We start from the raw sequence: 288,358 nt of genomic DNA, 5'->3' as shown, positions 1-288,358 counted from the left end.
AAGCCTCTACAAAAAATTCAACAACAAATAAAATAATTTCGAAAAAAATTGAAGGGATGTGTTGGCGCCCGCAGACAAATGCAGTTTATAAAACAAAAAAAAATTTAGAAAATATTAAATAGTAGGAACACACATAACAAAGTTCAAACTAAAATGTCCAGAATCTTAAACAGAAAAAACTATTCAAAATAATTAGTTCATTAATGATGGATTATTAAGGAAGCAACAGGTTATCAAGGTTCAAAAAGTACGAACAAAAGATTCAACTTGAGTAGCATCACTAAAAAAAAAAAATTGAAAAGGGGTGTTGGCGCCCGCAGGCAAATGCATTTTAGAAAACCAAAAAAAAATTTAGAAAAAATTAAATAGTAGGAACACACATTAAAGAGTTCAAAATTAAATACCCAAAATATTAAACAAAAATAACTATTTAAAAAATTTAGTTCATTAAGGATGGATTATTCAGAGAGCACCAGGTTATCAATGTTCAAAAAGTATGAACAAAAGATTCAACTTGAGTAGCATAACTAAAAAAAAAAAAATTGAAAGAGGGTGTAGGCGCCTGCACGCCAATACATTTTAGAAAACCAAAAAAATATTTAGAAAAAATTAAATAGTATAGGAACACACATTACAAGGATCAAACTAAAATGTCCAAAATCTTAAACAGAAAAAACTATTCAAAATATTTAGTTCAATAATGATGGATTATTCAGAGCGCACCAGGTTATCAATGTTCAAAAAGTACGAACAAAAAATTTAACTTGAGTTGCAATACTAAAAAAAAAAATTGAAAAGGGGTGTTGGCGCCCGCAGGCAAATGCATTTTAGAAAACCAAAAAAATATTTAGAAAAAATTAAATAGTAGGAACACACATTAAAGAGTTCAAAATTAAATACCCAGAATCTTAAACACAAAAACTATTCAAAAAATTTAGTTAATTAAGGATGGATTATTCAGAGAGCACCAGGTTATCAAGGTTCAAAAAGTACGAACAAAAGATTCAACTTGAGTAGCAATACTAAATAAAAAAATTGAAAGGGGGTGTTGGCGCCTGCAGGCAAATGCATTTTAGAAAACCAAAAAAATATTTAGAAAAAATTAAATAGTATAGGAACACACATTACAACGATCAAACTAAAATGTCCAGAATCTTAAACAGAATTTCTATTCTATATGATAAGCTCATTAAAGAATGATAATTCAGAAGGTATCAGGTTATCAATGTTTAAAAAGCCTCTACAAAAAATTCAACAACAAATAAAATAATTTCGAAAAAAATTGAAGGGATGTGTTGGCGCCCGCAGACAAATGCAGTTTATAAAACAAAAAAAAAATTAGAAAATATTAAATAGTAGGAACACACATTACAAAGTTCAAACTAAAATGTCCAGAATCTTAAACAGAAAAAACTATTCAAAATATTTACTTCATTAATGATTGATTATTAAGGAAGCAACAGGTTATCAAGGTTAAAAAAGTACGAACAAAATATTTAACTTGAGTTGCAATACTAAAAAAAAAAATTGAAAAGGGGTGTTGGCGCCCGCAGGCAAATGCATTTTAGAAAACCAAAAAAATATTTAGAAAAAATTAAATAGTAGGAACACACATTAAAGAGTTCAAAATTAAATACCCAGAATCTTAAACACAAAAACTATTCAAAAAATTTGGTTCATTAAGGATGGATTATTCAGAGAGCACCAGGTTATCAATGTTCAAAAAGTACGAACAAAAAATTTAACTTGAGTTGCATCACTAAAAAAAAAAATTGAAAGGGGGTGTTGGCGCCCGCAGGCAAATGCATTTTAGAAAACCAAAAAAATATTTAGAAAAAATTAAATAGTATAGGAACACACATTACAAGGATCAAACTAAAATGTCCAAAATCTTAAACAGAAAAAACTATTCAAAATATTTAGTTCAATAATGATGGATTATTCAGAGCGCACCAGGTTATCAATGTTCAAAAAGTACGAACAAAAAATTTAACTTGAGTTGCAATACTAAAAAAAAAAATTGAAAAGGGGTGTTGGCGCCCGCAGGCAAATGCATTTTAGAAAACCAAAAAAATATTTAGAAAAAATTAAATAGTAGGAACACACATTAAAGAGTTCAAAATTAAATACCCAGAATCTTAAACACAAAAACTATTCAAAAAATTTAGTTAATTAAGGATGGATTATTCAGAGAGCACCAGGTTATCAAGGTTCAAAAAGTACGAACAAAAGATTCAACTTGAGTAGCAATACTAAATAAAAAAATTGAAAGGGGGTGTTGGCGCCTGCAGGCAAATGCATTTTAGAAAACCAAAAAAATATTTAGAAAAAATTAAATAGTATAGGAACACACATTACAACGATCAAACTAAAATGTCCAGAATCTTAAACAGAATTTCTATTCTATATGATAAGCTCATTAAAGAATGATAATTCAGAAGGTATCAGGTTATCAATGTTTAAAAAGCCTCTACAAAAAATTCAACAACAAATAAAATAATTTCGAAAAAAATTGAAGGGATGTGTTGGCGCCCGCAGACAAATGCAGTTTATAAAACAAAAAAAAAATTAGAAAATATTAAATAGTAGGAACACACATTACAAAGTTCAAACTAAAATGTCCAGAATCTTAAACAGAAAAAACTATTCAAAATATTTACTTCATTAATGATTGATTATTAAGGAAGCAACAGGTTATCAAGGTTAAAAAAGTACGAACAAAATATTTAACTTGAGTTGCAATACTAAAAAAAAAAATTGAAAAGGGGTGTTGGCGCCCGCAGGCAAATGCATTTTAGAAAACCAAAAAAATATTTAGAAAAAATTAAATAGTAGGAACACACATTAAAGAGTTCAAAATTAAATACCCAGAATCTTAAACAGAATTTCTATTCTAAATGATAAGCTCATTAAAGAATGATAATTCAGAAGGTATCAGGTTATCAATGTTTAAAAAGCCTCTACAAAAAATTCAACAACAAATAAAATAATTTCGAAAAAAATTGAAGGGATGTGTTGGCGCCCGCAGACAAATGCAGTTTATAAAACAAAAAAAAATTAGAAAATATTAAATAGTAGGAACACACATTACAAAGTTCAAACTAAAATGTCCAGAATCTTAAACAGAAAAAACTATTCAAAATATTTAGTTCATTAATGATTGATTATTAAGGAAGCAACAGGTTATCAAGGTTAAAAAAGTACGAACAAAAGATTCAACTTGAGTAGCATCACTAAAAAAAAAAATTGAAAGGGGGTGTTGGCGCCCGCAGGCAAATACATTTTAGAAAACCAAAAAAATATTTAGAAAAAATTAAATAGTATAGGAACACACATTACAAGGATCAAACTAAAATGTCCAAAATCTTAAACAGAAAAAACTATTCAAGATATTTAGTTCAATAATGATGGATTATTCAGAGCGCACCAGGTTATCAATGTTCAAAAAGTACGAACAAAAAATTTAACTTGAGTTGCAATACTAAAAACAAAAATTGAAAAGGGGTGTTGGCGCCCGCAGGCAAATGCATTTTAGAAAACCAAAAAAATATTTAGAAAAAATTAAATAGTAGGAACACACATTAAAGAGTTCAAAATTAAATACCCAGAATCTTAAACACAAAAACTATTCAAAATATTTAGTTCATTAATGATGGATTATTAAGGAAGCAACAGGTTATCAAGGTTCAAAAAGTACGAACAAAAGATTCAACTTGAGTAGCAATACTAAAAAAAAAAATTGAAAGGGGGTGTTGGCGCCTGCAGGCAAATGCATTTTAGAAAACCAAAAAAATATTTAGAAAAAATTAAATAGTAGGAACACACATTAAAGAGTTCAAAATTAAATACCCAGAATCTTAAACACAAAAACTATTCAAAAAATTTGGTTCATTAAGGATGGATTATTCAGAGAGCACCAGGTTATCAATGTTCAAAAAGTACGAACAAAAAATTTAACTTGAGTTGCATCACTAAAAAAAAAAATTGAAAGGGGGTGTTGGCGCCCGCAGGCAAATGCATTTTAGAAAACCAAAAAAAAAATTAGAAAAAATTAAATAGTAGGAACACACATTAAAGAGTTCAAAATTAAATACTCAAAATATTAAACAAAAAAAACTATTTAAAAATTTAGTTCATTAAGGATGGATTATTCAGAGAGCACCAGGTTATCAATGTTCAAAAAGTACGAACAAAAAATTTAACTTGAGTTGCATCACTAAAAAAAAAAAATTGAAAGGGGGTGTTGGCGCCCGCAGGCAAATACATTTTAGAAAACAAAAAAATATTTAGAAAAAATTAAATAGTATAGGAACACACATTACAACGATCAAACTAAAATGTCCAGAATCTTAAACAGAATTTCTATTCTAAACGATAAGCTCATTAAAGAATGATAATTCAGAAGGTATCAGGTTATCAATGTTCAAAAAGTACGAACAAAAAATTTAACTTGAGTTGCAATACTAAAAAAAAAAATTGAAAAGGGGTGTTGGCGCCCGCAGGCAAATGCATTTTAGAAAACCAAAAAAATATTTAGAAAAAATTAAATAGTATAGGAACACACATTACAAGGATCAAACTAAAATGTCCAAAATCTTAAACAGAAAAAACTATTCAAAATATTTAGTTCAATAATGATGGATTATTCAGAGCGCACCAGGTTATCAATGTTCAAAAAGTACAAACAAAAAATTTAACTTGAGTTGCAATACTAAAAAAAAAAAATTGAAAAGGGGTGTTGGCGCCCGCAGGCAAATGCATTTTAGAAAATCAAAAAAATATTTAGAAAAAATTAAATAGTAGGAACACACATTAAAGAGTTCAAAATTAAATACCCAGAATCTTAAACACAAAAACTATTCAAAAAATTTAGTTCATTAAGGATGGATTATTCAGAGAGCACCAGGTTATCAATGTTCAAAAAGTACGAACAAAAAATTTAACTTGAGTTGCATCACTAAAAAAAAAAATTGAAAGGGGGTGTTGGCGCCCGCAGGCAAATGCATTTTAGAAAACCAAAAAAAAAATTAGAAAAAATTAAATAGTAGGAACACACATTACAAAGTACAAACTAAAATGCCCAGAATCTTAAAAAAAAAACTATTTAAAATATTTAGTTCATTAAAGAATGATTATTCATAGGGCACCAAGTTATCAATTTTCAAGTCAATATAAATTATTCAACTAGAGTTACATTACTAAAAAAAAAATAGAAGGAGGGTATTGGCGCCCGCAGGCAAATGCATCTTAGGAAACCAAAAAAAAATTTTGAATAAATTTAACTGTATGATTACACATTACAAAGTACAAACTAAAATGCCCAGATTCTTAAACAAAAAAAACTATTTAAAATATTAAGTTCATTAAAGATAAAGATTATTCAAGGGTACCCGATTGTCAAAGTTTAAAAAACTTGGCTAGAGGTAAAATCTTAAAAAAAAAATAGAAGGAGGGTATTGGCGCCCGCAGGCAAATGCATTTTAGGAAACCAAAAAAAAATTTTGAAAAAATTTAACTGTAGGAATACACATTACAAAGTACAAACTAAAATGCCCAAAATATTAAACAAAAAAAACTATTTAAAATATTTAGTTAATTAATGATGGATTATTCAGAGAGCATCAGGTTATCAATGTTTAAAAAGTATGAAAAACTACTTGAGTTGAATAAACAAATAAAAAAGTTAAAAAAAATCATATGGCACCAGGTTGTAAATGTTTTAAAAATATATATATATATAAAAAAAAAAAAGTTAAATATATAACAAAAATTAATTGAATGGGGAACGTGAGAGAACCTAGCCAGCTAGTCTCTTTTCAAATTATATATTATGTACACAGGTCCTCTCAGGTATAGCCGGTTAACCTTGAAAAATTTTTATACAAAAAAATCTACTGGAGTTCAATGAAGTGAAAAAAAAATTGTTTGAGAAATCTGGGTGAAATAACACTAAACAAAAGAATACGCTGGAAGCTAAATACTGCAATACATATTAACTACAATCCAAAAACTAGGTGTTGTTTACATTTTAAGAATGCGAACAGTTATTAAGATCAGAGGTGTATCACGGTAATATATGTATTAGAAAATGTAAAAAAATGAATGTAAATTATAAAGGATGCAAAGAAATTAAATGAGAAAAGGTCCTGCACGGACTCTACTATATGATTGTAATTTATGAAGGACATAAAATGTTTAATTTAAAATAATATTGTGTTTGGTGGGTGTACAGTCAATATTAAATTACAAACTATAAAGTCTAAATGCAAATAAAAACATGGTCAGATATCTGTTTTAGTCTTTGTAAATATGTGCGGAAAAAAATTAGATTTAGTACAATGTAAAAAAATGTGGAAAGGAAACCCTGAGAATTCTTTGACAATAGGATATTAAAACAGAAAACCATATATTAAATTAAAACTATTGATTTTATACATTTTCTATTTACAAAAACTCATAAGTATTGAAAACCTTATAAAACCCTGATAAAATAATATTTTGTTATATTTTAAAATACATTTTATAGTTTGTTGTGGTAAAAAATCATTAATTAATTTCGGCTGTATTTAAGTTTTTAATAACTATACTGGTATAACTCTTGCTGTCAGTCTTTAAGACCGTGTTAAAAACTATGATAATTATTTAACATCTAATTTCTTGCCCTATCCTAACCTAACCTAACCAAATTAATAATATTTAAATATTTTCTTTCATTGTTTTGTTTACAATATCGAATACCTTGATAGTTAGTAGGAAAAGATCATCGCAAAGCTCACGACCGGTCATGGTAGTCGTCTATCATAACCATAGCTTCAACTAACCATAGGTTTACCTAACTAACCTTCTTATGACTTATTAGGACACTTTGAATAAAAAGATCCTGATTTGCAGGTTGCCGAACTTATGTGTTTGATTGTCAAGTTGATCCTTAGATTGTTGACACCTTAATCCATGCTATGGATGAAGCCCATAGATAATAAAGATATGGATAGTCCACGCCTATGTTAAATACATTTGAGCCGCGTTCCCGCGGAAGGCAATTGAGACTCCTTTATATTAATAGTCGATACTCAATTTGGTCTCAATTGTTCCCCTCGAAGATCAGACCGCTGATAAGACTATTATTTCCTATCCATTATGTTATATATTTATTATGTATGATGGAGCCATACCCAGCTCTCTCGTGTAAACAATTTGAAGCACATAAAAGCGATCAACGCGTCTCTATTAATGATTTATCAGCATCATTGGCGCACATACGGGGGTGCCTGGGGGTGCTTAGCACCCCCAAGTCTTAAATTAGCACCCCCATCTTCTATTGTGCAAAAAATATTATTTAAACTGTAATTTTGCGTTTATAAGAATGAGTTTCCAGTTTGTATTGGTATACACTAACGGGACGTAAATATTTTATACATAAATACAGTAATTGGGTAATTGGGTTTGTGAATTGTGATATTGGTATGAGTGTATGACGGTATATTCCCTATTTTTAATGCATGTTATCTTATCGGCTGTTTTAACACAAGTTTATTTTTAGTATTATTTTATTACTGGAAATTGGAGTACTGAACAGGATTTTGTTTTTGGTTTTGGTTTTGGTTTTGGTTCCGGTGTTATGGTTTATTGATATGAATATAATATTATTGATTGGGGGACGAGGTGGCCGAGAGTTCTAACGCGACGGATTCGGCACAGCCGGTCCTCGATCACCGGGCGGCATTTTTCTCCGTGCAAGTCACGGTGTCCGGAGAACAAGTGCCGCCATCCCCCACCCGGACATGGCAGATACCTACGGGTGCCCAATCAAAAATTCTGCCAAACCCAACACACACGTGTTCCTTCCCCTACCAACACTAACAACCCACAAACAAACCACTACAGCTAATGGCCATAGTTGCCGAAGCTTAAGATCAATAAAAAAAAAAAAAAATATTATTAATTAATATTATTTAGTTTGATAAATGATAATATTATAGACATTTTCAACCGTCTATTCTTAGTAGTAGTGTAGTAGGTACTATGAATCAAAGATAGTCGATTTTACCTATTAAGTTGTTCAATCGTGTTCTCGAGTCAGTGACAAATGACTACAGTTCTGATATTGACTAATTTTATTTTATTGTTGTTTCTATTTTTCTACATAAATACCAACAATTTATTTGTGCGGTGTAAAGTAGTTTATGTGATTTATATTTAGTTTGCGTACGTATATAAAATTATTTACTTAAATATGTTTAGTATATTTGAATGTAATAAAACAAACAATAAAAACGAAAATAATGAAAGTAGTGAAAATGTGGACGATCCTGACCTATTAATTAGTAAAAATTGTAGTAAATTGATTTAATATTTTGCTGGTATGTATTACTGTTTAGGGGGGTGTGGGGGGCAAAGCCCCCAACGTGTCACTTTGTGCTAAACAATTTTAGCACTCCCAAGTTTAAGACTGAATGTGCGCCTATGCAATCAGCATCTAAGCCCAGCCCACCTTCATATTATTCTCTATGCAAAAAGTAAATTTAAGACAAATTTGTAAATCAATGCACAGTCTCTCTATTGTACCTACTAATATTTGTGATTTCATTAATTTTCAGTATTTTGTATTATTAGATTGGGAAAACATAAGACAATATAATTTACACAAGAAAACATAACTCTTAATTCAAGAGTTTGTAACTAATACAATCATAATATAATATGAGTATAGTACATTTCGTAATATTTTTTTATAATATTTACTGTTAGTGAAATATTAAGTTTGTATTTCTAATATAATATATTTTATGATATTTATGGACGACACTTCCACCATGGCCCCTCGATATAGTAATGTGGCGACCCGGCACATCTCTTTTAGATAAATGATTAAATACTTAATCAAGTATTCCAATTTACTAAACATTTATATTTTGTAGATGATTTGAAGAAAAATTTAAAATTGAAGAGAGACTGTGTGAATTAACAAAATTTTTGGTATGAAATGTTTATTTGAACACCTGTTATAATGTGTTATATTTAACTTAAGTTAATTTTTTATAATGTACTATAGTAAACATTTGAACATTTATTACAATATACGTATATTACACATAGATTTCAAGTATGATTTTTTTTTGTTTTTTTTTTTGAAAGTTACCTACCTACTACAATACAAGACACTTTATTTTTATATTTTGAAGCAATATATGTTTTGGATTATTTAGATCTATATAAACTAAATTTCAGACCCATAGTTTAGTATTTAAAGTTTGTATGATCAAAGTCGTGGAACCAAATTTTATCAGACTCTACTAGAATGTTGTAGTTAAATTAAACTATAATAAGTATGTGAAATAACAGTACCTAACCTTCTATGATAATTTGTTATGAATATAATATTTTAAGTAATAGCTCAAATTTAGCACTTTTACGGTACTTAATACATTTTCCTAATATTTTAACAGAAATTATGGAGCTAAAAATATAGAAATACCTATATTATGTCACGGTCCATGGTTCATAGTTTTGTTTCATTTATAATAATAATGCTTTTTAATATACTTTTTCATAAATCAATATTTATTACAGTTGGTCTTTATGATTTGTTTGAACTATTAGTACGTATTTTTTTTTTGGGAGATCGCTATTATTACAACACCGTTACCAATATGCGTTTTTTTTGGGTTAGTTAATATAATTGCATGTTTTCATGATTTTTTCGTATTTATGCTTATTTTCTTAAAATGTTTTTATATTTTCGGTTCATCCTTTACCTACTTACATACCTACCTACCAAGTGTGTAAATAAAGAATTTTTTTTGTAAACCAATTTGAATTATAATTTATTAATTTAAAAAAATGTTAATAAAAACGTTTTCATTCAGTATTATTTTGAATTTTAAGTGCATACTTTTAAATATTTCAGTGCATACATGCAGGCAAATATTTAACACTTTTTCATTGCATTAAATTCACAGCCCTGCTAATTACTTTTACTTCCAATCATAATACCTACCACAGTTAATGTCAAATTGTCAACAATCAACTGCTTCTTCAACTTGATAACACTAAGAGGATGCCAGATTTTTAACGAGCGTCTCGGGAGCAAAATTGCGCCATCAATCAGAATCGTTCACATTTGTTATAACTATTTGTGGAAATCACGTTTCTTATCATCCTTTATAAAAATTATAACGTGATAATATAATAATCATCAATCATACAGGTTAATGATGGGTACTTTCAATTCATTTTAGTGAACTGATTCATGTGATTCAACTCATTAAAATGTCATTGAGTCACTGAATCAATTCATTATATTTACATTTTATAATTGTGACTAATATTTTAAACCTAGGGGCTAATAATTATTTATATATAATTATAAAATCATATAAAATCAAATTGACAAACGTAAAGTATAATATTAAATGAAAAATGAATCACTGTCACTCTGTATTATTTATGTGTTAATATGTTATATTTATTTACATTAAAAATACAAAACATAAAATGTTTAATATGTTGTGGTTTTTTGCCTTTAGTTATATTTAATAATTATTATACCAAAAACGATTATTTATTTATTTTTTATTATTTATAAAATCATAAAACCAAACAACAGTATAATTTGTTGAGTACTAAAATGAGATTGAAGACAGAATATCTTTTTGTAAATTTATTTGGAAATATACAATACCAGTTTTGCTACATTTTTCATTTACTAAATTAGTATAGTTAGTACTACAGTACTAGAGTACTATAATATATAAAGTTACATATTATTTTGAACCCTAATTATGTCATATATACTCTAGTCTTATCTTAATAGCATCAATGACAATAGATGCACCCAATCGCCAATGAACTGTAAACTGGTTTTAATATAGTATGAACTATGAAAGCGCTAAAAGTAATCTTAATTGATGAGTTGTGGCCAAAAAAAGAAAAATTGAATTACTCAGTGGTAGAATAGAATGTAACGAAAGGAAATCTCTGAAGGAAGGGTTGGTATTGGGAGAAGTACAAAACATACATACTTCCTACGATCATACTTACCAGTAATATATTTTAATATCCACTTGCTTTTTTTTTTACTATGATTTATTTTTATATTTTAGGACTTAAGGTTTGACAAATATTTTAATGTACCTATTTATTTAATGATGACATATTTTAATTTTACTGTAACTATTATATTCTATTTATATATATATATATATATATTATTATTTATCATCTATGATAAGAAACGTGATTTTCACAAATAGTGATAACAAATGTGACGCTCGTGATTTTTAGCGCAACATTTATTTCTCTCTCTGACCCAATCATTTTAGTGTTTTCTTAATCCCAAGCAACATCCCAACCGGCAACAAGTTTACACGAGTGAGCTGGGTATGGCTCCATCATAGATATGGATAGGACATAATGGTCTTATCAGCGGTCTTCGAGGGGAACAATAAATTGAGGCCAAATAAAGTATACTTATATCGAGTATCGACTATCGACTACCAATATAAAGGAGCCTTAATTGCGTTCCCGTCCGGGAAAGCGGCCTCAAATGTATTTAACATAGGCGTGGACTCTCCATATCTTTATTATCTATGGGCTTCATCCATAGCATGGGTTAAGGTGTCAACAATCAAAGGATCAACTTGATAATCAAACACTTAAGTTCGGCAACCTGCAACTCAGGATCTTTTTATTCAAAGTGTCCTAATGAGTCATAAGAAGGTTAGTTAGGTAAACATATGGTTAGTTGAAGCCAAAGAGTCAATAGGGCCTTTGCAATTCAAGATCTTTTCCTACGTATTCGGCATTGTTAACATAACTATTCTACCTTTACACTTTTTCTTCCCCCGTCTCTCACAGCTATATACAGGTTCAGCCACTCTCATTCCACACCTCCATATGATCGGTATTCTGTCTATCCATCTTTTCTTCAGTCTTCTCGTCCATCATTTCTCCCCTAAATTAGCTTCTATAGCCACTCTCACTATCTCTTATCATACAGTGACCGAACCACCTAAACCTATTCTCTCTTGTTTTCACTACAATATGTACACTACCCTACACTACCCTTAATTAATTAATTTCTTATTCTATCCTCTTTTGTACCTTAACACCTTACTTATTATTTTCATATCTGCTTCTCTCACTCCACTTACCTACCCTAACCTTACATTTCTTTTTCATCTTTCCCTTTCATACACCAAACATTCTGAATTCCTGTCGACCCATTTCCTTATCTTCGCCATATCACACACTTCCTAATTCCTATTCACTCAGTCTCTAGTTACCTACAAGTCATCGTACTTGATTATCGGTGAAAATATTTAAATATCTTTGAGCGAATTCCCTACTCGAAAAAATTGCTTAAAAAAATATCATACCTCACCAATTTTCTAATTTTGAACACGACTTTATTGATAGCCCGAATAATGTTATACCAGTATAGTTACAATACAAATATTGAAAATTTCCGGGCAATACATCCCCTGATCAATCAACTATGATAAAAAAAAACCTACTGAGAAATAAGAAAATACATACCCCGTGACGGAATCAAAATCTGCTACGAAACTTAGTCTTCGAAACACTGAAACGTTCACACATTTCAATCTGCTTATGATATATTATTCCCAGTTTGAAAATGTTCACTGACGAATACCATTTCTGAAATAACACGCGTCTTATGCAGTAAAATGTTCTACAATATTCTAATGACCTATGCGTTACAGTCTACAGATATTATATAAACCTACCAATAAATACCTAATATTAATTTTTATTACACAGAGTTTGTATTTTTAAATGTTGTATTCAAGGATTTATTAGTTTTATTTTTATACCTAACAATAATTACATTTATTCACAAGTCAGTTATCAACTAGAACTCGACTACGAGTAAGACAGCGTTTGCATGGCGTATAATTTATTATTATTATACATTGCGCCTTTGGTAGGTAGAAGTAAACGTATAATATGATTCTACGTTACCGGGTTAACAGATTTTCCGTGACAATAAATATTTAATTCAAGTCTAAAAAGTAAATTTAAGCCTATAATAATATGAAAACAAACTTAGGCATAAACATCGACTTTCAGTGATACCTAACTGTACTACAGCACACGCTATCGCCGAAGACACAGCCATCTTCATCCGTCTACATCTCGCTCCATCTCCATCTCTCTCTCCATCTCGCTAATTGAAACTTATCTAGTATACAATACTAGTATCTTTATGATCTGTAATATATTCTGGTGTTCGATGAAAAGATTGAAATAAGATAAAAATACATATTTTTTTGGTTTTGAATATGAAAGCTGTGAGATGATCGATATGAATTTTGTGAGAAATCTAGAGGTACTAGAAAACTGAGACGGGTGTGTTGAATGAAATAAATTAAAAAATTGATTAACACAACAATCGCTTAAAAATTAATTTAATTCAAATAATGAGATGAACCTTATTAGATCATTTAAATTTTCCAGAACAAGCCCCCAGTTGTTGGTCGCATGCCAATTTTAACCATATACTAGACCACAAGTTTATAGACATTCTATAATGCATTCTGCTGCCGGTGGCCCTAGACACTGTTTGGGAAATTATATTTCTTTAGTAATTAAATTACGATACGAATTTATAAGTTACGTAGGTACTTGTCCAATACTCGACTACCAGAATTTAAATTAAAGAATGTGATATCCTAGGTAAAATATCGTTCGATTCTAAAACAGAAACTTAACCTAGGTACAAATAATATCACAATATCAAATAGTGAAATGTGAAAATTTGAAGAAAATTTCCTATAGGTATATCCCGTAAAACCCCCAAAATAAAACGTACTTTTGAGGTGTTCTCTTAAAACCCAAATATTTAATGCCCGTATCCCGTATGCATAGAAAATGTATGTTTCATATTTAACGAAAACTAAAACTATCGTGACGGAATTGAATTACGAAGAACGTATAAAACAAAAATAATCGTCACCTAGTGATAGGTATAATCAGCTATGTACTTACAAATCATATTAAATAACATTAATCATTATGTATATTCTTATTTTGTTAGGTAGGTATAAAAACCTACCTTCCTACTTATAAAAGCATTACCTAATCATTGATTTAAAATTTTAAAAATTATTCTACTATAACAATAAATTAACAGTTGTAGGCAAAGTATTATAATTTAAGGTATTTTTCATAATATCCTAATTTTTGTACACCTATAACAACTAGATTTTAAAAACTACTCTACGTCTAGCGGGTATATAAGTTTGTCTGACAATAAATATTTACATTAGGTCTACCGCGTCAACAGAGTAGTAGGAAAAAACTTACGTAATTGTTTATTCTTCCGGCGAAACGCGGTCCCTTTGAGTGTATAATATTGTCTAGTGTCAGAGCTGTGCGTCTCCGTCAAGGAAAATGCAGCGCACGTCTTCATATATCCGATCCAAAAGTTCAGTCTGGAAGTATTGAGATTAATGACATTTATAAAAATAGGCACTTAGCTTAATAACCAGAATGGAACGAAATATGTGAGTACGTATTGGAATCGCTGTTCGTCTCAGACGATTGTCATTTGCCATAGATTATTTATAATTATAACCTCACCGTCCTAATCATAGAAAATATATATAATATGGTCCTAACCGATGGATGATGGATATTTTTACATTATCTTCAAAAAAACATTTATTTGTTTCTACTAGACGGGAATGCGGTAAATTGAATTCAAATTTATAATATAGATAACGGTTTTTTTACTTGGTAACCATTTATTTATTACTTGGTTTATAAACAAATTCTAATTGATATAAAATTGTAATTATATAAAAATAGTTTTATCGATCCCAATATTTAAAAATAATGTTTCAAATAAAATAATAAAAAAAATTTAAGAAATACCTATTAATTAATATGTATTACCTAAATAACTAAATAAATTCGTGTTTTTTTTTAAACATTTTCACGTCCCCCCCCCCCCCCCCCCCTTACGAAATTGTGTCACTCCTCCTTAGAGTGGTGCGCCCCTTAGGTTAAGAGCCATTGAAATAGTGCATGTTAAAAAATCAGCCATATCCTCCCCCCCCACCCCTTGACAAAATCATTTGACTCATTTAGCTACTTTATGAATAAAGAACGATACATTGAACGTACAAAACTGTACCTACCTACATAATAGTTATCAACCTATTAACCCATCAATAATATTATATTTTTTATTGTGTACACTAATCGATTGGTATATACAAAATAACGTTAAGTTATAAATAGGACGTGGATTTAAATGCATTAAAAATAAGAAAAATGCCTTAAAAATACGATTTAATGCACTTATATTACAAAGCTTAATAAAATGGCCAGAAGAATTAGAAGTCCAATTTAAACGAATATAAAATAGAATTTAGATAAGTGTACCTATAGGTAGTGTATTCGTTATATTTTGAGTTTCATTATAGCACATCAGTCCATCAGATGCTATTTAATATTTTAAAATTAAAAAATTCGACAGTAATTCAATATTGCCAAGTGTTGTTTTCTATAACTGAAGACTGAAGTTATACTTAAGTTATAGTATCGAACATAATGGGTTCGTAAAAAAATAGAAATATAAGAAAAAAAATTACCTTTATTAATTGTATTTAATTTTTTCTAATAAGTTTTTATAAAATTGACTTTATCCCATATAAATGTTCTAATTTCATTTTTCAATTCGTTGATAATATATGAAACGAATTCTTTGCTTGGAAAGCAATGTTTTAGAAAATTCAGAAAATGCAGTTTATATTTAAATATTATAAATAATAATTTCTGATGCATTGATGTGGAAGAGTGAGGGGGTGGACAATCAGCCGAACCGAAATCTAACATCTTAAACACTTAATATAAACAGTTTTTCACACACGCGTCATGGTATGAAAAAAAAAAAAATTATAATTCATATTTATACCGATTTTCTACCGAAGAAATAAATTACTTTAATCTCAATATTATTTATTAGTCAACAATATATTTGCTCAGAATCGTTTTTCGTTTGTTCGTTTTGTATTTTAATAATTTATACGTGGATATATTATTATTACTAATAATTATAATAGTTGTTTGTTTTATTTCATTAATTTATTTAGTACTATACCAATAAATTATATATTAATTAATAATTTTTAAAACATTGTGTTCAAAAAAAAAAAAAAAATGTGATTTTAATTAGAGTCTTGTAATGTACCTACCTATATTTAAAAAATAAATAAATATAATAATAACTGATGAACTTTTAGGGACATAATAGGTAACACATTCGTGTATGTAGTATTACACTATTTATATAGGTATATTATTCATAAGTGCGCACACGTCAGGATAGGCAGTTGACCATTCCGTGAATATACTTTTATGTGTACATGGTTATACATCCCTAATCCCTATGATATAGAATATAGATATTAGGTGAACAATAGAAGTTAAGTATGTGACACTAAATTAATAGTTACCTATAACTTATAACGTTGTATTTGGAAAAAAAATTACCAGTTATTAATTAAAATTGTATCTTATGACTATTATCAGTTATAAGTCATAACATATATTTCTATAAATTAAACCAAAATATTTATATATTTATATTAAGTACCCTGTATAGGTATGCACCTATTAATTATAATTATTCTACAAAAAGGGACTGGAAAAACAACGACGTCGTTTATATCTCGCGTATTTTATACATTTCTAGTCCGGAACTAAAATATGCGCCTACAACACTTGGATAGCACATTTCTCGTAAATATTTGTTTTAAGTCTTAAAAGTAAATTTAAGCCCCAAAAGAATATAAAAACAAACTTACTTTAATTATCGACTCCTTCGAAGGAATCCGTGACGTGTGTGAACTGCGACGCCCATGAGGAAACGCTCCAGAATACAACCAGAACTTAGAATATTGTGATTTATGAAAAATAAAATTATACGAAACGCAGTAAGTTTTTTGCTCATATTTTCTTTGCTTATTGAAATTTTAGAATTTTTAATCGACTGTGTCTTCTGCAACGACTTTGAGATTTGCCATAGATTAAATAAATAAATGATAGATATTATACTAGGTACGTCAATATGATGAATCCACGGATATAATACAATGCAACTTTTTATATCAAAGAGTTCTGTGTTAAGGAACAATTTGTTCATTGAAATTTGATATGACAATAAACCAAAATAGTTTATAATTTTGAATTTAAATTATAATAATATGATATAGGTATTATTTAAATTATTATTTTCGTTTATCAATTTAATTATTGATTAAGGTGGTGAATAGATATCAGAAGCACAAGAATATTTTTATAAGAGCATATTGTATTTTATGAATTATTAAATAAAAATGTGATTACTGGATTTTAGAGTTAACATAAAGCCATAAAAGTATACAGTAAATTCATCAAATACTATAATACCAACTATATTTTTACAATGATGTGTGTTTTTTTTTTAAATATTTTTAATTATTTTTTCTTGTGATCTGTGTAAACGATAAGTATTCGTAATAAAGATTCAATTTTCATATATAGTATTTTATTATAGGCACTCAGTATGTAATCATATGTTTATTTTTAGTTTAATTTAATTGTAGGTATTTAGTAAATAATAATTGGTATACGAAATTGTGTTTTCGAATAGTAATTTATTGTTTATATTAATACCTACACCATAATAGGGAACTAAAATTTTGTAAATGATGTACAAATGTATTTTTGGTGTTTTAAGGCTGCTGTAAGATCAATTTATGAGAATCCTTGCATTAAATTGTTAGGATTATTTGATATGAATAATTATTTTATTACATATAGGTTTATTACATATTGGTAAGTCGATCAGAAACTATATTTACACTGAATGTTAATAGTAAAAATCTATTAAAAAATCTATTATTTGTATTTATTTGTTAATAATTAAGACTTAAATATTAGCAGTAATCTTGTTCCTTTCACAAAATGTTTTTAATTATTTTTAATTTAATTTACATTTATCCCAAAGTGATCTCTGAATAATCATTCAATGATGAATTTAATAGTTACATTCTCGGTTACATTAATTGGATTATAAATTAAAATAAACTACAGTATCCAGCTTCTACTACAACATTATTTTATATTTTATTTTATGTTTTTAATTTTTTAAACGCAGTCTGCACCTTGTGTTGGTGATTTTACACGTAATATAATAAAATTGATACTAGTGATGAGTAGGTAAGTACCTTTTTGTTTAATCAAATTATTTACACGATTATTAACTAAAAAAAATATCTATGAAGTATAAACATCCGCATTTCCATTAACTATAAATTCATAATTGTATGAGCTATACATGTTACATATATTTTTCGAAAAAACTATTTAATAAAACAAGAATAATTCCTATTTGATGTCACACGGGTTGAACTAGCAACTGACTGCTACGACAACTGTGCAATTTTTTTTTAAGCATAATACGTTTTGAAAACGTCCAGAAAAGAGTTTGTTTTAAGACTGTCTGTCTTGATAACAACTAATTTAATTTAGAGTGTATTGTTATGTTATATTATAATGAAATTAATAATTATAGTAAAATATATAATTGCAAGACATTTAATACCTATATCTATAGCCATCTAGGGTATAAACTACACTAAAAAAGGTGTAAGTATGCTAATAAAATATATGAGGTTTATAATGTATTTATGTATATAAAAATATAAAATATAAAGATTAATAACATTATATTGTTTTGAATACTACGCGCAAACCTAAGGTGATACCCGGCGTATAGTATAACATGCAAAAAGGTGCGTATTAAACTTGGCGTGGTGAAACGAAGACGGTCTCGCGTATTTTATACATTGGGCTTTTAGGATTAAACTTATAAATGCTTCTACGTAACCTAGTTAACAGATTATCCGTGGCAATAAATATTTAATTTAAGTCTAAAAAGTAAATGTAAAATAGTAGGTAATAATATGAAAACAAACTTACTCGTAAACATCTACTCTTCCGGTGAAACGTAGCTATAGAGTGCCACCATCGCCGAAGAAACAGCCATCTTCATCCATCTTCATTTAATCATCTCACCCCGATGAGCTGAAACTTGAAAGTATCAAAATATTTTATGAAAATAACCTGATCATAACGAAATTGGCGAGTTTGTGTAAAAACTAACATTATTATATATACAGTTTAACGAACTTTCTGTTTATATTGGTGGCTTATTTTTTTTTTGTTCACTGAAATCAAACATACAATAATTGTATTTATAATACAATAGTATTTGCTAAAATTATTAGGATTGTTAACCGTCGCCGACGAATTTCGACAATTGACGATTGCCATAGATATTATAAAATATATTATTTACTATGATAAATCCATAGAACTTATATATTATAGTATTATACTCAGTACCTATACGGTATATTGATAAATCCTTTTTTTTTTTTTTTAGTTCGGCTGCAACGTTCAACATGAACATACGCGCGTCGTAATCGTCCGCGCTCCGTTATCATATCGCTATTATATAATTTGTCACAATAACATTACGTCATTATCATGCCGCATACACCTAAAACAACGAAGCGAAACCTATCTAACAGTTCACCCAGTCAAGTCGACAAAAACACCAAAGTTTTTATCACCCCGAACCGTTACGCCATACTCAACACCGATGAAGACAATGTACTCACCACACCTTCAACTAACACCACGGAAGATCCGGACAGTCTACCTCACAAAGCTCACAACGCTAAACCCGTGGCCCCTCCTATCCACATCAAAAACATAACCAACTTCTCAACATTCAACACCGTCCTAAAAAATATCACCGGACCCAATTGTTTCACCTGTAAGTCAACTCCGTCATATCTCATTGTACAACCCACTGATAAACGAACTTACAATGCAATAATAGATCATTTACACGAAACAAGCGCAAGTTTCCATTCGTTTATCCCCCCAAGCCTTCGCACATACAGAGTCGTCATCAAAAATTTACATAGTTCCACCTTACACACCGATATTACTTCTGCTCTTACTGAACTGGGAGACATTCAGTCAAGAGTATTTACAATGCCAAAAACAGGAACAACTGCCCACTTCAAGTATTCTTCGTGGATATCCATCAGCAAGATAATAACAATGATAATTAATATGATATCCATGATATTACATCTCTTCTCAACACAATAGTGAAAATCGAAAAACCAATAAAAAAAAGACGTGGCCCACCGCAATGCCATAATTGCCAAGACTATGGACATACAAAGAATTACTGCAACCATGAAGCTCGATGTGTCAAATGTGGTGAAAACCACCTGACGATCGAGTGCACCAAGGACCGAAATAGTCCAGCCAAATGCGCCCTATGCGCTAAAGACCACACCGCAAACTTCAAAGGATGCCCAGCATTCGAGTCAATAGTTAAAAAATCTGCTCAAAAGTTTCAACCAGTCAAAGATCCTGACCCTCACTTTCAACAGTCACAACACAGAACCAAAACCAAATCATACGCAGCAAAAGCCACCAACAACCAAAATAAAATCACAGAACAAATATCAAATACCTTTTCAAAACTCATTTCCAATTTAAGCTCTTTAATTAATCCATTAATTTCCCTCCATACCACAGTCTTAAACACACTAATAGCTAAAGGCATTATCTCCCCATAATACTATCGCACACTGTCTCATAATACCTACATAATCTTATCTTTTCCCAGACCTATCCTCATTAATTTTATCTTAAATTTTAAATAGAAACTATTCAACGACCAACCGACTATATATTGTTAAACTAAAATTTATATATTATTATTACTATTACTTTCTTTTAACCGTATCATTATTATAATTAATACCTTGTAAGAACATGAAATATGTTGACACATTGTAAAGTTTAAATAAATAAAAAAAAAAAAAAAAAAATCCTTTTTTCTTTTACAGAAATCTTTGTCATCTGCAATGAACATGAACCTATTCTGGTTTTCTATTTCAATTATAGTTCGCATGCCAAATTTAAGTAGGTACTTGTCCAAAACTCGACTACCGGGAAATCATTGGTTTTTATGGTATAGCCTTACAAAGTTCACGATTTTCGGTGTTTTACGCACCCGTACAACGCTTAAAATTTACCGAGCGTAAGTATACCAAATTAATTTTTTTTTTAATCTAGGTAAATCAACGTTTTAAAATTTATGATGCAAAAAGAATTCTGACACCCACCCATGGTGGTTTTACATAACAAGTCGAGGGATGTTTTTGATTTCAATTGTTCGAGCAAGCGCAGTGTGCGAGTGACTACACCGGGTACATATAAAATACCAAAATTAGCTATAATATAACTTAAAAATAAGACTGGCCTCCAAATTCAGACTTGCCTGTCGTTTTCTGTTAAAAACTAATTATCTCCGGCAATTAATTTTTGCAATATCGTTCTTAATTTGTTGTAACTTGTAATATATATACCTATTTAAAAAATATTATTCGTAAATATGATAATGAACAAATAATAATAATAATACAACTTAACTGGCTACAGTATTAATAATATTTAATAATATCAATATTAAGTATAGTATACAATATTCTAGGCTGACAAATCGTCTCCACTTAAAATCGTTTTTCGTATACACTGATATTATATCATTGAATTCAAATTTAACACTATCAATAACAGTCACACACTTGTAACCTACTGTTCAGCTGAATCACTTCCAATTTTTTTTTTCAATTGACCTCCCTTTTTATTTAATTCCTGATAAACGAGTTTTGGATAAGTACCTACCTACATAATAGGTACCTAACTTATAATTCATATTGTAATTTAATTACCAAAGAAATATAACTTCCCAGGCACGCCCGGTAAACCGTCGTCTGTCGAACTTTAGTATATAGTGTACAGTGATGAAAGAACGTTAATTAGATGGTATTTAATTTAATGGTAAATACCACGCGTCTCTTAATATATTTATTTTGGTCACTTATGATATTATTATTAATTTTGTTAATCCATAGACATAAAAAACAAAATTGTTTAATTGTTTTATAATATGCCTATACGGTTACATCTTATATTATACTTTATTTTATTTCTTCTTACTTAATAAGAGTTTCTTATTTAGCATGAACAAATAACTGCTGCAAGTAGGTATAACAATAAATTATAACACATTAGTCATATACTTATAAACTTTATATTACAATCTAACTATAAATACGACAAATATGAAAACTATGATAGTACCTATAATTAATAAAGATTTTTAATACTTTTCACTTCAATTATAAAATTTAAAAATAAAGTTTTCTTATAATTATGAATAAGTTTTTGACAAATAATTTTATTCACAAACATGATTCAGAGTACAACTGAAGGTAATTGGTGTTCACTTAGTCTTCTTTCAAAGAAGTTTGTCTTTCCTTGTTGAAAAGTAAATTCCATGAATGGCAACGGGTTTGACGACGGAGTAAACCTATAATTTAAATATTTAATTAAATTTAATAATTAATATTATAACAGCTAATAGGCAACATCCTTAATATACATACTTAAACATACATAAAAACATACAGTATACAAATATGTAAAAAATTGATGTTACTATTTAAAAAAAAGTAAGATATATCGTGCAGGCGCATATTGAAAGTGTCCACGCACATAATTAGATATTATACAATGTATCGTGTGAACAGGTAGGGATGTTAGTTAATAGCTTTAAAAAAAAAACCTATCAACAATATTTTGACCTTTATAAGTTTCATAATTCACGCCAACATTGTATGGCTTCATCTGAGCCGGAAGACTTGTTTATACATTGGCTCGAATTCCTAGTTCCTTGTATGTGATCCATTAAATATTTCAGTTTTGAAAACAAGAATAAGTATAAACCACTGTATGAACTAAAAACAATATACCACTAAGTAACTTTTGGTTTTGACAAACGTTTAAAATCGGAGACTTGAGTAATATACAAACATAAGTGTGTATGGAGTTTACATCGTTAAGTTTATCAGGCTTTTCTAGGTGAATTAAAATCATCAACTGTAACAGCAACCAACAAACTGTATAGCACCAGGTTATCAATGTTTAAAAAATTCAGTTAGGGTTAAAATCACAAAAAAAATTTGAAGGGAGGTGTGGGCGCCCGCAGGCAAATAAATTTTAGAAAACCAAAAAAAAATTTGGAAAAAACTTAAGTTCAAACTAAAATGTCTAGAATCTTAAACAGAAAAAACTATTCAAAATGTTTACTTCATTAATGATGGATTATTCAGAAAGCACCAGGTTATCAATGTTTAAAAAGTCTCTACAAAAAATTCAACAACAAATAAAATAATTTCGAAAAAAATTGAAGGGATGTGTTGGCGCCCGCAGACAAATGCAGTTTATAAAACAAAAAAAATGTAGAAAAAATTAAATAGTAGGAACACACATTACAAAGTTCAAACTAAAATGTCCAGAATCTTAAACAGAAAAAACTATTCAAAATATTTAGTTCATTAATGATGGATTATTCAGGAAGCACCAGGTAATCAATGTTCAAAAAGCATGTATAAAAAATTCAACTTGGGCTACATATATATAAAAAAAAAATTGAAAGAGGGTGTTGGCGCCCGCAGGCAAATGCATTTTAGAAAACAAAAAAAATATTTAGAAAAAATTAAATAGTAGGAAAACACATAACAAAGTATATTCGTATTAAAACTCAATTGAATTAAATTTATGAAAAAAAATTGAAAAGGGAACGTGGGCACCCGCAGGCAAACGCATTTTATCAAAATCATATGGCACCAGGTTGTAAATGTTTTAAAAAAAGATATATATAAAAAAATCAAAAAAAGTTAAATACCTATATAAAAAAATTAATTGAATGGGGAACATGAGATAACCTAACCAGCCTCTTTTCAAATTATATAGTATGTACTCAGTGTACTCCCGGTATAACCGGTTAATGTTGAAAAATATTTAAACAACAAAAATCTACTAGAGTTCAATGAATTGAAAAAAAAATTGTTTGAGAAACCTAGGTGAAGTAACACTAAACAAAAGAATACGCTGGAAGCTAAATACTGCAATACATATTAACTACAATCCAAAAACTAGGTATTGTTTACATTGTAATAATACGAACAGTTATTATATTCAGAGGTGTATCACCGTAATGTATGTATTAGAAAATGTATAAAAATGAATGTAATTTATAAAGGATGTAAAAAATGCGGGAAGGAAACCTTGAGAATTCTTTGACAAAAGGATATTAAAACACAAAACCATATTTTAAATTAAAACTATTGATTTTATACATTTTCTATTTACAAAAACTCATGAGTATTGAAAACCTTATAAAATCCTAATAAAATAATATTTTGTTAAATTTTAAAATATATTTCCTAATTTGTTGTGGTAAAAAAATCATTAATAAATGTTGGCTGTATTTAAGTTTTTAATAACTATACTGGTACAACTCTAGCTGACAGTCTTTAAGACCGTGTTAAAAACTATGATCATTATTAAACGTCTAATTTCCTGTCCTATCCTAACCTAACCTAATATAACCAAATTAATAATATTTAAATATTTTCTTTCATTGTATGTCCACAATATCGAATACCTTGATAGTTAGTCGGAAAAGATCATCGCAAAGCTCACGACCAGTGATGATAGTCGTCTATCATTACCATAGCTTCAACTAACCATAGGCTTACCTAACTAACCTTCTTATGACTTATTAGGACACTTTGAATAAAAAGAACCTGAGTTGCAGGTTGCCGAACTTAAGTGTTTGATTATCAAGTGATCCTTTGATTGTTGACACCTTTATCCATGCTATGGATGGAGCCCATAGATATATCTATTATTATTTATTATAATAATGATATGGATAGGCCACGCCTATGTTAAATACATTTGCGGTCGCGTTCCCGGAGGGGAAAGCAATTGAGGCTCCTTTATATTGATAGTCGATATAGGTATACTTTATTTGGCTTCAATTGTTCCCCTCGAAGACCGCTGACATGACCATTATATCCATATATTTAATAGATATGATGGCGTCATACCCAGCTCACTCGTGTAAAACACATAAAAGTGATCAATGAGTCTCTATTAATGATTTATCAGCATCTATCCTCTCACAATAGACACTTGGTGACAACACATGCACATGAAAAGTTTTTTTTAAAACAACATTTTTAATGATTTTTTTTAGCTTCATGTTTTTTTTAAATACCAGGATAATGTCGAGCGTGGGAGCAACTTTATAACGTATTCAATTAATTTCATTTTGGACTTATTGAAACATGTTATGGAGGATGGTCCTTTTGGTCGTCCATGCTCCACAAATATTTCCCACAAATATTTCAATTCATAATATGAAATCCCAGCCTTGTCCCCCATACTCTCATATTAAAAGCCCAGCCACCTTCATATTCTCTATACAAAAAATAAATCTAAGACACATTTGTAAATCAATGCACAGTCTCTCTCTTGTATTAATATTTGTGATTTCATTAATTGTCAGTATTTTGTATAATTAGATTGGGAAAACATAAAATAATATCATTTACACTATCCTTTTAGGAAATTAATTAAATCCTCAAACATCACTCTTAATTCAAGAGTTTGTAACTAATACAATCGTAATATAATATGAGTATAGTACATTTCGTAATATTTTTTTATAATATTTACTGTTAGTGAAATATTAATTATTTGTATTTCTTATATAATATATTATATGATATTTATGGACGTCACTTGCACCATGGCCCCTCGATATAGTAATGTGGCGACCCGGCACATCTCTTTTAGATAAATGATTAAATACTTAATCAAGTCTTCCAATTTACTAAACATTTATATTTTGTAGATAGTTTGGTATAATTTGAAATTGAAGAGATATTGTGTGAATTAACAAAATATGTGGTGTGAAATGTACATTTGAACACCTGTTAAAATATATTATATTGAACTTTAGCTAATTTTTTTAAAATGTACTATAATAGACATTTGAACATTTATTACAATATACGTATATTATAGATAGATTTCAAGTATGATTTTTTTTAATTTTTTTTTTTGATAGTTAACTACTTACTACAATACAAGACACTTTATTTTTATATTTTGAAGCAATATATGTTTTGGGTTATTTAGATCTATATAAACTAAATTTCAGTCCCGTAGTTTAGTATTGAAAAGTTTGTATGATCAGAGTCTTGGAACCAAATTTTTTCAGATTTTACTAGAATGTTGTTACCTCCACCGTTACCTCACTGTACCCCGGTTTCTACTACAGATAAATCATTACTTATTACCACGGCTGTGAATTAAACGCATTTACATGCTTTTTTGCTAAACTGTAACCATATAAAAATGGATTCGGTCAAAATTTTTTTCCACATTATTTTTGGTTTCCTTTAATGCATTTGCCTGCGGGCGCCAAAACCCTCTTTCAATTTTTTTTTTTAGATTCTGAGCGAAGCGATGAATGTATTGATTTTCAATTATGTGTGTTTTTTTTTTTATTTTTGTGTCTGTCATCACCTTTTAGGACAGTATAAGTGCTTGGATTTTCTTCAACAGTAACTTTTCTGATAGGAAAGTGAATCTAGTTGGTACCTTTGGGGGGTCAAAAGTAAAAATTTCCCAGTAGTTTTCAAAAGCGACGTGAAAAACAAAAGAAATATTAAGGAAAAACGGGAATTTTTACGCAAAATCTATTTTCAAGGAAATCGATTTTGGTTTTAGGTGTAACTCTAAAACAAAAAACTGTAGGGACATGAAATTTTGACTGAATGTTTATATTAGCATTTTCTATACACTATAAAATTTACAAAATATTTTGACTCTTTTTGAGCTGTTTACAACCATTGTCAGTTTTTAATTTTTTTAGTTTTTTTTTTTATAAATATCAATAAAATTTTATCTGTTGAGTAAGAAAGCTTGAAAATTTAATAGAAGGCTCCTAGGTTATGTTTTCAAAGGCAGATGAAAAAAATTAAAAATCCTTAGTCACAGTTTTTATTTATAAGCATTTAAAGTTCAAATTTTGACAAAATACGGAAAAATCACGAAAAATAGCAAATTATTTTGAGTTGAGAATTCATAAAAATTTTTCTTTTTAAATCTAAGATTTGAAAATGTAATATAAGATTACTCATAAGTTTGTCTACCTTTATCAAAAAAAAAATGTCTAGAAGAAACTTAAATTAAATTTTTATGAGCATCTGAAATTTATATTTTTACAACATTTGATATTTACTCGATTTCTCATGTAACAATTTTCTTATTTTATTGTAATTAAAAAACGAATGACTGTAGATACTTGAAAATTTCAATGAATGTTTATATTAGCATTTTCTATACACCATGAAATGTTGAAAATATTTTAACTCTTTTTGAGTTGTTTACGGACATTGTCAGTTTTCAATTTTTTTAGTTTTTTTTTCTATAAATATCAATAAATTTTTATTAGTTGGGTAAAAAAGCGTGAAAATTTAATATAAGGCTCCTGATATATCGTTCTAATAGCAGTTGAAAAATATAAAAAATACATAGGCACCATTTTTTTTTATAAGCATTTAAAGTTCAAATTTTGACAACATTTATCAAATTTATAATTTATTAATTATTTTGTGGTTAAAAATTTATAAATTTTTAAATTTTATGGCTAAGGATTGAAAATTTAAAACAAGGCTCCACGTAAATAGGTTATATATAAATTACTTTATTCACAATAATATCATCAAATTTACTTCGTAAAATCATAGGCTGACTGACCGTTTTCGCTCAGAATCGTTTTTCTTATACAATGATATTATATCATTGAATTCAAATTTAACACCATCCATTACAGTGACCCACTTGTAAGCTACTGTACAGCAGAGCGACATCCACTTATCCACCTTTTTGAATCGTTCAGTGCATATATTTGGCTGTTTTTAGTGCATACATGCAGGCGAATCTTTAACGCTTCTTCATTGCATTAAATTCACAGCCCTGCTAATTACTTTTACTTCCAATCATAATACCTACCACAGTTAATGTTAAATGTCAAATTGTCAACAATCAACTGCTTCATCAACTTGATAACACTTAAGCAGATGTCAGATTTTTAGCGCACCATTTGTTTCTCTCTCTGACCCACGCACAATCATTTTAGTGTTTTCTTAATCGTACATTTGGTATGCTACGCGTGGGTCAAAGATGGAAAACAAATAGTGCGCTGACATCCCAACCAGCAACAGATCTTATTATTCTATCCTATAAGTCAAGGTTGTAAACCTACTTACTCACATACTTCCTAATTCCTATTCACTCAGTCTCTAGTTACCTACAAGTCATCGTACTTGATTATCGGTGAAAATATTTAAATATCATTGAGCGAATTCCCTACTCGCAAGAATTACTTGAAATAATATCATACCTCACCAATTTTCTAATTTTTAACACGATTTATGGATAGCCGGAATAGTGTTATACCAGTATAATTACAATACAAATATTGAAAATTTTCGGACAATACATCCCCTGGTCAATTAACAATAATAAAAAGAAACCTACTGAGAAATAAGAAAATACATACCCCGTGACTGAATCAAAATCTGCTACGAAACTTAGTCTTCGAAACACTGAAACATTCACACATTTCAGTCTGCTGATGATATATTATTCCCAGTTTGAAAATGTTCACTGACGAATACCATTTCTGAAATAACACGCGTCTTATGCAGTAAAATGTTCTACAATATTCTAATGACCTATGCGTTACAGTCTACAGATATTATATAAACCTACCAATAAATACCTAATATTAATATTTATTACACAGAGTTTGTATTTTTAAATGTTGTATTCAAGGATTTATTAGTTTTATTTTTATACCTAACAAAAAGTACATTTATTCACAAGTCAGTTATCAACTAGAACTCGAATACGAGTAAGACAGCGTTTGCATGGCGTATAATTTATTATTATTATTATACATTGCGCCTTTGGTAGGTAGAAGTAAACGTATAATATGATTCTACGTTACCGGGTTAACAGATTTTCCGTGACAATAAATATTTAATTCAAGTCTAAAAAGTAAATGTAAGACCAAAATAATATAAAAACAAACTTACGCATAAACATGGGCTCTACCAGTGAAACCTAGCTGTACTGCAACACACGCTGTGGTCGAAGAAACAGCTATCTTCACCGTCTACATCTCGCTCCATCTCCATCTCTCTCTACATCTCGCTAATTGAAACTTATCTAGTATAGAATAATAGTATCTTTATGATCTGTAATATATTCTGGTTTTCTATTTCAGGGGGGTTAATCGATGAAAACGATTGAAATGAGATAAAAATACATATTGTTTTGGTTTTGAATATGAAAGCTGTGAGATAATCGATATGAATTTCGTGGGAAATAAAAGGTACTAGAAAACTGAGACGAGTGTGTTGAATGAAATAAACTAAAACATTGATTGACGCAACAATCGCTTAAAAATTAATTTAATTCAAATATTGAGTTGAACCTTATTAGATCATTTAAATTTTCCAGAACAAACCCCCAGTTGTTGGTCGCGTGCCAATAATAACCATATACTATTGTGGTCAAGTGTATAGACATTCTATAATGCATTCTCCTGTCGGTGGCCCTAGACACTGTTGGGAAAATTATATTTCTTTAGTAATTCAATTACGATACGAATTATAAGTTAAGTAGGTACTCGTCCAATACTCGACTACCAGAATTTAAATTAATGAACGTGATATACCTAGGTAACCTATCGATCGATTCTAAAACAGAAACTTAACATAGGTACAAATTATATCACAATGTCAAATAGTGAAATGTGAAAATTTGAAGAAAATTTCATACAGGTATATCCCGTAAAACCCCCAAAATAAAACGTACGTTTGAGGTGTTCTCTTATTACCCAAATGTTTTATGCCCGTATCCCGTATGCATAGAAAATGTTTGTTTCACATTTAACGAAAACTAAAACTATCGTGACGGAACGGAATTACGAAGAACGTATACGACAAAAATAATCGTCACCAAGTGGTAGGTATAATCTGCTATGTACTTACAAATCATATTATAAACGCGTTCCCTTCGAGTGTATAATATTGTCTAGTGTCAGAGCTGTGCACCTCTGCCAAGGAAAATGCAGCGCGGGTCTTCATATCTCCGATCCAAAAGTTCGGTCTGGAAGCATTGAAATTAATGACATTTATAAAAATAGGCACCTAGCTTAATAACCAGAATGGAACGAAATATGTGAGTACGTATTGAAATCGCTGTTCCTCTCAGACGATTGTCATTTTCCATAGGTTATTTATAATATTATAACCTAACCGTCCTAATCATAGAAAATATATATATGGTCCTAACCGATGAATGATGGATATTTTTACTTCATCTTCAAAACAACATGTATTTGTTTTTATGCGGTAAATTGAATTCAAATTTATAATATAGATAACGGTTTTTTTACTTGGTAACCATTTATTACTTGGTTTATTATCAAATTCTTATTGATATAAAATAGTAATTAAATAAAAATAGTTTAATTGATATCCCAATATTTAAAAATAATGTTTCGAAGAATATAATAAAAAAAATTTAAGAAATACTTATTAATTAATAAATAACAAAATAACTAAATAAATTCGTGTTTTTTTTTAAACAATTTCATGCCCACTCCCTCTAACGAAATTGGGTCACTCCTCCTTAGAGTGGCGTGCCCCTCAAGTGAAGAACTCTTGAAATAGTGCATGTTAAAAAATCAGTCATATCCTCCCCCCCTCCCTTAACAAAATCATTTGACTAATTTAGCTACTTTTTGAATTAAGAACGTTACATTGAACGTACAAAACTGTACCTACCTACATAATAGTTATCGACCTATTAACCTATCAATAATATTATATTTTTTATTGTGTACACTAATCGATTGGTATATACAATACAACGTTAAGTTATAAATAGGACGTGGATTTAAATGCATTAAAAACAAGAAAAATACTATTTAATGCACTTATATTACAAAGCTCTAATTTCATTTTTCAATTCGTTGATAATTTATTTATGAAACGAATTCTTTACTTAGAAAGCAATGTCTTAGAAAATTCATAAAATGCAGTTTATATTTAAATTCGCAGTCTAATTGTAAATAATAATTTCTAATTCATTGATGCTGATGAGTGAGGGGGGTGGACAATCAGCTGAACTGAAATCTAACATCTTAAACATTCAATATAAAAAAATTTTCACACACTCGTCGTGGTATGAAAATAACAAATATTTATAATTCATATTTATACCGATTTATATCGTTCTTCTATATTAATAATAATTATAACTATAGCAATAACAAATCATTTCTGAGTAGCGGCCCACCGGGAATGTTCCCAGTATCCCGCCGGCCCAGTCCACCCCTGGTTCATATTGTAACCAAAAAATCTAAAAAATCTATTATAAACACAGTTACTTTTTACATATATTATAAGTTAAAATTTGGACGAAATTACATATTAAAACCAAGAATAACGATTTAGTTTTTTTGTTGTAATTTAAAAATAGTATAGGTATTCGCGGATTCATGAATTTTTAGAGTATATTATTATTGTTTATATACACGAAAACACTTTCAAATGTAATTTTTTGGGCAAAAATTACTTTAACCTACTATTGTGGGTACTAATTCCTAAAAGTAAAATAAATTATTTTAATCTCAATATTATTTATACGTTAACAATGTCTTTCCTCAGAATCATTTTTCGTTTGTTTGTTTTGTATTTTAATAATTTATACATGGATATATTATTATTACTAATAATTATAGTAGGTGTCTTTGTTTTATTTCATACATTTTTTAATACTATACCAATATATTATATATTAGTTAATAATTTTTGAAACATTGTGTTCGAAAAAATAAAAATAAATTTGATTTTAATTAGAGTCTTGTAATGTACCTACCTATATGTAAAAAATAAATAAATATAATAATAACCGTTGAACTTTTAGGGACATAATAGGTAACTATCATTCGTGTATGTAGTATTACATTATTTATATAGGTGTATTTATATACCTATACGAGAATATGAGTAGGTTTATTATTCATAAGTGCGCACTCGTCAAGATAGGCAGTTGAGCATTCCGTGAATATTACTTTTTTGTGTACATGGTTATATGTCCCAAATCCCTTAGTTATAGAATATCGATATTAGGTGAACAATAGAAGTTAAGTATGTGATACTAAATTAATAGTTACCTATAACTTATAACGTTGTTAAAAAAAATTACCAGTTATTAATTAAAATTGTATCTTATGACTATTATCAGTTATAAGTTATAACATATATTTCTATAAATTAAACCAAAACATATATTTATATTAAGTACCCTATATAGGTATGCACCTATTAATTATAATTATTCTACGAACAGGGACTGGGAAAACGACAACGATATTTATATCTCGCGTATTTTATACATTTCTAGTTCCTAGCACCTAACTAAAATATGCGCCACAAAACTTGGATAGCACATTTTTCGTGACAATAAATATTTGTTATTATTCTTAAAAGTAAATTTAAGCACCAAAAGAATATAAAAACAAACTTACTTTAATTATCGACCCTTTCGGCGGAATCCGTGACGTGTGTGCACTGCGACGCCCACGAGGAAACGATCCAGAATACAGAACTTGGAATATTGTGATTTATGAAAAACAAAATTATACGAAACGCATTAGGTTTTTTGCTCAAATCTTCTTCGCTTATTGAAATTTTAGAATTATTAATCGACTGTGTCTTCTGCAACGACTTTGAGATTTGCCATAGATAAATAAATGATCGATATTATACTAGGTACGTCAATATGATGAATCCACGGATATAACATAATGCAACTTTTTATATCAAAGAGTTCCATGTTAAGGAACAATTTATCCATTGAAATTTGATATGACAATAAACCAAAATAGTTTATAATTTTGAATTTGAATTATAATAATATGATACAGGTATTATTTAAATTATTATTTTTTCGTTTATCAATTTAATTATTGATTAAGGTGGTGAATAGATATCAGAAGCACAAGAATATTTTTATAAGAGTTTTCAAAAGCGCCGAGGAAAACAACATAAAAATAAAGAAAAAACGGGAATTTTTACTCAAAATCGGTTTTCCAGAAAATCGATTTTGGTTTTTGGTGTAAATCTACAAATGAACGTATAAAAATAAAATTTTCACTGGTCGTTTAAATTTGCACACGATAAAATTTTAAAAATATTTCGATTTGTTTTGAATTGTCTAGGAACATTTTCTGTTTACAATTGTATTAGACTTTTTTTCTATGAATGTTAATAAAACTTTATTTGTTGGGTAAAAAAGCTTGAAAATTTAATACAACTATACAAGGCTCCTACTATATTGTCACAATTACATTTGAAAAACATTAAAAATCCTTAGTCACATTTTTTTTTTATAAGTACCTATTTAAAGTTCAAATCTAGACAAAATTCGGAAAAATTGCAAAAATTAGCAAATTATTTTGAATTGAGAATTCACAAAAATGTTTCTTTTTAAATCTAAGATTTGAAAATGTTATACAAGATTATTCATAAGTTTTTCTACCTTTATTAAAAAACAAAAATGTCTAGAAGCAAATCAAATTACATTTTTATAAGCGTTTGAATTTCATATTTTTACAACATTTGATATTCACTAGATTTCTCATGTAACGATTTTCTTCTTTTGTTGTAATTAAAAAACGGATGTCTGTAGATACTTGAAAATTTCACTTTATATTAGCATTTTCTATAAAACATACAATTTTGAAAATCATTTAGACTCTTTTTGAGCAGTTTACAGGCATCGTCAGTTTTTAATTTTTTTGTTTTTTTTTCTTCAATTGTCAATAAAATATTATTTGTTCGGTAAAAAAGAGTGAACATTTAATACAAGGCTCCTGATATATTGTTACAATAGCAATTAAAAATTATTAAAAATACATAGGCATACATTTTTTTATAAGCATTTAAAGTTCGAATTTTGACAAAATTTATCAAATTTCAAATTTAATAATTATTTTGTAGTTAAAAATTTATAAAATGTTCAACTTTTATAGCTAAGGATTGAAAATTGAAAACAAGGCTCCACGTAAATAGGTTATATATAAATTACTTTCTTCACAATAATATCATCAAATATACTTAGTAAGATCATAGGCTGACTGACTGTTTTCACTCAGAATCGTTTATCTTACTAAATTATATTATATAATTGAATTCAAATTTAACACCATTCATTACAGTGACCCACTTGTAACCTACTGTACAGCAGAGCGACATCCACTTACGTGTTTTTTAGTATGAAAACAATTTTGGAACGTTAATTTACAGTTATTTTGTTTTCTATAATGTTATTTTCATAGCTGGTTGGAAAATTCAAGGTTTCACTGAATAAACCTAGGTTTTTATAGTATTTCATACTTTATGTTACACGACACCTCAATGTATACCTATTATATAAACTAAATACATTATATGATTAACTGCTTAACGGAATACTATATTAACACAATTGACTACAAGACCTATTTTTCTAATACACATTTTGTAAGAACAGTAATTCAGTGTAAACATTATAGACATCACCTTTCATATTACAGAACTTTGTATGACTACAATTATTGTTAAACTTCATATACCTATTTTGTGAATATTTTGTAGGTAATAAATCCTTATAACAACTGAAATTAAGTTCTCGTAAATTAAATTAAATTAAGATCCTTATATCTATCTGTTCCTGGCCATGTTAATTTATAATTATATTTAAGGCATCCCATGACTCCCGCTATAAATGTATAGTTACCCCCAGGCCACATTACAGTAGGTACTTTAAGTTTTAACCATACCATATAATATATAGTATTATATGTACTTTTTCGTGTCCTGAAATATTTTATTCACTCCATACATTTTATACAACAAATTTTCCCAAAAATTGAATGCAGTTACATAATAAAAAAAAAGTGTTTATTCATTACAGATAATATTTAATCGAATTTGCTGAGATAACCAATTGTTTCAACTCATGCTAATAAATTCCTGGATGAATTAACAATACAACTAACACAAATTATAATTATACTTAACTACAAAATGAATTAGTTATTTACTCATTATGGAATCAATACATCTAGTTTTCATTAAAATAATAAAGATATAGTAAATTTAATTATTAAAATAAAATTATAATTAAAGTTTAAAAATATAATGTAAGTTTTTCAAATACATTAATGTAATTACATTTAATTATTATTCAAAAATAAAATACAATTTATTATAAAATCATGATAAAATTGTGTTTATATTTATATAGAATTTGTATTAGGTTAGAAATAAAACTTAATAACAAACTATTATATATTTATTTTATAAATATGTCAATACTTATTAATAATATGTCGAAATATAATTACTTTTAACTTATTAAAACTAAATTATGCATAAGGGTGTTCTGTCATCGATAACACCTACAAAACTTATAGAGCATATTATGCATCATTATTTATTGTTACAGTAGAGCTTAAGGGGATTTGTTACCGTGATTTTCTGACATAGGATTTTAGACGGGTTCTTTGCCAAACATACCAATTGATATAATGAAGTGATAAGAATTCTGAAAACAGATTTGAATTTGCCGTCTAGTCTACCTACTTGAAAATGACTTTTTCCAAAATTTTGATTTTTTAATTTTAACATCTCCAAAAATTTAAATAAGAACATTTTTAAATACTTTTTTTTAATATGACGTTTTTAGGAATTTGTGGGATAATATCAAACATTTGGGAAAGTCGATTTCAAATAGACTTGACGACGAATTCAAATCTGTTTTCAAAATTTTTATCGCTTGATTCGATAAATTGGTATGTTTTGCAAAAAACACGTCTACAATACTATGTTGCGCGTGTGTTAGACAAGGACAGAAAATCACCGGATGGAATCCCCTTAAGTTTCTGGTACAGATGTTTTTAGTTTTTTCCTCTTGATTTCTAATGCTATTTGTCTCCTGAATTTACCCATATGTTGTTGTGAAAAATTTAATGGAGCACCCCTTGATAAATTTTCAGCATACATACAAACAAATACTCCACAATCCCAATTATTCGTTTGTCGAGGGCAGTTTTTCACATTCGTTAATAACCAGCCACTTGGATGATAATCTTCTCCTTTTTTGTCATCATGTTCCAACATCAAATATTTCAATATTAATTGTATGCAATTCATATTACTTCTACCCATGCTATCATAATAATTAATGGATTTTTGTGGAAAGCAAACATACACTAAACACCAGTGATCTTTAATATGAATAGGTATGAACAATTTTTGCATTGAGAATATATCAATGTTTTTTGTCCAACGACAAACATGAGAGTATCCATAATCAGATAGAGCTTTGTAAAAAAATGTATTAAACGCATAAACTGTGTCAGGCGAACGTTCTGTGATTAGATTCATATAATCGTTTATAACTTCATCATTATAAAAAAGTTCATTAGGTACAGATTTTTTCTTCTTGATTTCTAATGCTATTTGTCTCTTGTATTTACTCATGTGTTGTTGTGAAAAATTTAATGGAGCACCTGTTAAAAAATAATCAGCATACATGCAAACAAATACTCTAAAATTCCTAGTATTCAATTGTTGAGGGCACTTTTCCACAGTCTTTAACCAGCCATTGAAATTAAAATTTTCTCCTTTTTTGGCTTGATGTTCCAAATTCAAATATTCCTTTATTAATACTAAGCAATTTGAATTACATCTACCCATGCTATCATAATATTTAATAAATTTTTCTGAAAAGCAAACATACATTAAACACGAGTGACCTTCAATATGAATAGGTATGAGCAATTTTTCCTTTGAGAATATATCAATTTTTAATGTCCAACGAACAGCATCAGGGTATCCATTGTCAGATAGACCTTGGTAAAAAAATGTATTAAACGCATAAACTGTGTCGGGCGAACGTTCTGTGATTAGATCCATATATTCGTTTATAACTTCTTCATTATAAAAAAGATGACTAGGTACAGATTTTTTTAGTTTTTTCTTCATAATTTCTAATGCTATTTGTCTCCTGAATATTTCCATGTTTTCTTGTGAAAAATTTAATGGAGCACCCCTTGATAAATATTCAGCATACATACAAACGAATATTGCACAATCCCTAGTAGTTGATTGTTGAGGGCACTTTTCCACATTCATTAATAACCAGCTACATTTATTAAAATCTTCTCCTTTTTTGTCACAATGTTCCAACATCAAATATTTCAATATTAATTTTAAGCAATTTGAATTACCTCCACCCAGGCTATCATAATATTTAATGGATTTTTGTGGAAAGCAAACATACACTAAACACCAGTGACCTTGAATATGAATAGGTATGAACAATTTTTTCTTTGAGAATATATCAATTTTTTTTGTCCAACGACAAACACGAGAGTATCCATAGGCAGATAGAGCTTGATAAAAAAATGTAGTAAATGCATAAACTGTGTCGGGCGAACGTTCTAAGATTAGATTCATATATTTGTTTATAACGTCATCATCATTATAAGAAAGATAACTGTTGTCATCCTCCTCCAATTCATATTCACCCTTTTCAATGGGTTCCAAATCACATGCAGTGTGCTCAGCCTAAAATCATAAAAATGGTTAATATAAAATAAAACTTGTTTCATATATCTTTAAACTAAAGTAATTAATAATAGGTACCTTACAAATTGATTAATACATGATAATTTTCATACGCATTGTGTATCATCTATGATACAAACAACTACAGTGTATTTAACATGAATCTATATAGATACTATTTTTGAACGTGCCACGGACTAAGATATATATTAATTTTTTAATTGGCAGTAGTCACACTGTAATTTACTACTTTGTTTCTTTTCTTGCTCACTCTATATCGTACACCTGACTTCTCTCTTTAATGCTGTCCATTACTTTATAGGTCTATGCATAATCCCATACCACTAAAGATCATATTTAGCACTAAAAACTACCACACTATTTATTATGTTTTTATGATTGTATCACCCATGACACATTGTGCATTGAACCGTACTTTAATGTATCACCTATAATACATTACGCAATTTTTCGGAAAATAACCTACCTATGTAAAATTTAAACATAACGACGTACATAAGTGCGCAATGTATCGTAGGTGATACAATTACTTAAGCTAGGATATATATTTTTATCAATAACAAATATTTTTCCAACTCTATCTACACATCAATTCACTTGAATTTTTTTTTTCGAGAAATTATGAGATGAAGTTTAATAAATGCAGGTAAGGTAATACAACTTGAAAAATTGTTCACAATTACACATTTTACTCTGTACTTTCTAAAGAACGAGTGAATTTACCACTAATTATTAGTCAAATTTGTGCCTAATTTTTGGCCAATGCTCTTATACAATTTATAGGGCATCTTAGAGAATTTTATTGATATTATTTTTAAGTAAGTTAAGTAAATCATTTTAAAATGTACAAAAATTGTACTGTTTAAAAACGGCCATAACTGAGTCTTTCTTCTTAATAAAATTATCAATAAAAGCCTCCAAGATGCCCTAGGTAGTAATCTTGCCTTTAAATTTACTCTAATTTTAGAAATTAGAGGGTAAAATGTATAGTTGTGAACAAATTTGTTATATTGTACGTTTATAAGATGGAGACAACAAATGTCCATGTGGCACCCTCTTAATATACAAAAAATTGTACGTATAGTTAGCTAAACCGCAGCATTGTGAAACTACACTATTGATAAAACCATAATTTTTAAACAAAAATCAAGCCTATTGTCTACTGCTTAATTCAAAACCATAATACCTACTTTGAAACAAAGACATAATGTAGATATTAGATACACTTGCCATCAGTGGCGGACTGAATTTAAATTTTAAATGACATTATAGATTTTTAGAATGAAGTTCTTACCACCACCCATCATAACTTATAACAAAGTTATGATGCAAATAAAATGTGGTCGTAGGAGCCAAGAGGTTGGGCCTTAACATGTAATTCTGTACCAGTAACGAGATGGCACTCCTCCTTAAAAAGTTGACGCAGCAGCATCAAATTTGAACCCTTCAGCCCGCCACTGCTTGCCATTATCCATCAACATTTTTAATATTTAGGTATAAAATAATATAATATTTATCTAAATTAACATACCCATGACTAAATATTACTTTATTAGAATATTATAAAAAAAATACTCATCATGCTTCTACGTCAATAAATTCATTATCAACAATATGAATTTAATTGTTTTAAATTTAAGTACAGTAGAAACTCAATTCATTTTCACTCCTGTCATCTGTCATCGTTAAAAAAAACGACATATGCAACGGAGGTCTTACTTCTCTGTAAAATACGGAACATTGCCGCTCAAAAAGATCAAACATTGAAGAAACAAAAGAGGAATGACTGATTATTTTGTATAGTATGAATGTTTGTATTATTTTTGTATGAAAATATGTACAGACATTGTACATTGATATATACGTTTATTTTTCATTAACTGTTTATTAGGTTAACCGTCATAGTCCCGGTCCTGACAGTGACAGTTAATCGAGTTTCTACTGTAATACCTTACCTGAATAATATTACATATTTTTGAATAGGTATTTATGTTCAGTGAGTAAACGATTCGTGAACAAAGAATACCCTATAACTCAATACCTTGTATATAAGTTTGAATTCGGTTTGTGTGTATGTTTTGCAAACCAAATTCAAATATATGTAGAAAGAACTGAGCATGATTAAATCTTTATTCGAGGTACTGAGTGACAGTGTTCCATGTTTTCGTATCTACACGGTAGGTATATAATAATATAACATATAAAAATAAGTAATAACCAATGTTATTCTTGTATAAACTATATACCTAGTAAAGTTAATTTACTTTTAACTTAATTTTAGTTCTTTATCTAGTCTATAAATGAACATGAGAATTATATATTTTTTTTTGCAACAAAGTAAGTAAATACTTGAATAAAATGTGCAAATAACAGTATTCCCAAAAATCAGACATAGATACATATGTTATAATATAATATATTGTTAAGTTACTTTAGTTATATAAAATATTTGAAAATAATTATAGATAATACAGAGCATTTGAAACTCATTAAAACGCCCCTAAAAACTAAAATTTGAGTAATAATTTTTAAAGTTTAAGTCTAACCTTCAAGTTTTTATAAGCTAAAGTTTGGGAACAAATGATTTTTTTATGGTTTTCAGTAGGTACGCCACTATTGTAGCTCAACACATTTAAGTATATTCGCTGTCATTTTATATTCTCTTCTTTTTTTATCAAATCTAATTATTGTACAAAAAAATTGTATAGATTGTAGATGTATTAAATAATAATAATAAAAAAAAAAAAGTTTATAAACAACAGATAATTTATCTGCATAACTAATTATAATTACCATTATATATCAAGTTTCTATTCAGTGTTCGCAGGAGAAAAATAATAATATAAGCAGCCACAAATGGTATACACTAAAATCAAAAAATACAATACTATAATAGTTATAGATACATGTAAGCATTTGAGAAGCCTCAAAATTAAATTTGAAATAATTAAAATAAAATGTAACATAATATCATATTTTACCCTTTAGACTATTAAACCGTAATGCAGGTATTCCTTGGACCTCCCAATATGAAATTATCAATCTGCAACATTTATTTAAATATATATTACACAGTACAAATTAAGTTTCAAACAATTTAATTAATTTAATAAAACAATCATTACAATTAACATAAGCACAATTTAGATTATCAAAAAATATTTCTTTTCTTTTGCATCAAAATCATGAACATCAGCACATCAGACGCACACTGTGCAAAGGCAAACGGCAAGTTGCACTCTGCTCAGACTCAGCAGTATAGAAAAGAGATTAACCTGACTCCGGCGGTCGTGCACTCCAGTCTCCAGCACTCATCAAAGATCATAATATTATTATACTCGTGGGGTCGGCATTTCAGAATGGCATGACGATTGAAGATGATAATATTATAATATTCTAGTCTTCGTGCTACATGGGCAATATACATCATCTATATATATTAGTATATTACTATCTTGGATTGATATTATTTAATATTTTATCATGATACACACATTATGCCATTAGCCTTTATAGCCTATGGTTGTCTACGACAATACTTTTATAGTTTTGTTTATCTGTCACGATGGCAACGACAGATCCATTGAACATTAGAGGAATCCATCTGTTTATCGTTTATGGACAGATCAAAGCTTTATAGATAATAATACATTGTTCTATGATAATACTATTATCTAATATAAATTATAAATATATAATAGTATAATACTATAGTTAGTTCATGATGTTAAGTCTGAGATCTGTATACTTTTTAGGACGCTACACCCACATGTCTTGTCTCCGTCTTACAAATGTACAACAAAGCAAAAATTGTTTTGTGCGGGACAACTTATATCTTTCTGTGTTTGTAGTAGCTACTACTAGTGGCTCCAAAACTACTGAATAGTGAACATATAGAGTAGAAAATTAATAATTATCTAAGCACCAGCGTGCCTGTACTTTAGAGTTTAGATAAGATAAATAAAATAAAAGTTATTTGCTTCTAAACATTTGGTTTTTTTCATTTGCTTATAAAAAATTATTGGATAGTGCTATTAAAAAAAAGCACGCTGTTGCACAGATCTTTTCTTCTTTACGTGTAGTGAAAATTTGGTAGTTCTACAACAAATATGGTGCGAGAAAAGTTGTCCCGCGCAAAACAGTTTTTGTATGTTGTACATTTGTAAGACGGAGACAACACATGCGGGGTGACGTCCTCTTAAGACTCAAAATTGATTTAAAAAATAATCAAGAACATTATCTGTGAAATATAGTTTTTATTTTTTCGATTTCACTTATACAAAAAAAATCTTATTGTTTCAAAATCCATTATTTTTGTGTTTTTCAAACTTGTATAATTTTTTTTGTAGTTCCGATTCTGAAAAAAATAAAAACGATATTTCACAAAGTTCTGCATTTTTTGTGATGAAAATTTTGTTTCATAGTCGTGACGGAAAATTTGCAAATTATTTTGTAATTAACAATTTATAAAATGTTCAACTTTTATATATAAGGATTGAAAATTGAAAACAAGGTTCCTCATAAATAGGTTATTATATAAATTACTTTCTTCACAATAATATCATCGAATATACTTACCTAACCGTCTTCGCTCAGAATAGTTGTACTTATACAATGAAATTATATCATTGAATTCAAATTTAACACCATCCATTACAACGACCCACTTGTAACCTACTGTACAGCAGAGTGCCACCCACTTGCAAACCTTTTAGATTCTGAGCGGAGCGATGAATTTATTGATTTTACAATGTGCGTTATTTATTTTTTTTATTTTTGTGTCTGTCATCACGGTTTGGGGCAGTAAACTGCTTCGATTTTCTTCAACGGTATCTTGTTCGATGGGAAAGTGAATCTAGTTGGTGCATTCGGGAGGTCAAATTTTCAAATTTTCAATAGATTTCAAAAGCGCCGGGAAAAACAACATAAAAATTAAGGAAAACGGGAATTTCTACGCAAAATCGATTTTGGTTTTTAATGTAACTTTAAAACGAATGAACGTAAATACATGAAATTTTCACTGGTTGTTTATATTAGCATTTTCTATATACGACATAATTTTCAAAATATTTTGATTTGTTTTGAACTGTTTAGAAACATTTTCTGGTTTCCAATTTTATTAGTCTTTTTATCTATAAATAAAACTTTATTTGTTGGCTAAAAAGCTTGAAAATTTAATACAAAGCTCCTACTATATTGTTACAATGACATTTGAAAAACATTAAAAATCCTTAGTCACAGTTTTTATTTATAACCATTAAAATTCAAATATTGACAAAATACGGGAAAATCACAAAAATTAGCTAATTATTTTGAGTTGAGAATTCATAAAAATTTTTCTTTTTAAATCTAAGATTTGAAAATGTAATAAGTTTGTCTACCTTTATCCAAAAAAAAATGTTTACAAGCTGCAAATTAAATTAAATTTTTATGAACGTTTGAAGTTCATATTTTTAGTTTTTTACAAGATTGGATATTCACTTGATTTTTCATGTAGCTGTTTTGTTATTTTATTGTTATTCAAAAACGAATACGAACTATAAAATTTTGAAAATATTTAAACTCTTTTTAAACTGTTTACGGACATTGTCAGTTTTCAATTTTTTTAGTTTTTTTTTCTAAAAATATCAATAAAATTTTGTTGTTTGGCTAAAAAGCTTGAAAATTTAATACAAAGCTCCTACTATATTGTTACAATGACATTTGAAAAACATTAAAAATCCTTAGTCACAGTTTTTATTTATAACCATTAAAATTCAAATATTGACAAAATACGGGAAAATCACAAAAATTAGCTAATTATTTTGAGTTGAGAATTCATAAAAATTTTTCTTTTTAAATCTAAGATTTGAAAATGTAATAAGTTTGTCTACCTTTATCCAAAAAAAAATGTTTACAAGCTGCAAATTAAATTAAATTTTTATGAACGTTTGAAGTTCATATTTTTAGTTTTTTACAAGATTGGATATTCACTTGATTTTTCATGTAGCTGTTTTGTTATTTTATTGTTATTCAAAAACGAATACGAACTATAAAATTTTGAAAATATTTAAACTCTTTTTAAACTGTTTACGGACATTGTCAGTTTTCAATTTTTTTAGTTTTTTTTTCTAAAAATATCAATAAAATTTTGTTGTTTGGGTAAAAAGCGGGAAAATTTAATGCAAAGATCCTGATATATTGTTACAATAGCAGTTGAAAAATATTAAAAATACATAGGCACAATTTTTTTTTATAAACATTTATGTTCAAATTTCGACAAAATTTAATAATTATTTTGTTGTTAAAGATGTATAAAATATTTAACTTTTAAAGCTAAGGATTGAAAATTTAAAATAAGGTTCCACGTAAATAGGGAAATATAAAAATTACTTTATTCACAATATTTTCATCAAATATACTTATAGTAGGCTGACTGACCATTTTCGCTCAGAATCGTTTTTCTTATACAATTATATTATATCATTAAATTCAAATGTAACACAATCCATTACAGTAACTCACCTGTAACCTACTGTACAGCAGAGCGACACCCACTCCCCCAACTTTTTTTTATTATTTTTTTTAATATAATGTTTTAAATTCAATTAATTTTTTCCATTACTTTAATATAATATACATCTTTAACCCCCCCTCCCCCTAACCTTTATACTTTAACCATTTAAATACATAATTATTAAAGTTATTTATATGATTTGTAGGTAACACTTTAATAATTTTAAGCTCAATTAAGTAATAACGCATGATTTTTTTACACAGTTTTTTGGGTTTTATCTCGGGTTTAATGTAGGGAATTTTTTTTAAATTTTAAAATTTTCACATTTCATAATTTTATATACCTAGTGATATTGTTGGTAGGTTAAACTTCTGTTTTGGAATAGAACAATAGGTTACCTATATCACATTTTTGTCGCGGCATTCGAGTTTTAGACTAGTATAACTAGTATTACCAAGGCTGGGCAGGTGGCACTAACGAGTTAAAAATTTAAAGTTAAGTTAAAAAGTTACTTTTATTTTAACTTTTTAACTTAACTAGTTACTTTTTGCTTTTCATTAACTTAACTGTGAACTTACTAAATTTCTTTCTTAATTAACGTGAAATTAAAAAGTTAATTTTTCATTTTAAGAAGTGAGTTAAGTTAATTTATTTTGTTTTTAATTTTATAATATTTCACTATTTCAGTCTATTTCGTTTTCATGTCAAAAAATATGTATCGTAAATTGTTTAAAGTTAAAAATGTATATCATTCGAATCGAACTTATATGGAAGTACTGTATGAAGTATTAACACTATATCCTACAATTTAGTTTTGGGTTGGAAAAAAATTAGGTACGCTAGCATTGTATAAAAAAATTAACTTTTTTTTTACTTAATAAAAAGTTAACAAAAAGTGTGTATTAACTTTTAACTTAACTGAGTTAACCTATAGTTAAATTAACTTTTAACTTTTCGTTATTGGTGCTTACTAACTTAACTTAACTGTGTTAAAAAAATTATCAACTTTCCCAGCCTTGAGTATTACATACTAGTATAACTAGTATTACACGTCATGTCATTCTAATAGTATAAAGTTTGGCCATGTATTTATTATAGGCGTAATGTACATATTAATATATAATGAACATATTCGTACTATCATTGATATCGGTGTCATAAGTCTCTACACAATCGTCTAGTATATGTACCTATTCATTCTCTGTAATGTTATTGTAAATCAGCTTAATGAGATTGCCAAGTTCAAATTGGTCATCAACATCAGTAACGTTAATACCACTTTGCCTAAAAGCAGACCACAAAAAAACATTTCTTCACTGTCTCGGGTCGAACGTTTTTCGAAGCTGTAGACACCCAATTGCATCCAAAACGTTTATTGTCAGGGGTCATTGCGATCAGCATCCAAATTGGAAGTAACTTTACGTAGTAATTGGGTACGATACAGCTTTTTAAACTGCTGGATTATTCCTTGGTCAAGTGGTTGACACTGAGATGTAATGTTCGGTGGGAAAAACACAAGTTCAACATTTTTAATTTTTAAATGAGGATAATGCGATAGCGATATGTGTTTTACTAACTCTAAACTTGTCTGCGAACGCACGAATACCCATATTTGTATTACATGCTCGAAATTCAAGAATCTCAATTTTTTAATTTAAACTTAATCTCTTTCGTTTACTACCCATTGCTACAGTGTTGGGTAAGTTACTTTTAAAAAGTAATGAAATTACGTTACTCGTTACTTCAAATATTTTAATTTAAATTATATTTGCGTTACTTAAAATTAATTTTAAAATCACGTTTCATTACTTTTTCATTAATAAAGTAATGCGTTACAAATAACGTTACTTTTTTTTATAATTTTTTTTTAACCATATTCAATTCATATGATTTAATTATTATGTATATATTGTACAATCATAGACCTAGTGATAATAGACCTATATTAGTATTATGTACAAATGTACAATCATCTCACCTGTATGGCTATATAATCATAAGTCATAAATCATAATTAATTTTTATTAATATGACCTTTATGAAAATAGTGAAAATGTCCCCGTATCCATAAAAACATCTGCTATTTAGAGGTGTCCGTTAATGGAGGTTTCACTATATTGTAATGATATGCTCACACACCATTATAATAAATAAACTAAAATCTTAGAAAATAATATATAACGGCCAGACTGTCCTTCGTGGAAATCGGCCATCTCCAATAAAACCGTTATCACCGTCAAAAAGGTAAGATCTCTATTATGCTGGTTTCTTTTATGCTACCAGAGAAAAGAAATGGTAAAAAAGGTCTTTGCCGCCGAAGAGAAATCTAGTTTGGGGAAGTACAAAAACCTTTGATAAAACCGCCTACCACTCTCTGGTCGGCATATTCGTGTCGTCCCTTAAACTAGTGCATGAGCACCAGCTACCTGAATAACAACCTCTCAAATCTCAATACCGATTTCAACGAGCGATAATTAGTGCGTTCTTTATTTTAATTTGTGTATTTGAAGTATTACTTTGTGACACCTAAAACTCCTACAACATAATCTACAAACAACTGAGAATCAGGTAAGGCAATTAATGTAATATCTTATATTGATTGCAGGGGTGCATGTAAACTTCGCCAGGAAAATATAACAGGTAAAATTGGGTTCATGTAAACTCCACCAGTGATAAAAACCAGGTAAAATTGAGTTCATGTAAACTCCGCCAGAGAAAAATATCAAGTAACAGTAAACACTATATAATTTATATAATATAAAGATTATTATAAATTTGTTTGTTTTTATACATTAATTTTTATTATTTGTTCGAACGACTATTATTTTTATTTTTAAGTTTTTTATATTTTTTTGGCATATAATTATTATTATAGAATTATGATTTATACTGTTATTTGATTTATTTCACTGCGGAGTTTACATGAACTCAATTTTACCTGATTTTTGTCACTGGCGGATCTTACATGAACCCAATTTTACCTGTTTTATTTTCCTAGCGGAGTTTACACTAAAAAAAGGTTCTCTTGGCGGAGCTTACATGCCAATTATCACACACCCAATTATATTGTGCGGTATGTTTGATCTAATTCTCGAATACACGATCTCGAGAACCTCCGAACACCTGGAGGAAGGTAATAGCGTAATTTTACTATTTTAACATCTGATTTTAATATAACTATCGACAGTAGTCGTTTTTATATTTATCGTATTTTTACGTCATTACAGTAAATATCTAAGTGGAAGTCCTAGCAAGTACTAAACAACCTATATGACCTGACGGAGTGACGTCCTCGCATATAGTGCATAAGATGTGCATAATCAAAAAACTATTAATACTGGACGTGTAAGACAAGAATAAATATCATAATTCGTAATAAATAATAATCATTATAACTAGCAATTAGCATAAATAATCGTCAAACAACTAGGTATTATCAGCGCTCATCACTAGGATAGTTTTTATATTATTTAAATCGGTTGGTTTGTTGTCGTCTCAATTCTCAAGTACTATACATATAAATAGTGTGCTTTGGCTTACGTGTTTCCTAAATTAAAACAACATCTGTCAAATGCTCTTAAATTAATTAATATTAAATTGATTTCTGTATTTTTCAATTTAAAAAAAATAAAAAAAACATATATCATTGTAAAATACTAAAATGAATACATAAGTTATTTCAACGAGTTAAGAACGATGGTGCAAATTTATGGAAACCATTATTTTGGAAGTTATAGCGATCCAAAGTTTGCGATTTCAGGTTTAATACGCATGCGCGCAACACTTCTTAATGCCGCGCGGAGGACCTTGAATTTGGCAACCGGAGCCGGTAGTCGAATGGAGCCACTATAATATACTTTTGTGACTAACAGACTGGCCATAACAAATTTGTCTAATTCCGAGTCCTACCCAAGGTGGTTTTACACAGCAAATCGGGGGATATTTTTTGTATTTTGTATTATTTATGAAAAACGTAAACGTAAATTTGTTATACCGCAGCGCGTGGCACTCATGTAGCGTTGCGCGCATGCGCATAAACGTAAAATCGCAAACTTCGGATGGCTATAACTTCCAAAATAATGGTACCTACGAATTTTTTTTTGCACCATCGTTCCTAACTCGTTGAAAAATAAATTCTAAAAATGTGCTGGGTAGCTAAAGTGAATTAGTTCCAAATTCTTAAACAGAAAAAAATATTAACGAAAAATAATTCTAACCTCACAAGTGTTTGAAGTGCCGTTGGGTTGTCAATTCAGGTAATCCGCCTTGTAGATCAACACTGCGTCGGTATACATAACGTGACTGTGGCACCATGCGCATGTAACAAACGAAAAAAATGACGACCGATCTTCAATAAAAAGTTGGGTTGAACTCTGACTTTTGGGTCTGGAGAAAAAAACGGGAAAAAATGACTTTGTCCATATCACAGGCACAATACTATCACTACATCAAAGCTACACAGTGTTGCCATAACAATATTTTTATATTCCACAATAATAATTTTATACTACATAACACGGACGTTGTAAATAATATACTGGTTGCACAACTCTCTGAAATAAATGGACCCTCTCATAATATTGCTTTATCATATTATACTGAACAATTAATGAGCGCTCCTTGTGTGATATTTTTGAAACATTAACCATATTAACCATAGTCTGTATAACAGTTGGTCGCTAGAGTTCACTACAATCTAGTTCTACGGGGAGCCTTATTACATTGTTCTGTGTCTTATCACTAAACATATTGAACGGTCCATGTGTTATAAGCAATTTAATATAGGAGTTGTGTAACCAGTATATTATCTTAAACCGTGTTACGTAATAATCGCAAAAGTATTCCAAGTTCCAAATAATCAATTTATTCACTCGTTCATTTTCCAAAATATCGCTGATTAAGTCCAAAATAATATTTCAAAAGTGTAACCTATTACGACGAGCACGAAGCACTCATTTTACTCAATTCAATTGATTTTTCGATTTTCCGACCGCTTGGCTTTTGGGTCTGGGAAAAAATGTCGAAATATCGAAAAACATCTAAGAGGTTTTTTATTTGTATACCGTTATAGAAAAATATCCGGTAGTCGTATGTTTGATTTTTCGAATTTTAATTTATTATTATTACTATTAAAGCGTTGAAATAAAATTCTGGCTGTGATGTGGACTTGACATGATAAGATATATTTATCATACATATCACACACGATAACAAGTTTTATAATAAAAGTGTTCCTTGATTATCAATCCTAATAATCCGATGTATCATCAGATGGAAAACTAGATGAATTATCATAATTAACAAGGAACACACGGATAGATAATATAAGTGTACCTACTCAATTTGGCCCACGAACTAAAGTTATATATACTATATACACTAGAATATATACTAACCCATCACAAATTAAATAGGTATGTCAGCAATATTACCGGTTTAGTAACAAATCGCGCACCCACCCTCCGCCCAGCCTTGTACTGAGACGTAGGCATTTCTCCGGTTCTCATTGGTCCACCGCCGCCGCCGCCGAAGACTCCACCACTACTCCACCGCACAGCCTGTTGGAGAAATGTTTACGTTACAGACATGCGTATCACGAGATGCTGTCATACCTATTTAATTTGTCATGTTCAAACCACAGACTAAGATAGTGGTTGTTAGTAATATGTAGTCTGGGGATTTTTTTCCTAGGGTCGGGGATTTTTTTTCCGGGATTCGTATGTGACTAAAACCAAGTCAAATGTGATAAATTATAAACATGTAAATAAATAGTAATTACAATAATATACATTGGAGAGAAAATTCAAAAAGTATAAATTTATGGTTCTCATATATAAACATAGATAGAGCGTGAATCGTACTTGCCCAACTTCACCCCGCACAAGCCTACTCCTAACCTTAAGCGGGCCCGTGATTAGGCGTTCGTTTCCAGTCCATACTATCTTAGTCCGTGGTTCTAACCTATATCTTAGTTCGTGATTCAGCCGCGACGCATGATGTAATTTTCAACACCGCCGTGCGACGTTGCCAATGTCAGGCCACAGAATTAAGAACAGCTGATCGGGCTCATAGAGATTAAAAAATATATTATCTACGGTGCCGTATTCATTCTTATAATGAATTCCGGATATAATAAACAGAATATATATAAACGAATTCCGTGTGATCCTAAATTCATCAACTAATCTAGCAGATTGTTTAGTGGATTAAAAATTTAAGGAGCGCTTTTTTTGTTATTACGCTGGAACATGACTGTTAATACTTGTAACCACAATAAACCACAATTATTATCATTTTCTTATCAATTGTGTGGTTTTTTGATTGGCGTAAACAGTTTTTATCAAATCCATCCGGTCCAGCCGAAAAATAGCAGATTGCTGATAAGTCAATCGGCTTTATTACCTCCCCTCAAACTAATTGGGCATCCGCTGAAATTAGGAACAGTCAAATCCAGCGATTGGCCTATCTGATGAATTTAGGAACATATGAGTATGCACGGAAAACAACTTTGTTAGATAATAGTAGATTATAGACTATAATCTACCGTGATTAAAACAGAACAATCATAAAGTAGAACCACAGATTAAATGAAAACAGATTTTAGCATCACAGATATAGATAATAAATCTGTTTATTATCTATATCCTGTGTTTGGCATTGTTCACTTCCTATGCATAATCAGTATAAGGGCCGATCTTACAAATATGTCCGGTAAACTGTATGGATAATAAATATATGGATAGGACATAATGGTCTTATCAGCGGTCTTCGAGGGGGAACAATTGTGGCCAAATAAAGTATACCTAAATCGAGTATCGACTATCAATCGCGGCTATGGATAAAGGAGCCTCAATCGCCTTCCCCCCGGGAACGCGGCCATAAATATATTTAACATAGCCGGGGCCTATCCATATCTTTATTATCTATGGGTATACTCTCAGTTAACGCTAACCGAATGATAACAGATTTTATTGCCGGCTAAATTCGGCCTAAAGAACCATATATTAAATGATCTAATAGCTATCCTACACTCAAGGTGTATCCGTCGATACACCTTATAGTTAGGTGGGTGGTCATGGACCACGGTGATTATAGTATGACTAATGACCCTAAATGAAATATAGTTAAATACGAATAGAAATACTAGGTAATAAATACTAAATAGTAAATATATTTTAATATTGGATGTAGAAATTGTTTCAATGTTTCAAATGAACAGTACAATAAAATAGCTCAGAACATTATATTATATTATTATATTATGAATTATAATTATTATATATGAATAAGTAATCATTAATTGATGTTTATGTCTATACCTATAATTGGAGATAAGATAATTTTTATATTTTATTCGTTTCATTTATTCTGTGGTTATACAGTAGGTACGTTTCAATATAGCTGAGTATTGAATGAAAAAAAAAATAATCACTAAAATATTATTAGTTATTGTTTGTCGTGTTGTCGTTAATCGTTATTGATTACTACTTATTAGTTATTATATTGAGTACGAAGTATGAACTACGAATACCTAAATTTGAATTTAAAAATATAAAGTTATGTCTGATTGACCATTTTTACATGCAAATATAGTATAAAATAGGTAGTAAATTGAATAAAAAAATTTTAATTTATTTTAGATTCTGAGTGGAATAATGTGTTTTTTTTTTTGTGTGTCTATAGTCACTAAAAGGTATAATAAAGATTAAAGGCACAATAAAAATGCTTCAATTTTCTTATATATTATATTTTATACAAACAACAATATTTTCGAATGCAATTTTATTGTAAAATTAATTTAACCTAACCTAACCGTACGGTTATACTAATGCCTAATATTAAAACAAATTACTTTATTCAAAAAAATATTAGGTATCATCAAATATATACCTACTTAGTAATGGTAAAAGGACGTTTCACCCCCGTCGTTTAGTCCCCGTTAAAAAAGCGAGTCCACGGACCTTTCGTCCCCGTCTATTATTAAGATAGGACATTTGGCCTCCGGGAGTTAAGTGATGTTATTTACCTACCCATAAAACGTTTGGCCACTGGTATTTTAATTTTTAAATCACTAAATTAATATTGCTTTTTTTAATTTAAATTTTTCAATTATTTTTAAAAAAACATACACTTTCAATATAATTTATATTAATATGTGGGGATGGCCACAAAATGTTAATTTGATTTAATAAAACAAAAATCATTCTAAAAACAATTCTGCACAAATAGTCCGGTGTTGCCTACCAACGACTTGTAATAAAATTCCAAATTTTGATTTTTTTTTTCGGTTCCTGCTCTAAGCTAAAAAAATTGTATTTATAATTTGAATATTGATGTTTAATTTGTTCTCAGTTATTTCAACTATTGTCTTCATGAGTTAAATTAACGATAGTTTTAGTCTTTCAAAACTGTACTCTTACCCTTTGGGATTTTACATAATATATTTATTTATTTAATAAATATATATTATTATTATTATAATTATTAAAACCAATAACTTTTTTTAAAATATTATTTTTGGGAATTTCCTAACTTGAGTTGTTCAGCGACAAATACGACGACAACAACAAAGATAATATTAAATTCCGAAGGCCAAATGTCCTATCTTAATAATAGACGGGGACGAAACGTCTGTGGGCCTATTCTTTACGGGGACGAAACGGCGGGGGCGGAGGCGAAACGTCCGCGATTCCTTATAAATTTGCAGTTTTTTTAATTAAATAATAATTATATAAAAAAAATTAAGTAAAATATCGAAAAGAAATTATGTTAAATTATGTTTTTGAGATTAATTCTCATAGAGTTATATATATGTATACATCCTGTATATAATTTATAAATATATTATTTAAATAAATAATGAAAGAAAGTATATAAATATGTAGGTATGTAAAAACAATTTAGCCTGGAGTATTATTAATATTGTATGTAATCATAAATGATTTTGATGTTATACATAACTATTGGGTATTAAACAAAATAAAACATGACTCATTATAAAATCAATCCTACATTTCCTACATTGTTTATGATGGAGGCCAGAATTCGGAAATATCTTTGAGGATAGTTTCAAATGCGTCTTGTTCTCCGAGACGTGTTCTCCACATAAACTCTGCCAAATATGATTCTAGAAAATTTCTGTTAGTTCCACGACGCTTTTTATTGCCCCATTTAGCAGAACCCCACAACCTCTCAATATGTTGGGTGTGAGCCCCTGTGTCCGGATCGACAAAATTGTAGGTAACTCACAAATAAACTTTCATCTATTTCAACAAAAAGACCGGGACCACCAATTTCTTTATTTTGATTATTTTCAAGCTTCCATACACATACCTCACGTAGATAATTACTCCAATCAACCACAGCATTTTGTCCCATATTTAGTTCACGTTTACAAAATGTTACTGAAGACATTTCTCGGGCCCAGTAGTATATGAAATGGACAATTGTGTGTATTGGTAGTCTAGAACCAGTTAGCCAATTATTAATCCTCAAACCATTTTCCTTTCGGCAACTTCTTTTCTGACATCGCCATCGCGATCCCTTGATGGACATTATATGGCCATTTTCACACACTTCACTAACTTTGATTATATTATGTTGTTGTAAAAAGCTAATTCCAGTATCACTGTTTGAAACAATTGTAAGTAATTTAGTAAAATTCATTTTAACGTATAAATCGAATTTTTTATTATAGTAGGTAATAAGTAAATTAAATAGTAAACGAAAGCCAGCAACGAACTAATATCCTATATCATAAAAATGATAAAATGTAGTTTACTCATTTTCTAAAATAGATCACAAACGATTAGCAATAGCGATAAATTTTATGCGATGTACTGGAGGGGCGATAACAAACAAGTACCATTTATTAAATAATAATATAATATATATGACTTTTTTTTAGATATTTAGCTTCTGGAGAAACGTACCGTTCGCTGTCTTTTGCTTTTCGCATATCACACAGCTATATTAGTATTATTATTAAAAATACATTAAAATCTATGAAAATGCATCTGTTACCAATTTGTATACCTAATCCAAGTAAATTAAATATGAAAGATAAAGCTAATGCATTTTGGACAAGATGGAATTTTCCAAATTGCATAGGCGCTATCGACGGTAAACATATTCAAATGAAGTGCCCAAAAAATACCGGTTCATTGTATTTTAACTACAAAGAATATTTTTCTCTAGTTTTATTGGCCCTAGTTGATGCAAATTGTAAATTTTTAGTCATTGATGTTGGGTTATGAACATGGTTATGAAGGAGACAGTGGCATATTTGGAAAATAAAAAATGGACAACAAATTTATTCTGGAGATTTTAATTTCCCAGAAGATGAAAAACTACTAGGCACTGATAATTCGACACCATTTGTAATTGTTGGTGATGAAGCATTCAGACTACATAAAAATATTATGAAACCCTTTTCTAGATCTTCAGCTAGACAAGATAGAGCTAAAACTATTTTTAACTATAGGCTGAGTCGTTGTCGAAGAGTGACAGAAAATGCATTTGGATTACTAGCACAAGTTTTTCGAGTATTTAATACTGCAATAGCAATTGATGTCGAAGTATGTGACGATTTAATAATTGTTGCATGCTGTTTGCACAATTTATTGAGAGATGCGTTTTTAGAAAAAGACAATAAAATTTACTATGAATATGATGAAGGACAAACTTTTGAGATGGGTAGTTTAAGAAGTAGAGGTGGCTTTGCAAGTGCAGATGGTTTTGATGTGAGGGAAAAGTTTAAACAATTTTTTATTCAAGAAGGAACTGTCCCGTGGCAAAATCAACAAATTTCTAGAACATCGTCAACCAATACTGCTTTTATCAACAATCAAATTTAATTATTTGATACTTTCTAAAAATATACTTTGCCATTTTTAAAATAAATATATATATATATTAGTGTTTTTAAGTATAATGTAAATTACAAGGGAAATCTTCATACAATAAAAAACCTACAAAATGTTATACAATTATTTGGCTATTTAAAAATAATTCATTGTACTCGTATACTAATATACCTAATATCCTAATATATCACAGATATTAAATGATAAATATTAATAATACTAGTTTTAATATTATAATTTATTTTTAGCTTATTGTAAACATACATTTACATAAATGTACTTTTAAAATACTTATTCTTAAAAATAGACCATGTTATTTTAAAATAATAATTTATTTTAAGCTTAAAGAAAACCTCTGTTGTACTAATCGTAATATTATAATATGAAAAACCCTAATATATATACTTTATATTCCTACAATGAGTATTTATTACTAGTATTTATAGTTTATACACACTATTTATTATTTATTATATTTTACTTACTACTACGTCCAACGGTTTCACTGATATTCTTCCAAATGGCATCTCTAATATTTAAATCTTTGTAATCATTGTTTTGAGGATTATAAATAGGCAGATTTTTAGCAACACATTCAACCAGAGCTTCATCTTCTACTTTGCTAAATTTGGTCATTGGATCACTCATTGTTGAAAGACACGACCAACGTCAACCAGCAGTCAATCATAAATGAATGTCATAACCTCATATCATAATTTTCTTTCAAAATAACAAATTAATCGCGACGCGAACGCGAAGTGACTGCTTCAAGAATCGAATTTAGATCGCCGACCGCGATCGCGCAAAGAAAACCAACTGTATTTAATTTACATTGTATCAGTAGTCGCGCGATAATGATGCGCGATCTTAGATCGGATCGCGTTCGCGATCGCGCAAGGGAAATCGTACCTTTAGTAATATATTATAGGCTGACTGACCGTCTTTGCTCAGAACCGTTTTTTGTAGATATACAATAATTTTATATCATTTAATTCAAATTTAACACCATCTGTAATAGACCCATGTAATAGTGACCCACTTGTAACCAGCTACTGCCTATTGTACAGCAGAGTGACACCCACGTACCCGCATTTATTTGCAGGTGTGTAGTGTAAATAAATAAATTATTGATTACTAAATTGTGTATCATGGTTCGGGCGGGTAGTTAAATTAAAAATTTGATACACCTTTATTTTGTTTGATAGCCGCCACTGATTAGATCATATACCTACTATGGATGAAGCCACAGCGTATTAAATCAATACAAAAAAACGCTGCCGATATAGCGACGAGTCACTGAATTAGGTGGTCGATATGCGCATGCGCAATGCGATTTCTCGCATATTTATACACAGATACCTATTATACCTATGGGAAGTTGCATTGCGCTTGCGCACATTGATCACCTAATTCGGTGACTCGTCGCTATATTGACAACAAAATCATACGCTGTAACTCCATCCATAGTATATGATATAAGATAACCACATACGCCAACACTTAGATATTAGATATTATTTAGTTAAATTGGTATTCCTAACGCTAATTTTTCGTCAGTTTTCCGCTATAAGTTTTATGGCGGTGTGGTCGCCCGACTAATGAGAACCGCTAAATTATATAATTAACATTTAATAGTTTCAACCTGTTGACATGGTCGGACTGATATTGGCATTAGCCAGTTTTTGTTTACATCTAATACAGGCCCTATTACAATAGTTAAACGATGGCAAATTTGAAATTATACAGGTATGTCAGCAATATTACCGGTTTAGAAACAAATCGCACACCCACCCTCCGCCCAGCCTTATTCTGTGACGTAAGCATTTCTCCGTTTCTCACCGTCGCCGCCGCCGCCGAAGTTTCCACCACCACTCCACGTCACAGACATGAGTATCACGAGTTGCTGACATACTTGTATAATTTGTCATGAGTTAAGGCCCGAGCTCACCAAAGTTGGCACGAAAAAGCCCAGCCCAAAAAAAACCCGGGCTGCTTTTCTGGATAAAATAGAAATTCACTCTTGTTTTTTTTTAATTTGTGTTAATTTTTCTTGTGTAAATACTTAATGAATAATCTAAACAAAAATTACAATTAACAAAATAACAAATACTTGGTAATAAAATAATAGATTACGGAAAAATCAAAAAAACAGTGCAGCTATCAATACATGGAAAAAAATTCCGATATTTTGGATGGGTTTTTTCTGAATACCCCGATGAAACCACCCATTATTACTTTACCATTAAAAACCAACCGGGTTGGTTTTTTTCTATAAAGTCCGGGTTTTCGCCAACCCTGGAGCACACAGAACGCGGTCTTTCGCGACGGGCAGCGGTCCGGTTGTAATTAAATTCAGAATTTGACATTGACCACATATATAAATATATACACAATATCACAGCCCACCGCGACAGATCGCGTTCTGTGTGCTCGGGCCTTAAAACTAAGGTTAAACCGCGGAATTCAGCCGGTAAAATCAGTTGGTTAAGCGTAATCGACTATTGTAATGAGTGCCCCGAGTGCACAATCTGTTTTCATTTAATCTGTGGTAGAACGTGTGTTCACAGGGCTCGCACCGACCGGACATAAACAAAAACACCAAAAAGCAAACAGGAAAACCTGTGAATCTAGGACAAAATATCCAAATGTATCCGTCTTTCCGAAAATAAGTACAATACACTTTACCTTCTAATAAAATTAGCTCGAATATCAAATTATTTAATTATAAAAATATATCTAATATATAATGATAATATAAATATAAATATACTATAATATATAAATTACGTTAGTAACAATAATATCACAAAATATACTGCACACGCATTAGTAAAATAGTCAAATAATATGAAATAAAATGTAAAATAATTATTATAAATACAGTATACACACAATGAATTAAATTAAAATATTAAATAATTAGCTAAAAAAATTACTTACACATACACTATTTTCTAAAAATTTAGAAAAACGTTTTTAAAAATAGAAAAAATATACATAATATATCAACAGTTAAACACTTAATGAAGCGGTGGATTGGGGGAGATATAAAATTATAAAGTAACCGGATTAGTTCCTAGATCCTTTTCTATTTTATTACAATTTTTTTATTTTTAGAATTTTAGTTGTTTTGTCAAAACTTAAAATGCTTGAAAAATGTCTTTGTTGGCCTACAATATATAATTAAAGTATCCTCATAAGTAGTTATAATAGCAGTTGAGAAACAATAAAGATATATAGGCACGATTTTTTTTATAAGTAATTTAAGTTCAATTTTTAACAAAATTTATCAAATTGATAATTTACAAATTACTATTTAGTAGTCAAAAATGTATAAAATGTTAAACTTTTATTGCTTAGCATTGAAAATTTAAAATAAGAATTCTAAAAATCATAAAAACGATATATTAAAAAGAGTAATTAAAAAATTGATATATTTCAATATTTGGAGAAGTTTAAATTAAAAAATCAAAAATTTGGGGAAATCGATCTCAAGAAGACTTGAAGACAAATTCAAATCTGTTTTCAGAATCCTTATCGCTTCACTAGATTAATCGGTACGTTGGAAATAGAATACGTCTATAATCCTATGTTAGACAAAGACAGAAAATCGCCGCTTCCAATCCCTCTAAGTTTAAATAAAAAAATGAAAGTAGGTAATAGAAGAAAGTGAAAAGGGAAATAGCATTAAATCATTAATGACACTTTTAAATGCGGGAAAACGCAAATTTATAATTTAAAACAAAATTAAAATTAAAGAAGAGTGGTTAAAAAGTATGTTCATATGAAATAATTAAATAATTAATCTTATTTTATTTTAGTCATATTCATTCATCACATACGAAATAGGAAAAGCAAACTTTAAAGAAAAAGTTTAAATAAAACTGTTAATGCAAAGTAAATGAATAAAGCAGTTTGGAATTGGTTTGTCAAAGATAGATCTAAGAACATTCCAATTAGTGGTCCAATGCTTCAAGAAAAATCCAAGGGCATTGCGATTAAATTGGGAAACATCAATTTCAAAGGCTCCAACAGTTGGTTGGAATATTTTAGAAAAAGACATAATATTTCATGGAATCAAGTACATATGTGGAAAATCTAACGATGTCAATTTTGACGACGTAAATAAATGGAAATCAAAAATAGGTGAGCCGATAAAAGATTATAATAGTGAGTTATTGGACAATAACAATATCATTGGCAAAAATTCAAGTTGAAAAAAGCATTGTTAAAGAAAAAACCAGACAAAATTTAATTTAAATTTATTTTAATTAAAACCTATGATCTATTAAAAACACAGTTCATTTTTACAGACATATAAGTTTAAATTTGGACGAAATTACTTATTAAAACAAAGAATAACGATTTTAATTATTTTTATGTAATTTAAAAATAGTAGGTATTCGTGGATTTATGAAACTTTTAGAATATAGGTATTATTATAATTTATATACACGATGACACTTTCAAATGTAATTTTTTGGGCAAAAATGACTTTAACCGATACCGTTGTACTATAATGCCTAATAGTAAAATAAATTACTGTAATCACAATATTATTTATTAGTTATTACCAAGGCTGGGCATTAACGAGTTGAAAAGTTAAAGTTAAGTAACTTTTTAACTTGACTGTTAACTTATTATTTTTTTTTTTTAATTATCTAACGGGAAATTAACGAATTAATTTTTCATTTTAAGAAGTAAGTTAAGTTAATTAATATTTTTTTTAATTTTTTATATTTCACAGTCTAAATCGTTTTCATGTTAAAAATATTTACCGTGAATTGTTTAAAATTGTTTAAACATTATTTTATATTTTATATTTTATTTTTTGTTTTTAATTTTTTAAATGTAGTCTGCACCTATTGTGCCGGTGATTTACACGTAATATAATAGCATTGATATTATTTAGTTATGGGTACCCGCAGTGCCACATTTAGGGGGGCGCTGGATACAACTGCCTCCGGCACCAGTATTTAAGGGGTGCCAAAATTGTGTGGTCAGAAATTTGTTTACTTGTGAATTATTAAAATGTTATAATTTTAATTATTTTAATAACAGTATTATATAATATAATATTTAGTATAATAGTATTATATATACAGGGTGTATTTTATGTCATTGTACAAACGATTATGGATCGCTGAAATTATTAGTGTTAGTCGGCACCGACGATTGACGATTGCCATAGATTATAAAATATATTATTTACTATGATAAATCCATAGAACTTTATATTATTATACTCAGTACCTATAAGATCTATTGATAAGTTGTATGTACTTTTACAGAAATCTTTGTGATCAGCATGTACCTATTCTGGTTTTCTATTTCAGTAATAGTTCGCTTGCCAAATTTAACAATACAAAACTGGTCCACCGCAAGTTTATAGACATTCTATTATTCGAATGCATTATCCCGCCAGTTCCTCTAGACACAGTATTTGAGAAGTTATATTTTTTTGGTACCTAATTAAATTACATTATAAGTTATCTATGTAGGTACTTGTCCAAAACTCGACTACCGGGATTTAAATTTAAAAAATGTGATTCATGTACCTAATCTATTGGCTTTTGATATCTATTATAAAATAAAAACTTATCCTACCAATAATATCACTATATAAAATAACTAAATGTGATAATTTCAAATTTGAAGACAATTTCTTAAAACCCCTAAAATTATGTACATATTTTTTAAATGTAAATTTGTTTGTTTATTTTAGAATAAAATGATGCTTTATATTTGTACATAGATTCTACTACTATATGAACTTATATAGTAGTTTTAAAAAGCGCTGGGTAAAACACAAAAAAAATCAGGAAAAATGGGAATTTTTACGCAAAATCTGTTTTCGAGGAAATCGATTTTGGTTTTTGGTGTAACTCTAAGACAAATTACCGTAGATAGGTATATGAAATTTTCCCTGAATATTTTTACTAGCATTATTTCTACCAAAATATTTTGACTTGTTCTAGCTGTTTGTGGGGATTTCCATTTTGTTTAGTTTTTTTTTTTATAAATGTCAATACAATTTTAGTTGTTGGGTCAAAAAGCATGAACATTTAATACAAGGGTCCTGATATATAATGTTACAATAGCAGTTGAAAATTTTAAAAATAGATAGCCCTTAATTATGAAATTGAAAAATGAAAAATGATTTTTCAACTTTTATAGCTATGGTTTGAATATTGAAAACAAAGTTCCACGTAAGTAGCTTATTCTGTAACCAAAAAATTTAAAAAAAAAATATAAAACACAATTTTTCTTATACCTAGATATTTTATGTTCAAATTGGACGAAATTAGATGTTTAAACGAAGAATAACGATTATAGTTCGTGTTATACCTATTTTAAAAATGTAAGAGGCAGTCTTGTAAAGTATTCGAATTCTATTTTAAATACTTTTTTTAAAAAGTATTCAAATACGTATTCCGAATACTTTTTTCCGATCCAGAAAAATAGTTTTAAATTTGTGATAAGACATATTATAAATCATGAACATTTATTTTATTCTTTGAACGAAATATAATATTGGCCCATGATATGATTATTTTTATAAACACCAATGTGTGTAGTAAATTGAAAAATATTTAAATATTTTTGTATGTTATCATCATCAATTAGAATATAATTTATGTAACAAAATAGTTTATAAGAATATTCAACGTTTTTAAAAACAAATTTGATTATGTTTAGAAAATAATATTGGATTTGTTAAACAAACTGTAATAATACAATATTATATGTATATTATTATGTATGTAGATCCTTTTAGTTATATTTATTATAAGACAAAATAACAATCTAAATCTTTAAAATCCGATTTATGATTATAATAATCAGTTTAGTACTTTCATTTTTTTAAATATTTTAACTTATTTTAGACTTAAAATAAACAACAATACATATTTATAATATGAAATAGTACCTAACCTAATTATATAATATTATGACAATATTCTATAAATTACGATGCCCTTACTAGTTAACTTTTCAGTAGATATTAAAATAAAAAATATTGTCTTTCAAGTTTCAATAGACACAGCATAGAATAATTTAAATATTTTATGTACCTTCATGTTTAGTTATTTTATACTAAGACAGATACCTAATTACTTTGAATTGACCCATTAACATTTCTTCTTTTTTTTTATAACAAACTTGTCCATAATAAAAAAAGTAGGTAATTAATTTAAGTTAACAGAATCGGTAACTAGTAAATTAAAATATTGAACGTTCAATGTTTGTTATTTTTAAAAATACGTTTTAAAACTTGGGACACACATTTGTCATTCAGGGGACACACTTTGATTTTCAGGGGACACAAAGTGTGTCAGGGGACACGGTATTTTAGCCCCTGAGCCACCCACTTGTATCCTACTGTTCAGCAGTCACTTCCGTTTTTTTTTTATTCAATTGACCTCCCTATTTAAATCCTAGTAAACGAGTTTTGGACAAGTAGGTACCACCTACCTACCTACATAATACCTAACTTATAATTCGTATTGTAATTTAATTACCAAATAAATATAACTTCCCGAACACTGTGTCTAGGGGCACCGCCGGTGGGAGAATGCATTAGAAAGTCTATAAACGTTGGTCTAGTTTCTATAGTTAGGTATGGCATGCGAACAACAACTGAAATAGAAAACCCGAATAATAGATACGTTGCAAATGACAAAGATTTCTGTAAAAGAACATAATATTATGATTTATCAATTGACCATAATATAGCCTACAGGCTATAGGTACCGAGTATATAAGTTATATGGATTTATCATTTAAAATATTTTTTAGTATCATCATCTATGGCAATCGCCAATTGTCGACATATTTCGTCGGAGACACAGCTGCAGCTGATGACAGATCTACTAAATAGTATTATCGTATAATGTATATTTCATTCTGTGCCTCTGTGGTGTTGGATTTATTTTGAAAAGATAAAATTGATTTTATTTTATCTTCCACTGATAAGAATTATTTCGTAGATTACAGGTATCAACTATCAATGTTATGATGCATTTAGTAAATAGTAAATATTAAATAGTAATATATTTTAATATTTTATAATATTTTTATAGTTTTATTTTTTTTGTTATTATTAATATTTGTTGTATATTATTTACAGTTTATGTTAAAAAAATTAAATTGTTAGTGATTGGTTTGTTAAGAGCATTCGTTTTGGTTTATTTATTTTTCTTCTACATTTATATTGTTCATTGAAATTCAATTTTCAATCCATTCATAGCACAAAATTACATTTTTATTACATACGATATTATATTTTTAAAAATGGTCGTAAATAATAGACATAAAAAGAATGTGTTGAATAATTTTAGAACAAATGAGGTAATGTACCTAATATTTGATATTAACTGTTTAGTATTTTAGGATTGAATGGTCGATTAGCTTTGGGCCGTTGAATCACGGTCAACTGTATAATAAGGTCTAATGATTATGTCACCGTGAGGGGAGTGTGTCTGATTTTTTAGCATGTAGTATTTGATCATTAAAAATATAATTTATTATTTATATGACTATAAATATTTAAAAGAGTAAAGTGGGATCTATCCTTAACTGTTATTATAACTTATTGCCATGATAGCGTTTAGCTGTAATATTTTGTTGTAATTAATGGAAGCTAAAAAACAAAATCAATTTGTTATTACCTTTATAACTAATTTGCTGATGTTTATAATTTTGTAATTAATTTTTTTAAGGCTGAATCAGAAGACGTAAGCTTGGAGAATCTGAGTATAAATGAAGTATGTGATAGTTACATTATTAAGTTGTAATTTTTTTCTTTATATTTAATTAGTAGGTAAATCATGAAATACATGAAAAATAAATTATTTGTACAATTTTAGATACAAACAAATATTATAAAACATTCTTGGCAGTATACTGTTCAATTGAATCCAATTACGTTCTATGACAATAATTCAGAAATACAAGTAGTTATCAACTAAAACAAATTAATGCTGATTCTATTATTAAAATTCTATTTTTATTATATTTATTATAGCCAAACAATGAACACCAAGTCTGGAAAGAAACTCATTACTTATCGGTATGTTGCGTACCTACGTATTTTTATTTTTAAAACACTTAATTAATTTGTATTAATCCTTTTAAGTTGTATAAAAATGTATTATCTATATTAAACAAACTTACATGGACAACATTTGATCAGCTAGTAGATGAATTTCAAAAATTGCCAATTGAAAACGTAGAATGTCTTGAAAATATTGCTAATATTGTCGCTCTAAAAGTAAATAAAATGGTCACATTTTTATGAAAGCCATATATAAAAAATTTACTAAATCAAATTTTGTTGCAGGCTTTTGACGAACCTTCATTTGGATCTTTATATGCCTCTTTATGCAGAGTACTTGACATAACTATAAGTTGTCGAAGTGGAAATCATTTAACATACCGGATGTCATTTAAAAAATGCGTAATCACAGTTTGTCAGAATTATTTTCAAAAGCAATGTTTAGATAACACTGACATAGTTATGTCTGTAGAACATGAACAAACTCAAAGAAGACTTAAAATGCAAACAATTGGTTGTGTCAGGTACATTACTTAAATTAAATACTTAAGCAGACATTATAGTATTTTACCCCCATGTATTGCTTCCATCATGCAAATGCACAACATTACAAATTTTACGTTCACAATAATCCATTTTAATCTGTAATTTTTAACTTATCCAGGGCTCCACATAAGATTTTTTTGATATTTTTAAACATTCAAACAATTTTGGATCTTTTATCTGTATGCTTTTCCTATGTGAATTTATTTGTGATAGATCTTTTCCTTTGACTTATTTTCCTAGCTATTTTTCTATGATAACTAAGACATAATTGTTTGAAAATAATATGATAAGATCTTTTTATTTTAATTATTTATTGTTATTAATATTTCTGTTTTTAGATTTATTGGTGAAATTTTTAAACAGTCAATATTATCTCCATACGTTGTTCACTACTGTTTAAAAACGTTGCAATCTAAAACTAAAGAAAGGTCTATTGAATACCTCTGCAATCTTTTAAAAGTAGCTGGCAAAGAGTTAAATGAAAAAGTAGTTTTTATTTTTATTTGCTATTCAAGTATTTTAAATAATTAAATAAAATGTATTAATAATTAACTTTTTTTCAACAATTGCAGATAAGCTTGGAAGATATATTTGAACATTTAATATATTTGGTATCTGACGAAATGAGATCTAAAATATCACCTAGGATACGATTCATGGTTAAGGATGTAATTGAAGTGGTAATGCCTTCAAGAGTATTTTAAATCAAACTATTGATCCTAATACACAATATTAGATTATAATTTACATCATAAACTTTTAAAAAAAGTAAAAATTATATGAATTAAAAAATTGTATTTTAGATTGATTTCAAAACTATTAATATATTTTATGTTTATAGTTCTATGATTTATGAATCATATTTAGTTTTGGCACTTACAACTCTTGTTAAGTTCACCTTTTTGAAGTTGACCATTGTGCTATATTTTGATGTTTGATTGTTAGTATCAGCGTTTACAAAGATAATAACTCGAAATGGACATTTTTGATTAGTGTAATAACTATTTAAATTAATCTGTGATACATATTATTATATTAATACAAAACTATAATGAAGAAAAACGTGAAACCATTTTTTTGGTAATGCCTGTTGCTCTTATTATATCTTAAATTTATATTTTTATATTATATTTAATTACTTACAATAAATTAGTAGAAAAATATGCGGTTTATTGGAATACCATTTATTTTGAAAATACATACAGAATAAACTAGAACCAATTTTTAAAACTGTAATGATACCCACTCATTATAATTAATGGCTAACAAGAGTGATCGTCATAACATTATGTCATTAACTATACAAACTATTCAATTCTCTCTGCTAGGACAACACCCATTCGTCCGATTTCAACAATAGTATTCTGCTGCGTATGTCCCCGACTGTGGTCATACGCAGTGTTGGGTAAATTACTTTTAAAAAGTAATACAATTACTGTTACTCGTTACATTAAATATTTTTATTTAAATTACATTTGTGTTACCCGACATTATTTTTCTCACGCTACTATACTTGTACATTCAAAAAACAAGGCGTTACCAATAATGTAAACTTTTTTAAAAAATGAATTACAAAATCAGTTCATAAAACCATAACGAATAAGTAGTAGGTTCATTATTAATGACTTCATGTTATACATGAACAAAAAATATAAGCATTAATTCTTGGTAACTTTAATATTATTGTTGATTATTATTTATTATAAAAACTTTCGGATTCGTAAATAAATTGTGTTGATTTTTAATTTTTCTCAAATATCCTAGTCCCTAGTTTTTGTCATACATTCTACATTCATAACCTTATTTATTTTAATAATGTGGAAAATAACACGCTACTCCATAGAAATTACTTTTAAAAATTAATTGTGTTACAATCTTGTTAATTTGAATAAAATATAATGAAATTACTACAGCGTTACTTACTGTAGAAGTAATTTTGTAACAGTAATTTGTTATTTGCGTTCCTTTACTATCCAACACTAGCTGGTCATACGTCGTAGACTATCTATTTAGTATAATGTTTTGTATTTTTAAATAATATATATATCCTTTTGAGTATTTCTAATAGGCACATAAATTGTGTATTTGTCTAATAAAAATTATAAATAAATTGACATCAAACCTATATCTTCTCCCTTCCTTGAGGTTGGGTGAGGTTGACCTTAGTTGCATCAGAGTAAGTTGATTTATCAAAAAATTAAATTCTTATGTGTATATAATATGATAAGATAGTAAATTAGTCTATGTACATTATATATAAATAATAGATTATATATTAAAGGTGGCTAAACTTGTTATGTTCTACTTATGATATATTTTTCCTTAAAAGGATCAACTCCCGTATAAAAATATTTTTTATTTTTAAGTATATATAACTACTTACTATTAGTAAAAAAGCATACTTATATAAATAAACATTAAAATATATTAGTATTCTAAATGATTAACATTCTATCTGGTTTTAAGATACTATGTTGATGTAAAAATATGTAATTACTAATTAGGTATGGTAGGTGCAGTGGCGTAATTGCGGGGGGACAAGTTAATACAAATTTAAAGTATCATTTTGCCCCTCCAAATAATCCACATTTAAAAAGTATTCTTGACAAGACTGTTAACATATTATTATAATATTAAAATATTTGTTTTCTCAAATTACTTTGTAAAAGTTTATATTTATTTTAGGTTTCTCTTGTTGAATAATATTAGTGTAGACGTATTGTCAGTGTTACTGTTATCGCAATAATCTTATTATCCGTGATTCAAGAACACGTTACTATTTTGAAATCGCGATTATAACTACAGGAACGGCCGAGCGGGAGGTTAATTTTTTTGCCCCCCCCCCCTTTTTTTTTTTTTTTCTGTTTGAACCGACGGCGTCGCGGGAACTGCTTTCGCATTACTTCCGCGATGCCCCCCCCCCCCCTTAGATTTTTATCCAGTTACGTCACTGTGGTATACCTATATCTAACTTTTGTTTTGTAAACTGAACTCTAATCCCCCAATTATGCATTAACTTAAAGGGGCTTATAGAAACCATTTCTTATTACATAATTATGTAGGCACAATGTACTATGTGGTGGTTACAGATAAACATAAAATGTAAAGTTATATGAAAATGAGTGTTTTACATTAATTTCCCCGCGTTGGGCCGGGTATGGGTTAGTTTTGGGCCTTCATGTAGTAGGTACTATATTAAGGTATCCCTCTACATATTATGTATTAATTATTTAATCATTGTTATCTCTCAAAAAGAATGGGTTACTTACGCTTATGATACTGACACCTAGTAAGCATAAAATTATGTAAGAAAGCTATTTGTATTGGGATTAAAATGCATTTGTAGTGTAATGTAATTGTTGGCAAGCGATTTTTTTTAAGTTTTAATATGGGCTGGTCAAAAATTTTGACCCCTATCGAAAACTGAAATGACGCCACTGTACCTATTAACATTATAAAAAAAATAGTCTATTCTTTGTTTTACTTGAAACTTTAATAGGTAGTATTTTTGAATTGATGTGAGGAAAATTTTTCATAGACATACCTACCCCTTATTGTCTTATCGATTTTTAATTGTGATTTCGAAACTCTAATATTTGATTGTGTACACAATATCATATACATTTATCATACATTCATAACTATACTCCGTTCGCGGAGAGAATGTGGTTACTTCGCGCATACGACTGGTATCGAGAAGTGTGGATTTGGGTGGATGCGGCGGGGTCCGACGCATTTTGGATTGTCCGCAACCAAAATTAAAACATAACTACGTATACCAACAATATTCAACTCTGCAGCGATGTACCTATTTTGCCTATACAATACGCCGGACAACACATTATGTTTATGCGAAGTATGTAAAACTATCAATTATTTAAATACTCATCATCGGTATTCACGACAATACGACGACTTTTAGTCTACGATCTAGATATTACACATTTTACAATTATATATTTTCTTATATTTTTGATTATAATTTATAGTATAATAATAATAAACTTCAATATAAATTGGTTGTTATCGATGCTCACTGTTAGATCGATGAGGTTTCTGAGAAGCCGCGGTTCTTATTTATTTAATTTATATAAATCGACAGGATTTCAGCAGCACATATAGTTTGGCATGATCGCATAAAGTTTCAAGTCCTCATGGTTTTAAACTACCTATATGATAAACTAATAATACAATTTTAATTTTTTTGTTTAAATATTATCCAATTGTAAAATTTTAACTTGATGTCAATCAAAAAATTGTACTCGCTAGTATTCTAAACATTTTGAAGTTTTAAGTATCATAAGTGTCACCCAACTTAAGTTATGCAGGCAGATGGAAATAATATAGCAAATGTATGGCACGATATGATATACGATTTATTAATAGTCAATGTATAAATATAATAGTGTTAAATTTAATAATACAATAATAATAAAAATTAGTCTACGCGGTGAGGCCGAGAGGGAGGAGATTAATTTGTTCTGTCCGCCGCGGAATTCATTCATTGTACGAGAACGAAAACAGCGAGCCTCGAGTGGGGTCGTTGTTTGAGAACACGTCATGATTGATCGAATGCTTGAATTACGAGGGTATTTATTTTTTATATAATAATAATATGTATGTATAGACTACGAATAATAACGATTTCGTTTTGTGGCTTTTGGCGGCGCACAGAAACAGTAAAAATTAATACAAAAATATGAAAAATTACATATAACTACGCTGCAAAGTCGCGATATACATAATATTTTGTATGACAACAGGCCGGTGTGCTATTATATATTATAACTGCATGACAAAATTATTATTACATAATATTATGATTCTTTTTGCAGACTATAAACGCTAATGAGTTTAAAAATTACAAAAGTAGGCGTCGTTAAAAGCGATTTGATTATAAAATAGATTTAAACTAAATAATAAAAACAACGTTTTTTTTTTGTTTTACGAAATTATATAATATTATTATTGTTGTCTTAAGCGGCGCCCGCGGTCGTTGGACTGCAGTGCGTTCTGTTCGTCGATCGTATTATTCGTTTCTTTGAATGATATTGTTGACGTCGTGTCTGAAAACAATAAAACAAAAGGCAAGAAATCAGAATACGTCTGGTTGTTGTGTTTTTCGTTCGTCGTGTTTTTACCACTCCGTTGTGATTGGCCCGCCGTCGACATAAGCAGAAGCAGTTTTAAACAAAACAAATTATTATTTTATACATAATTTGGTGAGAATAGCTTTTTCAAAAAGACATATTGTTAAATGACTGACACGTACGTGCAGGGCCGGATTCACGCCTAAGCCGGCAAATTGTTGGGGGCGGAAAATTTTGTAAGAAAGTGAATAAAAGATGTATTATTGTTTATTAGAATTTATAATTATTACTTGTTTTGTTTGTAATGAAATAGTATCTATTAGTAATAAATTCTACATTTTTATTCTTGGGGTAGGCGTGGCATATTTAAAAGGGCCTAGGGCGGCACCTGTTCCAAATCCGGCACTGCGTACGTGGCATAGATAGTGATGTATTTGTCCCGTACAATGAGGGTAAATAATATTGAAAGAGGATACTGAATCGGACGTGTTATGGATTAAGATAATGCTATATTGTATTATTGTATCCTTGGCATCCTTTTGGATCACACGTATATTGTGACACACGTATTGTGTCCGTCTTACAGGCGTTAGGTATCTTACGCATGGCAAATTTGAGTTCAGGCAGAATCTATTTTGTGTCATTAATTTTAATGCATAAGGATGAATTATTGAACAAATCATTAAATTTAAAAGTAAAAATATTCTCCAATGCATCTCGTAGACTATTAATTGATTTACTTTTTAACGAAGCATGAGCATTTTAAAATTAATACTTTCCATAGTTAATATAATTCACTTGAAAATTTAAAAATCAACAAAACCCCTACGATTCACTATAATATTATATGTATATAATTAGGTATTGAAACTATCATCATAAAATAAATTATTCTGAACTCATATTTGTATAAAATATTATTGTATTTACTATTTTCTTAACAAGTGTCAAGCTCAAGAGTGTCTACAAGTCCTGACAGGATCACTTTTAAAAAAAAAATTTTTAAAAATATCGACCACAACTAAAGCAGAAGAATCAGAGTTGTTCTCGGAGATTTACAACACTCATGTCGCGTTGCATGAAAAATGTGTTAATTTAATGGTTTAATAATACAATTTAAAGAACCAATCTTATGCTACTATGTCATGTGTGAGGGACCATTAGCTCACTATTGATTCATTAAATATTTAGCGATTGTTCATGCAACCCGGCATTAGTGGCAGTAAAAAGAAAACCAATTACTAACTATAGACGTATATAGGTGCGTATATGTAAAAATATGAAAATATTAACCGATAAAAGACATTTATTGCTTTAAACAAATTTAATAACTAAGTGTATATTATTATAATATACGTCATATACACAAACGATCGCGAGTGCCGTGCAAGTCGTGACAAAAATTGAACATTATTATCTAATTAACATTATAATATAATTTTCCCTTAGCACAACATAATATTATCGCAACGCGTTAGAACATTAAATATAGCTGCTTGTTGATTTTGAGTGGTGCGATTTTAATGTTTACAAATTTTAGCTATCTAACCTAATATTATAATATAATATAAAATTAACAAGACTGTGAATTTGATAATACATTAACGTATATTTGTTTTGTGTTGTTACTTTATAGAAGAAATTAGAATGTCGGTTAAAATATTTTGTTTCGCTATAGTGGGATATAAAAAACTTATTTATTGCATATTATTCTTATTTTTGGTAAGTTATAAATATTAGGTAATGTGTTTTTGGTTTGGACAAAGAACCGAATATAATCGTAATAATACCTACTGGTAAGGGTTTTTGTTTTTGTTAAAGTTGACCATAGACGCTTGTCAATGAATAAAATAAATTCCGAAGAAAAAATGTCAAGTGATTTAGGTACCTACCGAGTAGGTACCAATCTCTCCTATACTTATGTTATTTTTGTTTAAACGTAGAAAATAGGTATGTATTATAAATAATATAATTTAATAAAAAAAAAATAAGGCAGTTAACTAATATACCTAACCTTGACAAGACTCGTTTACATCAGTTTTGCATATTTTGGGGTTTTCGTGGATATTTTGATTGTTTTTAATATACAAGTGCATGCGCCATGCAAATTTATAACAGTGTTACTTAGTGCATTTAATTCACAGCCTTGATAATAACAATAAATATGGTAAATTCGACGTGCCAGCTATTTTTATCCTAACGACGTCTGTGACGTTAGGTGTACGCACTATAGACTAGACAAGTGGTTTTCAACCTGGGGGGTCGCGAATGATAGGTTTGGGGCTCACCCCAAATAATAGACGAAATGATTTTTTAATAAATAAAGTGAGAATGAAATGGTATCTGATCATACAAAACTAGTACTTCATACCTACCATTGATTATAGAAATGACTATGATTATACTGAAGTTAGGTGTTATGTGTTAAGTTAGGTGTTATAGTTATCCCGTGGTAAAATATTATTAAGAATTTTTGAGCTTAAAGATGAAACACAAATTTTTCTCCTTGAACATAAAAATACACTCGCAGAACACTTCTTAAATGAAGAATAGTTAGCAATTTTCAGTTACCTTGCCGATATTTTTGATAAGTTAAATAGGTAGTCTAAATTTAAGTCTTCGACGTAAAAACACAAATATATTAATTCTCTCCAATAAAAGGGATGTTTAAAAAAAAAAAAAAATAATATACGTTTATGGATAAATTATATTTATAATGAAAACTTTGAAATGTTTTCATGTTTTTCAGAATTTATGAGTGACAATGAAGTATTTGATATTAAAAAATAAAAGACATAATATTACTTCATCTCAAAAATTTGGAAATTAATTTTAACAGTTTGACATGGTTTGAAAAGTTTCCAAAAAAATATTTAGGATGGATAAGAAATTCATTTTCTATTAATATAAATGAAATGGGTTCTGATTTAAGTTTAGTTATGAAAGAGCCAAAGAGGAACTAATGGAGTTATCTTCCGATGAAAACCTGCGTATAAAGTTTAATGAAATTACAAGTGATAAATTTTGGATTTCTGTATAATCAGAATACCCAGAATCGTCAAAAATAGCTGTATCAACACTTCTACCATTAGCATCCACTTACTTGTGGTAAACGGCGTTTTCAGCTATTGCAGTAATAAAAAAACAAATATCGGACAAATTTAATGTAGAATCAGACTAATTTCTTGTCAGGTGGCATTGCTGGGAGCCTTCCTACTCAACAATTAATGTTCCTATGTCAAATGTTATTTTAACCACGCTTACTTATTATACCTTGTCGTATAGATTGTAAATAATATATATTTTAAAATAAAAAAAAAAAGAATCAGATTTAAAAATAGCAGTCTCTAATATAAAACCTAATATGGAATCAATTATATCAAAAGTTCAAGCTCAAGTATCCCATTAGCACGTGAATAACAAGTTAAATTGTACATTTTCTAACTTTTATGTAAATATGTATTTGTTTATATTTTAATTTATTGTATAATATGCTTAACGCCTTAACACGTTTTAAAATAATGTTGTATTATAATTAATTACATTTTTAATAGTTAATTGATCAAAATTGTATATTAAATATATAAATATTTTATCGGTAATTAAATCAAATTTGGATGAATCAAACAAAATTTTTTTTTAAAGGGGCCGCATTACAAAAAAATAAAAATGGGGGGTCACGATCCGAAAAAGGTTGAAAACCACTGGAATAGACACTACCCTGTAAATTGAAATGGTTTATCGCGAATATATACGTTTCGAGGATGCACAATAATATTATGACGTAACAGGTTTCACCGGTTTTGGCTAAAACGAAAACATTAGTTAAATCTTAGATCGTAATAAAAATACGAAATTGTACACAATCAAATTTATTTTTGTTTAAAGTTCTAGCATTGGCATAATTAGAGGTGGAAGGCGATGCTAAAATTCTTAAACTATTAAAGACACCAGTTTTTTAGGTAGATCAAATTTAATAATCGCGGATGGGCAATGATTTTTAAAATTATTTTGTGCTATGTTTACATTAATCATTAAAATAAATATTACTAACAAAATAAGTGTTATTATATTCTTTATAATTAGGTGCTTCTTAATTATTTTTATGTATCCGTATTTTTAAATACAATATAATATAAGGAAATTTTTCATAAAATCGAATTCAAATTAAACATAATTTTCTTTCACTGCCCCCTGTTGTCAAACACGCGAGAATTACTTACTCCAACAACAACAACAAAAATCGACCAGCATATTTACCGATATGATAAACTCACATTATAAACATCAGATTGTAGAAGTAATAAAAAAATCGTATTTTTATATTTCCTCCTCGTGAAAAAACAATTTTGTCGTTCATCATTATATTAATTGTTTTCATAGAGTACCCGATGACTGATGTAGATACTATTTTTAAATCATAATTAATACAAGATTGATACTAATAAAAGGCAAGAGCACGAACGTCGAATACATTATAATTCCTTTTAGCATCCCCCTATATAATTGCACCAATGCGATAAGTTGTCACTAATTGTTAAAATTATGTGCGAAAACTGAGAGACGCGTGTTTACTGCGTTTTTTTTAAAAAAGTTTAAAAGTATATATTATACAGACTTACAGAAGCGGTGGTAGATCGTAGGTACCTATATATAATGTGTGTAGGTTATCGAATACATCATACCCCGTCGTTAACGTTACATGCCTTATGCACGTTTGGGCAATATTATTGAGGGGAATGTATCCGTCATTCAAAATTGCATGTTTCCATTAAATTATAATACAAAATATAGATATGTTTTTGGCGTAAAATTGACTTAAATTTGACTCTTTCGTTTAAAATGCCTTAATGACATCTTAAGTAACAAACGTTAATATTATATAGGTACCTATACATTATTATATTATAAAAAAATATAAAAGTTAAACGTAATAAAATTTTCTATGCCTAAGTCTTTATGTGTTTATTATTTTTTTAATGCATTTTTACGATGTGCAACGAATAACAATATCGGGTGATACATATCTAATAACTATGTTTTTCAGTCGGACGGTGTAAAACGAAACGATTTGCGAATAATTATATTAACATTTTTTACAGCCGCCGACTCTTGATATACACGTATCAGACAAAATACATATTTTCATATAATACTTATAATAAATACTTATTGTAATAGCACTTATTATAAATAAGTATATATATACAATATACATAATATACTCTATTATGGCACATAACATAAAATCACAACCAGTGTGGTATATAATATATTAATTTATATATATACATAGGATAATAACATATTGGTAAAATGGTAATATTTTCCCACGGAACGTTATAAATTAGTCAACAATAATATCAAAAACAACGTAGTTAACATAAGCCTTATGCTAAAGTTATTGTGTGTACAAAAGCATTCGTTATTGGTGTCGGACACAACGTTTCCGGTTTCGTTGAGGTCCGGCCACGCGGGGTCCGTGGGCCACCGCGGGTCCACCTGAAACACCACTTGGTCGTTAGTGGTTTGTGTGAATATCAACGAAGACGGTATACGCCTCAAGTCGTTCTTTTTATAATAATAGCTATGAGTCGTAAACGAAAACGATCGATGAGTGTTATTATAGTGTTATTATTTTATTACCCGTCACGAGTCGTGGAAAAGCAGCGTGTCGGATAGACAAAGATAAAATAAGATAGTATTAGCTTGGGCAAACAAAAACATAATCAGGGCTGTGAACATAATGAGTTTGAAAGTTTTTTTTAAATTGTCTTATTGCTCTTTTGTAGAAGGAATTAAGTTCTTTAGAAGAGTTTTTTACTGCGCTAAATTCACAGCCCTGCGAATAATATTTTATATAATATTAATGCACATGAAATAATATCGTCCATGGTATGACGTAATTTACCTGTTACACGAAGCAACGTTTTTGCCGGACAACGACTTTTGGCCCAGATTCACGTATCCCGAGTCCTGGACACGCACGTCACCGATACAACCCTCATACCCTTTGTAATGGTTGTCGTTCGTCGTCAGTATGACTTCCGGTACTCCACCTGTGTAAAAGAATTCGCTTTTTTCAAAACTCAAAAAACCACGGACATGTTTTATTTATTTTTATTAAAACCACTAAGGAGTAAGGATCGGCGTCAAGTACCTATGTTAAGTTCCTGATTATTGACATCTATGATTTAAACTTAAAAAACGCTAATTAAATAAAAACTTCCCTACACACTTGATATTTATAATTGTTTTTACTACGATTCAATACATACAAAATAAAACCTAACATTAATTTCATTGCTTGATAATAACTTATAGTAGTTACCATAAAAAAATCTACAACTTAATTGATTTGAATACATAAGTATAAATTATAGTACATTGACATTAAAAATATAAGTAGATAAAATAATTTTAAATTTAAAGAATTGATAAAAATGTGTTTCAATGAGTGAGGGGTCGTCACGACTCCCTAGGCCCCCTTCCTCTGACTAAGGTAATAAATAAGCTGTTGTGACTTACCGATATATATCAAATCGGTGGCTTCCAAGAGCTGTTGGATGTCCACGTCGCGTTCTTTACCGTACTCTGTGGTCGACCTGTCCAGTTCCAGAGACCATTCGGCCCCGTTCCCGCGGATCAATATCACGTGGGGTTCGTTGTTGTTGACGTGATGGTCCGTGGCTCGGATTGCTGGTGTCGATCTGCCTTGGAACCTGTGACTCAGTTCCACGTAGCCGTTGACGACTGCAAGACGAGACACGATTTATATAAACGGAAATTAGTATTAATTCGATAAAAAAAAACAACTCAAAAATTAAACTGAATTTGAAACGATTTATTATTAATATATATAATTGACGGTTATTCGCTCACTCGAGATGGCGATGTAATTGTCGACCACTCCGTCGTTGTTAGGTTCTTGGCCTTGCCAGTACAACAGACCGTTGGCTGAGTCTGTGGTGAACGTCATCGATATGGAATGTTCCCTCTTGTTCCGGTCCAGTAGGCTGTTTTCCAACTGCAGGTAACTGTTGCCGCTAAAATTGGCTGTGATGTCCAACACCACCTCTGCGAAAAAATTCCGCGTTAAAAATACAAAAATAAAAATAATAGTCTACCACGATCAATACGCACTTTCGTTGCACGTCGGTCCCGAATGTCCGAGAGGGCAGTCGCACCTGTACGAGCTCGAATCGATGTCGGTGCAGATGCCGTCGTTGAGACACGGTTTCAGCGTCGAACACAACTTCGCTTCGACGTCACACTTCGGACCACTATATACACAAACACGTATAACCACGTCCCATTTCAGTATTATACACGACCGGTAAAAAAACATAATCATAATTGTTCAATTCGATCGCAATCGGTTTACCTGAATCCGTTTTCACATTCGCATACGTATTCGTAGTGCTTTGGCGCGGTGTGGCAGTTAGCGTAATTCTTGCAGTGGTTATATGAACAGGCGTCTCCCCGAGCAACTACACAGTCTTCAGTGTTCGCGGAATCCACGGTAGAACTTATCATGTCCAAGTCCATTCCGGACACTTTGAGCTGAAACGGACGTTTTGTTTATTAATTGGCCATTTGGTCTAAGCATACACGATGCGCATTGCCAGGCATAGTGTTTCAATTTTAAACGTAAAACATGGTTGGCTGCCAATTATGTTACTTGCGCCTCAACAATAATTCCAATATTACCGGTACATATTTATAATTTCTTAAAGGTTACTTGCGTCCCGAAGAAAAAATGTATTAATTATTATGTTATTATTGTAGTGACGGACAAAATTATAAAGATAATTATGCGACGAATTGAAAGTTAAATAGTTATCAAATATCAACTTATTGCTGTTAATAGCCAAACATTTCTTCGAAATATTAAATTATAAATAATGATTGATTTATAGGTAATTATTTATTGATTTTTAATTATTTATTTTATTATATTATAGTGGGAAGTAGGTACATACAACTATAATTAAATTAATTTGACAAACTTTGATCACAACTTGAAAGAAGTTTTAGTTTGATTATACTTTCAAGTTTTTATGTAGGTTTATTATGATTTATAAAAAAATATATTAATGTGTTATACCTATATATTATGTCAGTAAATAAAAATTAATTTGACTTCGACCTAATTAGAACTCGCGAGTAACGTAACGGGTGTATATCGAGTGTAATTAAAATGTATAATAATAATAGAAACAAAAAAAAATTTCGAAGCAACCTATATGCCAAGATTATGTAAATATAGATATAATATAACGTATGGTATGTTGTGGACACGATAGTTAGTCCAGCTTCAACTATCTTAGTAGGTTAGCATTCAACACAAATTTCAGATCTTCGTGATTTATAAATAATTATAAAAATCAAACATCCAAAGACTGCAGACATTACCATTTTTATGCATCCTTTGAAATTGTTCTCGACTTCCACGGATTTAGCGATTTTCACCTTGTACGAATCGTAACCGCCCACGAACAGGTGGGTTTTCAGTTCCAAGGCGTGCATGTTACCGTTTTCGATGGATCTGATTGGCGTTTCTTTGTTGACTGACAATTTGCATTCCTGCGTTTCCGTGTTACGGCTAACGGTTATCGTAGTCCACTCTCCAATTTCCAAATTTTGTCTGCTTCGCAACATGGACGTCATACCTGAACGGAATTAAAGAGTTACAACACGTCGTTTCAATAACAAGTATAATACTATAAGTAAGATCAATATAATATCATAAACAAAATAATAATGAGGGCTCGGGAATTATGCGACATACAATTTTTGAAATATTATTTTAAAATGCACTCAAAAAGTTGGAATATATAATGAAAACAAACATATTTTTACAATATTACCTATGCATATTTTGATTAAAAAAAAAATCGAAATATGTGCTAAAATGTTTTAAATTTTAAAATCAAACTTGTACTGGATCATATTCGTCAAAATAATTTTCAGAAAAAATAAGCGAATTTATAATTTACCGAGCTCTGCCGGTTATAAACTTTTAACATACCGGCCACGGTGTAGCGGAATTCCACTTGTCTGTTCTTCAACGTCACTGACATGAATTGGCCGATTCCTTGGTGGTTTTGAGCGGCGTACAGAATCACACCGTCAGTCAAGGACGCCGGATTGATTTTCAGGGATATCATTAGTCTGAAATACGCGAAAACAATACGATTAAAACATTTGCTGACTACTATTAATAAACGACGCATGTAAATCATTAAAGCAATATATTTTGGGTAAGAGTGTTTTTTTTTAAATACTTCTGTTGCGAAGTCGGTGCCGGGTACGCTAGATAAGATTTGCCCCCGAAATACGGTTCGACGATTTCAACGGAACGTTCGCATCTTTTCCCGAGCGTGCCGATTTTACATTTGCATTCGATTTCTTCGTGGCCGGCCAAACATTCACCGAGCCCACAGATACCTATAATAATCGCAAACAATTTCAATATCAAAAATTATTTACTTGTTGCACAACGAGTCAATTTTTCCAAGTGCGATTTCGAAAAACCTCTCCGACTTACCCGGCGTGCAAACTTCACTTATCTTGTCACAATACTCGCCGCTGTAGCCGGGTTGACATATGCACGTGTACCCCTGTCTGGTTTGGGCCTCTTGGCAGATACCTTGGTTCAAACATTGATTGTTGGAACAAACATCACACGTGCCCAAACCTTGTTTGTCCACCGAGTCCTTCATCAAGTTGTACGTACGGGTTTCCGATTTAAAACCGCTGACGCAACCTGTAGAGAACGGTCGGTATGATATTATTATATTGAGAACTATATATTATGCTACAGTGCCAATGGAATACCAAGTTAAATTAAAATTGTTTTCAAATTTGTTCATGGCTTATAGTAATATGATTATTGATTATGTAATGAAATGTATGCACGTATTGTTCGAATAGTGTACAATGTTATACATGTATAATACATAATACCTAATATGCTTGCATAAAAACAATTTTTTGGTTCAACTTCAAAAAAAAACCTTGAATATCGAATATATTGGTAGTTTTGTTTACCGTTAATGAAATATTAAATAGGTATATAGGTTCTTACCAATTTCATAACAATTATTAAATCATTATATTTTTATCACTTAAAATGTTGATAATTGATATATTATAAAGGAGATTTGTTTAAAATTTAAGTTTTTGTGTGGGGGCTAACGTAAGTACACCGCGGGTTTGTAGCCGTTGTGAGCGCTTACCGATGAATCCGGTTTGGAATCCGACGTCTTTGTGTATCGACCCAAAGTCGGGCACTCCGCCAATGTACAAGAGTTGAGACAAATCCATTCCTTGGAACGTGCCCGGACTGACGCCACGGTACGGACCACGTTCGTCGATGTACATGTTACCGTGTTTTTTAACCCTTTCGAGCCTAGCCACGTGCCATTCGTTCAATGTCACAGGTTCGGTCGCTTTTATGATCGCAGCCCCAGATCCGACGTCAAAACGGAACTCGGGAATACCGTCACGGAGCCCGAACGAGAAAAAGTCGCCCGAACCACCAGGTTTCTGACCGTTGTACAATATCAATCCTTAAAAAATAATGTAGCAACGAGTTTAAAACCGATAAAAGAAGGGTTATATTGTTATTGTAACGCAATAACAACGTACCATCGTTCATTTCGGGTTTGAAGTGAACTTCGATGTTTAATTCCAAATAAGTGTTAAGGAGGGTCGGGAACGCTAGGTAGCTGTCGGTGCCACGGAATGAGGGTACGATTCCGGTGACGACAAGCACCGTCGGGATATCCATTCTCATCATTTCGTTTGAAGCTGTGCAAAAGTACAGACCCGCACTCTTTTCAGTTACGTTGTACAGCGTTAAGTTTCTCTAAAAATATTGAAAATTATTAATGGTGGCAAAATGTATTTTATACATCATGTCTTACGCGATCGTATATAGGTTCCATTTGAGGTCCAAATTTGGCCCAAGAATATTCAACTGGCAGCGATAGATCGCTGTTACATTCTATTACAACAGATTTTCCGTATGGCGCGTACTTGGTACTCACTGATGGCGAAGCCGCATCGGACGGAGTCGCTATGTAAACGAAAAATACCATTAAAATACAATTCATATAAAGTGAACACCTTATGTCTTGAAACACTTACGAAAATCATAATAGGTAAAGCAATTCCAAGGAGCGTCATTGTATAAATTTATGGTTAGACAGTTTTTAATTAATATAAAGAAGTTATAACTTACGCGTAACGGTCAACTCGTAATCTTCAGTGACGATGTTATTGTTTTTATCTCGTTTCGTACATCTGTAAGTTCCTGTGTTCTCTGGTCTCACGTCATTAAGCCTGTAGTGGTTAATCCGATGTTATTAAAGATTTTTAAAATTTTAATCATCACTGAGCGATTTGATTAAACCCATAAATAACGCACTTGATTACGGATCCTAGGTTTTCAACATTGTTTTCCATGTCGTCGTTTACTTTGGCCCACGTAATTTCACTGTACTCGCTAGCGCTTGCGTCATCGGTCCAAATACACTCAAGCTCTAGAACGTCACCGATGTACACCGTTCCTTGGCTGGGCTTAATGTAAAGACCAGAGTTCCGACCTTTACACAGTATATGTATACAAGGTTACGTTTGATCGTTTATAATATCAAAACACAAGTAAGTACTATTAATATAAGACAACCGGTAATATGTATAAATGTCTTTTACAGTTTTACCTGAGTTAGGTTGAAATAATATACGGATCTATATATAATGATTAATGGTTTATATACAATATATAGTTAGGTTAGGTTAGGTATAGTGCTTTCTTGATGAGTTTAATGTATTGAAACAAAAATAACTATTATAGCCGTAAGCATTTGAGCATTGTATGTACATTTATTTATTGGACAAGTGAATAGTACCAGTGTGGTTGATTAGTGAATTCTTAAAAATCAAGAAAGCAAAATGTAAGTGTACCTATAAGTTAGTTATGAAAAAAAAAAACACGGGGACAAACCAATTCTATTTTTCTTCTCCAAACACGAATCTTCTTCGTCCGAACCGTCGGAACAGTCCGATGTGCCATCGCAATAATTTATAAAATTAATGCATTGCCCGTCGTTACAGCGGAATTCGTCAATCAGACAAGATGCTGAAGTTTTGTTAACATAGACAACCACCATCACCAAAAGCGAAAACCACAATAGAAGTTGACAAAATCGTGCAAGAAGTAATAAAATCATATAATATTAAAACTAAAATTTAGCTATAACATAAATTGGTGCATTATACATAAGAAAAGTAATTATGATAAAATATGTATCGTCTGCAGAGACAACACAAAATAATAACAATATTGTGCAGGACGTGTTACAAAGTTGACACAAGTACAGTACATCAATATATAATATACATAGGCAGTTAAGGAAATATAATTGTTATACATGTATAAAATGCCTATAGTTTTTGTATTTATAGTTCTACTTACACAAAGCAGTGTTTTAGAATAAAAAGTGTAAAGCGAAGATAAATAAATTAAAAAGCGCAACATAATATTTAAAATGTGACTGTCTAGTTTTAATTGTATTCAGAATGATTCACTAAGCATGCCACCCCATTTTTGCCTATGGTAATGAATTTATTCAAATTCTGATTTTAAGAATTTTAATTTTTCAAATTCTTGTGATTTTTTGTACTACTAAAGGAGTGTTCTGGGGTTGTACACACTTTTGTTATTAGAATGAAAACCCCCCACCCTTTTATATTGTAAATTATTTAGTGGATAATTTTGATGTACTTGCTTTAAAATTTGAAAGAGTAATTTCTCAATTATTAAAATGTTTATATTAAGGGTAATAGTTCTTGCAATAACTCTTAAAAATGTTTCCACAAAAATATTATAAAATAGATTTAATATTTATTTTATTTTTATTTTAAAATAGTAAATGCACTGAATATTGGATATAGTATTTAATATCCTTGGAACATTTTTATAAGTTATAAATGTTGATGGATCAATATTAATTACTAAAATGTTCAAATCACAATAGCCCCCATATTTTCCAAACCCATTATCATGGACCTTTTATCCTTAATGATATATGTTAAATAACTAAAATACTAATAACTAAAAACTAAAAATATCTGCATTATTGAATAAAAAAGGTATGCGCATTTTCGGTGAATCACCCTGTACATAAACAACAAATAAACAGATACTTGTGCATAGTAAAAGTGTAAAACTTTATACTTGAAACGTATAATCATAGTCTTATACCAGTGATGATTAATAGTGAAAAATTGTATAGTATGTTTTTCAGTAATTATTTACAGACAAACAATATAGAAGTAAAGAAACAGTCACATATATGTACTACATACCAACATATATTACACGCATATAACGCATCACTAATTATTCTAAAAGTGAGAAGTTAATAATTATTAAATTAATCTAGATGATGAAAATTGCATAAAATCCCAAAGTGGATAGTTCACATACTAGTATACTACGTTTAGATTCGACCAGTGTATTGATTGTATTGAATGTACGATGAAATACACTTTATATTTAAGTCAATGGTAGTAATCAAAAAGTTAGGTCAAACGTTTACAATATTGAGTAAAGTTACATTTATATATTATTTCTACAATTTTGTACCAGTGTAAATATATTATATTGTAAAGTTAATTCTCAATATAAGGTATTAAATATAAAATAGATATTTCAAATTGTCTAGCTAGAAGAAAATGTTTTATGTAATAAAATTCAAGTATTTTTTAATTACCACCACCAAATTATAATTCTTCTTTAAGAAAAATATTAAAAAATGTACAGATATGCGTTCTATATAAGATGTCCATAACTTAAAAAAAAAGTCTAAACATAATATGAAATAATAAAGATACCAATACTATTAAGTATTATTTAAATAATATTAATTGTTGTTTATGACTTACGGAGAACACGGAGATCTATGTAGTCAGTAGTTGTGCCGAATGGACTATCGACTTTACATAAGTAACGGTCAGTGTCATTCATATGTATATTTCGTAAGCTTAGTATTTCCCCTCGTAATTGACTATCATATGGAAGTGGTGATCGGGTACGACTCCATTTTACAGTGTATTGCTGTTGAATGTTTATAAACATCGATAAGTATAAAGATCTATTTATTATCAGTTATAACTGATGGTATTACTCACTTCACTTGATTTGGGTAGTATACACCGGAGATTAGTGTTTCCGCCTTCAAATACTTCTTGATTGTGATCAACAGCTCTGATGATTGGAGCAGGATGATCTCGTGAGTTATCTAAACAGTATAATTTAAAAATTACATTGTATAGTTCAAAGTTAAACTGTTTATCAATATGTATCTCATAAATTTATGTACTCAATGTTTTATTTATTCTTTTACAATGTATTCATTTAAGTTTTACCGTTCACTATGACTTCAGCAACAGATTCAGCTTCTCCGATGTTGTTGACAGCCTTACATAAATATCTACCAGTGTCTTGTTCAGTGATGCCATTAAACTACAAATAACAAAATAAAGGTATAAAAAGGAATTAAAAAAAATATAAATATTTGTATATATTACTCTTAAAAATCCTCCATTCGTTTGTACAGTAGGTGGTAATGACCGACTCGATAATTTCGACCAGGTAATTGTAATAGGTTGATCTCCATCTGCGGTGCACATAATTTGAGCGTTGTCACCTCGTTTAACAACTTGTCGTGTTGGGTTTAAAGAAATTCTTGGTGGTTCTAAAATATGGAAGTTTATTTGATTATTGTTCATATTAGTACAATATTATAGAATAGGTAATTATGTCAAAAATTGCAAAAATATTAATTTTTTTTTTTACCTCCAATGGTACAAAGTTGATTTTTTTCTGTCGGCGTGTTAGTAATTACAAAATATTATATTATTTTCATATAAACATAAATATTTGAGACGATAATATTTTATTTTAAACTTGAACTTACCAACTACTTTTAATGTAATGGATCGACTAAAAACGACAGTTCTATCGGATTCTATCCCTAAACAGTTGTACTGCCCTTGATCCGATTTCTGGACATTTCTTAGAATTAGCATATTATCAATAATATCGTGTTCTTCCGATAATGAGAGTTGGTTACCTCTCACCCACGTAAGTCGAATTCGATCTCTAATTGCTGATGCGTCTATAAACAGGTAAAATAGACTCATATTTTAAAACCATTTCTTAACTATGTGGGGATAGTAAGATGTAAGATCATATATGTATTTACACATACCAGCATTGCAAGTGAGGACTGCTCTAGATCCAACCAAATTCACTAATTCATCTTCTGGTTTAGTGATAGAAATGTCACCTCCGCTTTCGTCATTTCCAGCTATATCACCTCTAAACGGGCCAGATGTTTTATTTTCCTCTTCATTTGTGTTTAATTTTCCATCATTTTCTCCTCCAGATATTTCGTTACCGTCTTCAGACACAATTAGTTGTACTCGTTCTTCCACAGGTCCGGCAGAATTTTGTGCTATACAGGAATAAGTCCCAATATCTGATGGTTGAGCATTTTCTATTATATATTCAGCTGTGTCAGACGACCCTGAGTTACTGCGAGATTCACTGCAAAAATAAAATTTTAGTTAAAACTGAATTCAATAAATCAGTAAATCAAACCAATCTTACGGGTAAGAAGGATAATCCGGTGTAAGCTTAGTCCATGTCACGGTGGGTGATGGTTTTCCAGTAGCCTGACAGCGAAGCTTAACTTGTTTTCCTGGTAGTACAGTTATAGTACCAGATGGCCTTAACCTAATAACGGGAAGAGATTGGATTTCAAGTACAGCTATAGCTGATGCCATGCCAGCATTGTTTCTAGCTTCACAAACATATTCTCCTGCACTAGATGCTTCCATACCAGTAATTCTAAAACATAATACATTGAGATTAAGTATATTTGAAATAAAATATTATAATGTTTTCATTTAATTTTGCTATACTTGATTACTCCCGGTGGAATCTCTTCCATTTGACTAGGTAAACTTTCACCATTGCGTCTAGTCCACTTGACAACAGGTGTAGGAACTCCTCCAGTTACTCGGCATTGGTATAATACACTACTTCCAATATTTACAATTTGTTTAGCACTTGGGTATAATTCAATAGTTGGAGCTTCCCTTCCTAACAAATTATATAATAATATTATTGATATAACCGTGTTTAATATATTACTACCTATGTTTTAATAAATACGTACGTTCAATATCAATAATGGAAGATGCTTGTGCTGTTCCACCTTCATTTGTACCTTTACAAACATATATACCACGGTCTTTGACTTGAGCCGAAGGTATGCGTAATAAAGATCCACTTATCTAAAAAATCAAGTAAGCATATATAAAGTAGGAAAATAAATAATAATATAATGTATATTTTGTTGACCAAGAGAAATTAAAAATATGTCAATACTCAAATTCCTAATACAATAAAAATTTTTTACAATGTGTATAAAGAAATTAATTAATATCCGATCAAACCTCGGTTACAACAAGACAAAGAATTTATGAATATATGAGTATAAGACTGACACATTGAATTATATTTTGATTGAAATTAGTGATTAAAACGATTAAAAAAAGGAAATATGTAAATAAGTAATAACTCATATGTGAAACAAAAGGGTTCTATTGTCATGACGGACAAAGTATAGGTGTACAATCGTATGCATACCTGAACATTAGGCGTTAAATTCTCATTGATTTTAAACCATTGTACTTGAAGATTGGGATCGGTAGTTGACAGACATCTGAGTTCCGCGAGGGTACCTTGTGGAACTATTTGCTTGTCTGGTTCAATGCGTAAGCTTGGGGGATTTCTACATTCAACAAAAATCCAGTTATTTTTCAATTTGATGTAGTTGTTCAAAAAATAATATTTACCTTCTTTGTACAATATTGACTGGTACTTCGACTTCTGATTCAATCGCTCCAGACCTATATGAAATAGCTGAACAGACATACGTTCCAGAGTTGGAAGGTTTAAGACGGTGAAGAGTCAAAAGACCACTTGAACTTTGTTCAGATCCATATGGCAATGGTTGATTTCCTACTTTAGACCATTTCACACCATACTGAGTCTCATCTGAAATGGTACATTGAAGACGTACAACATCACCAGGTCCTGAATATTGAGGTGGATCTATTGTCAGTGACAATAAATCATTTGATCCATTTATGGCGTTTTGGGAAGCTGTTTTAATAAAAGTACAAATATTAGCTTGTGCAGTTAAAATTAATCACAATGTTTTAATTTTACGTTCAATATAAATTATGACTCTCTGCGAATCAGTTTCGCCATTTTGATTTGTTGCTCTACAGAAATAAGTGCCTTGATCGGATTGTTTTACTGCTGGAATACGGAACACACCATCTTCCGACACATACTAAATTTGAATCAATGATTTATTAATTATATCATTTATTTTATAAGTAATTATAAATAACTCACAGATGGGTTGAACTGTTGATCTAATCCTCTATACCATTCAAGTGTAGGCGCTCCGGGAGACTGACAAGTGAATTCAGCTGGATCACCAACTACGAGTTTTAGGTATTTAGGTCTGATTTCAACAGTTGGCTTAATAATATTTGTTCCACCTAGATATCAATATTTTAATTAATACAATTATAATTGAAATACTATAATATTTTACTCTAATATTATGATATTATATACACGTATCAATTTTACCAATAGTGTTTATATCCTGACGAAATTCTATTTTGAGAGCATGGAATAAAAATAAATATTTGTATATTTTACATGAAAATAAATATATAAATGTTAATCATTACCTCCAACAGCAAGTGTTTTCTTTTCACTAATTGCTGAATAACCATCAGAAGCGGTGCATACATATACTCCAGAATCCGATGTGTCAAGATTTGTAAATAGCAAATATCCTGATCCATTATCGATTGCTCTATTTGCAGGTAAACTACCACCTTCTCTTGTCCATTTTAACACAACAGGCTTAACAAATATTTACAAACATTATTATGAATATTGTTATTTAAATTATTATATATGTATATTGTATGTAAAGAAAACATTAATTATTATACCCGACTTCGTCTAGATCTTGCATCACATCTAAACCTTACAGTACTACCAATTTCCACGATCTCGATCGATGGGTCTGAAACTGTGATGTAAATTTCTGGCTGACTTTGTATTGGTTTACTGGTTGTTTTCGTTTGATCTAATATGAAAAGAATACATTTTTTAATAAATAACTTAAGAACTTTACTATACAAGTAAATACATTTATTTATTTAATGTTGACATTCTTACCTCCTATTCTCAGTATTTTTTTGTCACTGAAGGATGAATATCCATCAGATGCTGTACAAATATACACACCACTATCTGAAGGTTCTACACTAGTTATATACAAGTAACCTGACCCATTGTCTTGTGTACGGTCAGATGGTAAATATCCGTCTTCTTTTGACCATGTTATACTGATTCTCTGAAAAGCACAGGCAAAATATGTTACAAGTTATTTCATGAAATTAAAAAAATAAATAATATTTTACTTGTGAACGACGAGAATTGGCAGCACAGTGTAATGTGACTGTATTTCCTATTTCAACAATTTCAATTTTCGGCTCAGTTATTTGAATATAAATTTCTGGCTGAGGTAGTGGTGGTGGTGTTCTGGTTGTAGTTGTGGTTGTGGTTGTTAGTCTATTATTAACTGCAAATAAAAGTATATTAGTTATTGCACCACTACATTTAGAAAATATTTCTTATAGTTCAGAAGTAGGTATTAATTAGTTGTCCTTAGAGTTTTTTAAATAATTTTTTTGTGTTATTACCTTAAATCTATAAGAAGTTATAATATACAATGGGTGTTAACTGTAGGTTTATGTTACTTATTAGTTAATAGTTATTAGTTTTTTTTTTTTTGATAATGATAATATGTCAAATTCAATTAATGTTTAAAGTAGACTTCTTTAAACAAAATTTGTCTAATTATATTATTGAAATTATAATTTTCAATATATACAATTCCTATAGCAGTATATAGGTCCATAAAAAATACCCTTAAGGATTACAATTGAAAAATGCCTACGGTTCTTATTAGATCCCATTTTGATGGACTAATAATTAATATTTTGGTGTATAGTGCTTGGATATATCAATGTGGATATTTGTCCAAGTGTTAACTGCTGTTCATTGTTTAAACTACGCATCACCATTGGTAATTTTTGATTAATCTGTACCGATAATCTCGGGTTAAGCACCTGCCGTTAAGTTTATGTAAAGCCCATATTTGCTTTCAAAAGTTGCTATTTAGAAACATTTATTTGAATTTGATGAGCTACAATTATGTGCTAAAATAAAATATAGAAATGAATACGTGCAAAATAATTTGGTTATCCAGTATTATCGAAAACGTGATTAAGTTATCGATGTATTTTGTTAATGAAAAATATACTGTCATTATAAAATATATGTATTACCTAAAGTATTGCAGGAAGATCCGGTGTATCCAGAGAGACAATTACAAATGACTCTTGAGTCTGAGCCTAGTGAACAGCTTTCTTCGTTAGCATTACATGGGCATCTTGTGCATTGGTCATTGGTGTCCTTGTAATATCCAACACTACATATCTAATTTGAAAAATGATTTATTAAAGACTACCGTACATTTGATAGAGATTATTCTACATACTTCACATGATGTTCCTCTGTGACCAACTGGACATCTGCATATTTCAACACTGGTTGATCGTACACCACCAGTCTCAGATTCAATAGCTGTATCTAAACTGACATCACTGAGGTATGTTCTATTAATCTGAGAAGCATGTATTGCACGAATTAGGATGGCTTCAATAGACGAAAGTACTTTCATAAATTCAGCTCTTGATGCTGGTTGTGGTCCTGAGGAAATTAATCGACGCCAACCTTTTTCTACTAAATGAGTATTTAGTACCTATAAAAAAAAAATATAAAATATACACTTATATAGGTATACTTTAAGGTGAAAATATATACGGTTGTTTCGCCTGGCAGAACTTTTTTATCGTTTGATTTAAATAACCATATTCCACTTCCAACAAGTATTATGTCGGTGTCATCACGTATTGTGGACCCTGGAAAAGTAGTATAGCGTTGGGTCCAATTAAGGAAACCTCCATAGGATGTAACCTAAATTTAATACATAATCCATATAATTGAGCTTAAATTATTTTTATAATGTATTTACTATTCATTGCATAATTTACATAAACTTATAATACGATACCTTATTTCCTGTAAAAGAAGATGGCAATGACCAAAATAGTTGTTCGCCACGATTAGGTGTATAGTCATAGCCAATTTCATTTCTAGACACGTCAGTTGAAAAGCCAGATTTAATGAACCTATTTCTAGTACTGAGAAAATACATTTTTAGTTAGTTTAATTTCTGAGTATTAACAATATATAAATAAATTATAAGAAATACCTATCAGTTAAAGTAAAACCGTGACTTTGTCCAAATAACTGCATTGGAATTTGAGTAACAAATAAATTGGAAGGATAACAGTTTTGGGAAACTCCAGAACAGAAACACTCTAAACATCCTTCTACATGGTTTTCTGATAAATCAAATGTACCAGGTCTACAACGGTCACAACGAGGTCCTTCGACATTGGTCTATAAATGTTAATTATTTATACGTATTTGATCTATTTATGTATTACTTAATTATATATTTTGTTATACTTTGCAAATACATCTATTTTCTTGGCAAGGTAATAAAGTACCCTGGGAATCACAATCACAGACCGAAATCTCTTCATTGGCTTCACATGGTATGCCTTTTTGTGGGTTACCTGTATAACCAGGTAAACACTCATTACATGTATCTCCCATCGTATGATTTTGACAGTTCTGTAAGTTCAGAATTTATTAGTATACATCATGGTTAATAATTAATAATACTTAATTTATCATTCAATTAATATTGACTTACAACACAAATTCCAGAATCAGGATCACAATGATTTGAATGACCGTTACATGTACATGGTTCACATATTTCTAAATAGAGACCTTGGCCATTTCTCGTGTAGCCAACAGCACATTCTTCACATGACAGACCTTTGTAACCTTCTGGGCACAAACATTCTTCCACTTCAACAGCTCTATTTTTTCCGGTATTGAATGAATCAGTGATTTCAAGCGTTACTGACTGTATCCTGTGGTGGAAAATGATAATAATCAATAATAATATCAAGCAGCATATATTTTCACCACTGTATTGCCACTGTAAATATACTTACGCTACTTCTTTAGTACCAGTTGTGTAAGTTGCTTTAATTAATATGGATTTCAAACCAGCCAATGCCATTAATAAATGTTCGCGATCTGCTACCTGACCATCTGGTCGTTGCCAATTTTGTTCCAATAACTTAACTGAAGTGGTTTTTAAAGTATTTGGTTCTACGTTTTCACGACTGTAATGCAATAATCGGATTTTGTTTTCCTGAAATTTTAGAACAAAAAATGACAACAGAAATGCTTTTGTTTGCGATAATTATTTGAATATTTACACTTATGAGTTCGATATCTGGTGCACTGTTTTTGGAGGATTGACCACCTGGAACTGGAACATGTCTTAAGATGTAACTCAGAGAACCACCATATGAAGTTATTTTATTTCCCAGAAACCGTGGAGGTAATTGCCAATAATATACCTAATAATAATATAGCATATAAAAAATATTTTTCCAGTAGGTATAGAATTTAACAGTGATTGTTTATACTTCTTGACTGCCTGGTGGAAATTCTCTATAAACAAGTTCTCTTGTACTTGAGTCCACTTCTAAATTTGGCAACGGAACAAAGTTTTTACGCTGAATTAATTTTATGTCTTGGTGGGTCCTTGCGAATGTTGCGTGCACCTATAACATTATACGTTTGTATACATACTGTCTACTGAAAAATCTCATGAGTTAAATAATATTTACTTCTTGTCTGTACAGCCTAGAACTGGTGCATTGATTGGATAGACCCATGCAGAAACAGCTGATGCAACCAAATTGATTATCTGGTGCAATGTTGAACGTGTTAGCCTTACATTGGTTACATAAATCACCAGTTGTATAATCCTAATTAAAAGTTAATGAAAAAGAATATGTTAATACTTTATACTTGATTTTTGGTTTTTTGTTGAATCCATAAAATAGGAAAAACATTTTATTGCAATAATTATAAATTATACTTACCACAAGTGTTAGTAAATAAGACAGCATTAGCAAATAAAATTTGACAGAATTATTAATTTATTCCGAAAACATAGAATGTTAATACATTAGACTTACCTTGCAAACACATTTTCCAGTACTCTCATCAGGGAATGGTGATGTTGAACCAACTGCATCACATATACCTGAAAAATTAATTATCATAAAGTGTGATCACAGCAGTAAACCTACTCTTAATGGTAATCTTATTTTTTGGTTTGTTTACCCTGTTTGCAATAATCTCCTGGTTGTAAAGGATTTCCTGAATATCCAGAGGCACATTGTTCGCACCTTCGTCCAACATATCCATCAATACAATTACATGTCGGTAACCCATCAGTATCTAGGTAGCAACCTTTACCAAATCTATAGGAGACAATTATTAAAAAAAAGGTTTGACATTTTTATTAAAAATAAAAACAATTGTTAATTACTGATTGCCGGATGATGTTAAGGGACAAGGACAATGTCTACATGGTACTCCTCTCGGTGGTGATCCATACATTCCTATCGGACAGACTTCTGTATCTTCTTTGTAACATTGTCCTAACCAAGAACCTTGTTGTCTGCGTACATATCCAGGAGCACAACTCTATAAAAGAACGATTAAATATTTAAACATGCATAATGTGAATAAACAAAAACGAGTATAAATTGTGAATACAAAAATGATATTAACATAACATAACCTAACCTAAATAAATACTTTTCATACATTTGATTATATTGATTAGTACATATTTGACACTTACTTCACATGATAGACCAGTATAACCTGCTGGACATTGGCACTCCTCAACAAATGCTACATATTCATTTACACTTTTCATTGTTTGTGCAGAATCCATTTTTATGTGTTTGATGTTTGTTTCAGATTGTTGAGAAACATACTGACCCCTTTTGAGCAATCAACATAATATATTACATCAACAGTTTAATGGAAAAAATATATTAATGGGATAGATACCTGATTAAAATATTTTCTACATTAGCTAAAACCATCATAACTTCTTCCCTGGTTGCTAGGCTATCAGAATAACTGAACCCGGTACTTTCTTTTTTCCAAACATCAGCAAATAATCTAGCAGATACAACTGTGTCTATGCCTACTGTTGTTTCCGGACCAAAGTACAGAAGTTTAATGCCATTTCCCTAGTGAAATGTTAAGCATCATTCATTGTTCATTAAAACGTATAAATTAAAAATTAAATTCCTTACAATCAAAATAATGTCTGGTGTGAATGTAATTGGATTTCCGTTTCCCTCGTACCTAACTATATATGTTATGTATCCCCCGTAAGATTTAAGCTGATTGCCTAAATAGCTTTCTGGGAACTTGAAGTATGGATATGTGTCTTCAGATTGCTTTGAAGTATTATTGACTGTAAACACTTGTAAAGCTTCATTTCCATTAACATTTATTTGATGAGCAGTAGAACTTGCTGATTGTAGTTCTACTCTAAATGAAGAAGCTTCTATATAAACATTAGCTATTCTAAGTTGATGCAATGATGGTGTATTCTAGAAGAAACAAAATATTAGATTTGATTAATCCAAATAAACACAATGTGAGATTTTCAAACCTGAATCTTGAAGAGTTTGGAGCTTCTGCAATTACTTGAGATTCCAAAACAAAAACAGTTTATACAATCATTTTGAGATAAAGCTACATCATTAAAGGTTCCTTTAGGGCATGCGGTTGGTTGAATTAAATTAGGTCGTTTTACAACTAATATTGTGTCTGGTACTGCTATTTCGGAACCATGTATATTGATACCTTCACAACTATACGCACCTTGATCAGCTTCCTAAAATCCATAAAATAGGTGCATATTAGTTTAAACTAAATGTAAAACAAAAGTGTATGCAATAATTTGTTTAAAATGATAAACATTATACCTGAATATTAGGACAAGTGAGTGTACCAAGTCCGTTAACACTAGTCATTTCACATTTTGTTGGAACATGACCCCAGTTCAATCGCCATGATATTTCTGGGATTGGTACACCAACAGCTTTGCATGTTGTTACAAACACTTCTCCGATCTCAAGTGTTATCAGAGGAGGTGGTGTAGTTTGAAATTGTACAGGAACTAAATTAAAATTAAAATCATTAAAATAAAGTAGTGTGACCAATGTATACTCATTATTCTACTTACGACAACCAATTTCATCACTTCCATCTGAACAATCACTTTGAGAATCACATTGGAATGATTTTGGAATGCACTCTTTATTTCTGCACTCAAATTCGCTATACAAACAGCGAGAATCTATAAAATGATAAAAAAAATCGTAATAATATCGTAATAAAATTATAATAATTTATAATTTTACAATATCTACCAACACACAGTAGGTACAGACATACGCCTACCTATATCGGTATATTACGTAAAAAAAATAATATATTTATTAATAATCATTACACACCCGATACTCTTTGTTCACAGTTCTGTTCATCAAAATTATCTCCGCAATCATCTTGACCATCACACACCCAAGTTTTGAGTATACATTTTTTATTACTACATCTAAACTCGTTGGGTTGACATCCAAACATATCTAAAAATTACAGTAATCAACGTATAGGTATTAGTATTTTTAACCAAGGCTTTAATTAAATCTAAACATACTGCAACGGGTTTCATCTGATCCATCTAAACAATCTATTTGACCGTCACAAACTTTTGTCTTTAATATACATTGTTTATTGGAACACGTAGCTTCATTTAAACCACACGATTCTATGGGCCGAACCGTTACATCAATCCCTGAAATATAATTCATAAATATTATATTGAATATTAAAACAATTAAAATATGAATGTGTGACATTTTTAATTGTATAAATTATATACATAGGTAATACGAATACGAATATCGAACATACATTAAACAATAAGTAATTACTAATTTAGTTATTAATTAAAAATGTATTAATTAATAATATGCCATTTATACATAATAGTATTAAAACACTTGACATTAAAAATAACGTAAATAGGCAAGTATATTAAATAAATACAAATATACAAAAGATGTACATTATTTCATAAATGTACCTACCTATATATATATTTAAAATGTCGACACCTACTAAACGATTTTAAAATAACAAAATCTACTTACATTTAGATCAAATACAAACGTCAGCAAAGTAAAAAATACATTTTATAGTAATACACATAATAAAACCAATATATTCATTATGTATTTCGGCTGAATTATGTACATACCTGAGTAGCGATTAATATTAAAATTTCTTGTTGCAGGTAAACCAAATTTCCATTTATTATTTATAATTGGTATTATATGTTTATGTTTCCTTGCAGCTTGTATTCGGTAAGTATTTATTTTTTTTTAAATATAAATTTAAAAGCATCATTCGTAATGTTTAGATGTTTTACTTACATGGTTCTACTTTTAGGAAGACAGATACGCGGGATCCAGGGTCGGAAGCTGAGAAACCAATTGCCTCGCACACATACGTGCCACTGTGTTCAACCTAAATTATTTCAGACATTTAAGCATTTGAAGAAATGAATAATTATGTAAATTTACCTTGATATTAGGCATTTCCAATCGGCCTCCGATGTCTCTAGATCCATGAGGTAAATACAATCCATTGCCCCGAGACCATCTAACAGGTGCTCTCAGAGGACCTTCATCTCTGCATTGAAATACTACTTCTCTGTCTACGCAACGAATAGAAATATAATTGTCCATTAATGTAAAGTATAATTATTCTAAATAAAAATACCCAAACCAAAAACGACATGCGAACAACATGCAAAACTAAATAAAAACTTATGAACAATGAACACTAATAATAGTTAGGTATATTATTAAAATACACAATACATCAGATAGATAACTATAATGATTAGACACCTTTTAGTTTTACTATTTTGTTATTCATAAAATAAAACTACTTTCATACAGTATTAATGATTAAGACTGTTCTAGACATCACAAAATATCGGGGATTATCCCGCTTCTGAGATCTACATCCCCCATTTTGAATAGTCCCGCGTTTGTCCCGCATTCATGAAAATTTAAAGTATTAATTTTGTATAAAATTTGTATGATAAAAATAAATATTTTTTTTATATGATCCGTGGTTTTAGTCAAAAAAAATTAATTCCATTCACGCATTGACCACAATCATTATTCAATCGTCAATTATATCTAATTATATTACAAATAGCAAATACCTCCATATGTATAATATTATGTTATAATATGTAAAATACCTATGGTTATTTTACTATTAAGCGATAATTTATAAAAGTTAAATAATTAGCGTAGTAATAATTAAGTAATAAGCGTTTTATCAAAGGAGATCCCTATCGATAATTCTTAAAATTTTTTTTAGAAATTGTTGCTTTTTTGAACAAGACATTTATGGTCACACTATTTAATCGTTACTTGTAAAACATTATCTAAAATCTATTTAATTATGAATTATATTCAAATATTCCAAATAGTATCATTGTACTTAGATGATAAGAAATAATAATTTTTCAATCATTCAGATAGATAATTAAATTATTTTTGTGTTGAGATTTTGTTAATACCCAAATATAATAATTATTAATTATAATATCTATATTTAATATTATTTTGTTTATTTAATATATAAATCTCATCTGGATGACCATTTAATCTCTCTAACACGATATCTAACATTGATTGTATATTTATTATATATATAATATATATATTATATTTGACATTACATTAATTGAAAATTGTATAATTTTTCAAACGCTATTTTAATTATTTTAATATATTTGAATGTATATTAGTTTACGACATGTAATATTATTGATATATAATTCAAATAATTGTCATGCAAACGTCCTAAAAACAATAAATTATAATAAAAATACAAATACATGTCGCAGTTTCATTATGCGTATTTTTGTGATGCGTATAATATGATTGTCATGCACTGTATAGAAACTGTTAAATAATTTAAATATCTACATGTTTTATGATTCGCATTGTATGAGTCCCTGACATGCATGATATTCAGCATAGTAATGCATACGAAAAATATTCATAAATCAAACACCCGAGAAATATCCAATAAAATGGTCTTACCTTTAGAGTCTAGTAAGAAGAAATCAAAAATAGAGTGCATATTGGGAAATAAACAAAAATACAAAATTGCATTAATATTAATGGTTAAATGATAAATGTTTAGTTATATTATAAGACTAACAATAAATACTAACGTATATATCATTATTTTGAGCAAACAACCATAATAGTGGAAATAATAGTTTTTTTACCAAATTGGCAATAATTAGATAATACTTTATTTGAGTTGAATTTATATCACTGTTGTATAAGTTATTATTTTTTTTATACATTTTGATTATTACGAGGTGTTGTTTTCATACCTTATAATTTACTAAATAAAACCTAAATAACTTAGTTTCTAAAAAGATACGATTAAATGATTTGTATTTTTTGATTTTAGGATTTGTGCAAATCGAGCAATATTGTGCAATGTAGCTGGTTAATACTAGTACAGATATTAAATGCAAAATATGTTAATTGCATTCCAGAAAAAACATAAACTTTTTGAAATGTCATCATAATGAACTATTTTAGTGCAGGTGTCGATTATATTATGTGCGATTTTGTTCATTATGATTCGTTACATTAAAATATACTGAACTGTATATTACAGACTGAATATTGTTCAGCAAAATGTAGTATGTACAAATATATACAATAGGTAAAATTAAAATATAAGTTCATAACAAATATATGAGATTTCACTTACTTTCTTTAATGGTTTGTTCATTGGGATATGTTTTTAAATTTAAACCATCTGGAGCCTCATCTAAAATAAAATGTTTTTAAATATGAATCATAATATTCGATGAAAAAAATTAATTGTTTAACTATCAGAAGAAAAATCTATAAAAATATATAAATTTTAAAGATAAAAATATCAACATGGACTGATGGGAAAATACGATGTTTAGAATATATAAAATATAAAATATATATAATATATAAAACATATAACAAAAGAAAAATATATTATGACAAACTATATACAAATTAAAGAAGTTAACTTTAAAGTATGAGTATAATAATTAATAAATTATAGATTTGTGTCGAATTAAGTAGCTATAATTAGATGTAATTTAATTTCAGAGATCAACAATTCAGGACTTTTATAAAAATGTGATGATCGGGGCATGTGAGTTTTAAATTTTGTAAATGTTGTAAACTTTTGAGAATCACTCTGTTATTTAGTAGCCAGTTGATTCCCCTGTGTAAGTATTAAATTATTAAACTCACAGCAATTGTCTTCGTCCGAATAGTCTTGACACTCGTAGTTGTTGTTGCATTTCGCCGATTTCGGGACGCACTGCCGACCATTGCGGCAAGCAAATTCGTTCCAGTTGCAGGTCACGAACACAGAAGGATTTTCATACTGCGGGTATATTACAGTGGTGGTAGCAATATTAGTGACGTTGGGGGTCGTTATTGTCGGAATTGTGGGAGCTGTGGACAAAACCATTATAAAAATAATACACACAAATTTAAAACGATTAATGGTGTATGATATTCTAATTATTACGTATAAGATGTTGATGGAGAATCATTGTTATTATTATAATATACCTAGTAATTGTATACAATAGTGTAATAATGAAAAATCGTCTGTTTGTTTAGATATACTGACAGTCAGTATATCTAAACAAACAGTAACTGACTGTATACGCTATTTAAATCTAAATACAATTCCCATCTCAACCAGGTTGATGTAATTACATGCCATTTCAAAAGGATTTTATTTACTAAAGAGAGGCACTTTAAATGTGATGTACTCAGTGTAATTTAGTATTAGTTGTATGATGATACCTATACATAGTATTTATAGGTGCCTAATGAACGAACGTGCAGCAAATATTACTTATTGGTGAAATGAAATTAATTGGTTAGGTTTATGATAATTTCAACAATTATTTTACAGTTTAATTTTTGTTAAACGATATAAAAAACCGGACTAACCTTCTGACATTAGTTAAATTTTGACTAATAGTAGGTACACGTAATTGGAGTTTAATAGTTTAAATTATAAGCAATATAAGTCAAAATGTATGACTCATAAAAACAAATATATACAGAAAAATAAACTTAAGTAAGGTAATACAAATATTGTGTTTTGCTTAAAGTTACAAAGTTTAATTCAAATTGTATTTGTTGTACGTGACTATAAATATAAATAATGTACAAACGTATTTTTTTTGCTACCCTTTTTAAAATAAAATAAAAAATATGTTCAGAACTTCTTAAAAATACATTTTATTTTGTAGAGTTTTGTTTAGTTAGGTCTATTAAGTATAAAAATCGAACAAAAGCTGAAATTTAACTATCGGTCATGTTCCTATACGGCTACCCCTTCTTGGACTTTATCAATATGTGGGTGTACTAAAAAATACTTTTCCCTCTATTATTCAAAACATTTTTGTCCTTCTCATTTCTCCAAGCGAGTAAATACAGAATATTATAAAGTTAAATGGAAGAAAAAAACATGTTGTTGTCTTTATACTACGCAATACTTATACACAGTTACAATATAATATAAGCCCGAAGGCAAAGCCTAAAGCTCTTATCGAATTCGAATTCGAACCATTTTAGCAGGTCCACCCCAGCAAAACGTTGTGCGCCACGATGACGGAGACGACACTGACGGGCTTCGTCAGTGGATCGTACTTACCACAGTCCAATTCGTCACTTTGATCCTTACAGTCGTTAATACGATCGCAGCGGTAACCGCTGTTCACGCAACCGCCGTCGTGGCATCGAAACTCGTTGGAAAAACACACCGTGGCGACTGCAGGAGGCGGTATGTCAGCTGTTGACGACGCCTGATTAGTGTTTGCAGACGATAACGATGGTCTGTCTACATGATAGTAGTACACAAAAAGCCACAGAACAAAAATACAACAATATATCACATAACTACCAGAATACAAGCAAAAAAACAATAATAACGAAAAAAGCGCTGCCCTTTAATAATGTATAATATATATTGAAAATTATCATAATAGTTATAAATTATAATATATCCAGATTATAAGTTACAACAATTATTATTATATTCTTTATATTTTGGAAAATCAAATTTCGTTTATTTTTATCAATAATAGTAAGTACTATAATTTATACATAATACATATTATAGTTTTTATAGCTGGTGTGCGCGCTTTATGATTGCTAAGGAAATAAAAAAAATACTGTCGTATTATTATTATTGTTAATATTATTACCATTTGTGCAATTCTGCTCGTCTTCTGCGTCCGGACAATCCGGACGGCCGTCGCAAGACTTCGATAAGGGTATGCAACTCATGTCAGCACATGTGAAATCTGATTCAGCGCAAGGTGCGAGCATGGGGTCTACACATCAAGCGTGCCACAAGAAAAGCATTAGAATATTAAGAACGTGAACATTGAAAATAACATGTTAATTAATTGATAGTGTATTAAATTGTATTAAATTAAATAACATGTTATTTATTAATAAAACTATATTATATTACGTTATTATCAACTGTATATATTTATGAGTGTTATAATAACATAATATTATAATAATCGTCATATATATTTACTATATGACGTGATACACAGGCAGGACAAAATCTAATGAACTTTTGCAAACGTTTTTGTTTTTATGAATTGTAGCCTGTACGTACGGTCAAATATCCACTTATTAGTAATAAGATTATAAGAATATAATACGTATAAGTTATGGTTTAATATCACGTATATAACAAATACGTCGTACAGAACAATAAACCTACATCAATAACCAAATCGTCCTAACCTCATTTTGTACCTACTAAAAAGAATTATTGTGTTTGAGTAATTACCCAAATAGAAGATTATGAGAAGGAGCAGAATGAGTATTAAATTTAATGATTGATTCGCTGACGTTAATTTATTTTTTGGTATTTTTAAATCGTAATCACTAATCATTAATCATACATTCATACAAGAGTATAAGACAATAAAAATTAATTTTTAATTGTTATATAAAATATATTGTCTTCCGTGTAATATGTATAAAAGTAAGGTAAGAAATTCAAAAATAGTGCAAGGTAAGATAATGGTTAATAACTAATAAGTTCACTAGATTTTATCCTAAACACAGTTAAACACATTACACATATTAATCATATCAATAAGTATATTATATTGGTTATAGTCATAATAGGGGGTAGTAACCACCTTAGGTATCTAAAAAAACATCAATTTATACAAAACAAAATATGTAAAACTATTATCAAATCTTAATCATGAAATATATATTTTACTTCTATTATACCTATATCCTGATTCCTGAATGAAGTGAAGAAACTACCTACTTTTTTTAAAAAATTTGTGATAATTACTTTCAAGTGTAGTATTATAATAATGTACCATTTCAGCACAACCATTTCTAAGGAGTTGTGTGTAGGCCAATTATCTACATTATTGGTCTACCAAGCTAGATGTCTGAGGGTGTTTTCTATATTCAAATTCTTTAATAAAATATTGATAATAGTTTTAATGAAATAAGAATTGTTTGTACTTCAAGTACGCCCTTCATATTTGTAATATCTTAAACGTGTTCAGTTATACTTCAGTAAAGTTCTCAAAGATATTTAATTTATTTTAAAAAAAACATTTAAACCATCAAACTAATTGGTCCCATAATTTTGTTTGGCGTTTGACATGTCTTACATAAAATTAAATATAAACAATTGTTTAGGTATTTGTATCATCAGCAGCTTCCTTAACTAAATAGTTTACCAAAAAAGTAAGCAATATTCATTGTGGTACAAGTCCGCTTTCTATATTAAATTTCACTTAATATTGGATAATAAAAACTTTGTAGGAACAATAGTAGTTCATAGTCTGTTGTTTGAAGAGTCAAAGAATTTTTAAAATTAAACACAAATAACATAAATAGTTATTAATATTTTTATTTGATCTTGAATATTCGGATTCTACTAGAATTTAAATGTTTTTTTTTTTTTTTTTTGTCACATAATGCGTGTTTCTATTGTAATAGATTTATAATAATACTTATATGGAATTACTTGAAATCCCTAAACTTTATCATTAACGAAAATTCTTAATATCCTTTTAAAACTTTTTAGCGTAAAATGTGACTAACATTAATTGTAATACTGTATAGTGTATATAGGTACAAAGCTTTGTTGAGTGTTGCTTATATTTTATTTGTGGTTTATTATTAACTACACCGAACTAAATAGATGTGCGCATATGGTATGAAGTTTGTGTGCATTTGGTGAAAAGCCATTTTATAAGTACAATTATTATATTACGAGTACATTTTCATGTAGTACATTGTAAAATATGTAAGTGCAACATGATATTTCTACACCAGTGTTATTTTTAGAAAGCGACAACAACCGTTAAAATGACAAAATTATAGGTAGGTAACAGTTTTTTTTTTATACTCGGGAGATTCATTAAAATATAATAATTTGACTTCCTATACAAGAATGAAGAATATTTTTAATTTCGTAAGAAGTGTATAATATAGTACCTGTACCTAAACTGGGTATATTGTCACCACCCGGTATTCCACAATTAACCTCGTCTTCGCCGTTGCTGCATTCAGTTTTCCCGTTACACCTTTTGTCGATGGACAAACATTTACCATTGTGACATTGAAACTCTTCAGGGCCACAATTAGCTGCAGAAAAAAAAACAATCATTAAAAACTATGAGTATGTGCATAATATTATGTATCAATTAGAAGTTAGAACTGTCCGATAACCATCTTGCACCGACTATTTTAAAAAAATACAGTTATTTTAAGTTTAAGTACAAACAATATATAAAATGTATAATTACATTTTAAATAGGTACACATTGTTTTAATTAAAATAAAAAAAAATCGATTAATATTAAAAGGTATATTATTATATTAATGAATCTAAACATGTTAAGAAGGGTGTGTTATTTTACAAGTACTTAGTAGATGTCTTGATAATAAGTAACAGTAGCTAGGTGGTCGGTAGGTAATACCCAATACCTAATACATATTTATACAATTTATAAATATAGTTCATATTTGTTGTACCTTTTAAATATATAGATATGATATTATGACCTAACTTCGAAAAAACATTTAAAGTTTAGGCAAACAAATAAGTCATTAGTGGAATATAAATTTCGCATAGTATACGTTACGAGGTATGCTAGTGTGTCTTTATTCAACATATCTAAACTTCGATATAAACCTATAGATTATAATTTGCTTAAAGCATTTCACTTCAGATTAGGAAATTAAAATTAGGTTGTCATTTAAAAATCAAATGTTGATAGTGGTTCTACCAGCTATCATAAGGGAGAAATAATAAGCTATTATGATGATAAATATGTATTAGTATTGCAATAACGTCTAAAATTGTCCACAAACGAAAATATTTTTTGAAAAAAAAATGTGTGTTCAGCAGCTGTTAAATAAATCACTATATACAGTGAACTATGTAGAATTGTATAAAATTGTATAAAATATATAACATTATAATTGATGATAAAATGTATTATTTACAGCAATTTTCTTCGTCAGATCCGTCATCGCAATCAACGCGTCCGTCACATTCTTTTCTTCTGTCAATGCACTGATCTGTGCTTCGGCATGAAAATGAATTTTCATCACAAACTTTTTCAGCTGTAAAACAATAACATTTGTATTAGAATAACTTTATTAACATCAGCGTAATATTTAACCCGGAGCATATACTGGACAATACACAATCACGAACATTTTCCATAAAGCCTCAAGTGCAATTTTATCAAATGTACTATGATATAAAAATTATAATACATATGATGAGTGACAATACTAAATATACATCCCATTTTATAAAATTTAATACACCACCAATAATTTATTTCATACTTTTAGACAAGTGCCATTATAATATTATGTATAACCTTATACATAAAAAGGTTTAGGTACTGTTACATATAATTATGCTTGCAGCGTAAAAAGCTAACGTAACAATTTTATTCTAATATTTAGTGCAAAACTATACTTATAACATATAAGTATAGCTCTAGTATTTGTCGTGTGGACGTGTGGTTAATAAATTAATATCAATATATATATATATTATATTATTATCATATTATATTATATATTATATTAATTAGATTTCCTCTCGTATATTATGATAATTATACAAAAAGTGTGTAAAAATAATTTAGCGCTAGACGTGTGACACATTTGTGTGTGGCGAATTCCAAGCTAAATTTTGACTCTGTTGTGTTTTTTAACATACGACAATATTCTTCATCCGAACCGTCCTGACAATTTTTTATTCTGTTGCATCGTAGGGATTTGTCGATACAAAACGATGTAAGACGACATTTGAATTGTTCAGCAGTACATTCTGTGATGATAAAATAAATTGTCGATAAATCGGTTAAAGTAGAAGCTCAGCTAGGTACCTGTTTATATAGGTAATGTTTTACAGTACCTAATAATAACTTAAACAAAAATAAAACACAACAATATTTGACTATTTTGAAAGACATTAAATTTGTTATTTAATACATAATACTAAAAATTAAAAATAAATTCAATTATATTCTTATACACTAGATAGGTAAGTACCTACCAATTTCATTAAATTAATTAAGTTAGATGCTACAAAAAATATAAATTATGACACCGTAAAAATGTTTGTTTTTATTCATTCATATCCTTATACTATTAATAAATCTTAAAATTTCAGAAAAGCTTTCAATACAAGATATAAAAAAAATATGATCTATAACTTTCGAACAGTTTCAGATATTTCAGATTTTTAAAAATTGCTATTATTAACTAAAACAAAGTTTAATTCTTATAAAACTACCTGTACATGACTAAAAATAGGTACTTAAATAAAACATAAAATACAATTATTAAATTATTTAGATGGGTACTCTGTTTTATTTATATCTAACACTATAATAACTAATAAGATGTTTATACTGATAATTCCAAACTACTTATAGCCTATAGCCTGATATAGGTACATTATTTATTTGTTATTAACATATTTTACAATTTCCCCAGAATGTTTTCAAAAAATGGAAACATATTATTATACTACAGTAAATATTAAAAATGGTTTTGTGATAGTTCGCTGTTTAAATGTTATGTTTAACCAAATATACGAAATCGTTTCTTTTTTTTCATGTTAGAGTTTGAATGTTTGATTACATTTTTCTTTAGTATTTGCACACAAATTTATGTACTTATATACATTATGTATATTATACAGGTACAATATATTATATACGTATGTGGTATGCATGCATGCGCACGTACGTAAGTTTTGTACTCAATAAAATAAAATTTATACGGGTATACCATACATTATTGATGGACGTGGACTTTTATGAGAGCCTTTTATAATTTATAATAATTTAGTCTTTAGACGAACCAGGTATAAAATTATTCAACTGAATCAATATGATTATATGTAATATATTATTAAAATATTTTCAAAAACGATTAAAGGGATTTATTAAACTTTTACGTCAAACATATATGTTAAAGCAAATAGTAGATTGGTACTTAAACTGTTAAATATACATATAGGAAGGTACTAAAGCATAATAATATTATTATTGTTAATATAAACTATAATAATTTAATTTAAAGCCAAATTAATTGGAAACAGTTATGTTAGATGAAAATATGAAATGAACGACGGGAAAGTATCGAACAACTGGAGTGTGGATTAAATTTAATTCTGAAAACAAGTTACCTATCTAAGTTTGTAATAACATCATACACTTTGTAAGACATTCAAAATTCAAATTAACTAATTTATAATACATAATATTAATATTACATAATAAGATGCCTACCTATATTGTTGAGTGTTGACGTAATAATATGACGTATGAAACATTTCAGTATTTCACGGAAAATTGTATAGGTAATATTTTATATTTTAATATAGATATGAATATGAATCATGATAAAATGAAAAAAAACCGTTACATATACGGTATATTTTAATACTAATAGATTTTAAAGGTTATAAAGTACGTACAAAGAATATTTTTTAATTGCTATTAGGTGAGGTTTTGAATGAAAATAAAATATATTGTAATGTGGTTGAAAAAATACCGAAGAACGATTAGGTCAACTTAGTATTTTTAACAATCGTTACCTACTATTTAATAGGTCAGAACAGTTGAAGCGTTACATATTTTTTTTAACTACTATGATATTATTATGTAGGTTTTGCTATTGCTACAATTAACGACATTTGAAATTTGATGCAGGTTTTGTTAATATAGTTATTAAAAATTTAAAACAGAATTGTCTTAAATCTACTTGCATAAGGTAACAATAATTTCTTATAATATCATGAATTGGAAAATTAATAATAAGTCAATATGAGGGTTAACAATACAAATAAAATCACATGATAACGAATATCGGTTATAATAATACACCAACGGCATACAGGAATTTTTATATACTTAATAACCATTAATTATTATATTTAAATATTCAGTGGTGCCTTTTTTTTCAATATACAAATCAATAATTTGAAGGATAAATGTTTGATGTTTAAATTATTAACATGTAATAGGTAAATAAAATATGTTTTCAGGTTTACTGCAGATTACAACTGTAAAAAAATAAAAATATAATACCGTCAGTGTAGGTACTATTCACTATTCAGTAGCTAATAACGACTGTAGGTAGGTACAGACTAAAAGTACAGAGTGTGCCTTGTACAAAGTTTAAACATTCATTAAACACCATAAAATATAGGTAAAATTATTACAGAGTACCGTAGGTACTTACTTTTTCAATGCCTACACTTCACTTCACTCCCAGTTATCGCGACCATTTGTCAATATTGTACAATTTTTGTTATCGCAACCATTATACTGACAACTAACCTAACCTATAAGTGGCTACAACTACCTAATAAGTTTTTATAAATGTCTAAATCATAGCTCAACAATGACCAATTAAATATACCTATTTGTATAATTATTGTAAGATGTATAGAAACCAAATAATAGTGATTTTTGGTAAAATACCACACTGAAAAACTCAGACAAGATAGCCGAAATGAAATTCGTATAAATGAAGACAATAATTATAAATATGAATAATACACCTATCTAATAACGAGCCCATTCATTTTGAGTATATTCTATTCCACTTTGGTCTCGAGAATAGGAAAATATCTTAATATGTATTGTTGTAATGTATAATGATTAATGAACATTTTTATTTTTTATAAACACATTTTTGTAATTTAATATACCTATAACGACAGTCGACAATCTAGAAACATCGAAAACCGTATTAAATACATTTTCGTATTTCTCTGTAAATTGTCTACCTATATAATATTATAATAGTGATTCACATGTGTGTGTGGGATAGTATTCTTTCCGAATAAACAATTTTTCGCTGATAATATTTAATTCATGCTAAATGTACTAAAATATTTCCGTCGGTATGTCGTTTGAACGGATGAAAAAAAAAAATTGTCATTTAGCAAAAGTTTGAAAAAAAAAACGTCATTCAACGAATATAACAATAATAGTCATTATTCAGATTTAATAACAATAATACTATTAATTGTATTATAAGACAATGCGGGTAGCGGGTATTATAGGTAGCAATATATTTTTTATTGTTGCCAACCGCGTTTGAATTTGAAATGTTTGAATAATAAGCAGTGTTCGCGCGCTCACATGCCGGTGGATGGTTGATTTATATCGGACAGATGGCGCTCGTGTTCGGCGTCCGTCGGTGGGGGAGATATTTCGTGGCGTTCGGTTGCCGTCACTGCGACAAGAGTGATTCCGTCTTTCTTTTCGGCTGCCGTGTTGTTAGGTTATCTCGTGCGTGTTCACACCATTCTCGAGACTCGACTCGTCTCGTTCGTAATTTTCTTTTGACGCGCTCGTATAGCACACCACAATGTCCAAAAGAGGTAAGTCTTTTCTTCTAATTTACAATAATTATTGATTTGTCTACGACCAAACCGATGAAAATGTGTGTGTACGTGTGTCGGACGGCCGAACGCGTCGACGCCCTGCCGTTCGTCTGACGTTTTTCGTTCGCACTTAATACACGCGTTTGTCCGCCATCGCGGCCATCAACGCAAGAGGTTATGTATGCAAACGTAATAAAACAATGTGTTTTTTTCAGGACGTGGTGGTTCCGCCGGAGCCAAGTTCCGGATATCTCTCGGTTTGCCAGTCGGCGCCGTCATCAATTGCGCTGATAACACTGGTAAGCATAACTTTAACTTTATTGTTGTAACGATGTACTTATTTTTGTCACGTGTAATTACTAGGCGCAAAGAACTTGTTCGTCATCGCCGTCCAGGGCATCAAGGGTCGTTTGAATCGTTTGCCAGCCGCTGCGTCGGGAGACATGATCGTGGCGACAGTGAAGAAAGGAAAGCCAGAACTCCGGAAAAAAGGTAAATATCATTTCGTTTGTCATCTTTTAAGTGTTTTGATGTGACGCGTGTAATAATTAACTAATATATCGTTTATTATAGTAATGCCTGCGGTAGTCATTCGACAGCGGAAACCTTTCAGAAGGAAGGACGGGGTGTTTTTGTATTTTGAAGACAACGCCGGGGTAATTGTCAACAACAAAGGCGAAATGAAAGGTAATTGACACTTTTATTGTTATATTTATTTAAACACTTAGTTAATTCTTTTATTTTAATTTAGGGAGTGCTATTACTGGTCCTGTAGCTAAAGAATGTGCAGATTTGTGGCCTAGGATCGCGTCAAATGCCAGCAGTATTGCTTGAATTTTGTTTTAAACTATGACTTGTGTTGACATCAATAAAAACCCATTATTTACTGCAACTTTGGTGTGTTTTTATTTCTAGTATTAATATCCTTTAGTATAAGATTTAAGAGTTGAAGAATAGTAAACGGAACATGATATTTTGTTAATTTAATGGTAATATTATTTAGAATTAAGTACTTTTTTTATTATCAACAAATGCAATACTGTGTAGATTTGGAATAATCTAGTAAAAAAATAAAATGTCTGCTTTATTTTACAAATATGTTAGGAAAGTCAGATGGTTTAGTGGCACAGTTTTTTATTTCACCTTTAAAAATACTTTGAATGTATTGTGCTTACTAATTTCTTCATTGAATTATTGGGAGTTAACAAACATTTAATTTTAATTCTAAATAAAAAATTGGACAGTTATTTGTTGCAATTCTGTACCATAAATTAAACGGAATAGTTTTTAATTTTTAAATTAGGGAAAATAAAATATTTTATTTTAATTATTAAGATGCATTAAAAATTCACAATAATTATATCGTATTTAGATTTTTAACTTAAATAAATAATCTTAAATAACCAGCTGTATAAATATTTAATAAATGCAGAGAGCAGAGTTTCGATAACTTGAACTCAAGGGCAATAACAATAAATCCAACTAATGTATTTTTCGAGTTATATACCTCAAACAAAATTTAAATGGCAAGAAACAAATTTTTGTTACCTAGTTAGTATAGTATTATAATTTAATTTTTAATATGTCGATGTTGGTCTTTAAAGTGTCTCAACAAAACACTTTTTGAGTAAACATTTTAATGAAGGCATGTATTTCATTTAATAATAATTATTATTAAGTGATTTGTCCTAATGGAATACGGTTAAGAGAGTTACAATAATAAATTATTCAATCTGGTCAAAATGATGTAGGTTCTAAGGCTACTCATTTAAACTAATATTTAAATTTTAGCTTTTAAAAGTAATAGTTTTAAATTTCCAGTTATGTAAATATATTTTGCATTTGAATATATATTTATATTTTATTGTACCTACTAAACAAAAGCAAAAAAAAAAAAAAATATTTACCAACTTATTAATTGTTATTGGCTGCATACTATTTTAATAATTTAATATACCTACTTGGCTACTTGTAAGCGTGTTATTGTAACAGTCAGTAATTAACAAGTATTTAAGTTCATTGGAATTCTTTATGAAATAATTCAAAAACTATGAAATATATTCCTATTCTATTCTATTGAAATTAATGACTACAAATTACGATGCAATACTCTTAAGTATTTAATACATTTTTGATGAAGAAGCGTTTAAAAAATTTACAAATGAATTGCAGAAAGTAATTAATGGACTTATATTTGTTTCGAAGGTCGTATAGACGTATACATTATACAATAGTCATTTAAAATTTTTATTTTATACTAAAGTATAATTTTTTTTTTATAAATTGGATAGGTTATTGGTGTATAAAACCTATTTTAAAATTAATATAATCAGGTATTATGTAGGTACATAGTACATGCATAAATAATTAAACTTGTTTTCCAAAGTGGTCAGTGGATATAATTTATAACCTTTTTTTCGTTTTTTGTAACACATTTTTAAATATCCAGTCAAGAGATTACTAGCGAGAATGTGAAATGTTTATTAGTGAAGGCAGGTAGTAAATAATTGTATTCAACCGTATAAATATTATTTAAAATATTCTAGGAACGTGTGCATAAATTGCCTACACCTTAGCTCCTGACTTCTGCTGTGCGGTTGCCGGTACAAAATATTGAGGTGCTACATAGTTTACCGAATTAAATAAATGTATGAAAAAAATATATTTAATGCGTGGCAAGGTCAGCATAATATTATAACTCTGATCGAAAAAATTAGGTACCTGTTCGATCGATACTCGATGGTAATAAATTGGTTTAGATATTATAAATGACGAAGGGTAACATATATTATAATTTATAAGCATAATATTGAACGCATATAGAGGTATAGTAATTTATAAAAATATTGCTCTAAGTGATGAACAAATATAGACTGAATACCTACGTTTCTGGTGACACACGTCCGACTACGCTCATGCCGAGTACTACATGATAACGTGTATTAGGTAACAATTGACAATAACTAATGTGTTTGTAGCCTGTTCGCTGTTAGGTGGGAATATTAAACATTTATTCAAATTTTGATTTTTAAGTATACGTTCTTTAGGACCAAATTTTCAAACAAATTTCTTTTTTACGAGAACGCATCTTTTAACTGTAAATTGTTATGCAGATGATTTTTATTTGAAAATGTTTATGATGTCTGTTGATAGGTACCTATACAGCTGCAGATACATCATTTTGAAAATTCTAATAAATTAGTCATTATACCTAGCACCAAATCTTGAAATCCATTATTCTGGACTATTGTCTATTTTTCTCAAAGAAAGTACATAATATCTAGAGCTCAATAACACTGTAGAAACTACTCGTTCAAAATTTCGATTTAAACACATCAACACATTTTCAAATAAATCATCTGCACATTAAAAATGAGGCAAGAGCAATAATAATCATTTGGAAAAAAAGATGTTTTCACACACTATTCTAACATTTAGGTACCTACACCATAATCATAGCAGTCTACTATTACATTATAATAATAATTATTATTGAGTTAAATATTCGGAATATTCTCATGATGTTACAGTCATAGGCCGGGGATCTAACAAACGTGTCACGTGTGATAAACCAATCGCGGTATACCTAGGTACCTACATCGTACTCGTAGTTCGTACTTGCATAATATTAGATAAAATATAGGACGTCTCCTCCTATTCTTCGTTTCGCCGCCATCGAAATTCGTAGAGCGCTGCGGTAATGCTGCACGCGCATGCCGCATACCACCTACGTGCAGCGGTGTCGCAACTCATAATTACTGTAATAAATACTGTACCTATTGTCTGCATTATATATTATTATTATTATTTTTAAGTGTACAGCCTTTTCGAGACCATTAAACCGTTACATATATAGGCACGCGTACAACGGTGCTACGACACGTCCCATTACTCGTTTTATAGTCGACGACGACGACGACGACGACGCGGGAGCTCCATCGTGTTCGCGGGAGAAACATCGCGAAAACGTAAATAATAATAATTATTATGTTATTACGACACGCCAAATGCAAAAATTAACGTGCCCGGACGAATGTCAAAGCCGTTTTCCGCGTACAGACATATTGTACATATTACACGCGTTTCGTGAGTAACGTAACATATACCTACGTACCATATACCAGCTATCTGGTATATACCTATCGCGGTTTCGCGCGCATCCGTCATTTTATTCGTTTTTGTCAACTCACCGAGAGACCAAGTTTATACTTACAAGTATATATGTACTTGATTAAACACGCCGTCGTACGTATTATAGGTGCCCAGGTACAAGTATGCCGTCGTGCCGACGAAGGAATTTGAGTTATTTGATCATATTATCCGCAATTATATTATACCTATATTATATTTATGTCTAGATTATAGCCATTTATAAGTAGGATATTAGAAATTATACGAAAAAAAAACACTTATCACGCTGCCGTACGTGATAACAACCTACCCATGTACTGGTGATGAATTATTATAGTCGTGTACTACATACTTTTTACATATTTTAGATAATTTGTACATTTTTATGGGAGTAAATATAATATTAATACAATTAATAACACTTGCAGTGCATTTGGTTGAGATGTAATCAACATTTAAGGGGCTTAATATTTTTTATTATAAGTTTACATTTAATTATGTAGACAAAACAATATACATATAATATATCGTTGATAATTGTTTTTAGTAAACTTTTACATGTTAACTAATTCAACCAAATTAGTGTTAATTTATTTATTTTCATTTGTTCTAAACAACTGTGTTGTTATTTCAGCAATTATAATATTATATATTGAAAATATTAAGGTGATCAAAAAAGAACAACTGTTTAGTTTTGAATAATATACTCATTGTTTATTTACGATATAACATTATGGAATGGATAACGTACCTATTATAGAGCCATGTAGGGGATCGTATTTTGATATTATAAATGAGTTATCACAGCGAGCGGTGCTGGTACAGATTTATGCACATGTAAAATATTAGCTATCCTAGAAAATAGTAGAAATTACACGTTGAATAGGGACACAAATTTTTATGGTTGTCCAGGGACGCCAATGGTGTGAACACGGCACTCAGTCCCGGGCGGCGGGCACACAATATAGTTTTAATTTTTTTACATTTTAACGGAGAATACCATGTTAAAATGTTAAGTGTACCGATATTATACCAGGGAAAAATGGCTGAATTGACACGGGTAAAAATGCCTGTTATAAATACGTGTGTGTGACGTGATAAACCTAGATTTCCAGATACGTTCCTAAACAATACGGATTTTAGAAGAAACCTGTACACGGCGGTGAAGGGACTGTGGGGGGGGGGTAGGAGAAGAGCGACGATTTAAACACAAGTACCCATAATAATATGTTATGAGACACGCAGATTATCTATGGGCCATGGTGGTTTCGTAATGTCGTCGTTTCGACGTGGACTCCGAGAAGTTTAAGAAAAAAATCGACGACGAAAATATACGTAGGCGGTTACCCTTTTATAACCGAGCATGATATAATAATATAACCTTAAAAATGAAAAATAGTTAACGATGATGGCATAGGTAGGCAATACTGTGGATTGAGTCTCAGACATAACCCACGCCCGAATACAGTGTGTGCCACGAACTCGAAAAGCAAATTATCGCAAACAATAATTTTCCTCGTAGCCATCAAAAGTCCAATGCTCTATACTCTAATGTATCACCCGCGATTTATAGACCGGTGCGCCACTACCTAATATTGTTATCCCGTATCGGCCTTGTTCTATATTAGTATATTAAATAATATAAACGTCTTGTTTCCAGCTAGTATCTACCTACTACACCTGTATAATAAACACCAACTATCTACATATTATTATAATATATAGGTAGGCATACATAACTATATGATTTGTTTTACTTAATAATATGTCTATATTGACATAAAATTATACGACGCAGCGTTTCGGAGTGCTTACAATATCATAAATATATATATATACAGGGTGTTTCACCGCAAATATGTAGGTATGCTCACCCTCGTGTCATCCTTTAACCGTAAATTTATTCTAATTATGGATTTTAGAGTTTTTAAATTAACTTCAACGATGTATTTTAAAATCCTTAGCATTTGCACGTCATTTAGAAATTGTCCTGTGTTATCACAACGGGTTTTTTTAAATGATAACTAGGCACACTTTTCAATCGTAAATTATATTAGGCCGATGATTTTTTTTTTTTTTGAAATAGTTGATTCGTCTAAATCAAAACTCAAACGAGTTATTATATGTTGTATACACCAAGGATAACATTGCATGAAATAGGTAATAAAAATATTTTATGTAATATATTTTAATCTATAGTAATTTATTAGTAGAATAGGCACTTATTAGTTATTATAGGTACTCAATCAATAAATAAATTAAAATATCTGTAAAATTGTAATATGTGGATTAATATTGATTAGGTATATCTACTATTATACCAGGTAGGTACTATAATTTTAAAATTATCTTTAGGAATTTCACTCATAATATTGGTAGTTACTTATTATCGCCCTGTATAGCGTGTATATCACAAGTCAGATGTATTTTACAGCCTAAATATATAATAGGTATACATTGTCATTTTAGATGTTTAACGGAAACGAACATTTTTTTTAAACCAACTATTATTTTCAAACATAATATAATATTGTGTTCAGTGTCTCCGTGAGTCGTGACGCATAATTTTAGGCATGAGAAACGGTTCTCGTGAAAAAAATGTATGTACATAATATTATAAATAGTAGTTTTGTATAAAAAAAAGTGTTCACGCGAAACGTGGCGATTGTTCAGCGAGAAGATAAAACGGACCGTTTATTACGATATTATGTTTTTAGATTTCGGTTTTGACATTCGTATGCAAAAACTAACATAAAATTATAATGTCGAGCCGGAGGGGGCAAAGACGCACAAGCGCTTATAATATGTTTGAATAATTATTTAATTGTCATTTCGGCGCCGTCAATGTGTGTTTATTTTTTTTCGTACACGATTGCGATCTTCATTTTATATATATACACATTTGCAGCAGTATAAATTATAAAAAAGGATTGGCGCGCCACACGTCTTATTAAACCGATACATATTTTTTTTAAGACGATTATTACTAACACGCTGCACGTGCGACTGTGCAAGTATAGTATTATAGAAACCTACGTCTATATTCACGAATATTATATACTGTTGTAACTTGTAAGTCTGTCCGTCTCATCGTTTCTCTAAATAAATATTTTTAAATTTCTATTATTTAACGTCGAACACAGACGGTGAGACAATATACTGCACTACTGCAGAATATACGGAGCGGCGAAAAATGTCGTAAATCATGTAACGAGATGCGCTTCGAAAAATATAAATAAATATAATATTATAGATAGTACACACGAGTGATGCAATATATTATATAATATATGGTACCTATACGAGCGTATATAGGTACCTTACTATCGGTTTTCGGTACACTGCAGTTGTATAGTAAAAACTTCGTGACCGAAATACTAATTGCTCTGCCGTCACGGTCGAACGTGTAAAACAAACAGCCGACTAACGACGAATGATCTATCGGGCACGTAAGAGCGAAGAGAAAAGAAATCATTTTTTCCACTCAAAAATTGTTTAAATATCTTTTCTTTTATTTTTCAAGGCGTGCACGGCGTATTATAATATACAGACGAGATTTTTGGCGTGGGACTTATTAACTATACGGCGAAACAACAACGAAATTATACCTGCCGATACCTATGTCTTGCGCTGAAGACACTCGATAGTATACTGCATACGTAATATAATATAATATATATATAGGGTATTAGGGTGTAACAGAAATAATTAACAATTAATATATTAACTTTAATTTTGTTCTATTCAATATTTAAAAAAATAATTCAAAAGTATTGATTAAAACAAATGTTTTTAACACATAAGTATGTTAGTTACCTATGCTGCATATATTTACATACCTAGTTGTAATTACATTTGTTAGCTACTGTTACGCACTGTACACATATATACATCATACGTACATATATACTACATACATACAACCATACATACATACATACATACATACATACATACATACATACATACATACATACATACATACATACATACCACGATATATGCATAATACATAGATAGTGCACATGATAGACGAAGTATCTACCTATAGATAAACTATTGCAGCGTCCGTTATAATGACCACTCGTGAAAAAAATAATAAAAATATAAAATAATAAGAAATAATGACCATAAACATATTTTACACAAATTTTCAAGATGCATGTCCGATAGAAGATCATTACTATTATTACCTATTATTGTGTATTATTATTACCCATTATTATAATACCTATTCATATTGTTGTATAGGATAAGTATTCCAAGTTCCAACTAATATCGCTGTTTTCTGCCGTGCACTGGCACAGACTGTGTAGAAATATAATTATTATAAATTGCATTTATGTAGTATAACGTTACAGAGATTCCTGCGTGCACGATGTCCTGTGTGTGAAAAAAAAAACCAATAAAATCGTACTTATTTTGTTTCTTTTGATTTTTAAACGCCTTCGCGTCCATCGCCATATACTGAAGCAGTTGTTGTTATAACGTCTATTCGATATTTTAAAAATAAATGCGTTTTATTTGTTTCGCTCAGCCGCACCTAACACCGTGTACAATACACCAATCCCGTCTAAAATGTAAATGTTTATAGTTGGTCGTATATACACGAGTGGTATATTATATTGCCAATGCCCCCATATATATATGAATATATGTTTGTATAATGTTACGATAGGTATATCAACAGTCTAAGAAACATATTATTTTAGTTATTTCTAACTATTTTAAAGATTTTATTACATTTTTGTGTGTGTAAATTAAAATACAATCTAAGACGATGGGTTGGAAGGTATTCGAAAAACTCGTCTACAGTATTTTGGATTGACAATAAACCGCGACGACTGCAGCAAATAAAAAAATATCAACATGTTGTGTATCGAAAATATAAACGGCGCGTATTATAATATCACTCTCGTATAGTAATATTATTATACACACAAAATCAATGAGTATAATTAAAAAAATGGAGACGTTATAGTAGGTAGCGGATTCATGGTCTCGGTTCGATGACGATAATACTATAACGATTATTATTATACAATACAAAATATAATAACATACTAACTCCTTATATATCATGTACCATAATATACCCAGAGCTGTTGATTGTATATTGTAATGCTGCAGCGATGTTTCTCTGCCACCAACCGCGTACCTACCGAAACTATATATAGGTATAAGAATTTTGGAACGCCGAACGACATAATATTTTGAGTCGTTGTCGTAGTAGTACAAACATTATAATGGACGATATTGGGTTATTGGCGCAAGTAATAAACTGCTATGCCTAAACGAGAATAATAATTGCGGTCTGAAAACGAAAATAAAAAAAAATCCATCGCGATCTTATACCGTAACATATTATACCCAACATTATAATATTGCTGCGTGATACAAACCGCACGTAGTCAACGCGCGTGATGTCCCATAATTTAAATGATAACAGTGTACAAGACGAGCCTTAAATTATTATATTATTACTTATTATATATAGCGACTGTGATATTGCATTAACGCTACTAAGTAGTTATTGTTAACACTATCCGCAGAAAGACGCGTGTGTAATAACTAATAAATAATATAATTTGGATATATTTATATATACTAAATTATACAATTATATATTATGATATAATATGTACGATATATTATTGTACAATATCATCGGTCGAAATTAATTAAAAATCAATATGTCAACAAAACGCAACGAAGATATAAGTCACCACGATGTGAACGTCAATAATATGTAAACGTATAATAATACGGTATACGCTCGAATGGTATTGAGAATAATTAAGTTAAGACCTTGTCTATATTATATTAATAGGCTCAGATGGCGTTCGAACAGCAATGAATGTCTACATAATATTAGGTACACATATATCATATACAAAATATAGGGGCCAGCATGTCTCGGAATGTAACACCACAGCAGCCTATAGACAACATTTTCGGTCCAGATCTACAATACAATAAACTAATATTAATAATGTATATACGATAATATTAACTATACCGTTCCGAGAAAGTTTTTCAGTTTTTGATAGAGCATAGACATTATTCAAGACGGACTATCGCAAACGGAGTTGTAAAGCCGAGTAGCCGACCACTACTACAGAAGGCAGTCGCCGCTTATTAAGATTTAAGATCGTATGTATATGACCTGATGGAGGAAATCATAATATTCGTCTGTGTTCGTGAGACATTTTTCTTGATATACGATAGTCGGATTCGAATAGTGTCAGAGCCTATAGGTACTATGGTTATACTATATATGTATACATTACGACCATTATGTTATATATATATAGGTACCTCGTAGGTACCTGTATAAGTATATATAAGACCGGGCACACCGCACACGCCGTCTACACGTCTACACGTCATATCAATGATCATATTATCATAATATATTCATAGGTATTGTATTATATGAATAACGATCGTACGTGGTACGTAATTTATAATATATACCGTACAGAACATATGTGCGGCGCGGACGGACGGGCCACGCGTATTTTAATTCAATAACAATTAAATATTCGGCTCGCCAGGCCAGCCTACCGAAATCGTTTGACCATCGCCGCCGCGGCGTAAATGCATACGCAGCGGACAACCGTCGTCTGCTGCCGGACGTCGTCAGCCGGGATTGCTTTATAATAATAATAATAATATAATATGGTCCACCCACTCAGAGCATATAGGTTTAATATAATATTATAATGATCGAGTGAAATTAAAACGAAAACGCGTTGCACGCGTACACGAGAAACGATAATATATTATGATTGAAACGGAAACGAACGATATTGAAATCTCGATATAATATATATATATATGTATAAGCGACGAAAAGCGAGCGGAGATTTATCGATTTCGCATATTATTTATGATCATAATATGCGACCGTCACACAACAGTGTGCACCACTATAATATAGTCGTTATAATCGATGGATGCATTATTTGTTCCCAAACGAACCGGTCCGCGCGATGACGACGGTTTATAGTTTCTTACATCCTCGCGCTGAAGACACGCGCATAAATCACCGGGGTCCGAGGCCACCGTGGTGTGAAGTTGTATTATCCGCATAGGTATTATAGGGTAAACCTATAATTTCACGTACGTTAAACTCTATATCGATATCTCCTATTTTTCCTCCAGTGGCGCAACCAGAATCTTTGCAAAGGTGTCTCGTATAAAGTAAAATGTAAGAAAACCACATAGGTCGTAAAATATAAAAAAAAAATTGTATAAAAATTATATATAGTGCGTAAAACCAATCGCTATTCATTTTTAAAATTTTAATGCACATGTATTACTTAATAATAAAGCAAAACGTTTTGCGGTCAACACAATATATTAATATACTATTAGGTATAGGTACTCCGATATATTGTAATCTATGGACTATGGATTTGCTCCAAATCTCTACTAGAATTTTGATTTTCGATAAACGCGTTGATTGGGTATATTATATATACCCATACTATATCTACATGCACTTGGGCGGAGGAGATATACGGACCAGAAGTCCACCTCCTTAGGGCGCGCCATTGCAGGTATAGGTTCCTATAATATATATCATTATGTAATATATTATGCCTATATTAGTATACATAATTACAATAATATTATAATCTTCCCGTCAAATTACACGGGTGGTATATGCTGCGGGCAGGCACGAGCCGTACAACAGACATACCTTACGTATAATCATAATAATATTATATATACATTGGAGTGCACACGACGACGTGTGTAATATAACATTATTGCGATGATGCAAGCCATTCGTCGTATCCAACGCCATTTTTCACGGTGCTAAACGCTCACCGGCAGGCTATACATCGTAACGCACACACGTATTATACACATTACATGCACACACACACACACACACACACACACACACACACACACACACACACACACACACACACACACAACAACTATATAGTTATATGGGCGTAATAATATATACTATTATACATTATTACGCGGATTTCAGACGCGACGCTTATGATATTATATTATGATAGGTACGGAAGGTACTAAATGTTATATCTGCAGCGGTCTATGTGCATTGCATGTCATTGTATTGCACAGCTTTATGGGTATCGCGTATTATTATTATTATTATTATTATTGTAACGTTCGGTTGCCAAAAGAAACGTCATAAATCCCGGACCGCCGCCACAGCAGCAGCAGCAGCAGCAGCAGTATTTGCGGTACGCACACTGCAATTTATACATGTTATTATAAATACTGTTAATCGTATAAACCGGTGTCTGCAAACTGCAGCGGAGCTCTAGGCAGGCGCGTTATATAGGTATTATTTATTATACACGTGGCGGAGATCCGCCTGTATATAATAATATTATACATATTAATATATAAGTCGAGTTAGGGGGAGGTGTGGGTGCGCGTGCATTATACGCGATAATAATAATATGATATCGGATTTCTTTTGTCGCCGGGACGTAAATGTACAATAATGCATCGATGATGACAAGGGGGAAACGGCACACAAAAGCCGTCGGATTTGGGCGACGACTGCTGCTGCTGCTGCTGCTGCGTCGATGATCGTCCAACTGACGTGCAGCGCAACTATATAGGAGGATCTTTGGCTTTTTTTTTAATAATAATGACAATATGTATAACTGTAAAACAATTATGCATATTACGGTGACCTAAAAGCTCTGGACGACGAACTGAAATCGGTTAAGTTAGGTTACAGCAATGTATACAGGGTGATTCTTCCATCGAGGGCCATTGTACCTCGGGTGTATACCACCTATATACTATACAGGTTAGATCTTAGATTAGGATGGACTATTGAGTGTTCTGCAGCGATAAAATAATAACGCTTAATTATGGCCACTTTACGCGCTTATTATTAATGAAATCCCCCGTGCCCCAGTAGTACAAGGGCTTATTATCCTACAGGCTACTAGGGGATCATAAGTAAAATTTTAGGTTTTGATATTTAAAATTGTATAAATGTATGTAATTTTAAATTCTTAAACATGTTTAAAATAACAGAAAAAAATGTATGAAGATAAAATCAGACAAAATCCCTAAAAATTTCTGTTATTCGAATCTATATATTTTGACTTTCGCGGATAGGTACTCCGTACTCGAAACGCATTATCTTATCGATATTGAACATTGTTACCGTCGTGGAAACACAACTGGCAATTCAAAATAATTGTTGGTTGAATCGAAAGTTCATCGTAATTACTATAATCGATCTTATGATTTCTTTTCATTATTATATTATATAGAACGCGCGCCTTTGATTGTTTATTATTTCCGAACGTTCGGATTGCAGTAAAAACCAAAAACATCATTATACTGTCGTCTATAATATCAGAATCGTTTTCGCTATAATAAAGACCTTCATCGTCAACACACATCGTAATAGTATAATACGTATTATTATAACAACAAAATATACCTACACAATACCGGAGCCTCGGGCTGACAGGATTTCTTGTTTATACATTATACCTCTTTCGAACGACGGAATTGTCATTCAAAATCCCGTAAAATAAAACGAATTCGTATTATTCCCCCCCCCCGCACTTATTAGGCGCGCGCATCGTATATATTATGACGGCATACCAATGTGTATATAGGTACAATATTCCGGCCGGACAGCATATTAATAATATCTGCGAAATGCAAAATAATTTAATCGTACGCACAAAAAAAAAAGACGGATTGACGTGTTTTTTAAATTATTTTAATTATATACGACTTGAATCGTTTTTTCCGTCTAGTACCTATACCGGCTATATAGGTGTACAACAGAGATACGCTGTTAATTGTTTTAATAATATATTGCACAGAATGCGAACATTTTTGTACAGCGACCATATTATAATATCGTATCAAGTGCTTGGATATAGTTTTCCGCGTGTCTTGCCGGCCCTGATAAGATATTACATAATATCACGTTATTATTACATACCTACATTATAATTTACAGACAAAATATTACACGTATTGTGCGCGCCGATCGAAACGAACGAATGCCGATCCTATATACGTATAGGCGTGGAGCCCGATGCCGCCGCCAGCTACCGCGCAACTTAAAACGTGTTTATATAATTTTATTATTATTTTGTCGTCGTCGTCGTCGTCGTACATAATAATACACCGGCGCGGTCGATGAGATACGTCTGTTATTCTTCCGGAAATTCGACAAAATCGCTCCTGCGCTATTATCTCGATCGTCTCGCAATAATCAGTTGCGGCTATATGTGTGCAGATCTGATACGTTTTTGTCCCCCGCACCACATACCGCCGTCGCGTAGGTCATAGCTCGTTTTGTAGACAGTTGCTAATCGATGCGTATGGGAGAGACTTATAATACGTATTGTATTTGTTTTTTTTTTATTAAACGTCCGTCTAATAATGCTTAGAATATCCTTGGAACAACGGATATTAGTGTGAAGCTTATATTATATACGTATAACGCATGCTCCTCGATGCCACGGCCCACGGCCCAAACTGTAAACAAATTCTTGAATTTTTTTCCAACGGCAATATTAATTTTATTCAACGGTATTTTGACAATTTTATTATTATTGCATACACAATTATATACATAAATAAAAGACCAAGCCCCAACTCTTATACAAGGGTAGGACGTAGGAGTCGTGCACCCGCCGGCCGCCACCACACTAAAATACACCATTAGCTCGCGCATTTATACATTTCATATACTATTTAGGTGTTATGGTAGGTAATAGGTATGTAGAAATGCATTTAACCATAGATATTATATAGAAGCTCAAGTCTAACAATAATTAATATAATTATTGTTCATAATATTATAGGATGCATGGGGCCTATAATAATGCAATAGGAACCTCGGGGTGATTTTTTTTACTATGTACCTAATATGCAACTTGAAAATAATAGGTATACCATATTATCATGAAATTGTAGCAGTTGTTTTACCTAAGTCTTAAATGGTTTTGAAATCAATAAAATAATGTTTACGTTATACACGCGATATAAGAGGTATATACTGCAACATTACATTATTTTACATTCTCGTTTTACTAGTTATTATTTAATTATTTAATTCAATCAATTAAATATATGGGTAGGTATAGGTAAGACGCAAAATGGACGATAGTGGTTTTAATTATGTATAATAAACGGCACTGGGTAATTTTAATGGTTAAAATAAATTGATATCATAAATTTTTTTACATTCTATAAAAAGAAAAATTCTAGAAATTGAATTTGCTTGCAGTTTTATTAGATATAAAACAATTATAATTTCGACAACGATGCTAATAATATTGTTCACGGTTTGATATCAACATTTTATTAATAACTATATATTAATATTAAATAATATTACTGTTCAGTCACTCACTGTTAGTTCTTCGAAAAACAGGCGGGTATATATATACTATATAATATTATACTATATGGGAACGAAAAGGGTTTCAGCCATACTTCTGAGAAACAGTTTGAAACGTGAACGTGCAACATCGCGTTTTAATCGCGAATCGAATTTCACAAGCTGTGTTTGCGTCGAAGGTTATGATAGGCTTGGGAGGCATTGGTCGGGGGGTGTCTCTGCAGCAGTTCGAGCCCCATCAAGAGGAGATGCATTATGATGAATTATTATTATACAGTGCGACGACAATCATCACAAACACCGTATACACTTATCATTCGCTGCATACCTAGACGGTATTATAATAGTGCGCCGACCTCGGCGAGCCTAAAAGATAATGGTACAATATTATACTATTATGCATATACTATACGAAATGTTCCAAATTGTCCGATATAATATTATCGTATAGTAAACGTCAGCTGGTTGGGGTATTTACATTTTTTTTTTTATTACAGTCACCTACACGCGTGTTAACCTAACGAATTCACTTCCCGCGTACTTGTATATTATATAAATATATAATGTATATGAGCTACCTCTGTATATAGCATGACGAACCTACATACACCGTTTCGTGTATAGCCGCAGGAATGCATATAAATAAATCGCTACTATATATTATATTGCTCCAAATCTAGGTACTCCCTCCCCCCCCCCCGGACCCCACATAATATATATAATATAGTAATTTGTCGATTATTGATAAACGCGCACGATAACGTCACAACACCTGCAGCTGTATATAGGTATACACCTATATATTATATTATAGTTTACGAGTATATTATTATTATTAAAATGTACCTATATGGTATGTATAAAATGGTCGAGCACGGCCGGCGATAGGGGGGGGTATTTATTATTTTTTTTTCACGTTTGCGATGAATCGCATTTCGTTTAATTTATATGGTCACAATAATTTATAATAAAAATCACGCCGGTCTGTGGGCCGTCAATTCGGAGACGCTTATCTCGAACGAGTCTTATTGGAGCGTGCGTTCACATTATTATACGTCATGTGCACAGTCCGCGCCAAGGATAATAATAATTTATGCGTCGGCCGAGACTGAGATCGCGGTGTCATGTACATGTAATAATAATATGTAGATCGTGTCCTATCGAAAATTTTCAACGAGAATCGATTCCGAATTCCAAAGTCGTTACGGGCAACACATTTACAACAAATAGATTCCGACGGGTGGCGCGAGGTTCACTACGGCCGAAACGCGGGCTCACATACCTATTATATGATACTGCATATTATATATATTATATAAATTGCTTTTTTTCATAATATTAAAATATAATATACGCCTGATGCCGCCGCGCACTGCGCTCGAGGCGCTACCGGCGAGTGCCGCCGACTGAGTTTTATATAAATATGACGACGACAAAACTATATTACGATGTCGATAACATCTCATAATATTATATTATGCGTAAGTTATACTGATGCCCACGAAAGTATTATCTATTGTGTGCGAAATAGATTATTGTAATAGTATAACAATAATATTACGTACACGCGAACGGATTAAATATTTTTCGCGCACGCGGTGCATATAATAATAATCTTATAAAATATAATATATATATAATATTATATTATGATTTACGATCGCGACGGGAGTGTAGGTATGTGTATATAATATCTGTTCGTACGGAGGAGGTCCTGACGATTTTTTTTGTTCTAAATCCGTACGCGGCTGCAGGAAAAAAAATACAAAAAACGTCACTGGCGGCACTTTTGTGTCGCTGCGTATTATAATACGTTATATATATCAGAATATACACGATTTGTGTGTGTGTGTGTGTCTGTGTGTGTGTATACACGGCCGAACTGTGCAGAAGGCGCGTACACGTATATAATGGCGGACGGGGGTTCACTCCATCAACGATTTTTTTTGGAATTTTTTTTTTTAATCGAGGTTAGGTTAGGTTATGTTTTTTTATGAATTAACCGAACACAAATGTTTTGCATACAGTTGCGCAAGTTTAATAATTTATGCCTTTAACCCTTTGCCAAAATATATTATTATTATTATTATTTTTTTTCATCACCGTGTAAATAGACGACAATTTGCGAGCGCCCGTCTCGATGGCATGGCTCACTCGTCGCGTCTCGTTTATATGCGTATACGCGTCCATATAGTTAAATGTACATCGAAAATACTCTTTTCTTCGCACGTCGCGGTCGCCGTCAAAGAACCGCAGCTGCAATGATTATATGATAGGTACGTGTATATTGTGCCGATTAATAATCGCATAATATTATGATGTACATACACGCCGTCGCGACATACTAAATTTCAATATTGACACACACGCACACACACGCGTAGATTTTAGTATAATATACGAGTGATGCGTTATTATAATAATATGTATAACATCGTGTAATAACTCTCCCGAGCCCGCGTGTGTGTACGCGTTATGCCGTCATCGCATTGTCTGCTCATTAGATTGGCGTGTGTGGGCTGATTTTAATATCATATCTCAGACGGACCGACATTCCATATTATATCGTCACACTGCCGCACAACTTCTCGCGTGTCGTATAAATTATACATATGTGTACAGGGATATTTTATAATATCATATTGTGCGTATATATAGGTATACGAGTGAGCTCCGAAAGATTTTACTGAAGTCTGCGTCGCGCGTCCATATATATATATATACTACATATACACAGATTATAGGGGCGGACAACTTTCAAGTTTTTGCAAGACTATGCATACTTTATAGGTGTGTAATATTCTCGTACACGCGTGTGCAGTGCGTGCTTTGTGACGATTTCGTTTTTGGTAATGCGCACGCATGTTTGCAGATCAGTCAAAAGTCGTCTGCTGTTTTTACAGTTATTATATTATGTTTCATGTTTCGTACGCCGTTTGGTTCAAACGATATGTCGATATATATATATATATATTATTACATAGTTAAGGGCTTTAAATTACGGATATACTGGAATATAGGAAACAGTTTAATATTATATGTACATCAATAACATAAATGCATAATGTCCAATGCCCATGTATATTAACTAAACTGAACTTTTGGTAGGTATTCCCTATACTGGATACTGCCTAATCTGTGTTCTATTGGCTGTTACAATAAGTCCTATATTTTGGTGTAGTCTGCAAACGAATTTTTTTCATAGATCATATTTCATGTAAGTATACATTTTTTAATGGCGTCGTTTATTTTTAATTTCATATTCTGATAATTAAAATAGTTTTTTCTCTCGAAATGTTGACTAACTAACAAAGAACATTAAATGTTGCTATTACATGCAACAGTCTATATAACGTATACACGAACATTAAACATTTTAAGTGGAGTAGCTGCAGCGTGGCCGAGAACATTCGCCAATTTTTGCTCACATGAATGTATTATAATAGCTTTAAAATTGTAAACGTTTATAAATAATAAATTATATTGGTTCAGTATTTGAAAAACATATTATACATTAGTGGTTTCATCAAAATACATATATTATTGAAAATACGAAATTTCAGAGTAAGATGAAATAACATTTATAATATAACAAAACAAAAATCGCTTATTAAAAAAAAAAAAAAAATGCAATAGTTCGTTTATTATAGCGACAGTAGATTGCTGGCACCCATTTAAAATCGCATAAAAATTAAAAACACGAAAATTGACTGATAAAATAACACAATACATGATGTGTTAAAATCGAAAACTTGCATTTTGTCACGACCCCCGGTCGTGCAGCAGTCCGCATGAGAATTATATATTATAATATATGGGCAGGTTTACCGTTCGCCAATATACGATACAGTAATAACAATTCCTGTCGGAAAAATCTGTTATCCCACTATTAGATCGTACTGGCGGTTACCCCATCATATAACCGAGACTACCGCGTCTGATCCTACGCGGTATACAATATATACATATTATAATAGGTAGGTATACTGTATAGTAATACACAATAAATCCGTCCACGCGGCAATTTTATTTAGCACTTTCACTCATATTATTCGTATACACATCGCATTATATTATTATGAAGCCATCACAATACGCCTAATGTCGTGTTCAACGACGCAGCCTATCGATCTTATCGGTTTTCCATATACTCTTTTATAGACTTCTTTCACGATCCGCGATACAGGCATATATAGCTGACTCCGCATACTCACAATGTGTATATTATTATACACACACATATTACATAGGGGTACCTACGCTATAAACCGCGGTTGCCATCGCCTTACCCGGTCGTCTAGTATATTATGTAGGTATACAGGGTGCATCCGGAGGATATGACATAATTGTTTAAACATGCAAATTTCAGCAGCGTAAGATGTCAAATCCTCCAGATTCCTACACCCTATACATAATATGATTTGTATACATTATATACCAACATGAAAAATCGTATCGCGCCCGATCTTATAAGCACGTATTACACGAGTGACTTATATATATATATATATTTATAAATCTATAATATATTATTATGTTCTACGCGCGCAACACGACAATACAAATATATAAACGCGTTTTTATCATTTCATTATTATAATATATCTTGCAAAGGCGTATTTCGAATTATTATATAAAATATGGGTCGTGTTTTCAGTATTGTTTTCAGTTTTCACTTGTCCACGCGTCGCGTCATTATATTATAGGCGTCGAAAAACGATTGTGCGAATGATATTATTATATTGTTTATATTGTTAGCAGTACCTGCATTATTAGCTGTCTATAAAATTCAGTGTTTATGGTGATAATCCGTCGACCATAATAATATATGCACCTACCGAGTCATGTATCAGTGACGATAATGTTGGTGTGCCTTTATAATGCTACGAACACGTATATAATATTATATAATGTAATATGGTGGGCAACCGCCGACGCGCCCGTTTACGACGGTTCTATACGTATATATTATGCATATAATATACCTATTATACGCACAGTAAACGCGATTATTCATCAGTGTCGAGCGTTCGAAAGACTACCGTAAAAATTGTTCAAATGAGTACATAATTATCGCATCGGGCCCCGAAGGTTTCGATCCTGAAAACGCGGATAATGGCGTTTCTTGTGTTTATTATATTTAACTATAATATTTACGACGCACGCGCGTTTCCTCGTTCGCCGGTGACAAGGTCGACCAGCCCTTTACATATTATAAGGCATATGAATTATATATATCATATTATAAACATCACGCGTATTGACACCATTATAATTATGGGTTTGGACGTGTCACCGAACGGGGTTCCTCCGCCTATATTTACCTCCGTTGTACCTACTGCTGCAGTTACCGGAAACAGGAAATCAATGAGACCGTTATTTTCTATAAGTCACCGCCGGGGTCCGGGATGTATAGCGATATATTCTTTTAGGTTGTGTTTCCCTCGGGACCCTGCATGGTGGAGGGAGGTACCGGAATTACTTGAAAACCACGCGGATGAAATGTGATAAATATATCAAATATATAAGTTTGAACATAATGTAATATAATATGTTTGTCGCTTAAGTTTATAGGTAAGTACGGATATTTACATATTATCCCTGCTGTGGCCTGTGAAATGGTCAATTCGCATTCAATGTTTTATTAAAATATTTTTTAATTGTCTATGCTCTGTACTCAGAAATTAGAATACCTAAACAGTAGGTATTTATATAACTAATATAATTGAATAAAAAAAAACATTTCTGCAATTGGTTATACAATTCAATTTTTTAAGTTATACGCTCTTAAATACGCTCTACAATATTTTAATTGTAGGATTAAAACTAATGATCACAATTCGCGAGTCAAAACACAATTATAAAAACTTAAAAACAAAAGGTCAACTGCATCTCATCTTGTCTAAATCCCCGTGACATTTCTTATAGTCCTGATAGTGTATTTTATACAGTGTATTTTATTAACCTACTTATTCGATTTAGGAAAATATTTCAAAACGTAAGGTAAAGATTTTTGCGGACATAAAATTGTAGCGACAATAAGCAGTATTTGTGATTTTGAATATAGTTACGTTGTTTTATCCTATATGTATAAGTGTTTAGACAATTATACAGTTTTATTCCATTATTTAACCTTCGCGAATTTTATGATACAAAAATGTATGTATTGTATATATGACGTTAGTAACAAATAATTACAGATCAGATTACAGAAGATACAATTGTAACATATTATCTTTCAAGTGGGTTACACACTTGAAAACTAAAAATAAATAACCGAATTTCACAGAATAGGTTACTAAATTAAGAGGCGATGTTTCAAATATTTTTTTACGAGACATCATAATATTACATTTAAAATTAAACAATGTTAAGAATAAAAAAACAAATATATTGCAGTGTAAATCTTGAGGGTATTTTATAATATATGTAACATTGACGTGGTACATTAAATCTAAAATTAATTGGTAGGTAACAGATTATTACCTATATAGATTACTATTGCATGCGTAATTAACATTGTTTTTTATAACTAGAAAAATATAATAATATACAGCGTAAGTTATAGTTAAAATATAGGATATGGAATTTATATGAGGGGTCTTATAATATTCTCCACAGAGATTGTTTTGAACACTCCCAAATACATTTAACATTTTAAACAACTATTATAATTTAATTATTTCATAAAACTGGATTAAAAGAAAAATCTGTTGAAAGTGCGCGTCTCTCGCTTTTATTGATGTAGTACTCTTTTTGTGATAAGCAAAGTGCGAAAGCGGGGAGAAAAAAATAAAGGCGTTGTCGTAAAAATTTCATAAAAATCTACCCAAGTTTAATATAGACACTTCCTTCGGTCGTTGCAGTGGGTGTAAACCACCGTTTCCCGCCATTAATTCTATTATTGCGTCAACCGTTGGTTCGGCGATTTTTAATATGATAAACCTTTTAAAAAAAAAAAAACGATGATAAAAAACATCGTTTCGCACACAGACAGCTTATGCATTTAAAATTTAACCGTTTTAGCAAAGATTTGACGCCCCCTCTCTGATGATTACGATGTACATATAATATCATGGTTAATAATATAGAACACAGAACACAGTGACATGGTGTAATGCGAAAAACGCATTAAGTATCCAATAGAATAATGGGCACGAAGATGTGCATCACGATTGCATTAGAATTAGAGAATCTGCATATTAGGATATTATGCAGATTTTATAAGGTTTATTACTACCATACTCGGATAACTACTCCTTGTTTTCAGATTTAAAAAGTGTACCCACATAATATACATACATACCGTACAACAATGTCGCTTTCTTTAAAGATAATTATACAACTATTTAGTTGCGTAATGCTATTGAACTACAAGCATTTAAAATATTTTATTTACAGAAATCATCGAATATAAAATTTTACGTAAAAAAAATGTCATATATTAAATTTGTCATAAAACAATATAGAATTTTAAACATTCTTGTTTACGGTACATTTTATTGGCTGGCGTAAATTTAACCGTTTCAAAGTATTTTCCAAACAGTAGGTATATTATAACTTTTATATTTTTATTATTTCATTATATTATACACTACATACTAGGTGGTTGTCTGTTGCCACACATTTTATGTAAATTCAATAAAATTGTTTTCCTAGTATTTAGGCACAAAGTAAACGTAAAAAAATATAAGATTTAAAAAAAGTAAATTTATTATAATGTCGGCTCAGTAGACGAGTATATTATGTTGAAACTGCACATTAATAATTTATTATTATAGGTAATACGCAATACTAAACCCAGTAATTTTTAATTTAATATTTTTAGTTTGTTGTGTAATTATATATATTAAGCAAAATAATAATATGTTTGCATAAGTAGGTACGTGAGGTATAGAGTTGTTCCATTAAAAGGAATTTGCATGCAATTTAATCACCGATAGAATTCATATCCTATAACTGCACAGTATTAAATATAGAATAAACGTACACAGCGACGACCGTGTTTTTAATTAAAAGTATTTGGTACAGAACCAACGAACCGATGTTTAAAACATTAGGTACCGTTTAAAAGACGTATCGATCGTCTTAAAACCAACAATACAACATTTCACAATACTGCAGTAGTCAGTAAATTAACAAAAACTAAAAAATGTATATAATATAATATGTATTATAATATTATGTTAGCTACATCATAGAAAAGGGCATATAATTATAATAATATACTGATACATGGATGGCTGTCAAATGTAGTGATAATCAACAGGAATATCAGCTGTGAGCGGTTATAAACTGTAAAACACAAATAGATAAAGGACGCCGATCGCTGGAAGATCGATTATAACCATCTGAATAGACGAGGATAGTATAATATAGCGAAGAGTCAACGATGGATAATATATTATGAGCGAACATATACCATAAATGTATAGGTATATAATATTATATAGTGTCCATTATTTATGTGCGTGGTTGTTGGCCATAATACACGTGGAACTAATAACTCTGTAACCGTCGATTTTTGGATACCTAGCAATATTATGTACATAATGGAGCGCGATGATGAATCATTGTTTTTTGATAAAATAAAATTGAAAATCAAAACTACCCGATCCACGCACACCCGTGTAATTTAAAGGAAATAATATATTGAAAATTCATAATTTATCGCAGTTACCGGCTATATAGGTACTAAATTATTTAGCCGTAACTGTTTACGGGAGACCGATAGATAAAAAAAAAGGACAAACGTCCAATTAGTATTTGCAAAACTTCACCATAGCTGTTTAAATTTTAAGTAAACGTAATAATAATAATAATAATAATAATAATAATAATTAGACTTGACAAATTAGTTATAACTACTGATCATGCACGCGGTGCGAGACACTAAATTTGTGTGTTATCTATACAATTGCCGTTGATACACGCCACACGGGTACAATGTTAATATTCACTTTAGACGGAGTGCTAATTACACGTTGTAAAATATGAGTTATACTCAACGAATTTACTGTTATTTGCATATTATAATTTCGTATAACCACACACGTATATAAGATTCAAATCGAAGCGAAAACATTTATAACAATAATCAGGTTTATTGACATTATTATACACATCATATAATAGTTTATTATGTACCAAAAATTATTCGAATTGTAATGTAATGGATATAGATATAGGTACCCACTCGTGGAAACAGGCCATTATAACTTATCCTATTTGAGGCGATGTCACCTTAGTTAAAAAAAAAAAAACTTTTCAAACACTCGTTTACGAGCATGCGGTTGCGGCGGGAATCATATTTCACCCCAATACATTTTTCCATACAATAAATTCAAACAATGACCTTTATTCTCCCCCCGGTGAAAAATAGTCATTCGGCATGAAATACGGGTGTTTACGTAGAACGCGCGGCCTAAACATCATCGTAAAAGCGATTTTACACATAATGAACTGTACACGCCAACGGATATGCCAAAGCAATCAAATGCGGATTTTCAGTGTCGGTATATACATAAGTACGTGTGTGTGGGTACCTACGCTCGAGACGCAGACGATTTTCCTGAAATTGTTACGTTAGACAGCGGACATATATATACGAGTAACGAGTGGAAGTCTATTTTAATCGACATGCGACCAAAAAAAAATAAAAAAGAGTTCATGATGTCGAATATTTTTTTTTAGTGACAAATTAACAATAATGTTTAGTTTTAATGATCACTTAAACAAAAACACGGAACACTTTGACGACGCTACAATATTATATGGTGAATATTAATTCAAAAATAATTTTAGGGCACAAGTTTTTTTTTCATATCATTTATGTGTCATCGAATATAACTCTATGACGTCATGTAATTTCAGGCAAGCCAAATTTATTCATTGTAAAAAAAATTAAAAAAAAATAGCTCGTTCGTAAACGCATCAATTAATGTAATATGCATATAATATGATCTCTGCGGTATTTCAGATATAAGGAACACGTAAGGATAATTTTGTTCAAACAAAAGTATATAATTACACATAACAACAAATTGAAGGCTACTTTACAGCAGTTTTAAGGTAGGTAGGTACTGTAGTCTGTAAAAAATGTGTTACTTAATGAAATAATATTATTAAAATCACTTAAAAATACTTCACTCCGTGGAATATTAAAAACTAACGTGTAAAATACTTATTTATTTAAACTATGGTTTTTGGATGTTTGGTCTCCGGAAATTGTATTATGAGATAATATTATTATGTATAATAAAACGTAAGCATAAATAAGAACTGTTACTTGGCTATTTTTTTTCGCATTAATATACATTATACATGTTAATACGACTATATAGAAATCCATTGTTCAATGAATGTGGTCTAAAAAAATGTTAGTTATTGAATGGAAATGTTGTCGATTATTTTCTATTATAATTGGAGTTTATTATACTATAAATTCTTAAGATTTAAAAAAATTTTAATTTAAATCCTAGCTTGTTATAATTTAAATGTATATTTAGAAATATAATATATTTAATGGAATATTATGGTATACAGTAGATAGTAATACAACTGGTTTTTAAAAAAAATCTGATGGCTTGAAGCTATTATTTTGGAATGAAATGTATTGCGATACTTCAGTCATATGGAATACTACTATATTGTATAAAGGTCTCACTCTCCTAAATAGGATTAATAACTTTGAATTATTTAGGTACTAAAAAATTATTTTAAATTTATATTGTTATGAAAATGTTTATTTTAAACCGTACCAACTGTTGAATTGTGAATACCTTCTAATGCATTTATTTAATTTTCTACGTAAATATATTATTTAAAATAATATAATTATTATGGCTAACGAAGTGTGAATGCTATTTATTGTATAACTTTTGTAAATAAACGGCTTTCATTGAAATTACTCAACCTGTACATTTTAATAATGGACACATATTTTATTAATTTGCACATCATAAAAATGTGTTATTATTATAATAAAAAAAATCTATGCACATGAACACATGAGTATTGTTTTTTAAAAACAAATTGTACACTATAATTTAAGTATGTAGGAAATACGTAGGTATAAGGTGTAAGAAATGATAATTAAACTGAACTCAGTGACTAATTTTAAATAAAATATATTAAACGTGTCAAGTGGATGGTAATAAATTTACTAACTATTCTACTTGTTTATACATTTAAAAACAAGTATGTAAAATGTAAAGAACATTTTATTAACAATAAATAATGATTGAAGATGATAAAATTATTTATAATTACATTTTTTACGTACCTATTATTTAAATATTAAAATCATAAGTGACTATCAAATTAAAAATAACATATAATATAAGAGTGTACGTATTATTGTTTTAAATTTTGAACAGCTTTTTCAAATTTCTCGAAAATTAGAAATGTTGAAAAATCCATTTTATCATATATTTACCAGATTTCGATCAATTCAATGCCTCTCAAAATACATTTGGGTGGGCGTTCTCATTGACCCACAAAATTGTTTCCCACAAAAATACAACAATAATAATTATTAAACTTGATAATATAGTTTTTTTTTTCAAATCAAAATTACCTATGTTTGAAATATAGTAGTGTTGAAATAATAGCAATGTTGACTATGTTAAGAGAGTATAATATACCTAAGTAATTCCATCTATTTAAACTAAGATAAAAATATATATTATTAACCACTTGTAGACTGTCGTATTTGATTAGGTATTACATTTTCTACAATTTTCATAATGCCAGTACTAAAAAGTGAATGTTTCTTATCGCCTGAGAAGTTTCGGCGTGTAGGTGCCTATTATTATGATGCGTACAATGTACGTATATTATTAAATTGATTTATATTTACTGATAAATTACTATCTGTAATCAAGCTATGTTTTGTCATTGCCTTTCGATCACTTTTGAGTGCAAATCGCATTTAAAAGCTTTTTGTTTTCTATAAATTAATTATCTTTCATAAGATATAAAACTTGACGAATTGAGAAAAATGTAGCAAAACTTTTGATAGTTTATAATTTATATATATTATATTGATCGTTAAAGTACAAGTTTATAAGATTTATTAATAAATCTACTAGAATGACTGATGCGGTTAGATCTCGAGAGTATTTTATGTCTAGGTTTTAGTAATAAATGTTATTTGATTATTTGTCAGTTTGCTGAAATAAGAATGCGGTTTTATAAATTATTGTCAGTGAAGGTCCATTGTATATTAAGAGGATGTTGGTGTCTAGTATTCGTCCTTTGAGAGCAAACGCCGCAGGAGACGAGAAGAATCGTCTTTATATTATAATACATATAAATATGTTATGTATAATATATTACAATTACCTACTTATCAACTCCCATCAAACTAGTGTGTTTATAGTGTCTCTTATCAAGATTTTACATTAAGTAAGAAAATCTTTATCATAATGATAATAATCATTACACACAGCAATTACCTACCTAATAAATTCATAAACGACTGATAAATATTTTTATTATTATTACTTTTATGAGATTAATGCAAAAACGAGAACGTTATTCAACTTTAAATTTTAACAATTTTGTCATGCTGTTTTTGGATGTAAAAATAATTACCGAATACCGCATAGGTTTAGATATTGTGTTTCTGTTAAACAAATAAAATACTAATACCAATGACAGTCGTAAAGTAAAACAACAGGAAATGATTAATTTTATTGGTACTTGTATCTGAAGTGTTTCATAATATTTTCCCCCGGTTCGAGTTAATAAATCAATAAGATAAATATATTTCAGAATAAATCGTAGACAAGGTTGACATTGGATATCGGCAGTCGAGATTTTCAGAAAAACTAGTTAATTCATCGGCGTATTGCGAATGGTTAGGATATCAAAAAAGAATTCGTTATATTTATTAATACCTCATACATTTTTCATGAAACTACACACGTGGGTCACTTAAATTTTTACTAGAATCTTTTCTTGATATTAATATTTCATTCATCATTACCACATGAAAGACCAAACGGGTTTTCGTTTTTGTCAAACGTTCTAATGATTTATACGATTATATGAGCCATGAGGTATGTAAGTTTTCTTTGATGAAAACGAGGACCGAGAATATTACAAACGAAATAAAAAGAGTACGTCGTATAACAAAAGTATGTTGGTACATTTAAATTTTAAATTATAAATATAAAATGTATATAATAATTATTTTGAATCCTTCGAAAAATGAAACGGTTTGTTCACAAATATATTTTATAAGTTTTATAATTATTATTACTACCTATAAAGTATAAAGTATAGACTTACAAATCAATGGAATTATGATTCATGCATACTACGCGGATGTACCTGTATACCTATGTATTTGTTTAAAATTTAAAATAAAGTCTGCAAATATTTTTTATTTGTCAACACATATTTTGGTTTTTCAATAATGCTTTAAAATTTATCCAGAGGGTGAAATTCGACTAAGGGCACGGATTATTTTATTTAAATAAAAACACTGATAAAGGCTTGGAAGTTTTCAAAACAAAATTGTTACTTTCGTTTCGTAGAATATATTCATAAGTCGTGTTTTAAAAAAACTAGTTTACAAGTTACATTACTGTAACTACGTATACGTGTATGGAAAATTGATATAATATTTTTTTTTTTTTTGGTTAGTTATTTACGTCTGGTATAATGATTATTGATTTGACGTGTTGTCGGTCGACGGTCGGCTATTATAGCAAATGATTATATGGTATACCCACATTTATTTATTTTTTTTTTAAACCAAACATAAGGTTTATACATATACACTGCAACCACCAACACATTATACCTACCTAATCTATGGCTAATCGTATAATATATTTTAATATTTAATTGAGTTAATGGAATAGTAATTTGTTGCAATTCAACACGTTAAAAAAAAGTGCCATCAAAACTAAAGAATGTCAACATAAACTGGTATAAAATAATGTTGTACATTTATTTATCATTATATTTGCTCGTGTCCGTGGTACGTCCCATTGACAAAAATTGTTTTAAAAAAAATGTACATCTGCACAGATGTATTTATCGTATAACGTTACTTGCACAGGTTTCAAAGAGTATTATTATACGCGATGTTTAAAAATATACATTAATAGTCATTAGTCGTAACCGTTGAAGTCGAATTCATTCGATATAAATTAATAATTTCACTTTTTTATTAAAAGTTTTACTTAGTATAATAGTGTGTTTAATAGATTGCAAACCGGTCAAGCTTCGGTACATAGCATTCCGTCATTTTAAATGGCAGGTGTTCGAATTTCAAAGGAATAAAAAAAAAGACTTTAAGAAATCCATTTCATATTTTTCCCAGAGTTACAAGATCATCCCGCACGACAATATATCATAACCAAAACGAGGAATTGCCGTGACGAAATTTCGGAATATAAAAAACCAAAGTTTACCTGGGATTCGTTTTTTTATTATTTTCAACATAGCGCAAGCAGTCATTCCGTGTTGGAAAAGTATATAATGTACATGTAAATCATTTTGTTTGTTTTATGGGTGTACTCGTATATAAACTGTTATATATATAATACCTCTTTTTTAAGCGTTTTTTTTTTTTGATAATATACTAGTTTAAATGAAATAAATGGGAGTGAAATTGGTAAAATTATGAAATATTAATGATTTAACCTCGGTTTACGTATTTCCGTAAATATAAACATTAAACATACATAAATTATATTATGTAAAAGTATAATTTAGATAGACCGTAGACATGTATATAATTTGTTTAATATAATGTTATAGTGTTTTATGCATGATCTATCAAAAATTCACGGCCTCTAATCGTTAATATAATACCGATGAATTTAATATAATTTTACTTCGTATTATGCAGATTAGTGTACACTGAAGTACTACGCTTACAACGATGGATACGACATGTCCGACCTAACCTAACCAAGCACAGTCAGAGATGATGTCATTCAAATCGATTATATAAAAATAAATACCAAAATATGTGTTCTCCAGCCATGCACAAATAAATTACAACATGTACCGTCCATCTGTCACGGTCAGTTGATATACATCAATGTTATTATTATTAATATTACTATTATATTTTAATTTCCTTTGGCCAAATTTTCATTTTACATATTATTACGATTACGGGAAGTAGCCCGTAAGCAATAAGCACACGTACGCATTGGCGCCACCCAAGTCGATATACTTTATTTCGTAATCATCATCGACATTCGGCATATTTGCAGATAAAAAAAAATATGTATGTACCGACCGTACATACATATTATACATACGTATAATAAAAGTAATAATATCGATCGTTTTATGTCGTATAATACGATCTTGGAGAACTGCGCGGCATTATGATATATCGTAAAATTATTATTATCGTTATTAATTAATTAAAAAATATATAGGTATCAATTATTTATTATTTCAAAATCTGTTTCGTTTAATTAACACAATACTGCTCTATACTTTGAACGCTTGAATTCGCACGGAAAGTTAACGTACTCGACTGTTGCTATAGTCGATAGCAACAATTCTCAAACGAACGGTCTATACCGGCAAACATAAGGAGTATAAGTCAAAATGGGTCACTAAAAACATTTTTTCGTGCTGCCAATTTCCATCTATATACGCGATCAGTCAATAACCCGACCGTTAATTGCCATCATATTATTAAGTGATGTTCGATTATATATATATACATCCGTCGTGTGCGTGTATATATTACACGCGGAATCCCATTAGAATTTTAATAGGTATCCTAGCCAAAATACCGTGAACACACAACAATATAAGCCACCGTGACGCGTACGATCGAAAAGCTCAACAGCCCCCCCCCCCCCCATCGTACTCCGTCTATTATTCAGATTATCGCCGGTCTGACCAAGAAAGTTTAGCAATAAACTGGACTTTTTTTTTCCGCGTGTATGCGCTCCGTCATGAAATCGATCAACTGTCGGAGATAAAATATTACGCGCACGGTTTTAAACGAGGCACATCGATGGTACACACACACACACACACACACATATATATATATATATATATATATATTATATATAATTTATAATACGAGTACGTATACTATATACCTACAATATGTATATTGTATGCTACGCGTTTTGTAGATATTCGAAATAGTTAAGGCGACGTTGGTCACGACCGAGGAATGTATCTGCTTGTCTTCGCGACATTATGTAAATAAATACATGTAAACTATAGTCAGGACACGTGCATATGTAATAGTATGTATGCGTGTGCGTGCGTGCGTGCGTGTGTGTGTTGTGTGTGTGTGTGTGTGACACTTAGCGACTTCATTACGTTACTTTCATTTCAATAAAAGCGATAAGATAGCGGACATTTAAAAAATATCGGGTTATATTGTTGGTTTATTTTGAATTATTTCATCTATAAAATTCATGGAGCACTATTCATACGTTGGCAATAGGTATACCTTAAACCTATGATTTATCTCGAGTATCTATAATATAGCTCCAATAGTACTTATATAGCTATTACCTATAGAACATTACACATAATAATATAATATAGGTAATAGAATAAAATAAAAAAAAACACTAATTAGGGTCCTCCCATCATTTGATAGCCACTCCGTGTCTGTCGTAGTTATGTATATCAACCAATTTGTATTTTAATATAATATATAAACAGATTAAACATTTTATTTATATTAAAAAAAAGAAGTAGCTGGCCGGATACACGCATTATAGCATCCACTGTCAAACTGAAGAGTGATGATGAAAAATGTATATGGTTATAACTCTACGGATCAGATGTGCTGAACATCTGTAACTATACTTTATACTATTATATTTTAACCATTTAATCATCATAACATTAAAATTCCCATGACATTTGTAATAGGTGAAACAAACGACTTTCCTTTTGATCCGCGTACACGTGAATACGGTGCAAAATTCAGGTAAAACAATAAGAAGGGCGTGCGCATAGAATGAGGTTAAGGGTGCACAGGGTAAACAAACGAGAAGACAAAAAGGGTTAAGGCTGTTAAGAGTTCCGTGGTTATTTGAAGTGGATATATGATGTGCACTTATGAAATGCACGTAAAATGGCTTTTAAAATATGGGGACAAAGATGTAGACTATAATATATTAAAAGGTCTATTAATGTATAACAAGCACATTACAGGGCTTGACAATTTGCAAATTTGCAATAAGTAATAACTATTATGAGTGTGCGAATTAGAAATGTATATTGGTTTTGATCATACAATTTTACATCAACATATTATGTAGGTACCTAGTTAGTTAAAATAATTTAAGTTGTTATAAAAGCTGCAGATGTGGCTGTAAATATGGTGACACGAAAGTTTCATATCGTGTTAAAATGTAGGTAGTATTCACAATCGTGTTATTCGTAAATCTTATGAGGTATTCGTAACTTTATGACACACACTGAAAGGCCCTTTTACATATTTTATGGAAATAATTCTATACAGAACACAAGGTAAAAACATATACATACGAAATCTTCAGCTTCATCACTGCTCTTTTGTTCACATTGTAGTAGTTTGAAAAAGTGAATATAAATATGAACAGTTTACTATTTAGTCTGCAGGGTATATAAAATATATAGCACATACCATATATGCTCAAACCTCTTGAAAAAGCTAATAATTTAACTGTATCTATTATTAATTATTATCATTAATTGGTAAGCCACAGCAGTACAGAAGCAGTGGCACGTCTGTTTTATTTTTAATCATGGAACCAGAAATGGTTATTGCAATACGCTATATTTCTTAACGACGTGAGTAACGCCAGCTCGGACGGACAAGGATACGTAACACCGACACCGTTTATTGCTAACCATTAACGAAGATATTGATAATTTATATTATTCTTGAGTTTTCTCTCTGTGGTCACTGGTTGGGAATCCGTAGAAGTGTTTTAGTTATTTAAATTATTGCGGATTTACAAGCCGCCAAATGATATTTTTAATCTTGGCTACAAAGCATGTGTAGGCTGAAGGCCAATTTTAACATTACTCATAAACACGAATCTATACGAGAAGAGAATACAATATTTATACGTTTATGTGATTTAATTTTTAGAGAAAAATGTCATTTTTTTCTAAACAGCAGCCAGGTTTACAAATCGATAAAAAAAATCACAACAATAATGTGTGTATGACGTATACGTTTTAACTAAATATTATGATGGTAATTATGACGTGCCAATTAATCGAATTGTTTAAAGACAAACTTACTGGTGCCCTTAAGAAAACATTTGGATGGCGCGAGGAGGCGCCGGAGGTTGAGTCGAATTCGATTTGGACTCGAGAAAATAATGAAGGAAAAAAGACAATATTCCGTAGGTACCACATAGAAAGTTACATTTTATTGGCCATCCAATGGCGCTTCAGGGTACCTACGTCATACAAAAGTTATTAGATTTTCGTGTATACACACGCACACACATACAGAGAGCGTCACACAAATAACGCAATTATAACTTGGGCCACCCATACTGCTTTGGTCGCTATAGGTATTATAAGTAAATTCGAAATAATCAAAATGAATTAATATATTAATCAGCCTTTGTGTGGCATAGGTTCATCATAAATTTAATGCATTTAAATTACACGAACACTAAAAATAATATTTATTTATAATTGAAACCTACCTATAATATTTATATATATAATAAATACATTACGTTCAATATTATATAATGCACATATTTTGGTGACCCATTTTGGAAAACTATAGCCGTATTATTATAGTGATTAACAATAATGTTATAAAGTCGAATATTTAATTTAAATTGTCAACAATATAAACTAGCTCTAATGTGTTATTATTATGATGTTTAATATACAGTATAACTTACGAAAAATGATTTTAACAAGTTTGGCTAGTCGTTTACTATCGTTGATAAGTATAGAACTCTCAATAAATCTCGACAATAATCACCTACATAAATGTTGATCGTGTTGCCAAAAAAAAATAACTATAGCAAAACCGCGTACCTATTATACAGTCGTGTAATGTACACCTTTAAATGTTATACTAAAAGTACCTTAACAGTTAGTACGTAACAATTTGTCCTATTGTCTGAATTGGGTACTTATTGTAGGCTTGATAATATCATTATTATTTTAAGCTGATTAATTGTTTACTTTGGATATTATAATAAAATAAGTAGGTCGATAACATTAAAAATTAAATTAAAATAATTTGATACCAGAACTTAAACTATAATAATACAATTAACTAAGTATATAATATTACAGGTATAAAATATTGTTCAAACTTATATTTATACAGGATACAACCTACAAGTAGGAATAGAAGAAGTAAGGAACATATCCTAAGCGTAACTGTTAAGTTAACCAAAAATGTAAATTTAATCATGAAAGTTAGTTGATAATCGGTATTGCTAGAATACTGAATGTGAAGTAAAAACAAACATTATACGATTTATGGTTTGCAATATGTGTTCACTGAATGTTTGAAACGCTAGCTGCATCAAACTATTTTTGCACGAAAACAAACGTGCTGGTACATAATAATATAATATTATGAAACAGATAATTATTATAACCATTTATCCCGTTCTTACCTGGTGATTGCTGGGCCGACTCTACGTGCAGAACGATGCACAAGGCTAAGGTAATAATCGATAGAAATCCAGTTTTGAGGAACATGATTGCTCTTAGAATTTTCTTTTAGTATTTTTTTTTAAACATTAATGTCGTCCGAATTAAGAAAAAAAAAATATAATAAATAAATCGCCCGATTCAAAAACTACATGCTGGACGGTTTATTTATTCAACAATAATTTGACTGTGAGACAATGACGATTATAATATTACTCTACTACAATAATAATATTATAATATATTATGATAACACGGACGCACGTGCCAGACCACTATTTGTACAGCGGGAGCGCGTGGACTCGTGTCGGCGGGTACGAGTGCGTATGATCGCGATTTGGTAAGTACCTATCGTCCTAACGGCCGTTTTTTCCCTCGGATGGCATACGTCGGGATGTCGGTTTCGATCGGCCGCGGTCGCCACCGCGAGCATATTACGAGCGGTTACCAGTTCAGTAATAACAATAATAATAATAATAATTGTACGGTATTATAATAATACCAAAACCATTTTTTTTGGTATTCTCAACTACCTATCACGCTATATAGACATCAATAATTATAATATGTAGGTAGACTAATCTAATTTACGAAATTTTTTTTTATACATTTCTGATGGTTACCCACCCAATAATACGGTGGACGGTTCTTATTGATATTACGATAAAATATTATATTATAATATGTATGAAAAAATTGGGAGTGTACCCATGAAAATTTTTATGACATTGCTTATTGCGAATTATATAGACAAGATCCGATTTATTAATATGAAGTCAAATCTGATAAAAAAAAAACATATATACAATTATAATATATATTTATTTAAATTAGCTACGCATATCGTGTGGAATTATTGGCTGAAAAAGAAACTTGGTAAAATTTATATTATTATATTGAAAATGGATTTTATTATTGATTTAAAATAAATTATGCAAAATTGTTTCTTTGCGACCGACTACACACAAAAATTATGTACCTTGTTTGCAAAATAATTCTTATTTTTTTTACATGTTTTAAAAAAACACTGGATAATATTAGTCTTAGTATCATAACAATAAATTCTAAGTTCATTCACTCTTGTGCCTCTTGTATAAAATATGTGTATATAAATTATAAATATACATAATCCATAATGTTTGATGACTAATGGCGCATAGCATTACTTTTCTTCTCAATTGTGGTTTGGTATTAATAACAATAATAATTGTAGTGTTATAATAATATCAAAACCATTTTTTTTGGTATTCTAAACGAAGAAGAAAAATTTCAGTACCTATAGCTACTATACAGACATTCAGATACCTAATGTAATGGGGTATTTAAAAAATAAAAATAAAAAATAATACTATACAAATATGAGCCCATTGTTTTAATGTATTAGATAAAATATGTAAATAAGTGATAATGCACGTAAATATGTATAGCTGGTGAATATTTGAACGTATATAGTTGTATTTTGCTATTATTATGATTCATGTAACGGTACGATATTATGGGTGTATATTTTTTGTATACAATTTGAAAATAAAACGATTAAACTATGTAAGTACTTAACATTTGATCAGCATTTTCAATTTTAATACAATACCATTTATATGATTAAATTATATATTTATTATAATAACTGTGCACAAGATAGAGTTTGTGATTGAGAAAAATTAGACATTTTATCGCACCATTGAAATATCTTAGCGACCGCTTATAATATATAGCATTAGTGCTTAACCATGTTTAGCGACCAGTCACCACTCACCGCATATATTATATAGTGGCATTACGATAGGTATGAATAATATTGCAAATGTTACGATTTGTTTATTGTCTTAATTCGTTTGTGAATTAATCATCTATAATAGAATAATATTATATTATATTATAATTCACATTGGAATATAGGTATGATGTCATCGAGAGAACCGCTGCAGCACCCGCCACTCGGTATAAAAAAGTATTTGTGTAATAGGTAATATTTATTAGATTTTACGTGGGCGCAGTCTCATACCGATGTTACTCGTGACTTTGACGGCAGTAGCAATAATAGTATTATAATTTATAATATACTTTAACATTATTTTAATAGATGTACAAACACGATGAATGCATTTCTGAAAGCAACCGACGTGCAGTGTATATTATGCGAACCACCGAAAAGATACGTGGAAAGTCTATGTTAATGTCGCACCTTATACATTTTAATAGTGGACTCACAATTGTTTTTTTTTATACATACATTCATACATATAATATATTGTCGATGTACCGAATGTAATGAATTATTTACGAAACAAATCAACATATATTGACAAATTTCACGACTGCGGTGAGTATGGACACAATTGATAGTAGGCGCATTTCAAAGATTTAATCAGACATATTGTCTACGATATTATATAATGATGAGATTTTATTCAATATAAAAATTATTTATAGGTACAGCTCATTTGGATGCGTCAAGAGCGTTCTCACGTCCTCTCGAGGACTAACGAGTCATCCACACACCCCATTACCCCCCTATAGTACTTTTTTATCTTGGAATATAAAAAATGTATGATGTATATTGTATATTATGATCGCTCTCTTATAATTATGTACTTCATTAATGATGTATGCGATTGGTTCATACCTATACTAATTTATTTGTTTTAAATTAATCAAGTTTTTTTTTTTATGTGTTTGTTTTCTTAATATACGCATTGTAATTTATTTATTAACTTACTATGCCCAAATAGTTTAATATTAAATATTTTAAAATATCAACTCAATTAATATTTTATATAATTACAAACGCATTGAATATTTTGAATCATGATCTTTGCGTAATTTATTATTTATGGGAGTGAAAAAAAAAAACTTTAATACCTATTTAAATTGTGCGGTTTTATTGAAATAACTGAAACGGAAAATATTGTTTTTTTCATAAGTTTTAAAAAAAATGTATACAATTTTTTAACAATAACCAATTACAAATTATTTATTCATTTAAAGTTGTAAATGTATACGCAATTTATGCATGACAAGGATTTGATGGCACTATCTAATAATAACAATAAAAATACAAATATATTCGTGAGTAGTTGCGTTTATCAAACCAAGAGATACTTTTGACTTATTCATCATCCACTAATTTATTAATAATAATTATCATGTGTCCTACTATTATATTATTTTATCTAATTAGGTACAATAGGTTTATATATTATATTATTAACCAACACCAACCCACAGTAGTCGGGTGAGTATTATATTTAACTGTTTTGCTTAACGGTTTTGTTTTAAATAGTTTTAATTTTATTAAAAAACGATAAAATACATAAAATTCGCATTACAAATAACAATAAATAATGATTAAAAAAAACCAATGGGACTTATATTATTTTGTAAGTTATTCTAAGATTGCTGTAACTGTAGGTATGCTAAGAGCTCATGCTACCTAAAAAAAAGAACGTATATTAAAGAATTGTTTTTATTTTAATTTTTATATTGAGTGAATTCTGGGAAAGTTTACCCCCCCCACCATGTCATAACTACTGGTGAATGGTAATACATCCATAAACGAAATTAATTCGTGTAACTGTGGAGGCTTAAGAATTTTATAAATATTCATTAAACAACAGTAAATTGTATAATATAACATTATTTAATTTAACGAAACGTCATTATATAATTTATAATACAATCTTTCGATAAATTAACAAATTGAAAACATATCACATACGTCAACGCCAAAGACATAATATTATATTTAGTAATATACTGTGGTGTAAAATACCGATCATATTTCATATCTAAGATTAGGGTTAATCACGTACAAGACGTACGGCCGTCGTTAAATCACGTACTTGCAATGTGTCCCACTTGCAGGCCGCTTATTATAACAAGGAGACTGCATTACAGAACACATTATAAACTGTTTGTAAACATTTTATTTCGAAATAAATCACTGTACTACCGGTCGGACGTAGGTTTACGGCGTGGCGCGATGGTGCAGATGATGGGTTCGGGGGATAGAAAAGAAGTTTCATCTCATATAATACGCCCACACGCGCCGCCGCGGCGGTCTGCCTTTTGCCTGGGAATTTGGCTTCACGTCAAGTCCAGGATGCACATTACACGCAAATATTATACATCGAAAGCGAAACATTGATTCGATACATAACTCCAACGTGTAATAGCTTCCGGCCACCCCGTCTGAGAAACTTATTGCGCGCGTATATTGTAAGCTTATTTTAACATTTATAATCACTGAAATTATACTGCCGAAGGGTGCGAGTTCGTCCCGTAATATGCGTGTATCTATACCACCTTCGAGTGGCAACACGAGGGATTAATTAATATTATTATGTTTAGGTACAAAGCATTTACCGTAAACCGTTGTATTTATTAACATTATAACATATTTTATTGCAACACCTATATCGTAATAATATTGTAATCCCCCGGAGTCGTAAAATCGGTATTATTCAATAACGCCGCCTGCTATACCTATTGGTCCGCCGAAAACCCCAAAAATCTAAGTACCTCGTTAAAGCGTTTATTTTTGTTTTGAAATTGGACCACATCCGTATAAAAACGAATTAAGTATCAAATTGAACGGTTACACTTTTTTATGATTGAAACTGCAGCATGACATATTTAGATTTTTAAGCTTTTCTTAAATCTATTGGAAACTATATTCGGTCACGCGTTAAATTGCTTTTTTTCATATCATAATTATAGCGTGGATTCATAATATCAAACATTTAAGTTCAAATATTATGTTTTTTAGAATGCACGTGGTAAGTTAACTGTAGTAAGTTTCTCGAAATTTCAATTTAGACTTGAAGAATGAAGATTTATATAGAAACTGCATTTTAAAAAACACAATCGTTTTTGTCCAATGTTTATGAAATACTCCAAGGACATGATATAAGAAAATGAATTTATGAATTCAGTGAAATGGTTTTGTTGAATTAAAAACCGATAGAACACATATAGTGTTATATTGTTATCTAGTCTAATTTATTGAGTTCATAAAAAAAATTTAATGGTTGACTTGTATATCTTTATAGTCTGAACATAATTTGGTTATTTTTATCGTCATTCTGCATGTAAAAAAATTTGTGGATAAAGCTTATTTTATTTTGAGTTTACTGTCGACTTTCCGTCATTTAGTTTCGTATTGGAAAAAAGCGTTTTAAAATAAATAAACAATAACAATAAGGCGAAGATGACAACTAAACACAAAGTGAATTTTCTTCATTACTGTCAAAAACATTATTTTATTTCAAGCGTATACACGGCGTGATTGATTGTGAAATTCAAAATAAAATTTTTAAAAAAACGACTGACAATATTTAAATATTACATACTAAACATATGAAATCTAAGACCTCAAAATGATTTCGTTTTTCCATTAAATCACCCACTCGTACTCCGTCAAACGTTTGAAAGACCATGTATATTATTATATAATAATTTTAAATATAGAACGATTCGGTCAGCGAATTGGCTGACACGTAGTGTTATCACTCAGTCTCAGCGGGACAAGCTGCAAGTGCGTAACTGTAATATTTTTCCAACCTAAATATCATTCAACATACATATCAATTTTGATAACATTTATATAATTTTAAAATGTCTTTAGATTGATGACAAAGCATTTTTCATTTGATGTTTTTGAATTTTGTGGGCGTATAAAAAAATGATTAAATTTATTTTTAAATAATAGCAAGGAACAACGCGGTCATAATTATATGTGACCTAATGTGATTAGAATTACGTTTCAAAAATTATTATACCTTACATTAATTTAATGTCGTACCATTAAGACTTCTAGTCAATACCTGCGCATAACCTACCTTAAGTTACAAATCGATTTGAAGAAATTAAAATTAAATTAAAACTTTTGTATTGCTGTAAACTTAACGACATGAAGGTATGGGGAATATCTTAATCCCTTGCAGGAAGTATCTATACACTTATACATAATATTTTATCACTTATTTTAGGTGAATAAATCTATTTAGCCATCGTGTATTATATATATTTAGTAGGTTCTTAGCATTTGGTCAACATTGTTGACTCAACAAAAAAGAATGTGCTTTTAGAATGAAACAAACAATCATCAGCAATAAGTCGGTTAAGAATCTAAAGTTTATATTTTTTTACGAGACAGTTTAATTTCAATAAATGTTTTATGTTTTTTCTTATTTTTTAAACGCATTTTCAAGGATTTTTTCGAACATTAATAATAATATCTAAACTCTAAAGTGTAAAACATTCAAACTGGTGAATGATGATGTCATGGTTTATTTTATTACAAGCAATCAGTGTATTTGTTATACATTTTTTATTCTATTATTAGGGTTTTCTTCATAGATATTGTACGTGTTAAAATAAATAATATATTTTATGATTTTTAATTTTAATGACTATGATGAATGTATTACGAACGTTTAGAATTTTCGAATAATAGATTTTAAATTCATTGATATAAATCATTAAAATACACGCCATGTATTATACTGACTTACAAATTATATCAATGGACGGCGTTACTTAAAACCATAATTTTAAAATTTGTAATGAGTTTAATTTATCATATCTGTCATACTATATACGAGGTAATTTAGGCCAATTAAACAGAAATTTATATTTTCAATAAAAATAAACTCATCAGCCATCAAAATTTTGTCCATAGTCACATATGATTTATGGGATGTTTAATTGTTATATATTAACATTTTACGTATAATTAAGAACTCTCGTTGATGAATATGCTTTTAATAAGTCGCAATCAAAGAACATCATTGTTAGCTAAAAATTATTATTAATGTTTAGAATTTAAATATTATAATATAAATTAGGTATTGCTACTTGATATAGTGTTTGAAATATTTTTTGTGATATATATATATATATATGTGATACATTTTTTTGGCTACACTGATAAAAAATTAATTATCTCGTGTTTTTAGTCCAAACTATTTATCATTTATAAATGTATAATACATTTAATTATAACTATATTAGCCATTTAAAAATTATAAGACAACAGTTATATTTCATTGTAATGACATATTGAACAAGTGTTGATTCTATTAGTCGTAATAATATTTCATTTTTTTTATACACCATTAAGTTCTTTTATAATTTATAAGGCAACAATTAAAGTATATCGATAAAACAAATGCATTTTGAATATTTGAATTAAAATTATGTTCAAAATATTACATTTTCTTACTACCTAATGATATACCTAGGTATCTTTTATATGTTATAGTAATGGGTTAAATTTTTTTCCAGTTATGTCTATAGATCAAAAGTTCTAATATTTTGTTAATGTGGATACGTAAATGATAAATTTATCTATGTTTGAATGTCTCTATTGTCAAGTTAATTTTGAAAATAATAATTTCTTAGTGCGTATTGTCATTTATCACTGATTCTTCTTGATTTATCTCTGTTACTATATACACTTGTACATGATCGATAATAATAATATTGTGTTAATAATATATAATATTATATAAAATAATAAATAATATGTAATTTCTCTATTTATATTATATATTCTTCAAAATAAAATAATTAAATTCATCAAGTCCGTTATGGGCTTGCCAAAATGTTTTGGTTTTTTACAAAAATTGAAATATTTCCCGAAACGGTTGCTTGTAAGTTGTCAAAAAGACAAAAACGAAAAGAAATCTGGTCATTTAACGGAGACATAAAAATGTGCGAATTTTACATTAGCATTTATGTGTGTATATATGAGATATTTGCAATGCAAAATAAAAATATATTTTTTAGTTTGAATATCAGCGCAAATAAATTATATTAGTTATACAACATTGTTCTTTCAATCGTGCATGAATTGTTTGTTACTCTCTGTTTATTTTGAATATGGAAAATAATTCTAAACAATTTATTCAAATAAGCGTCGTATTTACGTATATAGGTAGGTATATATATATTGTATATATATTTATATATATGTAGTCCCGTCAATATATTAAAATTCGGCTGTGTACTGAAAACTAAGAGCAATGGACCTGCAAGGACAACCAACAATTGTTCATTGACAAATAATATACCTAGTCTGAGAATCTTGTTATTATATGCGTACGATAGTACGGATTTTCAGTCAAGGGAAAGTTCGTACGAATTTACGTGTTTAAAATTAAAATTATTTTACACATTTATTTCGAGAGCTGTTCACCCAGCGCTGTTTCTTTTAACCATTTTTTAGTCACAGTTTATTCACGATAATTTTTTTCACATCCGTAATTATCCATATGAAATAAGCGTAAGTCTGTAATGCGTGTATATACACATACTATAGTTATATTATATTGCACATAATTATGATTTGGTTTTAGAACATGAAATATTTCGAAAAATACGCCGAAATACACGAGATATTTTAAGTAACGATATAGGTATAGTATACTGAATACGAAATCAATTTTCACTTTAATTAAACTGTGTTACGTCTGACATTATGATTATGGATTAAACGTATGGATTTACTGAATAAATAAAGTATTATACTCAAATGTCATCTTATTTAATTGAATATTTAAATGTATAAATATTGATTTAAACAAGCAGGTACATATTGTACATCAGTCGAAAATATAATTTATGAGTAATGGACATTATTACTTGCAACGACGAGGTATCATTTTATTATTTTAAGATTGAACAAATTTCCGTATTAACTTTAAATGAAATTTTCCTTTACCTCTAGTACCTATTGCTGAATACCTACCGGTCAGTCATCAATATTATACAATTTTCGTGTAAATAAAAAATCATCTTTAACGTACGGATTTTGAAATAAAAGATTATATCGTATAAAATATCGAATATAATTTCCATTAATAACAATTTTCCTATGTCAAGTTAAATTGTAATTAAAACTGTTTTTACGAAATTAACCACTTGGTTTTTTATAGGTACCTACCTACAATGCCGTTTCATTAATTGGCCATTCATTACTGATAAATGGTTATTATAGACACATACAAAGAACACCTACGATAATATAACATCGATTCATTCTTTAAGCAAACGTGCTAATAATTTAATAACACGTCTTTTTGTGAACCATAACGTGCACGCGTGTGTGTGTCTCTCTCTCTTTGTATGTAGGTATATATTATGTGTAAACTGTGAACGTCTATTAGATAAGAAAACATTGGTTACGGGCGGAAAACGTTGGCGTTCATGACATCACGAAATTAAATAATAACTTTGGAGTTGCTATTAAAATGAACATGGCATAAACCTACTTAAATTTAATATACATATATATATACTCGTATCTATAAGCGTGTGTGTGTGTGTGTGTGTGTGTGTGTGTGTGTGTGTGGTGTAAAACATGCACCTATATGATACTATACGGGTATTATTATACGTATATTATACTTTCCGCCGGTGGCTACCTGTCTACAAGGAAAGAACCGGCTGACACCATCGGCCAAATAAAAAGTAAATAGTCTATTATTATAGTGCTGTAGCGCAAGAAAGAAGATCTATGAAATAATAATGGTAATTACATACGGTGGACGCGATCAATCTCGCCAGTTGTTTTTAAATAATTCTGAAGAGAGCGATGGAGCTATTTTTATTATTTATTTTCGTTTTTTTTAATTTACTTCATCTTATAAAGTGATTCATATGGTGGGCAATAATGTGAATTTACACTAATTTAGATTGGGTTCATACAATTCATAGATGTGGTCGTTGAGATTCTGATAAACGTCGTTGAAAATTTTGAATAGTTAAGTAGCAATATAGATATATTTTGCTGTCTTAAATGTTAGAAAATAGCATACAATAGTACTTACATGGATTAAAAATCGTTATTAAAGAATCATTCAGATGACATATGGATTATTAAATATTAATGAGTTTTGATTTAATGCCTGCATTCTTTCGGTTATAACTTATACAATACTTATAATATAACTCACACAAAGTGCTCCCGGTTCAGTGAAATTATATATCATCTTGAAAAGTTGGAGTTATGTTGTTTAAGTATGAGCTAATACATATTTGTGTAACAATAACCTGTAGTTTAAAATTAAAATCTACCGTTCAAATAACCTCATAAACACAGGTGTCGATAGGTAGTTAAAAATCGAATTTATATAGTATATATTATATCGTAGAGGATTATACATAAACGCTAATATAACCAATCATAAATTCATAACCCTCATTAAGTAATTGTAATTTGTAATTATTTCTAAGCTGTCAATACATATGGACATATGGTCATATAGTTTGGGGTTGTAAATTGTAATACTAAGTGATTAAATCGAATATAAATTTAATCTAATGAAAAATAGGTACTTGACAATATTTCGATTAGGTATTCACTCACATACTAACATTGTTTGATCTATTCTATCGAATTGTCTAGATTATTCAACAACCTTGTACCATCACGTGGCCTTATAAACTTATAAATATTACTGAAATTTACTAGGTGCAGCAAACCCCGTTTTTGAACCGGTGTAGGATATTTGAATACATTACAATCTTACACATACGCAGAGAATATAATATAGTATCCATCGATGTTTTTGAGTTCCGCGTTATTAATAATTTCTCGCGCATTGTAAAAAAACGTAATTGAATATTTTTTTAAAATCTAAACGTTTATACAAAATTGTTAACCAATTACTGTACTGGTCATTTATCAACTGGTGTTTACATACAATATTAAATTGACTTGAAAATCACCAGAATAAAATTTAATAATCGTCTACTGCCGAGTTGTTGTACAGCGCATCGAATATTATTTTTATTTTTTTATCCAAAACTTCATAACTTATTATGTTAAGCTAATTACTTAAAACAGAGTGTTAGGTAGATGAAATAAAAAATTATCTTACTGTTAGTTGGTGGACAGTTTAGCTCGTCAGTTCGATCCAAGCATTCACTAAGACCATTGCATTTCTTTGAATTTGGGATACATGTAATACCGTCACATTGGAATTCATCATCCCCGCAAACTGAAACACAAAACAAATCTATTATTGTATGCAGTCTTAATTAAAATATGCTTAAGATATTGACAAAATAGATTTGCCGATATGTACAATGCAGTTGTTCTTAGTAATCAAACAGCTATAATTATTATAATATGTTATTTTAATTTTCTAATTAACTATCAAATGATTTAGGTATATTTTAAAATCTATAAACTGTATAATAATATTTTATAATAATAAAATTCCCATTATAATAAAAAAAACACAAAGAGGATTTTTATTCCATTGTATTCTAATTAAAATTATTAATTATTAAAAATGGTTAAAATTATACATGTCATATTATTTAAATGTTTACATAGGTCATTTTTAAATTTAATTTTCTTATTAACCTATAAGAGTTATTTCATTTTGTCGGGGTTTTAAAAGCAACTAGATCTCTAGTGAAATGGCATAGTAAACAAGTTTAGTTTTTTTTTTTGAAAGGTAATTAAAATTATTAGAACTTTTTAAATAAATTAAAATTCAACCGTAATATAATACAAGAAATAAAAAATAATTTTTTGATACATAAATCATTCAAGTGTAAAATTTAAATATGCTTATTGTATAGATGAAAATATAGTAAATATTTCATATTAAACTAACAGCATCATAAGAGTTTATTTTCCTTAAAGAGTTATTTAAAATTTATAAATCAGTGATGAAAAATACACGTCAATATGTCAAAATATATGTGTATTGCTTATTATTCAATATATTTATGTAGCTCAATGCTAGAAATTATTTAAATCAAAATGTTTGAACCAATAATAAACATAATATTCATTTACCAATATTAACACAATAAATTGAATATTTAAATCTTAAGATCATTTTTCCGCAATATTCATGCACGTTAAAAAAATAATATATTATGAACTTGTATACATTATATTATGTAGGTACCTATACGGCTATACCTATATATTTTATTTCAAACCGGATTATTTCTCTATGCAATCTACACAAAATCATAGCATAGTACTAACTCTCTTATAATATACGAATATGTTTAAAATAACGGTCGTAAAAATAATTTATTCTACAATAGGTATTATAATAGTTATCTTAAAAACACACTTTAGCGTTGGGTGAATTACTATAGGTACCTACAGAGGTAGTTCATAAGATAGATTCTCTATAACGTAACACATTCTCTTATAGGTTTATATAGGTAATTGATCCGTTGATTAACCATTGTGATTTAGTACCCTGTAGTTGGTATTATATCAAACCCTTTAATCAAATTTACCGGGTCTCGTGGAAAGTGGTTTTACAACAGAAATCCTCGGATCACGTGAATCAATAGACCATGAACTGATTTATTGACAACACTTGATGTCTGACCTTTTTTGCATGCACTTTCGTATTTATTGATATACACATTGTAACCAGTCCTCATTATCCGGTGCATAATGAATGATAAATAAAGTAATAAAATTTGTTCCGAACGAACAAGATAATAATATGAAGGTATATAGGTATATGATACAATCTTAGATTACAAGAAGCTTGTTAAAATTATAGTTCATGTAATAATAATAATATAAACTCTCATTAGTTTTTAGTCCATGAAATCTAATTAATTAATTGGAAAGTGATATGTAAGTACCTATACCTACTGAAATAAATTTAAATTACAGGTTTTTTTTTATAATATTTGTATTATGGAAATATTATTTTTTTTTTTTACATATTTTATAACAGTTGATATACGACAAGGTATAAATTGCAAACATGCTGCAGGGTTTGATCAAATTTCTCGTTAAGAATAACAATATAGATATTTGCCATTTTATTTTTGCAATATAAACTCATTTAAATTAATTATCATCTTTGGCAGTGTTATCTTGTATTTAGGTAAAATAAATTAAATCACAATACCTTGTGGAAATATTACAACCGACTTACATGAAATGTTGGCAATATGCCTAAATCCATTAATGGAAAAGCACTCTAGAAATTTCCTCCTTGAGAACATTGTAATTCAATTTTGAGTTCGATTTGATGTTTAAAATTCACGGGTTATGTTTACATAATGAATTATGATGAAAAAAAAAACGATATTATCTGGTAGTTGTCTGCAATTTAAAGTCAATGTTAAGTAGAAAATTTAATTTAATTAAGTACCAGATTCAACGAAAATTCACGAGTGAGACATAGATTGTTGACGACGGAATGGCGGTGCGTGCTGATGTTTAACGTTGATGTCGAGTGTTGAACAATTATTGGGAGCATTTTGTTTATTTTAGTGTTGACGGCGCGTCACACGAAATACGGTTGTTTTCAGAAAATGTATAATCAAGATCGACAGGAGTTTTCTATAATATTCTAAGGGCTACCATATAGATATTTATACATCAACTCTAAGATAATCATATTATTTGATAGTTTAATTGTATATATTGTATGTTGAACCACAATCGTAATAGGCACATAAAGCAACTAGGTAGATAGGTTAGGTTAAGTATACACAATAATTTAAATAAAAAAGTAAACGTGAACCTAATTTTTAAAAATTGCATGATAAATGAATTTATAAATGTAATAACAGTTAATTACTATGTCATGTCGATGAAACTTTTTTTATTAGATTCAGAAAACAAAAATCAGGGAAACTCAGTTCTGCCGTTTCAACTTTCAACTTTTATTAATTTATTATACGGCACACCTCGTCATTATTGACATTTAAATTGATGTGTTGAATTTGAATTCGATGATAAATCAATGCACACGAATAAAAATGATTCTGAGCGAAGAAGCGATGGATATGAACTAGCATATTATTACCTATATATATTTCTAAGGATACCTATAGTTTAAATTATATTATATTATTATATCATGATTACTAATTAGTATTTTTTGAATTCAGTTTTTGGTCAAACTAATTGTTGACGAAAACGTCGAATATAACTATTATAAGTTAATACTTTAGTACCTTATATCAGTGTGAATAATGTAAATAGGATGGTATATAATAAATAACTTAAAATGTATCTAAATATTTTAAAAATATCATTATGCATGAAAAATAATAATATAAACAATAGTGAGGTTTCATCTCTACGAATAATATTTTTTTAAATTACAACAAAACATAATTTTGATAAAAAATCTAAGATTGTATACACTCTTTTCAAAAATAAAACTATATCACTTCTGTTAAACAGCATTTTTTAATGTTTAGGCATCATTATTTTGTGTTTCTAAATAGAGATGTATATTATAATTACCTTATATTATAATTTATAACCTTTGTAGGTTATTATTTTCTTGATTACTGCAACGCTATATAAGCGCTATATAGGCACCCAACTACTTACTCAATATGGATTATATTCAAAACAATATCACCATTTATGTATCAGTGATTTTTGTATGATTTGTAAATCCCGTTAAATTAAAACAAAACAAAATATAGCTTACAGTGTGTGCAATATATTTTTGTGCGTAGTATACAAATTTCCTAATTAAAACGGTGTAATATTACTTGGTGGTGCATTTATAGACTACAAGATGAGTTTGGATAAAGTATTAAAGTGGTCATGCACGGTTATTTATACATCATCATCTCGAAATTTTTTTTCAAAACAATACGATACTTTACTTAGGTAGCCAAAAATAGAAGTTGTGGTTTAACAGCAACACTTTTTGTTTATCGGTAAGAATAAAAATCTTGATGAAATAATGTTTTTTGTATACTTGATGCTTAGGTATATGTTATAGCGGTACCATACCTTTAATACAAATAATACATACCTACCTAATATATTTTAATAATTAATATAGTTATATATATTAAAAATGTAATTAGTTGATTTATTTAATGAAAAATAGTTTAAGCTACCCTATAACATAATAATAATATATTAATATATTGTATCGGAATATATTTTCCAACATTTCATAATATATTTGATATAATGACATACTTATAGTTATTTTGTTATTATTTTAGATATATTACGATTTACAACTTAAATGTGACTTATACTTATAGAGATTTTGTTTTGTGCTATTTATCAATTATATAATATAATGAATACAAAATTATCAAATATCAACTAAATTTCCAAGAAGATTCACGATATAATCAGCTTGAAAATTAACTATGAAGTGAGTAAGTTTTGTTCACGAAGTCATCAAACTCAAAAAACTTACCCTCACGGCTCACACACTTTATTGTTTTTAATTAGAGTCGTTTGTATTCAACATGGGAATTATAATTTCCCTATAGTTTACCCCAGTCCCAGTGGTTCATATATACGTAGTTGATATTTGTATAAGACTTTGAATAATTAAATTAGGTAATGTGTTAACAAAATAACAATTATTTTTGTTATGTACAAAATCCCGTCCAAAATAATTGACACGATTGTTTATTTCCTTATAATCACTTACCGTTAAGTTCGACAAGTCTTTGACACATTTGTTCATCAGTTCCGTCTGGGCATTCGGCCGTGCCATTGCATCGAGATTCTGCTGGTAAACAAGCGTTGGTGACTACACAAAGCGTTTCGCCCGACTGGCAAGTGGCGGTGAGACCAGCGTATGCTTTAGTTGTAAACAAATATATATATAAATGTGAATAAAAACAGTGATTAACTACAGTAAAATCTACGGTATAAAATGAAAATATAATAGGTGGATAGGTATGTACTTTAAAGGTGCCGTTTAAACTGATCAACAATAATAATATGTATCACATTCTCAAGCGAAATAAAAATATAATGATAATACAATATTTACATGCAGGATGATTACGTAGTAGAATTTACTAGTGTCACATGTAGATCATAATATATTGAATTTGATTACATAGAAATATTGGCAATATCTAATCACAAAATATAAAGAAGGCATTTTACTAGGTAGGTACCTAAACTATGCTTCTATAGTTCTATAATATAAATTATAATATAAGTAATAAGTATAACAGTATTCATTGGCGCAACTAGGGGGGGCTAAGATTTGCCCCCCCCCCCCCACAAAATATCTTTTATTGATTTAGATATAAGCCCCCTATGGGTTATTTTAAATAAAAAATTGTTATTAGCCCCCCCCCCCCCGAATTTTAACCATAGTTGCGCCCATGACAGTATTTGATTTTAAGCACTAATATTTTAGATTTGTATTATTGCCACTAATGATTATGAAAGTAGATATTTAAAATATTATTAAAACAAGGAGTATTTTTTTTGCGATGAGAATATAAACCAACACTGAGTGATTTGGATTCAAAGAATATATGAATATATGATCACAACTCGTCAGCAAAGTTCTACCAGACTATTATTATAATATATAAGTAATAATACTCTCAATTTTCAAACAGCAGATCCCCTACAACGCCTGCAAAGTTATTACAAAAAATAGCCCTAAGACAATAAATAACGTCAGATCCTTCGACTGATGTCACCTGCATCTATATGTACCTTGTGTGATATCGAATCCTTTATCGATAACAGTGAGAGGGCTACTAGGATTAAATGCTCTGGAGTTAGATATGAAATAACGGAGCTGATTTTCTAATGTTTCCTTGGATTCGCGTCCTTCGGATTCAATGTCCACAGTCGCTCTTACAAAAAACTCGTCGCTACTTGGCCTGCAATAAAAAATAAACGATTCGACGTCATTAATTCAACGATACTTACTACTTAATGCGCTAAAAACTTTAACATATACATTTCGATACTTGGATACTTGGAAAAAAAGTTGATTTTACCTAATAATTAATATTTTTTTTGTCACGCTTGCACCGAAAGTGTAGTTTTCGATGACAGTTGAAGTGTTGGAAAGCGACGTTTTTCCGTCCAGCGGGCGGTAAAGTGGGAATCCCCAAAAGTATCGGGCGGTAAAGTGGAAATCCCCAAAAGTACCGGGTGGTAAAGTGGAAATCCCCAAAAGTACCGGGCGGTAAAGTGGAATTCCCCAAAAGTACCGGGCGGTAAAATGGAAATCCCCAAGAGTACTGAGCTCAAGATATCACGCGTATTCTCTGAACAAACAGACACTAAAATCTATACTACGGTCCTCATAAAACATAAACTTTTGGTTACATCTTATATTCATATTATGACCTCCTTGCATGACGCGTAAACATTTTTCTTTCATGAATTTGTTTTCGTATAATAATTTGGTTGTTGCATAGATCCCCGCATAATGCATTACGTTTGCCTTGATTACATTTTTTTTATTCTTATTTTATTTTAATATAATAATTATTATTTATACTGAAATCTATACCATGGTCCTTACAAAACATAAACTTTTGGTTACATCTTATATTCATATTTTAACCTCCATGCATGACGTTTAAAATAAATAAAAACAAATCGTTTCTTTCATGAAATATTGTTTTCGTAGAATAGTCTGGTTGTTGCATAAATCCTAGCCTGAATTACCTTTGCTGTGATAGCGCGTTCAATGAACGCAGAGGCGTGACAAAAAATAGTATGTGTGGCTCGTGCAGGAAGGCAATTTCAGTCTTTGGCGATAGGTACCACGACTGAAATAACTCACTTCCCGCCTTTGCCACACAATATACTATTATGACAATTTAAAGAAATATTTATGTTGTTATCAAGTATAGATTTGTATACATCAGTACTTAAGTAATTTTTTTTTTATAAAATGTCCAACATTTTAGATAGGTATTCAATTATTAATGTCACGTCAAGAATAAAAATTCATGCGTTTTATTCAAAAATCATGTATTGTTAAAAAGTTATAAAATATGCATAAAACATATTTTTTAAATTTGAAATTCAGACATCAAGAAAACAATTAGTATCGAATCAATTGTCTTTAATTTGCTTTTTTTTATTAAATACAAATAATGATCAGTTCATGTTTGTGGTGGTTATAACGGTTAATATTATATCATATTATGTCATAATATCTATGCTATATTTGTTATTGAAATATTTCTAAGCAGATAAGTGCGCGATAGTTAAAATCTTACTGGATTGCTACTACTCTTGGCGAGTAAGTTCCGTATTGTTTTAATGCTTCGTTTAGTGATAACGTGATATTGTTGGCAAGCCAGTCAAAAGCTTCGCTTTTCATATCAGCATAGTCCCTGGTATATGGCTCCATTATTGTTAAATGTACTCTGAAAATAGCTGTAAAACCAAACACGGTTTTTATTCATTCATAATAAGTGGATATATATTTATTAAACCGACAGATTCATATTATCATTACTATGCAAAATAAATTTTGGATTGTAATATTGCCAAACAGTATTATGAAATGATGTTATCTTTAAATAAATATTTAATATAATTAATGTACATAGTATATTAATATTTATGTAGTATATAATATTATATAGGTACCTAATTGTATATTTACCATTAAGTATTAACTATATATAAATTTAAATTAACTGACTCATTGTACAATAATATATTAATGCACAAAATGCATAATATATTATTGATGCATTTTTTTTTAATGATATAGGTAAATTTACGAATTACCATTTATAATTATATATTATTGATGTTATCAGAATTCAGAATACTGAATTTCGATTTTAATTTAAAATGTATGAGTTATAACAGTTCTTATAATGTGGAAAAAATATTGCAGAAACCCATTTTTTTATACCGACAACGAACATGACGTGATCTAATCTAACCTATACGAGATGCGCGTGTATAAAAATAGAATATGACAGTATTACTTGTGCCTTGATCGACAGACAACTGAGTCGGTGATGGCGGCGGCGCGCTCGTCGGCGACTCGGTGGTCGTGGACGGTTCACTGGCCGTGGACGGTCGAGTGGCCGCTGTCGTTGTTGTTGTCGTTGTCCTCGTCGTGATAGTAGTATCTGGGATGGTGGTAGTGGTAGTGGTAGTGGTAGTGCTTGTGGTAGTGGTCGAATCACCGGTAGTCCGAGAGTCGGTGTGAGGAGTCATCGTCAAATTAATAACGTTTAAGTTATTCATAGACAACAAATCGTCTTGCAACTTGATTGGTTTGTTGGTCGTGTAATGATCATCCGTGTCTGGTCCGTCGCCCGAGTGATTGCCATCACCCGACGTCAGATCGTTGTCTTCGTCGTCATCGTTCGATGGTATATCTCCGCGATTTGGTCCACTGCCGGGCACTGTCATTGGAACCGTCACATCGGTATCTTCTTCCGACGTTCTGGTCACCCTACTGCGAACACGAGCAATTTATATTACTAAAGAATTCAATATTGAACGACTTATGGATACTAATAAATACAATAATATATGTCTAATATGTGATTTGTCTGTACAAATAATTTATATAGATGTTATTGGGAAAATTAGTTTTTTTTAGGAAATACGATGTGTATATTATACCTACAGTATAATATTTTGTAGAGTGCTTGAATTGGCATGGGGGGAGGTAACTTTTGTATCCCACTTTTAATTTTTCCCAATTCAAGCACTGATTACCTATATGGCTATCCTCAAGTAGTAAGCAGTAACATTATTGTCATATATTTATAACTATGTTGGGGAACCTTAGGCCCACCTGAACGTATTTTACATCATACATAATAATATATATGAGAAACTATATCAACAAGAAATAAAAGTAAACATTAATTAGAGGAATAAATGTGTTGTATAATAACAATCTATACTTAGTAGACTCGCTAACCGTTATTTACTTAAAATAAAAAAAAACGTTTTATACAAGTTTTATAGGTACCATTTTATATAAACATTGTAAACTCAATGCATCTAAGAACTGCAGAAGGTGACATGATATACGCTAAAGTCTAAATACATAATATATAATATAGTTTATACGTTATACATAAATATACAACCATATAACATATAAATCACTTCTAATGATACTAAAGGGACCAGCAATTTGTTTTTCGTATTATCCAATAATACATAAGGTAAAACACTTTGATGGATTAAAAAAGCACGTCAACCAGTGGCTGAGTTAAGAGTTTAGTGCTACTTAACAAATCTATAACTATAAAATATGTCCTTGTAATACACTTTCCATAGGACAAAAAATAATTTCTATATAACATAGCTTATAAGAATTTGTAATAAATCTTTATTTACAAAGTTGCAAAACACATTCAATACAATGAATGGCATACCTATTTTAGATCATTAGATCTTCAATAAACGTAAGTATATATGCAAAGCGTAAATTACAGAATTATAAAATTTACTAAATATTTTGAAATAAAATATCAATACAATTCTATAAAGTATAATGTATAAATTATATAATTATGAGGATAATGATTAATGAGTAATAACTATTTATTATACTTTTTTTAAACGTATTTAAAAAATATTTCTCTGTAGTTAATAAATAATATCTATACGATTGTATCACATTTCCACGTATCTATAATAGTGCAATCTACTAATAATGATTTCTGTATGACGTGCCAATACGATAACAACAAACATAAAATATACAAAATATTTACTAATTACTTTCCTACATCGATGTCGTCAACCCATTTAATTTATATTTACAAGCATCAGAATATAATATAAAATATGTATCTTTATGAAATATATTTCTATAAAAAATCCTATTAATTCTTGGAGCAGTGTAATTACACAGGTATTTCAGGTGGTGGATGGCTTATAGTCTATAGACTAAGCTCGACTATCCATATATTTTACGTTCAGATGACTGTTGATATTATTATATTATATAATATTAAAATACGATCGAAGGTGTAGTTGCACAAAATTGTACAAATGTAACCAACAATAATATATCAATCTACAATAACAGATAATTCATTGAAATCGCATCTAGAGATAAAAACAAGTAATTAAAAATATTAATTTGTAAACTAGCATTATTTCTATAGAATATAATATAGTATATAAGTTTACATTTTTACACTCATAAATAAGTGTGTTTTAATAAGATTAACCATCAGTGTTTACAGAGAATGAACATACCTACTACAAATTAACCACAGTAAAACCACACACGTAATAAATATTCATAAAAGTACTAAGAGAACGTGAAAATAAAATAAATTAAAGTGGCTATAGGCTTAGAAAAGTAATTAAAACCAAAAAACATAAAATTGAAAAGATTGTCACAAAAAATGATCTGAATAATTTATCGCAGATAACCATTTTATTTAAATAGATAGATATAAATATATTTTGAATTATTTTTATTTAGATCGGAATCAATGCTTTTATCTAAATAATGAACAACGACGTTTAGTTGTATTAGATGTATTAAAGTAGTATGCAATGTATGCTTTTGCAGAGGTTAAAAATTATATTTGGTCATCGGTAAAACGAATAAATTACAGACTTAAATATGTTAGAAAAGTTTTAAGATTTTTCATGTTGTTCGAATATTATACAATATACAAATATATACAATAATACAAATTATAATGACTTTACAATTTATTTATGTCCATGAATACAACAAGGCTGAACACTAGTAAAAATATCAGTTTATAAGTTGCTAGCACATACTGTAAATATTATAAAACTCAAATAATTTAAACAAGCATGCAAAATATATTATGTGTAGACTTTATTTATAATTAATTATTATGTGCATTGTAAATGTGTTTTATATTACAAGTTAAACGGCGTGCGCTATAGGCAATTTAGCACCATAGATGTAGTGTATAATAATATAATTGCGTACGTTATATTAATAATTTTATTATTAATTTTATCTATTACTAGCTGATCCCGTGCACTTCGTTACCCGTTAAATGTACAAACTGTATATGACTCAAACTTTGTTCAATGCGTTATTTAATATTCGGTGTATGATGTTCTAGATTTATCTTAACTTTTCTGTTGCCCGGAATAAAAATTCTAATTCGCAGCAGTATTATCAGGTAGATCGCGGACCCCGTGCTGTTTGTACATAAGTGTATGATTTAACTCTAAAGTATCAAAGTTATACCAAGTTTGTCGTTTTTACTGAATTCCACCTACGGTGGATTAATATAATCAATTAATACAAAATCCTAACCTAACCGTACTAAAATCCGATGAATAAAAAAAAACCAAATTTAATCCTTTTTAAATTAGTTTTTAAATTAATCTTCTTCTTAGAGGTCTAATCTACACACAAACATTCTTTTTTATGTATATATTTTGACAAAAAATAATAATACAAATCAACAAACATGCCCTATTAACTAATAGCAACCAATATATGATACACTATTATTATTTTTATTTTTATTTTTTTCTGGACAACCCTTATCACTTAGGGGTATGAAAAATAGATAGTAGCTGATTCTCAGACCTACTGAATATGCATATAAAATTTCATAAAAATCGTTGAATTAAATTGTTGACCATTTGCAGCATTATTTTTAACTATTTCTGTTGCTCCGAACGATGTCATTTGGAAACATGAATTAAATGTTCGAATTGACTTCAGGAACAGATTAGAATCTGGATCCGTACCGATAAGTAAACCGTGTGTGGTGTTTCAGTTGTTTCAGGTGGTGTTTCAATTTCCGGTAGTTGCACTTTTCCTGACGCGCAACACATACCGGCTGGCTCATTTTTGAACTTAAGCGCATTACAATGCGGACATTCCTTGTCCATAGCACCAATTTCTACTTTCGAATGAGCGTAATATTTAATATCGGGCCCATACTCGAATGCTAGACGAAGGAATGAATTGAATGTAAATGCTATGTACTTGATACCAATGGAATCAATTTCACTTTACCATTTGCGCAACACAATCCATTGGCTTCGTTTTTGTACTTCAAAGCCTTACAATATGAGCAAACCGAGTTCATAGAACCAATAACAACACAGTGGTAGTTACTGTAGTCAATTGACACATCGTAACTGAAAGCAGCTCGATTCAAACTTGCGCGATTATTAGTTGAATGTCGCGCTCGCGCTTCACGCGTTTGTGATATCCGAATTATTTCACGTTCATTTCGGTCGTCACGTTCTTGTGCACTTTGGTTAGATCGGTAATTACCTTGGTTTGTAGCATTTCGGGTTTTTCTACCTGAATTTCTTCGTCGTATAGGAGGCATATCAAATATAAATTTTTGTGTCACATGCAATAATTAGTGATCATAGGTAACTTAACACTCTGGACAAAACACGATATACGAATTTAATTTAATTTAATTCGCATTGTAAATTGTTCATCTTCCAAATCATTATAATTTTAATCGTTCATTAACAGAGAGCTCACAAATAATCGACCACCATAGATGATGTTCTTGATCAGTGATTACATTGCCATGGAGACGATCAATATTATAGTATCCATATTATAGTAAGGGCTGTTTTTTTAAAAAAAAGGGCTGTTTTTAGGGTCTTCCCAGCAATTATTCGAATTTTTCTCGCTGTAAAAACCATCCTTGTACTTCAACGAACATTAAAAAAAATAATTGGCCAAATTGGTCCAGGCGTTGTTGAGTAAGTTATGCGCTTACCAACACATTTTGCGATTCATTTTTATATTATATATGAACAAATTAAAAACAGTGAAACTATAATAAAATTAGCGCATTGAGTAGAGTATAATTGTAACACATTTAATGGACCACGACGCCTTATATTATTTTAACGGATAAATTGAAAAATATATAATAAAAATAATATTAACTGTAATATATGATTAGATAATTATTGAACTATTAAGTTGTAGTTATTACCATACGGATAAAATAATTATATTAATACACTGTAATATAAATGTATAATTATAGCTAGGTTTAGTTATTAATAATAGTTTACCACAATACTGGCAGAACAGTGAAGCCAGACGAGTATATCCGAAACCCAAACTTTGTATCGGGCTGAATTTACTCTATTGAACTATAGTAGTTATTACTTATTAGGATACTTTTATATTTCATTTTCTTCTATATAATAAATATAACAAAATATATTTATATTATTTAACTGACACATAATCTAGCTACTAGTATTTTTAAATATATTTTATTATATTTGATTCGTATAAATGAATTTTAAAACATAAAATAACGATCATTGCTGATATTATAATATGTTCTAAACATAAATCGTTGGTGATAATTATTTTAAAAGGTAATTAAATTTATAATAACAATAAAACAGTATTCTCATTGGGAAATCATTGATGATTAAGTCTGTTATCAACAATATTATAAATAACTCCAATAATTATGCCATATACCCAATACATCAAATAAACCTAATATTCAAAGCTGGGTAGTAACTAGTTAAAAGTTAAAAGTTAAGTTAATAGTTACTTTTTTTGATAGCTTTTAACTTAACCAGTTAAAAAAAAATAGAATGTAGAAAATATCTTTTTTAGTAACTAAGTTATTTCTTTTTATAAATAATTGTAACTTAGCTTAGTTATTTTGTTAAAATTAAAGTTATTTGTAAAAAGTTATTTACAAAAATTTTTTTATTATGATTTATGAACTGTATATTATTTGCATTGATATTTCTGAGAACCGCCATGATTAATTAAGTATTTTTTTCATTTTGAACACTTCAATTAGTTCTAATAGTTTGATTGCTACTTTTAATAAACTGATGAGATTAGGACTGTAAAAATATTTTTGAAGTAACATTTAATATTTTATATTTTAATGTGAACTGTAAATATTTTCTTTTTTATATCAATGTTTTAAACATTTTCCTTCAAATTCAAAAAAGAAACATTTAGATTAGACAACATTTAAAACTGAAAATAATTATTAACTTCACAAGTTTACTTTATAGCAGAACTAGCAGCAGTAGATTAATTTATATTTTTGGAATAGAATATGATTAAATAGGTACTATATTATAGTATATTCTAGTCTATATTTCTATTGTATTTTAATGGAAACAAATGGAAAAAAATCATATTCCAAGATTCAACTACTACCTATTTAATTGTTTTTAATAAATAAATACTAATATTTAAATTATACTGCAAATATAATATAATTTTTATCTGTATGTAAGGTACAGCTATAACAATAATCTAAAACAGTTGTATAATTTATAAAATAATATAGTCTGTGCATTTGTTATTAATTTGTTTTAATTTATACCAAAACTAGTTATTTTCCTACGATGAGATAAAGAAAACGTTTATGAGTAAGTTAAAGGTATTTAAAAAAATAAAAAAGTAACTTAACTTTTAACTTAACTTAGTTATTATTTTCATGAAAATTTGTAACTTAGCTTAGTTACTCAAATTCACTAACTTTTTAAAACTAACTTTAACTTAGCTTAGTTATTTTTATTTTAGGATAACTTAACTTTAACTAGTTAAAAAAATTGGTTAACTTGTCCAGCTTTGCTAATATTAAATAACCTTAGATAAATTGTATATTATTTTAATTTATGAGTATAATTTACTGTATTTAGAATAAATTTACGAGTATATAATATTATGCTATTATATTATTATTCGTAATAATATTTATTTGTATATTATTTATTAATTAGTTACATTATGATGGTAATTAGTTAATATAATGAATAATGATAATTATAATACTAATAATACAGTATTCTTATAGTTTCTTTACCTTGATGGGCTGGTATCAGAACTAGTTGATGATACATCTGCAGTGGTAGTTTTTTCAGTTTCTCCATCTCCTAAAAATGACCATATTGATCGCCTAATCCGCTTCACTGATCCGTGTACAAAGCTTAGCAATCTGGATACCGATTGATCAGGTGGGTTTAAACCGTCCAAGATGTTATTTGGTGTTCGATCATCCTCAAACACTAAATCATTATCCGTCTGTAAAAGCAAAAGAACATATATATTAATTACGTTTATCTAAGAAAATTGCAAATTCATAACAGCCAGAGAGCTGCTCGCAGTTTCAATAATTTTGGGAAAATTGTAATAATCGTTTTTGGGTCACTAGTAATTAATGTATTTTCAACATGGTATTTTATGTTGATTAGTACGTATATCTAATATTAAACTTATTTTTACAAACACGCGTGGTTGAAACGAAATGAGATTTTATTAAAAAGCATTATTATAGTAGTTAATCTGTTTTCTTACGTCAGTGTACTGAAAGATGTTTATGTATTGTGCGTCATTTGAGCGGATAGCAAGTTTGGCTTGTTTATCAGCCCTTTCATTGCCATTTATTCCCAAGGGGGTTTTTATTATTATAAATTATAAGAAAAAATGTAATTTTCACATATCGTTTAAATATTCGTACTTATTATTATAAAAATTAGTAGTTACTAGTTACTACTCGACACTTGTGTACAAATAATAATTTCGAAATTATAAGAAAAGTAAGAAATGCCGACTTTTAATGTACAAGAACACTCTGGTAGGAAGAAAGAGAACCTTTAAGAATCACTATTACCACTAGATTGCGCTAACTTGTACAGTTACAGCAAGAATAATTATTAAACCTTTGAAAACAGAGTATCTACATAGATAATTAAGTAGTTTACTAACAGTATATTAATAACATAATATCATCAAATTATCAGTTTACAATAGTGCTTACTGCATAAAGTCACTAAATGCTTTATGATATTTATAATTAATTAATATAATTATTTATGATTTGCATTACATATAAGTATATAAGATATAACTATAGCTGTTTTCAATAAACCTGTGTGTAAGTGCACATGAATATACTTATGCACTCGTCTTTGGTGAGTAAAATGTTTATAATATTTATTATAAATAATACATTTATATTTATTAGATTTTTCTTTTCATTTATTTAAAAAGAAAAATTTAAAAAAAATTAAAAATAATACTGCTCGGAACTACTGTGAAGACAATAATATAGAAATAGGTATCTAAAAATTATAATATAAACTATTGCTAGAAAATTCAAAAGCTTAAGAGGATACTCCGCCCAAATATGTTGTCACCGTCGTCTTACACTCTTACGTGTTACGACGTTACGTATATAGGTACCAATGGCACCATGGAAAATTTGAGTTAAGCAGAACCCATTTTATGTTGTTAGTTTGAATATTAGGTACAATAAATTTACCTATTATCAGCAATGTTCTGTCGTCGTTTTTTTTTCTTTATTTTGATTTTAATATAATTACAATAACTATGTAAAATATCAAAATTTAGAAATGCTCATAACTAGTTGTAAAATTAAAATATCGAAAAATGACAAAAAAGGAACACAGATGTAATATTTTTACTTTTAAATTTCATAGTAGAACAATTTGCTGTAATATTAAGACTAACAAAAAATAGATTTTGCTGGATTTTTAATTTCATATTCCTAAGCAGAAGAATATTATTCGGAGTATTTCGATCTATAAAAATAAAATTGCAGACAAGTAGTTTATTAGTTATAACTTATAACTTTATAAGTATTTAAAGTTTTGATGAGCGTTGTTGTGGTCCAACATTTTGCGGGATACAGTACCATTGACCACTCCACTCCATTCATCAAAACTTAAAATATATACAACTAAAATAAACTACTGGTTCAATTTTTATGCATCGAAGTACTACAAAAAAATATTCTGCTTTATAATAAGGAAATAAAAATGCGTGTTCTCAGTTCAAAATATAAAACGATAACGATAGAAATATTTTTTTTTTTAGAAAAATTTTGTTTTTTGACGATTTAAAATTATTTTGAAAAACGTAAACAACTTATAAAAAAAAATAACGATCGTCACGTTGAATGGATCATCCGGTATACCTTACTCATATAAATTATATTATTTCTTTATAATCTATTTGTTCTAAGTTATAACGCTTGTCATATATCTACTAATGATAGTTAAAAAAATTGGATCACTAAACAAAGGTGTTTGGTGCTGTTTGGAAAGTAAAATATACCTAACATTATTCTTCCGACGGGACAACTGAAAATGACAATTACATAAGTTTTACTTTCTATAGTAAAATTGTTTTATCGTATGTAAAATGTACAAAGCAAATTAATGCAAATAATATTTTAATAATAGTTTTAGCTTGATTGCAATAAGGTTGCATTAATATTATAATAAAGAAATCAATTACGTAATAATAATTAATTAATACATTTATATATTATATCTTTATGGAGTAGATAATTTAAATTTTGAATGAGGTATTTATACAATTATACCTATACATTTTAATGAACTATTAATTATCATTACTGACTATTCAGTACTTATTATAATTTAATAGTCGTGATTTTGCGGTTAATCAAATGAACCTAGGTTAAAAATGTTAAGTGTAATTGATATTTGATTTACTGATATCATAATAGGTATAGGTATATTTAAATTATTTAATGTAACAAAAACTCTCCTTACTCATATTGTGAATAATTTTAGGTATAATTCATGGATCTTTTTAATCGATGCTATTATAAAAACGTCTCAAAATAAATATATACATTTCTTTGATCTATATAATATAATCTATCTGTTATTACTGTACATGCGTATGTATAGTAATTCCACTTCACAAGTTTTCCTTCAATGTTGGTACTTAATTTATAGTAGGTATAATCAAATAAAATGTAGGTATATAAATTAACACCGGTTTCATTTGATACGCTTAATATTATATAATAATAATATAATTGGATGAGTTATATTTGTAAAATCTTAAGTAATAAAGTATAATTAATAAGTAATAACAGAGTCAAGGTGATATTTATAGACGATCAGATAAATCAAATTACACAATAATTACTATATTGGAATATTATTTCGAGTGGTAAAAGTATTAATAGTAATATTATCTTTTTTCTTTAATTACTGGACAAACTGTTTAAAAAAAAAACAATTCCCTTATGGATTAATGACAGAACGGCCAAATTGGCAATTAATTGAATTTCTCACTTTTGATACAGTTAATAGTTAATACGTAAACGGACACATGGCAAATGAAAAAACACTTCGATAAAAATATTTTCAAGTCATATTGGCTACTATTACATAATATAACATCATATACCGTAATAGTACCGCTTATATTGAAAGCCTCATAAGTATGAGTATTGAGTGCTATTATGCATTTTATTAATGGCAAGACATTACTAATTATAATTATAATTATATTATCTTGGTACGTTCATAATTATTACAAAAAATAAAAAGCGCTCGACCGAATTATGGGTTATTTGTTTTTAAGCTTGAATTTATTAAACATAATAATGTGTTTGAAAAATTAATGATTAATATATCATGTACAATATATGCGGCGAATTTTGACACATACTTAAAGAATTAAGAATTACTATATGGGTCTTATATATGCTCGATCCTGTTAATTTACAAACTCATTAATCATAATAGAATCTGTTATCATAATATATTATATTAGTATATTACTCTATCTCAATATTTATACATTTATTTATTATATTAGTCACAGTCTAATAGTCCATTCATTACACGTATTAAATTAGAATCGTTCTCATTCAAAATATTTGTATCTATAAAGAATTAAAATACTATACAATATGGGCATTCAAACAACAATTTTTAATGAACAAAGTCAATGATGCGGCCACATGGAATACATCCGATCACACGCTAAATAATTGATCTCAATGATAAAGTGCAATTTTTTTATCAGATAAAAAAACCAATAATATTTAATAATATGATGTTCAACAATCAACATACATATTCAGATGTATGCACGGAGTGTACCAATATGTAATTAAGTCATGACTACAGTTTATAAAATAAATTATACTTAAATATTTTTTTTTTCAGTATACCTAAGCGAAGAATGAAAACAATTTTAAATAATCGTGTTTTATGAAATATGTAAACCTAAAAAATTGAATACAATTTAAATAGTGCAGCAGTTATATGTGCATAGTATACGATAAAAAAACATTCAAGACACGCTTTTAATATCAGTTTTATGGCTGCAACGATATCAACAATGAGCTAATACTGAGTGTTTGATAGATCCCTTATTATAATTTATAGGTAATAGGTGATGCATCATATCTAACTAGAAAATAATATTATATAGCAGACATTATCAGTTACGTCGTTACAGATAAGTTGAAATAACCTATATGGCTAATATGCATTGGTGCTATCTATAAAAGTTGCTCCAATGTAATAAATATATTATTGGAATTTCAATTAACTTTGCATTGTTTTCCAAAGCTATCGGCTATCACTTTGTTGAATTTCCGTTTTATGTATATTTTTAAATGAGAGTAGGACATTTTATTTTCTATATTTTTTTTGCATTTTTTGGTTTTAAGATAAGTTTTTTTTTAACTATTAGAATATTTTAGTTTTTTAAGGAATTTAATATTAATAAATTCAAATTGTTAAATTTTATTTTTAGATATTTACGTGTTAACGATATATTTTTATGACAATTTTTTTACTATCAGAGGTTGGTATTTTTTCTATAAAATTATATATAAATATTTTTCGTAAGTTGTTAAGCATGTGATTTTTATTTTTTTTTTATGTTAATCTCTATAAATTTAAATAATTAGAAAAATGAGTTATAGATTGTCTGAGTATACCAAATATTACAATAGTTTGAATTTTGATTTAGATACATCAACATTTTAAATTTGTATAACAATCATGTGGAAACGTGGTTACCAAATTACATTTGAAAACAAGAAGTTTGTGTCACCACAAGGCTCGTTTCTTAAGTGGTATAAAAAATCTTGATCATTCCAAAAAAAAAATATTTAAATAAATGCACTATTGAAGGATAAAAAAAGACGTGCATGCTTGGTGATAGCGGCGTATAACTTTTAATGACATTAATTATCCAAATGTATCGGCTTTAGAAAAAAAAAATCATTAATTTTATTGTTTTCGATTATGGGACCTTATTACGTCGCAAAGTTATGAGGTCAAACTGTTGACTGCCGGACTGCTGTAAAATCTTCATAAAAAAATTAGAAACAACAAGGTTACTGATCCTATTTATAATGATCTAACTCTATAATGTTGTCTACTTAGCACTTCCCCCATCAGACTATATCGGATGATAGATCTCTATAAACGCGTTCATCATAATACAAAAACAGAAAAGTTTGTGCGAGTAGCCTATTATTATTATTATTCCTTAATTATATTTTAAAAGTTATAATTTATAAATAAATAATAATTATATATTACAATAAATAGTCATGTTAATAGCATTATTACGTTGTTTTTTTTTTTTTTTTTAATGTTAGTACGGATTATCGTAATAATAATTGTATAGTAATTATTATATTATACTATAATAAACAATAACTTTTTGATCGGTTGCCGCTGCCGGTTCTCTGTATACCACAATATTATCTTAATATATTTATTAAACCACACCAACCCCTCATATTATACTGTATTAATTTAATTAAAATATTTCAGGCACAGTACAACAGATATTATTCTATATATATATTTTTTCATTAAATTATTATACGCATAGGGGGTATGTTATATTATGAGTGACAGGAGAACTGAGAAATAGACCAAATACAATTACCTATGTGTGTAATAATAATATATTTACTGGGTCTCGTTAAAATTAGTGTTTAAGTGTGTTTCTCCTTAAACGTCGCACGTTTAGTGCCTATACGCCCTACGGTCATAAAAAAGCTAATTCCTCCTCTGGACGCCTATAAAAACAAATAAAGAAATAAATGTTAATTTTAAACATTTTCAAATTTTGGCTTACTCAATGGCAACACCCAGTATAAAATATGTGTAATATAAAATGGTATGAGGCAAGCGTCAACCAGGCGCCGTTTAATCATTCTATAAAGTTAGGAATAATTTTGACTAATTAACTGTAATGAAGAACACAGATATAGGCAATTTATGTTTTTCAGATATCTTACTGAGAATAAGAAAAAAAATTCTGATAAATTAAAAAGGATTTTTTTTTTACAATACGCTGCAATAAAACTTACAAATAACTATTATTAAAGACTTGATATATTCTTGTACACCTGATTAAGTATTTAGTCATTTTGGATATTTTGTGAAGTTGTGACGATATTAAAAATTATAGTACTTACTTAGATTATATTTTTAATGTTTTAATTTACCAAGATTTCTTTTATTAAATTCACAATAGTATTCTGTAATTGCTTAATCAATTTTATTGCCGTTTCAAGGAATATTATTTAATGTGTATTTATTGAAAATTAAAAACATAAAACGATGGTTGATTTAGAAATCGTATTTAGGTACTACCCACGTAGAATACCAGCATTTAATATCACTATATAATATGAGTGTATGGCCATCATTCATCAACGATAAATTAGAATATTATCCGGAAAAAAGTAATATTGTAAAATGGAATATTTAAAAATAATTTCCTGAGACGATCACTCTCTACTACTTATTTATAAATTTACGATTGTCAGATATATGCTGCATACGAAGAGCTCATATAAGTTCGAACCTTCGGGTCATGCAAAGCGGTGTCATAAAATGCAGCGCAGCCACACTATATGCATGCCGAGGCAGCCGAGCCATACCAAGCGCGTTGTAACCGGATAAGATAAGATGGTATACTTAGTGCGGTATACTTAGTCTTTACATTTTTTTTTGTAGAATTTTTTAGTCTATAGTTTTTTTGTATTAAAACAATAGTAATAATGACTAACAGCTGTACCATGCTTAATTTGAATTGAAACTAAAAAAAAAAATAATACCTATAAAAAAAAAAGTTATAGAAATTATTTCTATGTAAGTACTTTTCTTGTTATTTTTATAATTTTAATTATTTAAATTACTTAGATCTTTCATATATTTATTTATTATCTTTTTATTATAATTATTTACTTAAACAATACTTTTACATTTACACAGAAATATTCTTATTCAAACTAGTGATTTTTATGAAAATATGAATAGTGAACTAACTGCAGGTTTGCTTATGTTCTTATTTTTCTTATTGCTTAGTCCTTTTTTATAGAAATTTCATGTAATATATAGAATTTACATAGGTACAATAATATTTTTAATATATATTATTATGATCCATACTAGGGTTTTCTTAGAAAATTGTCAATTAGTGTATTCACTCTTTTTTTATAAATAAAAATAGGATTAGATTTAGATACTTTAGTTTTTTTCATATTGTAACCAATTATTTTTCTTTGATATTATAACAGAAAAGCTAATTATATTTACCTAAAAAATTTATTCACACTATAAAATTTACAATATGTAATAACCAAAACATTCAAATATGATTTTAGTTGGAAAATCTCATAACATACATATTAATATACACAGTGTTATATAGATCCGTTGGTTTTATGATATAATATTAAATAGTCAAAAAATAAAACCTAATGTTTTGTAAGAGTAAATATTGTAAAAAAAATATCATATCCATGACCACTGGCTCGTCAAACAAATGAGCCTTGAAGTTACATCGAGTCATAAAATAACGATTGAAACATTACGCATATTATTTTAATAGTTTAAGGTCATTGTCTTTTATATATTTAAAACAGCATGCAATAGGCACATAAAATAAATTGTATAAGTCGTAGACAGTTGATAAACGTTATGTGTCGAAATAAAAAGTATTAAAATTATAAAAGTTCCATACAAGGAGTGTATTACCTACTTACGTTATACATGAGGACATGAGGTCATTTAAAAATATATTTATGCGCATACGAAATATAATATGTATGAATTGTATATGTGTTAATAAATTCATTTTTATCACATATTTAACAATATAAGCGAGTTATGGTCCATACCTATAAATTATAATCATGATAGCACACTTACACGCATTAAACGTTCTTGGTAAAATAAAAATTTTAAGAACGCAAATAAATTTCTAGTTGTAGCAAATATTTATATAGGTAATGATATTTAAAATATTTGAATAGATAGAAATAAATTCATCAATCCGTGCATAGTTGGTATAATAATTGAAGACAAATCATTACGATGCAATCCATTTAACAAAATGCGTTGACAAGAAAAACTAAACTGTAATTCTTTAGTATAGGTAGCAGGTAAGTATATTTATTGTTTTTGGCTCTCATTCCACTTAACGCTCCCTCGTGGTCTTGGCGAATTCAGAATGATCATTTAGTTTGAAAATGGCATAAAAGTTGAGTTATTTTTTCAAATTTTCCCCACAGTTTACACTTTTACATTTGGACGATTCAAGTGTTAGGTTAGGTTAGATATATGGTTATGTATAGTGTAGATGGATCGTATAAAGATAAATTAAAATAATAACAAATAAATGTATTATTATTATTATTGAAAAACAAAAAATTGCAATGCATTTAAATTATCTATTCCAACTGAGTTTATTATATCTGCATAGTAAAAATATATTATTGTCATTAGACATTTGTATGTCAACTGTCAATATACGATATTTTATGTATTTTAGAGATACTTATTCAAATATTATACATCGGCAAAATAATAAGACACGTGGTGGTGTTTTGACGAATGTTCAAATAGTTATAAATAGACGAGACCGTAAAATCATAGGTTTTCAGGAAATCTGTAATGTGTGAACTAGAAGGCATTGGCGCCAATCAATTAGCGTTTGTAGTGATAATGAAGTGGGGAATTCGCACACGACAGTCCAACGGGTGAGTAAGTACGTAGGTACGTAATAAAAAAAAAAAAATAGCACATTGAGAATAGTTTTTAAAAAACGTATTTCACGTCATATAATTGATAGGATAGGAATGATAACCGCAAAAAGAGTCATAAACATTCATCGCGCTGTGCACACAAATAAATATAATATATTATATCCCATACAAATACGATGTATGTACAGGGTGATTCGCCAAGTATGCTTACTCTCTTTTTTATCCATTAAAAAAAATGCATATTTTTTGCATTTCTTGTGGAACTGAACTCTTAGATCAATCACTTTAACCACCGATTTCCTCCAATGCACAGATGAACATAGAAACTTCAATACATACCCAACACCTTAGACGCAGACACCATTTTTATTTTATACACACAAATTCTTAAAACTAAACTGTACTATAAAATTAAAAAAAAATTATTATTGTAAATTGTAACTAATGGTCATTGTCACCGATGTTAATTAAGAACAATAAAATAAAAAAAGCATATTTTATTAAATTTAGATTTTTTGCGGTTTAGTCGAAGACGATATTTTTTCAAATACATTGGTTCGTTAAGTACCGTTCAAGGAAATTCACGTGGCGATACAAACTCCTATTTTATTCCAACGGAGAACCGTTTTGCTGTGTCATTTTCAAGCAGATTCTTTAATTGAAAATGATGCGGATGATTGTATAGGTAAATCGAAAATCGAACCAATAATTTCAGAGTTATTAATAAGTGATTAATAACTCATAAATATAATAATATAATTCTTAATTATAGTTTTTTATTTTAATGGGATGGGGTTCAAACCTAAAAAGCCACCCCCTGAATAGGGTCATGTGCGTTGTAACTGCTGCAGTGTGTGTAAATTGATACAAATTACGGTGTAGTACGTACACAACAATATAACATGTACCCACAGTAATATTACTTAACAGACGTCGTCGTCGTTAATGCGCTATAAAAAAATTAAAATTATTAAATATTGAAATACACAGAAGTATATTTTTTTTATGTAGTTGTTGTAGATTATACGATACAACGTATATGACTCATATTAAGTTCGTGTATACACGTTGCAGTGTATGCGGGCGGGTGTGACATATATTATAAATGAATGACATGCGAAAACGATGGCGTTATTTTTCCTGAGCGCTCTTCCTACTTGTCTGACTAGTTTTATATAATATACATAGTCGTGTGTCGTTGGTAATTATTGCGCAACGTACGAGATTAATTGCTCGAGTATTCAACACGTTTTTATTGCTTGTCTAATATTTTATAATATAGGTACCTTCATCGTTTGACAAATTCCCTATTCGAAAAACAAAAGCAATACACACGAGTTCGAACAACATCATCAGCTGCTCTTACGAAAATTGAAGTTGGTCCAAGTTGTACGTTATACCAATGCCAAACTGAAATCTTTATTGTACGATACAATAAGCTACCTAACCTGAACGGGTAGGTAATAGGTAGGTATGTCTATATATCACTAATGTGAATTATTATATAAGTAGTTGTGTTAAACAAGTGTCGTGTCACTAAAAAACAGTGGTGCATTTTTTTTTTTTTTGTTATTTAAGAGGTATCAGGTACTACGTTCCCCGCTCAATGTGTTTTATAATAATTTGCAAATTATTGTCTCGTAGGTATACCTGCCGGAATGATATTACAATATGTTAGAGATTTTAAAATTATCTGTGATAATTTTCTTACTTACTAGAGTAGGAGTAAAGGCCGGCCACACCAATCGATAAGAACGTATTCGTATTATCTAACATTCGCAACTATACACTATATTATAATATAGCTGCACCGACAAAATATTTTCGCTGTTGTAAAAAAAAAAAATTTGAAAAAGAGCTGCGTATCTCGATAAGTTTTATCTAAAAGTGTTTTGTTTGCGCTCTGGCTAATAAAATTAAATTTATAAAAATATAAAACCCCGTACCTACCTACGAAGTACCAGCTATATCTACACGACTCGTAATATTGGTAAAATGATTCAAAATAATATTGTCGCAAGGCCACATTCTTTTCTCAGTATACATATATTAAAACATACATTTACAAATACACAAATACACAATATAGTTCTAACCTACAAAACTAATAGAAGTTCTTGTATCATAATATGATGCATATTATAATATATTGTATCATACTTGTATAGGGTGTTTTATAGTTCATAAACATGGACAAAATTGAAATAGGTGGTATTTTTTTCTGTTTTGGTGGTAGAAATGATTTTATTTTAACATAAATATGTTTTAGGCTGGATACACAATCAAATGTTTCTGACCGATTTTCTGTAAGTTTTTCGTTGTTATGTTACTTATTAACAAAAACATATTTATGATTCATAGATTTTCCTTGTAGAGGATAAATATCGAGTAGCGTGTTATGGTTTATTTGTTGTTACTTGTTATCCGTTATCCTTTCGATTTGACATTTTCATGGTTTTCGAGATTTGGAGTATTGTGTTAATAATCATGGTCGAGCAACGTATTTTAGTACTCAAAACGCATTATAAACACGGGAAAAGTGCAGCCGCAGTAACCGTACGCAGACTTCGTGCAATTATGGGCTGTGATGAGGTGTTTCACACTTAAATCGGAGTATACAAATATATAATAAATACAAGACATTAAATATATATATATAGTATATATATTTTTGTAAAAAACACTGCTTTAATAAAGTTATCTCTAAATAATGTCCGTCCATATTTATGAAACCCCCTATAAATATTAATTAAAAATTGTATAAATAACATCTTCCACTTTAGATCGCTTGTATAGTTGTATATAAAAACTGCAACGCGCACATAATTCATAGAATAATATAGGTATTTAATAAATAACGTCATGCTGTCGTGGTACTTAATAATAGCTGTTAAATAACGAATGTCGAGGACTATCGTGTATGTATAATATAATAAACAACATCTGAATAATCGAAATATATCGTTTCGATACGACGACGACGACGACACCGTCGATACATCGAGATGGCATCACGCGTACGTTATAGATGCATAACTTGTCTCGTCGGCTGCAATAAAAATTCGACTGATCCAAAAGTCGATATTATACAGCTGGATCGCGAAACTCAGCACATTTGTATACCGCGGTATAATATATAATAATATGTTCCTGAGCCCTTCCCACACCTTTATCATGGTATAATAGTAATAATAATAATGTGGACTCGCGCACTGCACACACAATAATATTAATATTCAACTGCAGAGCACGCGATGTATCGAATTACGCGGCAATACTCGTATAATATTATTATTATCGTACGAGGAAACGAAAAACTAATCAAAATCTAATGAATCGTTTATTTTCCATCGAGGAAACGCGTTATTACTGAAAAAAACAAATGTGATGCACGGGAGTATAATATAATATTTAGTATTAATATCGTTTATAATTTCATTAAGTGAATAATATGCATTTAAATATTTTGAAATAAGATATAATACATTTATATAAACAAACTGTTCATTATAATTTATAACCAAAAAGTAGATTCATCGATCTTATATTTTAAATTTGAAAGGTACTGTTCTACGATACGAAAATAAGCAAATGATTAGCAAAACGTTTCCTTTGAAGTCCGTAATCGATAATTTAGTGTATATTTTTATTTTTTCAATCGCAGATTCATTCAAGATTAATCTAATTGATATATTTGAGTTTATTTTCCAGAACATTTGGGGGGGGGGGGGGGTGAGGAGCAACGGCAAACGCGCCGTCTTCCCCCGTGCAGGGCACCCAATACGCACATGAACAATTACGTATACATCGCAATATATTATAAACATAATACCCATATTATAATATTATTATTTATAATACGGTCACGCGTATTCTACACTCGTGTTTACAGCGTGCGGTTACGGCGCGACGAAGCAGCATAAACATCGTATTCTGGACGAGATCCAGCGCGGCCGCCATTATAATACGTTATCATTGTATATGATACGCTCGTCCCTGTACGTAGGGACGACGTATATGCGTCAAAGTCTGACATCGCGATCATCGACTTTTTCTGAAAATCGAGCTCAAGTCGTACGCTGCGCCATCGCTGTCGCCGCCGCCGCGCCAGATGTGTTTAATAATAATAAAATACATTTATTATTATTACAGAGTGGCGACGCGAGTTATAATAAACCACTGAAACTGTGTCAAACGCTCCGGGGACCGCGGATTATGTAGACGGCGGGGCGCGGCATTATCGTGCGGTTTGTGGCGGCGGCGGCAACGGATATATAAGAGAACATCATACGCGCGTATACCACCAACAACATACCTTCATGGTAAATACGAGAATATTAGTGGTGGTGGGGGGGGGGGGAAGGCGGAAAGAGTAAGACACCGTATTTATCTAATATCCATATATTTATTGTAGATAATAACGATGTATATTTAGGTAGGTACCTGTAACGATTATTCTATAACCGTATTTAAATTTGTATTTAAATATAATTGATTAATATACCAAAATAAAAATATTAAAATACTTAATACAACCAATCTAACGATACATACTCGCATATATAATCTTTTCTTACATTACGTTATCATGATATTATCGCTATATTGTTATTATTATTCTAATTAATTAGTCTTTCCGTCTCGTATAATATGTACCTACAGACAATATTGGTATATTATACATGTCGCGAGATGGATGCTTCGTTCGGATAGTATAGTACTATAGTATAAATAACATTAATATATGAATAAAATATTTGATCATGAAAAATTACGATTTTTTCCGCTGTATGCGTCACATATAATATTATGAAGTACATTTTTTCGAAAAAGAAAGAAGAAAAGACACAGAACAATGGATGCAGATAATATATTCAATTATGTTTAACTACACTACTGGTTTGCCGTTTATGGATTATTGTCCCTACAATATAATAATAATATGTAACGCGAGTACAATACCATTAGGTTGTATTTAATCGCTTCCTTAAATTCATTTGTTTTATTTTAATATATCTTATATATTAGGTAACACTTAAAAATATGTGTAAAGTAAATTTTATGTTCAGCGTAAACGAATGTAATATACATTCATAATCAGTATCAGTTGACATAAAAACAAGTAAATAATATACTAAATGAACACAATTTATTGTTAATATTATACTACTTTTATATAATAATTAAAACCTACTATGGGTACTTTTAATAGCTTGTAGTGACGTATGTATTTAAAATGAGACGTGCGGTGTTATATTATTGGTGTTATTATAGTTATTATTTAGTAAAAGAGATTAAAAGAGTAATAGTATACAGTTCAAGCAATACCTAATAGTATAATGGCGTGATGGTGAATCGGATAATTTCGACTGTAATTTTATACCAGGGCAAATTTTTTTTTTGTCCCAACTATATCTCATAACGTGAAGTTGAAAGAATCTTCAGTTAATATAAATCAATATACTACGCAACCCAATGGCCGATCATTTATTTTCGACAATTTAAAAAAAATATATGTGGTTTTTTCATAAATATATATAAATGAAATATAAATTATATGAATAAATAATAGATAAAAAATTTAAAACGTTTAATGTAAATTTGTATTATACATTATAAACACTGATTTATATCAAATGACAAATAACTTTTTTGGTACCTATATGTTTGTTGTGTTCATCTAAATAAAATTAAAGCGCATATTTTTGCAAATTTGTTTTTTAAAAAAAACATGCGTGTGTTATTATTTTTATTACCATATACAAATCTTAGCCCCAGTTATTACTCACACGACTATTTAAGTTTGAAAATGTTTAATGTAGGTAATACCAAAAAAAGGGTTGATGGATAACATACATATTTTGAACCTCGCCTTTAAGTACTGGTCTAAATAAAAATATTTACGTACAATATAATTTCATTACAGACTTCTGTATTATTATGGTAGACTCCGACGTAAACATGTTTAACGTATATAAACGACAACGTTTGGCCGGACGTCTTATCCTCACACATGTTTTACTAATAAGAGAAGATATATACAATAATCTCACTTGAGTTGTCTAAAAATTCTATCATCCAAACAGACTAGTATTAAAAAAAGATTCTTATTAGTTATATATACAACCATCAATCATTGCCCAAAACTCTAGATTAAAAACATATTAATATATTATACGCACATAGTGAGATGTTCACGTATATCGAAAACGATCATTTTGGCAATGATATTATTGGCTGATTATTCATATACACCATACACTATACACACACGAAGAACTTTGTATTAACAACGATTTTGAAATAAGCTAAAAATTAAATATTAACATCAAAACCCGACAGATTAGTCATATTTATTTTTATTCCAATATTTAGACCAATTATTGTCCGCAGGATTGAATATGTTTTATAGGTATTTCATCGAAATTTTGCCTAAATTATAATTTTTTACATATCCAATAATATGATTCAAGATAAATACATATTAAGTATTTTATTCATCACCAATCAATTTATTTACTACATTTAAGAAGTAGGTAGGTATATACCCAAGTAGCTTAGAACCTACATATTATACCACGCAGAAGTAATAATATAAATACAAACCGGTGTATAAACCAGTAAAAATTGAAGTACCAAATTAATAATTCTATATGAGGTATAAATATTAACGAATTGATATTATCTGAGAAAAATACTATCGCGACGTATAATAGTGCCACTTCACCCTAAACAGTGATGTTGCCATTGACAAACATGTAGACTTAGATAAGTAAATAAATCATGTAGATACAAATGTTGATAATACACTTTTAAGGTCAATGAACATAGGAATAAAGAATGTGATATTAGTCTAATTATTTAACTTTCAACTACCTATATATATTACGTTGATAGATGCCTTCCGCCATTGCCATATTACTATAAGTAAGTATACCAAATAGTTATTAATTATAATACATAATATTATATTGTGATTATATATATATTATGTATACTTAAATAAGGATTACCAAATATATAACTTGGCATAAAAAACATATACACTTTGGTCATTGAATGGCGTTGTAACACGATAAGTGAGGTATACTTAAAAAAAGGTTTACTTTATAAGGGCATACCGAGTAATACATTTAACGTAAGACACTCATTATTTAAAAAATCGTTTTTAGAAATTTTTTTTTTTTTAAGTTGTTAAAAACACAAATATTTTCTAAAAAATATATTTTTTACTTTTTATATTTTTTTTTATCGAAATAATCAAAATATAATACCTATTAAAATGTATTTTGTCATACAAAATAGTAAAAACATAAAAATATAATTTTTTTCAAATATGTTGTTTTGTAACGACCGTACTTTAGTGTTTTCTGATATAATAAGTGTCTCACTAGAGAAATGGCCACATTTGGAAAAAAAATAATTAGAATGTTATGAGACATGTGATAAAAATATTTCAGTGAAATAAATTATTATATGAAATGGGAAAAATTCAAAGAAGTATAGGAACGGAATCAATATCACCAAGACGCAAAAAAAAATGGCCATAATCCAAAATAGTATAAATATATCATCAATTATTTTTCAATAACCTTTTTGTAATAGTTTTTATATTTAATAGTGTTTCGTAAAACAAATAACATGTATTGTGTGTAATTTAAATGTATTACAAAACAATATTTTTAAATTAAATTCAATTTTATAGTTATCATTTTTAAAATTCTTTTCTTTTTTGAATGATGAAATATTTATAAATATTTTTACTCCGAAGAAGAATTTTGATGCAGAATAAAACTTGAATTTTGGATGAGTAGTTATAATTAGTTAAACACTAATTAAAGTGTATATCAGCAAAGTGGAGTGGTGCAGCTTAAAAATAAAAGGAAAATGTTGGTCCTGCACAATTCAGCGCGCTTATTTAAACTTTAAATACTTATAAATTATAACTAATTAACTACTCTTTTAACTTTCAATTTGTATACATCAAAATTTCCACAACACTATTCTGCAGCTTTATAATATTAAATTAATTACCTAAGAATTTTGTGTTTCAAAATAACAACATTTCCAAAAAAAAATCATAACGATTATAATTTATACAAAATGTAATGTTATATTTTGTAATGTTAAAATCATAATATATCCATGTTTACTGTTAAAAGGATCACTCTGTATATTATAAAAATTATATTGTATACCTATTATAAAGGGGCAATAATGATTATAATATAATATAATACAATAGAAGTATTACTCAATGACGTGTTTACATATAAAACAATATTAAACATTATCTGATATCATGTTAATTACCGATACAATAATATTATGACGTAAGATAACAATTTATCGTTGATTCAATACCGTATCATAATCACAAACGAATGTATAACGATCTGAGTGTAATTTAATGCATAATAATAATATGTACGGTTTAAGTCACGACGATTAAAAATATGTTCTCATCCGTTTGCAATGTGCCAGTGTACCTATATTATACAGTTTATACGCGCGCACACGCCATAAATCTCTGCATAGTACATAAGTTGACATTTATTATACGATACGTACATGACGTTATAAAGTATGTATATTATAAATTATATAATATATAAATATATATACAACCGTACGCGTGATTGAGATCTCATAATGAGCGCCAAGATCACAAGCATATGATGATTGAGACGCGAATACCAGAGACATAGCAATAGACATATCTATAATAATATATTGTATACGCAATTCGCAAAGCCGTACCGTAATATTAAATCTGTTTATTAGATGTCGAACGAAAGCAAATGTCATTTTGTGTCCGACAGTATTATATTTTCATATTATAATGTCGCTTTGGTTTTTTTTTTTTTTTATTGTTGTTTCGTCCGTATCATATACGGAGTGATAACAATATAACAACATATATATCCACGTGTGAGCGTGGGTGTATAATGGACGGGCGGGGGTGAAAGTGAAGGGGAGAGAGTCTGAGATTTCAAGCAGAGAGACAGAGAGAGAGCAAGAGAGCGAGGGGATAGAGAGAAAGAGAGGATCGAACGAACGCGAAACGAAAGACACGGTGCAAATGGGGCCATTGTCGCTCCGAAGCACGTGCGCCTAATAAGCGTTTAACAAGTCGTCCGAGCGCATAAGTCCTTAAGTCAAAATAAATGTGTAACATGATGGCGGCGGTGGCGGCGGCACACGACTCTGGTACCCGGGGCACGTCTTGCTCTCAAATTCATACATGTTTAATGCTTTGGCCTTTTTTCACACCCCGTCCCTGGGCCCGGGGAAAAAAAACAAAAAATTGCCCTCGGGCTATTTACGACCATTTACACGTAAATCATACGGATGTTTTATACCTGCAATATTATATGTGTTTCCGCCTCAACCTATCTCCTCCGCAGTGCAAACATAATACCTTCATTTTCTATTTATTCATTTTTTTTTTTTTTATCACAGTCATACATATTATTGTTATGTATATTTGTGGCCCTTATCATATATATGTTATTACACTTCACGTAACTTATATATCATTTCCGTCCAAAAATTACTTTTTTTAAATCGATAATATTATACTATTTTGTGTATATTTTATTCGTCTTGATTCTACAACGAATGTTGCATTGGTTTTACAATGATGTGCATTTTTTATTGGTTTTCTTACATATATTTTTTTAGAGAGGAGGGCTCTTTTATTTTTTAGCAGATATGTTTTTTCAATATTGACTGACGATGGTTTCCGGAAGAAAATTGGTTCTATTATGATGTGCTTATTTGGAGTTTGGGGGATCAAAAGTACAAATAACGCCATTCTTCTCTAAACTTTACGGGGGAAAAGGGAATATTTACTCAACACCAGTTTTTGACAAAATCAATTGATGTTTTGTAGTTCAAAATGCTTTAACCGTAGATTAAAAATATAAGTGTACCCCGTGATATAATTTTTAAAATATTTTGTCTCATTTTTGGGCTACTCGTAGGCGTTTGGAACTTTAATATTTTTAATTCATATGCTGCAGACAACTGAATCAAAATCTTTGAAAATGTAATACATTGGTCCACATGTGTTTTTCTTATAGCAGTTCAGATTTATCAAAAATCATAGTCACAATTTTTTTTATAAATTTATTAAATTTTGAATTTTATTCCTAAAACTTGGAAATGTAATATTAAAGATATAATATTGTAAGGTTCTTAGTATGTTTTACATACAGCAATTTAAAAATATCAAACCCACCACACCATTTTATGATACGTCGGTATTGACTTATAAGTTATAAAACAGATAATACAAATAATATATTATTATATTATATAGGCAATATTATAATAATTAATAATACATATGTATAACAAAATATGCGAAGTTTTCTGCAAAATTAGTTCGTAATAATAATAGAAAAATAATTACTAAAAGCGATAATAAATACCCTTAAAAAAGACGCTGACACGCCATATCCCCTCAGATTTGTTTTCCGTATAAGATGCGATTTATCATTGAATTTCAAATATTTAACACATCCAATGTTTAGTGATTTATTCAATGACGAGGTACAATCAAAGTGTACTTTACAGCAAAGCATGTTCTCAGGTTTTTTTCAAACTGTTTTTCAAAGATACATTGTAAGATTATTAGTTATTTTTATTATCCTACGTATTATAATATTTTGTTTCAATTGCTTGAAATTAATAAGTTTGCCATAGCGCGTATTGATCATTATTTAGAAATAAAAATGTATAGTAGTTAAACTAAAATGAATAACACAATATTATTTTTCTTACTGTGTAATGGTTATAATTATTTTTGATATATCGATGAATATAAATGTCAAGACCTAAATTATATTTTTAATTTATTAAAATATTAAGATTTGGTATTTATAAAAAGTATTTTAGTTTATAATAGGTAATCAGTTAATTTATATTTTTTTTTAGTAGTTCTAAATAACGCAATAAATTTTCTTTTTATTACATTTTTAAAACTTGTAAAGCCATCAGATAAAATAAATGCATTTAAATTATAATCAATTTTATTGAATTAACAATATAGTATAGTTACCTGTACTATTATAGTTTTTAATATATGTACATTAATGAGAATATTTAATAAATTTAATTTTTTCAAATGCAAAATTACTATAGCTAGTTTTGTGTCAAATAAGTCAACATTTAGTATTTATGAACAAATTATACATTCCCGATTGCAAAGTTGCAAATATAGTATTGTGTTAAATAAGTCAGTACCTACATGTTTAGTATTTATAAATAAATTATAATATATTATAATATTTCCCTATTGAAATATTGCAAATTTAGATTTATGTTAAAAAAAGTCAGTATTCAGTATTTATAAATAGTTAATAATATTATATTCCCATTCGCAAAATGGCAAACATAGTTTTGTGTCAAATTAGTCAGTATCTACCTATTCAGTATTTATAAATAAATATAATATATTATTGCAAATATAGTATTGTGTTAAATAAATCAGTACCTACATGTTTAGTATTTATAAATAAATTATAATATATTATTATTTCCCTATTGAAATATTGCAAATTTAGTTTTATGTTAAAAAAAGTCAGTATTCAGTTTTAATAAATAATTAATAATATTATATTCCCATTCGCAAAATTGCAAACATAGTTTTATGTCAAATAAGTCAGTATTTAGTATTTATAAATAAATTATATAATTTTAATTTAATCAACACGTCTTATACTATAAATATATCTAATATAATATGTTACATCTTATATCTTTATTTAACTTTTAAAAGGTTATCGTAATTATTGTTTTTCAACCTATAAAACATGTCCACAAATTAGTAATCACATAGCTGCTTGCATCATGGCACATTGGGACGTTGAAACAATTAACACCGGATGGTATTAATTGATCGAACCCACTATTCCCAAACAATAGACTTGGTACACATCATGACGTTATGAAGAAAAAAAGCCCCTATCACAGCATTCGTGTTGAGTACTATACGTTACAAACTATTTGAGAACTTGCTCTTAAACATAATTAATGATTAACAGACACAATATAATTATTATGTTATCGTATTTCTTTGTCCTACAACAATTATAGTATTAAGACTGAGCGAACAGTGAACGTCGCCTGTGATTTGTTTTCCCTTTCCCGCAGAAACGATGATATTATACGCGCGCGCGTCTATTTTATAATATTTTGATTTTCTGCAGAGTAAAATATTGCGTGTCCGACACGCACGCGATGATTGTGTTTTCGACGTTTCCGCCATAAATATATTACAAAGAAATTACTTTACACACACATTACACATACTATTATGTATGTATTCCACGGGGACGTAGTAATATTATACCGATGCATAATAATAACGACTACGGCGATGACGTCTGTCGAAGTTGTTTCCAACTTCAGGATCAACCTCGGCGGTCGCGCGCGCTGCACCCCAAACGTTTTCGGGCGTCGTCGTTATAACGTGGGTTACACGCCGCTAAGTTTATGGCAATATTTTCTCAGCGGCGGCGGAGTCTAGTCGGAAAAACGGTCACGCGCCTACCCCCGCCGACCGTCGTTATTGGATCTTCTCACGGAAAACTCGGACAAATTTACCCTCTTATACGATGACAGCGGTGGTAGGTTTTTTTTTTAAATTTATTTTCTCCTCTCTGCCGCTCCTCACGCGCCAGTCATGAGTGCCGAGAGGAGGCAACACCGCCCCGCGCGCGTGCTACACACCGGCTGCCGCCGCTGCACGCAGTGTTGTGGCGGTGTGATTTACAAGTTTGCCGACCCGGCGGCATTTTAACGCCGCCACAAAGTCCGTTTAATAAGCCAATAAACGAGTTGTTGTTCTGACACGCGGAGATGACGCGATCAATGGAATACGTGAAAGTGTTACCGAAGAAAATATATAATATCGTATACAATATAAGCGAACGTCCCGCCGCCGCCGTACCGGGTGCAGGCGGGCCGGATGCCCGCTGTATAATGTTCGTATATAATATATATATATATATATATATATGTGTGTGTGTACTATTATATTGACGCGCGGACGATGGGTGAATTGATGAGAAATTTATGTTTTCGGAATTTCGTGAGAAGACTTGCTGCTGGGATTTGACGCGCCAAACCGTGTATATATATATATAGCTATTATATTGTTGATGACAGTACGCGTACCAAATATATATTATATATATATAGGTGTATGTTGTAAGTACACGCACATAAACAAGAAAGAATGCCGGAATTCTTGTATGTGCACAGGAAACGTTAGGCGAACACACGCTCTTTGATTGTTTACAAAGGTTATGTATAATAAAGGTAAGTGGGTAGTAAAAAAAAAAATAAATGAATGCACATATAATAATATGTAATAAAATATAAAAAAAATATAAATATAATATATAAAATAATCAAAAATACCTATAGTGACCACGGATGGACATGATTTAGGTATATTTTATACTATTTAAAAGCTCTTAGATACAAGTTTTTGCGGTACCTATACATATACATATTATACAACAAAACGTGGATAATCAATATTTCGAATTACACACAGTTGTAACTTGTAGTTAGTAGATTTACTGTAATATACGAAAATTGACAAAATATAAATATAATGTACTGTGTACGTTATTTGTGCAACAGTAAAATATGTAAGCGTAAGTCCCTTCACCTGATATTGTAATCGGATGAAAGAATTTACCACCCAACATATTATTACACTGCTCACTGCTGAAAAATGTCACATAATAAGATAATAAGTTAAAACTATACCGGTCATTCTCGGATATATAGTAAATGATAAAATATACAAATGCGTAGCGATTAATCTCTAAGTTAAGTGAGAGATCCCCGAAGAAACCAAAAATCATAAAATTAATTTACATATACTATATCAGTTTCAGAATTAATGAAATTACAAATCGATCGAATATCAAATAAAATTTACACAAACATTATTGTTATACCTAAATGTATATGGTAGGTATTATAATATTAACAATTATTAAATATTGATTTAAATTTAAATTTTTAATATCTGCGTTTCAATTATAAATAAGAGTCAGTTATAATCGTGACATACTGGCATCCAATGGTATAAAATAACTACAAGAAAAACTTATTTAAATCTTATATATTTACGTAAAAATGTTTTTTTTTTTTAAATTCTACTTTTGATGCCTAATTAATAATTATACAATCTACAATTAGTATGGATAAGATCAGATTAACCAGATAAAATGGGAATAAATCAGCATTAGTAGATAATAATATAATATCAAACATTTTTTGAAAGGAAACATATAAAATTAGTAAAAGATTATTATCAGTTTGTAAAAATTATTCAGATATAACTTATAGGAAACTTAGATGACGGTAGAAAAATAATAATATGCCTGTAACTGTATATTGTATTGTTATTGCATTGAAGATCACATCTACCACCATCTCCAAATATAAATATTAATTTAAAAATTATTCAAGTTGTATAGCTATAATTTTACGAGTATAGTAGACAGGACAAATAATTAATACAGAATGTAGTAATAAATCTATGAACATTTTACTATAATTAGACAGATTGTTTAATGTTTTTTTCTTCTCTACCTACATAGATATTTTAAATACAGTGTTAACATAAATAACGTTTAATGAATTTGAATATTTTAAAGTTAAATAACTTCTTCAATATTTCAACACATCATCAGTATGAAAAACTATATTATAATTTTTTCAACTAACGTTTTAACGTTTTTTAACATAGAAAATAACTGATACCTACATATCACGATTTTTTCAAATTATTTAACTTTATATTACATAAAAAACATTAAACGTGTTAACTTTTAAAATATAATAGGTACATCCAGGATTTACTTAAAAATATACCAAACATGTTTTTTGAAAGAAAAATAAAGTCATTGTATGACCAATAGTTTGTCACACCATTCAGTACCTATAGGCTATAACTAGAATACTCACTGTGAAAATATAACAAATTATAAAAAGTAATTAACTCCAAAAAAAATGTCATTTCATGTATTCAGTTAAATAATCCTTGGTATGAAGTTCAACGAACGAGTCTTTAAAATACAATAGTTCAGTGATGCCTCATTATACAAAGCACGTTCTCTAATGATTGTAACAAAAATATTTGTGGCGGTTTCAAAATACGTGTTTTATTGTTTGATCGTCAACATTTTATATTCTTGAACAAGCAATTGAAATGCATATTTTGATTTATTAATTTTAATTTTGGTATATATGATTCAAATAAGTCATTGTATTACAAGTTCTCATACCCTAAAAAAGCGTTGTTTGGAAACTATACACGATAGGCTTAAATGTACAATGAGCGCATAAAATATTCATTGTGGTTTTAATTGACTAGCAATTCTTTTTTGACCTTTAAGTTTCTTTAAAGTGTATGTCATACATACGAACGGACATACACTCTCAGTCGAGTGTAGGTGCTATGTACATTATACCCACTGGTGCTGATTAAAACCCTCCTCAATAATATAGGTAAAAAATAAATATAATAATTTTAATAATAATAACTCAAAAGCTAACAACAAAGTGACATTGACCGCAATCACAAAATGGACTGAGTATGGTAGGTACTATGATGAATTAAAAATGTTATCACAAACATTGTAACTTTGTTGACAGTACAGCGCTGCAACTTACTGTAAGTCCTCTGTAAGGTTTTTGTACAAATAAAAACAAAACAAGTGCGAATCCTTCTCATTAAAATAAAAAGTGGCATCATTAACCCATTTCATTCAAATGGCTGAATTTTAGTTCCCCGAGAGGTTCAACAGACATAATTATGACCGTAATCGAAGTACTTATATCTTAGTAGTTAGTACATTGAAAGCTGTTCTGCATCTACGTAATAATAATAGTAATAATAATAATAATAATGATAATAATGATAATAATACGATACGGTAAAAGTTTTAAGAGTTATTTTGGTTGTTGGATTATATAATATGTACTCCAACTCCAGATATAATACTATCTGACAAGTAAGGAAAACAAATAATTATTATACATGTACCTCTACCTATCTTATTTCTACAAGTTAAAAAAGTTATTCTAATTAATTGGAATACATTTTAAATAATGCCCATACTATAATCATTCATTGAAAGTATTTTAAGTTTTTGATCATTAAAAATAAAAATATTTATATAGGTATAATTACCTGCAAGTTACAGGTGCAGCAGAATATGCGTTTAGCATATAATTATAAACCAAGGCAATTATTTATTTTCACTATTTATGATGTCAAATTTAATATATGTCACGAAAAATGATTGAGCTGTGGACATCCTTCGCACGTTTACAGTGGATCAAGCCCACCGTTTTAAGCGGGACATCGAGACAATGAGTGTATAATATTATCAACGAATTCAATAATTATTATATTAAACTCCATTATTATTGAATATCTCTAAACATATAAAAACATAAAAAACTGAAGAAGTCAGTTTGCTGTGTAGTAGGTTTTGTCGTTTCGAGTGGATCTATTCAAGCAGTATCTGTAAATTGTAATGGACGTCGTGTTTGATATTTGCAGAATTTATTCATAAATTGTTGTAAGTATACGAAAACTGATTCTAATCGGAGACGGCGGTGTGTTATTGTCTATTATTTCTAAGGTTATTTTACATCACTATTATCATAGCGATATATCTATTTTCGGGCGAATGTAAGTTCCCACACGAGATATAGCAGGTAAAAATTACCCCTAGATATCCATACGTAAGTTCCCACACGAAAAAAATTACACTTGTACGTAAGTTCCCACACGAAAAAAAAAATTTTACCAAACACCAAGGCTGGGCAAAGAAAAGTAACTTAACTTAATTTATAGTTAAAATTTTCTTATTTTCAAAATGAAAATTTCAGACACATAATAATGTTTATATAAATTGCTTATAATTTGAACTTTTAATTCGTTAATGCTCAGCCTTGCCAAACACAAACTTCCTTCCCACTTTATTCAGACTTAGGACTGACAACTTAAACGTAGTTGGTGTGAAATTTTAACCACACCAATTTCGTTTAAGTTGTCATCCTAAGTCTAAATAACTTAACTTACGTATAGGTGTAATTTTTTCCGCGTGGGAACTTACGTACGGGTGTATTTTTTTTCGTGAGGAAACTTACATATGTACTCGCTTACCTGCTATGTTTCGTGTGGGAACTTACCAAACCCCCTATTTTCTACTAGATCCATTTTGTTTTATAAAAGGATAACAATTATACAGCTTTAATTAATTTGTACGATTAGATTGTTAAAATACGAAAGTTTTTTTCAATTTTTATCTACCTATTATTGTTTTAAGTACTTTTACACCCACATAATGAATTTCACTAAATATTAAGTTGATATAATTGTAATTCAAAATTTGATGTAATAAATGTTTTAATTTCAAATTTAAATTTTCGCAAGTTTATATAAAAATTTATAATGTTGTACACTTTCAAAAAAAGTCTTGTCAACATTTAATTTTCAAACGCTTTTTAAAAATTGTCTATATAAAATGTAGATATTTTTAAATTTCTATTAGAAAATGATCTGAGAAACCTTATATTAAATGTTCAAGCTTTTAAAAATATTATCAACATAAAAAAAAAAACTGAAAAATTCGAAAATATATGTCTATAAATATTTAAAAATAAGTAAGTAAATGTTTTGATTGACAACATTTTTTATTTTGATATAAAATTATATTATAGGTAACAGTGGAATATTATTATATATTAAAATGAATATTTGTTGAGTTACAACAAAATAACAAATATCTTTGAGGAAAGTTCGTTATTTTACTTATGAATATTCAATTTTGTTAACATTTGAACTAGAAAGGTATTTAAAAAAAAAATATGATTATTATAACACTTTTAGTGTTTTTTAACTTATCAATCCTATTAGGTGTAAAAATTGAAGCTAAAATATTAAAACATTTTAATCATGTCCAAAATATCAAGTCTCTACTGTCTACGGTTATTCCTTTCTTAATTACAAAAAAAAATAAAATACAAAACTGATAATGTGTAAATATTTCCGTTTTCCCCTAATTAATTTCAATTGTTAAGAAAAGCAGTAGAAATATCCTTCTAGTACCAACTACATAACATTTTCTATCTGGAACTAGCCTCAAAGTAGTAGATTACCTAAACAAAATATTCCGCTCCAAAAAGTGTATTTCCAATTGTTTTTCTTCAATATAAATAGCATAATATGTTTAGTTTTTATTATATCGAATTTGCCACCTCCCTCGCGCACATAAATATTGACCGAGGTACGTCACTAAAGGGAACTCGGGAAATTACAAAGAAAGTCGAACCGTTTTCTCTCTAAAATACCAATTATAGTAATTTATAATTAGGTAAATAAATTGTTATATGAAACTTTAAGTGCACCAATGATGGTCAAATAATAAGAACGACAAAAAAATCTCATTATAAAATCAAAACATTCTTCATATTGTTCAGTATCTAAAATTTGCGTATTTACAATTATTGACACGTCGTATTATTTCATGTTTTCATGGTAGTTAATCAAAACAGTTTTAAACGCAAATTATGGAATTATACACGCCACACGGAACCATAAACTTCTTAGTTCTTATCATTTAATTCAATTTTGGTCATGGAAACATTTCAATAATATATCATTTACTATGTGGTACTTTGTCTATTACTTATTGACACCAAATTTGTAAATGTATATGACTAAGCATATGCAAAGAAAATACTATGACTATATTAAAATTTAACGGCATGCGAGATCTTACTGAAAAATCAACAAACCTATTCATCGTAAATTATATAATATTTATTATAAATTGTTAATGTAGTTGTTTCAAATTCTGAATGATGAGCGAAGAATATTTTAGTTGTAACTTGTGGGTATATTAACTTAGATGTTTTCAGAAAATTTATTTTGAAGAAAAAAAAATATTTTGAAAATTTTAAACTTCTTCTTAGGCTTCTATTTACAAGATAATTTATACAAATATATAGTATCTTATGAATTTCAACAATTGCTTCAGAATTTTTATAATAACATAAAATTAATTTAATTTTTATTAATCCTAACCACTTTTTTAAACAGTTTTTCAAATACAGTTATTAATTTAATGCTTAAGCTTAAAAAAAATAAAATAAATTAGGACTTCACACTATACATATAGGTACTCAGATTAATACTTATTGTTAATAATAAATTGTTTTCGATCGATTTACAAATTTTACCACGAAATCTCAACTAAAATACTAATAGCGTACCTACTGGTAAAGAATAATAGAACAGTATAGAAAATAAAAATAATAATATACTTCAATTATAAATTCTTTGAAATAAAAATGTTTAACGATTGAATTGATTCTTGTCGTTTATGAGTATATACATAAATTGAGTAGGTAAGTACATAATATTATTATTAGGACAATAACTATTACACGTGTAACATATTATAATATAAAATTAAACGCTTCGTATATACGATGATATTATAATTAGTTTTAATACTATGTAGGTATAATGTATATTATTATTTATTAATGCGTTATATGGCAATTTTTTTTCTCTTCGGGAAGGAACGTCTGCCGCACAAAACTATATGTATACTGTCAATTGGCATTAAGCCACATAGACATGTTATTAAAAGTGTCATCAATGGCCCATATACGTATATGTACGGTTTACAGTACTTTCAGCTTAAAAGCCGAAGAATGCACCCCGAGTGGTTAATAAAGCAGTAAGCCGCTTATATATATATTATATACACACACATATATACACGCGAGTATCCTGCACTAAAAATATATCCACTTCAATACCCAGTATCGGTAACGACCTTTTTATGCATACCATAATCAAATATATATTGTGTATTTCTAAATGCCTGCAGTATCGTAAAAATAATAATTTATAGTCAACCTGCTATACTATATGCATGATAATACATATGGATACGCGTAAGTTATACGTCTAACCTATATACCTATATATATATTATTTACATCAGTCATGTTCTATATTATAACGTGTCCAATGAGAAATCATATTATGTAGGACGATGTTAAAAATATTTGGAGATAAACTGTCGATAATATAATATTATTATCTATAATAATGAGACGCAAACAATTCAATATTTTGAAAATTTACACGCGGAATCTTGAAGAAGAAGAAAACAATGAGCAAAAATGATTTTTAATTTACTCTTTGTACCGTTTTGTTTTATATTTAAAATTGTTTTATTATTTTAATTTTTTATGACAATATCTATTGTGTAGCAATACAATATTTGCTATTCATATTTGTATTATTAATAAATAAAACAAAAGAGTTATTATAATTAGTCACGTTATTATATTATACGATCAAATTTTTATACATTTCATTAAATGTACACTACATAAAACAAATTTGACGATAAATATCAAACTAGGTTGAGGTGATGGTATCACATTCTGTGTAAATAATCGATTTCAAAAATCTTAATTAAAAATTGTAAACACCGTTTTAATTCCTTTAGTAATAAACAAATTACATAATGATATTACAAGTCATAATAATATCAAATAATATTATTATATTATTAAAAAAATGTTTAATTTTGACGTTTCTATAAATGTATCGTGACCTGCAATTATTACGTAATTCCTTTTACAGAGGATAACCGGAACGGAAACTTGTATAATATTCTTTGAGGTGTTATTATTATATAGTTAACTTTGGAATTTTTGGCATACGTTTGCATATTATAATAATATTCTATTGTAGATAGTGAAGAAACTGCAGAGAGCTGAGTTGGCACGACAGTTTTTCTGATTAAGGTCATTCACCACGATGAAAAAAAAATGTATACCGTTTCGAATAATTAAAAATAAAATTCAATAGGTGGGTATAATTGAAAGTAAAAAAAATAATTAAAGAAATATGTTTCAGAGTCGAACATTGACTACGAGCACATACGTGGACCCATATCATCATCAATACAGAAGGTGTATATAATATGATAATATCGATATGTGGAAGAAAATAATTTACATATTATTATGTACTACTATGCACCAGGGTCATTGTTTCAACACCTGCAATAGTAGTAGCAGACCGCATTTTCTAAATTCGGGATTAGTCCGTTACAATCGCTTCACCTCTATTATAATTTTGGGGAGGGGAATCGACACTATTATTATAATAATATGATCGTTGTACGATGGTCAAAGATTTAAAAAAAATGTTTTAAAGTAAGAACTGCAATCATTTCGTAAGATCGCGAAACGTTTAATGCTGCTGCTTACTGTAATTCTATAATATGTGTCGTGTTTGAAAACGATAAAATTGTTGAGTTTGAATGCATCATTGTAACTATTGTAGTCTAAACAGTATATAATAAGGTGCTCGGGATGAAAATATCATAAAAACGAAAAACGAAATTTCACGATATTATACTTATTATTATAAATGATATGTAAATGCATAAAAACTAGGTTTGACGTCATTATTCATTGGTCAATTGATAAATATTCGCAAAATCATAAAAAAACGAAACCGTTTATTAAACATAATATTATGTCTACCGAAATACGAAATACCTCCCATTCTTCCAAATGCCAAATTGTCTATGAATATTAAAATTTAAGTGAACGTTTTCTGGGTGGTATAGGTACACGCTATCCAAACTTTAAGTGTTCATTAAAAAAAAAAACCATTAGGCATATTTAGTTTAATATTCGATACGGTATTTGTTCTATTGTACTTGTAACTTTTTTAGTAAAGCGCATATATTCTGATTCAGACTGAGAAATAAAAAACTTTATTAAATAGGTTGCAATTTATTAATCAATAGCTGATATCTTATGAGTTAATCGACGATGACACAATGGTGAACTATTTGTTCACAGGGCAATACAAACTATATATTCATAAAATCACACGCGTAAAAATTACGTTTTCTAAAAAAGTTAAAAGTTTTTATCTTTTAAAATAACGATATTTGTTGGGCCTTTACGATATTGAAATAATTATCATAATATGTATATTATAATATATAGAAATATGTTCGCAGATGTAAACTAAAATACAATTTGAGAAAATATTTTGATGATAGTACAATGGATATAGTGAGCGTACTAAATAGTACTAATATGAATGTTGGTCAACTCTAATTCAAAATGCTAAATAGGTACGTATACACTCAGGCGGCCTACCACACGATGTCACATTCAATATTTTGCTATTAAGTCTGTGGTCACTGTATAAGTTATTTGAATAATATTTAATATTTGTTTATATTACATAATATAGGTGTAGGTATGTAGTGATAATTATATTGTGCGGCGGTGCGTGCTCGCGGCTCGAACAATAGAAACTGTTTTTATTATTATTATTATTGTTATCGTATTGTTATTAAATTTTAAAAACGTGATCGACAAAAATGTGCGGGTGGTAGAGAAAAATAAAATCACAAAAATTTCACGTAGAAGACACATAATATTATGGTTGCGGATCTGAACCACGGTTATGTTCGTATTTTATAGTACGGTTGGCGGCGTCGGCGGTTTATTATGAAACTCACGGGTCGGCGCAGTCTTTGGTGTGTGTGCGTGTGTATGTGCGTATGCTTGCGCGGGGGCGGACGACCTGTTGCTTTGAATGGTATAATAATAATAGTAATGGTGTATTTTATTATTATTGTTGTTGTTGTTCGGCGGCGGCGGTACACGAGAAAACGAGTCGTCTGAACGGGCGCGCGAACCGGCGGCGACGGCCGCGGCTGTTCATCCGAGCCCCCTTCCGTCTTTGCACACCCCACACACACTCGCGCACGCCAGACCAGACCGAACCAAACCAGTAACCACTGATGATCGTGTATGTGGTATAATAATTATTACGCACTGAGTGTGTTTACTGTGTACAACGATATTATAATGCGCGTACGCCTATAGGCGATATAATATACCTACCCAACGAAATAATAGGTATATACAGAGCGGTCGTCGCTATCTCCGAACGAGTATCGACATCGTAAATTGCCGTTTAGATTTTCTCTAAAATGTGTATATTTCCTAATGATTTTTTACGCACACGTAGGTGCAGTGCAAGATCATAACCATAGATATTTACACTTAGGTCGTGATCACAATTTATTCGTTTTCAAAGTCAACTTTGAGATTTCGGAATAATAAATTATAAAAGGTGTTTTATCATTAAAAATTAATTGATTATTTACTTCACACATAATTTTATATTATAATGCTTTGACTCAAGTCTTAAAATCGTGCCTACACGTTCACGTCACGGGTTTCTATCAACCTTTGATTTTAAACGATAATCCACATAAATATAAAGCATAATAATATGAGGTATTATATAGTATCGTATAGGTAGGCAGGTTTAAATAGCTTATTATATTTTAATAACGGATTAGGTGTTAAAAATGTTATTATCATGTTTGAATCTTTTGCGTGTTAAAATACTTGCAATTAGTGGTAAAATAATCACCATTCACCCTGTATAAAACGTTTGCAGTGCATGCATGCTTTCGGTCGTGGTAGCGTTATAGTTAGTATACAATATCTTAGCCCATTGCGAACGTTTTAGTAAAAAAAAAATGAATTTCTCTATTATAACTACACCCTAACACACATAATTCAATTGTGCTGATATCATAACTGCAGTAATATTTCAACAATAGACACACAATCGTTTTAAAATAAATTACACTCCGCGACAGATTAAATAATATTTCAAAGTGTAAAAACCGTGGAGGGATAAAAAAAAATCTTAAACAAGACAACTGAGTTCGCTTAAAGACAATTAAAATATAAAACTTCCAGCTACATGCATTGCCATAGGCAGCACAATGACCCCCACCCACCACGTGTTATACTGCTGTTGCGCCACTCTTAAAACAGAGATCTTCTTGATATCTTTTACCAGTTGCACTTACTGTTTTTTATTTATGTGGAATACTTTAGTAACTTTTAGTTAGTTATAATATACACGTACAAATTTTTGACTTTATAGGATTAATATTTTAATGATTCATGATACTCAACCCGATTTTCGTATAATCCTGCTATGACGAATTGATTTAAAATTATGTTACTTACATGTTATAATTTAAAAAATATTGTAAATTACAAATAATAATTTATGTGCCACGCTTTTTATGATAGGTAGTGAAATTAATCAACATAAATTAGTCAAGAATGCAATAGTTCTAATCGTTAAAAACTATATTATAGGATAGTATAATAAATAAAAAAATTCTACAACTTTATAAACTACATTTTAACAACCATGTAGATTTCTTTATTCCAAAAATAAACAACCTTTAATGTAACCAAGATGATATTTTTTTATTTGAACATCGAGTTAAAGATTGAGTACTTACATAATATTAAAAAAATTAAAATTAATATGCACGCGCATTCAATATATGTATACAGTATAGGTACTTATCTTAAATATTTACAGTTACTATTAAAATGGATTTTTAGATTTTTAAAGTAATAATTTTAATTTTACAGTTAGTAAACATAACTACAGCTCGTGTTTTCAGACAAACCAAGTTGAGTGCATTCCATTATTATCTTTACTATAAAACATATATATATATATACCTTACTGTTTCCCAGTATATGAATACTCATTGCGATATGAAAACTAAACAGTTGTCGTCTAAGCGTTGTAAATCCGTAATCGAAATATCGAATATTATATTATAATATATACTACTAATTCATGTCCCTGGATATCACACCCAGAATAATAATACGTTCTCCATAATAATATACAATACACAAAGGTTCAAAGATTATAAATAAATATATTCTATTATAATGTATTTTCAATTGAACTGGTTTATTCGTTTTTTATAAACACTAAAAAAACTGTACCATACTTTTAACATTATAATCTTAACAATATTTAGTAAGTAGTAAGTACCCATTGGCCATTTATAATAATTGTTGGTACTGTGGACTATATGGTAGTCAATTTGTTGGCCTATTCATTAAAATATTGGGTGATTTATAAATATTTTTAAATACACGAAACATAAAACAAAATAACCAAGTTACTTTTAGTAATTATTTAAATTTATAATACCAAATGTTGAACGGTTTAACGATAAAGAAAAAAACGTTAGTACAACCTACCCTACTCTATACATATATTATGTTTAATACTTTCGTTAATTGTGTCGAATAAAAGTATATGTAGGTATACTAGTTTAAGTATTATAAGAATTAGATACCCTTGCAAGAAGAAATCCTCAGCTGCAGTTCTAACAATAACTAACGTGATAAGCCTGCAAACGCGTGACTAGGTCGGTTTCAATGGAATTTTTTATTTCATATTTAACATGTTAGCATTAGCATTGAAAATGAAAATAGTATAAGAAAGAAATAATGATAAAGAGAGAAGTGTATATACTACATAGGTACGTAAGTAGAAAGAGGGAAAAAATCTCGTCAGAGAAATATCACCGAACCACCTACTCGGAATGTGTTTTTTTTTATGAATCGTAATTTATCACCTGGCCAATGAATAATGAGCCTCAGCTATATTATAATACGTGTTTTTTTTAATACAACACGTGGTGTTATTATTTGTGCCTTGAAGTCGGGTAGGTCATATTCGTCAATGAGTTATTTATGAAAGTAAATATATTATGTTAAAACTGCACAAACTGTAAAAAAAATATGTTTAGGTTCGCAAAAATTACATTTTAAGCTAGTTTCTTTGAAACCTTTATCGAATACAAAATATCATCATAAATTTCTATCATGAAATTATGAGCTTCAAGTAAATTATTAAAGTGTTGAATGTTTGATATATATCTAGGTATAAAAATACGCCGCCGTGGTGTTTACTCGTTTATTGGTATTACCATTATATCAAATGTTCAAATTTTATTTCGTCCTTCGCATTACATTAGTAATCTATTTTCTTTTATTAGGAAAAATTAGAAAAAATGAATAGTTAAATATTTACTGATAAGATATTTCACGGCACTGAGATAAACAAGCACATTTAAAAAAAAATGTTTACGTGCGTCTCAAATTGCTTGAGATATTTATAAGGAAAGTTTACTCACACTACCTACACAATATAGAAAAAGTGTTTAACATTTTTTAAGGAAACTCATTAGGTAACCATATTTTAAAGCAGTTTATATTTTTATCATCATAATAGTTTCTACAAACGATGAGCATAAAATAAGAATTAAATAACCGTCAAACCTCAAAATAGTTATGATATAATATAAAAAAAAAAAAAAATGTTTTTATTTATAAACCAAACTTAAAAATATATTGTGAAGTATAAAAATCCACTTCAAATTATTGATATAATATAGTACTTAGTATATCGACTCGGGTATATATTTTAATTTTCAATATTGCCATCACTCATAAACGTATACTATGGTATACCAAATAACTAATAAGTACCTATTTATTAATATTTGAAAATTAACAGATGGATTAAAGAATTTAGTTAACATGGACGATCGTAAATATTGTGTACGGCTATATATTATTATGTTCAGACCATATTATAGGTTTTAACCAAAGTTATAATGTTAAAATACTTATACACAACTAAATCATAATATTTTACTATATCTACATTTACAAAGTAATTCTTTCGAACATATTGAATTAGAAATATAAAATTGTTTTTAACCATAGAATTCCGCATAAAAGAAAGAGATATTTTTAAATTACGTAACTCAATGGAAATTTATTTTGTTTTTTTAAAGTTTGATTAAAGTTAAATTAAGATATTATGTTCGTCAACAGCCCAACAAGTTGTATTATCCAAGTGTTAAAAATCGTAATAGCGTACATAATGGGTATGCCGAGTTAATTACGTCATTCAACCGATAAGTTCGTTGGTTCATACACACAGTCCTACAGACCAGATGTCAACAAAAACTTTCTAATTTCGTCTTAAACTTTGGATTCATTTTCTCTCAAAATAAAGTACAATAAACTTTACAATCTTAAGTGTACAAAAAAGAAAAACACTGGAATTGAATGCGAGCCAGTGGGCCGACTGGCCGAGCATTCGGAACAATTGCACTTTGGCTACCTACCTATCTCGCGATTTTCAAAATTTTTTTTTTTAGAAACCTAGATAAATCAACGTTTTAAAAATGGTGTTGCCCTAAAAATTTGCTCAAATCATTAGTTTCAAAGTTACAGCCATTTGTGGTTTTACGTTTTTACGATAATACCTACTATATCTAATATGATTGTGTACATTTTATTTTTTGAACCTTGCCAGTTTTAAGTATATAAAGTAGTCGCTCTCTACACCTGCTGGCTCTGGTCGCCAAATTCGAGGCTCTAACCCGGACTCGTTCTAAATTTATTTTAAATTTAGTTATACCTTCCGAAAATCATTAATTATATAGACCTGCACAGCTACATCCATACTTTGATTATTTTCTACAATGTGACCTTGTCATGACGTACAACAGCAACGAGAACTAAAGCCTTGCAGATCCTCGCTCAATGTGTCCAACGACCAACTTCAAATTACCTACAACTTCGAAATCAATGATTTGTACAAGTATTTTTTGCGACACTATTATTTTTAAAACGTCGATTTACCTAGGTTTTAAAAACAAATGTGTGAAAATTGTGTAATAGCTAAAATGCAATTATGCATTCTTATACGAAAATTTAATTGCAATGAATAATCATAAGTGGAGTTTGGTGTACCAGAAAATTTTCAATTTAAATATTTAAAACAAAATGATATTGTTTTCTGTTGTTTTGAGTTTTCTAGAAAACTATACCAAGAGCTTCGGCAAATATAATTAATATAAAACAAATTAATAATATCATGTTCAATGTTTCAAATGTTATATTTAAAATAAATTTGTTTTTTTTGTGTAAGAGTATATATAATTTATATACTTGCTTACCTAACCTAACCTAACCTAAATAATACATTTTAAAATCCAGGAAACTTTGAAAAGTATTTTGAATTTTGTATTTAAAAGTACAAGCTAGATCTAATATATGTGGTACCAAAAACCATCCTCAATATTAAAAACTGAAGCAATTTTCATAAAATAAAATTTTTCAAACACGAAACACACACAAACACCTATATACATTGTAAAACCAACGTATTAATTATTCCGCTCAGATTATAAAATTGTAACATTCCCTGTACTTTTATAACAATTTAAACATTTTAAAGTTAAACATTGAATTGAAATTAAGCATGTTAATACACATTAAATAACAATGATATAATATAATATTAAGTAACACGAAGTCGTATACGTAGTATATAAATATTTTAGATTAAAATAGAATGTTATAAATTATAATGGTTCAGTTGTCGAATTCAATTGATTTTCAACAAAACCTCACCTAAGCTAAACACAATGGAGAGGGGTGAAAAGTGAACATTTTCATTCACATAATTCTCACCAGGGAATAATGATTTACCTGTCAATGTCATTGACTGGAAAAAATTCACACTATATCGTCAATACGAATAAAATATGTCGAACTCCAATATTAAAATATGATGACTGACGAGGCGCGCATAAAAGTTTATTGAAATCTTACTTTTGGCATAAAGTCATGACATGGGTAAATATTCTGAGATTTGTCTATACGTTTTTAACTGAATACCATTAAGTATCTGTAAGTTGTAGTTGATAAAAAATGGTTTCCCGAAATTTGTTAACGCAAAAATATGTTATTACTAAACAATTATTAAAGAGTTTTTTTAATAAAATTATTTACAATCGCATTCAGTTTATTTCATTAAATATAAATCGATACAAATAGGATACTGCAACCAACAGATCCCTTTAAATATTGAGTGAAATACAAAAGTTATCCTACAGCTTCCTGTTAAAGGATTACAAAAAATATTAGACTTGTAGTCATAACTTGTAATCAACCGAAGTTCCAGATTATGGTAGTGTTTAAAATATATAATAACATTTTAAAATGTAGCTTATTATCAGATATAGTCTAAAATTTTGTCTGTCACAATTTATAAAAATACTGAGGAAAATGTCAAATATAAGAGTTTTACAAAATATATTTATAATGTATCTATACAATTTTTTTAGATGGAATGAATGCTACAAAAGTTAAGAAAACTTTACCTGTATCAATTAAAAATCAATCGAAAAAAAATAGTTGTTAATAGTTAAAAATGACAAATGGTTGACACTTACCCAATAGTTTCCAAATGCGTATATAAAGAATAATATGAGATTATAATTAAGATTGAAATTATAAGGAGATCGCATACCGACAAGATTTACTAATTTTATTATTGACCGTATAAACGACTAAAGTAATTATACAAAATGGTAAATTATATCTTAAGACGTATTTCGAATACAAAATATACTCAAAAACCAATCTCAAATTTCAGTTATTTTTTTAAATGTTTCCCCTTATAAATACATTTAGTTTAAAAGGTAATGTTTATACTAGATTTACTCACTGTTCAATATATAAAAATAAAACAGCTACTTAAAACAATTTTTACCTCTCCCCCCCCAAAAAAAAAAAAAAAAATTTAAAAAAAAATTATTTTTTGATAACACTTGCATCTTAAAACATATCAACTGTTAAAATTTTAGAACAATATATAAATATATACAAGCTTATCCTTCTAAGTAAGTGCCTGCCTATACTCATTATTACAAAAAGTTCATTTCGATTTGAAAATTACAAACTATACATTAGAAAATTATTGTAAATAATAAGCTAGGTAAAATTTTCATAAAAAAAAATAAATAATAAACAGTTCAAACCACGAAACAAAACGCATATTAAATTTCACTCCAAGAATTATTAGTGAATATCATAATATTAAACCCGAATATAATTCACACGTGACGAAGGCCATGATTTATAATAAACAGTTTATGCAAACGTGTAGAGGCGTGTCGTTATTTTAAATTTTAAATAGATGAATCATAACTTTCAAAAAATAAAACCAAATAGAACCTAACCTAACCTATCCAACGATGAATTAAAATAATTTGTTTGGTAAGGGCTTACAAAAGGATGGAATTTGTTGAAAAAACGTTTGAATTTTCAGTTTAGGAAATTGCACTAAACGTTCTAAAACTATTGAAATTAAATAAACATATAACAATTTAATTATGATTTATTTTAATAACATATTTTGTAATTTATGATATTATAGAATAACTCCATAAAAATCTCGACAGTTATTGTTGGATACAATTTGTATTATTAATATAGGTATTTTAAGTTTGGAAAGACAATTTGTTATAGTTTAACGAGTTCCACTTCAAATCATCTTTAAAATATACTTAGGTAGTAGGTTAGGTACCTATATGGTTCACTCTGGATCACAAAAAGTTTTAAAAAGAATGTTCTCACTACACACTGGTTATTTCCTGGAAAGTAAAAAAATATCGACATTTTTCGAACTTGAAGGATTTCAATTGCTTACATAAATAAATATATTATTCTTAAAACCGCAATAAATAAAACTTAATTTATTTGAATACATAGACCATTTATATATATATTAAATTACATACCTAGAGGAATGTGTAATTCAAAGCATGGTATGCGTGATGACTTTTAAAACTAAACGTTTTTCATACTATATAATATATTAATTGTATACTGATTAAAGTCAAAGACACGATTGGTGGTTATAAAAGTGTACCTTTTATATGTATACATCAGTTATGAAAACCATATGTTTAACATAGTCATGACTCATTAAACTGTGGCTACGCCAGAGTAAATAATGTGGATTTGCGGTTTATGAATTAAATAATATTTATTTTAACTAAATATTTCAAATCATAATATATATATATCATAATCATTTATCTACAGTATTATTTGTAAATAAAACAAAATAACTACTAAAAAAAACTAAATGCCTATTTATAAACCATAATTTATGTGGCAATGAGATATATATATCGTATTATTACAATAATATTATATTCCTACATAGTTATTCTTTTAGGTCACGTGTACCTATATTCTTAACTGAGATGTTATTTTTCAAAAATAGAATACAGCAACAATTATATTATATTTCAGTATTTTACAGACTCAAGAGTAAAATTGTTTTTTTTTTTTTATAATATAACGTTCCCAATAAAATCACATCAGTAGATTCTCGATTAACAATCTGTGTTATTACTTATTGGTTATTAGTTTATTACGTATTTTAAATTGCTATATAATTTATTAAAAATAAATATTTTATTTATTTTTGATGCTTTAATAAATCTTATAATGTTTAACTTTAAATTATTATAATTTGTGGATAAGAATATTTTTCGTTATTTTTAATTTATGATTTTAACTTTATTAATTAATAAGAATAATATTATAATGTACCAAATAGTAATATAATTTATAAATATAATAAACACCACGTCTTATCCTATATAAAATGATTTGTATTATATATTTATTATACGTAATATAGAATGTAAAGAACAAATCAACAAGTTTACATGTTGCATAACAAAGTTACATTTGAATAATAAATTCCCCGACGAGTTTAAACGTTTTTAACCCGAGACGTCAGAATGTTTGATTCAAAAATGTCGTTTTCTCACGAATGTTGTTAGGTAAAACTCCTTACCATTTAATGTAACATTTTTTTGTTTTCAATACCCGTACGAGACACATTCTCTATACATGTCTAAACTTTTGACTCGCTTTTAATAATTCCTTGATTTCTAAAGAAATTGTGTGAATTCGGAACCGATTCATGCGTTATTATTAAACTAAAATAATAAAGAGCATTTCAGAGCAATACATTATAAATGTGAGTATCTATTATGTTTAACATTGATTAACGTGTGTTTCTGACTGTAGCCATAAAACTTTTTAGGAGATACCTATTTAAAGTAAATTTTTATTTCAAAAAAATATAATATTTAAATTTAAAAAATACATTCAAATTTATTATTTCTTAAAATTAGCAACTAATATAACATTAAAATATACCACTAACTAACATAATATTATAATATATAAAATGTTCATAGAGTGCATTTTTTCTTTGAAATTTAGAAAAAATTAATTTAGTTCTATAGATAATTTTATGTAAAAGTGATCGTGTTCGTATAATATCTATTTTTGGTAGTCTTGTAGAGGGGTATAATATAGGTAGGCTTTTATTTTTCGCATCACAGAATTTGTCTCAACATATAACCATCGGCCGTCAGTATAGGTATAGCATAAAAAAAACTTCATGATTTTTTTCCGTTAACTCCCCAGACGAATTTGAAAACGATTTACGGGGTCAAGCCGTGAAAACGCATCATGGGGTTTAATTGAGTGGACAGACTTCGATCGAAAATCCAGTACATGCATCACTTCAAATTTATTCGTGCTACACATACAGATTTTTACTTTGAAATCACAATCGAAAGGAAGAAGATTTTTTTTTGTCAAAATCACCAAGGTTTTATAAAAAAAAGTTGATTCATTGCTAAGATTAAAATTATATTTTATAAACAGTATTATTAAATCCAATACAGCTGTCTTCAAATCTCCGTAACAATTGGGCGGAGAACTCTGTAGAGCACCATGCGATGGATCGGCCACGCTTCATGCAAACCGGACGGAATACCATCGTCTCACGTGAATGAATGGTCTTTCAAAATGAAGAAAAAAGAAAATACATCGCCTATATATATATGTATATTATATAAAATATACGTATATTATTTGATTTCCGAAAACAGTTTGAAATATTATACACAAACGACAAACGATTATAAGAAGGGATTTAAAGTAAACGTCAAAATCGTATAATTATTATTAATAATAATATTACTTATACACCTTAATCCTCTCTTTATTTACAATTCACTTATATACGTTATTACTTTATAAGACATTTAGACTCCACTACAATAGTAAAATAAGACTAGTAAGAGTGAAAACTCAAAATTCGATTATTGTAAGATACGGCTAAAATTGTATATTATTGAGATATTTTTTTATTCTAAACCGTGCCTATATTCTTTTACATTTCGATAAAAGATTAAATTTTATTCTAGCCCGTCTAGGCATATTTAAATTTTAAATCCGACAATAATACATCACTGCTCTGATTTTGATTACTCGGTAATTATATACCTACCTATATTCTATCCAAGGACTGCAGTCCTATTTCAGCTAACAGCTATGGGACATGTATAGTAACGAATATTTTATTGGTGACCAATAATTTAATTTTAGTCGTGTTGTAACTTGCAACATTATTTTTCTAAACCATAATAATATTAATATAATAGTTAAAATAATAAAATGTATAGGTACCATTAAAATAATGATGAATCATTAATCATACATTAAAAAATAAAAATGCCCGTTTAAATGTGAATAAAATAAAAAATAATGCATTTTAAAATAATTGGACAGGACTATGTGTCGATTACTTATCTTCCAGACACGCTGTTACGGTATAGACAGTACGGTATCGATACGATCACGGTAACGATAAAATTGTTGCTCATGGTTTTATATTAGGCAATTCACGTCATCGCAGTTACCGGATTGGTACCTATATGTGACTTGCATCGAATAAAACCATGAGTGCATTTTTTTTTATCGTTACAGTGACCGTATCGCTTAGGTTTCTACTACGCTTACCTCGATGTGGGATTATGTTTTTTGTATTTTCCATCGATTAGATTTTAAAGATAAAAATCAGTTTTATCAAGGCACGAGTAATATTTTTTAATACAGATGATAACAGCTATGACATACTTAAATCTTATTTTGTTTTCATTTCCCGCGGGTAGACAGTCGAAATATTGAAACAACAATATTGAAAAATCCATAAAATATTAAGGAAAATATAATAGGATGTTTAACCATCATTCTGTTTTAACAATACCCCAATAATCTGGTAGCAGCACATTATACAATATATACATATGTATGGGGAAAAAATGTGAATAAACTGAAATGAATTCCGATCTGTTGCAAACGAACCATTATAATCCTGACACTCGAAACATCGCCGTGCCGCTACACATCAAATACTGCAGTGGTATAGATTCGTATTACATTTGGGGTGAGAGGATGTGAATAAGTACGTGAAAATAAAGAGCTCTAACAAAATAACCTAATCAGTCTTCTTAAAAAGAAATAAATAAGGGGCATTGTTCGCTTTAAATCTGCACTATTGAATTCATCATACCGATGGGTTATTCGTGAAAATGGAAGATAAGCCCCGAGATTGTCGAAAAAAAGACGGAAAATACTTAAATTTATTTGAATAGCCAAAAATTAATGATTCAAAGCATCAACAACCTGTAGGTCCTCTCACGAATGAAAGATTGTTTTATATAAAATACATCTTAACGAATTTGAAATATTAAGTTAATATTCGCTTACCGCTAAAAATACTTGACAATTTCAATTTTGGTTTACCTAGAACAAAATAAATAAATTATTAAATTAAATTAGAAAGTATTCCAAAAATAAATTTAAATAACATAAAAATAATAAATTTTATCACGTTAAATTTGAGGTTTAAATTTGAAAAATTAATTTTTAAATAATCTTTTAATATTAATATACAATTGAAACGATTGAAATATTGTACGATTGTCGATTACAATTATTTACAACACTAACCTAACTAATATATTATATTTTATTATATATCTATTTTCTAGTCCCTTGAAATATTGAGAAAACGTTTTTAAAATAAATCTTTAATCATAAAGATTGTTTTATATAGCAATTAAAGGTATAAAACAAACATTCGCATCAATAGGTACTTATTATAAGTATGTGAACCGCGGTCAAAATGCGTGGATATTTTGGCTTTGTTACAAAATTGCTTGAACTTATAGTCGCACATAAAAGAAATAAGACTACCAATATACGATTAGCTTTATTTATACACCTGATTTTGAAATGCACTATGGCTTGTCTCTATACACCTTTATACGAGTAAAGTTGAAGTACTCAAGTACCTATCATTATCAGATTAAACTCTTGTTTAATAACGTCTAACAATAAGAATATTGAAAACCACTGCAAATTACTGATGTTTTTATTAAATTCCAAAAATTGTCTATGCCCGGATAATATACATGACATTGTGGTGACAATGTACGTTTATGTAATATAACATAATTGTATTATGATAGGCATGAATAGGGTACCAAATTGTTGAGACTAATAATAATTATTGTAAAACAAAATCTAAAAAAAAATTAGTAGGTACCTTCCTTGCAAAATATTTAAGAAAATCGTTGACAACTATGAAGATCTTAAGTAATTTTTTTTATCGGTACACAGTTGCATTTTAGATTCTGAGGCTAGTGAAAAATGTGTAGTAGTTTTAGATTCTGAGCGAAGCGATGAATGTATTGATTTTACAATGATGTGTGTTTTTTTATATTTTTTTTTTGTGTCTGTCATCACCTTTTAGTAAAAGTGCTTGGATTTTCTTCAACGGTAACTTTTCTGATAGTAAAGTGAATCTAGTTGGTACTGTGGAAGGTCAAAAGTTAAAATTTCCCAGTAGTTTTCAAAAGCGTCATGAAAAACAAAAGAAAAATTAAGGAAAAACGGGAATTTTTACGCAAAATCTGTTTTCGAGAAAATCGATTTTGGTTTTTGTTGCAACTCTAAAAAGAATGACCGTAGGTACATGAAATTTTGACTGAATGTTTATATTAGCATTTTCTATACACCATAACATTTTCCAAATATTTTGACTTATTTTGAGCTGTTTACGGACATTTTCAGTTTCCATTTTTTTTAGTTTTTTTTTCTATGGATGTTTTATTCTTTTTTTGTTGGGTAAAAAAGTTTGAAAATTTAATACAAGGCTCCTACTATATTGTTACTATGATATTTGAAAAATATTAAAAATCCTTAGCCACAGTTTTTATTTATAAGCACTTAAAGTTCAAATCTTAACAAAATACGGACAAATCACGAAAATAAAGTCTACAAGAAAGTCAAATTAAATTTTTATGAGCGTTTGAAATTCATATTTTTATAACATTTAATATTCACTCGATTTCTCATGTAACGATTTTCTTATTTTGTTGTAATTAAAAAACGTATGACTGTAGATACTTGAAAATTTCACTGAATGTTTATATTAGCATTTTCTATACACGATAAAATTTTGAAAATAATTTGATTCTTTTTGAGCTGTTAATGGACATTGTCAGTTTTCAATATTTTTAGTTTTTTTTTCTATAAATATCAATAAAATTTTATTTGTTGGGTAGAAAAGCGTGAAAATTGTATGCAAGGCTCCTGATATATTGTTACAATAGCAGTTGAAAAATATTGAAAATACATAGGTACAAATTTTTTTATAAGCATTTAAAGTCAAACTTTGACAAAATTTATCAAATTTTAAATTTAATAATTATTTTGCATGTAGTTAAAAATTTATAAAATGTTCAACTTTTATAGCTAAGGATTGAAAATTTAAAACAAGGCTCCACGTAAATAGGTTATATATATATTACTTTATTCACAATAATATCGTCAATTATACTTGGTAATATCATAGGCTGACTGACCGTTTTCGCTCAGAATCGTTTTTCTTATACAATGATATTATATCATTGAATTCAAATTTAACACCATCCATTACAGTGACCCACTTGTAACTTACTGTACAGCAGAGCGACATCCACTTACCCACCTTTTTGTTTTATTATTATTTAAGAATGTGACCACTGACCACTATAGGTACTGTTTAAAGTATATAAGGAGACTATAATAGGAGTGCTACAAAATTATCATGTACACGTAGTACGTAGGTACGATAATAAAATACTAAAATAGAATACATTGTAAATTGTATGTTATTTATTTTATTTGTACTTTCAAGAGATATTTTTTTGGTTTTCTCTGTAATTTCCTTATACTTAAGCAAAAGGAAAAAGGAAAAACTTGCTAAGTAAAGGTACGTTTTTATTATACTTAAAATAATCATTTATTTTATTAGCGATTATTGACTAACTACTAAATAATATACGAACAATATTTTTCTCAGTTTTGTCCATAAGTATATTTTTATATTTTTAATTATATATTATAAGTAATTTGAGTTACCTACTATTAGAGATTAAATATTTCCAATAACCCGAACATTAATTTTTCTACTTTTTCCATTTAAATATACAGTTGCTAATTGCCTACATAATTTTGATTTTCTAACTTATTTTAACTTAGTATTTACAAACATCTCAATAATAAGTACTTTTAATAGGTATTTATTTCAAAAACCTTTACTGGTCTATCAGCTAACTTAATAATCGTTTAGCTCTTCTCATGATCGTATATTTGATTATGTCCAGTATTTTTTTTTGTAGAACTTACATAGATTTATTACACAAATTAAGTATAACAATCGATTTTTGAAAGTCAAAACGAATTCTATTTTTCAATTGATAAACATTAAACCAGACAATATGTCATTTAAATTACGATGATAAAACTTAAAGGATACATTGATAAATATTATAATAAATTATCATAACGGAATATTTATACATTTTATAGTAGGTATGATGTTATCTTAAAAACAATAGGTGATTTTATAAATTATATCTATAACTCAATACTTTATTTACAATACATACGATTTGTTTTGTTTATAACTGAAAATTAGAAGACATAAATATTGTTTTAGAAATATAATTCAAACATTTTGTATTTTTATTAAATTGATAATATTATTATTTTTTTTTTTAAACTAATTTGTCTACGATGTATTAGATTAAATACGAACAATTTTGATAATGTTATTATAAAAATATGTATTATTTTTTTTTAATATAAATATAATACACTGTTCATGTCACGAGTTAAGCACATCAGAAAGTAATATTTATACGACGTTACCCAGACAATAGTTGTAAATGCATGCTTGTTTGGGTGAGTGGATGAACTGTATGCATTGTTAGGAAGGATAAATAAGAATATTCAGCTGCATACCGGTTTTGATTTAGGCTACACTAGGTACATTTGTCAATCCTTATAAGGATAAGAAATTGTACAGTAAACGATTTTTTGACGGTATACGTAAAACCATTTTTATGTTAAAAAATAAATTACTTTCATGAAAAAAAAAGTTATTAAATTTGAATATAATATAAAAAGTGTACAAAGTGTATTGCTATGTATTTATTGAGTATTTATTGTAACAGCTGTTTTTTAACTAAAATTAGTAAAGAACTGAATTCGTCGTTAACTTTATCAGTATGTACCTACCTAATAATATATTTATATATTAAATTAATACGATATTTATAATTAATATTATACTAACAATATTATAAAATAGATTCATATTTAAATTACCTACATCATAATACACACCTATCCAATACCGATAGGATTTAATAATATTTTATGTTGAACCACATAATATTTTCAATCTTATCTCTTCCGGCCAACTTAAGCTATAGAATCTTACTATTTTTTTTTTTTGCATTTTAAAGCAACGACAGATGTGATTGCATTATCACAGCAGCATTCTGAGAACTCATTTTGCTTAAACCATAATACATTTTATTGTAATTCAAGTAGGTAACAGAAATGTAACTTTGGATTTCTATATAATAATATATATTTCACCCGCGGTTTGTTTGAACTGCTCGTGAACACTGCAGCGATGAAAAATAAAACAGACATCCGAGAAGAGCGAAAAGCGTTATTAATGCACGTGTAATTGAACAATTAAGTCGGGATTTTAGCGAAATGTAATACCTTGCAGCAGAGACGTAGGTATATTATGCCACAATATAATGATGGGTTTGGGTTTTTTCCATCCCCTCCCCCGCGAGTAGACCATTATCGTATGACTCAAAATACCATATCTACGGGCGTGAATTAACGAACGTGCATAATAATAATATATAATAAATAATTATTGGTTTATCGACTGGTGTGTGTACCTATAGGTTATGCTTGAACGTAATCCCGCCTTATGATTACTCTATTAAAATGCTTCAGATTTTATCTATAAACGATATCGTGCAAGAATAACGAATAAGCTCGAATATATAGGTACTAAACCCATACGAATATTCTGTACACCGAAAAGAAAACCAAATGTATCGAAAAATGAAAGAAAGTTGTAGGCATAGACTGTAGGAACTGGAATTGTAATCATGAAATTTATGCGTTCGGTGTAAACTCGATCAAGTCATCCGTGATTTACGGCTTGGCAAGTGATTCCAACTAATAATACGTTTTGAGAATATATATGTTTTGTTTGCAAGTGTTAAATATTTAAACAAACCCTTTTCGGCTGACGTGCTATTTTTTTTTTAAAGAATTACGACATTTGCTATTTAAAAACTCTAAATTCATATATTATAAATTATAATACATATCGTATTAATATGAGTCAAATACTACACTCTTTTTTACTTGATTGATTTTGTGATAAATGTAGACTTTAATTTTTAAGAAAATTGTGCTAACTTAATCAGTTGGGTTTTATTTATTTTCAATATTTATCATTTTATTAAACAGTTAAATATTTTAAAATAAGTGAAGCTGTTTGGTTTTTAAAATAAATTTCCTTAAGATATTAGCATTGGATAGGGGAGATAAATTATTACGTCAGATTTGTGAGTCCAAAAATAGCATAATAATATCCATAATATGTGAAACACATTTTCGTGGTCTATGTTCAGAATTCTCAAAATACATTTTTTAGTATTAAAATTAAAAACAACATTCTTAAAGTTCCAAACATTCTCTTAAAGTTGATAAGTAATTTGATAAATACTTCATTGTTGATTATAATAAAAAGCTGGGTTCTATAATATTATTTTTACTATTATCTAATAATATCATCGTGTTAGAATTAAAATAATAGAGGGTATAAACTATAGGTTCATATTATATTTTATTAAAATTATTCAATATTGAAAATTAGATTATAAATATTGATACTGTAATAAATCATTCCGAAAACTGCAGGTAACACTAACTTCTACAATATAATTTAAAAGTCGAGCTATGCGAGAAAATAATAAATGTTTGAATACCTAAAACACAACTATTATTACAATATTACCTCATCCGTCGTTATAGTTATTCATTAAGGAATCTCAGCGTATAATAATTTATACTTTGAAATGTTGAACGATATGGTTTACCTCGCCTAATTATAAAGTATTAAAGTGCATATATAGCAGATACCTTATTATTATCAATGACCAATTTTTTTATTTTATCGTATTAATTTTTACGAGAGGCCGAGAGTTGTTTTCCAAGTAACCGTCGTTGGGATTCAAATATAATATTTTAAAAAACTACCAAAAAAAAAAAAAAAATAGTCTGCAAATAATTGAACTTATCTCTAGTAACAGACTATTTCAATGATAGTATAGACTATAATATTATGTACTCATTATGCTATAGTATTTTTTGATTTTTAACTTCAGTCGCCAAGCAAAGTTATTTTTATAGCTATTATATCTAACAATATCAACATGTTGGAATTAAAATAATAGTAAGTACAAAACTCTAAATATTACATATTATTAAAAATATTCAATATTGAAAGTTAGATTATGAGTAGGTTATGACAATGCAATAAATCGTTTCAATAACTGATAAGACTATAACTAGGTACTATAATATATAATATGAAAGTTAAGCTATGCGAAAAAATAACAAATTGTTTAAACGCCTATAAAATAATTATTACTCCATTCGTCGTTAATAATTGTTATTAATTAAGCATTCGTAGTGTATAATTTATACTTTAAAATGTTAAACGATATTGTTTATCTCACCTATATTATTGGGTGCATACCTGTATGAGTTACCTATTATTATTATCAATGCCCAATTTTTATTTTATCGTACTAATTTTTACGAGAACTGTGAGTTATTTTCTAATTAAGGTTAGGTAACCTAACCAATTTTCATATGTTCCGCATCGTTCGGACTCAGATATAGTATTATAAGAAATTATCAAAAATAAGATCATTCACATAAACAATATTGCTACAGTTGAATAACTATGTGTGTATGCAAACCACTTTTTATTTAAGAACGGGTAACGCTGCGCCAAATATAATGTTAACGATGATGTTAAACATTACAAGTATTATATTTTTTTCAGCAGCATAATTTAAACTTCAGTAGCATATACAACTAATCATTCATTTTTTATACCTACCTTCTACATTATGATTCAATCATTGAAACATATCAAAATGTGTTTACAAGCACACAGACGCACAGTACTATTTGTATGATAACCATTTACAACCCATAACAAACATAGAAATAAAATCTCGAATAAAAATCCAATTTTTTAAAACTTTTGAAACAGAATAAATTTAACTCTAAATTATTTATTACATATTTATATGATACATTTTGAATGACATAACCATTTTTTTTTACATATTATTATACAATTTGTAGAAATAACAAATAATTCTAAAATAAATTTAGTATATTTTTAAACTACAAATAACGAATAAAAATGATATCTTTATATTTTTATTTTAATAAAGCAAATATTTATATATATATTTGAAACAAATACGTTTTACTATAAACAAATTAGTTTTATTTTATTTTATCGCCTTTTACCATAAAATATTTTCTGAATTTAAATTGCGTGGCCATAAATGAATTTTATTATAACAATACAATAACTCATGCTTAGTAATATTATATTACTTCAGAACACACGGGCAGCATGAACCTCGAGTACTCTGAATAATGTGTACCCATACATTATTCCACTTTAACAATAATTTATTACTCTAAAACTAATATAAATGTATCAATCACTTAATAATTTGTCAATACAAAACCTTAACCATCGATTGAAATAATATCATATCATTTTAGTGAACTATATCGATCTAAGCCCTATATACGACGATTCTAAGAACCAGTAGTTCAAAGGTGTGTAAAACATTCCGATAAAACATTTATTCCTATGTACACCTACTTCTACACTAGTCTATCATAAAAAAATTTAAATTTTGCATTCTTTTTTTCAACGAGTTGGTATTAAAAAAAAAATATTCTACGTATTTTATAACTTTGCAATAGGAACGTTTTATACCCAACCTATATAAGCATGATATTGAGATGCACTCTATACTTTTTATTAGCATGCAGAAAAATTTAAAACATACATAGGTACAAAAGAATATATCATTTGATGTAAATATCAACATAAAAACTTGCATAAAGTTCAAATATTGTAAAATAAACTAATCTTTCTCAATTTAATTTAAGTGAACATTTTTATATTTAACTTAGTTCAAAGTATTAACTTAACTACTCGTATACTTAAAACCTTTTAAAATAGTACATTTTATATTATTATTATATTCTATTTTATTTCACCACTGAATATATTTGTAATTTAAGTAGATATATAATATAAATTTTAAGTCTTAAGTTTATAAAATTCTTATCTTTTTTTTTATTTGGTGAAATCAATATAATATGAATCTTCTACAGAAATAAAATATTCAAATAATAAAAGTATTGAAAATATTGAAAATATCTCAAAGCATAACTTATTATATATTGAGATTAATAAATAAATTAACTAACAAACATTATTATATAATATCTACGCTAACATGGAGTAACTAAAAATAGTCATAGACAACCTATGTATGATATGACATAGACAAAAAAACGTCAATGGTTAAATTAAAAACGAATAAAGAATTTATAAGCCCATAGTTTCCAATATTTGGATAATAATATAATGTGTTATGACTTATAAGTTATAACAATGACGTTTCGAAAACCAGTAGGTGGTCTTTTAGGATTTTAATTCATCTCGTAATACCGGTATGATTCAAGTTTTTGGGCTAGAGGCGTTGACATGGTATCACGGTGAATAAACGCCTTCTGTGCCCAAACAGGGGGGTAATGAATAACGCACTGCAGTAACCTTCAATAACAAATAGTAGTATAGGTAGGTAGGTACTGATTTTAAATTTCATCTCTCACACTTGCTATATTTCATACAATATAATATAAATACTTAACACGACTCGATGTAACATTCTGGTATATTATTATGTCAATGAATTATATAAGACAATTTATCAACAACAGCAGAAGACGCTGCTAAGCCTTTAACACGATGAAAATTCAGCAAGTAGATAGGTTCTAGAGAATAAAACAAGTTTAGTTTTTAAACAATGATTTTGAAACAAAATTATTCCACTTTAAGATACATTATTTTACCTATGGAATAATAATTGAGGATTTTTACTTATAGTCAGAAGAGTAGCGTAGTATGGTTAATAGTATATATCATATTAAATGTTTATATGATTGAAATAAAAATTGGTAAAAATGAGAAAAAAATCAATTTTTTTTCCATTAATGGCTGAAAACAGGTAAAAATTTGTTTTGTTTAAAATACGTCAAATTCTATCATTCTATACGCAAATTCGTTGAATTACAATCAGGAAACAATTAATAATAATAACGAAAAAATCAAATATATATATTTATATATACCTTACAAGCAAGATAACATTTTCAATTTAAAGATAAGATAGCACATTCAGAACATTTCTTTCTGATTTCAGTGAAAACATAAAAATAATAATTTTATATGTATATACTTATAATAACACATAACTGTCATAGTAGCATTTGTTTTTTTATATAATATTTAATATTAAAACAATTTTATATTGGTTAAAGATTAAGATATTTTAAATGCATCACATTTAAATTAAGCTAACAAAACGTTAATTCAAAATGTAATCCCAGTAATAGTAAGAATTCTAAAACATCTTATATTCTTATCTATAGTTTAATGCGCTAACATATCACTGATAACTTATTATTTGAATACTTCAGTTTTTGTTACATACATCAATATTATTAAGAGTTATGACAGTTTCATTAATAATAATAATGAAGTAAGTACCTTATACTAATTTTATAAAATCAAAAATATTCCTAAAAATTAGTTTTGTTTGACAGTGAATTAGTTATGAGTTAAGACTGATTATAAAGAATAACTTAACATACACATGCAATGATCGTTATAAACTAGTAAACATCGAAAAATAATTAATGTAATATGTTTTTTTTACATATTGTTAAACAATTAGTTCTACAAATATATAAATCTAGTCACAATTTTTATCATGGTCGACAGAAGTATAATATTATACTATTTTGATTACATATATACTATTATCTGTTTGTAATATATGTACTCATTTTTAAAATGTATATAAATATGAAAGATCAAAATTAAAAATCAGTGGATAATCGTTTTAAGCGGTTAAACCTACTCAAAATCATATAAGATGGCATCTTATTGAAAATCGTATTTTTTATTATTATTAGTTAGTAATGTAAAAAATAATATAATTTTAAGACAATTTATATAGTTGTAAATTTAATATTTTTAAATTATTATCAATACGTGTAATTTATGTATAATATATTTGAGGTAATACTAGTTACGCAACACACCATTTGCATACCAATATTGAATAGAGAAATCCACTATTGTCTCCCCGGAGGGCCCGATATCAATCGATTTCTAATATGGTCCTAACCCTATTATAAAATAACGATTCTTTGCTAATATACTTATAAGGATCTAATCAAACAAACTATGAAAATTCGAGTAAATATCTTCATTGTATAATGAGTTATATACCTATACAATACGCGCTTCAAAAATTAAAAAGGTATGTTTATGTTTTTCAACTACAATGTTCGAACTACTGAATTTTCAATAAACTATTGCTTTTAAATCAAATTTTTTTTAGTTTATAAATAAATATATATATAATATATCAGTTTGAAATATATATATATTATTTTGGTAGAGGAATTATTATATTATTATAATAATATGATTCTGTATAGATCGTTATTCTTAAAAACCTGTTTACTTGTAACATACAATAACGTTAACAAAATATTCTCTAGTCCAACTAACCTAAGGCCATTTAAAATAGTAATTTGTTACATTATTAGTTTATATTAAAATAGAACAGGTTCTATTTTTCAGAAAATTGGAAATATTAAAATGTATTATATTGAACAAATTAAATAAATATTTTTCGGTTATTTATTTATAATTTGTTTTTGGTTGAACATACAAATAAATATGTATACAAAATTAACTAAATAAATAGGTATATAAGTATGGGACGACGGCCGAATATTTCGGAATACTTCAGTCATAATCACTTATCTATATATAATATACCTATACAGTAAGATGAAGTTATTACGGACTAAATTAATAAATAACGACTTACAATAATAATAACAGAAGCTTAGACGCAATGTACACAAGAACAAAATAAATTTTAAATGTATTTGATTTTCAATCTTTAGTTATTTTGCGACACACAGTTTACAATAAATATTGAGTCATTTGTTGAAGTATTACAAAATTGGACTCTGTATGCGGGTAAGAAAATATCGGTTGATGCAGTTAAAGTGAATACAAATGCGAGTTAATGTGTTAGAAATCCCATAAACGGTCGGAAATTGTTATTACTTTTTTTGTTCTGAATGGAAAATGGTTAAATAAAATATAAATATCGTGTCAAAATGACAGGTCTATAAACAGAAAAATTTAGTTCGAGATGTTAACTAAACATTGAATCAACAATGACAGTCTACAATTTGAAAATTATATACGGTATTACTTTTTGTAAGGTAAATTTTACATAAATAAATATTTAATCAAATTTTATTAATTTAAATATCATCAAAACCCAAACTAGTATAATTATACATTTAAACAAAATTAACGTTTTATAAGTTTTTGTTAAATAATTCCTATAAATTATTACTACTAATACATATATTTATTATAGTTTTCCGAAAATTTAAATGATTACAGGTAAATTTTGCAATTAATCTACCATTATTCTTTATTTTCGTGCATCACATTATTGTGTTTATCAAAATGTATCAAGTATTAAACGTAAAATATCAACAAAGATAAAATAAGATAACACGCTTAATGCATAAAAAAATGTCGTACATTTTACATCAAATGCAATGAACACATTTACACGTTGTATTCCAGCCTCCAGGTAGCCCTAGATTGGCGTTAATACAAAACTATTATATATTGTTGAATTCAATTCTTCTAAATAACAAGCATTTTCATGGCTAGGTACCTAGGTACTAAATACATTTAATGTAACAAAAATTAATGGTTATCAAATAAAATAAGTAGTTAAATAAATTATAAGATATTAATTATAACAATTGTAAAAGCCTCGTCAATTCATTTTAAATTATATAAACCACTACAAATTTGTTGTTATAATTGTTTTGTTTTAATAGTTTATTCAAAATATTAAAACAACATTTATCTTATGTTATAATTATATTTAATTTATTGATTTTGAAAATATTATGCGAAAAACTGCAAAAAAATATGGCATACGATCGCTCTATATCTTAGAATTGTTCTTGCCAATTGTTATATTTTGTTCCTAGATCATACCAAAGCCCTAAACACATCAAATACACTAATTAAAAATTATATATTAAAAAAAAATTCTAGACAAGAATACTTGTCAGTCATGTCAATACGTCCAACATTGGCAATTAACTTTCAAGATAAATAAAATACATTTAAACAGTAACATATTTTGCACAACTATAATGGTTGATATTTATTTTCGTGTTGAATAGTGGATTTTTTTTAACTTAATCAAGTTGAAATATATTCCTATTGATAAGCAAATCAATTTTTTTTTCAATTAATTCATACCATTATTTTTTTTATCTATTTGAAACTATTTCTAAAGATAAAATTAACTTCAGTGTATAGTATGTTTCGAGTGTACCTCGTCATTGAGTAGGTCATTGTAATGGATGTGTAAAAAATTCGAATTTAATGATAAATTATTGCATACAATAAACGATTCTACGCAAAGACGATGTGTCATTGAGGTGTCAGCCTCTTTTTCTATGGATATTTTATAATTTGTTTATTTTACTATTATATAGAAGTTTATTTTTCGTAATAATTGTAGATGTAACTAGGTAATAGTTGACAAAAAGCTTTGCATACATTATATTATTATCAATTATTAATTATTAATTATTATAATATCATATTATATTATTGTAATTAACGCGGGTATTACATAAAGCTAATAAGTTGCACGTCAATAACTATTTACTATGTGTGAAGAAGAGATTCGTGGTATATATGCCTTAAAATTAGTATAAATATTTGGAAAATTGAATTGTTTATAGAAAGTAATAATATACGTATTGGTAAAAAGTTTCAAGTCTATATATAATAAATATTTTTGGACCACAACAATAACAATATGATAACTAAAAAATAGAAAATGAGAATATAAACATTCAGTGAAAATTGTATGAAGGTATCTAAAGTTATTCGTTTTTAATTACTACAAAATAAGAAAATCACTACATGAGAAATCGAGTGAAATATTCAACGTTGTAAAAATATTAACTTCAAACGCTCATAAAAATTTAAATTGACTTCCTTGTAGACTTTTTTTGTTTGATAAAGGTAAACAAACTTATGAGGAATCTTATATTACATTTTAAAATATTAGATTTAAAAAGAAAAATTTTTATGAATTTCGAACTCAAAATAATTTGCACATTTCATGATTTTTACGTATTTTGTCAAGTTTGAACAATAAAAGCTTCTAAAAAAAATATGACTATGGATTTATAATATCTTTCAAATGTCATTGTAACAACATATTATAATCCTTGTATTACATTTTCAAGCTTTTTTATCCAACAAATACAATTTTATTGACATTCATAGAAAAAAAACTAAAAAAATTGGAAAATGAAAATGTCTGTAAATAGTCAAAACAAATCAAAATATTTTGAAAATTGTATTGTGTATTTATTTATAGAAAATGCTAATAGTTTATATTAGCGAAAATTTTCAGTATCTACGGTCATTTATTTTAGAGTTACACAAAAACCAAAATCGATTTTGTCAAAAACCTTTTTCCTTAATTTTTTTTTTTGTTTTACCTGGCGCTTTGGAAAACTACTGGGAACTTTAAATTTTGACCTCCCAAAAGTACACTACTAGATTCAATTTTCTACCGGAAAAGAAACTAAAGACATACTGAGTAACATTATTTCGACTACTTATCATGTAACCAGACACAAAAAACTTTTTTAAAAAAACACACATCATATTTTGAAAATTACATGGTATATGTATAGAAAATGAAAACTGAAGTAATATAGGGGAGACCTGGGTAAGTTGACGAATCTAAGGTTCGGTGTATTTTTAAAATATACTACCTTTATATATATTTGTAAATTGTACACACATAGATAGAGGTACTTTTGAAGAATGTTTTAAAATTAAAAGTTAGACTTAATTTTTTTTTTTAACGGGTTAAAAAAATTAAATAAAAAATAATTTGGAATTCGTCATCTTACCCATGTGCTGGGGTAAGTTGACATTTTGCCGGGTTAAGTTGACAAAGCATAATTTATATTATGTTTTAATGAGTAAATATACTTTTTATAAAATTCAGTGCATATATTTAAAAATTAAAAAATTCGAAGAGTCTTAAAAACTTAAAGACAAATAACAATAAAATAACATTTTTCTTTCGGTCTGAAAATCAAATAAAATAACATAAAATTAAATTGTAACCTTGTTCAGTCTTAATATCAAATACCTATTTAAAACAATAAAATAAAATTGTAACGTTTTCAGTCTTAATATAAAATATATTAAAATATATAAAACAATAAAATAAAATTGTAACCTTCTAAGAGCCTTAATATCAAATATCTAAAACAATAAAATTCCTTCAGTCTAAAAATAAACATTCAGTCTTCATACCTATAAAATATGAAAGTAATATGAAAATCAACTTATAAAATATGTTTTCTGCAAAACTCGCAGGTGAATGTTTTCCAACATTCAAATCCTGCACAAAGTTCGTGAATAAACGTACACGAATTAACAAAAATATTTAATATAAAATATAATCAAATGGGATAAGTTGACGATAGTCATCTTACCCACGTCAACTTGCCCCGATCGATAATATTTTAATCATGATAATATTTTTGTCATTTTAACATACGTAATAAACATTAATTATACATAAAAATAAAGCTTAAACTATACTTTATTGATTAAAAACAATATATAATGGATTTCACTTTCCTTTTTTCGGAAAAACGTTATTTCAAAACACAAAAAATTAAAGTGTGTACGGTGATAACAGAAAATCGTAAATAAAAACACATGGTCTTTATCGTGATTATTTCTTATCGGTAAAATAGTTGTTCCTAACATTATTCCTTACATTTGTTGTAAAACATCAGCTGTTAATATAATCTACTATCAGTTATTATAAATTCGTCATCTTACCCAGCTCGTCAACTTACCCGGGTCTCCCCTAATTATGTTTTAAATTTCAACGACTATATTTTTTTGAATTATACTAATATAATAAAAGTAAATCTATAGTATAGCAGTATTGCAGATAACAGACACATGAAAAAAAAAATTCGCTCCCCTTTGAGTCTATATTATTTTTTTATTATAATATATGCAAGTATAAATAAATATAATAAGAAAGTAATAAGCATACATATTTTAAAATAAACTGTAACTGTTTTAATGCTACAGCATAAAATTAATTAGCCTAATACCAATTGTAATAATTTAAATAATCTCGTTAAGTTTTTGTCGTGTTAACTAAGCTTAATAGCTGCAAAGGATGACGATTTGTATTCAAATATGTATAATAGGTATCTTTAATAAATACAGTGTTGAAAGTGTATAATTTGTAATATGTATTACACATATACATAGGTGACAATTTATATTTATATGTATGTTATTAATATATAATACACTTAAAATTATGATCTACTGTATCAATACTATATTCAGAATAATTGTCTGTCTATACAAAATTATATTTAAATTCAAGTGTAAAGAATTCTTCTTACCTGTAGTACGGATGTCGTCGATGAGCACACTGCAATAATGAACACCAGCAGCCCGACGGATAACCATATCCGGTTTCTGTGTAGTAAATACACCATAGTACACTTGTTATTGACTTAAAATGCTAAAACTTCTGTTTATGTCACACGGACACTCTCAAAATCTGCTTAAGTGACGAACACTGAGGGTTATAAACGCAAAGCCTTCAGATTCAAATTTCCATTGTTAAACACGATCCTGGGCGGCGATTAACTACAAACAAAATAGATAATTGCTTAATTAGTTTATGCGTATAGGTATAATATATATTTATTATCTAAAAACCTCGTTTAAAAACTACAAACTAATTTAATAATTACTAAAAAATTACATAAATAAAATTAATGCTGCAATTTTAGGTTTGTGTGAAAATATTGAACAGTAAACTAAATATTTACACTAGTCTTTTACTAAAATAATAAAGACCATAAAATAAACAAAACATTTTTTTTTTCGTACGTTTACGGATAAGTACTGTTGAATCGATAATTATTTATTATTTTACTTCGTAAATAAATCGATGGTCTTAAACATTATCAAAATAAAAATTACCCATTATAATGATTATGCCAATTAGTGTAAAATCACATGAACATTAAAAAAAATATCAAATATATGAAGAAAAAAAAATGATTTGTGATTGTATATTATATACCTAGTTCATCAATTCAGATAGTAATATCAGACATATTATATCCAATAAAAATTAGGTAGACCGTAGACATTTATACATTTAATTCACACACAATTCCTAACCATCGATATTTTTATACAAATTTCAATAATAGTTTTCAACTCATTAGACATTCATATTCTACCTCGCCAATGCTTCCCCATTCATCCACTACAGCATTAACTGCTTTAACAATAAAAATATTTTCAAAACACTGGAAAACACTATGAATTAAAAAATATAAAATACCTAGCTATTATACTAACTATTATAAGTGATGGCTATTATATAGTAGCAATTCAATGAATTTCTAGATAATGCATATTTTTTTTTTTCAAGCATGCAATTAGGTCTCATTAGCCTACTTCGGTTAATTTAAATTATTTTATTACAATTACAATTTTTAGCAATTTAATAAATTCAAATATGAATAATATTAGGTACATACAATATTATACAATGCACATTAAGATTTTTTTATATACATTGATACGTTATCAATAACAAGAACAACACATTTAAAGCAAATAGGTCGGAACTAAGGTTATCAATTATCATTATAAGTAAATAACCAATATATATAATTTTATTTGAAAATAATAATAATTTGTGTAATAGCTTCAGTATCAAAAAATATGTACAAAAATTAAATAAATTGTAAAATATTTACAAAAATATTGAGTAGGTAATTAGGTATTCATAACTTTATTCTTTAAAACTATTATACACGTCATAATTTTTACTATATAGTCTACTATAATTAACGAATTTTTCAAATGCTCAATACCTACTACCTATACTTGTCTTATGATTATATTAAGTTAATAGTAAAATAGAAAATATAAATCAAGAAAAATTACTTTTTAAAGAAGTAATTAATGAACAGTTTTAATAAAGCTATTAACACAAGTTTCGGTAAACGTATGCGATTTATTTATTTTATTGATCGTAATATGCGTTTTGACAGCTTCTCCATTATAATACTTCACGTTACATAATATGTTATTTACATTTATTAGTTTATACTTTATATTATTAACATTAGATGTAAAAAAGAAAATAGCAACATTATACACAAGTCACAAAATTACATATGTAAATTAATACGTTTATATACATATTTATCATATATATTATATATATTATAATATATGCATTGAGTATGAGAAATAGAAAATAGCGATTTATTTTCTCCTTCATTGCAGGTGAACAATATTTTTTTAAACTTATATATTATATGCGCTAATAACGGCTAACCAAAGATAAAAAAAAATAATGATTTAATTCTTCAAAATAAATAAATATTATCAGAATAAAAACATGCTTACCTAAGTGTAATTCATTGATAACTTTAAACATTAATGATTAAAATAATATATTTTGTTAAAAAAAAATAAGGAATAAAAAAAATGATTATCTAGACAATATTTTTGCGGTAAGAATTACCTATAAGTACTCTAACCAATAATATATTGTTAAATCGTTCGTCTAAAAAACTTAATATTCCAATATACATATATTATACCATTTTCTAAATTGAATGAAATCATGATACCTATATATTATGGTTTGGTATTCATTCTATTTACCAGTTCAATGTACACATAACACTATATTATACTGGAGTCTAATAACTACCATAGTAGATGACGGTTACTGTCGCATGATGTGTTTGTAAAACCGATTGTGAACTCAATTTCTCCTATATATAATATACTAAAAGATAGCACAAATGCACAATGACAAAATACTAACAATGTACACCTACATTTTTTCTGTATTAAAAATTGAAGTATATATTATGTTTAAACCGATAAGTAGGTACCTAATAACTTTAATCTTGAATGAATGTAATTTGGACATTTTTCATTGTATTTTTTACACGTAAAGACCATCGTAACGCGCGTTGTTTGTATAGTAAAAAAATTGAAATGATTTATAGATATTGAAACTAGTATTTTACTTGATTGACCATCTGAAATAGAAACAAAAAAAACTTTTGTAGAAGAACTTGAAATTAAAAGTAATAGACTTTTCAAAAGTTTGGTACGAGTGCACATTTAAAATTACACCAACTTTAAACATTTTTCCGCATGCGTTCGTCTAATTCTCGTGGATATACATTGGTTCAAATCTAATATTCTTCCGAACGTAAAGAAAAAACTAACGAATCAACATGTGTATCAACATTGAAGAAATGTCTGCAGCAAGTTGGTTTTGACCAATCTCCTGCAGCACTATGAATCATCTTCTACATACGACGATCGCGGTATCGTTTTAAAATTGTATACCACAATTCACTGCAACCATATATAACCACCCACCATTTTGCTTCGAGGTGAGTGAATTAAGACGGATGCCTTTATATAAGGAAAATTTAGTCATTTTTTGTCGAACGAACGTCGACACGAAAATACTCAGCAAAAATTTTACGGAATCGGTATAATAAATTAACATTTTTATGCTGAACCGGATTGTTTTGTTTGATTCTATATTGTCTAAAAAAATTATCTTACATAATAATAATTCATTAGTTTCCTGCCAAGACCGTAAACAGCACATTCTATTCGCCCGACGCGTAAACAAAATGTACATTTCGCATATTTTATCCAATGTATTTGTGTATGTGTAGTCAAATTTTACCTTAATGACAGAAACATATGTTCCGGGAAATGTCGAAACGCCGTGGTTACCCATATTATACTGGTAATCCAGGGACCCTAAACCATATAGTTATTCATCATCGACTCGATGAACATATGCAATGTCAACGTTTTAGAAAAAAAGACCGCACATGTGACTTACATGCCCTACACGGCTACACGCCGCGCGCCGCGTCTGCTGAAAAACTATGAATGTGTGATAGGCACTTACTAGTTTGTCCTAATTTCATTTTAACACTTTGTACGGCTTCAAAAATAGTTATATTTCTCTTTCAACTTATTTAACCAACGCATACCGTTTAGGTATATTCTTATAAAAATAAAATAAAACTGTAGTTATTTAGATGCCTGTTTACTGTGAAATCCATAGACATATTAATAAATGGACTGATCGTGGTAGAGAGGTTCGTATACCAACTTTGTTAGAAAGAAATAGCATACATCTTAAGACGGTCATAAAAGAACAAATCACATATCATGGAGTAAAAAACATTGTAATACAGTACAAAATTTATTTGTTTATTTTTTTTTATTCATTTAATAGTTTTTAAAAATGTTTCCGCCTTCAAATTTTGCTTATCATTCCATGATGTTTCATTTTTTCTGTTATGATTTTCTTAAACTATGAACTATGAACTATTTCTTTTCTTTCATATACATAATCGGGGTGTATGGGAAGGGCAGTCCATTTATTAATATGTCTATAGTTAAGTCATTGCCTAAGATAATATCATTGTTTTTTTTAACGATTTATATTATCGTCTAAACACTTTTTTAATCCATATTCTTAAACAGGTATTTTAAATTATAAAAAGATGGGTAAGTGGATGTCGTTTTGCTTTACAGTAGGTTACAAGTGAGTCATTGTAATGGATGGTGTTAAATTTGAATTCAATGATATAATATCATTGTATAAGAAAAACGATTCTGAGCGAAAACGGTCAGTCAGCCTATGATATTACTAAGTATATTTGATGATATTATTGTTAATAAAGTAATTTATATATTTACTTATTTACGTGAACCTTGTTTTAAATTTTCAATCCTTAGCTATAAAAGTTGAACATTTTATAAATTTTTAACTACAAAATAATTATTAAATTTAAAATTTGATAAATTTTGTCAAAATTTGAACTTTAAATGCTTATAAAAAAAAATTGTACCTATGTATTTTCAATATTTTTCAACTGCTATTGTAACAATGTATCAGGAGCCTTGCATACAATTTTCACGCTTTTCTACCCAACAAATAAAATGTTATTGATAATTATAGAAAAAAAAACTAAAAAAATTGAGAACTGACAATGTCCGTAAACAGCTCAAAAAGAGTAAAATTATTTTCAAAATTTTCTCAAAAACAGATTTAGAGTAAAAATTCCCGTTTTTCCTTAATTTTTCTTTTGTTTTTCATGACGCTTTTGAAAACTACTGGGAAATTTTTACTTTTGACCCCCCAAAGTAGGTACCAACTAGATTCACTTTCCCATCAGAAAAGTTACTGTTGAAGAAAATCCAAGCACTTTTACTGTCCTAAAAGGTAATGATTGACAAAAAAAAAAAAAATAAAAAAAAACACATCATTGTAAAATCAATAAATTCATCGCTTCACTCAGAATCTAAAATTCAATATATAACTAATAGTTATTTTTATTTATAATAATTTAGAGTTCAGACGACTGTTTAAAAAACCATAGAATTATTTCTGAGTATAACTTTAACAGTCAACATGCTCTTATCTAAACTTTAAATGCTTGTAAGTTGTAAATACAAATTGAATTTATATAATTATTATTTGATATATTTATAATATACCTATATATAAGTATAATGTATTATTCTATAAAATACAAGAATACCCAAGAATATCCAGAAGACTTAGAGACTAAAACTACAATAAAATTAGGTTCATAGGTATATACTATATAGATTCCAATATTCCATATGGAATACATTATTCAAACATTGTTATTTTAGTTATAGTTAGCCTTATTAGATTAATCTAAAAAATACATTCATCATTCGTCATTAGCTTTCAAGTTATCATTGCCAAGCTACTTATACTAATCAAATATTGAGTCATGCTCTATAATACTACGTCAATGTTATAAGTTGTAACTATTATAGTATAATTATTTGTTTTATACTTTGTAGTTTGTTTCGTATATATAGCATACTCAGATACTCTACAAAAGTACAAAAAGGCTCACATAATACATACCTACTAAGTGATATCTTGCAATTATCTATGTTTTCATAGGTTATCAAAATATAACTACACATTTTACACACATTTTGGGGCGGGGGGGGGGGGGGGTCTAAAATACGCCTGGCCCACCTAATATATTTAAAAGAAAATAATATTACGTTGAACTCTGTGTTAAACTAAAATACATTCTTTTACCATGTGTTACCGAATGTGTTTACAATCTATTTAAGAAATATACTAAAATTAATAAGTGTGATGACAATTGACAAATATTTAACGTTTAACATGGAGAATTTAACATTAATGAGAAAACTCTCAGCAATAGGTAAGTACCATCCGACAACTAAAATATAAGTATATTAACTTTCAACATATGGGTATAATAATAATATAATGTTTCACACAACGTAAAATAAAATTAGAATTACTTTTAGAGTAACCTAACTTAACTTAGGTATACATGATAAAAGTAAAAAATATATCTATACATTATATTTTAAATTAAAATTTGGCTGTATTTTTAGCTTCATTATTTTAAATGTATAGGGTTTGTGAACACTACAATTATTTTATCGAAAAAATCATTTATTATACAATAATATATATTTTTACTGGTTAAGTTTGTATAAAAATGTATTTAATAATAATTGTTTATAATATAAATTATAATAAACCTCTGAGATCAAGCAGTCAAATAATACCATGTGCCGAACCATTAACCAACACATCATGCTCAATCCTGATAATTTATTTGTTAATTATATAAAATATTTAAATTTAATATGAAAGTGGCCAAGGACAAACAGCTAGGAGTTTAAATGGTTTAAGGAATATTTAAGAATATAATTTATTAGAATATGGATTATTTATTTATATTTAAAATATTAATGATTGATTGCAAAATATATTGATTCTACATCTATTTTATTAAAATGTACGTACATAATATATAGATAATTTCGAATTCAAAAGAAAATAATATAGGTACTTTGATGTTGTCAATACTCCAGTATAACCGGGTGAGGAAGATATAGGTGTGGTCGCCGATTGGACAATATACAAGTTGGAGTGTTGGACAGTTAGTAAACAAATCGGCATTCAAGTTTTAAAGTTTTACGAACATTTGTTGTGACTTCTTCTATTTTAGTGCTTTATAATACTATTTGTTTATGCTTTATACAAGATTTTAGGTAATTATGTGACTTTTAACTAAAATATCTTAAAACTACGAAATTTTTTTTATAAACAACATATTCTATAAATTATGGTTACTTCAACAGGTATATATTAGTTAAATAAATTGTGTAATTAAAATTATAGGAATAAAAAAAAACGTTTGTAATCGAAAAACCATTTTGAAATTTTGGCGGGTCATAAAAATTAAAAAGCTTCACATTTTTTTTAGCATCCTTTAAAATCAGAACTTTTTTAATTTGGAGTTCTTTTAACACAGTAAAATTAGTTAACAAATAAATTAAACAAAATAATAGTTTCATGAAAATAGTGCTAAAATATACTGTGAATTGTCATCGCTGATTACATAATACGAATCCGAGAAATACTTATATTTTCTAGTCTATAATCATAAATATTAAAAAAGGCTTTCCAATTCTGGCAATTTTTTATAGTACTATTAAATATAATTCTATTATTATTTATCATCAAAATATTTTGAATGCATACATACTTACGTACATTTGTTCGTTTATAATAACTAATACCTAAGTTTCTACATAGTATATATCCCGATAATTTAAGTCATGAATTAATAATTACGAAGTTTTAAGCCTATTAAAATCCATTTTTATAATAATACAATTTTTTTAAATATGACAATCCGGTATTTAGGTATATATAATAACAGATGAATTAGAAGAAATAAAGGCTACAAAGGACCAACACTATTTTAGTTCCTTATTAGTTATTACTATTCGACTAAATTATATTTTCCAATAACAATTATTAATGTGTATTAATTGGCTAGAAAAAATATTTTTTTAGATGTTTTGTTTGTATTCCATATACACATTACACGATGCAACCAGTCATAATTATAATGAAATGCAAATAATATTGTGTAAAATAAATATTTCCAATTATATTTACATTTTATCTTGCTTATAAATAAATAAGGATGAGAAATTAGTCAAAAATAAATAAATTAACTATAGTATTATATCGTATAGTATTTAAAAAAATCAACCATAAAAAACATTAAATAATATTATATATTATAATATCAAATGTTAAATATTGTGTTTTTAAATTCAATGCTATAACAGCTATAACTCACGATTTGAAGATGGAAATTCAAAAATAGATTCGTAACTTCTTGCCAATTCCCTAGTTTTAATACCATGCCGAGAATTAATATTAAATGTTAATATAAACGTTAATTCATATTATGTAAAAAATAACCTCATAGTATATAACATAGTATAAAAAATGCAAATCAGACGATAGAACATTTACATGATTATGTATATTATTACCTAAAATAACATTAAGTTAAAATCCGAGTAACAACCATTAAAAACCATGTGACTTCTTTTAAAACATATACATTAACTGAATACTGAAAACTGTATTTATAATTGATTTACCAGTGAAAAAAATATATTGGAATTATATTACGTTAATGCCTTTTATAATACTTAAAATTAACCAATGTTCAAATGGATAACAATATACTCGATAAGGTTAGTGTTGGATGGTTAATTGATGTACTCAAAATATATTTTTTTTATCTTTAACATGAAAAATTGCCAATGTTGTACAAATAAAAATGAATATATTATATATTATGTTCAGTAACATTTTCAAAACTTCTGATTCTTAATTGTATGAGATCATGAAATGTTAGATCACCTTGTGAAATTTCAAAATATCTACATTATCTAGTTTCAAAAAATAGAGGTAAATTATTAATTTAATATTTAAATAGAATTATTTTAGAGTTATTTAATTTGAGTTAGTAGAAAAAAATGTGTACCTATTTAAAACTTATAATTTCAAGATAATCAATGAAGAAGGATGTTTAGTATTTTACTTTACCTAAAGAATGTGTATTATTTTTATTTTATGTTCTTACTTAGATATTTTAAATACAACAGTTAAATACAATTTTAAATAAATTACAAATTTCGCTTTTAATCAATAAAAACACAGGAAAAATGTATATTTAGTAAAAATATTTTGAATAAATCCTCTTTGATGATCGTTTTCTCAGATAATACTTATAACTGCAAATTATATAATCGCGTAGGTATTATACGATTTTTGTTTAATTATCAGATTGTTAATTTACTATAACCTTATGTTATATTTGCATGCGTTTTATAAAAGCATTTGTAGGTATTATTGGTTTAAACTAAAGAACAATGAAAATAGCCACTTTATGCTATAGTATTTATTAGCTTTATATTATATTATATTCTGGGTTCACAAAAATGTAGTTTTCAATAATTATGCAGTTAGTAAAACAGGTATAAGAATGTAAGATGGTATTCTATTTTATTAGTGCATATAATATATGAAATAAAGTACTTAATAGGTAAAAATGTGATGTTTTATATTCTAATAAAAACCCAAAACAATGTTACGTTATAGTGGCATTACGTCTTATAATATTATAATAATGTATAATTTGAAGAACGAAAATATTTTTGGTCTTCCAAGTTATACCTGTTTATAATATATAGTATTAAGTGGATGAAAATCGTAATGTTTTGGTAACTCGATTTATACTCACATTGTGGCGTATAATATATTATATTCGTTTACGACATATTTACATACACATGTACATGGGTGATTTCGAAATCATCAAATGTACTCATACATAATAGATATTATATTATATATATATATATATAATATATATAATATATCGAAACAATTAAATAATTTTACATCGCCGTATATTAATTATAAATAAATTATATTATTTAAAAAAAAAAATAAAAGTAAATAAAACACTCACACTCACACACACACGCGCACACAGACACGTGCACCACACATATACACTCTCGCAGACACACGCGTGGAACGGCTTAACAGTGGAAGTTCGGTCCGTCTGTTACGGTCCGTGTTCGTGGGGCTAACTGCCGGCGGCTCAGCATGTGACTCTCTACACGAGCGATGCAGCGACGGTTACTATACCGGCGGCGCCCGCACGCGCAGGCACACACGCGTTGCTATACGTACGTGAGATTTTTCTAAGCGTTTCCCCCACCCACCAGCCGGTGACTGGGTGGGTATAAAATCCTTTTGTTAGAAAAAAAAAATCACCGTCTCTCGATATGTATTTACTTATTTTTTGGCACCCCGTATACCCTCCCGGTGATGGAAACGGGTCAATCGCGGTGATGACGACGTGATGATGATGACGATGACGATGATGATGAAGATGATGATGATGATGATGAGTGTTTTCCGTTTATTTTTCTTACATACAATAATATGATTGTGTCATCTTTGTTTTATTTAAGTAATTTTTTTTTTCATTTTCCCGAAATGCGCGCAACGGGCGAGCGCGACTGCACTTGGAGAAAATTCTCGCGTATCACCCGGGTGGGTCCGAAATCGATGGGGGTGGGGGAAGGACGGAAATTTATGGCCGTGCCCCGTTGGGTGTCAAGTCCGTGCACATCATTAGGTACCCGCACATACATCAACGTGAATTCTAACGATGACTATAATACACGAGTACACGACATTACGACCTACACCTACCTACGCCAGTGTTATAAGTCATAACTAATAACTATTATAAGTTATAACAATCATTGTTTTTATAGGGTATATTAGAATAACAAGTGCCTTGTGATGTGCTTACCAACGTCTTCTACAGCTCGTATACCTCGTATACGTGTAACCACAACTTCCCATTTACATTTGTTGTGTCACTATATTATACACTTTATCTAAAAAAAATACCTATATAGTTGTTAAATTTAATTCATATTCTGTCGAATAGTACATCCATACTCAACCAATAAATGAAAACACTTAATAGTTAATAGATAATAAGATGAGTGCTGCTGTAATCGTATTGTGTATATTTTATATTTTTATGGCCATATGAGATCCCGTGTGGTCATCCGTTAAATATAATATACAATCGTGTTACGAAGATGGCCTGCAGCAATATTATAGCACGACCGAACGGATAAAATATTCGCAACAATAAACCGAAACACTAGAATGATCAACCAAATACCCAATCAACCCACCGGAATACTATTTTATTATTAGCTCACAATAGCGAACGTCTCACAAAGTACAATTCATTTAATAACGCATCAATAAAGACAACCGTTTTGTAAAATATGTATTTCTTAGAGTAAAAGTATGCGATTGTGTGCATCTAATAGAAGTACCTTGCTCCTATATTTAAATATTTTATTTGTAGAAATGAATTTTAAATAATATTCAGTTATAGATAGTTAGTAGGTTACTATGGCTTGTATATATATATTCATACTATATTACAATAGCCGATGGGGGTTTAAATGTTACCTAATATTTTTTGAATAATTATGAGTGTCTTAAGTTAAATGGATCACCCTGTATACTTGTATTTAAATAAATATTACTTCTCAAAAATAACCATAATTTTAAACTTGCGATTAAGTTGGTTATTTTATACCACAAAATAATAAATATAGATTTTATCAAGTTTATATTATATCCATAAAGTATAAACATAATACACCATACATTTATAACTATTTAATTTTGATTTAGGTGTTTGCCAAATGATACAATAAATATTTTAACTTTCTTGATTTTTAATCATGTAAGTATGGTAATTGAAATGAAAAAAGTCTGAATTTTGAAAACTTCAAGAATTTGTGTTAAATAGGAAAAGAGTAAAAATGTAACTCAGTAATGATGAGTAGGTGGGTAATTTAGCTGGCTTTAATATAAAATATTAATGAGAGAGATTTGATATGTTAGATTTGAGCGGTATAACCACTTGAATCCATAAAAACGTCAGCGTGGACAAGCCCAAAATTTCTATTTCTTAACTTTTCTCCTAAACTATGATAGCTAGAAAGTTGGTTGATAACTCATTAAAAAGGAATTATCAAGTAGATACTAAATGTGAAATTAAAATTTAAAAAAAAATTATTTGATTTTTCAAGGATAAAAAAAAAAAAGGTGGATAAGTGGATGTCGCTCTGCTGTACAGTAAGTTACAAGTGGGTCACTGTAATGGATGGTGTTAAATTTGAATTCAATGATATAATATCATTGTATAAGAAAAACGATTCTGAGCGAAAACGGTCAGTCAGCCTATGATATTACCAAGTATATTTGATGATATTTTTGTGAATAAAGTAATTTATATATAACCTATTTACGTGGAGCCTTGTTTTAAATTTTCAATCCTTAGCCATAAAAGTTAAACATTTTATACATTTTTTACTACAAAATAATTAATAAATTATAAATTTGATAAATGTTGTCAAAATTTGAACTTTAAATGCTTATAAAAAAAAATTTTGCCTATGTATTTTTAATATTTTTCAACTGCTATTAGAACGATATATCGATATAACGATATACTAAATTTTCACGCTTTTTTACCCAACAAATAAAAATTTATTGATATTTATAGAAAAAAAAACTAAAAAAATTGAAAACTGACAATGTCCGTAAACAGCTCAAAAAGAGTCAAAATGTTTTCAAAATTTTATCGTGTATAGAAAATGCTAATATAAACATTCAGTGAAATTTTCAAGTATCTACAGTTATTCGTTTTTTAATTACAATAAAATAAGAAAATTGTTACATGAGAAATCGAGTAAATATCAAATGTTGTAAAAATATAAATTTCAGACGCTCATAAAAATTTAATTTAAGTTTCTTCTAGACATTTTTTTTTTGATAAAGGTAGACAAACTTATGAGTAATCTTATATTACATTTTCAAATCTTAGATTTAAAAAGAAAAATTTTTATGAATTCTCATCAAAATAATTTGCTACTTTTCGTGATTTTTCGGTATTTTGTCAAAATTTGAACTTTAAATGCTTATAAATAAAAACTGTGACTAAGGATTTTTAATTTTTTTCATCTGCCTTTGAAACAATAACCTAGGAGCCTTCTATTAAATTTTCAAGCTTTTTTATTCAACAGATAAAATTTTATTGATATTTATAGAAAAAAAAACTAAAAAAATTGAAAACTGACAATGGCCGTAAACAGCTTAAAAAGAGTCAAAATATTTTGTAAATTTTATGGTATATAGAAAATGCTAATATAAACATTTAGTCAAAATTTCATGTCCCTACGGTCATTTGTTTTAGAGTTACACCAAAAACCAAAATCTATTTTCTCGAAAACAGATTTTGCGTAAAAATTCCCGTTTTTCCTTAATTTTTCTTTTGTTTTTCACGTCGTTTGTGAAAACTACTGGGAAATTTTTTTCCTATCAAAAAAGTTACTATTGAAGAAAATCCAAGCACTTTAACTGTCCTAAAAGGTGATGACAGACACAAAAATAAATAAAAAACACACATCATTGTAAAATACATTCATCGCTTCGCTCAGAATCTAAAAGAGTTATTTTTTGCCAGATTTTTATTTAACAAGGTAGATTTCCGAAGCTGGAGAACGGATTGTGTTGTTTGGAGTCTTGTTAGATTCACATTGGCTAGGAGAAGTGCAGTGAAGATTTTCAGAACTTTATCTCCAATCGTTAATTCAAGCTGTTTACTACAAAGCTGTAAAGTTGAAAAACATCGAAAAACGCCCAATAAAATTTGTTTTAATTTTTTTTTTTTATGTTCTGTAGTGAACTAACTGTTAAAGATAAAGTTCTGCACTTCTCCTAACCAATGTGAATCTAAGAAGACCCCAAACAACGAAATCCGCTCTCCGGTTTCGGAGATCTATCTCACTAAATGAAGGTGTGACATCAGTTAATACATTTATAAACATTAAAAATCAAGAAAGTTTACATGCCGATCCCTGACTTGGCAAGCGTTTTTTTATTGCTATCGGCAAAATTGTACAAAATAAAGTACATAAACTGGATAATTTTGATATTCAGTTTCAAACTTGGCAGTGCTGGGGTAACGGACCTCATTTTCTCCAGTAGTTTTACAGACTACGATAAGTTGGATTTATTCTATTAAATTTTATTCTGTATTAAATATTTTATCGGGAGAATATTATATAATTTCTTAGCAATTTATAAAATTCCAAAGTAAATTTAGGCCAAGTACATGTACAACTGATAAAAGTATTTGCATAAACTAGTTGTTTAACAAAAAATTATATTCTTCAAAAGAGTTATATGAGTCTTCTACCTAATCAAAAATGTCCAAGCAATTTATATACATGCTTAAGTTTTACATGAAGTTTCAAATTGCTATAGTTAGATATTAAGTCTGTAATAAAGTAATAAATCTTAACCTCATTGTCTATTTGGAAAAATATTTTAACACACAAAAGGTAGACAATATAATCTATTGTTATAAAATGTGTAAGGTGTAAGGTGTACATGAGTAGATAACAGTCATTTAGTTTTAGAGTATTATAAAAAATAGTACCTAAGTAAAAACTAAGTGATTATATCTGTATTCTGTATTAATTAGGTAAATAGATACAGGTACCTATTAAAAGTGTAAGCTGTCATTTATTATAGTAAAAACCTAAAAAAATAATAATAAAAAATGAATTTGTTATCAAAAATATTATTTTCTTAAAACTTCAAAACAGATTTTAAAAAAGGATTCAAAAAGACGTTATACTTTCCGATAGAATTAGTATTTAAAATAAATGTTAAAAGAGTAACACTGTTGACTTACACGACTATACTTACAAATACACAGGTATTATAGTTCTGCCACACTGGTATATCATACAGTTCGTAAGTTATTTACATATACAAAATTTGGGGTGTCATGGATTCCGGCTGACAATATGCAAATAGGTGGCCAGCGTGGACGAATTTTCCGATCTCGTTCGCCAATAGTTGGCGTGACGCAGTTATTACAATCCATAATAGTGGTGAATTGGATGGATATACTGGAGACATATAAGTATTATACTTCAACTACTATTACAAACCTATATAATTTTCCAAATAATATTGAAAAAAGGGCATAGATTTATAAATTTGATTTTATCATTTTAGACGATTTGGTGCATACACAGAAACATTAGATATTAATTAATTACCTACCCGTGGTTTTTAAGATGGTGCTGAATGCAATTAGAATGGCATGATAATAAGTGAAGAAGAAGAAACGTATACCAAAATCAGGAGATCTAATGAAGAGGAAAAAAAATGTGTTAAATACAACCAGTAGAAAATATAAAAAAAATCGAACTGATAAAAAAAAAATCATGTGACAGGGAAACGTGTAGAAGAAAATGTGTTTTAACTATAACTTTATCAAGCTAAGTGTCGTCAATGGCTTCTTACTCAAAATTTCAAGTTATTGTAATACTCTTACTACATAAGCTTATTATGCATACAAATGTATAGATTGTTTATTTCAAATAAAAAAAATATATATATAATTATTATATATATTATATATAACTGAAAGTAGGCGTGTTGATATAAATAATCAGTATTGGGGAAATTAACTGGGAAGCTAGAAGAGTTAAAAGTTCTGAAATTAATAATAGTTTTAAAAACGAAAATTCAAAAAGAAAATATGTGTTTAAATTGTTTTTAATAGATAGTGAAGGTTTACGAATTCAAGTATGTAAGCCATTATTTTTACCTACATTAGGGTTTTATTAAACCACTCATAGGGTGTTAGACGTCTTTTGATCTACACCTAAAGGTAAAATTAAACCTAATCTCGATGGTCGTAGAAGACAATTGACTATAAATAAATATAAACATTTACATTTAGTTACATATCATATCGAATCGTTCAATCGAAAATCGAAAATCGAAAATATCCAAGCGATGTTACAATAACTTTCATGCATCAGCATTTTTTGGAAAAATACACTGAACCAGACTTTTTTATTTCTTATGCATAATATTATAGAGATCAAATTCAAAAAAAAAATGTCTTATATCTACTCAACTTGGACACGAATAATGTGAGATTTGTGTCAGTCTCAAAATTCACGAGCATTTTAAGATCAAACGATACCCGATTGTATTGTGTGTGTGACCTATTCAATCCACATAAAAAAAGCTAATGATGCTAGAGCATTAAATCAAGAACACGCCAAAAATAACTGTAACAACGAAGATAAGTCGATTTATTTTTCAGTTGATTTGCAAAATAATAATAATGTTGCCAAGGTTAGCGACACGTTTAAAAAAGTATTGTTCATTAAGTGACTTGTTGCATACCATGAAAGTTTTGTACCTTCAGGGAAAAAAGAAAATCAACTGCAATTTGCTTGTGTGTGGCATGAAGGAATAAGTGGTCGCAAAAAAAAATATTTAATTAGCACTTTTTTCAATTTTTTTTACTCATTTTCGTTACGTAAATATTATTACAATTTGGTTAGATAACTGTAGTAGCCAAAATAATAATTGATGTTTGCTATCATTTTTAGTTTATATAAAATAAATTCTAATCAAATTTCTGCAAATGAAATTTTTTTAAATTTTTTCGAAGCTGGACACACATTCATGTCAGCTGATAGTTTTCATCACCAAGAACAATCACTTAAGCATCAAAAAAAAAAAATTACGATTTTGAAGATTTTGTTAAAGCGTGAGGACAGCAAATAAATCAACAGTAGATGTAAAAATTATTTTTATTTTTATTTATGGATAGATAACAAACTAAATAAATCAACAAGTCGTGTATTATTAAAAAATGTCATGTCTATAAAAGCGGTTCGAAATAAATTTATTTTGTACACAAAATATAATTTTGAATACGAATATTCAGAGCTTGATTTTTTAAAGAAAAGTGTTATGAAAATATCCGGAATGGCTACACCTCACCTATTGAAAGAACCTTGTGGTACTCCTGTTGAAAAAAGAAGCGACATTCTACAGCATAGGAAACAGTTTTGAGAAAATATTCCAATTCATAATTAGACTATTATTTTTTTTTTTAAATAGAACGATCAAATTAAATTAAAACTAATATTTTATATTATATTATGAATTATACTTAAAATTACACATTTTTAGACGATTAATAATTGTTAAGCAATATACTGTCGTACAATTTACTTACGGCGTTTATCCTTAGTAAATAAAAGTATAAACGACTTATATTGCTAAGTAATAACATAAAAGTAACTTTTATTCGTATAATAAGTGAATAATACTTTTAAATCATTATTTCATTGCATTCCTCGTCGAAAAAACTATAAAGGTGGACATTATGTTTTATAATAAATACATTAACAAATAATAAAGGTATAATAAAACGAAAAATACAAAACGGAATTTTTCTGAAAACTAACATAATATTGGTTTTTACGGCACTTCTGCTTAGCAGGACAGCATACGAGTGCTATAGGGACGAATCTATACGGTTTAGAAATGCGCTCACTCAAATAAATGGCTGTTTCAATACCATTGGCCCCGGGCTCGGGGTGGAAGACTTAAATAAGCGAGTCGGGTGGGTGTCTGATGTTAGTCCTAAAGGCTGAAAAGTACTGTTTATTGTGCTTCAATCGCGCTTGATCGATTCGGTCGTTGTTCAAGGAGCAGGTTATTTGTTAAGGGGCAATAATTCAGGAAATTTCTAATTATGTGGGGCGGCGGATTGCATAAGCAATAAGTTGAACGGAATAGTAAAATCAAACCATTTAAACGATCAACATTTACTATACAGAACAAATTATAATCTTTTTTTTTTAAGTGAACAACTTTAATTAGATTACATATATTTTATAAACGCATTTATATCGCTTGGTTAATTGGCTGGTCAACTGTTTCTTGTCATTGGGTAGGTACTAGGTACTATAGTCACTGTATAGTGAGTCGCCGGTTACCCATCATAATTGCGAAAGCCGGGAAGCAGTAATCATTTGCCGTCAACCCACGATGATATTGTGGATCTTCGTTAAACTGTTTTACATAATTGTGTGTATGTATTATCTATGGTTTCTTCAGAGGAGAAAAGTTTGGGGACGATGGCGATGGTAGAAGATCCCCTTGGGGCTGGGAGGTGAAATGCACACGTATTCGTAGATTTGCACGTCAAATAACATGGTGCTCGTTGGTCAGGCGTTTGAGTCACCGGTTGTCTATTGAAAATCGCATCGTTCATCCGACGTTATAATATGTAGCGTGTCGCTCTCCAACTATGAATATTCCTTCCCACTAACATTTTAGACTACTTAGTTGGGTTTACCTCGTGTAGTGTCTGTTTTTTCGAGGTAGAGCATAGTGTTAGTGCCTATACTTTCTACCAAATCGAGGTTATTTTATATTTTGGTGGTCCTGGAGATGACCGTTTTCATTATGACGGCGCAAACGTAATATATCCGTAACAACTTATGTAAATTGAGGTTGTCACACAAAAGACAATGTAAAAAACTACAAGGAAAATAAACGGTGTATATAATAATAAAATCCACGAAAAAACAAGACAAAGGCAATAATCAGTTTATAAACTTATAATATAAAGGTTTTTTCATTTATTATAGCTTTTACAGTTTTACACCAATTCCAATTATATATCTGGACCATTAATACTGCAATATAGTTACCTTCCGAAAACGAAGCCAGATACATTGTTGCAATGTTGCATCCACTGCAGACCCCCCCCTCCACAAAAAAAAACAATAATAGTATAACACATAATATTATGCATATACATAACACCTATATTATTTAATAATATAATAATACGTACGCAAAACAAAGAAACCTGGATGTATAAATTTTCATATTTTATATTCCAGGAAACAATAAAGTATACAATAGTACAATACTATACAACAGTCTAAAAGTTGCATCAAATATGGAGAAACCTCACCTACGCCACTTTTGCAGATTCTGCGTTCTACGCTCCTCACTCCTACTTAACTATGATTAAAATAAACGAAATGTCTATGTATAGGTATATGGAAATAGAAGAAAACGCTATTTATACTTGGACTAATCCAGTTGAAACCAATGTAGAAAATATAGTTATTATAAATAAACCTATTAAAATAACGCGAGTATTCCTACCTACCAGGGACGTATTTGAGGGGAGGGGCACATGTGGACCGTGCCCCACACATACACCGTATTTTATACTTTTTTATTACATTATAATGGAAAATATTAATTATATAACTTATAACTCATAAAACATAACTATGTATCTATGTATAATTTTAGTTTTTTTTATGCCCCCCCCCCCCTATAAAACATTTTTAAATACGGCCCTGCTACCTATGTATTGGTTTTGACTATTTTTTTTTACTCTCTGTTAGTATAGTGTGCACAGTATAATACGTTGTTTTACACAAATTAGACTTTTGGGTTTTTTTCCTTGACTCGTAACTTATTAGTTATTACTTATTATAGGTTTAAGGTATTACGCGCGGTGTACCTATACCGATAAACATACATCATTAGACCAATAGAAACTTACATTATCTTATGACTATTATATAATAAATGAATAACTATCGGCGATCACCCATGTTATACAGTAAGTAGGTAGTAATTTCTTTTTGCACATGTGAAAGCTCACTCACGAGTTATTTAAGTGCTAATAAATTTAAACCAATAATAGATTGGGGCGTATCGCGTATGATCACCTGTCATATTATTAAACCCTCGGATATTAAAGTATATAATCAACCATAAAAATATCACACCAAGCGGCAAACTGTTATTAAAACATTTAAAACCCTCCAATATATATATTGTGTAAGGTTTCCTTATTTATTTTAGTGTTTAATGGGATTTATAGATAATAGGTAGCTGGTTTATTCGGTCACGGTCACCCGAATAACATACTAGCATAGTAGATATAATAATATGTTATCATGTTAAAATAAAAATAAAACTACCCCTAGAATATTAATCGTTAACTTAAATAAATGAACTTTGCCCGGTAATAAAACTATTGGTATAATTTTTTTAATATTATTAAATGTTTTTCAGAAAAATTAGTTATTTTTATATGTTTTTGTTTTCTCAAGTTGGAATTGCTCACTGCTTCTCTACAAGCAAATTCTACGAACATTAGTACTCCATGCTGCCCCTATCTGGGGAAACTGCGCCAAAACCCACATTAATAAAATCCAAGTCTTCCAATCCAAGATATTACGTATAATATCCAACGCGCCTTGCTTCATCAGAAACGAAGCACTTCCCACGGACTTCAAACTCCCAACAATTTAAACCTACATACAAAATCTCACGATCAACTTTTTTGATCAACTAAACAATGCAAAAAGCGCAAAATACTTCTCAGCAACAAGCCTACCCTCCGACGGCTCAAGCGTGGACGTCATATGACGCCCTACCTCAACTCCAATAACTAATTTTAAATCGCCTATATAATTAATTTTATTTTCTATTCTATTTGAACCATTTTATATTAAATTTTTACCGATGTAAATAATTTTTGTAATTTGTTGTAAATAATTTGTAAGTAATTATGCATTAGCAATTGTTAAACTGTTAAAAATGTTAATTAATATTATCAATAAGTTCAGATGACCTTACCAGGAACACTTTATAATAATAAAAAAAAATAAAAACTGTTTTTCATAGAATTATTATTTTACATACAAATAGTGTTTTTAGGGAAAAATTTGTTTATTTTTATAATTTTATGTATAAAGAGTAGTTTGATACTCGATATAAAACGTTTATTTTATTAACTATAAATTATAATCTATATCATTATAATAAGTATTATAATATTGAAATGTATCTTACTTCTTACATACAATTTAATAGGAAAGTATTTAGTAAACAATATTATACGTAATAGGTATAAAATATCGATCCTATCTATCTATCTATCTATATTCTATGCATCAATATGATATATGATTCAATAACAATTCACTGGAATCGGAAACTTCTACCTGCTTTAACAGGCAAGTGTAATGTGTAGGGCTCGGATGTTGTTGCACTAAAAATGTTATAAAATTGATTGCATTATTGCTGTGAAAAAAACCCAAAATTGCAGTTAAAAATTGCAATAAAAAAATATTTTGTACCTAAAAAATTAAAAAAATATATTAACAAATTATTTTATGAAATGGATTAAGTCATTTTATTAAGTAATATTATAAAGTTTTATTAGGTAGGTTTTAAACGAGTAAATAATAAAAAAGATTCAAATTCAAATTCTCGTCAGTTGTCATTAAAAATCTGGTAAATTGTCCGGTCTTCTTATTTTTTCAGAAACCTACAAATAATTTTATCAAAATTTAAAACTTTTTATTTAAACAATTTTTTATTTTTTTTTTTAAAAAACTTTACCTTACCTTAAAAATTATTGCACTGTACTATAAACGACTTCTTCAGGTTCTCAAACTGAGATGACCGCGATATCTACTATATTAAATGGTTTTTCCAGTTACCGCCGACAACGACGGTCAAATAAGCCGTCACGAGTCACAACCAACAAAGCCCGACATAACCATAGATTAAACCTGTATAATCTAACAAAAAAAAGTGAAAACACAAAAAAATACATAAAATTGTATTGAAAATGACGACAATCAACAAAATTGCAATAAAATTGAAAAAAGGTCAAAAATTGCAAAAAGTTGAACTTAAAATTTTTATTTATTAATTGGTACTCATTTGAAACAAATTTATAACCTACTTAGCAACGAATCCGAACAATAGAAAAAAAGTTGCAAATGCAACAACATCCGAGCCCTAGTAATGTGGATAGACTTCCAATTGTTCATATAATGGTAAAGGACAATTACTTGGAGTTCCATCTCTTGATACCGTACAGGACTACAGGAGTTTACCAGGCTAATGCAATATTTCAAACACTTGAATATTGGTGTATTACAGATAATATTCAAGCATTATCCTGTGATACAACTGAATCTAATGTTTTTCAACTATTATTGTAACAATATATCAGGAGCCTTGTATTCATTTTTCTCGTTTTCTGACCAAACAAATTTGAAAATGTCCGTTAACGGCTCAAAACGAATTAAAATGTTTTCAAAATTGTATGATGTATAAAAAATGAAAATATAAACATTCAGTCAAATTTACATGCATCTAGGTACAGTTATTCGTTTTATAATTTTAACAAAATAAGAAAACTGCTACATGAGAAATCGAGTGAATATCCAATGTTGTAAAAATATGATTTCCCATTTAGCTGTCTTTTTTTTTTGATCCCCCTTTTTAGAAATCATGTCTATGCCACTGTGTGTACAGACACAAATAAAAAATAAAAAAACACTACATTGTAAAATCAATACATTTATCGCTCCGCTCAGAATCTAATACATAATTTATTGTTTCAGAACCACTTGATGAGTATGAGAGGAAATTTATAGTGGACGAAATTATAAAAGATATTAAATATTATTTAGAAATGATGGATGTTGGAGAATTATTGTAGAAAAAATGGGCTCATTCAATTTTATAAATATTTTAATAAACAATAAAATGTTATACATACAAAATATATATAAGTGTATATAATAATATTATGCAAGCTAAACCTTCATATTTAATATACATGCTTAATGTTAAGTATAATAATTTTCAAGTATTTGAAATTAACTTATTTGATTACATTGATCTTAAATCTACAACATTCACCGATCAGTTGAATCCAAAATACTTATAATATTATAAGATCTAATGAAACTGATTTACAATATTAAATTGGGATCTACAATACAATGAATACAATCACCAACCATAATTTACCGTTTAAATAACAATAACATTATGACAATACTGTTCTATCAATATACAACTGGTGTACTGAAATATCATGGTACATGATTAAATGATTCAAACCATTATACATTATACAATTCAAAAGGCTTGATTATTATATTAACACACTAAAGGATGGATTAATTATAAATACATACAAACAAAAAATAAATAAATAATGTATTGAGATCAAATATATATCTACCTTGGTATAATTATTGAATTGTAAAAAAATATATATTATGTTATACTATTGTATGAATATTCTTAAGTTCAAGTCTAAGCATAAAACCTATATACTTATATAATAAATATATTGAATTATTTCTTTCCATTTATTTAGTGACCATGGGCTGAAACATATACAGTCTAATGTGTTAAAATATTGCTTACATAAATTTTATAAATACTTAGAATTACAACTTATTTAAGTATATAATATTATAATAATACACTAGTACAAACTAAAATAATATTACAAAAAAAAGGAGAAACAGGTAAGTAATAACTAAATACGTAAAAAATATAATTAAATTAGAATTATATATTTCTGATTATTCACAATTTTTAGGAAAGTTAAGTTTTAATTATTTCATTATATAAAAGCAAGCTTAGTGAATTGCCATATATCTATATTAATTTGTATAATATATCGTATATAAACTTATTATAGTTTTCAAAGCTCATTAAATAATCTAAATATGTTGTGTATATTATTTAGTGATTTATACTTGCTAAAATGGAAATACCCCTTTACTCTTATAATTATTAAATAACTAACTTTAAAGCACCGTTTTAGAATAACTTAAACCTAATTTCTAATAATAAATTATAATAATAAAACAAAAAAATAATACGTATAAAAAAAGTCTATGTTTAACAAATTAGAATATTATTTACTCATAAACTTTAAAAAAAAAATGTACAAAAGACAACAAAACAATATAAAAAAAACCAATACATTCCTCGCTTCACTAAAAATGTTAATATATTTTTTCAAACAAATATAATGAAGATGGAAATTATAACAAATTAACTTTCACTACACTGCATCCAAAATATTATACAATTTGATGAATATATTTTAATAGATACAGTAAAAGCCACTTATTGGAATTGCTTTGGGACCAAAACATTTGAACCATTAACTAAATGAATCAATAATGTGCAAAGTCTAGATTAAGATATATGTATAATGTATGTAATAATAATAAGATTTATAAGTAAAATAGAAAATTCTACTTATAAATATTCATTATTATTTATTTATTACGTATTTCATTATATTCACTAAATTGTACATTAACAATCATAGGCAAATCAATAAAAATATTCAAACATTTAACTTATTAATATAGTTATTTATTCAATTTAATTGACCTATTAACAGGTATGGTTGAGTCCAATGAACATCATATTTGTCTCTATGTTTTAGTATACTCTGCGCACCAAGAGAGTGAAAGTCATCAACGACCAAAATAGGTTGTAGTCTGCACGTCCCCCATGTTGTGTCACCCAGCTAAGTGGGAGAAATTTGACCTCGTGCAGTTGTGCTATTATTTGGATGCGAGGCGGAGTTGAGCACTATCGATTAGCACACAGAATATAGTTAGTATACAGGCCAGCCTGAATGAGTCTAATAGGCAAATGAGTCAAGTAACCGCAAGTCCAATAAGCAGCTACTGTATATTAATTTGTATAAAAACAATTTAATGCAGATTAGCTTGAAAAAAGAAAATTAAAACATACAGTTGTGGGTAAAGGGTTTCAAAAAAAAACTTAACCAAATATAAACCCAATATTTTAAGATGTAACTGCTTGGATGTTGTAATACATTTACATTATATTTGAAATATTTGATTAATATTAGGACAACTCTTTACTGTACACTATGTAGATGAGTCAAACAATTAATACATAATAATGGTACAAAGTCAATCAGCAAAAATACATGAATTAACATAAAAATTGTAAGATTAATAATACTTGTATGTTTTTGAATAATCACGTTACTTTTAAGTAATATTGTTCGTTAATATTTAATATAAGATACTACACATAAAATAAATTTACTCAAATTAAGTAAAATATTGAGTTAGTAGTATATAAACTAGTAACACATTTAAAAATGTTTAAATATAAATATAATGTAAGTATGTGTGTATGTACATGGCAGATTTTCAACTAAAAGAAAATTATTTCTTTAGTTAAAATACTCCCATAAATAGCTTAAGATCATCTTTTTCGACGACAATGCCTTTTATGTTCACTACTCCAATGAATTAGTTGACATTTAGGACTACAATATGCTGTATTCCAACAACAATGGTAAATAGCTTCACTTTCACAATTCACACACTAAAAATATAAGTTTTATAAATATAAATTAGTAATTGAGGGTACTACTGTATACTTGGTTAAACAGGATATTGAAAAAAAGAAATCTCATTATATATTAAAAGTAGTGGTATATCTAAAAGAAATATTTGAATGTTGATAATCAATAATGACTTTTGTTATGTGATTGTATCATATCTAACATTTTTTTTATTTACTAATTTGACTGTTACAAAATCCATTTTACCATGTTATATTTCCATCAATTAAAGTGTATTTAATATTTATTATATATTATAAATAATATGAAATAAAAACTGAAATGTATTGAATAAACTATAATAATAGTCTTTGTGTCTTAATGCTTTAATACCAACATTTAATAGCGCTTAAAATGTTAAATATATAGACAGTTAACCCTTTATAAGGTATAATATGTACTGAAATAAATTTAAAAAAAATATATAAAAATTATTTTTATTTTTATTCGTTCTATGATTTCTACAAAATATGTTGTGATTTTAAAATCTCCCACAAATTTAAAATAAAATAAAATTACCCATTGCTTTTTCTTTACTTCGGACAGTGCAATATTGTGGTTTTCTTGCAATAAAGAAATCTCCTCTTTATGTTGTTCAATCAGTTGTTCGATAGCTTTACGTTTTTCACTTTCCATTTCAGCTCGAATCTAAAACAAAATATTTCACTCTAGAACATAATATATAAAATTTATTTAATTACAAAACTAACCTTGTTTATATAGCTTTTAGGCGGTTTTTTGCTGATTGGTTTTGTTTGCACTTTAACTGATCGTACTAAATCTTGACATGAAGAACTAACTGTTTCGTCTTCAACAACATCAGGGTCTTTTATTCTTTCAGTTGTAGATGTTATATTTTCATCTACTTCATTTTCTTTTACTGGAGATTTTGTTTTCAACGGTGAAGCATTTTTTGATGTTTTAATTCCATCAGATGCATTAGTATTTTCTTTTGTACTTTTAACTTTTGTTTTCAAATGTTTAACTGGAGTACTATCTTCAATTACAGGTTCAATAACTTTTCTGGGTCTACCTCTAGGTCTTTTTTCTACAGTATTTTCAGGACTGGTTTTTTTAATTAATAAAGATTTCTTTACAACTTTTTTTGGCGGACTTGATTTTTTTTCTAGAGACAACGGTCTACCTCGTTTTCTTTTTACAGGTTTTACTTCGTCTTTTGATTCTGATTCCTCAGTATCTGTCTCTATTTTTGCCTCAGTTTTTATTGATATTTTTTGTTCTTTAACCTTTCTCCTTTCATAACGTTTTAGAATGGGTGAAACCCTCAATTTAAGTTTAGGTGTTTCTTCTTCATCTTCTGAAGACGAACTGGAGGAAGATGATGATGATTGTGCAGCAAGACCAAATATAACTTTGTCCAATTGAAGTTGATGGCGACGCAATTCCTCACATGCTTTGTTCCATTGAGAAGTTCGACCTTGAGACTAATAAAATAAATGTTTATTTAATGCAGTTGAAAAGTTGAAATGTACATCTACATTAGTCTTTAAAGATAAACAAATGTTTTTCTTTCATATATTAGTAAAAACTGTAGGTAAAATATTTTTAAATTATAATAAATTATTAATATTTTTAAATATTAACCTGCAAGGTATGAATGTTCACCGATATAGGTCGTATTTGAGTTTTGTCAATAATTCCAAGTTGGTGTTCACTACCAAAAAATCTTACTTCATACATATCACCTTCAATTTTCAAAACCTAAAATATTATTTTAAAATAAAATATTATAAACAATTAAGTCTCAATTTAACTATAAATACTTTTGCTGGCCAATATGGAAAATCTTCTTGTTTTGCATACACTAGTTCATGTGGGGGCTTACATGGTTTACAGAACCAAAATTTAGAATTTTTTTGTATAGAATATTTGTAACAATAACGGCACCTCATTATCTCATCCAAATCTCGATTGCAGTCCCTCAACATTAATCGCCCATAATCAGCTAAACTGCTATGAACTATAATATAAATAAAAATTTTATCATATAAAAAAACAATATAAATTGTTTAAGTCTATTAATAATACAGAATATAATTGTATGTTTATATGTGTTTAATTTGTCTAGTTTTATGAAGGAAAGAATAGAGTTTAAGTTATTATAATTTACCGCCATGAAAAATAATAATATTGTGAACAAAGGTTAATATGTCTGCTCGGAACTCTTCAACATTTTTATACTCATCATCATCAGCTTTATCTTCAATCATTTGAAGGTCTATAATTCTAAAATTTAAAGAAAAACATTAAAAATATATTTTTTAGCCAAAGAGTACCAAATCAATTTACTTGAAAATAAGAAGATCTATTCTCCAAGGATCTTTGTCTTTTAATGCACACTTCATGTTAAAATGCAAATCACTACCTTTTAGTTGACTCTGAAATTGGAGTCTGTCTGAAACATATGTTGATGGAGCAGTAGTGGCAATTTTGCGTTCTGACCATGGTAAAGGTATCTAATTAATAAAATTATAGATATTACTAATATCAAATTTCAAATAATTAGTTTAAAATTTATTGAGGATAATTACTTTTTCTCTTAATCTACCAGTAGTATGATAAAGAAGCCTGTTGAGCTGGCTTTTTTTAATCTTTTTACAAGCTTCTTTAGTTGAAGCACAATTCTAAAAGAATATAGTTATTTAATATAATAAAAATAATAATTATAACACTAATAGTAATATTTACTTTGCATATATTACAAATGAACTTATGCTTAACATCATTTTCTGGCAAGTCCTTCTTTTCAATACATGAAAGATGGAAAACTCGATAACAAGATGTACAACTTATCACATCTCCAGCACTGTGACATTGAAAACAATACCAATCATGACTGTCTTTTTCAGCCTATAGAAAAACATTACAAATTAGTAAAATATGTTAATATATTTAAATAGGATAAGTCACAAACTTTTTCTTCTGGAAGTTTATATCCTTCTGTTTCAACTCCTGCTTTTGAACCTTTATTACCAACTCTTTTGGTTAAAATCAAAAGACCGTCTCGAACACAATAATTTAATTGTCTTCCCACTTCCTCTGTTGAACACAAAATAATTAGTTTTGAAAAAAGTATTTATAATTAAACTTTAATGTTGTACCTGTTGACATATTGTGGACTTTAGTCATATATTTTGTGATGCGATCGATATCTGGTACCTGCCTTTGAAAACGTATCACTTTCACCGCATCCCACAGCTGTTGAACAGCCAATGGGCATGATATACGGCGGCGGCTCATTGCCATAAATAATCTATCACCCATGTCAATTAGTACACCAGTTATTGACAAAGAAAAAAATGTGTATACTTTTTATTCATTTTAAAATGATGCAAGTTAAGCAACACTTGTCAAATTTGTAATTATTGTTCTAATAATACAATGATTGCTCCTAAATACAAATCCAATAAAACCCAATCTGAAAGCAAAATAAAATTAATTAATATTTAAAAAGCAACTCTACTTTTCAATAAACTAAATATTTCAAGTATACATTTAGCTATTAATCATTTGTGTTAACACATAGCTTAAATCGAGGCTTAAATGTACACTTTAGTTTATTTAGATGTTCTTAACAGTATGTACCTACCTAATAATCAAATATTTATAACTAGGGTCTGGATTTTTAGGTCAAAAAAATAGTTAAATTAAATCCTAATATTTTCAAAAACACATACAAATATTCTCGATAAATCGTCTAAAAAGTGAGAAAAATATTCTATAATAATAAGTTAACACTAAAATATGCTTTTTTTTAGAAGACTTGATTTTGAAGTTTTTTCAAGTAAAAGTATATAAGATGGAAAACCAATAATAATTATAAGAATTAAGAATAGAACAGAAATTCAATGCACCATAAAAAAAAGTTATTATTTTAGTTTTTTGGTAAGTTACATCAAAATGTTTGTGAACTAAAAGTATTTTTTTCTCACAATTTACAAAACATTCCCTAACCTATCAAATATTCTCGAGACTTCAAATGGAATCATCCACATTTTTAATCTTATAAAACTGTATAAGTTATGCTCAGTAATTATATTTTATAAAACTTAAAACCATGCCCTATTTATAATAAACCAAGCAACAACCTAATAATAATTAGGGGTTATTTAACATTTTATAACTTAAAAATTAAATACACCTATATGTATATAATATAATATATAAGTAGGTATCTATATAAGTAAATTTGATTTGGTATTAGGAAATTAATATACCTACAATTATTATGAATTTATTAGGATATATTATGCAGGCTAATTTTATTTATTATTATGCTTATGCATTACACATTTATAAACTTCATAAAATTATAAATAATACAACATTCAAAGGTGATACTTATTCATAAGAAGTAGCCAAGACCAAGCATAGAAATTCTTGTAAATATATAATATGTACAATCAAAAAAATCTAATAAGAAAATATTATAATATACCTAATAGGTAGGTACCTAAGTATGATAATTCAATAGCTGATGTCAAGATAAAATATTTTAAGAATAAAAGTTTTTTATAAACTATAGAATAAAATGGTGAAAATTTGTTTTAAATAAGTAAGTTGATATTTAAGAGAACACCTGCATGTGTTGTTTCCGTCTTACAAATGTACAACATAGCAAAAACTGATTTGCGTGGGGAAAGCACCGAGAAGGCTACAATTATAACTAAGAAACGAGATTTTCACCACATAAAAGGAAAACTTTGGCTGTGCAATGTTCTTTTTATTTTTTTGATATCATTTGTATGAAAAAAGTTTTTCAAGTTTTAAAAACACAAACAAAAATGGTTTTTGAAACAGCAAGAACTTTTTTCATATAAGTGATATCAAAAAAATAAAAACAATGTTGCACAGCCAAAGTTCTACTTTTCATGTGGTGTAAATCTCATTTCTTAGTTATGACTGTAGCCTTCTCAGTTCTTTCCCGCGCAAAACAGTATTTGCTATGTTGTACATTTGTAAGACGGAAAAAACACATGCGGGTGTAGCCTCCTCTTAAAAATAAATATTAAGGTATACTGAGTAGATTATATCTGTGCGACTGTGCTTAATGATATTCATGTATATAGTCAAAATGGTACCCATTCAATAGAAATACAGCTAAAACTTATTTTTGTAAGGTGATATACATTATTTAAGTCAACTTATGACTGGTGCGAACCGATTAGCATCTTTTTCCAAGACCTAACCTCCTAATTAGGTAGCAATCAATATGTAATGGGATATAAAGATTCTTTTGCTTTATGCTGTGATTAATTCTTAAAAATGTAAACGTTACAGGTGCCTACTACGATTAGGTTTATATAAGTGATAAGTTTTATAAGAAAACTACAAAGAACATTTTTTTTTTATACTAGTTTTATAAGCTAATGAGTTTGTGTCTTGTGAAACTCGCCAAGTCTTATATGAGTAAGTTTAAGTACGAATGCATGGTAGGTACTGAAAATGGCCATTGGATCTATTATGCTTGACAAAATGGTGAGCATCGTGACTTAAACAAAACTATATCGAATTGATCAATATAATATTAGACATCATAGGCGTTTTGTTTGTTTGGTACCAATAGATATCGTATTTCAGTGAGTATACAAATTAAGACTAAACTTTATAAGAAAACAAGCCAACAGTCAACTCAATGATGCGTTTGGAGACGGATACATAGGTACTGGCTCGGTGATAAAGTCTGTACATAATATTATAGACGTAGATATAATGATTATCGACATAATGAATAATGGCACTCACAGTCAAGGTATGTTGGTTCTTTCATCGAGTGATATCACGTCGATGGGCAAGTGGGTTTTAAATGGATAGAACGACCAGACGTGAAAATATTACGTTTCAAATTCGGTCGGTTCGACTGGCGCCCCCGTTGACCGTCGTCCGGTGGTGAACGGCCGCTCACACGAAAACGGCGGCAAACGCATTGCGGCGGTGGCGACGTTGGCGGCCGGCCGTCACGGGCGGGAAAACCTCGAACTCGAGCGACATCGCTGGACGGCAGACGCGTTCAAATCAAAAACCGTGCGACGGACGTGAGAATTATATTATAGCGCAAAAACGAAAACAGTGATTAATATTGTTGTTTACAAACACAAAACGAAAATGAAAGGGATGTGGAAGGGGGAACGGCGAGTTCGGTTTTTGCCGTTTTTGGGTGGGATTCCGCTCTTCTCTTCCATCGAACAATCTGTCCGCCCGTCCAACCGATTTATTGTCGGCGCACGAGCGCATCAGTGTTACCAATCACTTTCCGTCGACTTATTTGGCAGAACGGATTTTCATACAGACCGCCGCGGCGCCGGGACAGTCGTGGTGGCCGACCCATCGCACATATTATCTTCCGAAAAAAGATTCGTTAAAAATTAGAATGTAGATTGGTCGAATGTTTAATCACCGAAAATAATATTACAGGATTCGAAACAGTCGGAATATAAAAATCCCAGAAAATAAAATGAACAAAATAAATACTACAGAATATGAATTGATAAGAATGTATATCGATATTCGATAGGAATTGCGGACTTTCCCCCCATTTTTTTTTAAAGTTGACTTGTTAATAATATTATTATATTATTTAATGTGAAATCATTTTTTTGCATATTGTCTAATATTCTCAAATATTTTCATAAATATAATAAATTATAGATGTATATTTTTGATCAACTAAACTACTTGCATCAAATTCAAAAGCAATTATTAAATTGTTAAATATCCAAACTGGTACATTTTAACAAAAAAAAATAAATATGAACAAAGGCTAAAAAATATGTGTTTAGAAATAACAAAAGAATCAGTAATCAAATGTTTTTACAAAATCATTTTTATGTCAGCATTTTTGGGCATTTTTATTAATTATTAATTATATTTTATTTTATACTTTTTTTTTTATTGTTTCAAGTAGGTGAGTGAATCAAACATAATATACATTTATAATCTATTATATTTATGAAAATAAAAAAATGTTTATATATTTTTATTTTATTTAAACAAAATAATTTCATATTAAATAATAAAAACGCTTGCCAAGTCATGGATCGGTATGTAAACGTTCTTGATTTTTAATTTTTAGAAATTTATTAAAAATGTATAGATCTCCGAAATCAGAGAGCGGATTTCATTGTTTGGGGTCTTGTTAGATTCACATTGGTTAGGAGAAGTGCAGTGAAGATTTTCAGAACTTTATCTTTAATTGTTAATTCACTACAAAACATAAAAAAAAAATTAAAACAAATTTTATTGGGCGTTTTTTGATTAAGGGGTGGGGTTGATGAGGGGGATAGATCCCCCCCCCAGAGCCTATATTATAATATGTATATGTATTTATTAATTTGTGGGATTATGTGTTTTGTCATGCTGACATCACTACAAAGTTAATACTATATTAAATAGAATTAATATAAAGAAATCTATAAATAGGTATGCACATGGAAAATACTGATAATAAGAAACAACGAATATATAGCGAATGCAGCTAATACGCCGAAACAGTTATCATTTTATGTAATTATTATTGTTGAGGTTGACCGTTGATGTTATAAATTGTACATTTTGTATTACCGCAAATAGATAAAAACAATGCAATTGCTGAATTGAGACTTTGGAGGGCAAAACTCCAAAGAAGTGGGATTATACCTAAAACTGGAATTGATGCTCTTACTGAATGCAATTCAGAAATTTATCCGAATATTAATCTGTTATTGAAAATATTATGTACGTTCCCGGTTTCCGAACGTATGTTCTCGGTACTCAAACGAGTTAAAACATATCTCAGTAACACAATTTGTGAAGTTCATTATTATGAATTATGATAAATTATTATTGAAGTATCTAGTAATCTAGTTTTATTTTATTTTAAAATTCAAATAATTATTGGTAATTTTTATTAATTACAGGATCGATTAAATGGTTTAACCATGATGGCTGTTCAATGTTCATAAATCAATTGTGTTAAATCCTGATGATGTGATTGACGAGTTGGCTAAACAGCCAAGAAAATTAGAAATTCTTTTATAGGTTAAGTTAACAGTACAAAAAAAACCTATATACGTTTACGTTATATCATATTATGAACAAAATAAATTTAATATTTTAATAATTATTATTTAATTTATAAGTAAAATTTAATTTTAATATATTCAATATTTACATTTTGAAGAATTTATGACAATATTGTATAGGCACAAAATTGTCTAGAATTTTAAAGTAACACTAATTAATACATTTTGTGTACTTATATATTAATTTAAAGATTTTTGATGAAATAGGATACTCATATACCACTCCTCACTGTACTTGAAAATCTAAGTATTTTGTGTTTAAAAAAATTTCTATCCCCCCTAAGACAAATTCCTAATTACGCCCCTGGGGGCGGGGGGGATGTCCTATTTGACCGAAAACAGTCGCGGGGGGAATGTCCATTTACCATCGATAGAATGCCCTAAAAAAATTCGGAATAAGTAATGCACTAAATTATTTTTGTTTTTATTAATATCGATATAAATTCTAATATAAATTTGGTATAAATTATAATATACATTTTAAACTTTTAAAGGTTCGTAAAAAAGGTTTACAGGTAGAACTGATCGTTTTGGACTTCTTTAATTTGAAAAATTAATTTTTATTTTATAGGTTCAGGTCGTATATTTATTTGCCTGTAATCTGTCCATAGATATAGTTTGTTAAATTTATATAAAAATCATGTAAGCATGTAGAAGTTTTAAAATCGTCTTAAACGCCTTACTATATACCTAAGTCTATAAATTATAATTATATTGAATAAGCTTAAAAATATATTAAGAAATGTATTGTTGTTTTTTTTAGGGGGGGCCTTAGCCTAATGCCCTAATCTATTTGTATTTATGCATAATGCATAATATAAGTAATTTCAGGATTTAAACTTTCTGGGATTTAATTTTCTGGAAAATAATGGTCTACGCCAGGGATGGCCAAACTGCGGTACAATATAGAAAAGGTTGGCCACCCCTGGTCTACACTCTACATACACTTTTAGGCTTTCTGTAAAACTACGTTCTTAGATTATAGTTACTAATCTCAGGATTTTGACTTTCTGGGATTCAAAATTCAAATTCTGTCCATAATATGTATTTTATGTTCATTTTATTTTCAAAATGAAAACAATTCTGGAACGTTAACTTACAGTTATTTTGTTTTCTATAATTTTATTTTCATAGCTGGTTGGAAAATTCAAGGTTTCACTGAATAAACCTAGGTTTTCCCAGTATTCATACCGTAACATTTATGTTACACGACATCTCAATGTTTACCTATTACATAAACACAATTAACTGTAAGACTTATTTTGCTAATACACATTTTGTAAGAACAGTAATTCAGTGTAGACATTATATACATCACCTTTTATATTACAAAACTCTGTATGACTACGATACAGTCTTAACAATATTTATTGTTAAACTTCATTTACCTATTTTGTGAATATTTAATAGGCAATAAATCGTTATAACAACTGAAGTTAAGTTCTCATTAATTAAATTTAATCAAGATCCTTATATCTATGATCTATCTGTTCCTGGCCATGTTACTTTATAATTATATTTAAAGCATCCTACGACTCCTGCTATAAATGTCTAGTTATATCAACGTGTAACCGCCAGGCCACACCACAGTAGGTACTTTAAGTTTTAACCATAACATATAATATTATATAGTATTATATGTACTTTTCCGTGACCTAAAATATTTTATTCACTTCATACATTTTATACAACAGATTTTCCGACAAGTTGAATGCAGTTTAATAAAAAAATGTTTATTCATTACAGATAATATTTAATCAAATTTTCTGAGATAACCAATTGTTTCAACTCATGCTAATAAATTCCAGGATGAATCAACAATACGACTAACACTAATTATAATTATACTTAACTAAACACTTATTATGGAATCAATACCTACATCTAATTTCAAAGTTTTCATTTAAAAAATAAAGTTTAAGTAAATTTAATCATTAAAATAAAGTTATAATTAAACTATTAAAGTTTAAAAATATAATGCAAGTTATCAAATACATTAATGTAATTACATCTAATTACTATTCAATCATAAAATACAATTTATTGTAAAATCATGATGAAATTGTGTTTAAATTTATATAGGATTTTTATTAGGTTAGAATCAATAAAACTTAATAACAAAGTATTATAAATTTATATTGTAAATATGTCAATACTTAATAATACGTCAAAATATAATTGAACTTATTGAAACTAAATTATGCATAAGGGAAGGGTGTTCTAACATCAACAACACCTACACACTTATCAAGCATATTATGCATCATTATTTATTGTTACAATAGAGCTTAAGTTTCTAGTACGGATCTTTTTAGTTTTTTTTTCTTGATTTCTAATGCTATTTGTCTCCTGAATTTTTCCATGTTTTGTTGTGAAAAATTTAATGGAGCACTCCTTGATAAATATTCGGCAAACATACAAACAAATACTCCACAATCCCAATGATTCATTTGTTGAGGGCAGTTTTTCACATTCATTAATAACCAGCCACTTGGATGAAAATCTTCTCCTTTTTTGTCATCATGTTCCAACATCAAATATTTCAATATTAATTTTAAGCATTTAAAATTACGTCCACCCATGCTATCATAATATTTAATGGATTTTTGTGGAAAGCAAACATACACTAAACACCAGTGATCTTCAATATGAATAGGTATGAACAATTTTTTCTTTGAGAATATATCAATTTTTTTTGTCCAACGACAAACATGATTGTATCCCTTGTCAGATAGAGCCAGGTAAAAAAATGTATTAAACGCATAAACTGTGTCGGGCGAACGTTTTGTGATTAGATCCATATATTCGTTTATAACTTCATCATTATAAAAAAGATGACTGTTTTCAACCTCCTCAAATTCATATTCACCCTTTTCAATGGGTTCCAAATAATATGCAGTGTGCTCAGCCTAAAATTATAAAAATGGTTAATATAAAATAAAACTTGTTTCATATATCTTTAAACTAAAGAAATTAATAATACCAAACAGCTTGATTAATACATAATAATTTTCAATCCTACACTGCATGGTGTATCATCTATGATACAAACAACTACAGTGTGTTTACCACGGATATAGATACTATCTTTAATTGTGCCACAGACTAAGATATATCTTAATTTTTTATTTGGCAGTAGTGTCACTGTAATTTACTACTTTATTTCTTTTCTTGATCACTCTATATCGTACCCCTGACTTCTCTCTATATGCGCTGGCTATTAGTTTATAGGTCTATGCATAATCCAATAGATCATATTTAGCACTAAAAACTACTACTGTCACAAAAAGTACAATATTTATTAGGTTTTTATGATTATATCACCCATGATACATTGCGCATTGAACCGTACTAAAATGTATTACCTATGATACATTACGCATAAGACAACTTTTTGTAAAATAACCTACCTGAGTATAATTTAAACATAACAACGCACCTTAATGTGCAATGTATCGTAGGTGATACAATTACTTAAGCCAGGAAATACATTTTTTTAAATAACAAATATTTTTCCAACACTACACATAAATTCCCTTGAAAATTTTTTTTTTTTCTAGAAATTATGAGATGAAATTTAATAAATGCAGGTAGGGTTAATACAACATGGAAAATTGTTCACAATTACACATTTTACTCTGTACTTTCTAAAGCTTGAGTGAATTTACCACTTATCATTAGTCAATTTGTGCCTATGCTCTTATACAATTTAAAGGTAAGAATATTATCTAGAGCACCTCAGAGGATTTTATTGATATTATTATTTTTAAGTAAGTTAAGTAAATCAGCAAACAAAATATGTACTGTTTAAAAATGGTCATAACTTGCTTCTTAATAAAAATATCAATAAAAGCCTCCATGATCTTGCCTTTAAATTGTATAAGAGATAAATTAACTTTAATTTTAGAATTTAGAGAGTAAAATGTAGAATTGTGAATAAATTTGTTATGTTGTACGTTTGTAAGATGGACACAACAAATTTCCATGTGTGTCATCTTAATATACAAAAAAATGTATGTATAGTTAACTAAAACGCAGCATTGTGAAACTACACTATTGATAAAACCAGTTATTAAACAAAAATCAGGCTTAAGTCTACGACTTAATGCAAAACCATAATACTTTGAAACAGAGACATAATGTAGACAGTAGATACACTTGCCATCAGTGGCGGACTGAACTTAATTTTGAATGACTTTTTAGATTTTAAGAATTAAGCACTTACAACCACCCATTATAACTTATAACAATGTCATTAACATGTAATTCTGTACCAGTCAAGGGGTGGCACCCCTCCTTTAAAAAGTTGACGCAGCTGCGTCAAATTTGAACCCTTCAGCTCACCACTGCTAGCCATTATCCATCAACATTTTTAATATTTAGGTATAAAATTGTATAGTATGTATGTTTGTATTATTTTTGTATGATAATACGTACAGACATTGCAAAATATATACGTTTAATTTCCGTTAACTGTCTATGTTAACCGTCATAGTCTCGGTCCCGACAGTGACAGTTAATCGAGTTTCTACTGTAATATTACATATTTTTGTATAGGTATTTATGTTCAGTGAGTATTCGTAAACAAAGAATACTCTATAACTCAATACCTTGTACATATTTTTGAATTTGGTTAGTGTGTATGTCTTGCAAACCAAATTCAAATATATGTAGAAAGAACTGAACACGATTAAATCTTTATTTAAGGTACTGAGTGACAGTGTTCTATGTTTCCGTTACACGGTATTTAATAATATAACATATAAAAATAACCAATGTTATACTTGTATATACTATATAGTAAAGTTAATTTAATTTTAGTTCTTCATCTAGTTTATAAACGAACATGAGGATTATGAATTTTTTGTAGCAAAGTAAGTAAATACTTAAATAAAATGTGCAAATAACAGTTGTTCCAAAAATCAAATGTTATAATATAATATATTGTTAAGTTACTTTAGTTGTATAAAACATTTAAAAAGAATCATAGATAATACAGAGCATAGTTTCAAGCCCCTAAAAACTAAAAATTTGAGTGATAATTTTTAAAGTTTAAGTCTAACCTTCAAGTTTTTATCAACTAAAGATTGGGAACAAATGATTTTTTTATAGTTTTAAGTAGGTACACCACTATTCTAGCTCAACAAACTTAAGTATATAAACAACAGATGCTTTATCTGCATAACTAATTATAATTACCATTATATGTCAACTTTCCATTCAGTGTTCGCAGGAGAAAAATAATCATATAAGCAGCCGCAAATGGTATACACTAAAATCAAATAATACAATACTATAATAGTTATAGGTACATGTAAACATTTGAGAGACCTCAAAATGAAATTTGAAATAATTAAAATCAAATGTAATATAATATCATATTTTACCCTTTAGACCATTAAACCATAATGTAGGTATTCCTCGGACTTCCAAATATGAAATTCTCAATCTGCAACATTTATTTAAATAATATATTATATACACAGTAAAAATTAAGTTTCAAACAATTTAATTAATTTAATAAAACAATCATTACGACTAACGTGAAATATAAATATAGATTACCAAAAAATATTTGTTTTCTTTTGCATCAAAATCATGAACATCAACACATCAGATGCACGCTGTGCAGAGGCAAACGGCAAGCTGCAGCAGCCTTCAAAATACTTATCTATTGCTTACTGCTTAGTTCGGCAGTTACTGTCGTGACTTGTGACTAGTTGGTAATAAGCAATATTAGTATAGCGCAGACGTGAAATTCCTAACTATTTCTGAAAAATATTATTGCCATTTGCTATCAAAGTATACCATGTTGAATATTAAATGTTCCTATCATGGTCCATACTCCATGTGGTCATATTGTAAACGGAAGACTATTGTTGCAGGCGTAGCAAGGTTTGTAGATAATAGATAATATTATCTATATTCCTTGAGATAGTACAACAACAACTATTTAGGTCACGATTTAAGATATATCTTAAATCGTCGAATCACGATGTAGAGAAGAGAAGGTTCTTAGGATAATACCAGGATAATATTCTGTGATAATACTCGGCTTGGCCAGGAGAAAAAAAGTGGCTTAGTTTTCGACGGCAAATTTGTAGTTTAAATAATATCCACCGGGAGCACCACAAGCTTCGGTGGCCGGGTGTTTGCCGGGTGTTTAACACTATATATTTTAGACACATGTGTATTGTGTTTTATTGCAATGAATCAAAAATATTAAATATTATAAGTATTGTATTTATGATGGAAAATACATGTGTGTACCTACATTTATTTATTGGTATTTCAATAATATAATTTTAACGTATGGTATTCATATTGCAAATCATTTATTGCCTTATGATATACTTTATTCAACTGCCTAGAAGTTGACAATTGAAAACTATAGCAAAATTGCAGATAACAGATTACAGACCATTACAAATTTAATAATTTATATATATTATAAGTAACTCAAATCTATTTATAAATACTTACTTCTTTATATTTACTTTTGATTCAATATTTACCTAATATTGGTATTTGGTACCTTCTCTTAAAAATATTTAAATATATCTAAAACACTATTACATTAATAATAATAGTTAATGTGCCTAAGTATAATACATAAAATGGTATACATATAAGTAGGTAGTTATGACAAAATATTAAAGAAGTAGTTACAACTTGGACTGTTTTGATAACTTTTTTGTTTTCTCAGGGTTTAAAGTGGGGAAAATTCCAGAGGGGACTAATGTCTCCATATAGTTTTAACTTTTAAGCGTTCCATTTATAATTTTATGTATAATGCCTAATGTATACAATTCTAATTTGTTAAATGGGACGCATTTAACCGTCATCAGAGGTAGGGTTGACTGAGTCCTCCTGCATCCCCCCCCTCACTTTAACACTTGAGTGTTCTGTGTTGTGACTTATAAATAATATCCTGATTTGGGTAGTATTTTTTACAAATTATGTTAATATAAATAGTAATCTAGATTTACTAAAATAAACAAATTTGTTATTTAATTAAAATTATAATTATATCCCAATCAGATTATAAAAACATAAAACTTAAATATGTTATAGCCTATAGGAATATTGTAATAAAGATAAATTAATATATAATACATTTAAAATTCGATTTACTTAATATGTAGCCAATAGTTATTTATTAACTATAGTTTATCTTACATCAAGATAAAAGTTATAAAAATATTGTTTATTAGGCGGTATTCATGTTAACTAAATTTTTGCCGTCAAAAATTGTGCCACTTTTTTCGCGGAGTGTTATCACCTTCTCTTCTGGGTCACATCACCCACATCGTGGGTCAAATATTAGATATGTATTTATATGAGGGGTCCTTAAATATATCCTTATATCCTTTATAAATCTTCTAAGGCCGTGTATAAGACTATATTCTTATTTATCTCAATGATATAGAGGTATCACTGCTACAATATTTTCCCCTAGCGCAGCATGCCTGTTAGGGCGTTGGTCACGCTCATAGATAATATATTATCTATGGTCACGCTTTCCAGCCATCGGATGGTCCACGAATGTGTAGAGAAAAATGAAAATCGACTTCTTTATACCATGGCCCATGCCCCATGGGATGCTGACAGTGGCGTGTATCATAAAAAAAATTGGTGTTGTCCGAATAGTTTTAGGAGACCTACCCCTCTTAATACTGTCATACCGACCTATAAAATTACCTATTTTTTCATCTATCAATACCCACCCACCCATATTTAAGGTGCTGTCCGAGCAATACTTGGACCTATGGCCACTGGATGCCGGGATGGTAATGGCACAGAACAATATGGCCGTTGTCAAAGAACAGTGTATGAACTATGATGCTGATGAAAAAGACAAATACTAAGGAGAGCCACAATCGCTCGTTGACTATTTCTAACAAATGTGGATCTTTTAATATTACACCGTATTACCGTGCACCATTGTTCGTTTTCAGTCCTTTAATTCTTTAATATAATTATTGATAATCTTTTATCTGTGTTCCAGTCCTGTTAATCTTCCGTGGTTAGTTAGTATAGTCCGTGGTCATGATATAATAAATTATGTAGGATCACAGATATCTATAATCTATATAGTTAGTATAGACGCAGAATAACTGTGGAATATATATCTGGACTGTGGGGATGATGTTGCGCACATCGTGATACACATCCTGACAAAAAGTGCTGTCATGACTCATGGGACACCAGGTAGAACGAAGTATCTTTTCCAATAAATATTTTAGATTACAAATACATTTTAGTGGAACCATTCAAAATAAAAGTAAATATCAATAAGTAAATGTGAAAAATAAATGAAAATGAAAATTATTATTATTACTATTTAATTATGTGATAACTGAAATATGATACATATGTTTGTGATGTAATTTATTCCAAATATCTTGAAAATACTGGATCTTTCGCTGTAGATTCCGGTGGGTTGTTTATGTAAATTTAATGTGTCCTTAAAGACAGTTTTCCATTTCTTATCATTAAAATAAATGTTAAAGTCACCAATTTTTTATAATTTATAAATTGTAATAATTATAAATGCATAATATGCAGATCTTAAATTACGCTGTAATTTTGAGGATTTCAACTTTTTTGCCCGGCACTATGGGGATTCCCACTTTACCGCCCGCTGGACGGAAAAACGTCGCTTTCCTACGCTTCAACCGTCATCGAAAACTAAACTTTCTTTGCAGGCGTAACAAAATAGTATATTGTGTGGCAAGGGCGGGAAGTGAGCTATTTCAGTCGAGGGCTTGAAATTGCCTTCTCGCACGAGCCACACATACTGTTTTTTGTCACGCCTCTGCATTCATCGATCACGGCAAAGGTAATGCAGGGATCTATATGCACAACACGACTAGGCCGTAATTCTACAATAATATTTCACGAAAGAAACGATTTGGTTTTATATATTTTAAGCGTCACGCGTATTGAGGTTATAATATGAATATAAGATGTAGGTGTAACCAAAAGTTTATGTTTTTTAAGGACAGTGGTATTGATTTCAGTGTCTGGTTGTGCAGGCGATATACGCGTGATGTACGCCCAGCACTTTTTGGGATTTCCACTTTACCGCCCGGCACTTTTTGGTATTTCCACTTTACCAATCGGCACTTCTTGGGAGTTTCACTTTACCGCCCGCTGAACGGAAAAAGGACGATTTCCAACACCGCTATCGAAAACCAAACTTTCGGTGCAGGCGTGACAAAAAATATATACACTTACGTACAATTAAAATATTAATGGAAAATAATGAGCTCACAGATTAAATTTGCACCAGGGCCCATCTAATTCTAGCTAAGGCACTGGTAGGCACCTATATGTCTATGAACAATTTTGAAGTTAAAACAAATACCTATAGTATACAAAAAATCATCACATTAATTCCAAAATACTATCAGTGTTAACTATAGTAAATAATAGACCTACCAATGCACATTTCTCGTAGTTTATTGGTGGTTTGGACTAACTGCAAAGACTGACTGACTGATCATCGTAGTCTAAACTATGATAGCTGAAAACTTGAATTTTTGAGATTTACGATGAAAACCAAAATTTTTTTTTGTTTATAAATGACATTGTTTACATCTTACTGATTATAATAGTATTTATATGAAATAATTGATAAAAATTGGTATTATTTTATGTATAAACGGTTGCTATTGGTTACTCGGGCAGAGGAGGTAAAAGTATGCATCAAATATTAAATCATCGCGTAAATTGCCTCGAATAAAGAAATCTTTATAAAAAACATGAGAGTTGAAAAATTGTAGCTTAGATGAATTTGCATACCTAGGAAGCATCATCAGTAATGATGGAAGAAATAGTAGTGAAATAATAAAACGCATCTGTCAAGCGAAAATAGCATTTAACAGCAAGAAAACTCTTCTTGCATCAAGAAACGTTAGCCTAGAAATAAGGAAAAATCTATTGAAGACATATGTATGGAGTATAGCCCTATATGGGTGTGAAACCTGGACAATAACAATGGGAAATCGAAGAAGGCTAGAATCGTTTGAAATGTGGTGCTACAGAAGAATGTTGAGAATAAGTTGGATGGACAGAATAACAAATGAAGAGGTGCTAGAGAGGATATCAGAAGAAAAATTAATATGGAAAAGTATAGTTAGAAGAAGAAACGAATGGATAGGCCATATAATGCGACACGAAGGACTACTAAAATTGATCATAGAAGGATGCATAGACGGTAAAAACCATAGGGGGAGACCAAGATTAGAGTATATTCAACAAATAATTAAGGACCAAGGATGCAACTCATACGTAGAAATGAAAAGGAAAGCGGATAATAGAGAAGAATGGAAGATGGCTGCAAACCAATCTACGGATTGAAACTATAGAGAGAGAGAGAGAATATATTATTATAGATACTTGGAAAACTATTTGACCAATTTAAATTATTCATAAAGACATCAGCAAAGTTTAACCGTTCGTTCGATTAATACCAAGTACCTACTATAATATGAGTATAAAGGTATTGCAGCAATAATAGAATAATTATTACTCTATGGTCTGAATCACACTGGCTATAACATTATCTAATATTAACTCCGGAGCCCTAGCTAGTAAGTAGTTTATGAAACATCAAATATCGAAAAGGGCCAGCAAGTCAAGATAATCGTTATTTACTTATAATATCAATGTTTGTATCACCAATTATAAGAGTAAATTCATTGTGTGAAACTTCGCTATTATTAATAAACATTAGTTTTGATTAAGTCATTATTATTACTAGATATGTATGACTAGGTGATATGTATATACAGTAATATTAAGTAATTAAGCTTAATATTACTAAATATCTATGTAAGTACTTGTCAACTTTGTCTGAATAACCCTAGATTTAACATTAAAACATAATATATCCTGGCTAATATTTCAATGATAAATTATAGACGATTCTAAAGGAAAACCATCAGTTTAGCAATAATAAAGGACTATATCAATACAAATTTTTACCTACAAGCAAATCATTTTAAGTATGTATAAAATTAAAAATGAATTACCGATATCCTTTGTTTTCAAGTGTCCACCAAATATCTGGTAACATTAATCAAATCAATGTTGATGATACAAAACTGTATAATTTAAAATTTTAGTTTTATTCTTAAAATTGTATTTATTATATATTTATATATGTATGTATTAAAATATATACATATATAAATATAATTACATTTCATTCCTAGAATTAAACCTAAACAAGAAAAGTAATTTGAACTAGAGCCAAACTGCCATCATAAATGAGTGCTGAAAAAAATAAAAATATTCACTTCAATAAGACTAAAGTACAGAAAAAGGTTTACTAGAAGTCCCCGTGCGTACATAAACATCTGAAGACGTATTTGGCTCTGGTTAAAATAAATTTAAAACAAAAAAAATTATACCACAAAAAAATTTACAAATATTAATTGAATGCAATCACTTATTTTCGTTTAGAAAAAAACAATTTGAAAAATAAAATGAAAATTATATAATATAATAAATATAGGTAAAATAAAAAATGACCACTTTGATACAATAATATTTTCAATTTTATATTGCTGTGTTGTGCCGTAAAAATACATTAGTGTACTTAATAGTATAATATTTATATTAAAATAATATTATCTTATTCACAATAGTAATTTACATCCTATATATGCATATTATATATATTATAATAAATATAAATATATGTCATAAAAATGATACATTTAATATACTTTTATCATTTTTAACACTATAAAAAGAAATGTATAGAAGTTTAAATGTAGTAAGAACAGTAGTTTTAAAAATTAATTATTCTAATTATGATAGTAGACGGCATTAAACAATTTTTGTTTAATAAATCATTAAAATAATCACTTTATTGATCATATTAATACCTATAAAATATATATTTCATATATACCTAATTAGGAATAATCACATGTAGTGTCTACAGAACAATTTGAACTGACTTTAAAAACGTACGACCAATTTGATTACTTCTCTACAAATCACTTAAAGTACTATAATTATGTATAAAGTGTATAATATATAAATAGATATTTATAATTTTTTTTATTGAACGCATGCAAAATATTTAGAATTTTTTTCATCCGCACAACTTAAATTACATTTCTTTTCACAAAAACATAAAAATATAAATTTGAATTTTCATCGAAATAAATAATAATATATATTATATATTTATATCTGGTTAAAGTCAACATTATATTAAACAAAATTATCTATTTTAATTGAAATAATTTTATTTTGTTACATACAAAGATATAAGTAAATATTATTGTGAATTACAAATTATTTAAATTAATCGGACAGATTAAATCCAATACAAAATAACTTTGATAGGAGATTTGCCAATATTGACAATACACATAATGGTAACATAATCAGTATGCAATGGTTTTTTTCTTTATGTGAAAAGTGTTTGTGAACTATTTTTTGTTACATGGGATGAATTACAATTGTCCAGAATTAAGTCAAAGCCTATCACCGGGATAGGCTAGTTATAAAAAAAAGTGTAGTTACTAAATTAAAATAAACTTGTACCAAAATCATGATAATAACTATCAGAATAAATTTAAGTATTAAATATCTTGCTTAACACACTAAACTTATTAAACACTAAAGTATTTTAGCATTTTGATTCGTATCTTACGGGCTTGAGGACTCTTTTTTTGCCTCTGTTACTGCAGGCTTATCAGATTCATCGGTTGATTCCTTTTTCTGTAAATAAATATTACAGTTTATTAAATATTTATCATTCAATTAAATATAGAGATGTAATTTACCTCTTCGACTTTCTTATCTTCTTCGGCTGATGAATTTCCGTTTTCAATTTTATCTTCGGTTTTTGAATCTACTTCTTCTTCTGTGGAACTTCCGCCCTTGTCAGCTTTAGAATCAACATCATTATCAGCAATACCGTTTTCTTCAGCTGACACAACTTCTTCACTTTCTTCTTTTGAGACTGCCTTTGGCCTTCCTCGTTTGCCTAAAGATTAATTTTTTTTTTTGAAAATGATATGCAATCTATTAATTAAGCATACATTTTTGGTTAACACCATGTATTTTGTCAACAGTTACCTTTAACGGCTGGTGTTTTTTTCTCTTTTTTTGCTGGAGGTTCATTTTTCAACTTTGAAGCTGCAGTTGAACCTCGTGTAGAGGATCTGGTCGTTCTCCTTCCATCAACATCATCAGTATTGTTCAATCCCTAAACAAAACGTATTCAAATGTAAGAATGGATTATACTCTTAAATTATACAGTTGATTGCTAACAAAAGTTAAAATTAACAAATTTAGCTATTAAAAGATAATGTATTCTTTAAACCTTGGTTATTAGTTCAGCTTCAGCGTAAGTTGCATTAATTGCATTTGTACGGCTTCCTGTATTTCTTTTTCGTCCACGCTTCTCACCTTCCTAAATTTAAAAAAAACATAATAAAGTTTATAATAAATTTGTATATTAATCACCTATAGACTATAATTATGTTATAATCTCTTTTAGCAAATATGCTTTCACAATTGTGTTTTATGGTAGGAGGGGAATGTTGATATATGATTATTACAAAATTAAGTATCAGGTATAGATTGAAATACGTACACAATTAGGTACTGTGTTCTATTACACATCATAACCATCGCTTTTCAGTATATTTTAAGTAATGAAAAAATGTGTTTAATATAGCCACGAGCTAATTTAGTATTATACATACATTATGATTTAGAGAACATTACAGATGTTATATTTTTAAATTGTCATGGGTAGGTGGGTACAAATTTGGGAAACAAGACTTATAAATTATAATAAACCGCGAGACACAGAAAACTATTCTTAGAAAAATAATTATTTTTCGTAACATTAAAATGTTTAAGGAGAGTATCTAATAGTTTCAAAATAGGCACAAGGTGATCAAAATCGGAAATTTAATTTAATTACCATTTCTATTTTGTTTGAATATAAACCTGTAAAAAAACAAATAATTTGCAGTGGTTTGACTGAACAATGAAGTCTTCCGAGTTGTTTATTATCAAATGCTCGACTAAGCTAATAATATAATATCGTGTTGGGGTAAATACAACGCCGTGTCGCTGTCGTTTCAACTGTATTAGGCACTTGAAAGGTTATCGAAATAATGACCGAGCACACGATTCTGGGGGGGTTGTTCCAAACTCAAAACGCGCACTTATAAGACATAACGAACAGTAGGCACTAACGTATTAAAAAAAAAACAAAAAATGTGAGCCGGACCGACGAACAGTTATTATCCTGGATGAAAGACTAAGTGTCTAACACAGTTTTGGCGGGACCCGTGTGAAACGGGCGCGAACGAGCGGTACTGCCGGCGGAGATACAGTGGTGCACTGCGTACAATAATAATCGGGTAACGCATTATTTTTTGTTGCTCCTCTTGCCAGTAGCCCGTCACCATGGGCGGCCGGTCGGAACCGACGCGCGCGTTTTTTATTACCAGAGAAAAAGACGGCGGCTGAGCCGAGGTGAACGGATCTCTCGGCGGCGGCCGAACATGCGCGTGCGTAAGCGCTCGCGCGCAAACAAGATCGCGCCGCCGTCGTCCGTGGCGCGATTGCCGCGCGGACAGTAAATAATATTCACAGACAACGATGGTCAGGCACGCCATCGGACGATCGTGTTGCCGGCGACCTGGCTGGAGTCACGCGAGTCACGGGACAGGTTTTCGCACCCCGCCGACGATAATGGCGGCGAAATCACGAACGGTTGTCAGCGGTGAAGGGGGGTGGGAGGGGGTGAGGCAAACGGTTTTTATCGGACGGCGGCGGCGTAACGCTAGACCCGCAGGGATGCGCGCGGGGGGGGACAGGGGGTTGTTGGCATTTTCGCGCGTCCCATCGAGAAAGTCGCGTAATAATGGCGCGCGCGCGAGCCGTTTGGCGGCAAAAAAAGATCGTTGGGGGGAGCACGCGCGCGCGCGTTCGCTCACCGTTCCATACGCGATAGACGTTACCTGAACTGAGGGTACGTTGTTCTCGGCGGCCACTTCTGACATCGCGGCGGTAATGGTGACGGCGGGTGTATTACGATGTAGTGATCGTCGTCTCCGGTCTGGCGGCGCGCTTCGTTAGACGCACCTCGACGGCGATTATTTACGGTCGATCGTCTGGAATCGGGACGCGGTTCGGCGATAAAATCGTTGACGTTTTGAAAAACAAAAACTGTAACGTGCGACTGTACACGGACGGCGTACGTGTCTGTGATGAACGCGGACGTACAGTTGCGATTTGCGACTTGCGAGTGGACAGTGAGACAGGCTGCGGCTGCAGTTGTTTGTTTATACGAGACGACACGAGTGTGTTGGGATTTGTAACGAATAATAATGCGGTGGCGGTGGCGGCGGCGAGCGACATCGACGACGGCCGACGGGCCGCGAGAGCGGACGACCGAGACATTGCGGATCGTACCGTGAGATGGCGCTTCGGACGCTTCGGTTCCCCTCCGGTGTAGGACGACCACCGTCATAGACGGCGTAAACAATAATAATAATAACAATATCATTATTAATCTAAGGGCCAGGGGGGCAGCATTCATACTTTTAAGTTTTTATATGCACCACAAAGCATACACGATACATCTACGACCTACTATTATGGTTCGAGACTTGCATGTCTGTGTATTGGATGGGGTAATGCATAACTGCAGAGTGTACAATTAATACAAATTCAACAACTATATAGGTAATTAATTTTTTTTAATTTGTTGTACCTACTTACCTATTTTTATGGAGGCATTAAATTCAATATTTCGGGGAATATTATATAAGCGCTTATTTGAATGATTCATAGTGCTGCTAAGTTCCAAAAACTAATTATTTACAATAATTTGCAAGACTTTAATTTTTATGCTAGTCAAATGTTTTTAATAAAACCCATGAAAACGTCCTAAAATATTAGATTATCATATCGTCCAATTAAAACCATTATTAACTTACCTCCCATTAGTTTTTTAACGTTTGAGTAACAAAATATTTCTTATTTTATTTTTATTGATCCTTAAGCCCGACATCTGTGAACATTAGCTGCTGTTTGTAGGGTCGTATTGATATGGTGGTAGGGTTTGGAACGGTGAGTTTTTACACGTGAGTGTTTGTGTTTGCAGAAGTGGGCACCTGTAGGTATCTACCATGCCCGGGTGAGGAATGGCGGCCTTTCTCTCCGGACACCGTGACTGTCCGAAGAAAAATGCCGCCGGTAGCCGGGATCGAACCGGCGCCTTAGTCCCCTCGGCCAGTTCGTCCCCCAACAAAATATCATTGTATGTAGTAAAAATCTTTATAATATAATACTAGTATGTTAATATCGAAATCGGACGTTTAAGATTGTAAATACAACAATACCTAACGGTTTGACGTTTACCAAACTATTTGTATTCATAACTATGGGTTACTTTTTAAATAAAATATTATTTTATTTTACCTGTTAAAAATCTTTCATTTTATGCTAAGTAGGCACCTAGATTGCTAGGTATATGGTGGGTGAATGGTGTGATCTAAAGACTAAAGTTTCGTATAGACTACCTGTACGGTTACCAACTAACTATATAGGTAGATGGGGAATTACATCTATTTTTTGAGATATATTAAAATTATCACTGATTATTTTTGAATTAACATTTTTAAAATTACTATACTTTTTAAAACACTATTATAGATATAAATGTATAGGTAATGTATATCAAATGTACAATATTGGATTGAAAATCAATTTAAGAAATATCTATATACGATATGGAATGTATATTATATAGAATATCATTATTATGGTTCAGATTATAATGCTCTAAATAACCTCAAAAATTCTCTAATAAAATACTACTTAATGCACTAAAAATATGACTTTTTTCAAAAAAATTGTATTATTTTATATAGGTACGTAACCTATGCAATACTAAACATGTGTTAGGTACATATTTTGTTCTATGTATATAGCACAAACACACAATCGTAACTCGATATTTATCGCAGTTAATTCAATTCTGACTTTTTGCAATTATACCCTCATCGTTTTATAAGTAACATTGTAACAAGTTATTTATCGTTATTTGATAACAAAAAGGTTCAACTATATATAGTAAAGTAATAAGGGGTGTTCAGGGGATATAAATCCCTAGAAAGTGTAATATATATATATTTGATACATGTATAATATTAATGTCTTCAAATATCCATCTATATTTTAGTTTATATATAGTGATATATATATTGATGAATCTTCCTCCTAAAAAAAATCCTAAATACGCCACTAAACGAAGGTATGATTTTAAAATTAACAAACCACAATTTTCAAATCAATGGTTAAATAATTGATGATTTAATAAAAAAATATCTTGTTGATTTAATAAAAATTAATTTTTTTTAACAAAATAATTGATTAATTTAAAAAATCATTTCATTAGTAAGCACAATAATTCTAATGGTGTATTATTTCAAAACAACAAAATAATTTGTTGAATTAAACATTAAATTAACAGGGAAAAATGTTGTTAAATCAACAAAATATTAATTTTCATAATAACAAACTCCCTGTTGGACCTATGTCAATCATTATTTTGTTGATTTAACCTCAATTTTTATTAATTTAACTGCGGTATTTCTTTCTGTGTATAACGTTTACAATTCGTTGCAGTTTGCAATTAAGTTATAAACCGTTCACTGCGACTATCGTCTATTCGTATCCATCATTAAACGTTAAGTACACAGTTTGAGGACATAATTTGTCTAAATTTATACATTTGTAAATAATGCACGGAAAATGCCTCCAAAATAAAAAAATTGCCTTAAAAATACAAAAAAATGTGGTTAATTTATTTAAGAAAATTCTTCTATGATAATTTGTTAATTTATGAGTGAATAATATCTAATCGAACAATATTATTTTAGATTCTGAGTGGAACGATGAATCTATTGATTTTACAATGATGTGTGTTTTTTTATTTTTTTATTATTTGTGTGTCCGTGTACACGATTAGTGTCGAAACAATGTTTCGATTTTCAACTTCAGTATCTTGTTCGATGGGAAAGTGAATCTAGTTGGTACTTTTTGGAAGTTAAAATTTAAAATTCACAATAGTTTTCAAAAGCGGCCGGAAAAACAAAATAAAAATTAAGGAAAAACGAGAACTTTTACGCAAAATCGGTTTTTGACAAAATCGATTTTGGCTTTTGGTGTAACTCTAAAACGAATGATCATACATGAAATTTTCACTGAATGTTTATATTAGCCTTTTCTATCCATGAAAAAAATTTCAAAATATTTTGACTTGTTTTGAGCTGTTTACGGATATACTCAGTTTCCAACTTTTTTAGGTTTTTTTTTTCTATGAATGTCAATAAAACATTATTTGTTAGGTAAAAAAGCTTGAAAATTTAATACAAAGCTTCTACTATATTGTTAAAGGACATTGTCAGTTTTTAATTTTTTTAGTTTTTTTTTCTATAAATATCAGTAAAATTTTATTTATTCGGTAAAAAAGCGTGAAAATTTAATACAAGGCTCCTATGGCAATTAGAAAATATTAAAAATATATAGTCATATTTTTTTATAAGCATTTAAAGTTCAAATTTTGACAACATTTAAAATTTAATTACAATTATATATAAATAACTTTATTCACAATAATATCATTAAATATCATAGGCCGATTGACCGTTTTCGCTCAGAATCGTTTTTCTTATACAATGATATTATATCATTGAATTCAAATTTAACACCATCCATTACGGTGACCCGCTTGTAACCTACTGTACAGTAGAGTGACATACACTTACCCACCTTTTTTATGATTCATTGACCGAGTGATAAATTTCTTATCATCAATAATAAAAAAAACTCAAAAAGAAATAAAAAATGTTATTAATGTTCGGATTTTCCATTTTTTTTTTAACATTAGTGCGTCATTAGTGTGACTATTTTCAGAACTTTGTACGATACTGATTTAATCGTAAATTCAAAAATATATAAGGGGAGCTGGAGAAATATAAGCTGATTCCCCATCTTGGAAAAATAAAACTATAATTTTAACATTTTTCTTTTGCTATAAACATTAATGTGAATTTGTGCGACACCCGTCTTACTAGGAAAATCCTTTTAATATATTAAACATAATATTTTTAATATATGAAACAAATCAATATTATGTATATCCTGACTATTCATATCTGTTACTTGTTAGAAACATCTGTAAAAGTAAAACCATACTATGTTTTCTCTGCAGTTCTATGTATCGACTGATTTAATCTTATGTATATCATTACAAAATACAAAATTATATTATGTGTGCACTGCAGTGCACCTAACCACGATGAGATAATTGTTTAAATCTATAAATAGGTTTGTCAATAATAAGAAATAAATATTCTAAATAGAATTTTTTCTGTATCTTTAGACCCGGTGTCATTCCTTTTATACATTATTGTTAAATACATTTTTTTATAAATTCTATCTATACAATATACTATAATATACTATAATATACTATAATATAGTATAATATCATTATCTTTACACAATTTTTTCGTGTTCCAGTTTGATGATTCAAACGCCTTATTAGCTATTAGTTATTACCAACATCTTCAACTTGTAACATTATTAGGCTCTCATAAATTCAACTTAAATCCTTAATTATAGACTTCCACTCCGTAGGCTTTTACTCATTTTATTGATAGAAAATAGAATCTTATATCAAATAATAACGTCTGAGAAGTGAGAACGTCAAATACTATAGAAGAATAAAAGATCGAGTAGTATATGCGGGCTAGAAATTAACTGTAAAACCATGGTGACCATTGATAATTGAACATTGATCAAATAACGAAAATGTAGATAATTGATAAATGCCTATAACCAAGGACTAAGATTTCTTATGTACTTGTATAGTTATATATAGTCCTATCTTAGTCCATGCCTATAACATAATACCTATAATCATGGCCATCCAGGGGGGGGGGGCGCTTTTTGCTTACATTTAAAGGCCTCGCGTTTGAAAAAAGTGATAAAATTGGTTTTTGCCCTGGGGATATTAGGAAAAATAGTCCGGAAAAAAAGTCCGAGAAAAAATTATTTAAATATAAATTAATTATTAATTTAAAATAAAATTAGTAAATTTAGTAATAAATTATTAAACAAAAATGTTCTATTAAGCTTAGTAATTTTTTTCAAATAATATGTTTACATCGCTCTGTAATCTGTATACTCAAATTTACTTATACTATACAGACAGGTTTATACTTTATACACAATGATATCTCGATCTAAGGGTCTAAGGGTATTTCCATATACAACTAACAAGTAAAATTACTACTTATCTAGTATACCTACGATATATAGCACTACCTAGTAGTCAACCGCGTTCCATAGGCCACAGCAGTGTTCACAGTGGTCAGTGTTTATAGTGTAATACATACTTTTATAATAATGGATAGTGTAAAAATAATAAAATATGGTAAACAAATTATGTGTGGTGGATTTGCATATACAATCCAGCATGAGCTAACAAAAAGCATAAGATGGAAATGTTCCCAGAAGTCTTCGAAAAAATGTCCTGGTATATTAACTACCAACAGTGGTAAATAAATACCTAAATTATAATACCTATATTTATAATATATTTACATTTTGTAATTAATTTATATAATAATAAATAAAAAATATATTTATATATACAGATTTAAAGAATCCAGGCTTAGATGTAGAGCATTCTCGTGCTGGTTATCTACACATCGGCATTGTTGAAAAAGCAAAGGAAGAAATGAAAAACCGATTTATAATGTCAACAAATACACCTTCTCAAGTTTTTGCGGAAGTAGTCAATAATTTGCCAAGAGAAGCTCTGAAATCCTTGCCAAAAGAAAAAACCGTAAAAAGAACATTGCGTAATTGTAAAGGTCGAATGTATCCGAAAAAACCTCAAAATCTATCAGAGTTAAGTATAACTGGTGATTGGACATTATATAAAAATGAACGATTTTTATTGTACTATAGTGGACCTGAATCTGATGAACGAATAATTATTTTTTCTTTGGATGATGGTTTGCGATATATCACTGATGCAAATAATTGGTTTTATGATGGTAACTTTTCTTTGAGTCCTAAACATTTTTTACAACTATATGTTATAAGAGCAAAAAAAAGAGACGTATATGTGACCGCTGTTTATTGTTTATTAGAAAGAAAAACAAAAAGCGTACTTATAAAAAAAGGTGGATAAGTGGATGTAGCTCTGCTGTACAGTAGGTTACAAGTGGGTCACTGTAATGGATGGTGTTACATTTGAATTCAATGATATAATATCATTGTATAAGAAAAACGATTCTGAGCGAAAACGGTCAGTCAGCCTATGATATTACCAATAGTATATTTGATGATATTATTGTGAATAAAGTAATTTATATATAACCTATTTACGTGGAGCCTTGTTTTAAATGTTCAATCCTAAGCCATAAAAGTTAAACATTTTATACATTTTTAACTAGAAAATAATTAATAAATTATAAATTTGATAAATGTTGTCAAAATTTGAACTTTAAATGCTTATAAAAAAAAAATTTTGCCTATGTATTTTTAATATTTTTCAACTGCTATTAGAACGATATATCAGGAGCCTTATATTAAATGTTCACGCTTTTTTACCCAACAAATAAAATTGTATTGGTATTTATAAAAAAAAAAAACTAAAAAAATTGAAAACTGACAATGTCCGTAAACAGCTCAATAAGAGTCAAAATATTTTCAAAATTTTATGATGTATAGAAAATTCTAATATAAACATTCAGTGAAATTTTCAAGTATCTACAGTTATTCGTTTTTTAATTACAATAAAATAAGAAAATTGTTACATGAGAAATTGAGTGAATATCAAATGTTGTAAAAATATAAATTTCAGACGCTCATAAAAATTTAATTTAAGTTTCTTGTAGACATTTTTTTTTTTTGATAAAGGTAGACAAACTTATGAGTAATCTTATATTACATTTTAAAATCTTAGATTTAAAAAGAAAAATGTTTATGAATTCTCAACTCAAAATAATTTGCTAATTTTCGTGATTTTTCCGTATTTTGTCAAAATTTGAACTTTAAATGCTTATAAATTAAAACTGTGACTAAGGATTTTTAATTTTTTTCATCTGCCTTTGAAACAATAACCTAGGAACCTTCTATTAAATTTTCAAGTTTTTTTACTTAACAAATAAAATTTTATTGATATTTATAGAAAAAAAAACTAAAAAAATTGAAAACTGACAATGTTCGTAAACAGCTCAAAAAGAGTCAAAATATTTTCAAAATGTTATGGTGTATAGAAAATGCCAAACATGGCATAAACATTCAGTCAAAATTTCATGTCCCTACAGTCATTTGTTTTAGAGTTACACCAAAAACCAAAATCAATTTTCTCGAAAACAGATTTTGCGTAAAAATTCCCGTTTTTTCTTAATTTTTCTTTTGTTTTTCACGTCGCTTTTGAAAACTACGATTATGTATCGAATATATCGATTTTGGTTTTTGGTACAACTCTAAAATATTCAAATTCAAAGAATTCAAAATTAACACCATCCATTACAGTGATCCACTTGTAACCTACTGTACAGCAGAGTGACATCCACTTACCCACCTTTTTACTTTTGACCCCCCAAAGTACCAACTAGATTCACTTTCCTATCAGAAAAGTTACTGTTGAAGAAAATCCAAGCACTTTTACTGTCCTAAAAGGTGATGACAGACACAAAAATAAAAAAATAAAAAAAAAAACACACATCATTGTAAAATCAATACACTCATCGCTTCGCTCAGAATCTAAAAATGTTTAGTATTTTATACAAGAAATGTGCTGAACGTAATTTTTTTCCTGATCCAAAAGTGTTACATATTGACTTTGAGCAAGCGACTATCCAGGCTGCTCGTGAAATAATTGGATTTGAATTAGAAATAAGAGGATGTTTTTATCACCTGTGTCAAAACACGTACCGAAAAATACAAAATCTAGGGTTACAGAAGTTGTATACAAATAATGACAGTTTTAGTAATTTTTGTGGGATGTTAGATGGACTAGCTTTTTTACCATTACACAAAATTTATGAAGGTATGAACTATTTAAAAACTGTTGTTCCACCAGAAGCTGATGAAGTGATGAGTTACTGGAGTATTTTGATTGTACATACGTCACGGATACGTACAAAAAAGTTGGTTCGGGAGAATGTATATAAAACTACGTCGTATTAAAGCGATATATCCAGTGACGTAGCCAGAGGAGGGGTCCACGGGATCCGGACCCCCCCCCCCCCCGAAATGTCATTGACGAAATTTTTTTTATACGTATACCAAATAGCTGGGTATGAGGTAGATGACGATAAACCCACGTATAATCGTATAAACTATAAACTCTATAATAACCATGTTGATAAGAAATGACACAGTACTAATTAGTAGGTACCTAAGTTAAGATAGATTTGTAATATAATAATCATGATTGTCCTTTATCAACTGACTAGATCGTAAACTTTATCTTTTATTGTTATACTAATCGTATCGTGTATACAATTTAAAGCAAAATATATTATACCATACTCGTCTGTCGTCAGTCGATGTTTGTCTACTTTCATATAAACGTACCTACGGTAAATTTTATTTCGTTTTATTTCTGTGCTCGTTTCTGTTTTGTTTTTTGTTTTGTAATAATCAAATATGAAGAGAGGAGTACTTGACAATTTTTTTAAACCTAAACCAAAAAAACCATTTACTGGTGCGCTTTTAAATCAACATGAAAGTCAAGTTACCGTGTTTAGATGGTTTTAATTTACATCTCGAAAATAGATTTGAACAGAATTGTGATATTTTATCGTCAATAGAAATATTGTTGCCAAAATTCGCTTTAGAAAAAAAGTCGAAAAACTAAAAAATCTCAACATTTATTTTGAAGATAAAATTAGTGAAAAATATATAGCAAGTGAGTATTTACTTTGGTGTGAAAAGTGGAAAAATAATGAAGAAATCCCAACAGATATTATGGCTATTTTAGACTCGTATGATTCGACTTTTTACCCAAATATAAACTATTTGTTACGAGTTTTGGCAACCCTCCTAGTATCTATAACTGAAGTTGAACGATCATTTTCAACTTTAAAAAGAGTAAAAACACTACTTCGAAACCAAATTGGAAATGACCGTTTAACAGGGCTGACTCTTTTATCAGTTCATTGGGAAATATCAGTTTCACCAAAAGAAGTGTTGAATACAGTGGCGGAACTACATATGATTGAAGGCGGGATTTTCCGCGGGCCTCATCGTGAAAGGGGCCTCGGCGCCTCGCAGCAAAATGTACTTTTTAAAAAAAATTTTGGTTCAAGTAAATAAAATCATTGAATACTGAAATAATACTAAGTATACTGATAGCGGATAACCATACACCATAGTACCATACTCAGTATTTAGTAGGTAGGTACTATTAATAATTAATGTGAATAATAATATTAAACGAGTATAATAATATTGTCATGTCTTATCGCGATATGCGGGCATGCGGCGGCGATACGCGGTAACTCAGAGTGGGGCCTATAATAGCTGGTATACTAAATTATAGAAATAGATTATTATATACTACGGTCTACGGCCCAAGAAATAAATTATTTTTTTAATTTTATTCTGATTTTAATATGAGAGTGGTGTTATTGGGTGTTTGACGGTGTTTGGTGTCAGAAACAACATCCAAGTTAATTAGGTCGGTAAGTAGTGTTACAATTATTTTGCATTGAAAGACAACATTAAATTGTGATTCGTATACAATCATTGAATCATTGTGGTCATTGGTGTTACGTAAATACTAGAAATTTAATATTAATAATTATTAAAACTAATGGTTTTGAACATATTTATATATTTCATCTACATAATATATTAAATTTTAAAGAAAATTAAATAACCTTATAATTTAAAATTTGATGATAAGTAGTTGGTACAATCACGTGAGTTGCCATATTACTTTTCTTAAATATATCGTGAACGCGAAATCCCATATCGAGTATCGACAATCTTATTATTATACCGTGTTCGCAAATCGTCACGTTATATTATTATATATTAATATTGTCCTGAACGCGATTGTCACTTATTATTATAATAATATATTATACATTTTGTTCATATTTTTAATGGCGCCATGGAGGCTTTATTTAAGTGTCTGTTTGCTTCTGAACTTAAGTCTTGTAACAGCGTTGTTGATATGACTAAATTACTAATAATTGAAAATAATAATTTTATTACTAGTTTCCTTGATTTATTAACGGCATTTTACTTGTTCCTTACATTACCGGTTACTGTGGCGAGTGCAGAAAGGACATTCTCAAAACTTAAACTAATTAAAAATTATTTAAGAAGCACAATGTCCCAAACACGGCTTAGTGGTCTTGCGATGATTTCAATAGAAAATGAGCGTGCTAAAAAATTGGACTTATCGTTATTGGTAAAGACGTTTGCTCAAGACCGTAGCAGAAAAAAATCATTATCAATGTAAATAAAATATTTTTATTACTGTTTCCGAAATTATAATTAAATAAATTATTAATTTACTATAAATATATTTTTTTTTATTGCATACAAATAAACAGCCAAATGTTTAGAAATTTAAATTACAGATATAGGGCCTCCAAAAATATTGTATCCACGGGCCTCAATGATCGTAGTTCCGCCACTGGTTGAATATAATGGCAAAATCAAAAAGAAAATTATTATTATAAATTTTATTATATCTATGTTATATTTATACCTAAATTTTTTTTATTTATACGATACTTTTTATACAATATGTACATAACATAGCTAGCATAATATAGTAACTAGTAAGTCATTACGAATTTAATTTTTGATTGATTAATAATATAATGGTTAAAATTAGTTATTATTATTATTATTTTTTTTTTTTTTGGTTTGACCCCCTCCGAAATAAAATCCTGGCTACGTCCCTGGATATATCCACCAGAAATATGGAACGTGCATGAATCCACATTAAATGGGGAACATCGTACAATCAACATATGTGAGAGCTGGAATAATAGATTCAAACATGTAGTGGGGCAATAACCATCCTACGATATGGAAGCTTATTGACAACATGCGACAGGAAATACATGTCGATATCGCAAAAATTAAATTAAATGATATTAGGCTAACATCTAAAAGGAAAGAAAATACTTTGGAACACCGTCTTCAAATATTATGTCAAAGATCTGCAGATAACGAACCAGTCGATCTGATATTACAAAATATATCACATTGTTTACGAAAAAGGAGTAGGGACACTAGGGAGTAGTAACGATAATGGTCAATTACATGTGACAATTAACTTATATGTTCCTAGTTATAATAATGATAAATAATAAAATATTTTATTGTTAATTTTTTACAAGCAATGAAATTACATTTATATTACCCGTTAAATGTACAAACTGTATATGACTCAAACTTTATTTAATGCGTTATTTAATATTCGGTGTATGATGTTCTAGATTTATCTTAACTTTTCTGTTGCCCGGAATAAAAATTCTAATGCCCAGCAGTATATTATCAGGTAGGCAATCTACCTGCGGTAGATCGCGGACCCCGTGCTGTTTGTACAAAAGTTTATGATTTGGGTACAACACGATTGCGAACGTAAAGTATCAAAAATATACCAAGTTTGTCGTTTTTACTTAATTCTACCTACGGTGGATTAATATAATCAATTAGCCTATCTTCTTCCCAGAGGTGTAAACTACACACAAACATTCTTTTTTATGTATATATTTTGACAAAAAATAATAATACAAATCAACAAACATGCCCTATTAACTAATAGCAACCAATATATAATACACTATTATTATTTTTATTTTTATTTTTTTCTGGACAACCCTTATCACTTAGGGGTATGAAAAATAGATAGTAGCTGATTCTCAGACCAACTGAATATGCATATAAAACTTCATAAAAATCGTTGAATTAAATTGTTGACCATTTGCAGCATTATTTTTAACTATTTCTGTTGCTCCGAACGATGTAATTTGGAGGAAACATGAATTGAATGTTCGAATTGATTTCAGGAACAGGTTAGAATCTGGATCCGTACCGATAAGTAAACCGTGGGTGGTGTTTCAGTTGTTTCAGGTGGTGTTTCGATTTCCGGTAGTTGCACTTTTCCTGACGCGCAACACATACCGGCTGGCTCATTTTTGAACTTAAGTGCATTACAATGCGGACATTCTTTGTCCATAGCACCAATCTCTACTTTCGAATGAGCGTAATATTTAATATCGGGCTCATACTCGAATGCTAGACGAAGGAATGAATTGGATGTAAATGCTCTATGTACTTGATACCAATGGTATCAATTTCATTTTACCATTTGCGCAACACAATCCATTGGCTTCGTTTTTGTATTTCAAAGCCTTACAATATGAGCAAACGGAGTTCATAGAACCAATAACAACACAGTGATAGTTACTGTAGTCAATTGACACATCGTAACTGA

At 28.9% G+C, this 288,358-nt stretch overlaps 7 protein-coding genes and 1 pseudogene across 20 annotated transcripts; 3 read left to right on the top strand and 5 right to left on the bottom strand.

Moving 5' to 3' along the window:
* Positions 1-35,390: 35,390 nt before the first annotated feature.
* On the bottom strand, positions 35,391-55,833 carry LOC132952259 (uncharacterized). Of its 2 annotated transcripts, XM_061024492.1 has the most exons (5): positions 55,595-55,833; positions 48,462-48,630; positions 40,730-40,791; positions 40,542-40,614; positions 35,391-37,727 (listed from the first exon to the last, which is right to left on the bottom strand). In XM_061024492.1, exons 4-5 carry the CDS (start codon positions 40,542-40,544, stop codon positions 36,030-36,032), a joined length of 1,701 nt encoding a protein of 566 aa, XP_060880475.1. In that variant the 5' UTR covers positions 40,545-40,614; positions 40,730-40,791; positions 48,462-48,630; positions 55,595-55,833; the 3' UTR covers positions 35,391-36,029. The 2 variants fall into 2 exon arrangements, with proteins under 2 accessions (XP_060880475.1, XP_060880476.1); XM_061024493.1 differs by lacking the exon at positions 55,595-55,833 and having other exon boundaries at positions 48,462-48,648.
* Positions 55,834-63,141: 7,308 nt separating this feature from the next.
* Positions 63,142-65,876, top strand: LOC132952024 (eukaryotic translation initiation factor 4 gamma 3-like). Of its 2 annotated transcripts, XM_061024137.1 has the most exons (8): positions 63,145-63,461; positions 63,833-63,877; positions 63,980-64,066; positions 64,138-64,182; positions 64,249-64,383; positions 64,453-64,691; positions 65,052-65,199; positions 65,286-65,876. In XM_061024137.1, exons 1-8 carry the CDS (start codon positions 63,405-63,407, stop codon positions 65,415-65,417), a joined length of 888 nt encoding a protein of 295 aa, XP_060880120.1. In that variant the 5' UTR covers positions 63,145-63,404; the 3' UTR covers positions 65,418-65,876. The 2 variants fall into 2 exon arrangements, with proteins under 2 accessions (XP_060880121.1, XP_060880120.1); XM_061024138.1 differs by lacking the exon at positions 64,249-64,383 and having other exon boundaries at positions 63,142-63,461.
* A 3,190-nt stretch (positions 65,877-69,066) lies between these two features.
* Positions 69,067-237,624, bottom strand: LOC132951827 (basement membrane-specific heparan sulfate proteoglycan core protein). 11 transcript variants are annotated; one of them, XM_061023819.1, is made up of 72 exons: positions 237,491-237,624; positions 227,930-228,179; positions 168,854-169,071; positions 162,023-162,501; positions 161,297-161,456; positions 159,768-159,937; positions 158,734-158,886; positions 154,189-154,308; positions 104,446-104,556; positions 103,713-103,832; positions 102,699-102,848; positions 100,409-100,537; positions 99,856-100,041; positions 98,430-98,636; positions 97,903-97,962; positions 95,667-95,800; positions 95,517-95,610; positions 94,739-94,876; positions 94,536-94,667; positions 94,262-94,375; positions 94,002-94,195; positions 93,686-93,910; positions 93,321-93,623; positions 93,070-93,254; positions 92,855-92,999; positions 92,537-92,694; positions 92,329-92,468; positions 92,181-92,248; positions 91,827-91,967; positions 91,623-91,760; positions 91,410-91,553; positions 91,140-91,342; positions 90,830-91,055; positions 90,580-90,747; positions 90,320-90,510; positions 90,119-90,248; positions 89,869-90,021; positions 89,543-89,806; positions 89,331-89,481; positions 88,401-88,561; positions 88,156-88,333; positions 87,927-88,063; positions 87,657-87,834; positions 87,310-87,458; positions 87,118-87,244; positions 86,742-87,051; positions 86,533-86,677; positions 86,060-86,177; positions 85,803-85,983; positions 85,489-85,728; positions 85,088-85,425; positions 84,794-84,994; positions 84,405-84,571; positions 84,243-84,339; positions 84,006-84,115; positions 83,760-83,931; positions 81,817-81,951; positions 81,238-81,415; positions 81,052-81,152; positions 80,735-80,886; positions 80,457-80,676; positions 80,045-80,377; positions 79,354-79,572; positions 79,091-79,253; positions 78,835-78,977; positions 78,219-78,475; positions 77,188-77,366; positions 76,947-77,086; positions 76,686-76,880; positions 76,332-76,556; positions 75,715-75,862; positions 69,067-69,779 (listed from the first exon to the last, which is right to left on the bottom strand). In XM_061023819.1, the coding sequence occupies exons 2-72, from the start codon at positions 228,023-228,025 to the stop codon at positions 69,743-69,745; spliced, it is 12,132 nt and encodes a 4,043-aa protein (XP_060879802.1). In that variant the 5' UTR covers positions 228,026-228,179; positions 237,491-237,624; the 3' UTR covers positions 69,067-69,742. The 11 variants fall into 11 exon arrangements, with proteins under 11 accessions (XP_060879802.1, XP_060879801.1, XP_060879803.1 ...); XM_061023818.1 differs by having other exon boundaries at positions 237,260-237,587; XM_061023820.1 differs by having other exon boundaries at positions 102,705-102,848; positions 237,260-237,587.
* Positions 107,975-109,027, top strand: LOC132951828 (large ribosomal subunit protein uL14). Its single transcript, XM_061023829.1, has 5 exons — positions 107,975-108,132; positions 108,351-108,434; positions 108,499-108,627; positions 108,709-108,822; positions 108,887-109,027. The coding sequence occupies exons 1-5, from the start codon at positions 108,120-108,122 to the stop codon at positions 108,967-108,969; spliced, it is 423 nt and encodes a 140-aa protein (XP_060879812.1). The 5' UTR covers positions 107,975-108,119; the 3' UTR covers positions 108,970-109,027.
* A 4,919-nt stretch (positions 237,625-242,543) lies between the features above and the next one.
* Positions 242,544-244,527, top strand: LOC132953023 (uncharacterized; annotated as a pseudogene).
* A 5,508-nt stretch (positions 244,528-250,035) lies between these two features.
* Positions 250,036-258,919, bottom strand: LOC132952271 (zinc finger MYND domain-containing protein 11-like). The gene is made up of 13 exons (XM_061024514.1): positions 258,491-258,919; positions 256,055-256,163; positions 255,847-255,998; positions 255,660-255,784; positions 255,434-255,595; positions 255,277-255,369; positions 255,035-255,201; positions 254,856-254,971; positions 254,509-254,705; positions 254,330-254,446; positions 253,435-254,169; positions 253,244-253,372; positions 250,036-252,705 (listed from the first exon to the last, which is right to left on the bottom strand). Exons 2-13 carry the CDS (start codon positions 256,063-256,065, stop codon positions 252,583-252,585), a joined length of 2,127 nt encoding a protein of 708 aa, XP_060880497.1. The 5' UTR covers positions 256,066-256,163; positions 258,491-258,919; the 3' UTR covers positions 250,036-252,582.
* A 3,948-nt stretch (positions 258,920-262,867) lies between these two features.
* LOC132952739 (sentrin-specific protease 1-like) lies at positions 262,868-266,851 on the bottom strand. The gene is made up of 4 exons (XM_061025145.1): positions 266,371-266,851; positions 266,193-266,254; positions 266,005-266,077; positions 262,868-263,714 (listed from the first exon to the last, which is right to left on the bottom strand). Exons 3-4 carry the CDS (start codon positions 266,005-266,007, stop codon positions 263,094-263,096), a joined length of 624 nt encoding a protein of 207 aa, XP_060881128.1. The 5' UTR covers positions 266,008-266,077; positions 266,193-266,254; positions 266,371-266,851; the 3' UTR covers positions 262,868-263,093.
* A 5,068-nt stretch (positions 266,852-271,919) lies between these two features.
* Positions 271,920-276,188, bottom strand: LOC132952464 (uncharacterized). 2 transcript variants are annotated; one of them, XM_061024775.1, is made up of 5 exons: positions 275,817-276,188; positions 274,160-274,249; positions 273,913-274,042; positions 273,618-273,820; positions 271,920-273,552 (listed from the first exon to the last, which is right to left on the bottom strand). In XM_061024775.1, the coding sequence occupies exons 1-5, from the start codon at positions 275,856-275,858 to the stop codon at positions 273,481-273,483; spliced, it is 537 nt and encodes a 178-aa protein (XP_060880758.1). In that variant the 5' UTR covers positions 275,859-276,188; the 3' UTR covers positions 271,920-273,480. The 2 variants fall into 2 exon arrangements, with proteins under 2 accessions (XP_060880758.1, XP_060880759.1); XM_061024776.1 differs by lacking the exon at positions 275,817-276,188 and adding an exon at positions 274,769-275,102.
* Between the last annotated feature and the right edge of the window lie 12,170 nt (positions 276,189-288,358).

The sequence above is a fragment of the Metopolophium dirhodum genome, chromosome 9 (assembly GCF_019925205.1).
Source record: "Metopolophium dirhodum isolate CAU chromosome 9, ASM1992520v1, whole genome shotgun sequence".
NCBI classification, from domain to species: domain Eukaryota; kingdom Metazoa; phylum Arthropoda; class Insecta; order Hemiptera; family Aphididae; genus Metopolophium; species Metopolophium dirhodum.
This window is presented reverse-complemented; position numbering and strand designations above follow the sequence as displayed.

Excerpts from the sequence above, each read along its gene's own strand:
- LOC132952024 (XM_061024137.1), top strand. The coding sequence starts at position 63,405 with ATGGTCGTAAATAATAGACATAAAAAGAATGTGTTGAATAATTTTAGA. Across the intron at positions 63,462-63,832 it reads ATAATTTTAGAACAAATGAG|GCTGAATCAGAAGACGTAAG; the intron begins GTAATGTACCTA and ends AATTTTTTTAAG. Across the intron at positions 64,692-65,051 it reads CAAACAATTGGTTGTGTCAG|ATTTATTGGTGAAATTTTTA; the intron begins GTACATTACTTA and ends TTCTGTTTTTAG.
- LOC132951827 (XM_061023819.1), bottom strand. The coding sequence starts at position 228,025 with ATGGTGTATTTACTACACAGAAACCGGATATGGTTATCCGTCGGGCTG. Across the intron at positions 94,196-94,261 it reads AAGTGATGAAATTGGTTGTC|TTCCTGTACAATTTCAAACT; the intron begins GTAAGTAGAATA and ends ATTTTAATTTAG. Across the intron at positions 81,153-81,237 it reads AACCTAGGATCCGTAATCAA|GCTTAATGACGTGAGACCAG; the intron begins GTGCGTTATTTA and ends TAACCACTACAG.
- LOC132951828 (XM_061023829.1), top strand. Across the intron at positions 108,628-108,708 it reads GCCAGAACTCCGGAAAAAAG|TAATGCCTGCGGTAGTCATT; the intron begins GTAAATATCATT and ends CGTTTATTATAG. Across the intron at positions 108,823-108,886 it reads CAACAAAGGCGAAATGAAAG|GGAGTGCTATTACTGGTCCT; the intron begins GTAATTGACACT and ends ATTTTAATTTAG.
- LOC132952271 (XM_061024514.1), bottom strand. Across the intron at positions 255,785-255,846 it reads AGTCCACAATATGTCAACAG|AGGAAGTGGGAAGACAATTA; the intron begins GTACAACATTAA and ends TGTGTTCAACAG. Across the intron at positions 255,596-255,659 it reads ATAAACTTCCAGAAGAAAAA|GCTGAAAAAGACAGTCATGA; the intron begins GTTTGTGACTTA and ends GTTTTTCTATAG.
- LOC132952464 (XM_061024775.1), bottom strand. The coding sequence starts at position 275,858 with ATGTCAGAAGTGGCCGCCGAGAACAACGTACCCTCAGTTCAG. Across the intron at positions 274,043-274,159 it reads AAGCTGAACTAATAACCAAG|GGATTGAACAATACTGATGA; the intron begins GTTTAAAGAATA and ends CGTTTTGTTTAG. Across the intron at positions 273,553-273,617 it reads AAGATAAGAAAGTCGAAGAG|AAAAAGGAATCAACCGATGA; the intron begins GTAAATTACATC and ends ATTTATTTACAG.